We start from the raw sequence: 285184 nt of genomic DNA, 5'->3' as shown, positions 1-285184 counted from the left end.
TAAATCATTTATATGACTTGTTGTTTTCTATAGTATTACTTACTTATGTTGAAAGTTGCATAGGTACAGCCATCGTCATAGTTACAGCAGTTGATCCCATACATAGGCTGTGTTCGAAATGCCATACTATACTAGCAGTATGTACTGATTAGTTCCAAATGTAGTATGTAGTATGCAACCAAAACGAGAGTTACGTATGTAACTATGGCTCTATGGATTCTGGATGACCGCTAGAGGCAGTGCTTAACACTGGATGGTATCCATCTCGTGCTTGCGCAGGTCGTGTATTCAATATCAATAAAGCCAAGATTCTGAGTGACAGAGAACTCTGGCGGTCATCCAGAATTCATAGAACCATAGTTACATACATAACTCTTGTTCTATTTCATTCTTACTGACCGCCAGAGGCTGGATGACTATTACCAACATAGTCACATGGAATCAGTACCCACCTTACCGGGAACGGCCTGAGGGTTCCTGAAAAACAGCTGCCACCACTGCGCGGGGAGAAGCGACACTGACCCTGTAATAATGGGCAAAGGTGCACGGTGAAGCCCAGCTGGCCGCGGCACAAATCTCATTTAGATGCACCCCCCGTAGTGCTGCCCAGGAAGTGGAGACACTCCTGGTTGAGTGGCCTCTGATATTGAGAGGCAGAGGCAGTCATTTTGACCTGTCTGTCTCCACGGTTTCAACAATCCACCTGGAAAGTCTCAGTTTGGACAGGGCGTGCCCTTTTCTAGGGCCCCCATAGCAGACATACAGACCATCAGAGTGGCGAAAGCCAGAAGTTGCCTGTATATAATGTCTCTTGAGTCCACGATGGTTGGACTACCTCCCGATCACATGCCATTAGGAGTGGGTCAGGCCTCTCAGGGGCCATACCCAAAGCTGCAGGTGTCCGGGCCCCGGATGCCAGATTTGGCCCCCCAGCTGTGAGAGCAGGTCTCTCCTCCTGGGCAGGCACCATGGATCCCTGTCCAGAAGCCTGTACATCACTTGAAACCAGGGTCTCCCTGGCCAGTTCGGGACACCAACAGGAGTCTGTGGTTGCCTTGCTGAACTCCGTGTAGCGTTACCGCTATGAGTGGAAATGGTGGAAAAGCATAAAGGAGGTGATCTGGCCATGGGTGTGCCAGGGTATCCTGTCCCAATGGACTTGTTGTCTCTGTCATTGAGAACCAGAGGTCGAGGAGTGTCGAGGACTCCGAGGTAAACAAGTCCACCTCTGCTGTGCCATATTTGCCCCAGTGAACCAACTGTGCCGTGCCACAGCTTGGAGCACATCTGCTGTACTTAGCATGTGGAAGGGCAACACTTTTATAAATTCGTTCAGCCCTCGTAAGTCCAGTATAGGGCAAAACCCACCCTCTTTCGTGGGAATCAAAAAATAAACTGTGTAGAACCCACCTTGCTGTGTCGAAAAATCTACGCCTTTGATGGCCTCCTTCTCCAGGAGGGTGGATATTTCCTGGCTGAGTGCCTGAGACTTTGTTGGATCGCTGACTATGGTCAGTTGGATCCCACTGAAAACTGGGGGCCGATGTCGGAACTGGAGATTGTACAATTGAGAAAGCGTAGTCACTACCCAAGGGTCTGTAGTGCAGCTCTCCCAGAAGCTGAGGTGCTGCTGGGAGAAGCGTCCGGCAGCTGACCCCAAGCACTCGGGGCCTGCCTGCCTGGCCCTTTGGCCCCTGGAGGGGCGATGCCCAGCCCCGCAACCCCTCACGCTGGAGGTTTGCAGGGACTGGGACAGGGCTAATATCAGGTGGGACAGGGAGTTCCCAACATGGCCCATGCGTGCTGCCGTATCGTAGCACTTTGTTAGAAGGTCATCAGTAATAAGACACTGTGGCCTGGAACAACGAACATCAGGTCTCAATACCTCCTCGGATGACACAATCAGGGATGCAATTGATGGCTCCACAGCTGGCATGCGGTCCAGTCCGTAACCGCTGGCATTTTGCATGGAAGCCAGGACACTGCTGTCACTGGTATGGTGAGAAAGGGATTTGGGGTCTGGCCAGCATTTGTGGACCTCCTCAATGAATGGCTGGGAGGGCGGCACAGAAAAAATAGCCTGCGGCGGTAACCGCCTCAAGAATGCACTAACTGGAGTGCCTGCTGCTGGAGCCTCATCCAACCCTAAGCGTGCCAGTGCCATGCAGAAAACTGGCTTAACTGTGGTTTGGGCAGTTTCCAAGCCCGCCCTAGACCCACTTCCAGACCACCGGGAACAGGTGTCGGAAGCATATGTGGAAGCCTCCCCTTCTCCCAGTCCAGGCCTTTCCTCACAAAACTGGCTGCAGGAAGCCCTTGTAAACAGGGCGTCCTCAACCCATCCTCGTGGGTTAGGAGCCTGAGGGCTGTGCACTGGGACTGAAGTCCCACTGCCAGGCTGAAGATTAAGGAGCAAATCCTTAAACACTGCAAACTCGGAGGTTAGTGTGTCGACTTTGGCTGTCAAAAAGTCGACTTTCTTGGCCTTCTTTTTTGGTGGAGCACTCCTAGGTGGAGAGCCTCCTCGCACTGAAGCCACACCAGATGGAGGCAGCTCGCCCTCAAGCTGCAGTTCAAGCTCTACCTCAGCCAGGCGGGCTACCTTTAGCCCAAGCGGCATATAACTGCAGTTCATGCATTGACTGTCAGACAGCCCCTCCCTCAGGTGGACAACACCGAGACATGTGGGGCATTCATCATGTCCATCTGCAGCTAGCAGTGGAGCCATGCAGGTGCAGCAAGCATGTGAGCCTGACATGATAGGACCAGACTGCGTATAATTTCCTTCCTTCACTTAGTTCACTGATTACTTGGGAGCGTACACACTCTTTAGTAACAGATTACTCTGGAGCGAAAGCACTCTTTAATAACACATACTCTTCATAATAGATTACTCAGAAGCTAAAGTACTCTTAAGTAATATAGCAGCAGAATATACTTACTATGGCGAGCGACAATCCGCCAATCACAAAATAGAGTAATTCTCACTAATAAAACTTAAATCACCACTAAGATAATGTTACACTACACACTGTAGGTAAATAACATGCTTTGACAAGCGAAAGCAATCATCAGGGTGCTATACTTTAAGTGCAACAAAGGAAGCCTTTGTCCACTAGCAAAACACATGCTACTGGGGAGCATCCGCTCTGAAATCACAATTGAGGAACATAATACATGCTTTAACGAGCGAAAACAATCGTCAGGGAGCTGTGTATTAACTACAACAAATATGTTGTCTCTCAACAAAGCTTCTTCCTGGAAAAAGAAATCAATAAAGCAACCCGCACAGGCTAGTGTTATACTGATGCCAGCCTTTGCTGCTCACTGCAAGCGCAAACACTCAGTTCAGCGACTGTAAAGTTTAGAGGAAACCCGAAAACAGGCCCCTACAGAAAGAATATATCAACGTTATGTTACTTTAGAGCTAACAAAAGGAGAATACTTGCACTTCCAGCCAAACTTCAGAGCCGGCGAAGACACCCTCGTTTGCCTACATGAAAAAATCTAAATGGTCTTGTTTTTCAGTCCAAACCACAGAACTGAAATCTTTGGAAAGTAGACTGAATGCCACTGAGAGCAGAACAAGTGAACTGGAAACAGAAAATGAAGGTATTTCACTGACAAACCTGATGGTTAAATCATTTATATGACTTGTTGTATTACTTTACTTATGTTGAAAGTTGCATATGTACAGCAGTTGATCCCACCAGCAGGGATCAACAGCAGTCGAAAAGGTGGACAGCAGCAGAAGAGCAGAGGGGGCGCTATAGCTAAAGAAGCAGCTTTTTGCTATTGGCGGGTTATCGTTTACTTCTGCTTTCCAAAACCGGAAACTGGCGGCTGGCGTTGTATACTGCAAAATTAATTTGAAAAGCTCCATACTACACACTACTGCCAAACGCAGTACGCAGTATATAGTATATATTATGTAGTATCTTATTTTTAACACAGCAAGAGACTGTATAAAAAGATGGACGACATGACGGCTCTTTGAAACTGAAGCCAAAACATTTCTAGCGCCCCCTGCTGACTGGCTGCAGTATAGGTCATAAAGCCCGCCTCCTCCATGTTATCAGATGGGAAATGTGTCAAACTGTAAAATCAAAATGCACGCCAAATAATTTTTTCTCAAACATGGTCTCTGTCATTATAGTTAGTTCCGTCACGCTGATTTAAGTCCAAGTGTTCATTTTTCTGACAAAATAAGTTTTAATTCGTTATTTAATGCTGTAAAAAGGATGATTGACAGCTCTGTTGACAAATATGGCTCCTGCAGCCGATCTGTTCCGGACTAGCAGAGTTGAGGAGGAACGGCGAGAGGAGACGTAACTAAAACAATCACTACAGTCATTGAAGTTTCCATATCTGTGAATGTCTGCTTCAGACCAACACAAGAAGCTGTTCTGCTGTTGAAGCTGTAGTAGGTAACATTATTAAAACAAACTTTTTGTCATATTTGCTCAAACTGTCACTTTAAACATGCTGTAGTGCATGAGAGAGATAATCTCTAATAAAAATCATGTTCCTCTGGCTCCTCCTACTGCTCCTAATGACATTTGTAAGAATCCAACGCTTTGAAACACACAACCAATCAGAGCCGAGAAAGTCTTTAGGGCTGCTGTCAATTACACGTTGCGCAGCACCACTACTCCGGGCATGCTCACATGGTCAAGCTCAATTTCTTCAGTGTGCGCAGCGTCAGCCGGTTTGTGTCCACAAGGGCTGAAAAGCAACCACCAGGAATGAAAAAACTGCCCATCCCTCTATTGGCAACAAGGCTTAAACTACAAAGACCGTTAAACCGAAGAAGAGAAATTAGGAAAGCAAGCAAAAAGAAAGAGTTGGACTGAGACACAAATGAAATGAGAGTAAACATTGAAACATTGGACAGTTCTGCTTGACAGGTAATTACCCCAGCTTCATTTCTGCTGTATTTGTTTCACATTGCTAAGATGTCTGCGGTTACTGTGACGCTGTGTTATGTTGGTGTTGCAGTCGGACTAACGTTAGCTTGTTCTCAATGTGGCTGCTGTTCATTGTTTCATGGCGGGGTGGCTGAAAATATCTCTGTGAAGTGCCCAGGCAGTGTGAGCGTTTCAGACTTTCTCCCGATAGTTCTGTGTGCCTGTGCTCTCACAGCTAAATGTTCACAACATCAGTGAGATAGTGAGTTGACGCTGTTTTTTCCACAGTCTCTGTTAGCAAACTAAGTGCTGATGGTTTTGCCGCCTGTTTGATGTGTATCTGCTTCGATAGTGTTGGTGGTATAATACAACGGCTGCGGTTGTTGTCATTTCACGTTTTTACATAGAGTATATCTGGCTGCTTCAATTGCTGTGGGTACTAGCCTGCATGCGCATGACAGCCTCCTCTGAGGGGAGGGCTTTTAAAGCAGGACTGAGCGCCACGGAGAGAGAGGGGGAGGGACCTGGAGGTTGTAATCTTTCAAAGTTTAAAGCAAAGTCCGCTCTCTTCTCCATCTTACCTACTGCAGCTTTAAATACGCCAACGTGTGGGATCTTTGCTGTTTGTTTTTTTTCAGTAAATTAAATGTGTGTGTTTTGGTTAGCTGAAGTGGCTAAGGTGGCTCCACCCGCCGATCTCTACTGTGCAGCTCTGGCTCCAAATGACGTCACCATCGCAAGATGGCAGCTCCTATCACGGGGGCTATTTTGGCATCAATTTCGTACAATGAGAGCAGATGGAGACGCGTTGTCCATCTTTATATACAGTCATTGGTCCCATATCTTTCTTGTTCTTGCTCCAGCTACATTTCTCATCTCCTCGTTCCATACTCCACTCCTCTTCCACTCTGATCATCGCACTTCGGCCTTCTATCCATCCCTCGCTCTGAGTGCAAAATGAAAGGTGATCGCTCCTTTGCTGTTTTAGCCCCCACCCTCTGGAATCAACTTCAATTTGGATTCAATCCCTTCTTGTGTTTAAGTGTGTTCTCGTTTTTTGCCTGTTTCTTAATATGTTGTTTTTTGTTTTCCATTCCTGTTTATGTGAAGCACTTTGTTACCAAGTGTTTTCAAAGTGCTTTATAAATAAAGTTTGAATTACTTACATGGTCTGATATAATTTTTGTTTCAATTTAAAATTGAAAAACAGGAAAAGAAGTTGACAATATTGATACCAACAATGATGTCTGTTGATGTATCAGTGTTTACAACAGCAGTTTATTATCGGGTAGTTTTAGACGGATGTGTTATGGCTTTAATCTGAATCAGAATTATACTAAAGTTTAAGTTTCTCACACTAAACCTTTACCACACAAGTGTCAGACAACAAATGACTTGTAGTAAACGATGGAGCATGTTTACGTCTACAGTAGTTTCTTGTAGATTTTCTTGTATTTTGATGGCTGTTCTCTTATACTCTGTTATTTCATTAACTCCAGATCTGCAGAGTGAACTTGTCATTAGTAAGGCCAGGATCGACCAGCTGGAGAAAGACAATGCAGGTGATGATTGTGCTACACACACACACACACACACACACACACACATAGAATTACATATCTAGTGCAGCCCAAATGTGATACTGTACATTTCTTTTTTTGTGTTAACAGAGAAACCAAAGGTGGCCTTTTACACGACTCTGACTGACTCAAAAGATGTTGGACCATTCAACACAGATATAACACTTAAATTCAGCAAGGTCTTCACCAACATTGGCAATGCTTACAATCCAGCTACAGGTAAGACTGAACAATACATACATGCAGTCATATAAATCCAGATAAATCAATTGTTGCTGATTTTCATTTTCTACTCTTACTCTGTAGGTTTCTTCACTGCACCAGTCAAAGGGGTCTACTACTTACAGTTCACTTTGTCTGGCTACCAAACAGGTTATATGGGTGTACAAATGTACAAGAATAACCAAAGGATTCTTTTTAATGGGGAGTATAAAGTAGACAAAGATTTGGAATACTTCACTAACTCTGTTATCTTGGAGCTGATGGCAGGAGATGAAATTCACCTGGTTCTCCCATTTGGCTATTCTCTATATGACAATGGGAATAACCAGAGCTCCTTCAGTGGCTCCCTTCTCTTCCAGCTGTAAGGGTGCTGTACAGGCTGCTGTGGGGTTGATCTCTCTTGATTGGTTTTACTGCAAGAAAGATTTGTGTGAATTGACTCTGAGATAAAATAATGTGACTCTGAATCTCTTTGCTTTTGTGTCATCACATTTTTTGGATTCAGTTTGTTATCACTGAGTGTAGGTCTTCACAGAGAATCTGCAGTGATGTTCACATTATGTAACAATTTCAAGGGGCTATATGTATCAAATATCATTTTTTATTGCCAATGTGTGAAGGGATAGTAGAGGAACTGATAAATTGAGATCTTCCCCAACTTCCTCCATTGGCCCTAACAACCTGTGGGCTGATTTTTATGTAAAGCACTCGGAGCGTTTTTTCCGGGAAACAAGAGGATGTGACGTACAAGAGGATGTGACATATCGTGCAACACGAGAAAACGCAAGCTGTGAAATGGAGATGGATAATGCCAACAAACGACCGGCACCCACAACAACACCAACACAAACTACACACAAGAATAAAAACAAAAAAAAGTTTTATCTAGTGAAGCCCAACATCTAGTGAAGTCAACATCGGCAGGGCATGTGAATCATGGAGACCTTCGCTTGCTTTTGGGGATCAAAACAGACCCACAACTAGTTGTTGTCATAGAAACAAAACCCGCTTGCAGCGTTCTCTCACGGGGTGCAGTGTTTTTTCTCTCACCGCACAAGTGCTTCATCCCAGCTCTCTCCAGCTGCCCTGCCTGGCTAATGTTTGATGATGTTTGTGATGATTTGCTGGTTCACTGGTGTAATTTGCCGTTTGGTTACGAAGCACAATGCCGAAGTCATGCAGTGTATTTATGTTCAAGCTAGTTGGCTAACCTTAGCATGCTTGCTAACGTTATGATTACCAAAATACTATCCAAGTGCATATGTCAGTGTTGTCATTCTAGCTTGACAAATAACTTCGCCAGCTAACATCATATTAACTTTGGTATTTTGACAAACAAACGACTCGTCAGTGAAAAGTAAACAGAGCTGGTGAGTTCCAAGATTGAGCATGCTCAGTTTCGTGTGTCTTCGGCAAAATCCCCGGATGCTCGTTCATGCGTGCGAGTGCATACGAGAAGGTTGACTGCAGTTCCCTCAACGGCCGACCGTGTCGCTAGGAATGAGGATTTCCTGAAAGTTACAAATAGCACCTTTAAAATCAGCATCAAACTCTCTTTGAAACCAGTCAGCTATCAAAACTAGAAGCATGCCTCAAGGATATAAAGATCTGGATGACTAGAAACTTTCTGCTACTTAATTCTGACAAAACTGAAGTGATTGTGCCCGGCCCCAAACACCTTTGAGATTCTTTCTCTAATGATATAGCTGCCCTAGATGGCATCAGCCTGGCATCCAGCACTGTAGGAATCTGGGAGTTCTATTTGATCAGGATATGTCCTTCATCTCCGTCATAAAACAAATTACAAGGACAGCCTTTTTTCTCCTTCGCAAAAAAAATCTGACACATCTTGGGCCCTATCGTCCACCCGGCGCAAAGTGTGCAGCGCAAGTGTCATTGCTATCTTCCACCCGGTGCAGTTGTCATTTTCCCAGCCAGCACCCACATTGCGTAGATAGCAAGTGATCTTGCGCCACCGTTAACACATGGGTGTGTTGGTTTTGAAATGAAGGTCAGACAAACTGGTGGCGCTTTGTTATCTTGAGGATGCAGAAAGTGACTGCGCCTTAGACCAACAAAAACCTGGTCTAAAGTCTGTGGTGCAATCTGTGTTTGCTATTCAAAGGGCGCATCATGGGCGTACATTGGAGAGTTCACAACACGAGTCTGTGCTTGACACTCACACGGGGACGCACAGCAGCGCTTCTACTCATGAGGAAAAAGCAGTGTGTTTGCAGATACAGCGAAAAAACGATGTTTAAGGGACAGACTGCAAGCCTTTGTGTCCCTCCTCAGAGCCTGGATGTAACCGTGTTTTAAAGACCCATTGGATGGTAGCATAATAAGGGACCTTTAAATCATGATACTGCTTTCGGTGAAGGAAGACGTGGATAAGCTCAACGCTGCCTCCACACACACCTGCTTCACCTCAGGGAGATTCCTGCTCGAGCCACGCACGGGCCAAAAACTACAGAGACAGACACAAAGCTCTCCATAATGCGCGCTCATTCTGACGCCAGTCTCTCTCATACACGCAGAAACAGACTCACACTCATACACACACACACACACACACGCAACTAAAAGGTACATTTATTACAATCCTCAAACGTAACTCCCTGTGGCACCAACAATTGTGCCCACAGATATTAAAACACTGTCCAGTGTCAATTACCCAGTTACGCACACAGGAGACAATACAGCCATGTGATCCAGCAGCAACATTAAGTAAATAAACACTTACAACTACCTTTCTTTGATGGTCAGCACACAGAACTTTAATAAACATAAGATCCTGTCCGTCTGGAGATTTAAATCATTAATGCTGTGCCTCGTGCGTAAATGTAGGAGCATGCCTCTTCATTTTTGTTTCTGTTGGGCAGTGGCATTGCTTCACTGGCTTTAACATCAATACATGCTTCGACATGGATCATACAGTGACCTGTGTTTTTTCTGTGTGTTCAAGGACACAGTGGAAAGAAATAAGTTGAATATGCAGGTCGGGGTCCGGTTTATATGAGAATGACTGAAATCCGCTGTGTAAATAGCAATACACCTGCCTGCAGGCCCCAGGCTCTTAAAGGGAATGAGCGCTGACACTCTGATTGGTTTGACTCATGTTATGCCTAAAACATGCCTATGAGTAATCCAGGGACTTAAGCCAACCTCTTTGCGCCTTGCACCTCAGTTTGCGGCCAGAGTGTGCACCGTGTAACTAGCAAAAGTGCGTCAGAGACGCCCTAAGTCACTCTCGCCTTCAGTCGTCTAAATTGGGCCCCTTGTCTCAAAACGATGCAGAAAAACTAGCCCATGCATCCGTTACTTCTCGGTTGGATTATTGTAATTCGTTATTATCAGGCTGCTCCAATATGTCTCTAAAGACTCTTCAGCTGGTACAAAATGCTGCAGCACGTGTACTTACAAGAACTATGAAAAGAGATCACATCTCTCCTGTGTTAGCCTCTCTGCTCTGGCTTCCTGTGAAATCTAGAGTAGAATTTAAAATCCTTCTTCTCAAAGCTCTTAATGGTCAGGCATCATCATATCTTAAAGAACTCATAGGGCCATATTACCCCTCTAGAACATTGCGCTCCCAGGATGCAGGCCTGCTTGTGGTACCTAAAGTCTCCAAGGCCCAATCCCAATCTCCACCCTAAAGCCTCAGCACTGAACACTCACAGACTTTAATGGCGTCAGGCGTGCAGTGCATGAGGACAACCTAATGCAGATCAGCATTTAACCACATGCATTAGTTTTAAACTTTTTTTAAACTTTGAAATACAAAAATACCAGTGAATTTAGTCTTTAAGGGAGCTTTGATGACATGAACTCTTCACTCAGAGATTTTACAGTATTATACCATGGTTAGGATGAATACTTGATTTGATCCGCTGCAGGGTGTCACATTCTGATTATCTTTATTTCAGTGAACTGAAGGATCATGTGATGTAAACTTAGTTTCAGTGTTTGGTCACCACTAGAGGGCTCTAGAGAACAGATATTAACTTTCCTCGAGCCTCAGTGACTTACCAAATAATGTATGAGAGTAAATGTTTGTAAAAGACGATCACAATGTTCTAACAGAGCTTTTATATAACTTTATAATATGTCAGAGAGAATCAGAGAAGCAGTGAGACAGGAGAGAGAGGAAAGTTTTTACTCACCACTTTGAATTTAATCAGTTAACCCTCGGTCCTACTAAAAGATTGCAGCATTACATTTTCCATAAGTGTGTTTCTGTGAATGTTTGTAGCAGCTGTTGCAGCTTGTGTTTTCTCACCAACACAGAGATCATATCACACCTTATGAGGCCTTGAATCAACCTATCATAGAGAACACACTTGTTGTTTTTCCCATTCGTTCAGACAGCTTTAGTTTGGAGACTTTATAAGACAGGCCAACTCTACAACTGTACAGTTTTTGAAAGTTGCAGCTGGACGATGAGGGTTGTTCTTGGTCCTCTGTTGTTGCTGCTCGGCCTGTGTGGGTCAGGGGCTCGGGGGCAGGATGGAGGTCTTGGTGAGGGAGGTGAGATCGAGCAGAAGCGAACAACCACTGACATCTGGGCGGAGGTGAAGGAGTTAAGAGACATGGTGGTGGAGCTCAAGGTGGAGCTGAGGACCATGGCGGCCATAGTGAAGGAAAGCCAGAGCCAGGTGGATGAACTGAGAGCTGAGCTGATCTTCACTAAGGTGCATGTGGAGCTGCTGCAGGCAGAGAATGCTGGTAAAGACTCTTTACTTTTCCTGCTAAATGTTGATGTTAATGGTTTTATTGTTGTCCTTGATGTTTCTTGAAATGTGTCAGATGCATTAGATAGCTGAACCGCACTTATTGACCAATACAACAGAGGTCAGTGTGTTATTTATACTGCTTTAGAAAAGTGTTACTTAAAAATCTAAACTGTCTTGTTTTTCAGTCCAAACCACAGAACTGAAATCTTTGGAAAGTCGACTGACTGCCACTGAGAGCAGAACAAGTGAACTGGAAACAGAAAATGAAGGTATTTCACTGACAAACCTGATGGTTAAATCATTTATATGACTTGTCGTTTTCTATAGTATTACTTTACTTGTGTTGAAAGTTGCATAGGTGCAGCCGTCAGCCGTCGTCATAGTTACAATCTCCCCTGTTCTTGCGTCCCTCTTCCTGTGAAATTCAGAATAAACTACAAGATCCTGTTACTTACATACAAAGCACTGCATGACCTCACTCCCAGCTACATTTCTCATCTCCTCGTTCTTCCACAACTTGAACTTCCACAATCTATCAGATCTGCAGAATCTTTGGATTGCTTTAAGAAGCAGCTAAAAACTCCTGTTGTTGTATGGACAAGCCTTCTTATTACTCTCAATTCTTGTCTCATGTTGGAGATTTTTTGTTCTTCTCAAATGGGATATTTTCTTGAAACATTTTATTTGGGGAGGGAGAAAAGCCTGCATTAAACTCAAGACATTAAATATATATATACAGTATATTGATGTATTGATAAATATATATATGTATATACAATATATATATCTTGGGGACTAGCAGTCCCACACTTAACTATTACATAGCTGGTCAAATAAAAGCAATCCTAGTCTGGATAAACAGTAACAGGAGGAAAATGGAAATTGTACAAATGGAGAAATCATTGAATTAACTCATATTTACCAAAATAACAAACATAATTGCTGTCAAATAATATTATCTGTATAAGTAACACAAACAGAGCCTGGGTTAAACTAACAAGAGCATATGTAATATGTGTAACACCACATGGAAGACCACAAGCTCCTTATTTTGGAGGGAGTTTTCCTGCAAACTTTGACTAAGATTTTTCAAAGCACCTATCATACAATCAAAATATTATAAAGAAACCACAACCAGCTGCTAGCGTACTTGTGGAGAAGACAAAGCCAATCACACTCATACATTATATTCATGTCCAGTCTTAAACAGTTTTTGTCCAACAGAATGGGGGGAAATCGATAACATATTTGAAGGCGCTCTCTCCCTGGGTCCAGACAACCTCTTTGAGTCAAGATGGGAGACGATCACCAAAACTGCAAAATCGAATTATGTGTATGTGTGTGAGTGTGTGTCTTAAGTGGTAGGGGGTGTGCTTAAGGGTATTCTATATGTGTAAGATTGAAATATACTTGATTATATGGAGGTATGTTTGGAAGGATGTGTGTTTCTGTGTAAGGATTTTTAGATACGTTGCTAAGGTATTAGATTCAGGTCAGGAACAAATAGTGAAGAACAAGAACACGACACAATGAACCCACTTCCAAATGAAAATGTGTTTTTGTTTGTTATAAAGTAACCAATCGAATGTGTATGACCGTTTTTATAGATAGGCCTGTATGTGTATGAAATATTAGACTTACATGCATTATTATTATAACTATTATTTTTCTTATATTATAGTATATGTATAATATACGTGTATTTTATATACATACATTATTTTTCTTATTTTTATTTTCTTTTAACCGCTCATCGTCATTTTTCTTTTTCCTTTCAGTTATTCTTTGTTTTGTGTTTGTTGTTCTTTTGACCTATAGCCTGCTATAGAGAATAATGACACTTATGTTTTGACAAACTGTGAAATCAGTAATATTAAAGAAAACTACAGAACTGAAATCTTTGGAAAGTAGACTGACTGCCACTGAGAGCAGAACAAGTGAACTGGAAACAGAAAATGAAGGTATTTCACTGACAAACCTGATGGTTAAATCATTTATATGACTTGTTGTTTTCTATAGTATTACTTTACTTGTGTTGAAAGTTGCATAGGTACATGGTCTGATATAATTTTTGTTTCAATTTAAAATTGAAAAACAGGAAAAGAAGTTGACAATATTGATACCAACAATGATGTCTGTTGATGTATCAGTGTTTACAACAGCAGTTTATTATCGTGTAGTTTTAGACGGATGTGTTATGGCTTTAATCTGAATCAGAATTATACTAAAGTTTAAGTTTCTCACACTAAACCTTTACCACACAAGTGTCAGACAACAAATGACTCGTAGGAAACGATGGAGCATGTTTACGTCTACAGTAGTTTCTTGTAGATTTTCTTGTATTTTGATGGCTGTTCTCTTTTACTCTGTTATTTCATTAACTCCAGATCTGCAGAGTGAACTTGTCATTAGTAAGGCCAGGATCGACCAGCTGGAGAAAGACAATGCAGGTGATGATTGTGCTCCACACACACACACAAACACACAAAGAATAACATATCTAGTGCAGCCCAAATGTGATACTGTACATCTCTTTTTTTTGTGTTAACAGAGAAACCAAAGGTGGCCTTTTACACGGCTCTGACTGATTCAGGACTTGTTGGACCATACAGCTCAGATATAACACTTAAATTCAGCAAGGTCTTCACCAACATTGGCAATGCTTACAATCCAGCTACAGGTAAGACTGAACAATACACACATGCAGTCATATAAATCCAGATAAATCAATCGTTGCTGATTTTCATTTTCTACTCTTTCTCTGTAGGTTTCTTCACTGCACCAGTCAAAGGGGTCTACTACTTACAGTTCACTTTGTCTGGCCACAGTGCAGGTCTTATGGGTGTATATATGTACAAGAATATCCAAAGGGTTATTTATAATGATGAGACTAAAGAAGAGGCAGGTTTGGAATACTTCACTAACTCTGTTATCTTGGAGCTGAAGGCAGGAGATGAAATTCACCTGGTTCTCCCATCAGGCAATTCTCTATTTGACAACTGGAATAACCACAGCACCTTCAGTGGCTCCCTTCTTTTCCTGCTGTAAGGATGCTGTACAGGCTGCTGTGGGGTTGATCTCTCTTCAGTGATTTTACTGCAAGAAAGATTTGTGTGAGTTGACTCTGAGATAAAATAATGTGACTCTGAATCTCTTTGCTTTTGTGTCATCACATGTAAACATCATTTTAATAAAACAGTTTTTTGGATTCTGTTTGTTGTCATTGAGTGGAGGTCTTCACAGAGAATCTGCACTGATGTTTTTAATATATTTAATAATCAAATTCAATCAATCAAATATTATTTGTATTGCGCCAAATCATAACCAAAGTTATCTCAAGACACTTATATACGTCTATACTGTACTCTTTTTTTATTTAGAGAGAGAGCCAACATGAATCAACCACGAGTAGCACTTAGCAACATTCGGCACACTGGCAAGGAACAACTTCCTTTTATTGGGTAAAAACCTCGAGCAGAACCAGACTCATGTTGAACAGCCGTCTGCCTCGACTGGATGGGTCGAAAAATGGGACAGAGGGAGATGCAGGAAAGAGACAGGCAGAGAGAGCAACAACAACATATGTTCTTGCTACAACAACAACATATGTCCTTGCTACATCAACATAAACAACAACAACAGATATTAACACTTAATAAAACAACAATTAAGTTTTTTTAATTCTGTTTGCTATCACTGAGTGTCACTATAAAGGAATGCACAGGAAGAAATAAACAGTGAATTAATGGTATTGATTGTTAGAAGGGATGCAACTGTCCATCCATCCATTATCTATACCGCTTGTCCTGTTCAGGGTCACAGGGCGACTGGAGCCGATTCCAGCAGTCATTGGGTGAGAGGCGGGGTACACCCTGGACTGATCGCCAGTTAATCTGGATGTTACTTTTATATAATAGAAACAAAACGTCACGTTTTGTGTGTCCTTGCCTTAGTGCTTCACCACATTTCTTTGTTTTTAATATATGTATTTTTAAAAAGGGTGAATAGATTCTAGAGTGAGTTAGATTCTCTAAGAATTCTCTATAAGTTCTCCTTCCCTCCTTAAACTGTCTAAATGGCAATGACGGATCCGCTCAGACCACACTGTGATTACACTCTAAAAAGAATTTAAGTAAGTGGATGAAGGAGAGAGTTTCCCCTCACAGGGACTCATCACAACACGATGTCCAACAGCCACAGGAATATCAGATTTGGATAAAAGAGTATTCAGAGAGTTCATTTCAACCTGAGATAGGTTCACAACCTGTTAAACTACAGAAACCCTGAGACTGTCTCTCACATCTGTTTCAGCTCAGAACAGTCTGATGGCGTTGGGCACGCAGATTAGAGTGATAGAAAGGAAGGGGCACGGGTACATTTAGAGACTCGATTGCGTTCTATGCAGCGCTGACTGCTGAAATCACGTCCTACACAGAGAGAAGGAGAGAAAAGGCCTTTGAAAGGGTTTCGCTGTGAAGGCATTTAAAGGAGTGAAGTAATTGGATGCTGAAGGCCTCGTCTCAGCAAAAGCAAGAATGCAATCCCTGATCTTTCCATAAGTGTGAGGCATGTGTTGAGGGTGAAGTCAGGTGACAGTATCTTTGTATCTTTCTTTCACTCTACATGGTACATCCAACAGGAACAGTATAAGGGGCATTTTTTCTGAAGAATTGTATCTTTGGAAGGAGTCAAGTTACACACAGGTACCAGGGGACCTGCACACTGCTTCTTCAGAGGTATTGATCCTTAATGGCTACTCTGCTCCACTGCAGATGAAAGCGTGCTGCTTCCCTGCTCTGGATCACCCTGGTGAGGAATGAATGAAGGCCTGAGAAAGAAATAAAGGCTCAACAGAAGAATGTAATCCAGACTTTTACTCCAAAGCAATTGGCTCTGCGGTTTAAAGCACAGGAGACAAGACCTGGGCAGGATGCTCCTCACATATGCTCATTCAGTTTAATTGACTGCAGCTGAGTTAAGATTATCTGAACATTTCATTCAAACATGTCACAGTTAATCTAGTATGTTTTAACACTTGTTCAAATGAATGTGGGCACCCCCTTTCCACTTTGCAGTCTCCTCTTCCTATCCCCTTTCTCTCCCTCTCTCAAAAAAAAATATAGACACATGTAAAATGATGAGGGTTAAAAAACCACAATGATGTAAACTGTGAACTTTTGTTTGTGTAGTACTTTTGGACCGTAATCAGATTTACAATCAGTCATATTATAATTTGGTTTAGCTCAGGGCACAAAGTCCTGTTGATTTAGAGAAATAGTTGTACATCATGGGAGATATTTTACACACCTTCTTTATAAGAGTTAGATGAGAAGATCAAAACCACTATCATGGCTGTGCGTCAGGTGTATAGAGCTGCAGGAATGATTGTTAAACATGGAATCAGTTAGATTTAGTCACTTCTGCTTTTCTAGTATAAACTTTTCAGAACCCATCACAGCACAGAGACTGCCCTTCTCAAAGTCACTAACGACCTCCTCCTCTCCTCTGACACCCACTCCCTAATTATCCTCTTCCTTCTCGACCTTAGTTCAGCCTTCGACACCATCAATCACTCCATTCGTCTCACCCGCCTTGAATCCTCCCTCAGCATCACCGGAACTGCCCTCTCCTGGTTCAAATCCTACCTCTCCAACCGCAACCAGTTCATCAGCATCAACAAATCCACCTCTAAAACAGCCTCTCTCTCTCAAGGCATCCCCCAAGGCTCAGTGCTCGGTCCCCTTCTCTTTATCCTCTACATGCTTCCCCTTCGTCACATCATACACCGCCATGGCCTCCATTTTCACTGTTATGCCTGCGACACCCAGCTCTACATCTCCACCAAATCCATCACTGCTGGCACTGACTCCACCATCACAAACTGCCTTATGGACATCAAAACCTGGATGCAAGCAAACTTTCTCAAACTCAACAGCAACAAATCAGAAATCCTCATCATCAGCCCCAAATCACTCATCACATCCTGCCCCGACTTCACCCTTTGTATTGATGGCTCCACTGTTCCTGCTTCCACCCACATCCGCAACCTTGGTGTCATCTTTGATCAGTCTCTCTCCTTTGAACATCACGTCAACTACCACCAAAACTGCCTTCTTCCATCTGAAAAACATTGCCCGTCTTCGCCCCTCCCTCACCTTCTCAGCCTCTGAAACACTCATTCACGCCTTCATCACCTCACGACTGGACTAGCATCCTCTACGGCACATCCTCCAAAATCCTCAACAAACTGCAATACATCCAAAACTCTGCCGCCCGTCTGCTCACCCACTCTCATACCAGAGACCACATCACCCCTGTCATACAACACCTCCACTGGCTTCCCATCCAATTCAGAATCCAATTCAAAATCCTTCTAATCACCAACAAGGTGCTTCGCAATCTTGTCCTGACTGACCTCCTTCTCCAATACACTCCCACCAGCAACCTAAGATCTACTGATCCCAACCTCCTCACCCCTCTCACTCGAACCAAACACTGGACCTGGGGGGACAGAGCCTTTTCCATGCTGCCCCCGCCCTCTGGAACTCTCTCATTCAGCACCTCAGAAACTGTCCCTCACTCTGGACCTTTAAAACCGCACTCAAAACCCACCTATTTAAATCTGCTTTTAATCTATGATCTCTTTTTAACTTTATCTTACCTTTGTATACATATTTTATTTAACTTGTGCTTTGATTGTTTTTTTATTCATTGTATATGTTCTTAATGTATTTGCGATTGTTGCTTCGTTCTTTCATGTAAAGTGCCTTTGAGTACCTTTTAAAGCGCTATACAAATAAAATGTATTATTATTATTATTATTATTATTATTATTAAAGGGGATGGGATTTTTTAATAGGTTTTGGTTTGATATCTTGAATTATTATTCTGGTCAACACAACATTAAACATCATCACAGTGAAGCCTAATTGGTGATGATGTGATGATGAAGAAATAGTGGTGTATCACAAAATGTTTGCTGAAGTGCTGAGGCCTTTGGGTGGAGATTAGATTCAACCTCTGTCTCTGTTTTAAGATGATGTCATCAGATGTGAATGGCCCATGGATTATTCTCTATCTGTCCCGTCAATGCAGGTGGTGTTTCTGACGTTCCTTCATTGTCTGGGATCCCGCTCGCCACACGAGGGAGTCAAATTGGGAGGCTTCTGGTAATCCCTCATGAGTTAGCACTTATTCTGCTTTGGTCCTATTTTCAAGGTCAGGGGGGAACTTTCACACATGATGCTCATTCAGATTGTTAGAGAGTGGCGTGTGAAAAGCACACGCCATGATGTGTGAGAAGAGGGAGAAGAGGGTGACTTTACTTTAACCTTCACTTGTGTTACAATTACATGTTGGAGTTTACATTTAGTTATGAATGAAGACATTAAATATACAAACAAAGTAGTTACTGTACAAACCAGCCTCTATTTGTGATGCACGGCAGATTGATTGTGCAGTTCGATGTTTCTACTGACCCTAAAACCCATGTCCTACCCCAGTCCTATCAGTGACAAACAGAATTTCATAGACAATGCACACATTTTCACAAAGCTACATCATACATACAGACACACACACACCTTTTTGTTCACACGGCAAAAAATATTTATTTAAAATTATTGTTATTTAAACTAATAATCTCAAAGATTGTCATTTAAATAAATGTCTGTCCCCGAATGAGGTAACATAATGGTGACTGAGCCTATGGCCCGCTGATTAAAGCCTTTGCATTTGCAGTATATATTATTATTACAGACTGGGTGTCTGTGGCGACATTTGCAGAAAAGAATAACAAGCGTCGCCCAGTTAGTGACGCGTTTTCCATCAGCCAGCAGTGGTTGGTCTGCCAGAGAGGGTAGGCGGAGCTAAGCGGCTGCTTTTCTGGTCTCTGCAAGTGTTGCGAGTAAACAGTAATCTACTATGGCTGAACAAACAAATAAAAGATCGATGACTACAGATACAACTTCAAACATAAGTGAAAATCCAAAGAACAAGAAACAAACTCGACGCTCAGATGAAGGCAAACAGTCTAAAAAGGAAAGCGACCGTCAGCGAGGAAAATCAAGAGTTACAACCGGAAGTGCTGCCAAAGAGAACAAAACTGAAATCTTCGAGATTACCACTTTAATTATTCAAGGTTAAAATATAAAAGAGCCACCAGCACATTAAAGTAAGTCATTAATAGTGTTTTGTATCAAAATGCCACAAAAAAGTGTATGTAAGCTTGTTTTGTAAAAACCAAACACCAACAAGTATCTCTCTGTATTCCTAGTACGCATCTCTAACCAGCTGCTACATGTTGAACATTCTTAAAAAAAACATTTAGCTTAAGAAGAAAAGTAGGAGCATTATTAGAAGCAGACTTCATTATCAATATGAGAAATATCCATGCTCAGCAAATTAAGAGATATGTTTTTACTGGACATGAAGGGTGGTAAAATTACATTACATCACTTTCAGTTTCCTTCTTGTGTCTGGGTGTTTTTTTATGCTCATAATGTATGTGCACGTGTATTTGCGTGCGTGCCATTTTTCTTCTCCTGACAAGGTCAATGTCGCTCATCAGTCATCCAGGCCGATGGGATTTCTGTAATGTGTCAAAACCTGATAACAGTTTACTGCAAGTAGTAAAAGATAGATGCAAGCTGCCTGTTTTGTATCTACAGGGCTTGCTTCAGGGCGATTTATGGGTATGACTGTGTAATCTGTGTGGTACTGTCTTTGTCGTGACAGACCTGTATATGACTGCTTCTTGTGTGTAACTGTTAGCACTGGTTTGGTTCAAACAGGCTGTTATTGATGTTTTTTGGTGCACATCAAAGTGGATTCTTTCGCTGATAAACTTTGTCAATGAGATGCAAATCCATGCAGCACTGAGAGGGAAAAAGCCAACAGTGCTGGGCTACTGCACACACACAAACACACAAACACAAGCACACATATACATAACATTAAAGCCTAACTTTCTTCTTCAAACACTTTAAACATGCATGCATTCACTGAGACAATGCACGGTCAAAATGTCTCTCTTCTTGTTCAGTCACTTTCACACACAGTCGGTGTCAGCTGCAGCACACACACACACACGCGCACACACACGCGCACACACACACACACACACACACGCACACACACACACACACAGACACACACACACACACACACACACACACACACACACACACACACACACACACACAGACACACACACACACACACACACACACACACACACACACACACACAGCCGTCTGGGCGATCCTGTGCACAAATTGAATCAAGCCAATCATCCTCATAAAATCCAATCAGTCTGCAATACAGGTATCCCACGTGGGCCTTTATTCAATAACAGGAGAATTGCATTCCAACATTTGATGTATCCGTTTCAGCTTCAAAATATTTCATAACTAAAACTTTTCCGTTGACTCAGCGGGACTGAAGTAAGACTTCATTTGTTAATTTTATTTTCCTTATTAACAGTAATTGATACACATAGCAACTATTTTATACTGATGAGGAGAATAAAAGTCACAGAAAGAAGAAATACTTGTTAATGACCTCAAATATTTTGAATGGGAAACATTATTAAACGTGTGGCATCCGTGAACTTTGACCACTTTGTCTTCAACGTACAAAAACCTCAGTTTAGATGCCTTCGAAATAAATGAACAATAATGACGATGAGTGTTAAAACATTCTCCTTTACTTTCTCTGCTACTGTAAACAGAGATGTGGACTTGAGACTTGGTGACTTGGACTCGAGCCGACTCGAGTCACTGTTTTGATGACGTGTGACTTGACAAAAAATAAATGACTTGGACTTGCAAGTTAATGACTTGAGACTCGACTTGACTTGAGGCATGATGACTCGGATGACTTGAGGCAAAGCACAGAATCAGCAAATCACAAGAACAAGCAAAGCACAGAACCCAACAATAGGAGAACCCACACAACATGGCCAGGCCTGAGACCAAGGGGACAAAGCAAGACAAAGTAGATACAATAAATAGAAATAAAATACCTAAACCAAATAAAAGAGAGGAAATGAAGCAAAAGAGAAATAAGAGCTGTGAAAGTAACAAAATAATGATAAAACATAAAAGAACTAAAAGCAAATAAAAAGATGGTAAAGAGAGAATAAAGTGAAATAAAATTTTTTGAAAAGATAGATAAAAGCCAATAAGAAGAAGACATCACATAAAAGCAAATCTATAAAAGTGAGTTTTAAGAAGAGATTTAAAAGATGTCACTGATTTTGCAAGCCTTATCTCCTCAGGCAGGTTGTTCCAAAGCCGAGGGGCCCTGACGGCAAAGGCACTATTGCTCATTAGGTTCATTGGTGACTCTAAGTTGACTGTGAGAGTGAAAGGTTGTCTGTCTCTATGTGTCAGCCCTGTGACTGACAGGCGATCAGTCCAATGACAGCTGGGATGGACTCCAGGCCCCCCCTGAGACCCTGAACAGGATAAGGGGAACAGATAATGGATGGATGGATGTTTGTGTTTCATGTATTAATTTGACAAATTTGAAAGTTACAGTCTCCTCATGATCCGCACATATCTGAAGTTATCGTATCTTCCTAACATATCATCCTCATGCCCAACTTTTATTTCCATTCCCGTCTTATTTAATATCAGGTGGGGGATTGTCTAGTCTGATGAAGGCTTTAGTCTTCTATCCCTTTCGGGAAACACCTTACGCATGCATCATGTCTGCCATCAAACCTGCTGTCATGCTATAGTAACATATAACAACATCATAAACTCTGGATGCACAGACATATACGTTCAGCATCAGCGCTCTGTGATTGGAGGCGGAGGTCAGTCTGCGTTGCGCTTTGCTGCGCAGATCTGGTGAAGGTGACGGCTGTGTCAGATTACATATTGATTGAAGTGCATGCCTGAGCTTATTTGTGGCTGCTGTTTTTCCTCCTTCCTATAATTGATTTATCTAAAGGCTTTAGAGCATCAGTGAACTGCGTGTCATTCTTCAAGTTCTTCAGGGAACGTGAGCAATTAGCCAGCAGCTTGTTGAATATTTGATGGTTTCTACCGTCTTTAAATGTGCGTGCGCGTGCGTGTGTGTGTCATGCATTTAACAAATATTAGTAGATCGATTTTCATTTGCGTGGAGCGACCATGAATGTGAAGGTTGACACTTCCTGTCCGGCATGCAGCTCAGTGACATGAGGTGACACTGTTGGTATGAGGATGGATCAATAAGACAGGAAGCTGTCAAACAGGAGAAAATGACACTCACAGCATCATGTGTTCTAAAGCCATTTTGAGTGCATTGTGTTTGGTGTGCTCTGACTTTTTTTAAAAGAAAAATGAGGATCGTTTTATAACTTGTGTTTGTGCGACACAGTTTTAACTACTTTGCAAATAAAAGTTTGGTAGAGCTCATTAGATTTAACAATTTCAGGCTTCATTTCATTTATAATGAGAACATCCTGTGATGTGGAGTCATGAGACAATCGATTGTTTTTACTGACTCGCGAGTCACGAGTCCTCCTCTCCACTAACTCGTTCACTGACTCACCCGCTACTAGCCACTGCAAACTGCAAATTTGAAGCGAGACCACCGTATAAGCCTCGCCCTGTAAGAGAAACAACCACTTTGTCGGCTTGTTTCAACTCAGTACTCGCTCCCCGGAGCTCGCTCCCTGCCCTGAGCTGAAGGTCTGACTCGAGTTACGTGAATCACTCACTGGATCACTCGCTCGGTGCCCGCTCTCCCAACACGGCAGGGCACAAAAAGCCCTTTTTCCATAAACAATCTTAGGAAAACGAGCGACACAAACCCCACGAAGTGACTCGCTTTACTATCAGAAATTGATCAATTAGGTCCAAAAACAATCAGAAGGTCTAGAAGAGCTGCAGATTTAATATAATCTCCATTAATGTTAGCGGAGTGCTAAACTGGAAGTTAGCCCGATCAGGCGACGATAGTCTCTTGTGTGCATGCTCTCTTAAGCTCAGATAACTGACTCAAGTGACTCGAGTGACTTAAAAACCCGACTCTCTTTAGTGAGTCATACATACTCGAGGTAGTAAAAAGAGTCGAACCCCCCGTCTATATTATTTTCCTCTCTATGTCTTTTGCAAATCACTAAAGATGTAAATGACTTCCTCCTGTCACCTTTTATCTTGTATTTTTGGCTGACCACCGGGGTCAGGGCCATAGAGACAGAGAGAGTTGCGACATCCCAATGGCGGATCATGGAGCATATTGGACCTCCACTAGCGTGGCACTCTGTCTATACAGCTCTGGATACTTTTTCAGGGAGTAGGCGGGGCTGCTCCTCCGCTGCCCTCACCTACGGCCGCACACGCACCTGCTTTCAAACACATTGTCATCGGCCTCATAAGGACAGTCCTTGTAACATTTTGCCCACAAAAGCGCACATTGACCTGATGCAGCCACATACTCGGTTTTGACTTGTCTTGTTAAGAATGTGTTTAGTATAATCAATTGTCCACTTTTAAAGTCTATTCTCCCGCCCCAATTTTCGCCAGTTTAATAGATGCATACAGCTTTTTGTTTCCTCAGGTGCAGTGGTGCAGGGTATTTTATTTATGACCATTCAGGCATTAGAAGCTTCCTTACTTCCTTACTGAGCCTTCCACGCTGCAGTATGCACTGAGACAAATACAAACGTAGAATTAATAAGCGTCTGCAACAAAATAGATAGTGCTTGATGTGTCTTATTTTGTTAAAATCATAGCTGATGGGGTGCTGGTTTAGCTTAAATCGCGCGTCCCGTGTACAGAGGCTCAGTCGTTCTTGCGGCAACCCCGGGTTTGACTCCCACCCTCGGCCCTTTGCCACGTGCAGTCCCCACTCTCTTCCCGTTTCTCTCTCTTAACAAAGGGCCACAAAATAATCATTGCTGATGAACATAGTGTAACATATAGCAGCTAAGTATTTGAATTCATAGAGACCAAGAAACAGAGCTAAAGGAGACTCCCCAGATAGCCTGAAACACGACTCCAGACGAATGCTAATGTTGTTGGCTGGATGTGCATTAGAAATGTGGTTATACACAATGTTGTGTTTGCACAGCCTTTCAGAAATCAATCACCAAAAAAAAAAAGAAAAATCCATTATAGTTACTTTAATTACAAAGTCTTTAGAAGCCTCTTGTCTTTAACTGGTATTAACAAACACTAAGCCCCACATACTCTAAGCTAATTACATTACCGGTGTCATCTGGAGGAGCCAATCTGAGCCACTCCATTAGCTCCAACTCTGCCACCAGAGTGTCAAACCTTCAAGTGTTCCGCTTTATAACATGAACTGGCATGAACAAAACCAATTTGAAGGAGATGACTCAGCAGAGGAAACTGCACCGAGAGGAATGATAGATGTCTGCACAGAACAACAAGCTGCAGCTCCTTCCTCTGTTGTCTGAAGGCTGACGTGTGTGACGGATTTTTTCCATGTTTGTTGAATCTATTTGAAGTGTGCGTTTGTGCCGTTAGAGGATGCCTCCTTAAACAGACTTATTTTTGATGGGAGAACTTAGGGAGACGAGTTCTACAAGTGTTTGCTGAATCAACGTGACACATTTTTCAGAGACATATGCAAATAAAAGCACGACGTGGAGGGTTTAATACATTCTAGGTTGCAGCTTTTATGTTTTATTAGATTTCAATGGATTCAGCTGAGAGAGGGAGCAAGAAAGGGTGCGTGTATGTATGTGTGTGTATGTGTGTGTTTGTGTTTTGGCTCAACCTCTTAAATCCTCAGGCTGTTCATCTTATCATCTGAGATTTGGCATCTTCTCCTTCTTTGTGCATGTATATTTAGATATTAAAATGTGTGTGTGCTGGAAGTCGAACTATGCTAATGAGGTCTCTGACTCTTTCCTTCTCTCTTCTTATACTCTGCCAGTCTCCCCTGCTCCTCTGTTATGGCCTACTTCCTCCCTGATCATGTGACCAGCTGGCAGCGACGGTGATTAAGTGGAAGAACCGCAGGTCCAACCATGCTTGCGGGCACTACAGGTCCCAGGATGCCGAGGTGCACCTCTCTGTTTTTCTTGCCCCCTTGAGAATCCTCATGTCGGTAATTAGCGAACACCGCCTCTGGTGTGTGTGTGTGTGTGTGTGTGTGAGGATGCTATATTTTGGGTGTTTTGTTTGCACATGTAAGAGAGTAAGAGCTGTTCGCCGTTTTCAGACTAAACCTCCAGTTGCTGCTTATTTGTTTGTTAAATTCTTTAAGTGTGATTACAGATCTATGTAATCGCAGTAGATCCCATATTACTGACTACATCTGTTCTTTCCTTTTGTGGCATTTTGCAGACGATCTCGTCCAATTTGAAAAGAGAGTTCAGCCTCTTGCTAAGGCGCTCTTTGGCAGAAGTCATGACTTTGAAGGAAATTAGCGCCTCTGTCTTCTGTGCAAGGCTTGGGATGGTGACCTTTGACACACAGAATGATCCCTGTCCGTCTGAAGCCTCCTCACTGCAAATGTAACATCCTTCCTCACAACCTCTTAACTACACACATCCAAAGTAGGTCTGTCACTAAGAGCGCTCTTTCCAAACAGGAAGTTGTAACCGCTCCGTTCCACAACCTTACTGAACTGAAATCACTGTAATGATGCTCTGTTTAGAAGTCCTTTGTAGGACTTACTGCTTACTTTGATTTGCTTTAATTTACACTCTGTGACTTTCAATAGTCAGTATCATAAGATTAATAGAAGGGCTCCACCTACAGTACGGTAGGAGGTGGACAGAATGCATTAGAGAGAGAAGGAGGCTGGCTCCCGTTCGGCTCAGCAGCTCGAGACAGCTCCACCATCAAACCCCCCAGCTGTTTAATTCCCTCCTCATTCAGAAGACAGGGAGGTGCAGGTGAAGAATCTGGTGGAGAACTGAGAGCAGTTGCAGTTCAATAACACCTCAGATTTTTTTTTCTTTAGGACAAAATGATATATATAAAAATATAGCATTTGTCCCATTCTTTACTGGAAAGAAAAAATAGCTCCCCACTGCACCAGAAGGCAACCCCCCGGGGGTGAATTATGAAGCAAAGCGGAGCCAAAAACAGCAGCTCCTCAGATAGCTGCCTCCAAAAGTGAATCAATACCTATAGACCCCAATTTTATAGGTAAAAGAACTCGTCTACTGCCTGGTAAAATACAATAAAAAGTTAACTTCTCTATCGATTATTTCCCTATTCATGTCAACTGTCGGGTGGTGACACTTTATATATCAAACCCATTTGAATTACATTAACCCAGCTCAGTCTGTAGGGACTTGGCTTGGGAATCAGAGGGTGGCTGGTTCAAATCCCGGTGCGGACCAAGTATGTAATTGGGGCTGTAAGCTGGAGAGGTGCCAGCTCCGTCGAGGTGTCCTTGAGCAAGGCACCGAATCCCCCGTTGCTCGGGCCGCATGGCCATGTGCAGCTCCCTCACTCTGACATCTCCCCACTAGTGCATGTCCATGGGATCCGGTTTGTTCATGTGTGTATTACGGGCCTTTGTGTGTGTAGCATGTTTGTAAAAAACAGAGTGAAGAGATTGAATTTCCCCTTGGCCAGTCATAAAGTATACCTTCTTCTTCTTCTTTTGTCTTCAGTGAGCACCAACCGGGATTTCAACATTGATATTTGGTTGAAAACAGGGTGAAATCAGGTGCAAATATCTAAAACCTAATTTCAACCTTTTTTCAACCGGCTAAAATACGGTTCCGAATGTGTCGGAAAGACATTTTTGTTTTATAACAAAATGATAATTTCTTCATTTTAGCAATGAAAGGGTGACAAAAGTGATGATTGTGGTGGCATTATTCCAAAATCATTTTGCAGCGGTGGGTGAAATCTGGTCTAAGATGTAATTTCAATGCATTTTATTTTTCACACAAAAATAATTTTGTAACATCGAAGGCTTAAAGTTGTACATAGTTGAAAGCATGATGGCTTTGAATAACAGGTGGGTGATGCTAGCTGTCTGCTAGGTGTCCCCTCAGCTAATTTACGTCACTTAAACGACCAGTTTGCTGATTTTCAACCTCAGTGCTCAGACATTCCACATTTATAACTGAGTCATGTCTCGTTCAAAATCATCAGGATTAAAATGTAGACTGGAGTCCAGAAGATTTTTTAAAGGCGATCCACCGGTATATTCTTGTCGTATTTCGGATTCTGTAAACTGTTGCCTGCAGCGAAACGGTAGTAATTCACTCCAGCGTCTCTCGCTGGGCCGTTCCTTTTAGAGGGAGGGGCACAATGCATGCTGGGTGTTGTAGGAATGTAGAATGGGTGAAACCACGAGCTGTTTGTACAACTTTCACCACAGCTATGGCGCCAATTTTAAATATTATTGCTTCTATTGATTACAGAAAACACCAGCTTTGACTGACAGTGGATTTTTCCATGGCGAATGGCTACTTTAACTTGACTTCTCTGCCATGTTTGAGTTGAAGATGCCTTTAGGAGAGTTTATTATGCAAATATCAAACATATAATGTGGCTTGTTGTGCAGTTAATTGTACTTACATAGAGCCATATAAGTCTGTGCTCCAGTTTTTTCCGTGAGTTTTGTTTGTTTGTTTGTTAGAAACAACAGCAGGTAACTGTGACTTTGCTAACCACATCTAGCTTGTTAGCTTCATTAACTAGCTTAAAGCCAGCTAATTAGTTAGATGCCATTGACTCTTTAAGTATAAAAGTTTGGAGGTTTAGTGCTTGCTAACCCCTTGCATCACTCCAGCTCCACCTTCTTCTATAAATCTGATAATTCCTGGCTCCATAAAAAATCAACAACCATGATGCAACACCCATTAGGGATGTCATAAAGGCTACCAGGCTTTTTATAAAGACTATGATCACTACTAGACATGTTCATGATTTCAAAAATACCTTAACATTAATGGAAAAGCAGTTATGGAGCAGTAAGCTGATATTCTTCACAACACTGTCACACAATCTGGAGTAACTTATCAAAATAAAAGTCCTCTGCTCATATTGCCTTCTCACACAAGCAGTTACATTTCATGGAGGTCTGTTTAGAGGTGTTGTTGTCACCTACCAATTAGTCGATTTATACTAATATAATCTCTGGAAACAGTTTGTTACTGCATCAACAGCGGGTGAGTTGTAACAGTTAGCTAACGTAAGCTAGCAAAAGAAACTTTGGTAAATGTAAGATTTATGTGATGTTCGGTTACTTTATTTGTATAATAATAATGAGTGTGACTTTAATGCACTGAAACTATTCATACTGAGACGCATTGTAAACACAATATCACTACAGTGACAAGGGGAAGTGAGAGTAGGCTGTCGACGATAGCAGCTGACAAAATGCCTTTGACCTCAGCTTCACCAGGTACTTGGCAGCTGCTCGCATTAACAATCTGGATAATCTCAGCTGGGATTTTACAAGAAAGGAACAAAGGAAAAGAAATGCAAATTGTTTTACTTATTTATTGTGAGAAGAAATGTTTAAGCAGACAGGAAGAGTGCACTTTCAGGAGCAGGCGAGTTAAAGCGAGAGATGTTCAGGTCCTTTTATTTTGTTACTCTGCAGTCAGCTGTCATGTTATTGGGAAGCACCTCTCCATATTAAGTACGTCCTTGATCCCTCTGTCCTTTTACTGATGTGGTCCTGAATCCCATTACACGTGCACATGCAGGCAAACACACAGAGCCCCGCACATGCACTACAGCTAAACAACAACGCACACGCTTTGTTTTACATTTTCCAAAGTCCAAACACCTCGTTCACTCAAACTCAATCTTTTCCACACACTTATCATTTCCCAATTCTCACCCCATTATGACTCTGCAGCACGCTCTCGCTTTCATGACCAAGCTAATAAGCAGACAAAGACAGAGGAAATGAAAAAAATTAGTTTAGACACAGCCCTCATTATTTCCATTCATAACACCCGCGACACTGTAATTGCATAAAAACCTCCCCGTCTTCTCTTCCACACATACTCAGTGCGAGTCTAAGCCCCTGCAAAGAAGCGATTGATGTCTCTCTCTCTCTCTTCCTCCTCAACGTCTCATTCATCCTACCCGTCTTTCATGTTCTCCATGCGTCTGGCCTTACATGAAAAGAGCGTTTGCATATTACAGAAAAAGAGACAACATTCAACAAGAGGGTTAAAGCTGCGAGACACACACTAACCTTTAATTGTTTGCTAGAAATCTTTCTTCCCGCGGCTCTTTGATCCTCTGCAGAATCAATACTGTGTGAAGAGACGCACATGAATGCGAGCTGACATGCACGTGCGGACGCTCACAAGTCACAAACAAGGGCACACACACGCACGCAGAAACACACACTGATATCCGCGGGAAATCGATTGGGAGATTCAATCTTCTAAAACCAATGTTTTATAGCTGCTGCAAAGAGATACTCAGTGTTTTATTTGACTCTCACATAGATTTAGCGTAGAAAAAAACAGTTTGAGTTGCAGCTAATTCTTTATTCGGACCTGTCATACATGCACTTAAGCTGTATATGTGCGTGTGTGTATTTCCTGGTCCACTCTCCAAAGCAGCTGGAGGACTTTTCTTTTTATACAGCTGCTAAACATGAGATGGATGGACGGCCTGGCCTCTGATTGGCTGTCCCAGATCAAGGTGAGCTCGTCCCTGAAGTTTGCCCGGCCCCCACACCGTTCAAGCATGTGGTGTGTAAATGAGTGGGATGGTTTGACATTCGGCGCCTAAGCAGCATCAATTTCATGTCGAAATACCTTCGACATAGTATCACTGATTGAGATAAAACCTGATTTCTTCACACATTTTGATCGCAAGATCTTTGAATGTGTTGCTAGAAGAAAAGTGTTTGTGTGCATCTGTGTGTGTTTACATGCAGGAGCATAGGCAAGCTAATTATTAAATAAATGTGTGTTTTTTCTTGGTTTTGTTATGCCTACAAACATCTATCATAATCATACTTCCTGCTCAGACATTATTGTAGCTGAGGTCAGACACTCTGGCGATTGCAGAGTGTCTTGTTTGGTAGGACGGAGGCCAATAAAAAGGCGTTATGGTGGCATTATTGACAGACAGAGTGGTGAGTTTATTATGGGGCATTATAGCGCAACAGATGGAGACCTTTGGCCATTGTTGTAGTTCAAATGAGGGCAAATGTCATGATTTGACTTTGTTATTGTCACTGACTTGGCCCTATTATTCCCCTCTGAATGTGTGCAAGTGTGCGTGTGAGCTCAAGCCTGCCTGATGCTTCTGATCCACACTTAACTTATTATTAATAATGAATCACACACCAACTAAATCCCACTGATGATCCAGGTCTCCTTCATTTCACCTCAGTTCAAAGAGACATTGTTAGTCGGAGACCAAATATGAAATAAAACAGATAACAGAGAGCACAAACACACAACTCATATTGGGTAAGTTGTGTTGTGTGTGTTACTTCGAAGGAAGAAAAGGAAGGAAAATATGGACGAGGTTTCTTTCACAAGTGTATGTGAAATCTGAGTTTGGGAGTTCTGTGCGACTGTGGCTCAGTGGTAGAGATGGTCGTCTCTCAATCCGAAGTTTGGGAGTTCGATTCCTGACTGCTACAGTCACATGTCGAAGTGCCCTTGGGCAAGACACTGAACCCAAAATTGCTCCCACTGGCAGAGCCATCAGGTATGAATGAGCATAGATCTATTTGGCCTTTGACATCAGTGTGCGAATGAGTGCCGAAATTTCAACATCATGATGCAGATTTGTAAGAAGTAAAAATAGTCTGTCCTCAAGAGGAGAAGAAAAATGCTCGTTTGTTGAACGGAGGTCGGATCGTTCTGATGCATTCGAGGAAGTCGGGAAATCTGAATGCCGAACAGCTTTCGTGACACAGCATCAAGGGAATTCATCTCAAGTCAAATTTTAGATCTAGAACAGATTGTTAGCTGAACTTACATGCAGATGTCTGTTTATAGAGATTAGTAAGAAGCTAAATCGTCGTCAGATGACGCTGATGGGAGCCGGGATGTCATTACAGCACATTACGTTCCGCCTGCTGTTGCTCTCCTCATGGACTGTTTTTCCTGCATACACCGCAGCCTGCTGATACGTGATTGGTCGATATTACTCGGACTGCAAGCGTAGTTGAAACGGAAACAGAACACTTGCCTTCCCAGAAATCCACGTCCCTGCCGACAGATTATGCAGACTATTCTACTATGTATCTGTAAATAGAGATTATGGAGTTATTAAAATGGAGTTCTCCCAGGAGTTGGTAAAGAACAAAAACAGAGCTAAAAGAGGAAGCATTTTGACTGACTTTGAGCTAGCTTACAGAGACATGACTCCACATAAATGCTACTGTTGCTATGCTGTTAATTAATGTTTGCTAACACGTTAGCAGTAACGACTTTAAGTGTTGTAATGTAAGTGTTGTGTTTACTGCTTGTTCTGCTGCCCTTATAAAAGTAAGTATAATGGATTAAGATGAATTACCCCGCTTCTTTTACAACTTCATTTCAGACATGACTGAGAAATCTCCATTATATTCATTTTTACAAGGATTTGTTCTCTTCATTGTCTCCAAAAATAGATCCAGTGGCTCCCAATTGTTCCTCTTTCCCTGTCGTTGTAGCTAAATTTCACATACAGGATATTTTCTTTTGCTCCTTCTGTGCTTTCTAACCAGCTATCTTTGGCTTTCTTTCTATTCATTCCAGGGAAGAGCCTGTCTCCTCCGTAGAGCTACTCCCTGGGCCAGCAGAAAACCCCCAAACCATCAATCCTGCATCCTGGCAGCCTCGATGCTGAAATGCGAACCTCTGTTGTGACGAAGCTGACCTCCTTTTTCGTGTCTCTGGGGATCGTGCCAGCAGGAGGTGAGAAGAGGGGATGGGGGGAAGAATCGAGGGAACGAGACATGGGTGATGGGAAAAAGCAACCGTCAACGAGGAAATGAGAAAATTGGGTTGGTGGAGGGAGAGGTGGGGTAAAGGAGTTAAATGAAATCTAAGGTGGAAGCAGTGGAACGGGATAAGGGGGTGTGTTTGTGTGAGAGAAAAAAGGCTGGGAGGCAGGAAGGGGGAGGAAAAAGGGGAAAGAAAGGTCGACGGGTTGGGGTGAGTGGAACAGGTAACAGCCGATGGGGGGGGGTGTTTTGGGTGGTGCAAGTGGAGCTCCATCACTCTCTCTGGTTTCAGCCTCCTTGTGCCCTGTAGCAGGAGTTGATTTACTGCCCACCACCGAATGAAGATCCCCTCCACGCACGTCTGCCTCCGTCTCCAGTTTAGTGCTCCTCCCCAGGGGGGATATTAAACCTGAGGAAACACGGCTCTTCTATTCACCTGCTGCAGCCGCGTCTTTATGGGACACTCCTCCGCAAGAGAGGCGGAGCATTACTCACAAAAAAGAGTGGAGCGTTTTATTGTGGTGGCAAAATATTCTCCGCTTTGCATCAGTGCTGCCATGGCCCTTCACTAGAACTTAAATGGAACCAAGCCAGGCCTTTTGTTGTTACGCTGCGTTCACTATAAACGCTCGTGTGACTGGTACATTTACTGTAAATTGTTTGATGATGTTGTCATGGAAATAAGCACAGCTCCAGGTTTAGTCCAATAAGCATATGACTCAGAAAGCTAATATGTTGCCATGGCAGCTGAGTACGAAGCTGAATATTCCTGTTGCTTGAGTCTGACGAGCTGGCCACACGTGAAACAACACGCATTTCCAACACATTATTTTCCTTTCAGATAAGGTTTGCAAAATGTGATGTGAGGTAATACAGATTAGGACACACACACACACACACACACGCAAACACACACACACACAGACACGCACACACACACACACACACACACACACACACACACACACACACACACACACACAGCCCTCCTGGCTCCTCATCAAGTCTTTGTTTACTTCTCTCTGCTCGTCCCCCCTCTATACACTTCTCCATCACTCACTTTTTCTCCTTAACTTCACCTTCCCCTCTTCGCTCCTCTCCCTCGCCTCTTCCTCTCTCCCCAACCTCTCTTTAACCTTAAATCTACATAAACTCCTTTTTCACCTCTCCCTGCACTCCTTCCCCTTCCTATCCTTGAACAACCCTCTCCTTCCTCCTGTCCTCCTGCTCCTCAGCGATGTTTCATTTACTTTAATCTAATTTGATGTTATTTAATTTAGAGAGCCGTGACTTGTGATGGCTCAGCAGGGATTCAAGAGTGTAGCAGCACTGTCGCATATGTGTGTGTGTGTGTGTGTGTGTACAGTTACGTGCATTCAGCGGCCTGCAGTGTGCACACATGCACAGATGTGCCCTTCGGCGGAGCAGTAATGTTTGATTTTTGCAGCCTGGGTTTTTCTCTGAGAAAACAAAATAACTTACAATCATGCCAAGATGGTCATCACTTATTTACACGGTTGAGTAAGAGTCGGGAGTTGGTAGGAAGAGCTGGATTGAGAGGAAGATGAGGGGGTAATGTTCATAGTGGGGAAGAAATGAGGGCTGGCGGCAGGAGGAGAAATAGATGAGAGGAGGAGGAAGGAGAGAAAGAGGAGGAATAACCTTGGGGAGGCCAGATAAACAGACGTATTGTGATTTATATGACTTCATGTATTATTGACAAGGGAATTATTAACTGCAGGGAATTGTCTCCAGTTGCAATAATCTCCAGACTGTTTTGACACGCTGCAATAGACGCTGGCTAAGGAGACAAAAGTGTATTGGCCATTTAAATTCAACCCAAAGGACCTACCCGAGGCTTCAGAGGACAGATCAGAAAGTCTGAGATAAAGTAGAATCTTGTCCGTGCAGTATTATCTCTGATATGTATCTGCTGAAATAAGATACCTCAGGGCCCAGCGCGGCTCTATTCTTTTTGTTGAACCTGAAGCTCCAGTTTATGAGAATATAGCTGCAGTAATAATAAAACAGAAAAGGTTTAAATTGATTGTAGCGACAAATGTCTCTGTTTATATCTGTAATTAAAATACACTTCTAAATGTCTAATGGATGTAGTATACACACAGTATGCCTTGTAATGAAGGTAATTAAATATTAATATAGGCCTCTGCAGTGCTGTGTGGGAATTTGTGGGGCTGACAGTAGTGTGAAGCTAAATGGTGTATATAAATGGAGACTGCACCCTATGTTTTAATTTTGATATGATTTGTATTTTAAAAATTTCAGTTCATTTTATACATGTTCATGTACAAGAGCACATTTTATATTTTGACAGCTTCATTTGTGGTGAAAGAAATTAATAAAAAAATAAAAAATGAGTGAGGCTCACACAGGCACTTTGGGGCAGCTTAGGGGTCTTAAGGACGCCAGGGTGCACGCGCGTCATTGGCAGATGTAGCAACGTTATGCTGATGTGCTTGTGTTTCTGTATCTCCAGGTGAGCAATAGTGGTGAAATAATGTATAGACGTAGCAACGCGGATGCAAAATGCGTGTGTGACTGAAATGGACTCCGGTTATTTCAAACAGGTGATTTATACCGGAGTTTTGCGAGTTAATTGATACTCTATGAAGCGCCGCACCTAGCGTGTTGCTAATTAGTCGGTAGTGTAACCACCTGTAGCCTGCTGGAGTGTTAGCTGTGTGAGTTCATGCTAGAGTGAGTGAGTGAGTGAGTGAGTGTGTTTATGACGCGTCATTCAGTGGATCAAGATGCTCTGCAGTATGTAGCTACACTAAGCTGATATGCTTGTGTTTCTGTAATTGTAGAAATGGAGTAAAAGTTGTTTATAGAACTCATACACGCACGTAGCTCTCTTTTGTGTCCCAGTGTGCAACAATATGCTCAATATGATTCAAGATATTTTCCTGTACATTTATTTCATTGTTAAGTTGCTTTGTACGGAGCCCCTGAAGTCCCAAAAAGTGAAATATTTTAAAGGTGCGCACGAGATAATAACATGTCAAGATAATTAACTTTTATTATTTTTTTTTTTACAACTTTTGGGACTTCAGGGGTTCCATAGCTTTGCAATATAATGAATGCATTTACCTATTTATTTAACCAATATAAATACATTAAATAATTAAGGATTTTAATGTCGATCTTAAAGGGCCAGTTCGCTTATTTTAAACCTTACTCCTTTCATGCTATTATGGGGTGCTAATGCCATTATGGTAGGAGAAAAATGCAATTTCGCTCTGTGCATTTGGAGGACACTATCCGCTTCTCCATGGGCCCTGGAAAACCTCCGCCAGATGATGCGTTTTAAGTAGTCTGGCGGAGGCCAGGGAGCTTGCAAAGCTACACTTCCCCCATTTAGGACGCCCGCCTCCGATGTCTGCAGCGTTAAGTTGGAAAACATATACCATAAAATGTAGTCATTTGTTCCGTGAGGTGCCTTAAAACGCTGCTTGCTCTCCTGTTTCCCTCTCAGACATTCCACATTTATAACTGAGTCATGTCTCGTTCAAACCCGTCAGGTTTGAAATGTAGACTGAACTCCCAAAGTGTTTTTAAGACGATCCACCTGTATATTCTCGTCGTATTTCGAATTCTGTTAACTGTTGCCTGCAGAGAAAACGTATTTCACTCTGGTGTCTCTCGCTGGGCCGTTCCTCTCAAAGGGAGAGGTGCAATGCACGCTGGGTGTTGTATGAATGTAGAATGGGAGAAACCACAAGCTGTTTGTACAACTTTCTCCACAGCTATGGTGCCAATTTATAACATTATTGCTTCTATCGATTACAGAGAACACCAGCTTTGACTGACAGTGGCGTTTTCCAGGGGCGGATTTCTCCTTTAATGTTTTTTTGTAGTTCTCAGAAGCACTCGATGCTGTTTTCAGTTGTGATGGGCAGTGTGTTTATTTAGTTTGGAGGCAGATAATAAATCTCAGAATTGTTTTGTTTACTTTGTAATTCATGGAGTTTGGAGCTCAGACTTGTAATCCTGTTAATTTTATCCCCAAGACTAAGTAATGCCGGCAACATTAGCATATCATGAATTAATAGTAATATAATTGTGTTTTAATTAAACCTCATTTGGGTCTGTTACCAGCATGTGGTAGTGTGGGTGCGTGAAAGTGGATGATGGGGTTTTTGTGTGTGCGCGCCTCCGGCTTTATTCTTCAAGGAACTCCTCTCAAACACGTGCTCAAAATGCTGCTTGGGCCACCGTGCTGCACGCTAATTTTATCTCATATTATTGATTCAGTTACTTGACTCATTTTTCTGTTTGTTGCTTGTCTCTGACTGTGGGTTTGTATTTACCTTTCTAAGGCCTGAATCAAATCTTATTCGGATGTGCGCCTTTACTGTTGCTTTTCATACCGTTTTACACAAAGATACACAGATATTCAGAGACGCTCGCACAGAATATATCCTCTGAAATGTTTGTATCTGTTTGTGACTCCCTCCACGTACTGGACATAAATTCAGGCTGATTCAAACTCAAACCGTTTGGAACCAGACAGGAGAAAAAGGGAAGCCGCTGCTTGTGAATCCTGCTGTCTGGAGGAATGATGGACTGGCAGCTGCCTGGCTCAGAAGAGAAAACGGACTGAAACAGCTTAAACCTACCAAGGTGTGAGATTTATTCATGCTGTGTGTGTGCGGGAGTGTGTATGTGTGTGTATGTCCTTTGGGTTCAGCTGATATGGGATTTTTGAACACAGATTCTGATGTTACTGCAAACAATGTCAAGATCTCTACGATTCCCCTCGTTTTCTTTTAGTTCTGGGATGTAAAAAGCCTCTAAAATAGCATTTGGACAGTGTGTCGCTCTTAAATTTCCCTTGAAACCCATTAAAAATTAAATTGTTCCATGGTTTAGTAGTTCCCATTGAGGACTAGGGGAAACTCTGGGATAAACTGAGCTTTTAATTTACTAAAACATCACATTATATTCAAATGAGGGAATAAAATGTGCATAAAACATAAAGAATAGTCAATGAATGACAGTGACAGACAAGCAGCGGGATGATAAAGTGTTCATGTGTGTGTTTGTGTGTCAGTGCTGTTTATGTGCATGTGTCCTGAGTGTATTCATCTATTTAAGGGAGAGGATGAGTCACTGAGTAATCTCCAAATGGAAGCAGTGTTACATTTTAAGGGTGCATCCATCATGTCTCCAACAGGTGCATGCAGGAGATCAGGGTGGGTCTCAGTGCACAGCTAACTCGTTAGCACTTCTACCAATTGCTCACTCTTCCTGTCACCACTCTGGGCTTGGCAGTAATTCCTAATTTTATAGTCTGTGGACAGCACGGGCGAGAAACTCTGTTAAAGTTACCGTAGCTAATGTCATTACAGGCTGTCAAACGCACTATTTTAGTTATTTAGCTGGCGGCTTACAAACATGAGCAGGTGAAGCTTCGTTGACCGTCTCAAAGGCACTCTCTGTGTCTGTGTACTAACTCAGACAGTGTTTTCATTATCTAAATGCAGCACACTCCTAGTGGAAATAATGCTTGGATCAAAAATGCTTACTAATGTGAACTTACTAAAATTGCTGTATTTTTCAGTTTGGTGTTGATGGACAACATTTTGCTATAACTGGAACTGCAAGGGAAATGTTGGAGCCACTTGCAGCTGGAAAAAAAATCAAGGGGAAAATGTGAGTAATTGATGGTTCCTATAGAATACATGTTATTTTCTGTAAATGATCATTTGGCGTACATTGACCGGTCAAATAAGCTCTGGACATGCCTTATTTTCAGGGGAAATCTGTTCCTTTTTACCTCAGATATTTAAGCAATATCACCTGAGAGGGATGATGCTGTACTGAATATCTGCCGTGATGATATTCAGTACAACATCACAACCTCCAGTGCTTTTATACAACAGTTGTACAAGTGGCAAATTAGTAGTAGAAAGTAACAATCAACATTTTATTATTTGCTCCACCAACTCAACTAGTTACACAACTTAACTGAAACTTGACTTTTGTTGCCAAGCAACCCAAACATTCTCCTGCACTCTGTAGCTGTGTCCCAGTCCAGGGGCTGCAGCCTGAAAAGGCCGTAATTGAAGGCCGATTGCGCCACGAAAGGCTGTCCCATTTCGAAGGCTCGTTCAGATGCGGCCGACAAATGCGTCCTCCGTTTCCCGGGCCACGAAGGATCCACCGTGTGAATCCTTCGCGGCCCAATGTATCCCGAGATTCATTACGCGCCAATTCAAACAAAATGTTGACTTTTATGCGCCAGTGGAATACGCTTTAAAATGTTTTTGGTTTCAGCTCAATCGAATAGCTAGTGATACAAATGAATATAAAAACAAATTGGCCCTTGAAACAAATTATCTTTAAAATAACAGGTAAAACAAATTTGTCCTTGTCTATAAAATCATCTGCACTCCTTTTTTGGATGGTCATTTTCACCGTATGTAGTGCAAGTTTGCTTTACTACACTTTAATATACAACAACTACTTTTTTTTTTCTCTATATCCAACTCAGATAGAGACGGAACAGGTGGGAAATCACCACACCAGGTAGCAGTAACAACTCATGTATGTGTTTGGAATATGTAGAGCTTAAACCCCACACAACCCTGGACACTGCCTCTGGCCTTGTCCGTAGTGCTTTGGGCAAATCCAAGGAAAAGGTACATTTGTATTTCCTACTAAACACAAACTTTCCAAAGTCCCATTTGTTTTTTTTTTAGCTTAATGTCTCGTAATGTTCATTATCTTCACACATCTGAGAGCAGCCAGCCACCACCCATCTCTCTCACACGCATGCACGTGTCAGCTCACACACGGGCTGAATGTAAAAAGCAGTCAGTGTTGTATTATTCATGTCGCGGTGTAACCTTCCCGGTGGGAACTTTAAGTTTTACCCCCGTGTCCTGAGGGTATTGTATATGTTACAGGTCACGTACGTCTTCATCTCTGTGTGAGGAACAGTTTGAGACAGGGTTTTGTATACAAACTCATTGTTTTGCTGGCTGACCTTTAACTGTAATGTTGCTGTTGAATTGTTTATTTCTGTCGGGTCTTGTTCCAGCGTTCACCTGTTTATCACAGATTTCTCTTGATCTTTTCCTCTCGCTTAGACACTCCCACTTTGTCTCTTTTTAAATTAAAAAATCATTTATTTATTCATGTGTGTGGGCACATATGCGTACAAATGCACTTCATCACGCTTATCCGCTGATTATTTAAACATCTGGGTACACAGGTGAATGTCATTTACGCTGCTTAGGGATTTTAAATGAAATTTTCAGTGATGCCTACGGTGCAAAACTGCCGCCGACAGGATCCTGTTTTTTCCCCACGGAAGGTCATCTATCCTGCAGGACTTGGAATAAGCGCGGCAGGCATGTGGAGTGGAATGGATGATGACAATATCTAAATGCTAATGAATATGAGGTTGGATTTGGAGAGATGTTGAATGTATTATAAAGCATGGAGGGCTGTGATCTGAAACCGTTATCTGCTTTCTCATGTTCCTGTAGCTGCCAGGTTTCCACTTCATGAGGGAGCAGGAAACAAGATCAAGGTGTCGCTCGTCTGCCATAATTTCTATAAGACGTATTTAAAGTGCTGCAGACATATGTTACAGTAGAGGACTGCGTCTGCTCCATCTTTAAACTGCTGTATAACAGTTAATTTCCTGTTATCTCCTGTTTGACTTTTATCACATAAAACACAACTGAAATCACAAACGGCGGCGGCCTGAGAGATAATCTTTTCATTTTGATAAATACACGTCTCTAAAGGAGGCTATTAAAGCAGCACATTATCGTCACCTCTCACTAGCAGGAGGAAATAAAGTTGCCGTATCTGAACATGAACTTTGAAATGCAAATGTTCTTGTTCAAAAGACAGCTGTAGTGTGACCTCTCAGAGACTCTTTCAAACTATAAATTCACTCTGGCCCATTCCACCGTCTGATCAGATACTGCAGGGTTCTTTCTTTTTTATGTGGACCGTTTAAGTTATTTCTACTTATTTATCGAATGAATTTGACCGGGTTTGAGCCTCGGAATGCCCCGGTGGCCATCCGACTATCAGAACAGCTCCAAAATTCAAACTCAATTCAGCTCTTTTTAAGAGCTTTTATCTCGTGTCATTCCCTGATATTTCTTGGCGCTCTGCACTGTCAACAGTCTAATTTAGAAAAGCCAGAGTGTTAAGTCTGCCACTTCAGGCTATGTTTTCGTCATGGTCTCATTTATGTAGCGATCAAAGCTCAGGAGGCAGGATAAAAGCACATCTCTATTAGTGAGCAGTAAGCGGTCTGGCAGAGCAAACATTACAGAGAAAAATAGGGCAGCCACTTGTGATTTCAGACATGACTCCCTGTATTGATTTGTGGTGAGGTCAGAGTCCATGTTGGAGCGACTCTGTGGTTTTATTGGAGGGCTCAGACTTCCTCACACGACTCCTCTCTCTGTGTTTGTGAAGCGTGAGGTTTTGCCAATCGTCGAGTCTCTCAGGTCACTTGGTAGGATCCAGCTGTGAATGTACGATCCATGTTATACTGCGGGTGAAGTCTATCTCTCTCAGTCAGCCAGCAGGGAACTGCACACAGTGAATCAGGTGATTTAAGTAGAGAGGTTTTTATTGACGGAAAACAAAGAGGAGCTGTTGATATTTTATAGTTATGTAATTGTATTTTTCTTGTGAATGACTGCAAATATGTTTTTCTATATATAATGAACAGTGTATGACCAACCTACCTCCCCCCAAAAAAGCAATAAATTGGATTTCTCAGCACCTGTGAAAATTGTGCTAAACTCACCATGAGATTTTAGATTATCACCTCACCAGATACCCACCGCACAGCTGAGTCCATTTAGGACAGCAGATGGACTGCGGTAATATGATAAGGAAGTGGATTGGACCCAGAAGTGGATTGAACTTAATGGTTTTCGGTTTAACATTCCAATATTCACCGTCACCGTCAGTGGGTGCAAAGCCAAAGTCTACCCTTTAGAGCCACAGAGGGATGACAAACTAAACGACAAACTGTACACAAGCTGATGAGAGTGAAAGTGATGTAAATTATGAGCTATGGCCTTCACACTCGCCAAATGTCAACCCGACCAATGCGTTTTCCAATCACATCATCAAAAAAAACAAATGTATGAATTTCTTTTTTTTCAAAGAATGCTGTTCATCTATCCAGTAAAGATACTTAAACATGACAAGTAACACTGATGCTGTTTTGGAGGCTTCAGCTATTATGGTCCCATTTCATTTATCTATTTGTCCCTCATGTTTTAGTCATGAAACCAGGTTAAATCAGAGATCAAGATCTCTCTGACCTGACCATCATTACATTTTGTTACAAGACAAACAGGCAAAGACATTACTGTCGCATGTTACAGAAGTATTGAAATACTAATTTTTGGAAGTTTGAACTATTTTCTTTACTGTGTATGGTTACATAAAGATAGTTTGGACATTTCAAGAGAAGTAACTCAATAAACTTTGAGTGTTTCTATTGAATGTGACAAATTAAATGTGTTGCTTTGTTGGTATGATGTCATAGTCACCTACATTCCTGAATCTTTGTGTCTTTACGTCAAGAACAATAGAGGAAAATATGTGCGTCACCCCCGTTTGTGATTTGATATCCTCCATCTTTTATATTAAAGCTCCTGTGAGGAACCTAAGGTTTGTGTTGATTTTGGCGCCCCCTGTGGACAAAGCTGTACCTCTTGTCTCTTTGCTGATTTTGTCCTGTGCAAGCTTAAGTGGTGTTTTTTAACACAAAATCTCACCCTGCTTTCTTTAACAGTCATATGTGTCACTCACTTTATTTTTTTGCCCTGGAAAATGTAAACAAAGGCAGCGTGCAGTTAATCGCTTCCTCTGACACCTACCCGCCCACCAGCAGTTTCAGGCATTAAAAATAACTATATAGAAATAATCAATCTTGTTGCTGATTGTCTGGTTTGCTTTTTTAGCTCATATACAGACATCAGAATTGATTTCAGTCTGTTTCATAACCAGCGAAAAACTCCACAGGAGCTTTAAACAGCTATCGCACTTTGTGGTGTATTTTCCTTTAATTGGTCATGCTGCATATATTCCTTATATGACTATAGAGATTTGGGCTTTTTAAAAGTCAAGAAGTGGTCATGGAGGTTTTTTGGATCATATAAGGGCTATTCAATCTTCAACGGATTTAATTTCCCAAGATTGATTGTCTTTGTATTTAATGAATGACATTTATGGATTTATTATGGAATGAGAGGTGAGGTATGAAAAGGAAATATCCTCTAACTCTCTCTGAGGACGATCCTCGTGCCTTTGAACAAACTTAAATCTAATTTAAAGCTGCAGTGCTGCAGGTGAGTGTGTTTGGAAATGCTGACATGAAGCGCATCACTTCACCTTCACTTGTCCTGCCTCTGCTCAAGAAAGCCCTTCAGCACCATGGACAGTGCCAACAAATCTGCACCACAGACTAGCATGTGTTCAGAAGACTTCCAGGTCTTCAGCATGATTTCTATGAGAGAATTAAAGGGAAGCTTTAATGACTTCGTATTTCAGATTGGCCTCATTTTCCCATAAACCCAGAGAAAAATCTGTTCCAACCCTTTGTCAGGCTCATTAGATATGCCCAACATGCTGTTAGAGCACCAGGGTGAAACATCCATGACTCACTGGTGTTTTATTTACTTTTCACTGATGCCTCAAGGTGAAAACAGCAGTCGGAGGCACACTTGATGCATTAACCCATTGCAATCAGCAGGAGGGGGTAGATTTGGGTGGTTAAACAAGTTGCTGCAACCACTTTTAATTTGAAGAGCGCAGCAGCGCAGGAGACACAGTTTTCCAGCTCCAGGCTGCAATTGAGCTGCTGCTGCTGTGGGGGGAAACAGAAACTTCACACAGGCTATTATATAATTGGGGATGTAAATGGGGTAGTGAGGGGAGGAGGGGGGTTCTAATCAGAGGCAGAGAGCGAAAACACCCAAAATAGGATGGAAGAGGACGTCTAATGACAGAGGTTTGGGTGAAGGAAGGTGCCTTGAATCCTTACCCGCGAAGAGGAGGATGAAGATTTCGGTTGGGTCGTGGGGAAGAAGAAGCCGAGAGGGGAGGATAGACACACTGCATCATTTAAGTACTGCGGCTGATGTCATTTCCTAAGCACCATAATTGGTCATCAATGACTCTTAAAGCAGTGAAGAATGGCTAAATGAAAACACACACACATTCAGACACACACTCTTCCTCAGGGGAGAGCTTCACTGATCTATTGAAACCGTAATTGCTCGGACCTCACACCCTCCCTCCCTCTCTCTCTCTCTCTCCCTCTCTCGATACGCTCTCTCTCTCTCACACACACACACCTTTGAAGTAGGCAGCTCTCGTCTGTTGAGCGCCAAGGCGTCGCATCTTGCCCGCTCACCTTTACCAGCACTCGCACCTCTGCCGCCGTGGCCCCCATGTGGCCCCTCCCTTACCGGACTGGACCGATAAATGGGTTAACTCTGTCACCGGGAGAAGCTGAGATAAATGCAGCGGGAGCGTCGGGAGATCCCCTCCGCTGTTTTACTACCGATCTGCACCCTAAGGCACCGTCCTCTCCTCACCGACGTGTTGATTCGACAGAGAAGATTGAATTTAAATCGTGATTTATGATTTTATGAGCAGGAAACAACAGCAGCGGCTCTTCAGACCTAGACCCGTGGGCGGCTGGGTGCGTCCGTCTGGGCGAGCTGATAGGACGAAGACTTGGCACTCTACCTACCAACTGCTTCATCCCAAATTTCCAAGATATGACGATGAGAAGTGAGATGTAGAAATCGGATGGGAGGCCATAAATGTGGGTTTGTGCTTCAGCCGACGCGGACAGAATTTCTCTTCATCCTCCTCCTCATCTAACCAGTTGATATTTTTACAATAACTGTCTGAAAAGTCAGGAGCACATGACAGACTGGTGAATCCCCGAGGCTGGTCCCACACACAGACTGAATGAGTCCATCTCTGGCTGTCGGACGGACTCCTCCAGAGAACAGGACGGATGCAAACAGACTAAACACATCTTGGCACATCAGAACACCGTCAGCGTCTCCGCCGACGGTTTTGTAACCGAGCGGGGGGAATCTGTCACCGGGGGACCCTTCGTTACACAGGCAGGTAAGGCTGTCAGCGTGTCACCTCTGGGTGGGTGTGTTAAAGGTGATTACCTTGATCTGATCGACCGCCCATGCGTCGCTACCGCTGATGGCCGCAGAGCCGCGCGGGCGACTGCACCTGTTGTAAGCTGTGAAAATGTGTGGCGCGTGCGCGTGTGTAAATAGACCTCAGTGCGTGTTTTGACAGCCTAAATGATCTGTGTGTTTGATTCCTGAAAACACAATGATGTCTGTGTCTATTTGCATGTAGACTCTTTGATCTGCTCCTGAAAACCTCTTTCCAGCTGTTTGTGCGCGTCGCGCGCGTCACTGCGCGCTGCGTGGGTTTGATCAGTGTGATTGGGTGATTATAGGTCCATCACACGCACGCTATAAGTGTAATTACAGTATAATTGTCTCAACACGCAGCGGGATGTAAAGCATTCTATCAAACACACTATACATCATGCGTTGTGGCTTCATCAGCCGCTCTCGTGCTCACCGTGCTGTAGCAGTTCACGCACAGGTTTCTGATAAATGAGAGCGGCTGCAGTCTAAAACCCACTTATATTCATTCTCATCGCCTGATGCTCTAAACCTCCAGAGTCATAAAGCATGATTGCCAGATCTTTCACCTGTCTCGCACACATCCATCATCTGACTCCCTGAGGGAGACCTGCCAGGAGGGTGCTGTAAGAGTATGCGTGCCTGTCATGAGGAGGTGTGGGTGTAGAGTAGTTTGGCTCCATGATTGCATGAATGTTTATGTTTTTCTGTTTAATTTTAGACACCTTAGTATAAGTGAAATGAGGGTGACATGCAGCAGCGTCTTCTAAGCGTGGGAACCCTCCTCTGCAGATGTGCGCAGTGTGGCACACCATCATGGGTGTCTAACTCTTCTTCCTGGCTGCTATGACTCTTTAACATCCATGGAGCGTCGTGCCAGACCACCTGATAGAAGATCAAGGGCGCATGTCCACATCTCCTCTTCCTGGGCTGGTGGTGAAGCACTACAGCTTTAACCTGGTGCAGCAGCTGCTGATGTGATCAGAAAGGTCTGACCCAGGCTGACCTCTGTGAGAGAAAGCTGTAGGCGACAACACGAGAAGCTCCTCTGTTGCAGAAACGTTTCTCTAGTGCAGAATCGTGGATGGGAGAGAGACAGCAGAGATCACAGCTGTGTGGAAGCTGCCTCTCTTTGCCCAAGGTGACTCCAGCAGGACACTGATAATGTGACATTGATAAAGCAAAGAGAGCAAGTTCTTTGGATGTAATCAGTTTATTATTGGTTTAGCTGTAAATCTAATCAGAAGCCTTTTTATTGTTGGCTGCCTGTTGAAGCGGCACGTCCTTCTTCTTTTGTTTGGTCTATTTGATGAATCACAGAGTTGCCGTTTACCTTCATCCAGCTCTGATGCTTCAGCTGATCAGCTGTGATCTCTCATTATGTTTGGCAGGCGGCGGGGGCCAAAACTAGAGAAGTCATAGAGAGCTGACTGACGTCTCAGTGGCTTAAAGTAAAAAGGGAATAATTTGTTGATTCATCTTGAAGTGTGTCTGGCCGGCGTACAGCTCTCACAGTCACAGCAGAGTCCATAGATGAAGTTGAATCACACATTTTCAGATGTTTTTATGGTTAATTGGTGGCTGCTGCAGTACAACCTGCTTCCTTTGATGTAGCGGATAAAGCTTGAGTCTGTTGTCTTTTTGCTTCTGTCTGCTTGTGATGGCACTGTTGTACATGCTTTTCTGCCTCTCTGCTAATGCATTTCTCTCCATCGGGGACAGAGGGAGGTGAGGGGGGGGGGAGGCGGGGAACACACTTCTCCTTTCTCCTCTTTCCCAGCGTTTGGCTCATCTGGGTTGCTCCCCTCCCTTGATCTCAGCCTCTTCACTCTCCTCTGAGCTTAAATCCGTTCTGATCACCGCGCTGCAGACTTGAAACTGTGCTCCCCGGGGTGCAGGTGACCCCTCAGTTCAAACACCGTCCGTCAGCCACGCTTTCATTTGCTCCTTTCATCCCCTCCTCCTCCTCCTCCTCTCTCTCTTTTTTACCTGTCTATCTGTCTGTCCGTCTGTCTGGCTGGCGCTCCTCTTCCAGCTCTCAGCCAGGCAATGAGGCTCATCAGATGGAGGTTTTCTGCTAAAGCTTGTCCTTGTCAGCTCTCATGTCCGTCTCTGTGACAACAGGCTGTGTTTTCACGAGTAGAAAAACCACAATCCAAAAATATATGGGCGAAAAAAAAGGAGCGAGTGAGAGAGGGGAGAATGAGTGTGTGACTGAGTTTGATGTATGTGTTTGCGTGTCTGCTGGTTTTTCTGCCATGAGTGAGTGGGTGTTTCAGTCAGGGGAACAATCGTGTGAGCAGATGGACTGTTAAAATACATTCTCATATTAATTTCATATCATATGTCTTATTCATTTGTCTTCTGATTTTATAATTTCCTGTTTTATTGACGAGATGACTAATTTAAGGATTTATGACTTTTTGAAAAGCCACTCACAAAGGCATCTTCATCCCACCATCATCTGCAGGTACACTAATAAAGTCAGCTTAGGAATGTAACCATGCACATGGACTGTTTAGTTCACAACTTCTGCATTTGTACACTCAAAAATAAACCTTTTAAATTTGTACATTTGTGCACAAAATGAACAACAAACACGCTTAAATTCAGCTGCACACATGCAAACAGGCAAATTATGGCACGCCCAAAAAGCTATAAAAGTATATTCCCAGCATGTTTTATCAAGTGTGCAAATGTACTGGCATACCTAAAGGCCTCATCAGTCACAGACAGCAAAACATTATTGTCAAGTGGTGCAGTCGGTAGAGGGTTGAGTCACTTAGTCTCTCTAACTGATTAGCAGCCATACATTTGTATTCAAACCTGTTGCTTCCTGACAACATCATGCCCCATGTCCCATTTGTTATGTTGTTAGAATGATCATGTTTGATGTTTCGTATTCCAGTTAACCTCTGCTTGATTCATATGAAGAAAAAGCTGAAGAAAATGCATCACAGCGTAGTAGAGGGGTTGCCGAGCCTTGCACTGATTCTTATTTATCATGTGGCGGCTGTGGCTCAGTGGTACAGTCAGTCGTCTTTCAGTCGGAAGGTTGGTGGTTCGATCTCTACATGTCGAAGTTGTCTTGGGCAAGACCAATGACTGTATAAAAAGATGGACGACGTGTTTCTCCTCTACTCTGCTAATCCAGAACAGATCGGCTGCAGGAACCGTATTTGTCAACAGAGCTGTCAATCATCCTTTTTACAGCCTCAAATAACTAATTAAAACTAAACTTGTCAGATGAACACTTTGACATAAATCAGCATGATAAGAACTAACTATAATGACAGAAACCATGTTTGAGAAACATTTATTTGATGTGTATTTTGATTTTATCGTTTGACTCATGTCCCATCTGTTAACATGGAGGAGGCGGGCTTTATGACCTGTACTGCTGCCAGTCAGCAGGGGGCGCTCCACGTGTTGGCTTCACTTTTAGGGAGCTGTCATGTCCTCCATCTTTTTATACAGTCTACGGGCAAGACACTGAACCCCAAATTGCCATTGGCATAGCCGTCGGTGTGTGAATGGGTGAATGTGACATGTAGTGTAAAAGCAGCTTTGAGTGGTTGCAAGACTAGAAAAACCTGCAGTCAATTTAGCATTGATTTCATTCACATTTATTAACTACATATTTCTTTAAACTGAACACGGATTGGCTCAAGGGCAGGCCAGCCAATTAGCAACAGCTAGCGTTCTGCACTGCACTCGGCCTCTAACACGGCCTTACCCACAAGGAACGGAGCTACACCGTCACAGCAACAACTGCTTCCTCCTTTGAGCCTCACTTATTCTCAGGCAGCAGATGTTGGAATTTTAGAGACCTTTCCTCGCAACTGCGTGCATGAATTTAGGGCGTGGAGCTTTTGGAAAAAGCACATAAGGGCTTTAATGCCGCAAAAACGTTATTGCTAACATACCTCATCAAGCGAGACTGTGGCATTTTTGAGACATGGTTTAAGGCTGTAACAGCAAAGTGTGTTACATTTTAAAGAGTGGATTCTGGTATTTGCTCTCTGAGAATACCGGTGAGTAATTGGACAATGATCTAACAATTAGACCTTTGTTTGTGTGTGTGTGTGTGTGTGTGTGTGTGTGAGCGTTTGCGTCTTGTTGGCTGAAACTCAGGTCTGCAGAACAAATACACGCTGAGTAGCTTTAATGTGCGAGTGAGACAAAAGAAGAACCAGGAGCAGATGGACTGAAGACTAAATTTCCTCAGAGCTCACAAACTATGCACACACACACACACACACACACACACACCGACACACTCCGACACACACCTCTCTGCACACACACTATCTCTTGCTCATGCACACATATACACAGCCATTTCTCTCCTGCTGTCCTTTACAGATCACCAGAGCAGACTTGCACCTGTCCCATGGCTCTTAACCTTTTACACCATCTTTGTCTTAAAGTCACAGCCAGTGTCCTTTTCCCCTTCCGACGCACTGATTCCAAAATCCACGGAGGATTAAAGTCTGGGAGAGGAGAGGAGAGGAGAGGAGAGGAGAGGAGAGGAGAGGAGAGGAGAGGAGGATGTTTATACTTTGACAATGTCTCCTGTGACAAAGACATCTCCTCGTCTGTCTCAATCTCTCCTGTCTGGCAGCAGCCCGCTCACGAAACACTCCTGGGATATCTCTTCCTCCCTCCATGTTTCTCTCTCTCTCTCCCCTCACCCGGCTCGCTTCAGTGCACCGTGTACTATTGGCAGGAATATTACATGAAGCATATTGCCAAAAGTGTCAAAATATTACACTGGGAAAGCCCTCAGGGGGGCGACTCACATGAATCAAAGCAGAGTCGCTCTGATCGTACGACAGCAGGGGCCGCGGCTGATTGATGCCCCGTCAAGCCCTGAGGTCTCTTGGTGAGGAGTTGGGTGGCAGTGGGGATTATCCGGAGGAAGGGGAAGTCAGAGGATCTGACGTGGGGTTAGAAGAAACAATACAGAGTGACAGGACTTTATGCCTGTCCTCCACGGAGAGCGAGCAGGAGAGAGACGGCGAGAGAATGATTGCTAGATAATACCGAGTTCCTGATTGTACTCCGGTGGTATTTATCAGAACAATAACAGTGGAATACTTTTCTTGTGACTCCATTGAATTATAATGAGATTACATAATTTGTCACTGTGATTGTGCCACGAGGAGACAGCGGTTTCTCCCAGAATTGAGCATTAGCAGAGTGGAAGGAACAATGTTCCCTCCACAGGAGATTGTGTTTCTAAAAAGGGCTCATGGCTGCGCTGGTAGCCCTGGTTTCAGTACACATGCACACAAATGCTTCTCACCTGTGTGTTTCTGTCTCTTCCACTCAAACACACACACACACTTACACACTTGCAAGGTTTATTTAGAATCTGTGCGTGTGTGTGCTCTGCAGGGAGAAGATGCCATTCCACCATGTGCGGGCGGGCCTGCTCTATCCAGACAACTACCTGAGCAGCTCCCTGACGGAGGGCAGCGAAGCCTTCCAGCTCACCAGCATCTCCACCGAGGAGCTGGGAGGTGAGTGTGCCCACAGAGAGAGAGAGCGAGAGAGAGAGCGAGAGAGAGAGGAAGAGGTGGGGGTGGAGAGTAAAGTGTGGGGTATTAGCAATTAATGTTTCACTAGTGGAACAATGCAGTTACAACGCTCCAATTCTCCCGGGGAAAAGTTTTTCCATTTAGCCATTTTGTCAGAGGCTGACTGGATGCATTGGTTTCCAATTATGGTGAAAGAAATTCAGTCGGAGGACTCGGTATGAAGCAGTGCCTGACAGAACAAAAAGATAGATGACCAGGCTTGAATAAGGACACCAATGGATTGATATTAGTGTCTTAAACCAAGTTTTCAATCAATCTTTCCTGTAAAGTGACTCCAGCAGCGCTCACGCTGGCCCGTTATTTAAAGCAATGCCGTGTGTTTTGTATGTGAACAACCAAACACACTGTTTTCAGCGTAGCCTTTGTAAAAGTGTGTTATTATAGATTCAACACATTTGGCCTTGATGGTTTATTAGATTGCAGTTAGATTTGTTTAATGCATTTCTTTTTTTACTTTATCTGTAATTTCCAGGCTGATCAGTCTTTTTCCCAAAATGACTTAATAGGACAACTTCAAAAAGAACTCAAACAAGGGCTTTCTAATCAAGTGTTATTATGATTAAAAATATGGTTTATTAGAGCATTTTTTCTAACTTAGCTCAGACCATTAGTAATTAACCCTTCGCTAACCTTTCTTGAACAGCCACTGTGCAATCCTACGTTAGAAACCGTAACTAGAAGCAGGAGGCCTGTCAAGCTTTCAGAACGAGGAGAAATGCCGAAGCGGTGTGCATATGGAATCTGCAACAACGACAGCAGATATCCTCAAAGTTTAGAGGGGGGTGTCAAATATTTCGCTTTTCCGAAGCCAAAAACTCGAGAGGAGAGATGTCGGGCATGGATTAAAAAGGAAAAAAGAACCATTCCCTTCGTTTTGCTAGGATAACGCAACATGGGATTTTTCTTTTATGAGGTTTACTACTTACTCTGAGTTTACTTAACCCGGTTGGTCACTAATCATGTAGGCCAACTTGGAATCCCAAACCCACTATATGCGAGCGATAGCCCGACGTGCTTTGAACAAAATGAATAAGTGGGATCATTTAGTTTTGTTCATGTGCTAAAACATATAATGACAGTTACAGGGAGTCATAACTAACCATTAGCTTAAAATAAAACAATAGATTGACTCACCCTGCTGTGCGGGAACATTGCTGCTCCTGTATGATTGTCCTTAATATGAATTGTGAAGACGTGGGGTGTCTGACGCTTACGCTGGGACCGGTGAGCTTTTGCCTCGATTTTTATGTCCTCTTCATTCTCAACACTCCGCTGACTAATTATATTCTGGATGTTGCTTTCAAATGCGTATTGTCGTCCTTTCTGTCCACTTCTCTCTGATATTTTGAACTATTTTTCCAGAAGTGTGCTATTATTTCCTTTGGAACATCGCTCACTGTTATAATTGAAAACACCATAATGTTTACATGCCGGTGCGATAGCTTGACAGGCGTAGCAACAGTAACCAAGGGGGGCCGGACTCAAAGGATCAACTGGGGGCGGCTGTGGCGAGTCCTTGTCTCTCAGTCGACAGCCTTTGGTGTATGAATGTGCCTGGATCCTGATTGGAGTTTGGCGTAGTGGCCTTTGCCGTCAGTGTATGAAGCATGTAGTGTAACTTTGGGTGATCAGAAGGCTAGAAAAGCGCTCTATAAGAAGAGCCCATTCCCCATGTGTTTAAGATATAATAACTTAGCACTCACCAAAGCTACTCTGGAATTCTGGGATTGTGGCATATTGCTAAAAATAGGTCCATCAGTGAGATTCTTTGAAGTGCCTCACAGAAAGGTTGCTAACAAACCCCCGGGTAAGTCACTTTTATTCAGTAAAGTAGATGTGGAAAAATAACAACTCAAACTGTTTTCTGTAAACATCCATCACAGTTTGCTGATGGACTTCCTCGTTCATCTGTGCACTCACAGTTTTCCTGTGCATTAGCAATTGAGTTAATTAGCATCTCACTTTAAGTGTTAGCTCTCAGAAAATTGGAATCTAATCAGCTTGTTTTCGACCTGTATGATCAGTTGAATGCTTGTGCTCAGCCTCATCAGACTCGATTAAAGCTTTGTTCTCAGAGCTCAGCATTGCTTTAGAGTAATAATCTCGAAGATTTTCATGTGAATAAATGTCTGTTAAGTCACTATCTCTCTCAGAATGAGGTAACACAATGGTGATTGAGCCTATGGCCCACTGATGAAAGCCTTTGCATTTGCAGTATATAGTATTATTATAGACTGCGTGTCTGTGCTGACAAAAAATCACAAGCGGCGCCCAGTTAGTGACGCATTTTCCATCAGCCAGCAGTGGTAGGTCTGCCAGAGAGGGTAGGCGGAGCTAAGCGGCTGCTTTTCCGCTCTCTATTGCGAGTAAACAGTAATCTACTACGGCTGAACAAACAAAGAAAAGATGGATGACTACAGATACAACTTCAAAAATAAGTGAAAATCCAAAGAAAAAGAAACAAATTTGACGCTCAGATGAAGGCAAACAGTCTAACAAGGAAAGCGACCGTCAGCGAGGAAAATCAAGAGTTACAACCGTGACAAAGGGAGCCAACCGTAGACGGTAAATTGGGAAGTGTCCTCCTGCAATTACCACTTATTGCAAAAGAGAACGAAACTAAAATCTCCGAGATCGTATCTTTATGTATAAATCGATCATTGCCAGATAATGAAACCCAAGTCATAAGTTTTCCTTTCATGTAGTCTATTCAGTGTGTGCTCAGTGAGTTCCAGTGTGACCGCAGGATGAGTGATCCTAAAGCATACTGACAATACATTGAAGCTATTCTATGATGTAACTAGAAAACAAGTGCCTCCACAGCGCGACGTGTGCATGCATTTGACATGTGTTCCTTTGGACAGAAAGAAACAGCTAATCCTCTCACTGTGCGAGGACGGAGCGCATGAGAGTGTGTTTCCCGACTGAAGCTGTTTGTTTGTGTTTATACATGTGGCCTATTGTAGTTTGCTCGAATGAGCTTTGGTATGAACTACTTTGTCGCATAAATCTTTTAATCCGATGTCTCTTGTGCGACTCAACCCAGTTCAGCGAAACAGTTGCTTTGTGGAGGCAGAGCTGCTTCGGTGACTGAAACGTCTTGTCATCATTAGCTGGACTGTCCTGTGTCTGCGCTCTGTTTGTCAAGGGCAGCGAGAAGGGTAAAGTAATGTGGACCTATGTAGAGCTATTATATAAATTGAATTCAGACTCTCAGACTCCAGACATTGTGATAGAGCATTATCTAGGCCCTGTCAGCCACAGATGCAACACAGCCAATGGGATTGTTTGATGTGGACAAAATATCCGTGGTGTTTGCTGCCAGCATTTGAAAACTCCTAATCCCACTTCAGAGAGATGCTGAAGGTTCTTCTTGGATCATCTGTTAGCGCAGATAGAAGGCTAGTTAATCACCCCTGTGTTGGGCTCCGTATCCTTTTCTCTGGTTTTGAGGCATTTCATCAATCACACCGAGAACATGAACAGTCCTAGGGGTGGGAGGGGGGTCGACTTCGTATTACACAGCTGCACGCTGGAAAGGCTGCATGCTCACACACACACGCAGGCATCGCACAGTAATACATCACGGAGCAGCTCGATTGAAAATGTACTCTTCACTGTTGAGCTGCATACAAATACATCTTACTTTGTTTTGGGGGGTCGCACACACACTCGCCAGCGTTCCCAATCCCCCATCCGCCTCTGACTTTCACTTTATTTGGCGAGAGTGAAAAAAGAAAGGGAGGCAGTGGCTCGATTCTCGGGTTTAGTTATCAGCTGTGGGGGATATTTACTGGCTTATATGGGGTCTGCAACCGAAGTTTCGGGTCTCACGCAACTGACAGAGCAAAGAGGGGCAAAGGAGGCAGATCTGAGGCTGACTCATTACGCAGAGGAAGGAAGGAGCGGCATGTCAGGATGAGAATATTAATGACACACCGTCTAAGAGACACAGAGAGAGATGAACTTCATGTAAAATTCATTGTTTAAGTTGGGAAAAGGGATTAGTCTCGGGGAAGTTGTGATTTAAATTCCATCGTGCAGCAGGCTATTACTTTTCTCGATTGTGCTGCTCCTATAAAGATTAGCACAAACGCCGAGCGCCAGCTGAAATGACACCCTCTCCCACCCCTGAAGTGTTAATATCCACAGAAAAATGGAGAGCTCGTTCGCGAAAAGTCTTTTCTGTCTCTGCTGTCTTAATGAAGTCGATAACCTCACAGTAGCCCAAAGCTCCGCCTTCCTCCTTCCACCTCGTGCCAACTGACTGACAGGCAATTAGCCGCAGATTGACCAGGGTATTTTCTAAGAGCTTCCTCTGAGATTTGAGTAATTGTGCAGCACGAACAGATACCTCATGAGCTGTGTGCGTTTACTTACAATGTCGAGTTAGAAGGAAGCTTTTCATGTGGGAGGAGAGAGTCGGAAACGCTCTTGGCAGGGCTGCTGGTGATTGTGCTGCGTGGAGGGATTGGTACAGGCCCGTCGGGGTTTCGAAAATACAATAAGTATAAAGATGTGAGAGAGACAAGGAAAGAGAGCGTGAGGGGGGGAGGGGGAAGGGGGGAAGGGGAGTGGGAGATCACCCTCACCTTGGTTTGCCTGAGAGAAAGGCTGCGGCGCTTTCAGTTAATGTCAAATCCTGTTATCAGCACCCGGGAAGCACCTTTCAGCAGCATCCACAGACCTGCTAAAAGCTGTTAATCATTAATTTCATCTCATGCATTACTCCATCTCACTGACACCACCTGATGTTACATTAGGAGATTTATGAGGATCAAGACAAAGATCACACAATTGAAAGTGAAAATTTAAAGCAATTTTTACATTTTTCTACGTCCTCTAAGTTTGTTTGTCATGGCCCTTTAAATCTAAACCTATGAGTATCTTCTGGTCAGGTGCACTGTTAGACACTTTAACCACTTTGCATATCAAATCCACAACTAAAGTCAATATGGCAGCAATCGTTTACACAGCAGCATAAAATGTGTTTATGGATTCATACACGTATGACGCCATGTCTACACGTAGACGGGTAGCTTTTTGTCTGCGTTTTGGCCTTTCATCCACACACAGACGCCCTTTTAGGTCACTGAAAAGGGATCTTATGTAAAACTCCAGCCAGGGTGAAGACTTTTAGAAACTCTGTTTCCATGGAGACGTGTAGATGGGGTAAACAGCGTTTTTGACTCGTGGCATCAGGCTGTGCGCCGTTATCTCCTTTTGTGAGGCGTCAAAAATGAGGCGACATTCCAAACTAAATGATGGACGTGACAAAAACATTGGTGCTTCCAACCCTGCTAACATGACTTTTACATGTTTAAGATAAGATAAGATTTTATTGATCCCCCACTGGGGGAAATTCACTTGTTACAACAGCTCAAAGTAAAGCACAGGGTAAAACAAGTGATGGATAAAAAATAAAAAGACAATAAAATGCAATGATAATATTAATAATAAATATATACACTATATAAATATATATATATATATGTACACCTTTCACTTATTGTGGATGGTTAAGTTTTTGTACCAAAAAATTGCACCAAGTCACAAACACACACGGTGTGTATCATGTTGATATGGTTCATGATAAGTAAAGTGCCCTGCTGCAGTATAAATAACAATTGCACATGAGAAGTAATTGCACAGACATAGTTGCACGGTATGGATGAGGTAATAAAACCAGAAGTATATGTACCAAAGTGTGATATTATACTATTATAATGTGTGACAGTAGATATGCATAAATAGAAAAACAGTGCAAAGTCGCTGCCATGTAGTGACTGGTGGATGAGTAACAGAGTATTGTGCTTTGTTTACACATGTATGTACAGTTACTCGTCCACTGTATTCATATATCCTTCCCCTTCCTCAATGCGCCACTGCAGCCCGCCAGGTAGTCTTCCCGCAATAGATTTTTTCAGACTTTTAATTGGCCGCGATTTTCTTTTTCTTCTTTGCATGACTGGGTTATATCGCCACCTGCTGGTGAGGCATTCATGACAGCGTTTCTGTTGTCTTTTTGTGTTTTCATTTGGATGGGGATTTTTTTATAACCGTGCTTGTGTGGACGGGGGTTTTTTGGAAACGAAGGAGGTTCTGAGCTGCTAAAATGCTAAAAGCTAAATAAAATATAACTTTACAGTGAAGTGTAATAAATGATGAGGGATAATGTATAGTGAGCAGGTTGTTACGGCAGAATGGAACCCAGACAGGGTGAGCAGGACACGGGCGAGAACAGAGCTGTTTTTACTCACATTGAATGGAAACATTTCCTCTGATGGTGCAGTGAGACACGGTGAACGCGACGGCAGGAATCAGTGCAGCACCTGATTGAGCTTTTCAGTCTCGTCACTGTCGGAGTCTGTTGACATTTTCTTCTCCATTCACCGCCGTATCCCAAACTATGCGTTTTCCTGCGTCTTCAGTTTTGTAGATCTCTCTGTCGTAGCCTTCAGTTTTTGCATCTTTTAACCTTTATCGCTTTCTCTTTTAAATTTACCGGACTTCTTTCAGCAGATTGATATGATTACTGTTAGTCCTCCAGATTGTGTGATTCGAGCCGCATCCCTAGCAATGGTCTGTTCTTCATAGCAACGACCTGTTATCGAGAAATAGCAGACCTCTGAATTCCGTAATCAACCAATCAGAATCAAGTATTTAACACAGCCGTGTAATAACAAGTAATAAATAATGATTAGTCACAATGTTCCAGTGCCAAAAAGTCTCTTAGCTGTGAAGACTGTCTAACATATCATTGACAGAGTGAACATGTTCACACTCACTTATCTAGCAGAAATAGAGCCGCATAATCATTTATTTGTAGATGTGTAAATCCTATACTCTGTTTTATCTCTGTTGTGAGTCTTTCACACCTCCTGAGGACTATTTGCCTTTTTAGCAGATAAATGCTCCACTTTGTCCACCAGCTAGTTGCTCACTGTGTCGGTCTTTTGGTGGTTTTTTTAGAGCTTTATCACAGAAAACAGCTTCCTGCTGCGTCTTGAAACAATGCTTTAAGAGCAGTGAGAGTGAACCAGAACAGTGAAGCTGGAAAATGAAAAGAATGAGCGGAAACTTTGTACAGCTGAGGGGATCCACAGAATCAGAGGGGTTCCAGTCACTCCTTTAACATACAAGCAGTCATTAAATCCTTCCATGCCATAAGAGAATAGATAATAACCACTTTACGTTACAGAATGATTATGCAAATGATTAAAAGAAACCACTGAAAGATGGGACGCAAACAGCTGTCTCAAGTGTCAAAGTCAAGCAGTTTGATGACCGAGCCATCCACACAGACCGTCTCACTAAGAGGTTTTTTGCAGCGCTATGACAACATCACGCTATTTCTGGCTTTGCTCCTGAGAGACAGCAGTCATTATTCACACGACCACAAGATCTGCAGAGACACGAATATAATAACAGACATCACGCAGAAACACAAAGATTAAACACACAGAGGGAGACAATTTGAAGAAAACGATGCACAAATTTTACAAAACAAAGCAAGAAAAGCAGATTTCCAGAAAGATACGAGTGAATTAATGGCAAAACGCACACAGACACTCAGGAAGATTGCAGAAGTCCCACAATCAATTCAGACTCAGCCTCTGGTTTTTAATGAGCATAAAGAATAAAGATGGACAGATATTTTCATTTGCTGCGATGAGCTCCTGACCTTTCAGACGCATCTGACTCAAGTAGAGGAAAACAAATGACATAATAAAGGCTTGGCGTAGGACACATTCACATCTTACACCAGACAGACACTATACTCCTTGATATGTCGTTTGCTTGTCCTGCAGAGATCCGTGAGGCGTTTCGTGTTTTGGATCGCGATGGGAATGGTTTCATCTCCAAACAGGAGCTGGGCATGGCCATGCGCTCCCTGGGTTACATGCCCAGCGAGGTGGAGCTGGCCATCATCATGCAGAGACTGGACATGGATGGTGAGCAACTACATAAGGACACACACTTGGGTGCATACACATGCAGACACACACGCTTAGAGCCTTTTAGGAGCAGAGAAGTGTGTGGCTGTTTAACAGAAACTGCACGAGTATGTTTGTTTAGTTTTAGTGTTTGTATTTAAATTTAATGCGCTCAAGCTTGAGAAGAGTTATTTCCTCCCAAAGAAAGTCTGTGCTGAATTTAAATGTTATGTTAATAGGAAACAGTTATATGATGCCAAAACACACTATGTAAAGCCTCTCTCTCATTCTTGAGGCAGAATGGGATTTTGAGTTACAGCTTCCCTTCTAAACGTTCCCACAAAACCGCTTCTAAACTGCCTTAAGAGCAGCAGCAGGTGGCCAATTGTCAAAAACAAATTCCCCTGTACACAATAAAGAGAGAAGAGCTTCTAAAACTCCAGCTCTGCTTGTAAATTCACAAAGCAATGCAATTGCTCCTAAGCAGTCCCTGCATCACAAACAAGCTCGTCAATCTTTCAGCAGGTTCTTATCTGCCTGCTCTTGATTCCACAACTGGCGGTAAATATCAAAGGTCAGAGCTAAAAGCTTTTTGCTTCTGCCTCCATGAGTAGTTTGACCATCTGAGAGCAGCGCGGCCGTTTGTTCAGAGGAGAGACAGCCTCTCTCCGAAAGTCCTTTACCTGTGACTTCTGTGGTCTCCGTGTCATGCCTTAAAATAGCTCTTACAATAAGAATGTTCATTATAATCAGGTGTTAAACATCCTGCTCGGTACTTTAGTACACTCATTATCTAATCCCTCCTTAAGAAATCTTAACCCGCAGATCTCTGGCATTATCTTCCCTCACGTTTTAGGCAAAGTAGTCTGAAAAGCCAGGATTACATTATCTGAATTTATAGCTGCATTTTTGAGAAACTGCAGTCAGGTTATAGCACAGAGAACTGATGCTGTTTGATACTTATTTCTTATTCTTATTTAATTTCTTCAACATTTCTTTAATATATTAAAGGACTGTGTAATTTGGCACTAATTGTAGGGGGTAGACATTTCCTACAAGAGTTGGTATTATGCTGTTTCACAGTTTAAGACAAATATATAATGTTACACTGTTGGTTGTTCAGACTAAATGTCGGTTAAGTTTCAAATCTGTAGGTAAAAATATGTTGGAGTAATCCCCAGGCTTCTCAGCTCAGTCTGCAGGCTGCTGTGAACGCCAGGTTTCACACAGTTTTTTCTACACACTGTGATGTGTGCAGCCTCAGCAGGCTTCGGCGAGCTGGCCAATCAGAAGAAAGTGGGCTTGTAGGGGCGGGGTTTCTTGAAGGGACAGAGCTGACTGAGTCGTCGTACAGAGGCTGTATGAGGGCCTGCACAGAGCACCAGTGTGAGATAAATGAGAGCGTTAAAAAAAATGTTTAACTGTAAATTATGCTAAGCTACTCCACAGGTATCACAGAGTGAAATATGAAGCTTGAAATTAGCATTATACCCCACCTTTAAAGAATAGCTCTCTTAAAATCCAAATACATATTATTGTAAGATGAAGACATATTGAATTTCATCCATACATGTCGACAAATGTCACATTTTTGCAGATTCAGCTGCCCTGCTGCACTGACTTCAAGACACTTCACCGCAATTAATTAGGATTCATTCATTGCAAAAGTACCAATTTAATACAGTCTCTTTTTTCCTTGTAATAAGTACCTAATTACATAGTTCTTTCAAGGGAACTTCTTGGAAATGATTCAGAAATTACAGTCCCATTAAATACAGTGTAATCCATCAACACAGCAGAACTGAGACACGTGCAGACGGCTTTTAAATGGTTGTGTTTAGAGCAAACAATAACATTAGAAAGCCCTGTAACACTGTTGTAATATCAATACTGGCAGTATACAGTATGATAAGTCAATGCAGTAACTCAGTTTATACGCTGTCATGAAAATGTTCACTGCGTATTAATTCCACGGCACGCTGCCTGTTGATTTCTATCTGTAACAACACGCAGCTGTAGAATACATAATGCAAACTCTAGCAGGCTGTGTCCTTTGAATTTCAGTAAGCAAAAAGTTGCCTGAATTCAGCGCAAAAAAAAGACCTCACAATCGCTGGCACAAGTGCACACAGGCACGCACTCGCACAGGTGCACACACCTTACTTTGAAGGTGAGCTAGTTCTGAAGATGCACATAAGTTTGGCACGGATGAGGGCACATCCATCTGTTGATCTGTCTCAGGGCGCTTCTTTTTGTTTCAGCAAGCAAATAAACTTCAGAATAAAATGCATTATTTAACTTCCTGTCTGTTTGTCTGATTTTCCTCCGTGTGCGTGCGTGTCCACAGGGGACGGCCAGGTGGACTTTGAGGAGTTCATGACGATACTGGGGCCCAAGCTGCTGTCGTCTGACAACAGGGAAGGATTCCTGGGCAACACCATCGACAACATCTTCTGGCAGGTGAGAGACAAAGCTGGAGTCTGTTTCCCATCGCTCACAAGCCTCCTCATTTATCAGCTGCATCCTTCACGCCTCCTCTTACTCACTCTTCCTCATCTCTGACTGTGTATTTCTGTGTCTTACATCCTTAAGCACAGCCCTAGTTTATGCAGGGACTCCACACAGGCACACACCTACTTAAGCGCAAAAACACACACAGAAAACACACTCTCAGGCCCCCCCGCTTGCTTCCTCTGTTCTCTGACAATAACAGTTTTTTTCTTTCGGCTCAGGGCCTTGAAGGAATAGAGACCTGCTGAGAATTAGGTGTTCTTTATGCGAGTATGTGTTTTTGGGTCGGGTGTGGGTATGTGTTTATCGTTCCCATTGTTGCAGAAGGTATTACCATAATAAAGATTAGAGGGATGCAGCCCTCTATGAGGAAAGTCTGAGCTTGTGTGCTTTCAAGTGTCCAAACTGGGCTCAGTGGTGATTAAGGCTGAAGCTCATCTACATGCTTTTGAACGGGCTCCCTTTGTTTTTCAGAATTGTTGTGGACAGAAACTCTCTTTTTTTCTGCCACTTAGGTAAGACATGCGACAATAATGAAAAGTGCAGCGGTTTAAAGTGTGCGTGTGTGTGTGTGTGTGGAGGGGAGAGGAGAGGAAAGGGTGGGTTGAGTTTGAGGACGGCTGGTTGAGCAGGGTGACAGCTCGCAGGAAGCTGTTCTCTGCTTTCTTTGACTCAAATGAGAGGAGAATCATTTAGAGGGTGACTCACTGAAATGAGGAGGTGTGTGTTTTCCAGGTTACACATATTTGCATAGACGTTCTTTATCCTGGATTTCATTGTGCAGTTACTTATATCTTTAAAAACAACAAAAGATGCCCTTGATGCATCAGAAAAGTAACAAAATTAATGCAAAAAAATGCAGATTTTTATACCACAAAATTTTTTTTCTTAGATATATATATAAGCCCCTTTTATAAATGAAATGCATGAAGTAAGGATGAAGCAAGACGGACTACAGCGTGCCAGCCAGCAAGGCTAAAAGAGATGAGGGAATTCAAAGGGGGGTGGACAATGAGTGGGGATGGGGGGGGGGGTAAGAGGGGAGGGATGCCCCACATAAGGATACAGGGATATAAAGGAAAACCACAAAGGAAGAGAGAGGGAGAAATGAAAGAAGACTGTGATTCATGAAGGTCGCAGACGGTGTGCGTCTCAGGGGTGATTTTAAATGTTTGCCTCCCACAAAGAACGAAACAGACCAAACAAGAAACGGGAAGGAGGGATGGAAAAAGGAGAGACGGAAGAGGAAAAGAAGCAGGAGAGGAGCAATGAGAGCAGAGAATATAGGAAGAGGGGGGTGAAATTGTGGGAGGAAGTGTGTCTCTGAGGACTGTGAGAGCAGCGTTTTGAGTATGTGTGTGTTTATAATTCACAGACCTCAGAGGGAGACGGGCAGAGAGGGAGTCATTGTGTTGAGAAGCAGAAGATGGAAGAGAGGGAGGCACATCATGGTGGGCCATAATGACTCAGTTCAGTATGTTCGGATCATATCCTCGCATAGTGAGATGTAGAATGATTGACTTCACCGGGGAGGCTGGAGTTGGCAAGTTCTGTGTGTAATTACACCGTGTGTGTATTTGTGTCGAATACATTTTGTGCGTCCTCGTGTTTATATCCTGCCTGTCCTGATTCTGAAGTCTGAGCACCATTGAAACATCTGAAAATTATTTTTGGATTTTCTGTTTATTTTATACAGCAAGGTCTTAGTGAAACCTCTGGGAGATATAAACTCCTGACTCAAGTTTCCACTTTTCTGCTGACAGTCGGTAAATTAGATTAGAAAAAAGGAAGCACCCAGTCTTCCATTGCAAATTAAGCTACAGCGCCTAAAGATACAAAACAACACAATCTCTTAGCTCGCATTATAACAATGTTTACAGTCTATACAAATATGTTTGCACTGAGCAAGTGCAGCAGAGAGGTCTGCAATATCTTCTGCTGTTTGACAATTACATAAAAAAGTTATCAGTGTCATTTATCTTCATTAGGCAGATGCCTTCGCAGATGTTATTTTGTCTCAAGGGGGGACACACATCAGGAGCAGTTATTCGACTACTGTTTTTATAGACACTTAAGCAGGAGCTCTACAACCTGAGCTACTTCCCCCCCAAGGACCACCAGTCTATGTTTAACAACATATACCACAAGTTGTATGTAGCTTTCTCAAAGAGAAGCTTAAAACACTCTGAGAATCAGGGTGGAGTTTAGCTGTCAGAGATAGGGTGCTTGGGGAACCATCCATCCTTGTGGTCAGGGGGAAAACAAGCTTGAAATTCGAACCAGAGATTGGAGTGAAACACTGCCTGTTGTTTAAGTACCGTAAGAGCCTAAATATAGGTCGCACCGGAATATCAGACACAGTTATTTCAACACTGTTTCACTTTATTTTCATTTGAAACGCATTCAAATTACAGCCTACCATCTGTTTTCATCATGTCGAGTTTGCAATCCTGCGAGCTACCGCTGCTTTAGTTGAGCTCAGCCTACGGTAATATTGATAGTTGTGAGGATGGCAGCTGCACTCCGTGACGAAGATTTAGCTAGATCACAGCACCATCGTCTGAATACTGTAACACAATAAAATTACTTTCTCTGCAAATTATACAGGTATATTGGTCGCACCTGTAGGAGGCAGCCCACTTTTTAGATGGAAAAAATGGATGAAAAGAGTTTTATACAACAAATTTTACGGTACTTCTTAACATAAGAAATTACTGTTTACTGTTTGCAACCATGACTTAACGCAACTAAAACTATAAAAAAAAACTTTTAACCATAAAATCTGGAATATAAGTCGCACCGGAATATAAGACGTGGTCTGTTTTTTGGGGGTATCACAGAGGGAAAAAGGTTTTCTAGCGCTATTCATTAAAAGAAACCTTCATAGAAGTTATTTCAACACTACTTCAATTTAATTTCATTTAAAACACATTCAAAACACACACATTACAGCCTACCATCATGTTTTCATCATGTAAGGTTTCCAATCCTAGCGGTAGCTGGCAACCAACAGTAACGTTGGTTGTCGTGAGAGTGGTGGCTGCAATGGCGGTCATGATGTTGCATGTCCACGACGAAGTGTTAGCAACAATCAGGTTAGTTTTCCTCGCTTAAAACAGCACTGCGGCATATTTTAAATAGGACACGTTGTAGCGGCTTGAACCGGGAAACAGTTAACCACTTAACAACCGACAACTTTAGCCACATTATAGCGCCATCGTCTGGGTAAAATACTGTAACACAATAATATACCTCTCTCTGCATTTGATACCAGTCTAATGGTCACACCGATATACAGGATGCAGGCCACTTTTTAGATGAAAAAAAAGGATTAAAAGTGCCTCTTATACACCGAATTGTATGGTACTCGATAAACGCAAGATTCATAACAATCTCATGTCTGTAAATGTGAAGCGACTGCCAGCATCTGGTTAGCTTAGCATAGAGTGTAAACAGGACAAAACAGTTAGCCTGTCTTTGTCCAACAGGAATAAAATCCATCTACCAGAACCTCCCAAGTTTCTAATTAACACATGATCAAATATTTAAAAGAAAGTATCTAAAGAGTTGTGGTTTCACGGAGGGTTATGTCCTGGACTATTTCTTGTGCAGCCGCAATGTCTACCTGGAGTCCCTGCTGGTCCACTGGCAACCTCACAGGTAAACACCAGGATGTTACTGCGCCCAGCCAAGAAATAGTCCTACCTTGACTCTTTTTGAGCAACTGCATTTCCATGTTCAGCTTTATATTAAACAGACAGGGCAAGAAATGAAAAGCACATTTCCCAAAAATGTCAAGCTAGGCCTTTTTAATGTGAGGGGAAACTTGTGGTCACAGGTTAACGGATGGTCTCTGTTTGTCAGATAACATGCTCTATACATAAAACAATTATCCATTAGCCTTTAACCTGAGGTCAGTGTCCTATATTGTCTTAAAAAGTACATCACATTTGTCTTCAGTCTCTCCAAGCAGCCACTGATTCCCTTTTAAATCACAGCATGAAAATCAATCAGTCTAACTTGTGAAATTATAGTCTGTACTTATTTGTGTCAAAAGTCAAATTAAAAATGAAGTCATAGTAAAATCAAGTTACAAAGTTTTCTGTGATTAATTTGTCCCGTTTTAGCTCAACCACCTGTTTATATTCGTGTCACTGAAAGCAGAGACGCTGCTGTCTGCATCTGCTGAGAGAGTCTGCAGTGTTCATAGGATGATCAGCGATGCCAAATATAGAGTCATTTAAAAAAAGCATGGCGTCTCCGTTACATAAGAACTACCATTTGGTGGATGTTTTCCTTACAAAGTGCAGTTATTTTAACACGGTGTCTAAGAAGTGACTGGGACGGGGCGGTGTGGTGCATTTTGCTTCGAATTGACAAAATCTGTTGTTATTTTTAGGAATCATATTTCATTACATCCCCTACAGCTGTGACTGATTCTGTCTCTGTGGGTCTAGTGTATCTATTATTCATTTGTGCTTTGGCTGTAGCCTCTGCTGTCATTGTGAATCTTACCTTATCTCACCTGCAATTTCATACCGAATATTCTTTGTGCGTATGAATGTGTGTACATACAGGGCATATGAGTGCATCTTTGTGTATAGATTCCTTTGAAGATGAAGATGTCAGAAAAGAGGGGAGGAAGTGGTACAGACTAAAAGTAACACTGCTTGCTGTTTGTCACTCTGTGTGACTTTTTGGAGAAGGGTCACAAGATGAAGCAGGTGGATGACTGACGAAACAAGCTTTAGCTGTACGAGGGCAGGCAGGATTAGACGGGAGGGACGGTGTGTGAGCACCTGTTCTTCTGATTGATGTGTCCTGGCTCCTTCAGCATCTCACCGGTCACTGCTCACGATCCCCTGCTGTTTTCCTGTCACACGCACGCTCACAGGCGCGCACATACACACATATTGCATATTTGAGTTCATTCAGTGAAAGACAAAAACTCTTGAGTCTTTGCATCACTGTGTGCGTGTGTGTGGATGTCCTTCAGAGACTGGCAGGAGGAGAAATCACTCTGTTGGTTTCTAACAGGTCAGGGCTCCGTTGTGGCTTCTCCCCCCTCAGACAGACAGACAGGAACATTGTACATTCTCCGTGCTGCTGCTCTGAGCTGTCATGTTGTCTGTCCTGCGGCTGGAGTCCAACTAGTTTTTTCCTCCAACTCCCAGAATCCATTCAAAGCAGAGACAGCTTTGGCAAGAGGGCAGATCTCCGGCAGCTCAGGCCCTCCAACTGCTGCCACTCCCTGTCTCTCTGCCCTGGAGTGCCCAACAAGGTTGCATGAGTCAGAACAGTTAAAGGTCCAATCTGTAAAATTCACAAATTAGGTTCTCTTAAACAGCAGAGGAACATATAAGTACCTACTCCAAGCCTTAAAACTGGGAGTAAGAACAGTTTTAAACTAATTAAAGATGTTAACACTCTTACTGCTCACAGCTTACGCTCCTATAATTAAAGGGCCAGTTAACCGATTTTCAACCTCAGTCCTAGGACGCCCACCTCCGATGTCATGTCTCGTTTAAAAACGTCAGGTTTGAAATGTACACTGCAGACCTGAGGATTTGCTCTGAGCCATTGCCTGCAGTGAGGCGGTTGTGTTTCACTCCAGCATCTCTTGCTGGGCTGTTCCTATCAGAGGGAGGGATGCAATGCACTCTGGGTGTTGTAGGAATGTAGAATGGGCGAAACCACAATCTGTTTGTACAGCTGTCTCCACAGCTATGGCGCCAATTTATAATATTATTGCTTCTATGGATTACAGACAACACCAGCTTTGACGGACAGTGGCTTTTCCAGGTGCAAACAAAGTATTTTGCTTGTTGTGTTGGACCGTCCCTCTCTTGCTTGTTTGCTAACCAAAAAAACCTCAAGGAAAGAAAAGCCTCATAAAAAAGAGAGAAAGGTCATTTTAGTTTGATCTGAGTTGCCAAATTGTGAATAACATTGATTCAAGGCTTCTTCAGGTTGTTCTCGCCAAACAGAGTATCGTTGTATGTTTGTGTGAGTCTGTGTGTGTGAGTGGGATGTGCAAAGGGCTGAGATAGAAAACAAGAACAAGTATATTTATGGTGTAGTATTGTTTTAATGAGTTTGTTTGTCAATGTATGTTTGAAATTATTGTCTAATTAACTGCAATATCCCCGGTTTGCAGTAAAACCTTTGTGTGTCTGTGTTTCCATTTGTTCGCGTGTGTTTGTGCATTCACATGCATGTTTCCATTATTACAAATCACCTCAACAGGTGGCATGAATTGTTAGATTGGAATCAATACACATTTGCACAGATATTTGGCTGCACATCAGTGCCCAGCGGGAGACATTCATAATATATAAAAATAGACAACTCACTATTTACGATTTAATGCAAACATGAAACATCTGCATGTGGGTAGTTGTTTCCTGTCACGTGAACATATGCATGTTTGTCAATCGAATAACAGCTCTGAATTATTGCATTATATAATTGATTATGTTTCAGTGATTGCTTTGTTTGTTGTTGTTCAACATACAGAGAATGCTAATATAGAGGGCTATGTAACATGACCTAAGTTGTGTCAACAATAATGATATAAATGTCCAAAAATCAACTGTATGTCAGTTTTTGTCTATAAATAGATCGTATTTTGTTATTTTGGGAAATACACTTCAAAGCATTCTTGCTGATACTTGAAAACATTGATACAACTCTCATATCTGTGAGTTAAAAAGAAAGCTATAGTCAGGAGACAGTTAGCTTAGCATGAAGACTACAAGCAACCTGGCTGGCTATTCTGCTTACTTTTAAAGGGAGGGCATTATGCTAATTTCAAGCTTCATATTTCACTCTGTGATACCTGTGGAGTAGCTTAGCATAATTTACAGTTACACAAACTCATTTTTCTCACACTGGTGCTCTGTGCAGGCCCTCATACAGCCTCTGCCTGAAACGACTCAGTCAGCTCTGTCCCTTTAAGAAACCCCGCCCCTACAAGCCCACTTTCAGCCTGCTGAAGCTGCACTTTGTGACATCACAAAGTGCAGCGTGTAGAAAAACGGTGTGAAACCTGGCGTTCACATCAGCCTGCAGACTGAGCTGAGAAAGCCTGGGAATTACTCCAACATACTTTTACCTACAGATTTGAAACTTCACCCACATTTAGTCTGGACATCCAACATTGTAACATTATATATTTGTCTTAAACTGTGTAACAGCATAATACCGCCTCTTAAATCTCAGTTATCATCACTTAATGTTGTTTGTTTAAAACAAAGCAATTGTTTTATGCTGGACTGTATCTTGTCTGGGAGCAGTGACTCTCTGGATTGTCCGTGAGTTGCCTGGCAGCATCACAGCGATGGCAAGACTCCAGGAAGTCAGTGCCTGTGCCAAGAAATGATCCGGCACATAAACCCAGTGAAACCACAACTGACCTTTACCCTCACATGTTTACAATTTGGTTTTTGAACAGATAAAACGAACAAGAGGTAACATGTTGCTTAGATTTAGATTTAGGCTTACGGTTTCCCCTTGTTTCAAGTCTTTATGCTAAGCTATGCTAATAGAGTCCTGGCTATTGCTTCAGATTTAATGAATATGAGAGTGGTATCAATCTTTTTATCTTAGGCTCAGCAAGATAATTAATACACTTGTTTCCCACATTTTGAGTAAGTGAACAACAAATCTAAACGGGAACTTAAATTTGGTGTCACTAATTCGATGGTTCGATGCCCAGTCCTTGTGGCTGTACAATGTCTAACCTCTCATTGCTACTTTTTCCAGGAAACAATATCTATCACTCTGCAGAAAGTGGTTGAGCATAAAAGATGCATTTAGTGCACATTCTAATGAATTATGAACAGGCTTATCATTTCCTGGTTGAAATGAGCATCCCCTCATCACCATCACAACTCATTTATGTCTCTACCACCATTGTCTGCCAGTTCTGTTTCCTCCATCTGTGTCTCCCACTACTTCCTCCGTCTCTGTTTTCTCTGACACCACCATACTTTCTTTCCCATTTTCCCATCTTACACTATCTCTCTCTCTCTCCCTGTCTCCATCGAGCCCTTATTTTCTTCCTCCTTGGCTCGTCTGCCTCAGTATGTCCATCTGTCGTGCTAAACCAAGCGACTGATTGTATTTGCGGCTGTCAGTGAAGTAAATAATCTACAGGTTTTCGGGCTGCCATTTGCATGTGTGTCTATGGATAAAGGGGGTGATCTTCTAGGGGACATGAAAGATGTAATGTGTCGGAAAGGCAGACGGGGAATAGGGCCGAGGCTTGGATTCAGATTTCATATCAGTGATTAGACTGAGCCTCATAAATCATTTTAAACACAATCATGCACACAAATAAGAACACAACCACCTACAAGGAAGTAATTGTTGTGAAGTATCAAAGCGCACACACAGGGTTGCATACTGATTCAGGCAACCAAAAATAGCACCAGCGATGCAAGCATGCTGCCATTACATTACAAATGACACCTTTCCTACTTACATGCTGTACCTGCACATTACACATTCAGGCAATAAAACTGAAACTCATACATGGCATCATTTCTCGCAGCTTGTACATTTCACACCTCATTCTTATCGTCTATATTTATCTTCCCTCATAAAGCCAGTGCGTGGTTGACTGTGTCTCTGCATTGATTGCCGTGTGCCCCTGCAGTTTGACATGCAGCAGCTGTCTCTGGATGAGCTCAAGCAGGTGCTGTTCCACGCCTTCCGGGACCACCTGACAATGAAGGACATAGAGAACATCATCATCACCGAGGAGGAGAGCCTCAATGAAACCTCAGGGAACTGCCCTGAGTATGAGGGAGGTGAGGAAGCTGGACTTCAGTGTTATAAATACCTGTAAAAAGTAATTATAAACTGTGATTAATTGAGACTTAAACCTCTTGCAAGTGTTGTCTTACCTCAGATATGGTTCACACATGAAGTCACTGAACATGTACGACAAAAATACATTACATAATACATTGCATAAACAAGGCAGCAATAAACCACCTACTCATTGGTTAGTTGAAAGTTGTAAGTTTGTAAGAGATTTGGGTAACTTTATGCAAAAAGTTGACACACAGCTAATTATTTAGCATAACTGGGCGCTGGTTTAGCTAACTGTGTGATATAGCAAACTGAAAGAAATATATGCCATTGTGGGATTAACACTTATTTGCCTGTAAAAAATCTGCACGCTAAGTATGGAACATTAACTGTATATAAATCTGCGTGCAGTCTACGGTATAGAGCCAGAGCCGAGAGGCAATTAGCTTAGCTGAGTGACTGGGAGCCCGCTAAACAAGTGTGTTTCCAACCCTCTGGATAATTAGCATTAGCATTTTAAAAATGTATAGTATTATGCTTATTGACATTTTCCTGCTGTTTTTGAGGTACAGTCGACCAATGAGAGCAGCTCGGAGGATTAAGAATAGGGATGTCATCTAGCTAGTTAGCTAACAAGAAAGCATCATCCAAAAACAACTGAAAGAACATGTAGCTGAGTAGGTTGTCCTAGGCTAACTTAACAAAACTAATTCTAATATTCACAATTTACTTCAATCGGTGTGAAAAACGTTTACTGCTTTTGGCCAACCCTCAACAACTCTCATGTCAACTAAACATGTTATCAGTGGGACAGATACACCATTCGCTACTGATTTATTAGGCAAAAACACAACAGAAATCAACTCTCTCTACAAAAAGTGTGCTAACATGAACACAGTGACATGGCTGAATGAATGGAGTGGAAGAAAATGGCATTTCAGTGTGTTCAGTCTCTCTGCCAAGTTTAAACATGTGCCTGACAGCTCCCCCAAAGCACACCAATCAATACGTTATTTCTTGATTGTTTAACAAAAGCTGTGACCACTAGTTTGGGAAAGTAGCCGGGTGGTGTGACTTTCTCTCTGCTGATGGCCTGACAGCCTTATAGCGACAAGACAACAAATAATTACAGCAGTTAAATATATCGCCATACAACCACAAATTTGAGTTTGTATAAACAAGATGCTAGCTAGTGGGCTTAAGAGCTTTGGCTGGACATGTATTTGACATTTGGATAGAGCCAGAAAAGGTCTGTTTTTAGCCTTTTTGCTAGGCTAAGCTAATAGTTATTTTGCTATAGAACCCTAATTAGGGCACAGATATGAGATTGGTTTCGATCTTCTTCTTTTTTTCCCCTTATTTAATTTATTTTTTGGCCTGTCATGCCTTTATTGATGGAGACAGGACATTGGATAGTGTCGCAAACAGGGGAAGAGAGAGTGGGGATGACAGGCGGCCAAGGGTGGGAGTCGAGCCCGGATTGTCACATCGAGGACTGTAATATGGGATGCACCATTTAACTGCTGAGCTAAACCTGCGGCCCTGTTTTGATCTTCTTGTCTAACTCTTAGTAGTAGTTACAAATGTTGAACTTCTTATTTAAAGTAATAATCTTACGGTATAGGTAGGTGGTACACTCAAAAAAAAAGGTTGTATTATTATTTAAATTAATGATCTCAAAGATTTTCATTTAAATAAAAGTCTAAGTCACTATCTAACCCCGAATGAGGTAACAATGGTGATTGAGCCTATGGCCCACTGATGAAAGCCTTTGCATTTGCAGTATATATCACTTTTATGGACTGGGTGTCCGTGGTGACTTCTGAAGCGGCGCCCAGTTAGTGACACGTTTTCCATCACCCAGCAGTGGTTGGTCTGCCAGAGAGGGTAGGTGGAGCTAAGCGGCTGCTTTTCAGGTCTCTGCAAGTGTTGCGAGTATACAAACAAACAAACAAACAAACAAAAGCTCGATGACTACAGATACAACTTCAAAAATAAGTGATAATCCAAAGAAATACAAATTCAACACTCAGATGAAGGCGAACAGTCTAAGAGAGGAAAGCGAGGAAAATCAAGAGATACAACCAGTGCCAACTGTGGACGTCACACATGCGACACTGTTTGGATATCTAGGAAGTGTGTTCCCACAATTACCGATAATCGCCATAGGTGCTGCCAAAGAGGACGAAACTGTTCGAAATGTTCGAGATCAGCACTTTAAAGCTAGAATGTAAACACAGGAAAACACAGAAATCCATTGCTACCTCCAACAGTTGATTCTACACAGAATTACTCAATTGACGTAACTACATGTCAACATAGGTATCAAAAGCAATAGAGATTTTAAGACAGGAGACCTAGAGGCAGAGTGAGGAGCAGGAACATTTTGAGGAGTGTGAAGAAAGGAGGAAAGGGTAGGAAAACGAGACAGCACAGAGACAATTGGTTGGCAGATTTCAAGGTAAAATCCTTCACCTGCTGCCATTCCAACATGAATATCTAGCACAGAGGTTTCATGTGTACAGTGGTGATCCTGAAAAAAAGGTCAAGCATGCTGAGGAATACTTGAGAAAATAGATGTAATATTTAAATGATAATTCAAATGATGTATGAAGGTGAAGGTGATGCATAAATTTCTTTGAGTTTCAAGACCAGGAACAAGAGGGTCAGTGCCCAAGTGATCTTTTCTCTTCAGACATAAGACCATTTTGTGTTTCTTTAGGGAAACAAAGAGAAACAAAATCCTACATTTGACCTTGTATTAGTTATGGTTCGAAGCCAGAAATTGCCTCTCTGCTATGAAACATCCAAAAGGCAGAGAGTACAAAGGTAAAGACGGATCAAATATGCTAGAAAACTAGGAGAGTCTTAATGAATCTGCTGGGTACTGGTTTACAGCCCTGCTGAGACCTAAGGAGACAGCTGTGAGGAAATGGAGAAACTTAGCAGAGAGGGGACAGTGAAGAAGGAGATAAGAGGCTAAAGAGGGGATCAGGACACTGCAGGCTCTTTTGCTAAGTTCTTGTGTTGAGGGAAGGGCGTGACATGGAGTAAGAGAGCCGAATAAGAACAGGAAACAGAGGAGATGTAGGCAGTGGGAGACTAAAGAAGCGATGAAGAGAATAAAGAAGACATGACAGGTTTCGAGCCCCTTTTGTACGACTCAACAGTTAACCCTCTTCCCACATCCTCAACTTCCCTCTTTCGTGCCTGCTTCCTTCCAATCTTCCTGCAGTCCGATGGGACCTCAGCCCCTTTTAACCGTCTCTCTCTTAGATCCATGACTCAGAGCTCTGACTTGATTTATTGATGCGGTGTGTGTGATTCTTACAAACTGAGACAGGGGGGCTGACAGAGAGGAAACTTTTTGTTGTTTCTCTTGCTGTAAGGCCTGTTGGGAGGACGCATCTGTCTCTACTCCTCCTCGTCTTTCATCTCCAGAGATGATGTCTTAGGGGGAAAACGGCCGCTCAGCCAGGTTATTAGTTGAACAAAAGGTCTGGGTAGCTCCTATTGTCTGTAAAATTGAGTTTAAAAACCAGTTTGTGCCGATCACTTATTCATAATTTTTACATTGGAGACACTTTTACTGACTATCTGGGTCACAGATAAAGTGGAAAGAAGACAAATAGAAATGTAAGATGCTATTCAGCCATAACTGTTTAGGTCAAAAAATGAAAGTGCACCTTAAAGTAATAATCAGTTTTGTTCTCTTTGGCAGCACCTATGGTGATAAACGGTAATTGCGGGGGAGCACACTTCCTAGATATCCAAACGGTGTCGCATATGTGACGTCCATGGTTGGCTCCGGTTGTAACTCTTGATTTTCCTCGCTGATGGTCGCTTTTCTTTTTAGACTGTTTGCCTTCATCTGAGTGTTGAATTTGTTTCTTTTTCTTTGGATTTTCACTTATGTTTGAAGTTGTATCTGTAGTCATCGACCTTTTCTTTGTTTGTTCAGCCATAGTAGATTACTGTTTACTCGCAACACTTGCAGAGACTGAAAAAGCAGCCGCTTAGCTCCGCCTACCCTCTCTGGCAGACCAACCACTGCTGGGTGATGGAAAACACGTCACTAACTGTACGCCACTTTTTTCTATGAAAGTTGCCAATGCAAATGCAAAGGCTTTCGTCAGTGGGCCATAGGCTCAATCACCATTGTGTTACCTCATTCGGCGATAGATAGTGACTCAACAGAAAAATGAAATAAAAATCTTTGCGATTATTACTTTAAGAACAGTTTAAACTAGAAGGGCGTTTAGAGAGCACAGACTTCGACAAGGTCAGTCGTCCTTTCTTTAATATACAAAATACAAAGCTTCAAATGTAACCACTTTTTTGTTTGGGTTATTTTTTTTCAAAAACCAAATGAATTTAATTCACTCAACATTGTTGGTTGTTTCAGAGTTGGATACCCTTATATTGGTTTGCTCCCATGACTGCTATCAATATTGAACGACTGCTGGCAGGTGGTTAGCTTAGCTTAGCATAAAGGCTGGAAACAGGGAAACAGCTAGCCTGGCTCTTTGAAAAGACAATAATCTCTCCCTATAAGCACCTTTATAACTCACTATTTAACATGAAAGAAAATACTTTTCATGGTTTTAGAGGGTGTGATGTGTTTCTTAGTCGGGTCAGTGACTTCCTGCAATCCGAAATTTTTCTTCCTAATAAATAAAGGATATTAAATACTGTTATAAATTTGCATTAGGTTTTTGTTTTTTACGTTTTGCCTTGGACAGAGCCGGGCTAGCTGCTCTAGCTTCCAGTGTTTATGCTAGCTAGTTAGTTAGCTAGTTTAAGTTAGCATAACTGTTTCCCTGTTAGCTCCATACTCCACACACTAACATGAGAGAGGTATTGATCTTCTTCTCCGACAGCTCCCTCTAAAATGGGGATAATTGTTTCTTTCAAAATGTTAAACACTTCCCTTTTGAAGTTGTTTCATTATACTGAGGTCAATACTTTAACATAATAACTAACTGATCACCATCACCTCTGAAATCTACTCTCTCTATATAAAAATACTCTCATCTCTAACTTCTCTTCTCCTCTTTCTCTCCTCTCAGTCCATCCTAAGAAGAAGAACCGTCAAACGTGTGTGAGGAAAAGCCTGATCTGCGCCTTCGCTATGGCTTTCATCATCAGTGTCATGCTTATCGCAGCCAATCAGATGCTGCGAAACGGCATGGAGTAACCACTTGCACTGTGAGCATGGGGAGTGGACAGAACAGCCATGACCTCACATCTTTCTCGTCTTTGCAGCCAAAGCTGGACCAGCCACAACCCGAGCACTTCTCTAAACAATCAGTTGACGTTTTCTTTTCTTTTTTTAATGTAATTTAAACTTTTAGAAGCAGACAATGCGAGTGAAATATAGAGGGATATATTTGTTTTGCATTGGAGATGTCACTTAGAGTAACTGGACTTGCTGGAGCCTGAACTGGAAACGATAATAATGTTATGATAAAAATCATGACATAGATAGTAAGTTTTATTTGCTGTTTTAAAGACCACCCTTTAAATTTTATTTTCTTATTACCCAAAATGTTTATCAGGTGCTTTAAGCCATTCTATTAGAGAACAAACAAGAGTTAGACTGTTCTCAAAACTACATACTTACCCTAGAGAAGTAGCGTTGAATGTGAACTGAGTGAATGTGCGCACTGAATGTCGGCACAGTGTACTTAAAAGCATTGTAAATCCCTCACATCTCATACTGCCATGTTTAAACACCACACTTTATGTGAATCGTCGACATCCTCGGATCATTTGTCCTCTTTTATCTGGAGGCACATAAAGTCTTTATGTGCACATACAAGGAGCACAAGTCGATACTCAGTGAGGGACCACTTTAAATCATCACTGTCCCGCTATCTCTGCTGTTTAGTCTCATCACTGACTGATTAATTATTAATTAATTGATCCCTTAACAATGTGTGTCCCCATGCATGAGGTACGCACAGGCTGTCTATGAGGTGTATCTGTATGAAAGTAGAAAATAAAAGACATCAAATCAAATGAAAGTGGAGCCGTGGGTTAGGTTAATAATAGGACCAGGCTGGTTTATGTTATATTTTTAAATATGTGCTGTTACAAAATGTTTCACCTGACCATCTCATTGTAATACTGCCCAACTGTGGTGAATATAAACCACACAAGCATGCCAGTACATCCACTGCCATACCAAACATTTCTTATGTATATAAAGTACTACTAAGCTTGTGTAATGTATTATAATGTCAACAGCAGAATGTATGAGGGGTAGAAACTAGTGAGATAAATCAGGGATATACAGTAGAGCTGTGATATACTGTTGGTACAGCTGTTTTCATAGAAAAGGATGCACCCTAGTGGTTAAAGTGAGAACTGCAGCTAAACGCCTGAACAGCCACGTTTACAAGGTGTTCAGACGTGAAGAAGAGCACTGCTGATATGTGTTGTGTCAGTGTCACAAGGGCAGTATTGTCTGTATAGAAATAGGCCGCTTTTCTTTCCCACAACCCAACTTGTGTTACTACTGCTGTTTCTGTCTGTTCTGTCGGTTTTATCGTTCAGATGTGCGAGCGCTGAAATAGAATGAAAAGACTGTAGGAGTGTACAATAATGGTCCTCTTTCCTTCTAAAGGAGCTGGCTCCAGAATGAGCATCCCAATGACCCCACAGATTAAATTTAATGATGACAAATGTTTTTTATGAGGATGTAGGGCTGGGCGATAAAGATATGTCACAGTTTGTCGTAAATCTTAAGTTTGTGTCCCATATTCTGTCTTTGCTTTCCAAATGTCTGTTTGTTGACCACATTTAAAGAGTCAGTAGAAATTAGGGATGCACGTTCTCTGCAGATAATGGCTTGAAATAGCATATCTGCATCGGCAGATATGTTATTTTTCTGCCGATATATTCCCCCAATAAAACAACGCTTTAATTCTGCCCAAATGCTCGATGATTTCCTGAAAAAGCTTGATATAATGCTACGACATTAACTCGGCACGTGTGTGCGCGTGCACCGCCTGTGCAAAGCTACAACAATATACAAATAAAGACTAAAAAGTCAAATAAACTCGAGCTAATGAACAGAAGTTAAACAACTTTCACAACTCTTAATTAGCTTACAGTTAGCTCACATTCTCGTCATTTTACCGGACTTAACAACATTAAACACACCGAAAATACACTTGCGGCCAACGCCGACACTAACAGAGTGTAACATAAACATTAGTGCAAAACTAACTTACATATTCACGGATGTACACACAATATCACAATATCACTGATGTCTCCGTTGTAGGTGCAGTAAACAAGTACAGGCATGTCTCCCTCGCTGCCGTGTTTCGGGGGGATGCTGCATTCAGGTGTGCTCAGAAACGTGAGTGATCAGACAAGTGACCTTTCCATCAAGCATAAAGAAGGGTGCAAGATGTCTGCTTTATGGCAATTTTTTTACCACTACAATAAGAGTAGGCATGATATCAATTCCACTACAGGGGAGACTTGATGTTCTCTGCAATTAGGTAGAAAAAAAACATGCTCCCAATCTATCAGTATCGAAATCTGCAAAAAGGGTTGGAAAATTATCAAACAAAAAATTCAATATCATGCATCCCTAGTAGACATTCTTATATTATATGTGATTTTATTTATGGTGTCAGAGATATTTTCGTTTATAATGTGACATATTTCTCATCATCTCGCTCAGCCCTTTGTAGATGCATCTTTGAAATACACTTGCCGGTGTTTGTTTTGACTGATTACAATGTTATGGCAACATATGTGGATTTGTAAATTGCACGGTGCTCCCCTGAACATTATTGAGTTGCAGGCTGGTTGATTCCCGAAGCACCTCAGAGTGTTTATTTGTTCTCTCGTCTTTTTTCCACGGTGGATGAAAAGCAAAACTAGCAAACTATTTCAATCTAAATAATGTGCAAACATATGAGTTTATGTCCTGTTAGAAGAAACGTTAAAGAGAGGGCTTTCTTTTCAAATAAAAAAATAGCTTTGCGAGATCAAGTATCACAGCAAAAGTGTATTATACTGTAAATCAGTATGCATGTTGTCGTTTAGATTTTCACGTCTTTAAAAGACAGGGAAATTAAATTTAATCTTTCTTTGTGGTGGCACAGCCTTGGTTCAAATGTATGTATGTACTACTGTAACATATTTGACTCTCCAGTTTATACTGTAATAGCCATTTTTTCTAGTTTCTACCAGCTATTAATCAAATCAGAGTGCAGGAGAGGGCATTTTCATAAATATGCAAATTCAAGGTCACATCATCACATTCATCGTTTCTCTGTTTCACGTCATCTTGGGTAGAGTCTGTTAGACCTCTCTGTGGATGGTTAACATGATGTTTTAGTCACATTCAGTTTTTACGGAATGTTCACTGCCTCATCGTCCTGTATAAACTGCTGTATAATGTATGCTACACTTATCCTCGTAAGTCTATGTCTTTGATATTCTCAGCACATTGACATTTGACCAACGGACCATGTTTTCACCTTTGTCTGTAAGCGTCATGGTCCTTTTGAAACCAGCATAGACCACTTTATCTTACCAATTCTCCAATAATTGTGCCATTCAGACGTCCTTGCATGGTAATGCGAGGCAAACTCGTTTAAAAGACCTTTTATCAACAATTTTGAAGTTTACATTATTCTATTGTACATCTGTAACGGGACGGAATCGGATCATGATTTTCATGTTTTTGAAAGTTGCTTTTGAGATTTGTTTTTACCAGAACATGTTTTTACCTTGTAGATTGTATAGAGATCAAAACTAAACACAGATATGATGTAAAACAACCTTGGCATGCTGCTTAGAAAAAGGAGAACGAAAACAGCAATAGTCACCTACTGAATGGATATTTAAAAATGCAAATTTAATCTGTTTAATCTGAAAATATATCCATATATGTTTATGCAATAAAATCTTGTTTTGATAGAAATTTAAGTCTTATTGTGTTTACTTGTGAACGATGTTAATGCTTTTGCTAGAACATGTACAATACAATAACAGAACAATGCTTACAAGGAGGTAAAACATTTAGCCTAAAGAACAGATAACTTTCAGCTCACAGCGAGCAGCTTTTTTTTAGTATTAAAGTTGGCTTGTTGCTTTACTTGTCACTTGTTATCATTGTTGCGGTGTCATCTGAAATACCATCCCTAAAAATAGGATGAGAACACGGCGTGGTTTTCACTGAGCGCCCCTCGCTGCTGTTTTTTTCATGCGGGTAGAAAAGCGCAAATACAGGAGCTGTGAGACAGAAGGATCATTGCTCTGACATCACCTTCCCCCAATGCATGCAGGTCATGTAGCACTGCAAACACATCTGCTCTGAGTGGACACAAAGGTTAACCTTCCTGTATTGTGGTCTGCATCTTTAAAACTTCTCTAAGCTTCTTTTAAGCCTCATGAAGGTGAATTTACACGTTTGTCCATTTCTGTGAGAAAGGGGTTTCCTGTGGCGCAGCGCTGTAGCTTTAAATCACGATAATGAGGGATTATAGGTCAAATACAAGTGAGAACAACCTCAGAACAGATGCACCCGAACCCCATTAACCGCCAGATAATGAACCAAAACACGCCATTAAGTGGACAAACAAGGCATTATACTGAGTTTAATGGTGCAGGCAGACATTAACAAATCCTTTCAGCAGTTTTCTTTGTGACTGAAATTAATGGGTCAGATTTTACAGGGTCAGCCTCATCACTCCACTACTGTATGAACTGATCAAGCTAGGGGACACATAATCATTATAGCTCTACATTGTCTGGTAAATGCATCAGATGAGTCATTTAGAGGAGACATATTTTAGCTATGCAATCAATTATTCTGATGTGTTTTTGAGTCACGTTTGTTCGTTTTTAAAATTGTATACATATTTTAATGTAATTATTTTTCGGAGCCTCTCCTTCCTCCTGACACGAACAAGCTGTTTTGCCATTCAAAGGTCAGACCTTAGCCACGATTGGCTGACAGTATTTGGAGTGACCGCGTAGCCGTAGGATCGTAGGTCACTCCAAAGTTGAAGAAAAAATGGCTGCTCTAGGATCGGTTATTCCGCCTTATATGTACGAGCCAGAATCACCAGGAGGTATCAGAATGGTAAGTTGAATTCTTGACAACGACTTGACTACAAGCTAGTGCGAGAAGGCAGCTTGAGGTGAATGACGGTGAAGCAAGGTTCTACGTGGAAACCTGCAGCTGTTCTGAGCGGCCCATTTCAGGGGCGACCTTTTTAAACATGTCATTCTGGAAAAACACGGAATTATGCAGTTTTCACTTTTTCAATACAATAAACAACATACATGTATAACCCATGCACAATATGAGAATATCCATTTAAAAGCTACGGCCCCTTTTTAAGCAGCAGTGATTCATTTCAGAAAAGACCACCTATAAAGAACTCCATTTAAAGAAATCAATTAAAGCAGCCACACTGATTCATGTATGCATAAAAACTCTTTTAATATGAGGTATTGATTGCATGTTTGTTCGCTCATATGAACCTCTGGAACACAGAGTTGCTCTAACACATACACAGACAGCATGAATGCAAAAACACTGTAACCTCTCCCAGCACCAAAACTGATCAAACGATGACAATAAACAGCATCCAGTTCAATGATGGATATAAAAAAAAACATCTCATGTTTCCAACTTTAGTTAGTGTGGGAAAATGTGTATGCAACACTGAATTGGAAAAAAAATGTAGTAACACTGCTTATTCACTGTTAAGTACCTTACAAAGATCATCAAAACAGAAGAAAATCTTGTTTCCAAAAGTTTAAAAAGCTCCAAAATTTGAACAACGTCTACTTCGTAAGAAAAGGATAAAGGCACAGGTGTCTTTTTTTTTAATCCAACAAAACAAGAGCAGATGGTAGATATTTAACAATAAATTACAGCTGAGAGGAAGTGTCACAAAATGTAATTAGGTGTAGTCTTTTTACTGTAAAACAACATTTTAATGTCTTCTTATACGTGTACAGGCAAACTACAACGCTACTTTATCAGTGTCAGCTCTGTGAGAGGAGCTGCTGGATCTTTGAGGATTCAAGTAGTGTTTCCTAAAACATGACAAATTTGTGAGAGGTTTGTAAGGATGACAAGATGAAGTCATTGTACCCTGATTCATGACAGACTTTGGCACAGTCCTTAAAAGACGACACTCAAAAGCTAATGAGAGAGAAAAATGAGACAAGATAGGAGAAGGAAGAGACTGCTGGTGGAGGTGTAATAAGAGACAGAGGTAGGAACACAGCGGCAGACAGAGAGGAAAACAGGACCTGACAGAAGCAGAGACGAAGAGTCAAGGTCAGAACTCTGTGTGCGGGTGAGCGTAGTCTCGGCTGCCTGCGGGGCTCTCACTGGGCTTCATAAAGATGCCCTCCATGGCCTTCCACAGGCTGTGCTGGCTGGGGCTCGGCATGGCGTGAACCTCCCTCTGACCGTGGATGGGCCGTCCGTACTGCTCCCCCGTCACTGAAAGTAGTGCATCCGTGGCCTTGTGACGGAAACGGACTGCCTCCTCGCGCTTCCATACAGATCCCCCACACTGAACCGTCCACTCGTCCAGGTGGTCTCCTTCCCCTTCGTCGCCAAATGCGCTCACCTCCTGAGGACAAGTTAGCAGTGTTTTAGAAGACAAGGAATGGAGAAGCTTTAAAGCTTTTTGGGTCCTTTTTACAATCCATCCAAAAAACTGGATTGGCGTTTGGCCCAAAAAAGTGTATTGGATTCAGTGAATATCTCTTTGCTGTCTGCTAGCTATCAATTAAGTGTGCGTGCTGAAAATCCAGTATTTGTACACATCCCTGGCTCTGTAAAGAGGCAACAAACAAAGTGGCTTTGAGCAAGCCAAGCCAGGGGGCCGGTCAGCTGACGGCAGACAGCCGTGTTTAGATTTAAACAACACCCCTTTTATGTGACATGCTCATAGAAACCCTGGGTTGACTTATCGAGTTGATAACCACTGTCGTGTGACCGCTCAGCACGATCTCCTTTGTCAGGTTAAGTGAAGCCAGATCAGGAAAAGAGACCCTGGGTATGTTGAACTCGCTTCATAGTATAGGCCCCATGTCTACCATGATAGAGATAAAAAAAAAAATGCTCCCCATGTTTGGGCTAACCCACCCTTAGGAAGCAAACAGGTTGGATTCCACCATATTGCTTGTTATGAGTTTGATGTTAGTATCGATTCCCTGTTAGTGAGAGTCTATGAATGTGGGGGCGGAGCTTCTAAAGAGGCACTGAACAGAGGGATATATTTGTTACTACCGAGTTCAAACAACTTTTTCAGATACACATATCCCACTTTACACTTTTCAGACATACAAAAGTGATGTTGTTATTTTAATCTTCTGCCTTGCTCCTGTCCATTCACAGATTGCATTATGTACCAAGCTGGATATCCAAACACAGTCAACATAGGAGATGTTTAGTGTTGTCTAAAAGACTCTCTTGCTTCTTGTCTCTTCACCAAAAGTGATGTACACCCTTTAGCATCCAGTGAAGAGTGTGCTGATACCGCTGATAGTAATCTATCTGGCTTCTTAAGTGGATGAGGGAGTATGTTAATAAAAATTCTAGTGGGCTGTGTGTAATCTTATGATATAGAGATAAAAACTGTCGAGAAACTAATATAACTAAAATAACTAAAAGCTACCGTGGTATAAACAGTATAACAAAATGTCAGACAGTTGATAAGTTACCGTCAATTTATGGTTCAAATCTTCCAACCTAACAACACTTTAGTCGGACAGTGTTTTCACACCTCCTGGAGATTGAGGAGGTTTTTCTTGACCTGAGGCTGTTTTCCCTCAGAGTTTATTAGTCTCCTGAAGTGTAAAAGCTCCTGTCAGATCAGGTCAAGCTCAAAATGTTGCTCTCGATTCCATTAAATGTGAAAGGCAACCTCTTGGCATTATACATGTCAAACTACAGATTAGTGATGTTGAAGCAATTAATCTCTCCCTGGATTTAACTCACTGGGTTTGTGATGAGTCATAACACTTTTTATAAACATTCTATAATCATAATCAGCTTTTCCTAATTAGACAGGAAATGTCAACAATATAGACGTATTTGAATCATCTTCCCCAAAACACTCTGCTTCCCTGACGTACTGCTCACACCACCCACCTGGTTAGAGGACAGCGGGGAGGAAAAGTAGTGGCTGTGAAGGTTGCGGCCTGTGTTGACGTGGGTGAGACGGATCGTCTGCCCACACTGAACAGGAGTGCCCCGATGGCACCAGGTGTCTCTTGTCCCTCGAATACTCCAGTAGCTGTTACTGTCTTCCACTGAAGTCACCCCTGTTACAGATTGCTGCCCGCTACCTGTCTCACACAAAAACAAACACACACAGTAAGCAGAGACAGACTTTTGCAGACAACAATTTTTATTCTTTTTATTATTTAAGCTTTTTTTTACCAGGAAATTATCCCATTGAAATACATAATCTCTTTAACAAGGGAGTCCTGGCCAAGACAGCAGCATAAAAAGTGTCACGTGAAGAACAAACAACAGACAACAACAACTAACAATAACTTAACAGCATTCAGCAATAAGAGAGATGCATTCAGTAATCCAATGATCCTTAATTATGTTTTTAAAGTCGTCCAAGCTAATAAATTGCTCCTGTTTAAGGTGACCCTGCAACAAACCTAAGAAAAATGAAACATATTTAACTGATTTAAGAAGTGAAGGACTGCCTGCCAATTCTCTGGCAGTTGAGTTGCTGTGACTACTCAGTTATCACGTTAATAAAAATAGAAAAACACTGAAAGAGTTAAATCAGTGATTGTTGTGTAAGCGTTGGGTTTGACTTTGAACCCAATGGCTTATGTTGTCAAAATAACAGTTCGACTGGTTACTATTGAAGTGTAGAGCCATACAAGAGTGTCTCTCTAAATACCTCCGTAGTAGAGAGTGGGGAATTCATGCCAAGCTTTGTGAAGTTAATGTTTCAGACATATGATATATTAGGCCTAAAAACGCTGGTTTCTGTTCTTGTATGGTCTATCCCTCTAATAATGAGGTCAAGGAAATGTTTACAAGGCTGATATCAACAAAAAAAGTACTAGTTTTACTAGGGGAAATCCTGTTATTTCGTAATGTATTAATTTTTCATCCTTTGAGTAAATATTTTATATGAAAATGGCACCTCATCACATTCACGTATCATCAGTGTTGTGCAAATGATTGATTGTACAAATAAAATAATGGAGTCGACATGAAACATGTCTAACTGATAACCTTTGTACACAGAAAGAAGTCGTTTCCAATTCCCATTCAACAACAAGTTTTCAGTCACATAAGAGGGTCGTAGCAGATAATAAAAGTAATAGCGAAAAACATGCTGTGACTGTTTATTAAGGCTGAATACTCGTTTAATGAGAGGAAAACTCACCGGAACCGTAGCGTACGTCGTGCGAGTGTAGTCTCACATTGTGCTTTATATTTAACAGTTTAAGGACTGATCCGCATGTTACAAAACTCAGCTCCGTGCCGAATGACAGTCCAAATATACAGGATAACAACAATAGAAATGTTGTTAGAGAGCGAGGAAGAAGAGGGCAGTTTAAGTGACCCATTCCTTATAAAAACCCAAGAAGCGGCCGCCGATGCCTCTCTGAGATTCGTATTATTTTCGCTACGTCATCAAAGTGGTGACGTAAGCCCATGTGTCGCGTAGGAAACAGCGCCCCTAGCGACTCGGAGTGTAAACTGTGCGGCTCTTACTGGGTTTAAATTAAAGTGGGTTTATTTGCCTTCGCTTGGATCTAGTTTGATATGTATGAGAATCTGAAAGTTTTTCATTTAATATGAAGGCTGGTTTCATGGTGCAGTCTTATTTACTTGTTTCGTATTGTGTAGAATAAATATTAACCAGCAGGGGGCGCCACCTCGCTCCTGAAAAGGATGGAAGTTCCCTCACTGCATCCCGGAATTGTCTTCACGCCACTCGTCTTGTTCTCGGCCATTTTTTCCAAGTACAAGCTCCCCTTAACACAAAACACAACACAATACCGTTATAACTGTAAATACATCTGGAATTTGCCACCGCAGTGAGACGTGTAAGTCTAATGTCACCGTGCTCATTTGCGATCTTTACTTTGTGCTGCTCTGCTATCAGCCGTTAACTAGCTAACACCAGTGCAGTTAGCTGTTGTTGTCGTTCCAGCTAATGCTAGGCTAACGTACTGATGTGCTAAAGCATGAACTACTGTTAGACTGCGAAGTCGGCTCGGAGGCCTAGCTCTATTTCTACAACCGCGAGTATGGTCCAGTTGTTCTTTTGTTGTCAGTTTATTTATTGTCATCCAATATAATCCACGTGAGCGGCATGAATATTAATTTCTGGCTACTTGGCTATATGTTGCTCGCTAGCTTATTAGCTTCGCTAACCTAGCCTAGATGCTGGTTGCTAGTTTACTGAGATAGTAGCTAACATTGTTGACAAGATATCGTAATATAACGTTAACAATTTTGGTACGACCGCCTATCAGGCAACGTAAAGATATTATCTGGATACCGTTTAGCTACAATTTAATAATATACAGCAATTAGTTTGGTTGGTCGTGTCTGTCGATGTAGTGAGTGCGCATTGCGACAACCTCAGGTGTAGTGTTGTCTTGTTGAGCTCACCATCTCTATCTAATGTGCGGTGACTTTTTAACATTGTAACTCTAGTGTAATGTGATGTGTTAAAAAAATCAAAAGGTGCCAACAAGCAATGCTTACAATGGTGAATCTGGGCTTTTACTGGTGTTTACCTCAAAGTATAATTTTACAATTGTTCATCATATATTAAATATGAGTTATACAGCTTTTGTCACAGGACAACACCGACTACACATAACCATGTATACTTACAGGACGTCAATAAAAAATCTTGATTTGCAGTTTAACTTTGTTCAAACTCACATAACTTTTGTTTTTTGTTTTTTTTTAACTCTTGAGGAGATCCTGATGTTTACATACATACCAAATATGTTTGTTAATTTTTCTACAAAATGATGCAAAACAGATCTAGCCCTAAAACAGTAAAGATTAACGTGTATTGGGTGCAGTATTTTCCTTAAAGCTCCTGTGAGGAATTTTTTGCTGGTTATGAAACAGACTGAGATTAATTCTGATTACTCTATATGACCTACAAAAGCAAACCAGACCATCAGCGACATGACTAATTCTTTCTTTATAGTTTTTTTAATGCCTTAAACTGCTGGCAGGGGGTAGGTGTCAGACGAAGCAGTTAACTGCATGCTGTCTTTGTTTACATTTTTCAGGGCAAAAATGTTAAGTGAGTGATGCATATGACTGTTAAAGAAAGCAGGATGAGTTTTTTTTGTAAAAAAACACCACTTAAGCATGTACAGGACAAAATCTACAAAGAAATAAGAGGTATGTCTTAATCCATAGGGGGCACCAACATCAGCACAAACCAGAAGTTCCTCACAGCAGCTTTAATGTTATGTTATATTATGAAGAATTCAAACAAGCTGATAAAGAAATTCTATGTAACGTTGTCCGACAGTGTGAAGGAAGATGTTTTATTAACCTTAAAGCTATTTGAAGGGAACATAAAGGAATGGAGGTTGAGGGGTGAAATTTCAGTTACAGCAGAATGTTTAACATCATATCTTCTTACATAGTATGTGATTGTCTTTTATATTTGTGACAAGCCTGGTTGAACACAGTATTTCTTGAATAACAGCGAATACGTTGACAGACTGGATCTCACACATCTCCTCAGGAACAGCAGTCATGTCTGACTTCATCGAGAGCGAGGCTGAGGAGTCAGAGGAGGAGTTTGCAGAGAAAGACCTAAAGCCTAAAAAAACCCAGAGGTTTATGGAGGAAGATGGTGAGATTTGAATCGTTTAGTTCTGGGTATGCATGTCTGAGGTGGGTCTGTATGACGTGTGTCAACTTATCTGTCATTTCTCAACAGATGAGGAGGAAGAAGAGAACACAGAGGACCAGGATGAGCGAGGAAATTTACGTGGACTCATTGATGATGGAGACGAAGAGGAGGTGGAGGAGGAAGAAGCTCAAAAGAGTCCGAGTGGAGGGGGGAGTGACTCAGAAGAGGAAGTGCGGCATCGACGTAAAAAGCGCAGTGAGTTCATCAGGTGTTCACTATCACTGCAGTAGTTGACAATAGTAGTTATATTGATGTTCTGTAGGATTGTTTCTTCTTACTTGTATTTATTGGAAAGCTATGAAACAGCAGAAACATCCCACCTACTCTTGTTAAAATCTTCACACTGTGTTATTGATGAATAACAAAGTTGCCTGGGTTTGATGAGTCACATTCTCTGGCTGTCAGTGTAATACTTAGATATTTCAGTTAATTAGAATTTGAACAATAAACGACTTGGTCGATGTATCTGCTCATCAAGAAGTCGATTAATAACATTAATCAATAATTATTTCAAAAACAAAAACCTAACTATTCTCTACTAAGGTAGATTTGCGTGTCTGGATTTTGTACCTAATTTAGCAGGCTACCCCAAAAGATTACAATTAGATTATAAAGTGAGACAAACCACATGATTAATAAGTATTGATTTAAACACATTCTGGCATCGGTTGGGCATCAGGTTGCCTCCTTTTTTTTGTTGTGGAGCCAGATGCAAGCACATATGGGTTGCATTAAGCTGAGCAGGTGCTGCTTGATCGTACGTCTCTGTCGGTGTGGTGTGTGATCGCCCTTCATGTTCTTGTTTTGAATGTGTGAATGTGTTTCTTTGCAGCTGCATTAACCTCCAGTGAGCATGATGAATGGATAGACGCCTGTAGTGATATTATATTCTGAGTCATTGTGCTATAAAGGTGCATAATTAAAGAAATAATTATATCTCAGCTGATGTCTTCCTCATCTATTTACCTCAACATTTAATTTGCCTTTACAGCTAATAATGTTTATCACTATTAAAAGAGAAATTCTCCCCTGGAAAAAGCCACTGTCAGTCAAAGCTGGTGTTCTCTGTAATCGATAGAAGCAATAATATTTGAAATTGGCGCCATAGCTGTGGAGAAAGTTGTACAAACAGCTCCTGGTTTCGCCCATTCTACATTCCTACAACACCGGATCGCGTCCTCCAAAGGCCATAATGGCATTAGCTCCCCATAATAGCATGAGAGGACTGAGTTTGAAAATTGGCGAACTTGCCCTTTAAGAAGAACAGCTTTCTTAACATGTCTTGAAGTTTTCCCCCCTGACTGAGCTTTTCCTCTTTGCAGATTATGATGATTACTTGGATGATGATGATCTTGACCTGATTGAGGAAAACTTGGGTGTTAAAGTGAAAAGAAGGGTAAGAATAAAAGTTTTCCTCTCAAGTAATGGTGTTAAATTTTACCATTAACATCTCATAATACGCCTGAGCGCCTGCGTTTTAAACCTAGGTCTTGTACACTTGAAAAAGTTAAACGCAGCAGTGCTGATGTTTTACTAATGTGTCACAGAAAAAGAAATACGACCGTGTAAAAACCCTCGATGACGATGAAGAAGATGATGACGAGAAAGACCTGATCGCAGATGAGATCTTTCATGGCGATGCAGACGGGGAGCTGGAGGAAGGCGAGGCCGTCGATGAGCCTCTTCACCACGCTGATGATGAGGAGGAAGGAGAAGATGAGGAGTCAGGTGGGCCTGGAAGATGCGGTTTTTAGATTTGTTTTGATGAATCTAAAAGGCTCTCGGTTGAGAAATGTTAGCTTTGACCGAAACTTGATTCTTAAAGGCTTAAATTTGTGCCTTTCTCCCGCAGATATTGACGACTTTATCGTGGATGATGACGGCCAACCCATCACCAAAAAGAGGGGCAAGAAGTTCTCAGGATACACAGATGCGTGAGTATCATTTTTAGTGACAAGCTGCTCGATATTAAATGATTCATTAGATCTTGAATATAAATCTCATCGATCAAATTAGATTAGAGACTTATAAATATTATGAAACACCGAGAATATAACTCATGGTCACTGTGTCCTCCTCCTCCTCCTCCTCACTGTTCATCCTCCCACAGAGCCCTCCAAGAGGCCCAAGAAATCTTTGGTGGCGACTTTGACTTTGCTGACTTCGACGCAGACACCTACGACCAGGGCGAGGAGGAGGAAGAGGACCAGGATGAAGAGAGCTGGGACCGACCCAAGAAGCAGACCAAGAGGAGGCAAGGGAGGAAGAGCATCTTTGAGATCTACGAGCCCAGTGAGCTGGAGAGTAGTCACATGACTGACCAAGACAATGAGATCCGGACCACAGACATGCCCGAGAGGTTCCAGGTGTGTGTCCTTTTGATGCTCACAGTGTTGATAGTCTATTGTTCATTCTTTTATGGCACAAATACTTTCAAAAAGACTTTTCTTTCTCCCTTTGGGAGGCGCATTTATTTTGAGTGTGCCTGATGTTTTCTGTCTGAGTGCCTGACTCTGTTCTCGATCTTATAGCTGCGATCCATCCCTGTTAAACCTGCTGAGGATGATGAGCTGGAAGAGGAGGCAGAGTGGATCTTCAGACATGGCTTCTCCACACTTACCATCTCCATGCAGGTATGAACTTTAAAATACCTTTCTTATCTGGCTTGATTCTCCCTTTATTAAAATGTGCAGTACATTTCCTAGATATATCATGTTGCAAATGTAGTTTCTATTCTGTGCCCCAAACAGGAGAGCACAGATTATCTAGACCGGGGGACAACCACAAACTTCAGCAGGAAAGGCCCCAGCACAATCGCCAAGATCAAAGAGGCCCTCAACTTCATGAGAAACCAACAGTTTGAGGTACAGTGAGCTCATCTTATCCACAAGATCCATTTCTTTTGTCTGCTTCCTGTATTTGAGTTAGAGCTTCTTTTAAAGCTGTCAACATTATGTCTAGAAGGAGAGATGCAAAGAGTGACAGTCATAAAGCACCAATATCATCATGTTTCTGTTCCAGGTTCCCTTCATAGCTTTTTACAGGAAAGAATATGTGGAGCCTGAGTTGAACATCAACGACCTGTGGAAGGTGTGGCAGTGGGATGAAAAGGTATAGTTTGTCTGACTTTAAGAACAAATACATTACAACAGAAAGAAATGATTTGCTTCAATCAGCTTGCTGAACATGTGCCATTTCTGCTTTCTCAACTTGTACGTTTTCTTCCTCAACCCACCAGTGGACCCAACTGAAGACCCGGAAGCAGAACCTGACCCGTCTGTTTCAGAAGATGCAGTCCTACCAGTTTGAGCAGATCTCCGCGGACCCCGACAAACCTTTGGCGGACGGCATCCGTCCTCTGGACACGGCTGACATGGAGAGGTACGTCCTCATAACACAGGAGTTTACATGGTGTTTGACAAAACACCTTCCAGTTCTCACCTTCTGTGCTATTCAAACCGTTTGTTCTTTTTCTTTAGGCTGAAAGATGTTCAGACTCTCGAGGAGCTGGGTGATGTGTACAACCACTTCCTCCTGTACTACGGCCGAGACATCCCCAAGATGCAGAATGCTGCCAAGTCCAGCAAGAAGAGGCTCAAGAAGATCAAAGAAGTGTCAGAGGATGGTGAGATGCAAGAGTCTTTAATTTAATGAAGAAGTCTAATTGAGATCATTTGAGTTGTTTTGTATGTTGGTGTTGTTTTAAAACCTTGGTTTGATGACCTTCCTCTTCAGGTGAAGAAGAGGAGTTGGAGGTAGAACAAGAAGAAGAACAGAAAGGACCTGACCTAAAGCTGGCATCTCGTAGAGACATGTACAGCATCTGTCAGAGTGTAGGACTCGGTCAGTCTTCATATTAACCTTTCACACCTCGATCTCAGAGTTAAACCATCCTTACACCTTTTACTTTAACTTCTTTTCCTGTACCCTACACACTACAGACGGCTTGGCGAAAAAGTTTGGGTTAACTCCAGAGCAGTTTGGAGAAAATCTGAGAGACAGCTACCAGCGTCACGAGACGGAGCAGTTCCCGGCCGAGCCTGTCGAGCTGGCCAAAGACTACGTTTGCAGTCAGTTCTCCACTCCCGAGGCAGTGCTGGAGGGAACCAGGTACATGGTGGCCATGCAGATTGCCCGTGAGCCGCTGGTCAGACATGTTCTCCGTCAGACATTTCAAGAGAGGGCCAAAATCAACATCAAGCCGACGAAGAAGGGCAAGAAGGTGAGGACTCAAAGCAGAACATTTCCTGAACTTGCAGAGTATTCTCCAGAGACCATTACAAACAAGCCTTTTTCGTTTGCTCACCTCCTGTAGGAGGTAGACGAGGCTCATTTTGCCTACTCGTTCAAGTATCTGAAGAACAAGCCTGTGAAAGAGCTGAACGGGGATCAGTTCTTAAAGATGTGCCTGGCAGAGGACGAGGGGCTGCTTTCCATCGACATCTGCATAGACCTCATTGGGGTCAAAGGGTAAGTTAAGCGACAATACTGACGACCAAATGAGAGATGTCAGTTTTGATTAATTTTGTTTTCGGTAGACCGACACCGTTTAACCAACAACTAACTGGTGAATTAAAAAAAAAAAGCTAAATGACGTAATATTCAAATATGCGTTTGCGTTAATCAGCAAGAGAGAACTGTAGAATATACATTATAGTGGGCAATTACTCGCCAAGGTGCAGGGGAATCCTGTGTGTGTGTGTGTGTGTGTGTGTGTGTGTGTGTGTGTGTGTGTGTGTGTGTGTGTGTGTGAGAGAGACAGAGAGAGGAGCACAGAGAAGGTGGATGATTATAAGCTTCTTTAAGTTATTTTAACTTATACTCGGACGGCTGCTGCTTGGCAGCCTTTTGGAACTTGTGTGAAGAGCGTTGTGTTGCGGGCTGCACATCCACGCTGTGGCTGCGACTGTCAGCCAGATAGGAACTGCGGGGGGTACAGGGGCTTTCTGCCCGCGGCACAGGGGGCTGTGACAGCATCACTGTATCACAGGCTGACAGCGCAGGCAGGCAGCAGCTCCGGTAAAACTGGTTATAATCTCAGAGAATAGAATATTTGAGTTTTCCTCTTATGTTGGCAAGTTTTTTTTTCTCAAATTTTTGGTAAAATGCTGAAAACGCTGAATCCCGCAGTGATCGTAAGTCAGTCAGCCATTTCTGAGGGGTTTGGTATCGGCACCATGACCGCACCAGAACCATACGCTGATTTAATGAAATATTTATTGGAAACTGGCACCATGCTGAGATTTCCAACACGCTGCAGCAGATGCTCTGACATGATTGTTTGAAGATTCTGCGTTCAGCCCGACCGAGACTTGAGACCAGAAACTTCCCTGTCACACAAACGAACAAATTAAATATCAAAATCAAATACGGACCCTGGCCAGTTTTCTTCTTCTACTATTTTTGATCTGAGTATAAAATACAAATATGAACCTCCTAAACTGTAGGTAATCCGTATGTGATTACATAACTATTTGCACAGTCGGATAAAGTCTGCTCTAATGAACCACATGAGGCAAAACTTAAGTTAACACTCACACATCAAGGGCTTATGTTTCTTGTTAGGATCGGTGTTCGTGCGTCCCATGACGATAGGACGTTTCCCAAAAACAGGATCCGATGTGACGAACTTGTGCCATTTTTAGCGTCTGTTTATAAAACTTACTTGGATGTTGGGTTGATAAGTAGGATAGCTCCTCTGAGATTTCAGGCAGCAGCTAAGTTCTCCACACACATCCTTGTCGTTAGAGCACGGGGCTGTTGAATTATGACTCTGTTTCATGTCTCAGCTTCTCTCTGTGTCTGCCCTCTGCCTCTCCTCAGATATGCCGGGGACCAGACGTACTTTGATGAGATCAAACAGTTCTACTACAGAGACGAGTTCAGCCACCAGGTGCAGGAGTGGAACAGGCAGCGAACTTTAGCCATAGAGAGAGCTCTCACCCAGTTCCTCTACCCTCAGATGGCCAAAGAGCTCAAGAGCAAACTGATCACCGAGGCCAAAGAGAGCATCGTCAGGGTAATATGTCCTGCTGTCTTTCTACATTTATTCTAACACTGCGTTCTTCTTTTAGAGTTCTGCATAGTTTGAACTCATTATGAACTCTCTATTTCCTCTGTTAGTCTTCCTGTCGCCGGTTGTATAACTGGCTCAAGGTGGCTCCTTACAGGCCAGATCAGCAGGTTGAGGAAGACGATGATCTGATGGATGAGAGTCAGGGCAAAGGCATTCGGGTGCTGGGTGTTGCCTATGCACCAAGCAGGTAAGTGTCGCACAGGGCTTTGTAGCAAGAGCGTGGTCTTTGTATGTAGGAGACATACCACCAATATGACAATATAATATCTGCCTTTGCTTTAACAGAGACACACCAGTTTTCTGTGCTCTGATCAACGGGGAAGGAGAGGTGGTTGACTTCTTGCGTCTGCCCTACTTCATGAAGAGGAGGAACGCCTTCAGGGAGGACGAGAGAGAGAAAAAGGTAAAAGCAAACAACAGGACCGACTGCAAACAACCAATTCTTTCATTCATTTAGGAAAACATGTTACCGGAAGCATCTTTGAAATGCTCACTCATTTGCGTGTGCGTGTGTCATCCTCAGGCACATGATATTGAAAATCTCAAGAAGTTTCTGTCCAGCAAGAAACCCCATGTGGTAGCTGTCGCTGGGGAAAACAGGTAAAGCATATATTCCTTCCTGTTTGTGCTGGAAATGTACATGTGGACATTTTGAACAACATTCCACTTATAATGGTGTTGTCATGTGTGCAGAGACGCCCAAATGATCATGGAGGACATCAAGAGGACCATCAGCGAGCTCGAGCAGGAGTCGTCTCTGCCCGCTGTGGGAGTTGAACTTGTCGACAATGAGCTGGCCACACTGTACATGAACAGCAAGAAGTCTGAGGTAAAAGCTGAGCACCTCAACATAACATCCCATTCCATACCTACTAAATATAGGCACAGACACATCAGTAGGTCCACTTTGTGACTATAGCAGCTAGTTCACTAACTGAATAATCCAAGAAGTAGCCGGATGTCCCCTTAGCTGCTCGTTCTCCTCTCACCTTCTGCTTTCTCTCTGTGCAGGTTGATTTCAGGGATTACCCTCCCTTGCTGAGACAGGCTGTGTCGATAGCGAGGAAGATTCAGGATCCCCTGATGGAGTATGCTCAGGTTTGCAGCAGTGATGATGATATCCTCTGCCTCAAACTGCACCCGCTACAGGTGAGAAGACATTGTTCATGTTTCCATCTTTGTATTTGATGCTGCATGTTGTTGCTGCATGATTTCTTTAAAAAGCATCACAGCCAGATTTACAGCAGTTATTGCTTTAAAGACTCTTTAGACCTAAAATTCAACATTACTATGCAGCTACATACAATGTTTTTTTTCCTCAGGAACATGTGGTGAAGGAAGATTTGCTCTGTGCTCTCTACTGTGAATTCATCAACCGTGTGAATGAGGTCGGCGTGGATGTGAACAAGGCCATCGCACATCCTCACACTCAGAGCCTGGTCCAGTTTGTCTGTGGTCTGGGACCGAGAAAGGGCTCCCACCTGCTCAAGGTATGTGTGTGTGCTGCTGTCATTTATTACTTTTGGTGTATCTGAAACTAAAGCGATCTGTTCCTGGTTCCTGTACTTGTGCAGATTCTGAAGCAGAACAACACACGCCTGGAAAACAGAACCCAGCTGGTCACGATGTGTCACATGGGTCCAAAGGTTTTTATCAACTGTGCCGGTTTCATCAAGATCGACACAGCATCTCTTGGGGACAGGTTGGTACCGCTGAGATCTGTTACACAGTTACAGATTATATTGATGTTTCACTAAATGTTCAATTGTCAGACAAAGCTACCATCTGTCCTGTTTGTGACAGCATTTGTTCTTCCTCTCTCTATCTTTCCACACAGTACGGACTCCTACATCGAGGTCCTGGATGGATCTCGCGTCCACCCTGAGACGTACGAGTGGGCTCGTAAGATGGCTGTGGACGCCCTCGAGTATGATGAGTCAGCAGAAGATGCCAACCCAGCCGGAGCTCTGGAGGAGATCTTGGAGAATCCAGAACGTCTCAAAGATCTGGACCTGGATGCCTTCGCTGAAGAGCTTGAGAGACAGGTTTGTCTCTTCCAAAGTTTCCTCCTTTTGTAAAAGTGCATAATACTTATTATAGTAAGTCTAGATAAAGACACAACTGTGCGTTTCAGGAAGCTGTAAAGCCAAAAGAAACTTAGACATGTTTCACATTCCGCCAACTTATCCTCACTGTTGTTTCTTGTTTTCTCCCTGTAGGGTTACGGCAACAAGGGGATTACCCTGTATGATATCCGTGCAGAGCTGAGCTGCAGGTACAAAGACCTGCGAGTGGCCTACAGAGTCCCCAACACTGAGGAAGTCTTTAACCTGCTCACCAAGGAGACTCCAGAGACCTTTTATATTGGTAATAAATACTGCACCAAAATACACTTATAGTTTTTTATAAGCTAAGATCAGTAATATAAATTTAATTTCCAAGCATCAGCACTCAGCGTTTTGAATTTGGGCTCCATAGACCAGTGTTGTTGAAGTTTTCCCCTCCTTCTCTTCCAGGTAAGCTGATCACCAGTGTAGTAACAGGTATCGCTCACCGGCGACCTCAGGGAGAGAGCTACGACCAGGCCATCCGTAACGACGCTACAGGGCTGTGGCAGTGTCCTTTCTGCCAGCAGGACAACTTCCCTGAACTCAGCGAGGTACCAGACATCGGAGTTTTCTGCTTTTGACCAGTGTTCATTTTGGCTGCTGTTTTAGATTTAGTCTTAGTCTTAAGATGAAAATGCTTCTTAGTCACATTTTAGTCATTTTTACCCTTTATAGTTTTAGTCAATCAAACTTTTCTCTCTTTAAACTAATTCAATCAGCCTGATACAGGTTCAATCTGCTGTAAAGCGCCGTCCTTTACTTGTTTATGGAAACTTCTGTAATGTAACATTACGCATGTAAAGCCACAGAACGAAGCCGTGCAGTTACAGTAGCACGTACTTCACGCTGCTGCACACTTTGCAGCAGCAGTGTTTTATATATTCATCATCGCTTCTCATTCAAACAGTCTGAGTGAAGCAGGCAGCCGATGATCGCTCCTCTTTGTGCGGAAGAAGCGTTAAATGACGCGTAAAACGCCCCTTTATCTGTGAGCGCACAGAGCCTAAAGCAGAAAGCCTGGGTTAGCAGAGAAAGTTCACAACCACCTTCGTGATAAGTGTTAGTTTTGCGTGCGTTGTTATTAAGCTGCCTCTCTGGGACATCAGAACCTGTATGGCTGGCTCGGATTCAGGGGGATCTGCAGACGCCCCTCAACCTATTTAACCAGTTACAGGAAGGCTTTGTTTGTATTTTGACAGACAGATGAGAAGCACAGTGGGGGAATATGTGGATTTTGAATGTCTGACAGCCCACCACTAACATTTTAGTCCCGTCTGGTCAAAACATACTGCTTTTGACTAACTAAATGTTAGAAAACAGCTGAAAGTCTGACATCTAAACATCATCTCTTTGGTTTTGTGTTCCCACTCTAGGTGTGGAATCACTTTGACAGTGGTTCGTGTCCGGGTCAGGCCATTGGAGTGCGATCAAGATTAGATAACGGAGTCCAGGGATTCATTCCCACCAAGTTTCTCAGTGACAAAGTGGTCAAACACCCCGAGGAGAGAGTCAAGGTGAGGCCATGTTTGTTGTGCTTTACTGATGCTGTTTTTTTCTTTTGTTAATATCAACAGCAAAAATCTGAATGATTCTGAATGTTTTCCATTCCCATCGTTTCTGCTCTAATACATAACCGTTTCTCTTCCCGCTCCCTCCTCCAGGTGGGCATGACGGTTCACTGCCGCATCATGAAAATCGACATTGAGAAATTCAGCGTCGACCTCACGTGCCGCACATCCGATTTGATGGACAAAGCCAATGAATGGAAGCTCCCCAAGGACAGCTACTATGACTTTGACACAGAGTCCGAAGACCAAAAACAGGAGGAGGAGCTCAAGAAGAAACAGCAGCGAACACGTTAGTATAATAATCCCAAACAACTGCAGTAAATAAAATACACTGCAATACTTCTGTTTTATTTACATCTACCATTCTTAAACAATTCTCCTTGTCTCTCCAGCGTATATAAAGAGAGTGATAGCCCACCCCAACTTCCACAACATCAGTTTCAACCAGGCAGAGAAGATGATGGAGACCCTGGACCAGGGAGACTTGATCATCAGACCAAGTAGCAAGGGAGAGAACCACCTCACTGTCACCTGGAAGGTAAGACACCAAGAGGGGGACAGCAGCAGGGTGATGAAGTGTCAAATAAAGCACATAGAGCAAAGTAATCTTTAGCAGTACATGTAGAAGCTGCACCTTTAAACTCATGTAAAGTTTGAGTGATGCAGCATGCTCCAGTCTGACTGTTTGATGTTTGGTAGGTTGCTGATGGCATCTATCAGCACGTGGACGTCCGAGAAGAAGGCAAAGAGAACGCATTCAGCTTAGGGCACACTCTCTGGATCAATACTGAAGTAAGCTTTTTTTCTTCTCCTCCTTGTTTAGATGATTTTGTGCTTCATCCTCAAACCTGCAGATAATGTATAGTGAAAAAAATCTGGGTTGTTTTTGCTGCTGCCTGTTCTTAAAATACCTTTCTTGCATTCTCTGCAGGAGTTTGAAGATCTGGATGAAATCACTGCTCGTTACATCCAGCCAATGGCGTCGTTCGCGCGGGATCTACTGGGGCATAAGTACTTCCAGGAGTGCTATGGAGGAAGCAAGGAGGTCTGTTCTGAGTTACTGTCCTGAGATGTCATTTTGAATATTACCCATCTTTTTCTACATCCTGGTTTTGCCTCAAGCTGCACCTCTCATGTCTCCTTTTTGTCCTGTTCCCTCTCTGATAGAAAATGGAGGAGTTACTGGTCAGGACGAAGAGGGAGAAGCCGACTTTTATTCCCTATTTTATCTCGGCTTGTAAAGAACTGCCAGGAAAGTTCATACTGGGCTACCAGCCTCGCGGAAAACCACGGTGAGCAGAAATGTCTCCTCTGTTGCCTCCTCTGTTTCCTGCTGACACCGTGGATAAAAAGAATATTAGATATGCGAGTTGGGCCGATTTTAAAACACAAATCAATGTTGTAAATACTCATCAGTTCCAGTAACAGGTGCCATGCAAAGGTCCATAGCTACTACAGAGGCTCTACTTGTAAATCTCTCTGAGATGTTATCCTCGTAGAGCCAGATACTCAACACGAGACAGTCCTTATCCACTCTCCCTCACAGCTAATCAACTGCCAATATTTTTATGAGACACTTACTGGTTTGATTGACAACCAGGTTTACATGCTGCACCTACACAACTGAATGTCAACACCTTGTTTTTCCAGGGTTGAGTTTGTGACTATCACCCCAGACGGCTTCCGCTACCGTTCGCAGATATTTCCCACAGTGAACGGGCTATTCCGCTGGTTTAAGGACCATTACCAAGAGCCTGTGCCAGGTACAGAAGCACTGTTGTTAGTAGTGTAAATTACAAGAGTTTAAATATTTTATGAGTTATAATCGAACATTTATTTCCTCTATCAAAGGCATCACTCCTAGCAACAGCAGCCGAACAAGGACTCCTGCATCCCTGAACGCCACCCCGGCTAATATCAACATAGCAGGTGAGTTGACTTCTCTTCTAATGACACAAACACACACACACATTTACAACCTAGCATGTTGTGTCACTACATTTTACCATTCCCTTATTTCTTCTTCCCCAGACTTGACGCGAGCTGTCAACGCCCTCCCACGCAACATGACCTCTCAGATGTTCAGTGCCATCGCCGCAGTCACAGGCCAGGGCCAGAACCCCAACACCACCCCCGCACAGTGGAGCTCCAGCCAGTACGGCTACGGAGGCAGCACGGGAGGGGGAGGAGGGAGCTCCTCTGCTTATCATGTGAGTGCAGCTTTTTATGGTTGACGTCTACTGTGGAAGGAGGAGGGTTGTCTTGTTGATGTTGGCTAATTAGCTTCTCGTCTGCAGCACATTTAAGATCATGTAAATTAGCCTGCTAATGTCAAGTATCAGATGCTTTTGTGACCAGTTTTCTTTATGTTTAATAATTAAAAACACTCATTATCATGCACAGAAAAAACCTCTGTGAGCCACACTCATGACCTCACTCTTCTCTGCAGGTATTTGCCACCCCTCAGCAGCCAATTGCGACTCCCATGATGACACCAAGCTACTCCTACACCACACCGAGCCAGCAGACCCTCGGCACGCCGCAGTACCCGGGCTCCACGCCACAGTCCTCACACTCTCACGCACACGCCCACCCGCACGGAAGCCACGTGTCGCACCACAGCAGTCACCACGGCCACCACAGCAGTCACCACGGCCACTCGTCCGGCACGCCGTCGTCCTCCACCTCATCGAGAGGGCGGACGCCACAGCAGCAGCCACAGCAGCAGCCGCCACAGCCAAAGTAAGTACCAGGGGAATATTTGTCACAACCTGATGTAAAGCTGAAACATTAACAGACGCCTTTTCTGTAATAATCAAATAATTCATGTTTTCTGCCACTAGATGGTGCTAAACCCCAAACTTGTATCACTTCTGCTGCTGAGCAGAAGCCACCATTCAGTCTGTTTTTCTGTCCTACGCTGTCTTTGACTAAAGCTCCTCCCTCTTTGTCCTCCCTCCCTCCCTTGCAGGGCAAGCGGCAGCAACGCCTCAGCCGTGGACTGGGGCAAGATGGCGGAGCAGTGGCTGAAGGAGAAGGAGGCCGAGGGGCGGAAGAAAGCCCAGAGGATGACGCCACGACCATCACCAAGCCCCATGATCGAGAGCACGCCCATGTCGATCGCCGGAGACGCTACACCCCTGCTGGATGAAATGGACCGATAGGACACGTAGGGGGGCGTCACTTTACCCCCCTCCTACCCAACCCCACCCAACCCTATCCTCCGTACTGATTCTCCATCGGGATAACCTTCCTCCTTATGTCTTTCCCACCACCCATTAGCCCCAAGTTGGAGCTCATGCCATCCAGCTGACTGTCCATTCATGCGCTCTCTTCACCTCCTGATATTGTAGCTGCTCTCCTATCATGGTTCATCTCAACTCCTTCCTTCCTGTCGCCCTCCTGTCCACCCATCTCATCCTGAATGTTCCACCTCCTCCCCTCCAGCCAACTACTCTTACTGTCTAGTATTTTGTATAGTATGAATAACACTGTATATGTCATGCAGAACTTCAATACAATGACAGAAAAACACTTGAACTATCTGACAGCAGTTACATATAGGATATGGACCTACACAGACTGTGTCAGCGAGCTGTCCTGCTACCTTTATTTTTGTGCTTGGTCTTAGTTCGATCCATGATTGGTCGTCACAGAGGGGCACAGTTACAGGTTTCCTTCGTTATGGTTGGTGGATTTTTGCGAGCAGTTGCCAAAAGAGCGCTTTGCCAAGCCAATCAGGACATTTAATTATTTTGTATGGAAAACGTCAGAATGAATAAAGACTCTTTTTTTTCTGTTTGAACATCAAGCCTCCGCTCTTCATATCTGTCAAAAATACACATTGTGACTGTACAGACACACGCGCGGACTGTGAGGGAAGTTTAGTGAATTAACGCCACTTGTCTCCACCACATGCTGTATTATGATCAGCTGACTGTGTATGGCTCCTGTAGATAGCCTCTCATGTGTTATTCACTCTTATTGGGCTCTCTGATGAGACTGTGTGGTCACTGACGGTGTGCCACGTTAGAGGTAACGGTCGTCGTTTGTGATGACTTCCTCTGCGCTATTGTGAGCCGGTGCAGTGCTGAAGTTTGTCACATTTTAAAGCTGTTGATTTTAGTAATAATATCTAACAGGCAGAGTGAAAAGAAGCCTCCATGACAGTGTCAGAGAGTAACTTTTAACTCGCATTTAAATCTCTTGAACCTTTAATGTTTGCAGTTCAGTAAGTATTTGACTTCGGGTTGTGATGTCGGCCAGCCTGCAGGATGCAGAATCTTTATTCGCTGCTGCATCAGTTCAGTCCCAGACGGTATAAACTTAAATTACAATGTTTCAGTGGATGAGATGCATCGATAACCACCAACCTTCCCGCTGTGTTTATATTCCCAGCTTTGTATAATACATGGAACTGCACGCACCTATTTCAGTAGAATGAATATATTGTTGTTAAAAACACATTGAATCTCTTGTGATTGTTGTGCAGCAGTTTAAGGCCACTCTGCATCCCTTCCTCCTGATTTATGCATTCTTTTATTTTTGTTTATTTCTCTGCTGGTGTGCTTCAGTTTTGCAGTGCGCAAAGTATCATGGTCCCATAATCTGTATATTGTTTAAAATAATTACGGTTTTGGAGTAAACTTGCTTGGCTTTACGTCTCTTGCCAGATTAAGATCTTTCTCAGCGAGGGATGTGATTGGTTCTGGGCAGTAGTTGGTGATAGAGGAGAAATGATGTCTCTGGCACTGCTGATGACCTTTTCTACCTGTCAACCCTTTAATAAAAGTGTTCATATTAAAACCTGGAGTCTTTTTGGTGCTAATTTGGGTGCTAACAGCATAGACATGAGATCCACATTTAAGCATGTTTCTTCACAGTGAAAATCTGATGATCTTCAAGCTGAATGTGAAGATTTTTTACGCTCTGTTTACACTATTAATCTCATGTTGAGGGACAAAATAGTGACAAAAACAATTTATTTACAGTATATTTCCTATGAGCCACAATAAAAGTATTCATATGTTTAATAGGAAACAAGAGGACATATGTAGACAAACTTCTTCCTCCTGTCTGATTTTCCTAAGAGAGGAAATCAATTAGCTTCAGACGTCTGCTCGTTTCCGTCCCTGCAAACAATCCCTCCATTTTTCAGATCATGAGAACTCTCGTCAGAGCCGAGGGACGAGCTGTGGGTGTGACGGCAGTCATGGGAGTCGGCGTACGCATCACATTAGCAGCAGACACATGACAAGAGACCAGTGAGGAAACCGACAAAAAATGCATAAGGGCTGGTACAAACATTTTCTCATAAGGGGAAAAATGTTTCTAAAGAGAGACACGCGTGTTTATGAAAGCATCCACCGAGTACAATTTGATAAACGTTCCAGAGGAGAATAATGTTCCTCTTTTCATAAATGTTTACCGAGCACATCACAAAGCTTTATTTGTTGTAACCCTGGTCAGCAGAAAAAACATTCCTGAGAGGATTTCTGCTTGTTTACAGCTAAACTTCATTATGCTAAACCTACAACTACATCCCTCTCAGGCTGCTGGCAGAAAACAAGTACAACGTCATTATTTTGATGTGACACTGCTTTTTTTTAAAGGGTCGATTCATGGCATCCACACTGAGCATGCTGAGTCCATATTTCAGATGTCTCCTTCATTGTGACTTTTTGCTGTGTAGTCGTTGCAGCGTATCCAGGCAGCTGTTGGTTCCCTCTCATCAGCAGCAGTTCGACCTCCTCTTGGAGGGTTTGTGATTTGCTTCGGTGTTGTCTGTGAGCCCTGGGACGGACGAAATAAAAAAACACATTTGGTATTCAGATAAACAATTTGAGCTACAGTGGTAAGTGGTTTGAATAATAAAGATGGACAACATACAATGTATTTCTTATGTTCAACAAATTCCATGTAAAGATCAAAACAGGCAATGATTAACCCTACAAACATTTTCTAAAGCTTTGAAAAACACATGAATGAGGCACATTGTCATATTGACACGTTACTTTGTTACAATGGACACGGATGACCTGGAGGTCGTAAAGATAAGCATGTGTTTGTAAGGGAGGCTGAGTGTAAACAGAGGTTTGTTTGTTTACAGATAGAACTCAGGAAGGCAGCTTTAACCTTATGGCCTAACAAGCAAACACACAGTTTACTACTGTTTGAGTAACAGTTACAAAGTCAGTCTTGCTTAAACATAAGTAACTAAGTCACACTCAAATTAGTGATGATCTGAATATCAGGCCTGCAGCCTCCTGCCTGTGACCGAATCACAGCCGTGATGATATGAAGTACAACAGCACTCCCGCCAGTGTGATATTGCTTTTATACAACAGTTATAAAGACAGCAAATAGTCGTAAACAGTCAAAATCAGAAACAGATTGTTTTTGCTCCACCAACTCAACTAGTTCCACAACTGAACTGAAACTGGACTGTTGTTGCCAAGCAACCCAAACATTCTCCTGCCCTCTGTGTCTACAGGTTACCACAGATCAGCTGTTTATTATCACAAACATTTATCTGTAGGTTTTTATTGATCATCAACCAGTGAAATAAGAGTCTGCTGTTTGATTCAGAGGTAGCAGTTTGATTAATGTAGACATAAAGGTGCTGTAATGTTAATTAACAGTATTCAGAACACCTGGCTGAGGCGGAGTGATGTTGTTCTATATATCAGCACTCATAGAATGCCTCTTATCCAATCAGAACTAACAGTTGTATAATGTCATTTATTTTAGTTTTTATACTTCCTACATCTTTACATCATCACTAGATGACTATAATGGACTACAAATGGACCACACACAGTGAGTAGATGTGAACGATGGACGAACACATTGTGGATTTGTCATAGATTTGTTGACAATAAAAAATAAACCTTCTTTTTAATTTATGTTCTTATCCCCTTATTAGACATGCAAGAGCCACAGAATAAAGACTGAAGCTGTGCTGGGTCCATGCGTGTCATGAGAAAAACTGATTTTCATGCTTTAACTACAACTGATAAACGTTCCTCTGAGAAAATTCTTCTCCTTTGACCTTTTAAAGCTTTAGTTAACCACGCTGCATAGATTAGAAAATAAATCAACATACAACTTAGACTGTTGTCTCACTTAGAGCATGGTATTTAAAGATACAGTGGTTCCCAGATATTCGGGAAACTGACTCACTGATGATGTCACCATGCCTCGAGCCACTTTTCTCCAGCTCCGATAAAACATTGGCCTCAAAAGTCAGAGAGGCGACACGGAAGAAGAAATCCCTGACACCGTCTCCTGGATCAATAAAGAGACACAGTCAGATGAAACAGAAAATAAAAGCCGGGTCTGGTGGTGGGAGGAGAGGACTCGCTCGTGGTAATGTGTGTTTGAGTCCCACCTGACTTGGCAGACACAGCCCAGTACTCTGCTTTGATCTCCTCTGAGAGCCTGATGGCTTCCTGCTCGACGTGAGCCAGCTGATCAAGAGACTGAGGAGAGAAACAGAGAGAGGAAGGGGAAAAAAGGCCATTGGTCACTCTATAATGAGACTGATCAGAGACTACAGGTAAGATATTTAGATCTGCAACAATAAGCAAAATGAATCGCCATCTGTTTGGATAATCAAAGCAGAAACGTGGAGACGCGGATGGTTCCATGTCAGTTTTTCTTGGTTTAGTAAATTGATCATTTTGAACTCTTGTTGGGACAAACAAGACATTTGATGTCACCATGTTGACTCAAGTCAATCGTCTTGGATTTTTAATGAAGCTTTATAGACCAAGCAATAATCAAAAGTAGTTTTCCTTAAGATAAAAAAATGTTGGTTGTAGACCTTAAAATTTAGCAAGAAATTTCAGACATTTATGAAAAAAAATCACCAGAAATACAGCAATAAAACTGAACCCACATTAAAACTTAGTTTATCATTTACAAATTATATTTAAAAAAAATAATTTGACTTGTGAAACAGTCTCAAACCCAAAGATGTTCAACTCACAATGATATGAAACTACTTTGTTTGTAATGTTTTGGATAAATTTCACTCACACTGAGGTCCTTCTTGGTTCCAACCAGGAACAATAAAACACTGGATGGGTCATTTTCCTTCATGGCATCCTCCAGCCACTGCCTACACCGACACCGACACACACACACACACACACACACACACACACAAACCTCATTACCAGACTTCAAATGGCCTTTTAATGGTACAATAATGAGATCATGATGGGTTGGTCCTTACCTGGCGTGGTCTAGAGAGCTCACACTGCTCAAGTCAAACACCACTATGATGGCTGAAAGAGCAAAGAGACAACCAGTATGAAGACAATAAAAACAATAAAAACATGGTGACTTTGTTTCGGTATAATATGTAACAGTATACTGTAGGGACTGAGCTCCATTCACCTTGTGCTCCTCTGTAGTACGTTGAAGCGATGCATTTGAATCTCTCCTGACCGGCTGTGTCCCACCTGAAACATGCACAGATGATTCACACATTTAAACAGGCCTTGTTGACCCGTTTAGCCCAAAGTTGTAAGTGAATTAGAATTAGGAAAAGAGTCTGTAAGCTGAGTGCTCCTCTGTGTGGCGACGTACTCACAGCTGTAAACTGAAGGGAACACCGAGCACTTCGAAGCGCTCCATCTCAAAGTCCACCCCGATGGTTGCTTTGTAGTTCTTTTCAAACGCACCCTTACGAAACCTTCAGGAAAAAGAGTTAATCTACATATTTTAGCAAAAACTAGGTCAACTTTACTCATCTTAAAGTTTAAAATTTTCACCAAAAAAACCTGCTAAATATCATCATAGTCTTTCCAGGTCAGGAGAACCGATAAAGAAGGTTTATTAATAGACTCTAGCCTCTTTGTCTCAGTCCTATATCAAGCTGTTATTCAGTTAGACCCTTAAAGATGACTTGGATCTTTCCTCAGTAAACTTCATCACATGCAGACTCTATTTAGACATCTGAAGCTTTGATAAAGTTACTGAACATCACGCATGCTTCAGTTGAAATCATCAGTGTTTCTGTCGGAGCAGGCAGACTCTCAGAAATGTCAAATTAAAAGCACTGAGCTATTTTAGCCATCTACTGTAGCACCTCAACATGATACACAATTAGGCCCATTGGTCTTCAAATTTATAAACGTCTAAAAAATAGTACAAAAATCAAATTGATGTACATATCAATGAGCGCTCCTTACCTGCTGATCAGACATGTTTTCCCAACAGCCACATCTCCCACTACGATGACCTTGGCGATGTTAAAGCTGGTGACAGAAAGCCAAGAACATCATCGGTTATGATCAATAACCTGCAGACGCAGATTAAAAATGAATCATTTTAATAATTTGATTGGTTTAAATTGAAGCAGCCTCTTCCCTGATCACACAAATTATGCGGGATTTGGTCTGATTGCAGCCCTCTTTAGCTTTGTAAAAGGCCTGTTATCTGATTATGTTTGATTACAACATTTATTTACAGCCTGGAATAGAACAGCACAGTGCTTTTAGCTAATAGAAGGGAGAAGCATCATTGCCAGAGGGGACTTTGCTGGGTGGTCAGGAGGAGTTTGGAGTGCTTAAGAGTATCTGTGAAGCCTTCTTTTATTATCAACAAATGAAAAGGCTTAAACTAACAATTTAGTAATCGTGCTTAAAGGTATTGTCTGCAATTTGTGCTGCTCCCTGCAGCAGGAAATGTGTATTACTACCACATAAATGCCCAAATTACACAAGCAAGGTTTGCTAAAAGAGACATTTTCTTTAGATAATGTTATAAATTCTTGTCCAGTTTGTTAAGATTGACAGCTCTTAGTGTTGTAAAGCTGGAGGGAGTGATGAACTTGTTGATTTTGGTCTCTTTTTTTTTTTTACGTGACTTATTTGCCATTAAATATACCAGTCTTATCCTCGAAATAGACCACGTCATGGGTGTGGTGCATGGCTGTCAGCTGACACAGAGACATAGCATGACTTGGGCACTGCCTCAACTAATTTCATTCAAACAGAGTTTGTAAAGACTTTGTGAAGCTTCAGGATGAAGGGTGAACCATCTCATTAACCCTTCTGTGACCTTACCTCACCGTATCTGCCTTCTGTACCTGGCAAACAGCCTTCACCTGTGGGTGGAAGCCATCTTTGGTATGCAAGGCTGCATTTGGACTAAAACACTGTGAAGAAAGTGGAAACAGAAAGAAACTAAGAGAAAGAGGCACAAAAATGAGAACCATCCAAACCTAAATTATCCCTGCCTACATCGGGCTCATTATGTATAATTAATTTCGGATTGTCCAATTGGGGAAATTATGGGGGAGTGTGTGTGTAACTCACCTTTGGGAGCTGAGTTATGATGCGGTCCTTTTTTACAGGTGGCAACATGCTGCTGCAGTAGGTTAATGCACACACTCACACACACACATTCAGACACAAACACACACTCTCAAGCTGTCCCTCTCACTGACAGCAAACACACTTTTCCTTCACTTGTGTTTTGTTTCTCACCACTCCCTCCTTCACAAAACCAAGGACAACAAAATAAAGGTCCTCCAAGTTTTCCTGAAATAAAGCAAATACAAGAAAGTTGTTTTTTTTAACTGTATTATTTTGCATCAGGAAAAAAAAGTTTGCATTGAACTACAGTCAACATTTATCCCTGATTGACCCATCAGGAATATATGGATCAAATTATTTTGTGGTAACTCTTTAGCAACAGAAACATTGGCAATCAAAACCTTTTTTTGTTTCCTTAAGTGACATTTGTCATGGGTCATTTTGTAGGTAACGGATTAAAGGTGTGGTAGAAAGTGTAGTATACTTGCAAATAAGATAATAAAACATTAGTAGACCAGAATAAAAGAAAGACCAGTTCCAAACACAGAACTAAAGTTTAGAGAAGGCTAAGTTTAATAGCTTTACCTTAAAATGCTGTATAGTTTAAGGCTGGAGAAATGTGTTCCGAGTCTGGGGATGTGATGTGAAATCCAAAGTCGACCGAGAAAAACAAATCCAGAACAAAATGACGCTCACAGCAAAGAAGTGACTCTTCAGACAGAAAAACATGCAATTAATGAGACTCTATGAAATTAGTGAACTGTGAGTAACCTGTGAAACAGCGCCACCCTGCGGCTGCTGCTTCCTTAACATACCTTATTTTGTGTAAACCCTGATAAGATGTGGTTTTTAACTCAATATTTTTCAATTATTATTGTTTATTTTATTTCGGTTTTTTATTTGGCATGTTTAGTTAGCAGAATGTAGTGAGTATGCTATACAATAAGGAAGTTAAAAATGGATGTATCTTCGTGAATGTAAAGCATAAAGTCATGATGTCTCCACTCCGATACAGCAGGTGTTGCCAGAGCGCCTTTCACACCGGTTTGTTGCGCGCCAGAATCCTGAAGAAGATGACGTCATTTTACTGCGACGCTGCTCTGCGTTTAAAAACTTCGCCAATGCGTAGCTGCTGCCTCTTTTCAGTTTGTTAGTTGGGGTGAACACTGTGTCCGTGCCCGGCAGATTTCTGTTAAATGGGAATAGCGTGGCCAGTTAATACAAGGACACAGTATTAATCCACTGTTCAAACAACTTGTTTGGTGGTTTATAATTTGTGACTTAAGTTAAAACGTGATATTTGCTAGCTAAAGTGTAACGGTAGCGTTAGCATTGCTGTGACGGGCCTCAAGCAGCCACGTGCAGAGGACTGAAAGATGGAGAAGAGAAAAGACAAAGTGAGATACGGTGTTTTTTCTTTCCTTGTCAAGATGATTCGTATGAAATTGCAAATATTGAACATTTTTTTTCCCCCCCGTGTACATATTCATTTACCCTTTAAATGTTAGTACAGATCCTATTGCACTTTAAGATCCGACTTCCGTGTTTGTAACAATTGCTCTCTAAGCTTTTAGATATATGAACAGATATGTGGATATTCAAACTAAACGTGTAGAGACCTTCAATTATTAAATGAATTGAGAAATCTGATATCCCAAAAATCTAATTCCCTATAGGCTGATGTGTCCAATGGATTTTGTTTTGCGTTCTTTTGGTCCAAGGCAGCAATGCTAACTTCTTTTATTTTTTATTTGTTCCTCAGATGGCCCTAAATCTGGCAGCTTTTTCCATGAGTCATTTTGGACACATGAGAGGTGAGTAACAATGAAATAAATAAGCTTGTCTTGAAACTGTGTCAATGATGAAAACTGTGAATAGGAAGTGCCGTCTGATGCGACAACTGACGATGTTTCATACTCACTGTTCTGAGCCTTATTAAACTGCAATTTCCTATGTCTGTGCTGCTGTAGAAAAACTTTAAGTAATACATTATTTCATTTCACAGCTAAGAATGAGGTCCATTGAAGATGAGAGAAAATCAAGACTGAGGTTGGTTTTTCTTTCTAAAAAGGCTCTTAAACAGAGTAAAATGTGCTTAAGCCATTTATTGTAATGATGAAATCTAAACTGAAATAGCTGGAATTACCGGCAGATTGTTCAGTGGTGACTCTCGGTTTTCTGAACATTAGATTATGCAGTTTTGTCTTGATAAATGGACTAAATATGACCTAACAAGTTGTATCATTTTTCTCTTCTGTAGCTGGGAACTTGAGTAAGCTGCCATAGGAGATGTGAAGGCCAGGAAAATGCACCTGCTGGTGTTCGATGGGTAAGCTTGTGTCTTTTTAGTTTGCTACTTAAAGTAAAAAGGTGTGGCTTCCTGAGTAAACAAGTCAGTCTTCTCTGCTGCTTATCTAACGTCTCTTTCCCTTCTCTTCCAGGTTGCCTTGACGCACTTTGTATGCTCCAAACTAAAGATGATTCCCTTTTTGAAGGTACGTTTATACTGTGTATTTAAAATGAAAGGCTGCTAATGTTGTGATGAAACTTAAACTAAATAGCTGGAATTACCGTCAGATTGTTTAGTGGTGAGAATTGGTTTTCTGAACATTAATTATGTAGTTTTGTCTTAATAGATTGACTTAATGTAACTTAATGAGTTAATCATTTCTCTTCTGCAGCTGGGAACTTAAGTGAGCTGCCATAGGAGATTTAAAGGCCAGGACAATGCACCTGCTGGTGACTGTTTGATGGGTAAGCTTGTGTGTCTTTATTAGTTTGGTACTTTACCTCAAGTAAAAGGGGTGGCTGCCTGAGGAAACGAGTCTCCCTTTTCTGCTGCTAATTCAATCTTTCCTCTTTCTTCCAGGTTGCCATGCTGCACTTCATATCCTCCCAACTGAAGATGATTCCTTTTTTGGTAGGTAAATTTATACTGTGTAATTACAATGATAAAGGCTGCTACTGTTATGATGAAACCTAAACTAAATAGCTGGAATTACCGTCAGATTGTTTAGTGGTGAGAATTGGTTTTCTGAACATTAGATTATGTAGTTTTGTCTTAATAAATTGACTTAATGTAACTTAATGAGTTAATCATTTTTCTCTTCTGCAGCTGGGAACTTAAGTGAGCTGCCATAGGAGATTTAAAGGCCAGGACAATGCACCTGCTGGTGACTGTTTGATGGGTAAGCTTGTGTGTCTTTGTTAGTTTGATACGTTACCTCAAGTAAAAGGGGTGGCTGCCTGAGGAAACGAGTCTCCCTTTTCTGCTGCTTATTCAATATCTTTCCCTTTTCTTCCAGGTTGCCATGCTGCACTTCATATCCTCCCAACTGAAGATGATTCCTTTTTTGGTAGGTAAATTTATACTGTGTAATTACAATGATAAAGGCTGCTACTGTTATGATGAAACCTAAACTAAATAGCTGGAATTACCGTCAGATTGTTTAGTGGTGAGAATTGGTTTTCTGAACAGGAAATTGAAAAGTCTGGAATGGACTTGATCAGTGCTTGTTTTTAACATTAAGGTTTCTATTTTCTGGTTCTTTAGATTCCTCAGCAAGAAAATGATTCATCTCAGAGGGTTCAGCTGCAGCCACAACTTTCAACATGATGCTTGTAAGTTTCTTAATTTAAAATATCAGCTTTTATTAGCTCACCTCTGTACAAACTGATTTGAGTTGAGAAATGTGTTCTTCATACTTGTAATTTGCCTAATAGTACTGAAATCTTAAATACAAGTTTCATGTTGTACAGCGGTGAGTTAAATAGAAGCATAGTGTACAGAAGCAAATGAAGCCTAGAGTAGCTTTGACAGTGATGAAAACCTGGAATAGGAAGTGCCGTCAGATGCGACAACTGAAGATTTTGTGTAATCCTTTTTTCTGAGTCTTTTAAAGCTACACACTGAAAGAAATTTAGTTTTCAAAATGCATTCTTCAATCTAATTTTCACAATTCTGTTTGTATGACAGGTGTCATCCTGCCAGGCCGAGCCTGTCTCCTGAAGTCTGCAGTCTTTGACAGGTAGCTTTTATGCATTTATACACAAATGGCAGCCATCTTTTGTTATGATGAAATCTAAACTGAAATAGCTGGAATTACCGGCAGATTGTTCAGTGGTGACTCTCGGTTTTCTGAACATTAAATTGCAGCTATACACTTAACTCGCGTTAAACAATTGGAGACTTACTTCATTTCTCTCATTCTCCAGATGTGCAGCAAGTGGTTGCAGCGACTCTTCCTCAGTGTTCCTGCAAGCTGCATGTGGTAAGACATGTTAGTGATTTATAAACTAACAGTGTTGTATTTTCCTTTTTAATAGACAGCTAGGCATTTTTCTATGGTGCTGAAATGTCATCAGATTGGCCCAAGTTCCCTGCTGCTCCCCCCAGTTTTTATGCAATCACTTCCTTTTATTAAAAACAGTTTATTAACCTGCTAGGTGTTGACTTCATTTAGTAGTTATCGTAACTCTGATATAACCATCAATGTTGAACTTCTTTAACCCAGAGTACACTGTGTTCAAAATCTAATCTGGCTCTCTTCTCAATGCAGGTGGGGACATGAACACTGGTGTGAAGATGGATGTCAATGTGGTTATTGAAATCATGCAATATGTAATTGCAATAAAATGCCTGGCTTGAATCTGTCTGTTGTTGAACCAGCACATCTTTACAAGAACATGCTAGAACTAGTGTAGAACTGCTCTAAAGTTGTTGCCTCTAGCCCTTTGCAAGAAACTGGAACATCAAACTAAGTGTAAAACCTCTTGGGTTGGCTATAAAAATCCCTTCTGACTTTAACTTTTGTGTCAGTATCATTGTTTTTCATGGCCTCCTGGCACAAGGTTCTCTGGCATGACAAGTAGAGATGTCCATTCTCATTCACTTCAGTGACCCGGATCTTCGGATCTCGTTCAGCTGAACGATTCGTTCATTACTTTCGTTCACCAGGTCGTTCAGTGACATTTCCGTTTTACCCGTAACTCACTCACTCTCACTCGTTCACGAACAATACGGCTCCCATTGCATTACTGGTCTACTTGGCCCAACTTGCCCATTACCAAACCTGACATTATAATTTCTAAAATAAATAAACATAGTTTAGTTTGTGTTCATCTGTCAGTGGTTTACACATCTGTGAATTGACCTGTATACACAGATGCACCTAATCGGGTCGCTCGCTTCGTTCAGTGAACGAGAATGGTCTTCGTTCAGTGAACGAGAGCGAGGGAGAGACAGAGAGAGAGACGATCAGTCAAGCGATTCGTTCAGTCGTTCTAACCAATGATGGTGATTTGATACATTAGATGTGATACAAACAGCCCTCCTCTGAAATGCAATTGGCTCGTGCTAACATCAATCAGTCTGGTTTCCTAAAACAAGAAGTGGGGAGCCGCGAGCGGAGCCAAGTGAACGAAATGAATGACTTTGATGCATGAAAATGAACGGATCATTCCGTTCACTGAAAAGATTCGTTCTTTTTGAACGAATCGTTCAGGACCGAAACATCTCTAAACAAGTGCTGTGTTCGAATTGCCATACTATACTAGCAGTATGTACAGATGTGGTCAATATGTAGTATGCAAACAAAAGCAGAATGGGCGGTTTGGTTCGGCTTTTAGTTTTGTTTATTTCCGCTTTCCAAAACCGGAAACGTAGCATACTGCAAAATTTGAGAAGCTCCTCCTACCGCCCAACGTATGTTGTATCCGATTTCCAACTCAGTCGAGGTTTCTGTAAATGAGAAGTCTGAAAGTCAGAGTTCCAAAGTTGGTAGGATTCAATCTGTTGCATATTTAGGGGATAATTGAGGGTTGTACTGAACAGATTTTTATTTTAAGAAAACTTGGTTTTAAAGAAAATACAGAAACGATTACAAACTTGGACATGAAAAAAATGTCTACGACATTTAAAAAGTAATACATTTAAAGATTCCAGAGGTTTAAAATCAAATTTCTAAAATGTCTAACGGTAAAAGTTTGATTTCATGTGTGCTGTATTTTGTTCAAAGAGTGAGGTGCACTAAAATTAAAAGCAGTCTTTGCAATTGCTCGGGAAGCCATCGGAGGCCGATCTGGGACCTGAAGCTCTGAGGTAAAGCTGTAATTTTCCATGAAGGGTTTTGTAGAAACTGATAAGTATCACGTCACAAGATTTATATGAAACTGGAAAGTGAGTTATCGATCAACATGCAGAGATCTTTATATTTGACTCAATTTGTCACTTTCCTCTTAGATTCATTACTGGAGATCCCTACAACACTCATTGTATTCTAAGTCTAGTCTTCTCTAACACACAGGCATGATTAAAAATCTTGTCTCTTTCATCTATAAATCCTTTATTGGACATTCACCGCCCTACATATCAGCCATGCTGAACTGGACCACTGGAACCTACAAAACTCGCTCTACTGACCGTCATGTGCTTCAAGTCCCTTGTGTTTACTCTGAACTTGGAAAATCCGCCTTTAGTTTTCTGCTCCAAACATGTGAAATTACTTACAACACTAATTTCTCTTTGACAAATGAAGGCGATGGTCTCAAATCACTTCACCTCAGCTTGCCTGGACCTGTTCTGCATGAGTTTTCAGTTAGCTGTTCGCTCTGGAGAACGGCTGCAGCGTTCTTTAAGGTGCTTGGAAATAAACATGGCTTTTAAAACAGGATGTTTTTGGAACTACTTTCTTTTAAAGACTCCATTTTTATAATGCATGATGGCACTTGGTCAGATGAAGAGGCTTTATGTTACTGTTTGTCAAATTAATAGGTACCGGTATGTCACAGGACACAACAAACAGATCTAATCTCTGTCAACATGCAGAACTAACAGACTGACAAAGCTAAGTATTGTTTTGCTGTTTTTAATGCAGCAAAGTTGAGTTTTGCTGCAAAACAATACATTGAACATAATTCAGCAGCTTATTTGGACATTTATAGTTGCTGCAGAGAGCTGTGATCTGCTTTAGGACACTGCTGTATGCACGTTTACATAGCTAAAGAGTAATTAAACATCCAACCATCTCTTAACTCTTCCTCATTGTTCATTTGAATAAGCATACAGCCATGCTAGTCTCTGCAATGTGACTCCTTTAATGCAGGTAGCTCCACCAGATCTGAGAATGCGTGTTGGCTTCAATTGCACTGTGCCACCCAATTCATGTGACTACTTGTGTCTGGTATGCAGTCGATGTACATAAATTTGCTGCAGGATTCCTTCTTTTGTCAAAACAGCTGCCACAGTCCAACATTACACTTTACAGGTAAAGAAGATATATTAGTTTTATCATATTTTAGGCACTCTTCTTCAACATGACGTGCACCAGTGTGAAGATGATTCACTCCCTCTGTGCGGACGGAGGTGAAGGGAGCCTTTGTAACCCAGTGAAATTTAAAGGCCAAGACTTTAAGCAACTCAAGGAAACCCTCCTCAAAGAGAGAAGGACATTCCAGGATGAAACTTTCCCAGCAAACCTGGATTCTCTGGGACAACTTGAGGATTTCACAGCATGGGAGCTCGATGAGGTGAAGTGGCTCAGACCGCCTGTAAGTGAACCTTTCCTTTGTCTGAAATGATCAAACAGATTATATGGGGTTATAGAAAGAAAATATTCACGTGTTTGACTTTTAACAGGACCTTAATCCTGAAGCATCGTTTGTTGTGGACGGGACGTCAAGGTTTGACTTCATTCAAGGAGATATTGGTATGAAACTTCTGAGTTAATCTACTGTTTTATCCAAGATAAAACAGCCTTTCAAATGGAGGTGTTTGGGTTGGTTTAAAATACTCTGACGGTGTTGTCTGTGGTTCCCTGCAGGCAACTGCTGGTTTCTTTCAGCCGTTGGAGCTTTGACACTTCGTAAGTCGCTGATGGTGCAAGTGGTGCCTCTGGATCAAAGCTTCAAGGATAATGACTACGCTGGGATATTTCACTTCAGGGTACAGTCATCTTAGCTTGTCAAAGAACTAAGAACCCAAACAATGCTCGGTGGATCCTTTTCATTTGAAGTGTGCTTTTAAGATAGAAATATATGTACAACTTTGAACTAATCACAGTGATTCATCTTCTCAAGTTTTGGAGATTTGGAAAATGGGTGGATGTTGTCGTCGATGATTTGTTGCCAACACTGGATGAGGTTCCTGTGTCAGTGTCCTCCAGATCTGGAAATGAGTTCTGGGCCCCCCTGCTGGAGAAAGCGTATGCCAAGTACGTGCGTGATGTTTTCTGAACCCTACGTACTTGATTTAATTTCAACACACAAAAGTCAAAGCTGAAAAAGGGTGTTAGTTTGTTCCACTGTTCAGATCCAGATCACCACCATAAGTGTTCTTCTTACCTTGTCCTTTCCATCTTTTTGGATAATTTGACATTGACACTCAAAAATGTTCATCATTCTAGACAAAACCACCAAATCAGCTCTTTTACATTCAAATGTGCCTGTTTACGTTTCTGCCTCAGAGTTTGTGGATCTTACGCAGACATGAACGCTGGCAACCCGCCTGAGGCGCTAAAGGACTTCAGCGGGGGCGTGCACATGACCTACAATCTGTCCAAAGGCTCGCCTGACCTGTGGGATGTCATTACCAGAGCCGCCCAGAGCAAAACTATGATGGGATGTGCGACTTTCTCAGGGGTGAAACGCATACTCATGATTTATTATGTTAGGACAAACATTTAAAACAATCTTTATAATGTAGTAATTATTGAAACGCATGTGTTTCAGGATCAAGGAGAGGACATTTCTGAAAAGTTTGGTCTGGTGGAAGGTCACGCTTTTGGTGTGACAGGAGTCAAACAGGTTTGTTTTTTACCCAGCATTCCTTGTAGTTCAACGTAAACTCGTCAGATTAGCTGATTAATGAGGGGAGTTTTAATGGTGACAGATTTTAACCTTGTAGCTGTTCTTCAATAGTTCTTTCAGTTGTTGCACCCTGTAGCCTCCATAAATAAGTGTTGATATATTAATACTTAGCTGGTGTAATACCCTACGAGTGTTAATATGTTGTTTCCTTACCAGGTTGAGAGTCTGGGAAAAAAGGTGAATCTGGTGAGAGTGTGGAACCCGTGGGGTGAGAAAGAGTGGAACGGAGACTGGAGTGACAAGTGAGGAGAAGTGACGCCTTTACATAATGAATCTTAATCCCATGCTCCCAATCCCACAGCATTATTTATGCAATCAATGCAAAGCGCTTTGTTGTAAAATAAACAAAGCTGACTTGTCTTTCAGGTCGGACTTGTGGAAAACTTTGAGCAAAGAGGAATGGAAGCAGTGTCTGAAAGAGCGCGAGGATGGAGAGTTCTGGTAAAGAAATGAAAAACACGCGGAAAGAAATAATTACCACTTTATTTAAGCAATGTTTCAACATAAATTATTTCAGATAGTTAGTTAGAGGGGGTCAGGGTGCAGTTTTCTGCCCTTTGACTCCCTTCTTAGTCACATAAAGGAACTCAAATGTGTCTTTTGTTGGCTGTATGCACGCTGGCATGATGGGAGAGCGCAGATGGATTTAAACAGGACAAGAAAATAAATCGCTTTTAAAATAGACCCCCCAAAAGCACCCTCATTAGATACCCCTCTCAGAATGGGGATAAATGATATGAATAAAAGATTATACTTTGTTTTGAAGACAGGCATGGAAACACAGATGATGATCTGATCATTAAAAAATGTCTGTTGTAATGCTAAAAACTGCAGTGGGATATGTTGTTAGCAAAGGCAACACACTGACACTGACACACTGCGACCCCCTGGTATATTATTATTATACATTCATGTACATGTGGATTCATCATTATCATTACTTTTCTTTCACTGAATGAGGAAATATTAATCTCATAGTAAAATATATTACAGGATAAACATGGAGGACTTCTGTGCTTATTACGAAGAAATGGACATCTGCTGCGACAGCCCCAACTTTGTGGACGGTGATGCTGCCTGTCAATGGAATTGTTCAATGAAAGAAGGCCGCTGGGAAGCTGGAAAAAATGGTGGGGGCTGCGATACAGAAACAGGTGAGGCTGAAATAATATTATTTAAGCCTATTTTAATTCCAAAACTGTATGAAAAGGATCTGAAAATCAAAATTAAAAAGCTGTAACTGATTCTTTGCTATTGCGTTGATAATGGCGACAGATGAACAACTATCAACGTAATCATAGCATTATTTTAAACAAAGGGTCCTTTATATGAGACAGAGGCACAAAAGCAGACCTCTCATAACCGTACATAACCGTTTTTTATAGCTAGTGTGAGATAATAAGCAAGTGCTACCTGAGCTGTCAACATGAAATCGGTCTTAAGCAGACTTTTTTTATTTTTCTGGCTGGCTCATTTTTAAAGACAACAATGTCAGAGTCTTAACACAGTATAGCTACCTAAGGGCCCGATCAGACAGAACGCGCTTTGCAAGCTGTAAAACGCGAGGCGCACCGCACTGCCTTTTTTGTGGAAGTAAACACCCGATCAGACAGAGCGTGTTTTAGCAGCTGGGGGCGGCTTGTTTTCCTACTGTTGTTAAGGCAACTACCGAATCATTAGCTGTCATTAACCTAACCGTTACACTGTAAACTGACAGAAGGCTCGCCTCTCCTTTCATCCGATTGGACAATGAGAAAAAACGCCCATGAGGGCGCTTTTCTGCTCGGAGTTGACGTTTTTTCAACTCGAGGCGCTCGGAGCGTTTCCTCAAAAACGCGAGGCGCACAGAGCGGAAAAAAGCGAGGTGCTCTACAAAGCAAAAACAGCGCACAAAAAGCATCCCTCTCATTAAAAACAATGACAAAAAAGCCACCCCCAGCTGCTAAAACGCGTCCTGTCTGATCGGGCCCTAGTGCTAACAAAATTAGGCTAAAGACATGCTTTGGCTTATAGAAGGGAAAAGGCTGTGAGGATTATGACGAAACTGTTATAATACAAATACCATGCCATCTTGATTATGCTAACAAATTTTGGCTGGAGTTGCTGGAGTGTAAACTTTCTGAATGCGAAATAGCCTAAAGGGCGAGACAGGGCTGCTTATGTTAGCCATAACTGTGGTACGTTAGCATCTTTGCCTACGAACATTAAATATTCACTTCCTGAACAGGAATTTTTCTAAGCTAACATGTAGTCCTTCTAAACATTGTAGTTAGCTAATGGTATGCTCTTGGGTTTTGAAAGTAAAGCTCAGTATCTACCACAAGTTATTGGATTTGCTAGGTGGTTAGCTTAGTTAGTGTTTGATATAAATTGAACAAATTCCATGTCACGTTGAATTCCTCTTGAACTTGATTGCTGGGAAAAGTGACAGCCCTAGCGTTGGCTAACATTTGCCATTTACGATAAAAGGGAACTAAATTACTGATAAATCTGTTAAATATAACTTGGCACTCAATATACAGTGTATTACTTTTACCACAGCCTCATCGTGCCTAGTTACTGTTGCTAACCAAGTCCCAGAGGAGGCTTGGCCAACACTGAATTGAAAAACCTTTTAAAAGAAGAAGCTGATGAGTGCTTTAACAATCCTATACTTTCCTCAGAGGAGTTTTGGACAAATCCACAGTACCGTCTCACAGTGAAGCCAGTAGAGGGGCACAACGCAGGAGAAAAGAACGTCCTACTGTCTCTGCTGCAGAAGCCGGATGAAGAATATCGCACAAAAGTTCAATATCACTTCATAGGGTTCATCATCTTTGAGGTCAGTTGTGCGCATATGTGTGCTTGTCTGTTCATGGTTGTAAAAAAAAGAAAGAGAGATATGCAGATATATGCAGTCATTGTTGTTTTTATTGACATCTAACCTGATATCCTTATCTTTTATACTTACCAGGTGCCATTAGAGGTAAAACAAATCATTTATGTACCATTTTCATAACCAAGAAATAATCATACTTTAGCCTGCATACATACGTCTATTAAATGAAATGTCCTGTTTATGCAGGCACCCAAAGGGCGACTTACGTCAACGCTCTTCCAGGATCAGGAGCCTCTAAAACTCAGTGACTTCAATGAGAAGAGAGAACTGATCGAGTTCTACAGCTTGGAGCCAGGCGAGTACTTGATCGTTCCCTGCACGTACGAACCCAACAAAACATCAAGCTTCATCATCACAATCTACTCCAAGGCTGAAGCAGAGATGGAGTGAAGTCACCTGAGGCCCAACGGATGACAACCAGCTCATTCCTGGCAGGTTGATGGAGCTACTTTTACTCACTTTCATCAAAAGTCATTTATAGCCCTCTGGTTGATGTTACACTTACTGTTAAGTCTTCATATGCAGTTGTAAAGGACAAATTAATGATTCATGCAAACATAATGTTGTGATTCATCTGTAATATATGAATTCATGATGAGATAAATATTTACAGAACAATTGAAATATTTCATTTCATATTATGAAACTTTGTTTGAACCATTGGGTAGGGGCAGTGATTTGGTTCTGTCAAGAATTTAAAAGGTAACTTGTGAAGCTTTTTAACATTAGTAGAACTATATAGCAGTGTTTTTATGTGTGTCCTTTGTCTATATTAAAAACCCTGAAACTACACCAGGATTTTTCTCTGTGCTGGATTGCTCCTAATGGGTCTGAATTGGCGAAAATAACCTTCGGTCCCCTTTCACTGGCTGCCACAAATAAGTGAAAAGAAACACTGAACAAGCACTGATATCTGCTTATTGCCAACAAATAGAGAATATAATACTGGAATAACTGAAGGACCTGTATAATAAACGGCACACAAAGCCATAATATTTGCATGAACAATTCTACAAAAGGCACCAACACCACAAACACGTGTCATGTTCAGTGAGTGGAATTATGTGAAGTGAAAACTAGCAGGACAGCTGACAGCATCCATCGGTCACTTAAAGTGGCTGCTACACCACTAATTATGCAAAGTGTTCTGCCTTAATTTAATTAAAGCTCCTGTGAGGAGTTTTTCACTGGTTATGAAACGGACTGAAATTTATGCTGATGTCTGTATATGACCTATACAGACCATCAGCGACAAGTTTGATATTTCTATATAGTTGTTTTTAATGCCTGAAAAGGCTGGCAGGGGGTAGGTGTCAGACAAAGAGATCAGCTGCCTGCTGCCTTTGTTTATATTTTCCAGGACAGAAATTGTGAGTGAGTGATACATATGAAAGAAAGCAGGAAGAGATTTGTTAAAAAACCACCACTTTGTCATGTACAGGACAAAATCAGCAAAGAGACAAGAGGTACGGCTTTTCCACAGAGGGCGCCAAAATGTTCACAAAGTGAAAGTTCCTCGCAGGAGCTTTAAAGTAGAAAAGTTTACATTTCATGACATAAATTAATCCATAATTGTTCCAGGTCGTACATGTTTAATCTGCTGTAAATTTAGCCATTTGAACACAGGTGTATTTGGGGATTGACTCCCTTTTGTTGCCAGCCTCAAGTGGCCACTTGCGGAACTGCAGGTTTTGTCCACATTCTGTGTTGTCTTTCAACCCTGAAGGTTTACAGTGGGTTCCTTCAGAAAAAAACTCTTTTCTTTTATATATTTCTATAATTATGTACATATATCAACATTTCTCTATGACGTGTTAGAGATTTGGAAAATAGGTTGATGCTCTCTTTGATGACTTGCCAACATCAAAAGTACATGTGTCTGTTCCCTCCCTGTTGTGGGGTGTGTTTGTGATTGCGGCACTAAAATTATTTCTGTTTGTTTCATTGTTTTAAAGAAAAAAACATTGTTCCAGTTACCACCAAAATTATTCTCCCGTAATGAGTCCTCTGCGTCTTTTGGACCCAGGTGTTGAAAACCTTTTCATGAATGAATCCACATCATAACTCCTCTGGCAATATTTAGGGAAAACAGCTGTCTGTTATGATTGTTGGAGCGTTATGTCTTCGGTGTGACAGACATCAAGCAGGTCTGTCTTCTCAGCACATCCTGTTCCTTTGAGCAAAAGAGGAATGAAGTCTGTAAAGGAGACAGTGGGTAACAGACCTTTACAACCAGATGTTGACAGCCCGTCTTAAACAAGTCTCTTAAAGTCTGCTTGTCAGAACGTAGTTCTATCAGCTCACATTACGCTCACTTGGAGGCAAGGGCGTCACATTGGTGTGGGGCTGAAAAATAAACCTACCCAGGTATATACAGTATATGATTACTATTTTCTGTATTTTTTTTATATCCAGAGCTGCTTACAAGAAACATGTTAATAATCAAAGATAGCTTTAATGTTTAGTTTAATCGTGTTCCCAGGACAGTGGTAAAGATACGTCAAACCTGTCTTTCTGCATGTTTAACTCAAAACCCTGAACATCGCATGCTCCAGTAGCATGTGGCGGCTCAATATGGTATATTAAGAAGCCACACACCGCCAATAGCTTCATCAAGCTCACTGTTAATGAATGTATGAGCCTGTGTTAATGATCATTTCCAGTATGTAGTGCCATTTATTATTAGGACTATTGCTAGGAGTATATTATGATTATACCTTCTCACTGAAATAAAAAACACACATTTACTCCCTATTTTGGATTTCCAACTCAAATTTGATAAACATGATCAGACATTACATCCCTCTTAAGGCAGCTCAGTTATTTTCTCATTAATCCTACTGTGTTACTGTATGGAGCCAGGCAAATATATATATACAAATATTCTAAACCTTACCAAACCTTAATAACTTGGTATTCCCAAAATATTTTTTTTACAGAAATGTTATGTGAAAGTGGACCTACCGCAATGTAGCAAAAATAAATAAATAAATCCACATGCCTGTAACAACTTGTAAAGCAACAAAATAAGTACATTTTTTAAAGTAAAAAATGTTTATTTATTGTAAATCTCTCTCACGGCCTACATGCAGTACCATTAAGGCCCACCAGGGGGCTGCAACCTCTCAGTTCATTTCTGATTTCCATATGGGGGTTATCAATGGGCATGGCCCCCCCTGTGCTAAGTTAATGTTACGCCCCTGCTTGGAAGACATTTTTAGATTAATGTTTAAAAGTTTTTAAAGAAGAACCACAGACTAAATAATCATTCTGCTCTGGGCACATCATCACAGATTCTACTTTGTGTACGATGACGAAAGAGCTGCAAAGTGAGAGGAGCAATTTTGGGTTCTCCTGGTTCCACAAGTAAAAGTCACAGTTATTTATCCAACAGATGATTTTAAGTGACTAGAATTTGAGCTTTAGATACTTTATAGGAACACTGTTGAGTCTGTCTGAGGACTAAAATGAAAAAGTTAACCTTTTCTCACCTTTTAATTTATTTCCACCTTTTACTCTCTTAAAGGTTCTTCTGTATGTCTGTGTGTGTGTGTGTGTGTGTGTGTGTGTGTGTGTGTTCAGCCTGTCCACTAGATATGTACAAGTCACCTTTTGTATTCTCTTTCTGCTTGTTCAAACACGACTGCAAAGCACTTGATGATATGACTGACTGCTGGTGGTGAACACCTACAAAGTGGGAATCTGTTACGAATCTTCCTGGTGACACTGTTACATAATAAATGTTCCTCACTCACTGTTGGCTGCACATACATGTTCGTCACAATCTCTGCAGAGCACTTATTGTACAGGTAATAAAAGTCTCATTGTGTACAGAGCTGACTTTCTTTAGTGAATGTAGAGGGGCTTTAATGGGGCATATTCCCAAAAATGAATATGTCAAAATGCTGTCGAATATACGGAGCTTGAACATCATTTTGCAGTGAACTGAACAACGTGAAACAGAATTAGCATCTAATATAACACGTTCAATTACTGACCTAATTACTGACCTACTTGACTACCTAGGCTGCATGTAAATGATGATATCTTCTTTTTTCTAACTTTTTTATTTATTTTTGCTTTTGCCTGTTTTTGTTTTATTCCCGTCTGTAAAGCACTTTGTAATTGAAAGTGCTGTATAAATAAAGTTTTGACTCAATTTCCTACTAAAAACAAAGTTATTAAAGTATGTCAGTGCATGAATTAGCAAACAACAAGAACAAACAGCCACAAAGTCAGAGCCGAAGAAGCTTTATAGTTGCATGAATTTTTATGTGTAAATCACCTGATGCTAGGAAAATAATAGAGTTGCTTTTAACATGAATTTAGCTGCAGAGGTAAGGTGTCACTGTGGGGGCGAGGCAGTGAGGACTCTCATTGGCAAAATATACAGAAGGGGCACGAGCATGCTGCATGTTGTGAGTCACAGCGGGATGAAACTTGTGATGCATTTAGGGTTAAACCATTCCAAACATTTTTCTAGCATTTACGACTTCATCATGTTTTTCTCTCTCCTTTTTAACGGCACCAAGTACTGCACTCAGCCACCTTTTGTGATCCAGCTGTATGTTGCTAAAGAATAACTCCATTAAACTGTGATTTTACAATGAAATGCCATCACATTACTGTGATGTAGCAGCATGTTGCATGAACTGCAGTTTTACTTTTTAATAACCAGTACAATAACAGAGATACATTCTGACTTTTCAGATAATAAATATCAGATTACTGCGATGTAGCATTTGGTATATGTTGTGCAATAACTCTACAGAAGAGACAGTTTTCTCCTTTGGTGCAATGAAGAACAGACACTATTCTTGCAGGTTGAGTATGTTCACAAAATCCTTCCTTCCTGTTTGGTCAAATGCTACATAAAATCCTGCCTTGGCACAAAAAACAACATTCGACATGCTTTCCCACTTCCCCGCACATACCTCAGAAGTCTGTACATGCAGCAGAGGTGGGGACCAAAATGCACAGTAAAAGCACTCAACGCAGAAAATGTTTGCTGTTGGTGATAGATTATTATACATAATCAGATTATCATTTATGATGCATTCAATTCAAAGCAGGATTTTACACTTTTTTTGTAGCTCCTTAAGTTAAGATCAGTTTAGTCTCTGGTTTAGTTTTTTAGAAGGCCTGCAACGCATGATTATTTTTTAGAAGTTTAATTTATCAGGTGATTATTTTCTCTTTAAAGTAACAAGCACAAACTTTGTCATGTAAATAAATGTCTGCTAAGTCGATATCTATCGCTGAATGAGGTAACATAATGGTGATTGAGCCTGTGGCCCACTGATGAAAGTCTTTGCATTTGCAGTATTACAGACTGGGTGTCTGTGGTGAAATTCGCAGAAAAAATCACAAGCGGCGCCCGCTGCTGCAATTTATCACCATAGGTGCTGCCATAGAGAACGAAACTGAGATCTTTGAGATTATCACTTTAAAGATGACTAAAATAGCCAAAATACTTAAACCACTTAATTTACAGTCAACTGACTGATGAACTAACATACTAATTTCAGCTGTACTTGTTCATCCTGTTTGGTAGCTTTATTAACATGTGACACAGACACATATTTTAGAAGGTCTTAATACACTACATTTTTTGTGTGCATAAATCTTATATTGTGAACGAACAAGTCACTAAAGCTTTCAAATAAAAGGAGGAAGTTGAGAAGTACAATAGTACAATAGATCGCTTTTAGTTTTAAGTAGCACGAGAAGAAGATACACAAGTAATGTTCAAGTACCTCCAATTTGTTCTTAATCACAGAGCTTGAGTATAAATGCTTTACATTACATTCCACTGCTGATTGTACCTTTTATGTGCAGTATGATGACGCTGACACATTGATCACTGCCAAGCAGCTGTCAGTTCAGTGCCAAGCAGACTGCACCGACCTGTACGTATAACACTGATGCAGAGATTTCACATCACATTTCATGCTGCTGTCTCACACTGGGTTTATACTGTGAAACTGTTAGCATGCTCTGACTTTAAAGGTCTGTTCTGTAGTTATTCTTTTGTCTTTGCAGAGTGAAATTTAACGCCAAACTGAGCAGCTCAAGATATCCATCCAGGATGAATGGAGGATCTTCAAGAAAGAAACCCCAGCAAAACTGGGCTCTCTGGGACACTTGAGGATCTCACATCAGAGCAGCTAAGTGAGGTAGAGTGGACATTTACACTAACTTACAATGGATCATTTTCTGAGGTCATACAAACATTTCTCACCTTTTATCAGGACCTTAACCCTGATGCATTATTCGTTCAGGACAGGACTTCAAGTCTCGACTTCAAATATTGAGATGTAGGTAAGTAGACCTACATTTGTAAATGCACTGCAAAGCCCAGCTAAAAGCGGCCGTTATAGGGTTACCATTATGTAATTAAACTAATGCAGTGTGCTCTGTTGTTGCCTGCAGGGAGTTGCTTGTTTCCTTCAGAGCTTTGAATCACCCCACGTCAGTGATGATCCAAAATAAGACCTCTGGATCAAAGCTTCAAGGATGCTAGGACATTTTCCTCAAGGTAAAGTCATTTTCAATTAACGTAATAAAGTACCTGTCAGTTTGCTTCAGATATGGCAAAGGGTTCTGTGACCCCGTGCAGGAGAAAGTGTACCCCAATCAGTGATGATTCATGCCCCCTGCAAAGTGATATTACAGTTAATACCTGAGTGGCAGAGCTTAGGAAGGGGAGGGGAGTTACACTGATCCGATGCTCCGACCAGAGAACCGACTTCCAGGAAATACACTACGTTAGAAAATAGACGTGCTACTCAGGGATGGAAGGAAATACAGTGACTGGTACAAAACAGCACACAGGTTAGTGTCTTAAAATAAAAGGTTTGTTTGAAACTTATTTGACCTTTCTCTACGGTTTCACGTTAGTTCTATTGTATACACAGAGACAAAAACATGCAGCTCAACCCTGTGAGGCCTGAACCATCAAATTATTCCCAGAAAGGTCTAATAGTTTGAATCTGGAGTCTAAATTGAACCTTCTGACCAATTAAGGGAATTAGATAACACATTGCATGTATGAGTTTTGCATCATATTTGTGACATGAGTTACATTATTTTTTTTACATATAAAAGCACACTTTTAAAAGTACTTTATAGAACACAAAACACAAAACAAGACAACACAATAAGCCTGTAAATGTATCAGTTTCCACTCATAAACAATCAAAAGCTTTAGGGAATGCATACTTCACAGATCAATTATCCTGAATACCTATACCTAAATGTATCTTAGTTGATTCAAACATTTTGGACACGATTTTACTATAAATTAATTATAAAATTAATATTGAAATATTGAGTCATTATATGTTGTAGCATCAGCTTAACTTTTTCAAAATTGGAAAAATGTTGACGTCTCATCCAAAGGTCCTCTGGGTCATATATTTTGCCCCCCCTGGTGGAATATTTGTGCACTGCAGGTGTCTGGTTGTAGTCAACAGGTTTTTTCAGGAAAAAAAAGGTAAACACTGATGATGTAGAGGTCGCAAAAACAATATGATACATTTGGTTTTATAGGATGCACTATGTCTTCAAAATGTTACTTAAACATTAAACTACAGGTGTACAAATATTGATATTAAAATGAGAATAGAAACTACAATTTACAGGTACATGGGATGTTTGTGTCACAGGGTTATTCACAGGGATTGTTCCTGACAGGTATAAACGGTTCATTGCAGGAAAGTCTAATGAAAATAACAGTTATTATTGATGACCAGAAGTCTATAGCACCTGCAAGAGAGGAGAAGTTAAACATGATGTGTCCAGTGCGTGTGATGCATCTGCAGTGGTGTTTCCTGCCTGCCTCTGGACGTGTATAAATCCTGGATGGAGGGCAGGTTTGCTCCACTGAATCTTTCTGCAGCCCTGACCATCTCTCACAGTCTGCTCCTGCCCTGTTTGGTGGCTGATCTAACCACACTGTTGTGATGTTACAGACTGAATGATAGTGGTGTAGATTGCATCCGCAGCTCCTGTGGCAGGACATGCATCCTCTGCTGGGGCCTTTTCTCTGAAGGTGTCTGCACTGCGGCATAGCTGTGTTGAAAAGGGAATGAGTCTTTGGACCTTTTGCCATAAAGTTGGACGCTGACTATTGTTTAAAATATTCGGGACTTGTGTCTGTTTGCTTGATTTAATGCATCTGTTGGCGGTGGGTGTAGCTGAGGCAGTAGAAGCCAACAATTAGAAGGAGGGTCCACATACTTTTGGTTATATAGTGAAGGAACTGCCTTTCGTCACAGGTTAGAATTGTGAGACTGTCAGCAGTGTGAATTATGATTTGGCAGTAACAAACATACAAGCAAGCTTTTTAATTTTTTTTTATTTAATCTTTTTTTAACCAGGAAAAAGGTTGCCAAGTAATGCCAAATAAATGCTCGATCCAGGAGAATCCTGATGAACAGAAAAGTTCACTCGGCGTTGTGCCACCCGGTTCTGATCCGGCATATGAGGTTAACTACGTATTCTTCGCCCAGCTAAAGACGTCAGTGTGATGATGCTAATGGGCCTCGGATTCCAAACAACAACTGAGCTGACCTATTGCCCTGCAAAAGAAGCGGTCTTGACCTTCTGCTCTTGGGTTAGTAACTGACCTGAAAGTGACCTTAGGATTCACCCTGTCATATAACCTTATAGTCCCAATAAAGAAAAACTCCCACACACTTCCTACATGTTTATGTGCTGCTGCGTCCACTCCATGCTCTAATATTTACAAAATCATAAAAGCACCATGTGTTAGGTAAGAGACGCTTGTTTTAAGGATAGCGTGTTTACCTCTTGTTAACTGAGAATTTCCCCTTAAGGCCACTTTTAAATCCATAATGCAAAAATGCAAAGAATGTCTGCAGAGTCCAGCGTTTCTCACCTACCCTTAGCTGTTTCAAGTTTATGCTACATTCAGACGGCTTTAAAGTGATGACGCTGTCCCCTGGGCTTAGCCTTCAGCTACCGTCAATCACATGTTTGTTTCAGGTACCTTATTGTTTTTAGAACAGCACAAGTACTCAATAAAACAAAATGAAGAAAAACACACATTAAAGTATCAGAACCAGGATCAGAATCGGGTTTATTGCCAAGTAGGTTTACACATACAGGGAATTTGTTTTGGTGATTTTAGTGCAGAACAATTAACACAGAACTAGAAGAAAATAAGTAAATGACTGAAATAGAATAAGATAAAAAATAGGCATTAAGGATGAAAATATGAAAAGCAATACGTATAATACAAAATATGTACAACATGTGTTATTAAAAGATGTGCAGATGTGCACATCTGTACAGTATAAAATATTAGCAGTTAACCTGCTTTAACTGAAGTCATCATTTAATTTTTACACAATCTACACACAGGTCCAAAATACATTTGTTAGGGAGTAAAAGTAACTCTCTATGATTAGCACATTTTAGCTGATGTTAAAGAAAAAAACAGATAGCTGCTAGGGTAGTGCAACATAAGGCTGATTAAACATGTTGATTATATGTAAAAGGTTTCTCGGTACCCACGGACGGATTATTCTTCTACACTTTCCTAAAATCAATGTCCACATTGATGTTAATCCCTGCTAAAGCTTGGTTCAACAGGTGTCTATTGGCTCGTCCATCACTTTGGTCTTTGATCTTATTCTGTCCAGGAGGAATTGTTTTCATTTTGGTGATCTCCTGACTTTTTTATCTAGCTACATTATCAGATAAACATTTTCAATGACTGATGTTTTCAGTGATTTTCTAGTACTTTATTTTATGACTACATTTCTGAAAAACGAATGCTATTAGTTTTGTGTAACATGGAGGAGCAAGATGGCGGCCTAAAGATGCAGGTGGTTTTGGCTTTCTTTAAGTGTTTGATAAATATAACTTAAAGCTCCTGAGAGGAGTTTTTCGCTGGTTATGAAACAGACTGAAATTAATTCTGATGCCTCTATAATATAGAGGTTTTCATTTGTAGTTGATATAGAGTCTATATCAACTACAAAAGCAAACCAGACCATCAGTGACAAGATTGATTATTTCTATATAGTTATTTATACAATGTAAAATAGCAAATGTTAGCATGCTACCATGCTACACAACTATATTAAACATTGTAAAATAGCAAATGTTGGCATTGGACTGTAGCACTGTGGGAAATTTTGGACTTAAAGAATGACTCTGGGGCAAATTCTTGTTAAACAAGATGCAAACATGCAATGCTTAAGGCAGGTGTTTTATTGTGACGCACATAACTGGCACTGTGTTTTTACGATTACTGTAGCTATAGAACAGATCATGGAGGCAGGGCGGCAGGGCTTTTTTTATAAGCTTTCTGGGGCCCAGCCACTTAAGGGGCCCATTGTCGTAAAATAACTTTTTTTTTTTTATAGAAATGTAGCCTGTTTTAAAATATAAATACCCTCTTAAAATGTCATGATTTATTTTTTAAATCGATTTCCACACATGACCTTAATTGCTATTGTTGCCATATTTCAGTGAATCCTTGACATAAAAGGACCAGCGCACAAATCGAGAAACCAAAAAGGAAGAATAGGACAGAGCTAGCAAGGGCTTTTAAACCAAACAATAAAGTAGTAATTGTGAAAAATACTTTTTTTAATTGACTTTAATTTGAACTTAAGGATTCTTCTGTGGATAATAATGATAAGGTGCCTGTATGAGTTTAAAATGTATGTGTTCATGTTTGGGGTCATGTTGAGATGCGCATGCTTTTATATGAACAACTCAGGTTTTAGGGAGGGACCTTTCAGGGGCCCAGCAATTTCTGTGGCTGGGCCTGCATGGAGGGGAGGACGGAGAAAACAAACACTTAAAAGATGACATTTGTCATCTTGTTTTCCAGGTAAATCATCTTTCTCTACGATGTACCTTCAATGCATACGGGAGTTAACACATACTGTGTAACCATGTAGGATAATGGAGTCAGCAGTATCTTTTGTAAACTTGTGCTTATATCCGCTTTCATTGAAAACACTTTCCCTTATTATGAGATGTTTTCTTTGCTTAAATATGCAATTGTGCCTTCAGGTATCTGGATTCTTCCAACATCTCCTGTCCCAAATAGAACAACAACACTTATAAGTGACTTCTGAATTGGCATCTTTACTTTTGGCTCCACATTTCCTCGGAAGTAAAGCTGGCAGACATCCCTGCCACCTGTTCATAAAACCACAAATTACAATGTAATTAGATTGAATAAAAAAACCTTTTTCTTTGCTCACTAATACTTCCTGACTTTGCTTTACAGTAAATCATTTTAAAAGTCCCGGTGTAACACTTCTTTGCAGTCAGCAATGACTCCTGCCTTCACTCTGTGTTCTGCTTTGAACATTAATTTAGAAAAGCACGACTTGTGATAAAGAGGTTGTTTTAAGCAAAGCATTTTTTGTTGTTTAGCAAGAATTCTCCCCAGGGCTGCTCTTACGTCCATTATGTCTCACAGCAGGGAATGTCCGGGGATGTGTGCTGACATGTCCAGAGCTGGCAGAAGAACAACATTTTTTTTTGCGTTTCTGGTTTCAACCTTGTGAGGAACCATTAAAAAAGAGCATAAACCAAGATGCAACAATTTATTTTTCCATATCATGACCTGTCATTACATCACAAACGTCATCTTTATCGTTTTAGTGTCTCGCTTGCGCTGAAAGCATCAAACAAACAACTCATTTTACAGCCTGGAAAAGGACGGCTATCTGCTTTACGTAACAATTCCATAGGTGTATTTGCATATAGTACTGCAGCGCAAAATGCAAGTTATGAGATACTTTTCCTAAAGCTGTTGACATATATATCATGTCTAGACAGATTTTCCCCCGAGGGCGAATGTAAACCTGAAGTCAAACAACAAAGTTGTTGAGAGATGCTTTGTCATGTGTGAAAAGGCGCACATTGTTCCTGCAGCAGGCTTACGCAGTGACAGTGGTGCTTATAGATTAACCTTCTGCTTTGTGTGTGCTTCGTAATCAGTGTGGTGAGTGGTTTGCAGCAGCCCTGTAATCATCATTAAGCGGATGCATTAAAGGGTTCCTGAAGTTAGACAGGTTTCTGAAATGCTGTCCCTTATAGCTGCATTGATATTTAACACCAGGCTACTTATAATCTCTGCACAGGAGGTTGGGTTTTCACTTGTTTGTCAGCAGCATTACAGACAGACAGGCCTGCTTTACGTGAAACTGTGTGGCAGCATAAAGCATGGAGCACATCTACATTTGATTAGATAAGATAAGATAGACTTTATTGATCCCCCATTGGGGCAAATTCACTTGTTTCAACAGCTCAAAGTAAAGGACAGGGTAAAACAAGTGATGGATAATAAAATAAAAAAAAGGCAAAACAAAAAGACAATAAAATGCAATCATCATTTTAATAATAAATATATACACTATGTACACCTTTAATTTATTGTGGATGGTTTTTGTACAAAAAAATTGCACCAATTTAAAAACACACACACACACACACACACACACACACACACACACACACACACACAGACAGTGTGTATCATGGTGATATGGTTCATAATAAGTAAATTTACCTATAGTGACCTATTGCAGAATAAATAACAAGTGCACATGAAAAGTAATTGCACAGACATAATTGCACGGTATGGATGAGGTAATAAAAATGCAGAAGTATATGTACTAAAGTGTGATATTATAATAATATGTTAGAGTAGATGTGCATAAATAGAACAGTGCAAAGTAGCTGCCATGTAGTGACTGGTGGATGAGTTACAGAGTATTGTGGTCAGACTGTGATGCTGGTGTTATAAAGTCTGACTGCAGATGGGATGAATGACCTGCGATAGCGCTCCTTCTTGCAGGGCGGGTGCTGCTAAAGGAGCTGCTTAAGGCCCCCACAGTATCGTGCAGGGGGTGAGAGGGGTTGTCCATGATAGATGTCAGCTTGGCTAAACATCCTCCTCTCACCCACCTCCTCTATGGATTCCAGAGGACAGTCCAGGCCTTCCTGATCAGTTGATGCACTTGCAAGATTCCCCACAGGGAATTTCTGAATGAGTATATGCAGACCTAGAATAGTAGATCTTGCAGATACGGCGTTGTTTTCCTGCTCCTCTTATTTATAAAGCATAAACCCTTTTTTATTTCTTGCATGTTTGTAATTGTTTTGAAAGGCGCTATACAAATAAAGTTATTCTTATGTTTGTGACATAGATATAGTTATAACACTGTAAAACTCTGAGGTTATGTAATATACAATTGTAAAGAATCACGGGCCCCATAGAGCTTTATTTTGTTTTTCACAGGACTATTTGGGTTACATATAGTCGGTTTTGCAAGGTATAGATGTGACCTTTTTGTGTGGATCCATTGCACACCTGTTATTTTATTTTAATTTGAATGCTTATTGTCTTCATTCTTGCTTTTTAAAGCCATATATGACAGTGACATGTTTTGTTTTCTTGCAGCGTGCTGTGTGCGTGACAGTTCTCAGGTGCGAATCCTGCCTGAGGGGAGTCTCACTAATCCCACCATCATAGTTACGAGCAAACATGGATTCACCAAATTCTTTACTAAGTCACTTTTTTAGAAAAAGTTGAGTTCTTATGAGCTCACGTCCCACAAAAAGTTGATGCCAAATTTCACTTTTTCACAGATATCACATGAAAGCTGTTTTTCTCTTCTGTTTTTCATAACTTTGTTTTGGTGTAAAGATGCACAAAGACTGTGTGTGCAGTTCAAGCAGGCATGATGTGACATTAAGAATGTCAGGTGACACTTCACCAGAGGGGATATTTTATCCCACAAAACCAGTTTTCTCGACCAGAAACTTCCCAGCCCCCTGTAATTTAAGCTTCACTATACCTTCTTAGGGGAGGGTCTGGCTGTAGAATTATGCAATACACTGTGTATATAAGTGAGGGAAAGTCTGCTGCAAAACTCAGACTGGACACTTCCAAGTCTCTTCTCCTACAGGGAAGCAGCAGTTGGTTTGCAGCCGTCTTGCAGGTAACACCCTCCAGCCCTGTCAGACTTAAACAGCTTCTGCATCTCACATGAGATTCATAATCCTCTAATGTTGTCTGTCCTTGTTTCGCAGTCTGTCTGAAGCTCTCGTCATCATGCCTGAGTCTGGAACTTGCACCTCTATCATCAACCTGCGTTACCAGGATGGCAGCGAGGGGAGCCCTAACAACCCTGCCAAGTACAACAACCAGGACTATGCGCAGCTGAAGGACAACCACCTCCGCAGAGGGAGGCCATTTGTGGACGACAGCTTCCCACCTGACAACCGCTCTCTGGGGGACATGCCTGATCTGCCACGGTGGCGTGAGAATCAAGTGGAGTGGCTCCGTCCAGCGGTAAATACTATAAAATATTATTTTATAGTATACATGTATATTTGTACAGTATAAGAACACACATTTATTTATTTATTTCCTCTGATGTGTTGCTCAGGAAATCTTGAAAAGACAAGGCATCGATGCTGAGCCTTGCTTCTGCTCCAAGGGAGCCTCACGCTTTGACTTCGGGCAAGGCCAGCTGGGTAAGAAGGAAAACTCTGTCTTACAGCTAAAAACATCTTAAAATTAATACTTTGATTTGTTGAAAACTCCTAACAAAACATTGTTTTTCTTAATTTGTCAGGTAACTGCTGGTTTCTGGCTGCAATCTCTGCCTTGACTTTCCATAAAGGCCTGATGGTGCAAGTTGTGCCTATGGACCAGTCCTTCAAGAACTATGCTGGGATCTTTCACTTCAGGGTAGGTTCATTAATAACACACACAAACAATGCTTTCATGATGCACAATACCCTCTTTTCCTTATCTAACTTGTCATTCTGTCCTTTCTGTGTCAGTTCTGGAGGTTCGGCAAGTGGGTGGATGTTGTCATTGATGATCATCTGCCAACAATTGACAACGGGCTGCTCTCTGTGAGGTCCACAAGCGGCAACGAGTTCTGGGTCCCTCTGCTGGAGAAAGCATACGCCAAGTATGAAACCAGCACTCATCAGAAACACTTACAGTTGTCGCAAAGACTCCAGAATTTGGTTTACTCTGACCACTGACCACATGCAACATGTGCCAACATCTTCTCTCTCTCTCCATCAGAGTATGCGGTTCATACGCTGACTTGAATGCCGGCTTGCCATCGGAGGCCTGCAAGGACTTCAGTGGAGGCGTGCACATGATGTACGAGCTCAAGGAGGTCCACAGTGTTGGCCACGATGAGGAGCTGTGGAACTCACTCAGCAACGCCACCGGCTGCAATTCAATGATTTGCTGTGGGACTGCGCAGAAAGGGGTAAGAACCATTTACTTAGATATAAAATTTTAAAAAAAATCATCAGGCTAATCTAACTGTTTTGTCTGTTTCAGGGTGAGATTGTGAACACAATAGCACACACTGGATTGGTGGATGCACATGCCTATTCTGTCACAGCAGTCACTGAGGTACAATTTCTGTGTGCATAAAACAGGAAGGTTTTTTTTCAGCAGTTTGTTGGTCTCTGCTTGTTTATCTGATTCCTCATTTCACCTTTAGGTCACGTATTACGGCTCCAAAGTGAAGCTGGTGCGAATCATGAACCCTTGGGGCAAAACGGAGTGGAACGGAAAGTGGAGTGACAAGTAAATAATCCTACTTCTACTTACATGCAATAAAAATCTAGCTTATACTGCACTATGACCGAAGACTTAAGCGGGAAAAAACAAGGACTCTATCACTGATGTATTCTCCCCCTGTGTGTTCAGGTCAGACAACTGGAACAGAGTGAGCCCAGAGGATCGGGAGAAGTGTTTCGACCGCGACGATGGAGAGTTCTGGTAAATATATAAAAGCACCATGTGAAGTTGAAAAAATGTGTTTCTTACTAATGTGTGAAACAATGTGTGTACATCTCTAGTAACATTGCTCCAAAGCACTACTCGTGGTCAAAGACCAAACCAGGGGCCCGATTCACAATCATATTCTTAATCTTCTTAAGTGCAATTCACTATTATTTTCTGTGGAACAGTCTTGTTTTGTACGAACTTCTTTATTTTATGACTTAGGAACTTCTTAGATGAGATGAGCTGTGTATGTAATGTAATTAGGCGTGTCATTATTGACTTTAAAGGACTGACATGTTATTTCAATTCATTAAAATAATAACTGTCACATTTGCTAGCTTAACTTTAGTACATATGAGATGTCCACCAAAAGCAAGAGTGACATGCTAACTTTCTAAATGAATGTTTAAAGCTCCTGTGAGGAACTCTCAGTTTGTGTTGATGTTGACGCCCCCTGTGGACAAAGCCGTACCTCTTATCTCTGCGCTGATTTTGCCCTGTACATGCTTAAGTGGTGGTTTTTAACAAAAACTCCTTCCTTCTTTTAATATGTCATATATCACTCACTTTCAATTTCTGCCCTGGAAAATGTAAACAAACGACAGCGTGCAGTTAATCGCTTCATCTGACCCCCTAAGAACAATGCAAACTAAGAACTTTGCTTTCAAAAACCTCATGTAGTCTTTGCTTTTTTCTTATGAGGAAATATAAGAACAAAGTTCGGGGGAAAAAACACAAGAACTTTATTCAGGAATATCACATTTTCGTAACTGTTATCTTAATACTAAAGTTATGAAGAAAATTGCACTTAAGAAGATTTTTTTTCCCTAAGGATGCTTTGTGAATCCGGCCCCTGGTTCCTTTAAACAGTGATGCCTGATAATGAATAAACAAATGCACAAATTAAGTTGAATTAAAAGCCATACAGCTGTTCTTCTTCTTTCCTTTGGCTGTAGACTGCAGAATTTGCCATTGGTTGACATTTCTTCTGGCCTTTTCTTTTCTGTTTCTTGCATTGCTGCGTTTATCCGTCAGGATGGAGTTGGAGGACTTCTGTCGCTACTTCCTGATGCTGTTCATCTGCTGCGAGAACCCTAACTTTATTGACGGAGACCTCACCTGCCAGTGGAAGTGCATGATTTACGACGGCAGCTGGGATGCAGGAAGAACTGCAGGCGGCAGTTTGTCCAACTGTGAGTCTTTCTTTAACCCTTTATAACTGCAAAAGTGTTTTAAATGTCACAGAGGAGTCAACTGAAGTTTTAATGTCTCTCATCACCCGCAGCTTCCTTTGCAACAAACCCTCAGTATCGCATCCAGGTGACGACAATCGATAAGACCGAAAAGGAAGACAAAAACATCCTGCTCTCTCTGATGCAGAAACCGAAGCAGAAGACTCGCAAACAGATCCGTTCCTACCCTATCGGAGTCACCGTCTTCAAGGTTTGTTTCCTCAAATTTGGTGTGACTTCACTGAATTCATGACTGTGAAGTACAAATTGCATATAAGACGGTTCAAAAATTATGACACACTTGACTTATATCTAAACTATATATTAACATTCTTCTTCCTGTTTCACTTTCAGGTTCCAGAAGGGGTAAGCATTAACCTCACACTCCACCTGCGCACACACAGCATTTTCCACATTTAAATGATCGTTATAATGCGATTCCATCCCATGACACGAGGTTCATATTGTTTCCAGACACCACCAGGTCGCCTGGGGTCCTCCTTCTTCAACACAAACAGGCCCATGAAGGACACACAGATGTACACCTACAACAGGGACCTGATCGAGCAGCACAGTCTGGAGCCTGGAGAGTACGTGATCATCCCATCCACCATGAAGCCCTACCAGAGCGCAGAGTTCGTCCTCACCGTCTACTCCAAGTCTGAGGCTAAGATCACGTAAGGCTTTTGAATTCAAACAAATGTATCAAATTGCTCAGTGCATCAGTGTTGAATTAAAAGGTTTGCATGAATAAAACATCCTGTAAAAATCCAGCCAAGCGTTTGATACCAGCTTTGGAACTCGATGTTGTATTTCTCCACTAAACTTTTATTTTGTTAGCTTGTTGCACTTCCTGTACAGTTGGTAATAACCTTAGTAATTAAAACAGATTTAATATTAAGCTAAACTGTGTAATCTGGTCTTTGAATTAGGCGTAGATGTTTGCTCCAACAGAATAAGAACCATGAAATCAATGATACAGGAAGTGACTCATTTGACTCATATTCTGCTCTGCATCCAGCCCCCACGACGGACACTGTGATGATGATGATGACCATCACGAGACCGCAGACAACAAAGAGAACTTGATTCTTCCCGAGGTATAAAATGAAACAACTTTCTCTGTCAGTAAGAGAGATTAATTTGACCTCTGACCTATTAACTTCTCATCTTTAGATACCAAATGAAAAAAAAGACGAGGAGCCCAAGGATAAGACCCGTTTCCTTTTCAACCGCTATGCTGATCAGGTGTGTTTCTCCTCTCTTCGCTCATCCATCTGCTTGGCAGTTTATTCTCTCTTTGTTGTTTTAAACAGTGTTGTTGTTTCTGTGTCAGAGAGGTCAGCTGAGCGCCTTCCAGCTCCAGAAGCTGCTGAATGACAACTTCCCTCACGGTGAGTTCATTTTCATCACGCACGCTTCAAACGCATTTGTTGGGAATCAAATTATTTCAGCAGTTTGACAACCAGTTGAGTTTCTCTGTGTCCATAATTCACAGGGACCAGGTGGGGCTTTGATTTGGCCACCTGCAGGAGCATGATCGCTACAGTGGATGTATCCTAAAAAAGAAATGTAACCCTGTTTTTCCTCACGTCTCACCCCGCATGATCACATACTTCTGTGTTCATTGTTTTTAGCACCAAAACACCAACACAAATTTCTTGTATGTCTACTTGGAAATAAACCGATGCCATTAAGTCAAAATGAAATCACCACAATCACAAGTTTAAGTAGTATTTTGTCTGTTTTTGTCTGAGCGATCCTTAACATGCAAAGGTCGACAAAAACATGAGGATGTCCATCACTGAGTTCACGGCCCTGTGGAATAAGATTGAAGAATACAAGGTGGCTGATAGTCAGACATATTTTCATGTCATTTTCAAGTTTAAAGAGCTTTTAATTTCTAAATGTCGGCGAATCTTCTTTGCAGAAAAACTTCCATCGCGCTGATTTGAACAAGAATGGATCCCTGTCTGACTACGAGGTCTCGATGGCAATCAGGGCAGCAGGTAATGAAACTATTGTTCGATTCAACCCTCATATTAAAATGATTCCAATAAAGGGGAACATGTTCACAACTGTGACTGTAACTCCTTCTCCTTGTGTTTGTACCAGGAATGGATCCAGACAGCCTGGAGGTGAAGCTGTTTATCTTCCGCTATTCAGGCAACTCCAACACCACCTTGGAGAGCTTCGTCGCTCTCATGATGCGTCTGGAGAAGACGACGAGTGAGTGACGGGGCAACCTTCTTTGTTTCGGATTAATCCTAAAATCTGTTGTGTTTCATGCTAATGCGACTTTTTTTTCCTTTACAGATATCTTCAAGGACAAATCCTCTGATGGAGTGATCCACCTGACCTGGGATGAGGCAAGTCTATTTTCAATTCTGTCTCAAGCCATACAGCATACAGATGTAGAACATGTGGCAGAAGTATTCACATCATTTACTGCAATATGAAACAACTAATAGTCTTGTGTTGAAATGTAATGCAGAATTGCAGTGTTATCTGCATCAGTGCATCCTATTTTATAAGCACATACATTTTGTGTGAAAATCTTAAACCTGTAAAGTAATTATCAGCTAAAACTGTATATTTCTATTATGAAATTTGATCTATACTAACATTTCTTCAAACTGCCTTTCCTTTTGTTTCAGTGGTCCAACATCACCATATACAACTGAGCCCCAACACAGGAGCACAGGAGACACTGAGGCAAGAGAGGAGTCCTGCAAACAAATGCTGCTTTTATTACATTTTATATCTACCTGTGCAGAACCTGTAAAGAAAAACCTGTAACATGTTTATGCGATCAAATGATCCTTGTGAAATAAACTTTGTTACTGTCTGAATTATGGGCTGAAATGTAGATTCTTTTATAACACTAATCTGCAAAAAAAAACAACACAGCAGCAACAGAAGAAAATGTGGAGCAGGAATTATTTTATTACCTCATCACTGAGCAGATCAGAATGACACAAACCGAAACATCAACAACTCACACATTACTCCACATTCATCCATCTTTCTAATTAAGCAATGAGATGAAATTTCCTATTTACACTCATTCCTTTATGTGATGTTCTAAGAGGCTTTCTGTCAAAATATTTACAAGTCAGCGCTCTTGTTTCACAGTCATAAACAACCCTACGCCCAAAGAACACAGTATTATGTAGGGTTCTCTTCATCCCTAAAGACCATGAGCACACTCTGCTGTTTCAATCTGTCCACTGCAGCACATGGTGAGTTCAGTGGTTACAGAATAAAGTTGGTAATATTCAATATTTTTCAACAAAATCCATAAAAAGGCAAAAAACACAACACAACACAAACAGATCCTTCTAACGCGTATTGTCTGTTTATCCAAACTTCAGATTCACGCTCACCGTTGCCTCAGGTTACCTGTCCTTTTGGTACGATAAACATGGGTAATGTAGTTTCTGTGAGTAAATTCCACATACAACCTTCTATTGCTGTGAATAATCCTTAGTAGTGCTGTAAATGTGTATTATCCATGAAAATAGTCCTAAACAGTTTTTTAATTGTGTTTGAGGAACAAAACTACATTTCCCAGCTGTTTTAGGAAATCGTTGAGCCATGAGTTGCAACCAACTGGCTTTGGTAACAGGGAAGGGAAGACAGAAGATATTCATTGTTGGTATTGATCTTTACATTAGATTTGTTGGTAGAAAAAAACATTAAATAACATTAACCGTATCCTGTACATTGAATTAAAGCTTCTAGTCCTCCTCCTTCTCTATATATGTCTTACAGGCCGAGCGTGCCATCTGTCGGGCCATGTACCTATCTCTGGCCGAGCTCACAGTCTGATCCGTGCAGCGCTTAGCAAACTTGTTCCCCTTCTCCTCACCTTCCTGCCCCTGTTCATCCCCCGTTTCTTGAGCGACCGCTTCCTTCCTCTCTGGATCTTTCTCTTCCTTTATCACCACCCTCTCCTTTTCCGTTTCCTTCCTCCTCTCCTTCTCTTCTTCCCTTTCTTTGTCCTTCCTCTTGTCTTCATCTGTATTCCGCCTCTTGTCTCTTTCTCCATTCTTATCTCTCTCTCTTTCTCTGGGGCTTCTCTCCCTCTTCCCCTGCCTGTCTTCCCGCGCTGTATCCCCCTTGCTTCTGCTCCTGTCGTCTTCTCTGCCTCTGTCTCTGTCCCTGTCTTTCCTTCTATCTCTGTCGTCTCTTCTTCCTCCATGTCTGTCATCCCTTTCCCTTCCCCTGTTTCGGTCTCTGTCCCTGTCTCTGTCCTTCTCTCTTTCCCTCCCTCTGTCTCTGTCTTGATCTCTGTGGCTCTTCTTATGTCTTTCTTTCTCCCTCTCTTTCTCTTTCTCCTCTCCACTCCCTGATGAAGGCGACCTCTGTCTGTATTGGCGTTTTGAGTGTGCTGAGCCGACCCCGGGCTTGCTAAACCCAGACTTCTGCTCGTGCCCCTCCTCGTTGTCGCTGCACGAACTTGGGATTTTATCATGGGAAGTTGGTGAGGAGACAGGTGAAGTCCTCTCTTTGTCTTTGGAGGTTTGAGTTCTGTGGAAGCAGGAAAAGAGAGATTCAATCAGGGAATTTGAATAGTTTTTGATTAATCTGAATGTGCTTTCTGTGCGTGTGGATGGCCAAATAGAGCTGAGCTTTGACTGACTTGTTTGCTGAGCGATCTGGTATCTCCTCCTCTCCTACAGTCTGATTCAGCAGGTGCCGGTAGAAGCCGCTCAGGTCTTTTTGTTTCTTCACGTCCAAAGCAGCTAAGCAAAAAATAATAATAATTTAAGCAAATTACATGACATTGTTTCACATACAACACTTAATTATTTCTCAAAACAGCCTTTTTGTGCCTGCACGAAGTATCAGTCTAACCTTCCATGGCTGCCTCTCTCTTCTCTCTCTCCTCCTCCTCCTTCTGCTCTTCCAGTTTTTGCCTATAGGCAGAGGTAACGTAAGCCTCTTTATCTGCAAACTTCTCCCCTTCTGCCTCCCTTTCCTTCTGGATCTTCCTCTCTTCCCTCCGTTCTTGTTCTTTCTTTCGGTCCTCGACAGCTCTCATTAGCTGCTGGATATACTTCGGCTGTAACAGAGAGACACAAACAACAGATTTCTAGCCATTAGATCACTCTGAAAGCCGCGTGTTGACAAACGCAGCAATGCAAGAGTTCCACATAGGTGAGGTTACCTTTTTGTCAGCGCCATGCAGCATTTTTTTGTTGCTTTCAAGTCTCTGGTTTTGAATGTCATCATACACAGCATCATAATCATATACAGTGCTGTCCTCTTCCAGGGCCTTCTGCATCTCCAAACGTGTCTTTACACACAGAGAGATACAGGCAGATATAGATCAGAAAAATGTTAATGACAGAGGATTGACTTCAAGGGTGAAAACAGTGAATAACAGTAAGTGAACTTTTATAGATTTCTTTCTTTCCTTCCCTCACCTGCTTCATCATCTTCTTTTTGACAGCTTCTCTCTGCAGACTCTCCCCAACTGAAGTCTGAAAAAAAAAAAAATGTACCAAACATATTCAATGTTTAGATGGAAGTCTGCTCAAATGCCAGGTGTTTCTTCTCATTTTCTTTGACAGAAATCTGTTTCATTTCCTTTACAGTGAAGATGTCTGCATAAACTGCAGTAATTGGTGGATGACAATAAACTAATTATATTGTCCGAAAGTTCACCCACCTCATCGTCCGAGTCATCCCCAAACACTGAGGGTTTCTGCAAGATTGCTGTCTTTGATGCTCCTTTCTTCTGAGGCAAGATCAGCCCGTACCTGTGGATAATTAGGAAACAAGGCCTCCTTTACTGCTGCAGCAGAGTGCTTTTTCACAGACTGAGGGTTAATGTTCATGTTACTCCTTTGTACATGACCAAAGTTTAAGTACTTTTCTTATCTTGCCCAGTACATTTTAAAAAGCACTGTATTATGTTATTTCTGCATCTGCCAGTGGGCCACTACAATAAGAGTAGGCATGATATAGATTCCACTACAGGGGAGACTTGATGTTCTCTGCAATAAGGTGGAAAAAAACATTTTCCATATATATATAGGTATCGAAATTGGCAGGGTTGGAAAATATCGGCATATCAGTTATCAGCAAAGAAAACAAAACAATATCCTGTATCCCTAATTTAAACATATCTGTCCCTCCAAACAATCTAGGAGCAGACTATAACCAGACAGTCACAGAAATGAGCGTCTGATCCAACTCCCACTCTCTTCCCAGAGTTTCAGCTCCTGCCCTCTGGTTGAAGATTCGAGGTCCCTCGCAGCATCCTGGACTGCTATTTATTCCCACCCATGTCAAATAAGAGTCTCAATAACGGTTATCTTATCTGATCTAAACCATGACTTCAAAAAAACCCAGTAATCTGTAAGTTTTCCCCACGTATGACTTGCACAAGTTCTAGGCTAACTCCCCAACAAATTGAGTATTTCTGCTGGGACACCAGAACCAAAGCAAAACCAAAGCAGCTATTTGTATTCACTGCAAAGGACCTGCAGTTAAAGTAGAGTTGATGATTATCTGAACATTGAACAGTAGAGCAACATTTAGAAACAGTCTCATTCCTTTTAAATAGTGGTTTCAATACAATTTAAACATGTTTTCTCCCATCTGGCTGTATTGCTGACAGACATTAGACCTTTTCAATTTTCTAGTGAAGATTAGCCATATTATGAGGATGGTTTCCACATATTTATGAGACAGGTGAGCTCGGCAAACTGAGGGTTAGCGTGCTTCATGTAGTGCAAAACCTCACACAACAACAAAACGCTCGAAACCAAACGAAATCTGCCCACTTAACTGCGATTTCAGTAACTACCATAAGATATAAAAGTTTTAATACCTCGTCCATCCTGACTATAATTATTAGGCAAATTTCCAAAGAAAAACAACTTCGTTTCCAGTAATATTAACTATTACTTGATACACATATAGCAGGTAAGAATAATGGACATTTGAAGAATGACTGTAGTTTTAAAAACATTAACTAGCTAATTTACAAGCTAGGTTAGCATCACGTTCACTAGCAGCAGGAGCAGCAATGGACGACACATCTTATTTAACATATAACGCTAAACTGTAAGGCCATGGCTGCTGCAGTAAAAAGTTCTCTATCGCAACTATAAATTTAACCCCAACCAAGTGAACAGCACACGTTTAATGATAATCACTCAAAATCATGATCACGTTAGCATGTTTGCTACTCACTGTTTTGCAGGGGCCGCCATCTTTCTCCGCTAACTGTGAACGGGAACGGCAGATTCGACACAATATTCTGTCACACCTACACAAGGCAAGTTCTGCAAAGTCAGCCGCCATGCGATCACAACGACCACACACACAAACAATATTTATAATTGTGTTTATATTTGCTTGTGTTCAATGAATATCATTTCATCATTCTGTAACGAATGTACGGACTTTCACTGACAAAGACGCAGGTGTCCATGACGAGCAAGATGTGATTTATCACTGATTAATGCCCTATTTTTCCTATTGTAATATTACTAAAGCACTTGAAAGTAAAGGGCATATTAGCAGATATCGGTGCCAAGGGAAACTGTTAAAACGTCATGATTGTAAATGTATTTCGTTGTATAACCAATAGATGGCGATGTTGATCCAAAGTGTAACTCATTGAGCAATCTTATGCAAATAACATGGCGAGTAATGCAGGCCTACACAGAGACGCAATTAAATTCAGACAAATTATTATTATTATAAATTATTATTATTATTATTATTATCATGTTATTTGTATAATTACATAATGCTTTGGCAATATTGGAACAGTTACATTAATGCCAATAAAGCTCACTGAATTGAATTGAAATAAAGGTTGAAAGTTTCTCTCGGCCCAATAGTGAAATTCCAGCATTGGGAAAATAAGATAATCTTTATCCCCCAATAGGGAAAGTTAAACTGTATATAAATTAATATGAATTAATAGGTACTTATTAGGATGCTAACACTGGAGACCATATATCGCTCAAATTTGAATAATCTTGTCCTTTTCAGAGACATACCTATCCTGGTAGTCTTCATCTGATGATCTTTAGGTGGGAAACCAAACTCCTACTACTAAGATTAATCCAAAAGGCAACTGGACTAGGTTGAAGTTCTTGAACTTCAACCAACTCCAGTTGCCTTTTGGATTAAACTTAGAAATACCATGACCTGGATGACTGAGAACCTTCACAGACGAACTCCTACTATCACCAAAATAAGCAAAAACCAAAGCTTACACATCAAACAAAGTTTTATATTAATTGTGGTGAAAGGTGCAAGTGAGTGAAACGAAGATTGACAGGGTGTCTGCGCTCATTTCATTTGCTCATGTCATTGTTATTTCCAATGCTGTCAGCTGCTCTGTTTTAAACCTGTGTAAATCTCTTCAATCAGATCAGAGAGCACATGGCTCACCTGTGATTAAAGCTGCAGCTTTGAATTCCCACTGCCTCCTCTGAGTGACTCTAAATCCAAACACCATTATCTCTGTCGTAATCTCCATCTCATCTCATCTCTGGCCTTGCTGTTAATCCCTCTGGGACAAACAGAACAGCAGAAGCTGCCTGATGGATGGATGGATGGATGGATGGAGGGGAGAAAAAATAGACTATGGGATATTCAGACAAATGGATTGGCAGAAGTATGGATGTGGTTGAGGATAAACACTATAAATAGTAAAGTTAATTTAAAAAATGTAAAGGACAAATCAAATGGCTTTTAATATCAACTGCAGGGCAAATCTTCCTATCTTTGCTTATATTTGAATTATTGGGAATTGTTTAAGCCTGGTTTTAGACATCGAAATCACTGCCCACATCTGTAATTTTTTGGGCAATACAGTCTGCTGGTATTATATAACTAGGAGGAAATGGAAAAGAAACCATGATGTACACCAGCTATAAAGATAGTACTAGAGTTGTGTGTTTGTGCATACCTGCGTGCATTGTCATCTGGGCTGTGTAAAATAATCTGATGACATACACTTCACATTTGAGTGCGTGGTTCATGACAGGCAATGGTTGCTGCTATCCTTGATCTGTACCTCCAGGCAGTGAAGATAACAGTGTAGCAGTTCAGGTTCAGGCAGGCAGGCAGGCTACGCCTGAGGAGTCTTGAAATATTATAGACGTTTTCAGTCAGTCAGTAGGCTACTGTGCCCACTTCACTGACACGAATATATGTTTGTACACAAGACAACATAGCCTATGAATCCTGTAGGATAACCTACAGAAATGATTTTTTCCCCAAAACTGTAAACTGGAGTACCAGAGTTTTGGACTAACTTTCTTAATTTACATTTAAATGAAATGATGTACAATATATATGGGTATTGAACACTGAGTCAACACAATACACTCTTTTTCTCATATTTCATGCTTTGAATTGACAGGCCCTTTAAGGTTGATGTAAAGACAAAATGTTCAATACCGAGGAAAAAATTTGACCTGTATGTCTGAGTTACCTAATTTTGACTTACACTTAGAACACTAATGCAACTACATTTATGCAAATAAGTATAAAATTTAAAGTCATACGCAACTAAATTTAATTTATTTAAGTTCAGTTCACTTGTCATTGTAACAACTATGGTAAATAAATAAAGGTAAAATAATGAAGTGTTTCTGGAGTCTCATGGTACTCGAGACTTAAAATCTGAACATTTTGGTCCCTTAACTTTATGTAAGTACAATATACATTTCAATAGCTAATTTTAAGAATCTTTAAGATTCTTCCGAATGTAATAACTATAAGCTGTTTGCCTAAACAGGAAGGATAACACAGTTTCTTACGTCAGTTGTGTCAGGCTTACTGTTTTACTGACAGACACTAACAACTCATAACTGCTTTGTTTACGTCCAGCACACAGACGGTTAATCGGGATTGACAAGCTAAGGGTAGTTGCGCATGCGCAGGTGACACTGACAGAGGAAACAGCCGGGGAGTAGCCAAATAGTCCACGACCAGAGAGAAGACGAGAGGGAATACGCAAGAAAAACCAACAACCCTTGTTAAACTGGGGTTTCTACCCCTCTAAACAATTATGCTCGGCTCGCCGGTGTCGCTTCCTCTCAGGTGTCCGCTTCCCGGTCGCTGAATGGCGCTGGTTACCGTGCAGCGTTCACCGACCCCCAGCACCAGCTCCAGCCCCTGCGTTTCGGTAAGAGGCGCCTTAATTGAACCCTCCTCCACTACCGCTTCCACCACCACCGGACCCAAATCTATTAAGCTATCGAGGGAGATTTGAGACTCCATTTCCGCTGTCTTTTTCTCGGCTGCTGACTGTCATAAAGTGCCTTGCCTTTGTACTCCTGCGCATGCGTGAAATATAGCTGCTCATCTTTTTCAGTTACGATATCAATCGTTACTCGCCGTGAAGTTAACCTGCTTGTAAATGTGTTGTTACTGTTAGTTGAAAAGATAGTACTATTAGCACAGTTGTATCAAAGACAAGTTTCCTCTTTTGTTTCTATTGTACTCCACAGTTGACATGGTTCCTGTATGCACATTTCCGCCTGTTCAAAGGTTCAGCTGGCAGTTACTACTGTTAAGTAGTGTTACAAAATAAGAGTTTGAGGTGAACATTGTTTCCTGCTTTTCTCTGTGATATTGTCCTGCTAGAAAACTAGAAGTCTTTGGTCAGCTTGTTAGGGAATTGTAGTCTAGCTTTCTACCTCGAAATATGTTATGCACTTCCGTTTGTAATAAGCGCCTTGTGACACGCATGAATACGGTTATTTACTCTTTCATTATTGTTGTGTGCTGTGTTGACATGTAAACAAAATTGTGGACGTGAGTCTTTCTCTTTGTCTGTCTCTGTATGTCTGTCTCCTCCCCAGACTCGGAGCTAGCCTGCATGTTTCTCTAGGCTACCTCTCTGCCGCTTTCTTCCTGTTTGTGTGTGTGTGTTTATGTGTAGTGAAGTCAGGAGTGTTCCCATGCAAAGCAGAGGATCAGGTGGTTATCTGTCGCTTTTTTCTCTGCTGGTCTTATTTCTACAGAAGCAGGTAATCTCATCAGGAGGAGAGTGAGGAAGTATTGTACAATTTCACTCACTTCCTGTGTCAGCAGTCAGTCTCATGTTATGTCATAATGATACACTTTACTTCCCATTGCTTGTTGATTAGGCAGTGATACTGTATGCAACTTCTCTATGGCTAAGATTTATTACCAGTAGAATACGCATGAAAGATATGCGGAACATCCAATATGAAGTTTTATGTATATGTTTAATTTTAGATTACAACATTGATACATTGTGATACCGTGTAGAACAGGGATTCTCAAACTTTTTGGGCCCAGGGACCCCTTACAGAGGAGAACATTTTCCAAGGTCCCCCTCATAGTCGTAACACTGATTAAGCATAATGCTTACTACCATTTGCACTCTTAGATGCCATTGGAACTATTTGTATTGTAAAACCTATCAACCTAAACACTTGTTTCATAGCAATAAACAGAAAAACATTTCATTTTGAATCATGTTCATACCACTTACAGACTTTAAATCAGAGGCTCATTTTATTCAAATGGCTTGTGGACTCAACTCGACAGCATTTATACTTTTCAACTAGTTGATCTTAAAAAACTTTCAGAGAATTAACAGCAGCTAGACAGCTGCAGGAACGGTTCACCTGCGACCTGAGTGAGTTGAGTGATTCATGACAGGTTGACGTGATGTGTCACAATCATATCAGTTTCTATTGTTCAAAAGCTGACTTGGCAGGGAGTAATGGACACAATATGCTTGTTTGATTGGCGCAAATGGTCCTCATCTGTAGACATGCAGTTTGTAGTGATACAGCACAATTTTATAATTTATTGCAAATTTATTATAATTATTTCGTGGACCCCCAGGCCATGGTTCACAGACCCCCAGAGGTCTAAAGACCCCACTTTGAGAACCACTGGTTAAAGTAGATGAAATAAGCCAGATTGCAAAGTTGGTTTTACTTATCCATTAGATTAAAACCTGGAACCCAAGAGAGCTTTCATGAAAAAACTTCTATAGGTCTAATTGTTAGAGTTTGCATGCTATCTTTTGGCATATTTCCCAGTCTAACGAAATTGTAACTACTGGTTGGCCAAAATGCTGCACAAAAAGGAAAACCTGTTTCCTTGCTAGTTGGACCAAGTAGAAGATTACAGTTTGTGTTTGAGCAATGTGTTATTTTCTACACCCAACTGTGTCCAAAATCACAAACTACAGTCAGGTATGTCAGTCACAAACTAGTATTTCGACACAGTATTGTGGCCTTGAAAGGGACCCTGTCCTTCACACCTTCATGTTTTCCCCAAGCAAAACAGGTTCCGTGAGTAGGCATAATGATTACTGTCTTGCTTTGTACACACACATTTAGGATATTTGTTCTGACTGTCGTAGAGAAACACTCAAAATATAAAGGCCTACAGATGTAGACGAAACAGAATATGTTTGAATGGTCAACATTGAAAGCACAAGAATCAAAGCAGCTCGGTGTTGGCTGTAGCTTCTCTTTTTAGAGTGATCATGTATGTTACAGACTTGCAGGGAGTCTTTCATCACGACAGGAGCGCGAGCTGTAAAAGTAGAGGAAGAAGATATGCATATGTGTAATTTAGCAAGGTGAGGCAGGTAGGGGTGGTGAAGGATTTGCTGTGTTTTCTTGTGGAAATATGCTTTCAAGTTGCAACCCGCACACACATACAGTGATAACGCATTGCACAGACACATGTCTGGTTTCCTGTGTCTTGCTGTCATGTGATGTGTGTGTGAGTCTTATGTAAAGTCTCTCATGAAATGCCTGCTAGCTTTTCTTTTTCCACCATCTTGAACTTTAAGTGGAACCTGAGCAGTGTTCATAATAATAAGGGTGTTTGTAGGGAAAACACACACTCTGTACTACACACTTGAACACATTTATTTGGCCTTTAGGGGCTGAAGTTTTTACCAGTTCTGACTTGGTGAGTCAATTGTAGATGCTGTAACTCTCGGTGCAGCACAGTCCTGCAGAGTCCTGCCCATGCCGGCTCATTCAGGCTGCACATTTCCATAAGCTTTGGAAAAATCCTCTCACATTTTCATACATGCAAAACGTGTTTTCAAATCTAGGCAAAGGTTGGGTGATATGTCACAACGTAGGACATTGTGCTGTGGAAACTTTGTCCAATCTGGCAAAATAAAAACTCCTACATAGTTTAATTATACTTTTCTTTAACAAGGTATAGATGTCGCTAACTTAACCAAATGGCTTGTTTATTTGAAACTTGCTCACTTATTACAATTGTACTATAATATAATCTGCAACACGACTTGATAGAAATATTGTTTGTCCTATCATCCGCTTAAATATACCAGCCAGGGCTTTGCAGGTTGTAGCTATAGACACACCCTAATGCAAACTAAGGGATTTAATGTTTTAACAAATCACAGACTGAAACAAAGGAAAAGAACTTGAATGCAAAAACCTATGTGGACACATTGCTGCCAGCATCACATACTTTACATAAGGTGTTCAACAAAACATCAGATCTGTTTTAAATATCTTGTGGCTGTTGGTTCTGGGAGCCCACAGTGGAAACCTGATTTGTATAATGTGACTGAGAGAGGAAGCGCACGCCTCATCACAGACTTTACATTGAGCTGGATATGCAGTAGTGTCACATAATAATCATCTGCCTCTAAATCTGCTTTACATAATGAAAAATACAACAGTGTGATTTTTCATCCAAGCAGCCCTGCACAAGTCCATCTTGTCACCTGCGCTCATTTTGGCCTCTCATCAACCTGTAATCCAATTCTTCCTGTTATGAAGCAGGTAATGGTTTGTGAAGTTGTTAGGGCTACTTAAGCCTACATACAGTGTAAACAAGATAAAGAATGAGTCACCACAAGATCAGTGCCAGGTGTTAATCTGCCGCTAATCCTCTCGCCCTCTCATTAGGCAAAGCTTCATACTCCACAAAGCACTGATCTGATTCTCTTGTCCTCATCTTCCTGCTTGTTTTGTGTGTGTGTGCGTGAATGTGTTATTCTCTGACCGGCCACACCTTAAAAACAGACTGAGGTCATTTTCCTGGAGAGTGTGCAAATTGAGTTCATAAACTCGCTGCGCTGCTGCTCTCTGTAGACAGTACTGAAAACTGTGGTGATGCTGTACGGACTTTTAAAGTGTCTGTGTGCATGTGTGTGTGTGTCTGTGTTGTGAATATGGAAATACACAAGTTACTTTTTTAGTTTTACCCAACAATGTCTCTGATTTCAAGGTTGGCTTTCCTAGACCAAACTTGGCAACTTAACAATTCACATCCTTTATCAACATAACGTATACTTTTTGCTACATTAGCAAACAAAAAAGTCTGGAAAAAAAGAGTTCTTAGAGGATTTTTTCGATGCTTATGGTTGCTTGTCTCATATCTCTTCACTTAATAATAATTGTGGTGTAATAAAGTGCCACACATTTAAGTGGTTTAAATAAGGGATGCACGATATTATCAGCACGTTCTTGGAATCTGCAGATTATGGCTTGAAAATGACATATCAGCATCGACAGAAATGTCATTTTTCTGCAGATATTTTCTGTTGATAAAACAACGCTTTAATCATGCCTAAATGCTCGATATTCCCTAAAAAAGCTTGACGTAATGCTACGACATTAACTTGCACCACGCCTCTTCCGACAAGCGTGAAGAAGGGTGCAAGAGGTCTGCAGAATGGCAGTTTTTCAAAGTTTCCGAAACGGACAGCAAGGTTGTGCTCAGCATCGGTCGTGGAAGAAGGGGCCACATCTCATTCATTCAACACGACAAATTTAATGGTGCATCTCAAGAATCTCCCAGTGGGCAACTACAATAAGAGAAGCATGACATCAAATCCACCACAGGAATTAGGTGGGAAAAAAACCTGTGCATAATATATCGGTATCAAAATCGGCATTGGGCAAAAAGGGTTGAAAAATATTGGCATATCGGGTATCGGCAAAAAAATCCAATATCGTGAATCCCTAATTTAAATTAATTGTAAAATAAATTATAATTACAAAATTCCCCTAAAATGATGTGTAAGTTGTCCTATCATATAATATTTCATGCTATTAAATGTAATTTTCTCATTTATCTCTTTAGGAGTCCGGTAGTGGGGAGGATGACCGTCGCTCTCAGCCGAGGAGGTAAGATATCGACAGATATTGCTTCATTTTTATCCCCTCTTTGACATCAACTTCTTCCTGTTATCTCACAAAAACAATGTGCTCCGTGAGGAGTGTGGAGCTCCATGACATGGCACTGTAAATTTTGTGCCAGGCTGAGTGTTTAAAGAGGCACACGTGCGTCTACTGAAGTGTCAGAGGACAGGGGGTCTGTTATGTTGCTGCCCCTGACTTCTGACCCGTCATGTCTTGACCTAGACGAACAGAGGAGAAAATAGACTTCACCTAAAGGAGCACTTGGTGCTTAATCATTAAATATGTCTGTCCCTCTAGGATTTCCTTCCTCTACTGATACAAAGAGCTGCTGTGCTATTGTGGCGACACAATACTGCGCTGTCCCTTGTTGCCTCGGGCGCTGAACTGGAGTTGGGAATCTGGTTTATCCTGTTTCATTCAACCACATTTTCAACTGGTTTTAGTCCAGAAGTAATCCGCAATTTCCTCCCACTGCCTCTGTGTTTATTTATCCTAGATACACATGATACCAGCGCACTTTAATTGCAGTTACACTCTCACTTCCCCCTTTGTTTTATTTGGCCCTTCAGTAATTACATCCTGAAATCCTCTCATGTATGAGAAGATTACTGGTAGTTCTCAGGCCGTCCGTTAGAGGGCAGTAGGCTCCCTGTGAGTCAGGTCTGAGTATGTGGGTCAGGGGAGCTGCACTGCTGATCCAGAGAGGATTGGTAGCCCCTCCCAAAGTCAGAGCGCCTGTGTGTCTGTCTGGTCATTGGAGCTCTGTGGCATCCAACTGAGAGGCCTTTCTGTATTTGTGCAGCTGGGAGTGAAATCTATATTCACATACTGGGGCTGTGTGTGCCTGTGTATGTGTGTGTGTGGTTGTGTGTACGCAGAGGTAGGTATCAGATCAATTGTCATTTTGATTTACGGTTTAATGTAAACACACATTATTTTGAATGTCCTGTTTTGAAGTCCTAAGACCTTTGATTTATGCTCCCCTGTCACACGGCCGTACACATTTGGCTGAATGTGACACATTAATGAAAGTCAGGGGTCCTTCTGCTTGATTTAACTGTATGCTGTTCAACTCAATTATATAACAGCATGACTTTGTAACTTGTAAGGACATGCTGTAACATTTTTTCAAAGGCGCACATACTAATATATGAATATCAAGTTGCCAGTGAGGATCTTAGCCTCGTCATGTCTTAAGATTAGCCTCGAATCTTCAGCGAGGAGCTTTGTATGATATTATACTGGGTAATACTGGTCTGCAGGAAGAGGAGGTATATGAATGTTTTGAATGTCATCTGCATGTTGGAAGTGGTTAACGTTTAATTGAAGTGTGTTAAACGTTAAGATTGGTTCATTTTCTGCTGGGTGAACCTATTTATGTGTTTGGAGGAGGAGGATAAAGTCTAACTTAATAATGTAGACTTCAGCTACATCCATAAGAAATGTTAACAATGCAACAATACATACAATAATAATTATATTTTATTTGACGTGTTATCTTGAACAAATGTATTAAAACTATTGCAGGGAAGCGTTTTTACATCCCACTGGTCTCTGACTTTTAGGCAAAGAGGCAAAAGCGCTTCAATAGATGTGAGCCTGCACACGGAAGTGCAGAATTAATGTTCCAACCTGCTGACGTCAGCAGCTGCTGCAGCAGAGCTCGTCTCTCACACAGGTAGTGACATTCATTCAGACCTGAATAAAGCTTTGGTGATGCAGCGCGTCGCTCTGCATGAGCAGGGTCTGCTGCAGTGCTGCTGATTAAAGTCGATGACGTCAGCAGAACGGCGACGTAAGCTGAAGCAGCGACGTCACTGGAGGACTCGTAGAGGAGAAATTAGAGGGAGGAAGAGGAAGTTATCAGTTGAAGAGTGATTCTGCTGATTTTTTTCACATATCCATTCACTTTTCAGTTTTACATTTTTGTGTCTTTAAGATTCCTAATACATCTTTTTATGATTGTTGGCAGATTGACGAGATTGTAAATCATCTCTATGAGCAGAATATGAGTGCAGAGTCTGAAAGTGGTGGAAGAGATTTTTGCTGCTGTAAGTGTTTGTCCATCCATTTGTAGTCCTGGTTGTATTGACCAATCAGATTTGAGCAGGCTTTGGTTGTATGCAGTTCAATCCAGAACCAATCTGCATTTTAATCATCTCAATCTGTGCAGATCACAGATTGGCAGTAAACCCCGCCCCTAAACATTAAAGCCCCCCTCCAGTGAAAATCAAGTGTTTAACCTTGTGAACATCTCCATGTGGTGTTTTTCATGTGCTACAAGACACATCAGGGACAACATCAGCAGTCATCTCCATGTCTGGGCCTGTCTGCTTTTAAACTGCAGTGTACCAAGGACAGGCTGAACAACACGTTTTCAGATTGGCAGGTTTGAGACGTCACAAACCTAATCCCGCTAATGGACGGGGTGACGCTATGCATATCATTAAGTGTAACCTATGGCAACCACTTCGGCGATGCGCGAGCCAGCTGTAAGTCGTTGTAACTCACTACTGACAACTAACGTTAACGTTACTACTAATAATTACTGAATTTCAAGCTAGCTAAGATTCAACAAGTTGCCACTAAACGATGGCACGATGAGACGTGTTTTGTTTTTGCGCTGGAGCAGGCAGTTGTACATTTGCATAGTGGGCGGGGCCTATGCAGATTCAGGAAATTTTATTGAGGGAGAAGGAGGAGATGCCTTGGGAGGATTTTTACAAGGTCATTAAATTTATTTTGTAGAAAATACATGTCAGACACAATTTATTATTTCAAGTAGAGCATTTTATGTTTTTAAGCATGACTGGAGCAGCTCTTTAACTACATTCTTGCATCTAGTTGTTGATTGGACTGTAAGTCTGTGTCCTGCTATATGACGTGAGTTATCTGGATATCTGCTGGATATACCAGAAGCCAAGTTATATTGTCCATCACCCCCAGAGGCTAATTCATAGTCAGGCAAAAATCACATGACCTCCTGTCAGTGAGTAATATATACATATAAGACTAAACTGATCATATGAGTCGTGTGTGTGTGTGTTTGGCCTTGGGTGTACTTTGTTATATATGTGATGTTGCGATCGCTAAGGTGACCGTCTGTGTGTTTGTATACGAGGAGACAGAAGAGCTACAGAGGAGTGTCCGGTGTCTGTCTGCATGTAACAACCACATCCTGGCCTTCACCGCTCGTCTTTGGACGGTGTGAGTTTCAGCAGACAAATGAGAAAACAGTAAGATGGAACTTTTAGAGACCACAAACACGTGTGTGAGTGAGAGTGCACGGACCACTAAGACTACCTGTGCCACGGCAGACTGAGAATAGGATTATGGCCCAGCTAGACCTACATTGCTATGTACTCCAAAAAAAATAGAAGATAGTGAGATGAAAGTGAGTTCTTTTGTGGCGTAAATGTGAGAAGGAAGTCTGTCAGACACGAGAAGGAGGCTGCGGTGGGGCAACGAGAGTTGAACAGGAAGCTGAGGTGTTGATTGGGTAACTGTCAGATAAAGTAGCTGTAATCAGTCAGGGATGGAGGCCTACTGATGGGTAATTAAGTCTCATCAGTGTAATTGTTGTCTGTTCTAAGCGTTCACAGGGTTCATGCCTTGGAAACTACGCTCTACATAAATACACCATACTTCTAAATGTCAAACCACCGGTGACTCAGCTGACTAATAGGTAGAAAATATCCTGCCTCTGTATATCACTGAGAGGAGGTCAAAGCTTGTAACATCATCGGCTTCATCTTGCTACTGAATCACACCACCTGGCTGCTTGATCAAGGATATTATACAAGGGTACAGAAGTATAAAAACAGCTGCTACACATTTGTACGGTATTACACAAGCCGCAGATGTACGGAACAGTGCAGTTGTTGTTTATCCTGTCATACGAATTGGCAGTCAGGTGATGGCCAGCTTCAGTTTGTAATCAATCCTATAAATTAGAACCACGAGGGTTCAACGAGCAACAAGCAGCGTAACCAAGTCCAAGGTCGAGTTTCTCCCCGAGTCACTGCGGATGACTCCTTTTGGATTTCTCAATCCTTTTTTCCGTTGTTGTTGTTGTTGTTGGGCTGTTGCTCCAAGCTGCAGCACTTTTGGTGTCAGGTGTCGCTGCTCCTGTGAGAATTTTCTCTAAAGGCTACAGACCTAGGGTTGGTTACACAACTTTGTCACCTATACCTCCGGCACCAGGGCCAAAACAACACCAATGTGATCAGTATGTGTCTGGCCTGCAGTCTCCAGAGAATGTCTTTCTGGATATGTGGAGTAATTAGGAGAAATGTTGTTATAGACTAATTGCCATGTAACTATGGCTGCTGTCACCATGAGAGACAACTAAGGAGTCAGAAGAGTGAGGTGTGACGATGAAAAAATGACAATAGCCTATAACCAAAAAACACCCTCCTGTTAAGTAGGTAGTTGTTGCTCTTTCAACTGAACTGAACAATAACTGAACTCCTAACTAGTCTTTTTCTGTGTAACATGAATGGTTAGGGGGGTGTGTTTTTAGTCTTATCAGGATGGAAAACAGTTACACAACTAAATATAGAGTTTCAAGCAGACAGGATGTGATGGAAAAGATGGAGCTGAAAGAGCAGGACAACAGCTGTGACAGAGCATATTAAACTAAGTGTCTGTCCATAATTACGATCAACAATAAAGACACATATGGCAAGCAGGATTTTAATTAATGATATCCACAGTGACATTCTTACTAGTAGAAACTGTATTTAAAGATATCTCAAATTTAATTTATCCTCGTCAAAATTCAATTAAAGATATTTTTAAATCTTTATAAAGTATAAGCCTTTTTCACATTTAATTGTAGACTGGATATAAATTACATATATCTGCAATGTAATTGTTTCAAAATGATCATTTCAGATGTCTACCACGTCATTCTTCCTATCCAGAATAAACTTTTTGGATATCTGCAAAATAATTCTTCCTAGGAGAGACTCTCATTTCAGATATCTACTATCCAATTGTTAGTCATGACTTGAAGTAACACCTTGATTATATTATTTAAGCAACATCACATGAGAGGGAGGGATGTACTGAATATCATCAGGGCTGTGATTCGGTCAGGCACGAGGCCGCAGATAATCACAGCCGTGATGATATTCAGTACAACATCACAACCTCGAGTGTGATATTGCTTTTATACAACAGTTTTACAAGCGGCAAATAGTAGTAAACAGTAAATCGTAAATCAACAACTGGTTGTTATTTGCTCCACCAACTCAACTAGTTCCACAACTTAACTGAAACTTACAAACATTCTCTTGCACTCTGTGTCTACAGGTTACCACAGATCAGCTGTTTTTTTATCATGTACATTTATCTGTAGGTTTTAATGAATCGTCAGCCAGTAAAATAAGAGTCTGCTGTGTGATTCAGAGATACCAGATACACAGTCTGCTGTGATGTTAATTAATAGTATTCAGAACACCGGGCTGAGGTGGAGTGATACACAGTGGGAAAAGCCCCAGTGTTGCTGTACTCTATTTGCCACTCATGGAATGCCTCTAGTCCAATCAGATTACTTTGTGGGAACTAACTGTTGTATAAAATACACTTTGGACTACTCTACAGTTGATTCTGATTGCCAGTCATTTATCTATGTCCTTTTATTAACTTACTAATGACTTCTCCAAATTATTAATTATCTATTTATGGTATGTTTTTGTCAGTAGCTGTCCCGCGTCGCCCCCTCCTCTCCCTGTGGCACTAATGATCCCTCATACAGCAGTCGACAGAGCGCTGTTCTCGCTGATTGGACGGTGTGTGTCTCCTCCCACCAGCGGCAGTTTTACCGCAGCCTGCTGCAGACAAATGAGACAGAACCACTGATCTGATGTTATGAGGCACCTGCTCTGCAGCAGCATGTGGTAGACATGTCAACATATCTGCCGTTTCTCTAGGCTGCACTGTGTTATCGCGTTTTTTTTCTTTTTAATCTCGTTTATTGTCGCGTTGACTGATAATTCTCGAAATCCTTGATGTTAATTAAAGCCCAAACGTCAAAGTGAGTACTTACATCAGAGCTTCTGCGTTTTAAACACTACCCTGGAGTGACCCCACCAACCCATACATCATTATTGACTATCGGTAACTACAGCCCGCTTCTGTGCGCCAAGCCGCCGCCACCGCAGCAGCGATGCCTCCCGGTGTTGTGACCGCGCCACGGAGCTCATCAGCCGCGTGCTTCTGCGCCTGCTGCGGGGGGCAGATGAGACCGTATTTCACCGAGAACTCCGTGATCTCTCAGGGGGAAATTTATCAGCTGTAAGTTTACCATGTGAAAACATTTAATTATGGATCGAAGCAGCATATTGAGGCTAATTTACTCTTCCAGTGAGATACCTTTTAGGCTGCTGGAGTCTGATACAGTTTGTAGAATATCAGTGACTTGTTGGACAGTTTTTTTCCTGACTTGAAGCCAACTTGGGCAATTCCCTTTACATCCTGTCTTGACATAGTTCCTGTTCTCAGTTGTCCTGCTTTCCAGTATTTAGTTACAATGATCTGGTAAGACAAAGGCATGTGGTTTTCCCATGATATCTTCATAGGAAGGATATGACAACACAGCAACAGCAGCTGAGTCGCTGTCTACAGGAAGACGTTTCCTTCCCTTTGCTCCATGTGATATGCTTCCCAGATGCCACACTCATCTGCTCACATGCACCTTCCTGTTGTGGGGGGTTTTATACTGAGCCTATAGATCTTTCAAATTTGCATCTGGAGTGGAAACTGAAAAGCCCACAGTGGATCTGAGATTGCTTTTTCATGAATAGTAGGATGTGAATAATCTGTCAGTTGAGAGAGAACAAGTGCTGGAAATGACTTACGTTTATGGGCCATTTATGTGTTTGATCAAGGCAAAGTTTTTCTGCACGTACTCATTATTTACACTTGTATCAGACACCTGTCCATTATTTACACTTGGGGAGAGGGTGCTAACTCGGCTGTGAGAAGATATAGGAATGAGCGTCTTCTGGGTACATAACTAATTGTACCAATGTTACCAGTGTCGTGATTGTTGGGGCTGGTTTTGTCTGTCGTCTGCCTCCTGTTATTCCATGAACATGTCCACTTCAGCTATTGGAACCAGCTGCTGTTTGTTGCAAACCTCACAGTCACAGAAGACACATAAGTCTTTCCATTATGGTTTAGTGTATGATAGTTGCACAGGGTGGACCACTGGGTTGAGCCAACCAACAACCACAAACCAAAAGATATTGAGACTCAATTTTAAGCATTTCATCAATTATTAGAGATAGATTTGCTGATCACCTTTCTTTCGAAGGAAAAATTAGGCGGCTAATCGTTTCATCTCTCGAAACAGTAAATCTGCACAAACACACGTCTTAAAAGGTATACAGTAACTTTAGCTGAAGCTAATTGTTGTGATGGATTGTTGGGGAAACTTCTGTTAAGGTTTCCAGATATAGAAGCTGTTATAACTGACTTTTCTCTCTCCATTTTTTCTCCATGTGTGCAGCATCAGTGAAAGTTTCCTGACAGTCAAAGGAGCGGCTCTCTTCTTACCTCGAGGAAATGGCTCCTCCACGTCTTCTGCCTCTCGCTTCTCACAGCTGCGCAGCAAACATGCAGGTGAGGCTCCCCTCATGAACAACTGACCTTTAGACGGAATCAACTGTGTCGCTTTTATAATCAGGATCTTGACTCACTTTCTCACTCTCCCCCCCACCAGGAGACATCCAGCAGCATCTACAAACTATGTTCACCCTCCTCAGACCAGAGGACAACATCAAACTGGTGGGTACACGCTACAACACACGCACACAAGATACAGTTTTGCGGTTGTCGGTGAACTGTCGGGGCATCTAATGTGTTCTTCCTGCTGCAGGCGGTTCGTTTGGAGAGCGTCCACGCTCAGATCACTCGCTACATGGTCGTGGTCTCAACCAATGGGCGTCAGGACACGGAGGAGAGCGTGGTGCTGGGGATGGATTTCAGTCCTGTAGATAGGTGAGACAGTCACACACACACACACACACTCTTATATCTCCTTGCCTGTTTTGATGCTGTGCATAAAGTTGTAACCTGTTTTCCCCCTTGCAGCTCGTGTTCTGTAGGGATGGTTTTGCCCTTATGGAGCGACACATTGATACACCTGGATGGAGATGGGTAGGAGCATTTACACCACGTTTTAATACACACTAAATACCAGGCCGACAAGATGGCTGACTTTCTATTTTTGCTTCACCTCTCCTCTCTCTCTCTCCTTGCTCCCAGGGGTTTCAGTGTGTCAACTGATAACAAAGTGCATGTATTCAAGCCCGTTTCTGTGCAGGCCATGTGGTGAGTCACACTCTATTCATTACACAGTTTTGGTTGAAATGGATATCAACTGCAAATCTGCTCATTTCATTGTTTGCGAGTGTTCATCTATTTAAAGCCGTTTATTTGGAAGTTGCTATTTCTGTCACGATTTCCCCTTCATCTCCCGTCTCTAAAATCATTTTATCCTCATTTTACTCGCTCGCAGGTCGGCCCTCCAGTCACTCCATAAAGCATGCGAGGTGGCTCGTTGTCACAACTACTTCCCAGGCAGCTTGTTCCTCACCTGGGTCAGCTACTATCAGAGCAGAGTCTCCTCTGACCAGGGACGCATCAATGAGTGGAACGCCATGCAGGATGTGCAGTCACACCGTGCCGATTCGCCCGTGCTCTTCTCTGACATGTAAGTGTGGTTATTCCCTCCCTCTCCTTTTATCAGCTATTTTTCTGACAGTAGGATTATGATGATTCAGTGTTTATCTTGAGGATGTTGACATTTAAGTATTGAACAAGTATCTGAATAAGTTGGAGTGTGACATTTATATCAATATCCTGGTGTTTCTGCAGACCTACAGAGAGAGAGCTGACTGAGCGTCAGATCAAATCAAGTTTGAGGGAGATCATGATGCAAAAAGACCTCGAGAATGTGACCTGCAAAGAGGTGAGTCAGTGCTTCAGATGCTGGATTTTAAGACGCTCCAAACATCAAGTTTCTGCAACAAATTAGGTCCATGTTTGATCCTCTCTTTAGTCATCTGTATTGATCTTCAAAAACATGTAATGCCTGCAGCTGAGCTTTTAGATTTGTGTTTTCAATGATTCAATCTGGGAGCTTTTGTGTTCCTTAGATCCGAACAGAGCTGGAAATGCACATGACGTGCAACCTGCGTGAGTTCAAGGAGTACATCGACAATGAGATGATTGTCATTCTGGGACAGATGGACAGTCCTACGGAGATCTTTGATCACGTCTTCTTGGTAGGTGGACTCTTAACATCACAGCTGTATTTGGAACCAGTGTTGTTCTCGTTACGTTTAAAGGAGCAGTTCTCCCCTGGAAAAAGCCTCTCAGTCAAAGCTGGTGTTCTCTATAATCGATAGAAGCAATAATATTTGAAATTGGCGCCATAGTTGTGGAGAAAGTTGTACAAACAGCTCGAGGTTTCGCCCATTCTACATTCCTACACCCAGCGTGCATTGCTCCCCTCTCACTGAAAGGAACGGCCCAGCGAGAGACGCTGGAGTGAAATACTACAGTTTTCGTTGCAGGCGATGGCTCAGAGCGGAACAGAATCCGAAATACGATAAGAATATACCGCTGGATCGTGTAAAAAATCTTCAGGTCTGCAGTCTACATTTCAAACCTGACGATTTTGAACGAGACATTACATCGGAGGCGGGCGTCCTAGACTGAGGAAGTGTAGTTTAGCCCGTTTTACATAGTCTGGTGGAGGTTTTCCAGGGCCCATTGGAGAAGCGGATAGCGTCCTCCAAAGGCACAGAGCGAAACTGCTTAATGACATTAGCTCCCCATAATAGCATGATAGGACTGAGGTTGAAAATCGGTGAACTGGCCCTTTAAGTCATAGAACTGCAGGAAAACTACATCACAGATTTCTTAAGAACATTGAAGAAAGAAGAGAAAGTGTCTCAGTTCTTTGATGTAAATAATTTTTCATCACTCGAGTAAACATTGCTTGTGCTTCTGGCTTAATCCACGTCAGTGGAGCTGGCAAACTGTGAGATAGTCTTGTGTAATTTCTCCCAATTTTAAGGTACTTTGTTCTTGTTTGGTTTGGATTGCTCACTTGATGTCAGGCAGCCCTGCTGCAGGATTTAAGCATTATGAAAAAGCTCAGTTGAAGGCTTCGAACTAGACGATTGCTTTTGTTTCCTACAGGGATCTGAGTGGAATGCATCCAATTTGGAGGAGTTGCAGAAGAGCGGGTAAGTAGGGGGACAAAAACAACAAAAGCCACCACACAGCACAAGATGTCCTGAAGTCTATATAAAACAATATTATATATAAAGACCCGAACAATCATTTTGCCTGTTATCCAAACAGGCTCAGTGTAACAAGTTCACATCCAATCATCTCTCATGTTTTTCTAATCCCTCCTCTCTTTCCCTCTTAGGGTTCAGTACATCCTGAATGTAACCAGGGAGATTGATAACTTCTTCCCTGGTGTGTTTGAGTACCACAACATCCGTGTTTACGACGAGGAGGCCACAGACCTGCTTGCTTATTGGAACGAGACCTATAAGTTTATATCTCGAGCAAAGTGAGTTTCACGTGTCTAAATTGTTTTCCCAATCTGCCTCACAGAAATGTTTACATTTAAGGCTGATGTGTGTGCTTCTTATCTACTCCAGGAAAGCTGGATCCAAGTGCCTGGTGCACTGTAAAATGGGTATCAGTCGCTCTGCTGCCACCGTGATCGCGTACGCCATGAAGGAGCACGGCTGGGATCTGAAAAAAGCCTTCGATTACGTCAAGGAGCGTCGAACTGTGACCAAACCCAACCCCTCCTTCATGAGACAGCTGGAGGAGTATCAGGGCATACTGCTGGCCAGGTACTCGCATACACACAAAGCTCAACCACTTTAAACTGCTCAAAGATATGTTGAGGATTTTGAGGACACATTTGACGTTATATTGATCCCAGTGCAGCTTTCCTATCAACATTGTATCTTTCTGGGACACAGTACATTCAGCATCATTACATTACAAAATGTTTGTGCATGAATGACAATTTCTCACTTCTTCCAACAGCAAGCAGAGGCACAACAAACTGTGGCGCTCTCACTCCGACAGTGACCTCTCTGAGGCCCACGAGCCCCTGTCCAAATCTTACGCCCAACCACACAGCCTGGGTCACTCCGACCCCCGCAACCAGGCCAGCAGCACACCCAGCCCCTCTGTGAAAGAACTGCTGGAATCACTGGGAACTTCAGCCAGCACAGTCAAAGCAGCACACTCCACCAGCCAGCCTGATACTGGTATCCAGTCCTATCAGCTCAGCTCTTCAGCCCCTGAGAGGGTGGCAGCCCGGAGCTTTGAGGCCCCCTCTCATTCTGCTGTAGTTCAGATCAGCCAGTCGGACTCCACTCGTCCCGGGTCCACAGCTGGCTCTGTGTCTCCGTTATCTCCCCCGCTCTCTAATGGCTTATGTGGCTCTGAGGAGCCGTCCTCATCGCCTCCCCGCTCCCAGCCAAGGGCTGCCACTGTGGTGCCCGAGCTTCAAAAGACCGACATGGTGACTGTTGCTCAGAGCGTTTTAGTGGGCCAGCCTCACCCGCCTCCCTCCTTTCACCACCTCCCCCTCACCCCTGCTCCGTCCCCGACTCCAGCCTGCATGGACGAGGTTATCAAACTGCCGGTGTTGTCCTGCTCTCTGCCTGTGATAAAACCGTTGCTAGTGTCAGTGCCTGAGCCCATGACAACACAAACACCAAGCACACAACAGGCTGGACCCCAGTGTCTGTCTGCACCAGTGCCTGTCCAAAAAACAGACTGTGAACAACAGATGTGTGGCTTATCTTTGGACTGTTTAGCAGCACATCCTCCCTCCACTCGTGATTTTATCAGCTACCCCAGTGCCATTCCAACGGACAACGAGATGTTGTTCGGACACAGCGCAGACCACATTAACTTTTTCAGTGCCAGGGAAAAGTTCAAGGGAATGAGTCAAGACGGTAAAAGTCACTGTGCGGCCCAGCTCAAGGGTTGTGGCAAGGAGCAGTGTCCGCTGCCTCAGGAGGACTCCACTGAAGAGGGGAAAGAGGAAGTGAAAATTAAGGTAAGAATGCACCTGGTTTCAGTTACACACACCAACATTGTTGTGTAAGTTTCGGGTCACAGAGACTCTTTGGATCTTCTCCCAGTTCTCTAAATGTTATTGTTTGCAGATCTTTGAATAGCTTTTAAAGCCTGCACTTGCTTATGATCTCCAATGTAATAAAATAAAGATTATTTAAATATTTTGTTATAAAATTGGAAGTATGTTGAACCTTCAGCAGATAAGCTTTGGTTTTCTCATGTCCCAGGGCGCCACCTGGTGGCCTAAAAACAGAACACCCCATGCAGAGTATATGTCACACCTATATCCGTTTAAAATGAATGCTTCTGAATATTTGTTTATACTAAGACTTTCAGTCGACATTAAAACTGAATTATCATTTATGTAGTCTGTCTTGTCTTTGTAGGAAATGATGGTCCCTGTGCAGGTCACAGGACTGAAGCCTGCAGCGCACACAGAAACGTCACCTCTCTGCCCTCCAAGCCAACCAGAGCATCAGGGCCCCAAGGACCAGGAAGTGAGGAAGTCGAGGCAGGAAACAGAAGATGGAGATGTTTTATCAAAGAAGGAAGCCGAGAATGTTAAAGAGGAAGTGAAAAACAAAGAAGAAGAGGAGGAGGCGGCTCCTGCTCGTCTCTACAGCGATTGGACGAGGGGGTCGGTGCGCCGTGTCACGAGGCAGCTGGAGCAAAGAATGAAACAGGACCACGAGTCTCCGTCACCCTCCTCATCTCCACCATCCCTCTCAGGCAGCTCCTCCTGCTCTCAGAGGAAGGAGGTGTCAGTGGTAAGCGGCGTGCAGGAGGAGCAGCAGCAGGAGGAGGAGGATGAGAAGGATGGACCAGTTAAAAGAGGCGGTGGTGATGTAGTCGAGACGGGGGATCTAGGAAGTAATGACAGAAGCACAAAAGGACAGAAACACCAGCCTGCTGATACTAGATTGCTCTCTACCTCTTCTCCGTTCCACCGCTCCGCCCACTCTCCCTTTGCCTCTGTGAACTTCCTGTGCTTGGAGGGCGTGACCGAGCTGGAGTCAGGCACAGACTGGGACTGCTCCACAGACGGGCCTCAAAGTGACATCATCATGAGGGAGACATGGGAGACTTTGTGCGAGCTGGGTGCCTTCCTGCAGCAGGTGAGCATGGGCGGAGCCTGCTGCGTGGACCAGGTTTTCGGCCTCAGCGCCGGAACCGCTCAGAAGCGAGGTAGCAGCATCCAGAAGAGGGTCAGAGAGGTGGAGGCCAGGATTCGCCAGGCCGGACTGACCCCTCCGTCCCTGATGAAGCGCTCCGCCTCTCTGGCCAAACTTGGCTGTCTGGAGCTGCTTGCCAACGACCTGAGCGAGTGGGAGCTCAGCCGCTCCTCTGTTGCTCCGTCCACAGCTGAACCTGCACAGATTGGCGATGAATCCAAGAAGCAACGCGTCCACAACTCTCCCTCCTCAGCCTGCCAGCAGCCAGAAGTCCTCGGGATTGGTGCCGAGGAGCTTCCTGAAGCTGGAGAAGCCTCTCCACCTGCAACACCTCCACCGTCAAGTCCACAGGGACTCCCTCACTCTAGCCAAGATTCTCTGCATTTACCTGGGCCGACACTTATGACAACAAGGCAGCAATATGGAAGGACTCACCCCCTGAGGCGGCTTAAGAAAAGAACTGCTACTACCCTTTACCACACCATGTGACCCTCACTATGTGTTTGTGTGTATGTGCGTGTTGGAAGAGAGAGCGAAATGATGTACAAATGTGAGAAATGGAAATCAAGTGCATATGTTTGATTTATTCAGCAAAACAAACCAATGCCTCTTGCCTTAAAGGATATGTTAAGTCGTTTCTATCTGTACGGTTTTCCCACTAAGATCCACCAGGAGTCCCTGTGAAATCTACGATAGGAGTTTCATTGAAGGAACAGTGACAGGGCTATGAAGGTTGTGGTCAACTGACATGAAAACTGTGGGTCGAATTTGGAAGAAATGCTGCGTAAAAACATTCAAAAAGCAGCACAAACAATCATTGTTTTAATGCTAACAGCCTGAGCCTGAACATATTCCCTCTTTAGCTGGTTTCTCCGCCATCAACTTGACACATATTTACTTGATCGCCGTCGGTCGGTTGAATACTCCGGCCTGATGTTAGGTGGAATGTAGCCTCTGTTTTCCTCTTCTTGTCTTCTCATGTTTCATCACCACTATTTGCTAGTTGTGCTGGGTAGCTACCAAGAAAGTTATACAGCTGTTCTTCTGGTACAATCTGACGGGTAAATTAATCAGCTCAACACTCACATCAGCACATTGGTTCAAACTGAACATGTAAGGATAAAGTAAAAGTAAGGGTGGTTTTAAACAGCAACGCAAAAGCTGAGGTCAAAGCACAGACGCCCTCAGAGGAAGCGTATCCAGAGCTGAGGACGGGAACTGAATATGGTTGCATAGCTGTACAGAATTTCACTGACAAAAAAAAACGCAAAGAGAAGAGGCCTGCTGGTTTTTTTTACATGTTTGTTTTGACTACACAATACCTCAGTAAGTCTGAACCAAATCTGACCTGCACAAACGTCGAGCTCTGGATTCCTGGAATGTCAGTCGGAAACAATTTCAGCTTCACTGTCGATAAACTGAACTCATCTCTCTCGTGTCCTCTCGGTTCTGGTGCCGCTCAAACTGGACGTTTTCTGTATGTATCTGTGTGTGGGAGAAAGGGCGGGGTTAGAGGGCTGGGAGTTTGAAGGCAGAGTGTATATTTGTGAGTTTTCTGCTCTTTCTTTGGGATGTAAAGGTCTATATTGTGAGTGTTGACATTTTAGGAGCTGTTCATGTTTTTATATCTGGTTTGTGTCGTGTGTGAATGCGACCGAGTAGCACAACTTCACAACGTGGGTGTGTAAACTTTTTTTTTAGTTTCATTTTAATTATCTCTTTTTGTACACATTTGTAGGAGTGTGCCTGTGACTGGCAAGTGAAGCTTCTCTGCAGTCTATCAGAAATGTCTGTACAGGGAGGTCTGTCATACATGCACTTTACTCCCATTTTAATTTTATTGTGGCTTTTTTATGTGTGGTTGCAACTTGTGGGGAGCATGCGTAGGTTGTAGCAGCTTTTGGGTATGTGTGTATGTGTGTGTGTGTCATCAAAATCAGATTTTTTTTCTGTTTTATTTTGAAAATCAGTGTAAATAGTCTTTTTTTTATCATGTGCTTCAACTGTGACCATTAAAGGATGGTAATTATTGAGTGTTTCGTTCTGAGTCTGTGCTAAGTTATGTGTGGTTGTAATGCTTTTAAAAGATGAGTAACATTTATGTTTTTAAGTTAATTTAGCATTTTGATTCAAATTGTTTCGACTTTTTTCTTTTTTTATGCCTTTATTGGATAGGATGGCTGAAGAGAGGCAGGAAATGTGGGCAGTAGAAGGTGTGGAATGGCATACGCCAAATAATCGGCAGGCCGGAAGTCGAGCCTGCGATCAGTGCGTCGAGGACTGTACATGGGATGCCTGCTTTACCAATTGAGCTAAACCAGCGCCCATTGTTTAGACTATTCAAGTAGTGCCAAAAGTCCAAATCGCTTATTTCTTGCAAAGAAACTCACAAAATCCCTTTAAATATACAACTTAGATTATTTTTCTGCATTGGTCAGTTTTGTTTAACAGGTTTAACAGCATTGTGATTGTTTTCCACTCTATAAGGTAAGTATTTTTCTCTCAGAAACTCTAAAGCTCCTGTGAGGAGTTTTTCCACTGAGACTGAAATTGATTCTGATTATATGACCTACAAAAACAAACCGGACCAGATTAAAAGGTTAACTACACGCTGCCTTTGTTTACATTTTCCAGGGCAAAAATTTGAAGTGAGTGATACATATGACTTAAAGAAAGCAGGATGAGATTTTTTTTGTTCAAAAGCACCACTTAGGCATGTACAGGACAAAATCAGAAAAGAGATAAGTGGTACGGCTTTCTCCACAGGGGGCGCCAAACTCCACACGAACCGAAAGTCCCTCAAAGGAGCTTTAAGTGAGGATAAACCTGAGGAAGAAAGACCTTTAACATCCCTGTAACACTGTTTAAAATAGGACACATACTTAAAAAAAACTTAAAGAGGATCCTGTAAGTAATAATGTAGCCTACATGCTTAATAGCAATCTGTTTCCTCTTTACTTGTATCATGACCCTTGAAAAACACTTAACTGGAGAAAAATAGATGTTGGTGACATGTTGGTATTCAAGTGTTTTTGTTTTCCAGTTAGTCAAAGTTACTGCTGTCAAATATATAAAGTAAGAAGCAGCAACTAAAGTCGTCAGCATGTTTAATTAGACAGATTTAATTTTGCAACGTCATTCCTGTTTTGTTTTTTTTTACAGCAGGAGGAAGTTGACCTCTAAGGAATTTTATAAACCTCAGTGCAGTGCGGAGCTAGAAGCTACACACTTGTGCGCGTTTATTTACCGGTTTAACCTCCCATTACTATCTAAGCCACAATACTTCTGTTTGAGGCCAGCAGTTGTGACAGTGACCCCCTCCACCACCACCCCACCCCCGGGGACGCGCTGCCCCCTGCACCCGGCGCGCGCCACGTTTCCCTGCACTGACAGCGCCTGTTCCAAAATAGACGGCACCCACCCTTCAACCCACCCACCCACACCCTCCTCTCTCCCTGCTCGGCCTCGGTCCTCTCCCCTCTCTCTTTCCCTGCCGAGGAGCGTCACGCAGTTGTCCGGTGCGTCTCCTCAGCAAGTCCTCACCGACTCCAGGAAACCGGATCGCTGGAAATATCAATCAGAGGAATATAACCAACAAGAGGAGGAGGAGAAGGTGAAAGCTGTACAACAGAAACAGTGAGAGTCGTCCCGGGGAAGAGGTGTCTTCCCAAAGCCTGAGGTGAGTTGGACTTATGTCTCCTAATAATATATGTGTGTTAGTGTGGGTGCTGCAGTAGGGTGAGAGGTGCGTCAGCTTCTCTCTGCACTGCTGGAGAGGAGTGACGCGTCTGCACCTTTAGGAAATCCTCATAAAGAGTCGTGATTGTGCACCTTCCCTTCCTGTGTGGACGGAGCAGATCTTGAGCCGTGCATGGCAGCTGGGGGCTACTTTAAGGAGCAACATTACAAACCTCCCCCCGCACCTCCTCACCCCCCCCCCCCTGACAACCTGTATGCCCCTGCGTTAATGTGTGTTTGGATAAAGGCCGTGCGCAATGGCTGCCTTAAATTTACTGTCTGTTCTTGAAGTATAAGGTGCCACAGAGAGCGTCGACTTCTTTGTGGGACTATTTAGGATCAGGCCGGTGGGAGGGAGGAAGGGGAGGGAGGAGCGGCTGGCCCGGGTGGGTATAGCAGTTTGTCATGTCTATATTAGGAAAGTGGCAGTGTCATTCTTTCGCTCTGTCTCCACTCTCCGGAGCGTGCGCCACAGAGGAGGAGGGCTGTCTCATTAACCTGAGGCAGAGTTAAAGGAGTAGCTCGAAGGTTTCCATGTTTTACTTTAACTTCATGTTACAAGAAATCATATCACATATACACGTTTTAAGTTGAGGCAGCCTGCTGGTAGAAGTCCTATGTAAATCAACTTGAAGACACTTATGTATAAAGTTTAATATATCTTTATTTTCGTCTTTTTGGTTAGAATTAAGGGTTTCTATCTCAAACACAAACCATGATTAAGATATTCCCATGTTAAAATCCCATAATAAGGCATGGAAAATGTATAGATAATCTTTTTTCTTTCGTCAAATGCATGAAAAACATTAAGAAAATTTTGATCTTTGATGGTCTTAACAGCAAGCAACTGGAGAGCCAGTTCTTTTCTTAGACAGCAACGGGGGGAAAAACACATAATTTTGATAATAATCTTCTAATGTACAAGTATTTGAAACACGATAAACGATTAATAAACACATATAGTCTATGGGTTGTATTGTGTTCGCCCTGAAATGCCCCACAGCTGGCTGGCCTGAAGTGGTCGCTGGAATGTAAATCTCTTGATAACAGAGCGCTTCCAGGAAAGAAGAGAGCGCTTCTGTCCTCTCATCAGTCTGGTTCAGTCATGTATCGCTCTGTCGTTAGGCTCTGCTTGGGGCTAAATGTAGAATATTCCAGTGTGAAAGTCACACATCATCACTTTCAGCTTTGATGACAGCAGGATTTGGGTCACTTTATGGTCACTTCAACAAAAACTTGATAATTGGACAAGATCCAGACTGAGGCATTACCTGTTTCTCTCAGTGTAATTTTGAAGAACCAGTTTATGATGCTCCACTAAACAAGAAAGAGAGCTCTGCTGCATTCAGAAGTCTTCAGGGACGGTTGCAGGCCTACTTTAGATTTGGGTTTTTAGTTTTGGCCTTATGTAAGCCAGTGCAGTCTGGAAGCTAAACTGCTTTTTCTCACAGATGTTGTATGCTAACTTGACATTAGCATTGTATCTGTCATATGTTAAGTTCTCGCCCAGCCTTTTATCTGTCCTCTGCGTGTTAGTGTTAGTCTTTGATGTTTAGCCGTCACATAGTGTTTGAAGGGACAATCAACTATTAATATCTACACTGTTGGCCGGCACTGTTATAGAATATCTCCTGTGTTTTGGTGGATTACCCTCTGGCTGGTTGCCTGGAACAGCAACACAACAGCAACAAAGTTGTCAGGCAATAAAGAGCTTAAAAGTCCATTAATCAGAGAAAAGCAGACGATTAGGCTATTCAAGGTCCCTAGAAACTTAACTTAACCTCTAAATATTTCTTTACAACAACAAATCGTAAGTAAATAAGAGAGGTGTTGTGCGGTGAGGTGCTGTTAGACCAACATTATTATCTGTCTTAAACAGCTAACGTTAGCATTCGGCCACTTCCTAGCAAACATTACTGTTAGCTAAAATTGCCTTACTCCTTTTCTATTGTGTGGTGTAAAACTAACAAATGAGTTTGTTCGCTAGGTAGTGGCTAATTCCCAGCTAATATTACTGTTAGCAAGACATTTTTGACATTGTGAAACACTAAATGGTGTTGTTTGCTAGGAAGTGGCTGATGCTAACATTAGCTGTTGAAAATGGCTACCTCGTGAATATGGTGAATTTCCACATCCTCATACTAGACTCTTCATCTCTCTCTCTCTTCCCCTTTATGAAAAAGGTGAGCAACTTATAATTAAAGAATTATAAGAGAGTAGAAGAATATCAACCTTGCTAGCATGACATGCTCAAAATCTTTCTCCACTTTCTGAATAAAATAAATACCAAAGGTGAGCCAATTAGCCTGTCAGCCTGCAGAATAAACAGCTTGAAAGCACCATAGAGTCGCTGAGTCATCGTCAACCTTGAAAAAATGCTAGAAAGAGAAGAAATACATAAGTGAAAGTAGCGGTTTTCATCCTCTGCCATCTCTTGTTCTTCATATATCCTTCCCCCTCCACCTCTTCTCTCCTCAGCCATGAGTCGCAGCATCGTGCGGCAGAGCAAGTTTCGCCACGTGTTTGGCCAGACGGTGAAGGCCGAGCAGGGCTATGATGACATTCGTGTTTCCAAGGTAACGTGGGACAGCTCTTTCTGTGCCGTCAACCCAAAGTTCCTGGCGGTCATCGTTGAATCCAGTGGAGGAGGATCATTCCTGGTCCTCCCCATCTCAAAGGTCAGTGAGGTCAAAGGGGAAACATTTCTGGGCTATGGGGGAAACACAAGATAGTGTCCTTGTGATATCTGATTAGACCAAAAGTGAGTATCCTAAAACTGTGCGAACATTTGATGAAATCTAACTAAAACACCTTAACTATACTTTCAGTGATGCTACGTGTGCTCGTGTGCATTTAAGTGTATACAATTACATTACTTTGCGTCATGACCAAACACTGACAAACTTATGTTATTTAAATGTCTATTAGGATACAAAATACATGCAAAACATACAAAATGTAAGTGTGCTAAAATACTAACCTAAGATGGTACACAAGTTAAAAATATCAATTATCTGCTCAGTATCATAATGTTAGCATTGTTAGCATTCAGCCCCAAGCATCACTGTGGCCTTGTACAGCGTCACAGAGCCGCTAGCATAACTGTAGACTCTCAGTCTTATGGGTTAGCAGCTAGCATGTGGCAAAAGATAGAGATCACAGAGGACTGGCTATATGAGACAACAGGCCAATCCTCTAGTTCCATAAATTCAGTCAACGAGCTCTTCCATTCTGTTTAAATTCCTGTGTATGTCAGTGTTCATGACCTCGCATGAGCTCTAGCTTTCATGTTCAGCCAGTCCAGGTCACACAGGCGATATCTCCGTCTATCTGTACACTGATTTTCACACTGGCGAGGTGGTCTCAGTTGTTCTATATATCGTATCTATAACAGGATTGATGTTACGTGACATAATCACAAGGCTGAAATGGAGGGTGAAGAATCAGAATCAGAATCTCTTTATTGTCATTGTACATGTACAACGAAATTGGATGCAATCCTGTCAGGGCAAACATCCAAGGTAAACTGTAAAAAATAAATAAATAAATAAATATTTTTATATATATTATATAAAAAGAGGAGGAGAAATTCTAAAAACACAAGGTAGAGACATACACTGCAACATTTCACATTCTCTGGTATACATTGCACGATTCCCTTAATACTGCACAGTTCATTATAGTGCATGACTCCCCAATATATTGCAACTGTTCAGGTTTTGGCAGCGTTTAGTGCAGTAACGGCATTTGAGTAGAAACTTTTATAAAGTGACTCTGAAAGTCTTTGGCAGGTAGCTCTGTGCTGTGTCCAGTGATCCCAAGTCTTTGGCATACAAAGAAACACCTCTGAGGTTTGAGATATGAGATAATTGTAGGCTTATTCTTAACTTCACAAGAAGACAATACAAAGAAAACACTCCGAACTGATCAGTGCCAAGTCATATTATCAGAAGTGAGATGGTTTAGGCTGTTGATGGAAGGCGTTGCTTTTAGAAACAACACTTACTTTGGTATGATGGCTTCCAAGCTCTGTTTAGCATATTTTGACTTCTAATAGAAGGGGATATAATCTCTGCTTCTAGCTAATAGGGGAGGAGTTGGGAAGGACACCATTCTTGCTAAGGCAGAAACAGCAACAGGACAAGCAACCGATCGATACAGTTCAGACATTTAAATACTGCAGTAATGTTTTTTTATTTCAATTTTTGTTACGTTTTTCTGTCCGTCCAGCTGCAGCTCCAAATAGGTCACTCACACCAACTGTCAATCAAAGTTTAAGATTTCGACAACTGAGAGGTAAACTGACTTCAGTTAGAATAAAACTATTATATTATATTATAATATATTATATTATTGTATACTATATACACATGATCATTAAGGGAATGTTATAACTGCAATATAAAGAGTGGAATTTAAACTTTTATTGAGATGAATATTTGAAATATTTAATGTGTGAAAACGAGGACATCATTACAAAGATTCATCAGCATGTTAGCAACAGTAACTAATGACTAAGACACAGACTAATACACAGTTTTCTTGGAGACTCAGGAATGGATGTGATTATATACTGGAGTCATAGTGAACAGACATGCTATAAATAAACACCAACGTGCTCTCCATCCTCCATCTCCCCCCTCAGGGTCCCCAACGGGCCAGAAGAAAAACTCCCCTTTCAACGCCTCGTCTCTCAGCTATAAATACACTCTCTTGGGGTGTGTGTGTGTGTGTGTGTGTGTGTGTGTGTGTGTGTGTGGACTCAAAATTGATACACGTGTTCACACGATAGGAACAAGGAAACATGGAATAACCTGGAAGTGACATCATGATTTTAGTTTGCTTTATATTAAAGTGTCTGGTTTCGACAGATTCTTGGAAGTCCAACATGAATCTGAATAATGTTGCCCTAAACCAACGTGATTTCCCAACAAGACTCATTGCTTTTGAATATTCATTATTGAATTGAAAATGTTTCAGAGACAATGTGTCAAACTGCAATTTTAAACACTTTTTCCGTAGTCTGTAGTGTGCTCACATGGTACATATTGTATTAGCAAAACTACCATGTATAGTCTTATGTGTGTTCTGTACTTGTTGGGAGGTCAAGGGGGATCAATAGGGGCCACACTGTCATTTTTTGCCCCATATTCCTCTAACAGGATAAATCCATGGTTGTTTCAATAGCATTTAGTAATTAAGCAATATCACACAAGAGGGAGTGATGTACTGAATATCATCACAGCCTTGTGCCACAGATAATCACAGCCGTGCTGATATTCAGTACAACATCACTCCCTCTCATGTGACAGAATATTTTTGCTCCACCAACTCATATAGTTCCACAACTTAACTGAAACTGGACTTTTGTTGCCAAGCAACCCAAACATTCTCCTGCACTCTGTGTCTACAGGTTACCACAGATTACAGGCGGAGTGATACACAGAGTGAAAAGTCCCACTGATGTTATTCTCTATATCAGCACTCATGCAATGCCTCTTATCCAATCAGATTTCAACATTTTGATGACATCGTTGTTTATGACTTTAAATGTCTCATAATAGATCATCTTTTTTCATCTGTAAAATCTTACAAAATACTGTTTTTTTTAACCTGTTCTTAAGTCATAAGTCAAAAGTTTTGATGACTTTTTGGGGTGCCAGCAGGTATTTCAACCAACAATTTATTATTATTATTTTTTTATTATATTTAAACCAGCACAAGGATGCCTCAGTTCCTTTCTCAGACCAAGAAGTACCCAGTTATGCAGTAAATGAAACAAACACATGAAACAAGCGACTACAGAAGTGAGATTTAAACCAAGCAACACAGTTTAGTACCAAAATATATTGAACAGAAGCAAAGCAAAAATAGTTCAACAAAAGGTGTCCTTTACAGGCAATATAATGCAATGTTTTCCTCTTTGATATTAGAGATTGAGGAATGTTAATGGCAAGTCATTGTACCTTCACACTCCTAACTCAGTCCTGTGTGTCCATGCTGCTGTGTGTTGCAGACAGGCCGTGTGGATAAGAACTACCCGCTGGTGATCGGCCACTCCGGACCTGTGCTCGACATCGACTGGTGCCCACATGACGACAACATCCTGGCCAGTGGCTCGGAGGACTGCACTGCCATGGTACTGCACTGCATGTGTGTACAATGTGTGTGTGTGTGTGTGTGTGTGTGTGTGTGTGTGTGTGTGTGTGTGTGTTGGAGTTAGAGGGGTCTGAGTGGGAGAGAAAAGTTGCAAATACATGCGGAGGAGTTTGTTGTTTGATGACTCAGAGATCCGTCACAGAGGTCGTCACAGCCACGTCTGCTCATCTGTTAAACAAGTGAAGTGAATCAGTCGAGGCATCAGTGTGTCTACCTGCCTACCTGTGTGACTGTCTCACTGTTCACCCACCTGTTCCGCCTCATGTCTGTCTCATCATCAGTCTGAGCATCAGATTTGTCCTTGACGGGTCAGAATCTGTCGTCTGTCTGCAACCTGCCTCGTCATTGTAACGAAGCGGCTAATTCTGCTGCTACAACCTGTAATGTTAGTGTGTGTGTGTGTGTGTGTGTGTGTGTGTGTGTGTGTGTGTGTTTAAAGTCAGGTAGTGGGATGTTTTTACAGTGTGACATTATCAGTACTCTCTTGTGTCTCTGCTGTGCCCACGTTAAGTGTTTTATAACATCCCAGGAAAAAGCTGGAGGCTGATAAATGTGTATAAACGTACAGGATGCTGAAATGATCACCATCAGTGTGCTGTGATTGTTCTGCTCTACCTGCTGTCTGTCAATAATCTCACACCTACAGGAAAAACATTTTAATAATGAAGCCAGATATTTGCATCTGCAGTGTGTTTAATTTGTACAGCAATGAAGTGAATTTTTAAAATTATACATAATCATAATACATAACACCTCCTTCTTAAACATACAATATTGTTGAGCTTTAGTTTAAGACTAAAGACACACCACAGAAGCTGCTGGCTGTGATTCACTGCAGGTATTATGTACCTGAAGCTCATGACTGAGCTCAGCCAGCAGAGGTCACTGTGAGGCCTCCACTGCAGGAAACACTGTACATAACAGAGCTAGTTAGACTTAATCATTACAGGAAACCTGTGATACATACATGTGTATTTGTATTAGATTAGAATAATATTATGACTATCCATCCATCCATCCATTATAATGCTTATCCTGCTCAGGGTTGTGTGGGGGCTGTAGCCTATCCCAGCTGTCATTGGGCGAGATGCGGGATACACCCTGGACTGATTGCCGGTGAATCATTGGGCTGACATATCGAGACAGACAACCTTTCACGCTCACATCCACACCTACGCGCAATTTAGAGTCACCAATGAACCTAACGAGCATGTCTTTGGACTGTGGGAGGAGGCCGGAGCACCCGGAGGGAACCCACACCCACACTGGGAGAACATACAAACAGAGACGGCGCTGACCACTGCACCACCACGCAGCCTGTTTTAATACTAAGTTTTTGATCATATTTTCTTTTTGCTGCCATTATAAACAGTTCAGGTTACATAGTTGTTAACACTAACAATAGAACACATAAATAAGGACACAAGGGTCACATAATCGCAAAATATCCAACGGTTACTATTTGTTGATCTAGATTAGGGTTAACCAGAGCCCAAAGAGAAGTCTCTGAGCGTCTTGTAATGTCTGATCAACAATCAAAAACAGAAAGATATTCAGTTGTGAGTGAAATTTAACAGAAAACTAGAAAAAGCTTGAATAAGAGGAGCAGTAGCAAACTAATGTTTGTCTATTATTGATTCAAAAATGACAAAACTTAGATGATTAAAATAGTAGTTTCTGCTTCAGTCCAGATACTGTTTCTTCTTTCATAATGATAGCACAACTAGGAAATAAATAATACATATTTCATTAAACTATTTTGTTATTCTATTACTGAATATTGAAATCATATACTCTGCCTACTGTAATCAATGTACACTACCGGTCACAAGTTTGGACACACTCTCCTATTCGCTTGTATGAGAAAATGTGTCCAGACTTTTGACTGGTAGTGTACATCAACTGCTTTATAGATGAAGTCTTTGTTCAAACAGATAAAATGCTCATTAAGTCACATCACATTGCTTTCTGTGTGTTCACAAATGTGCGGCATGTTAAGTATGTCGTCACGTGTCAACACTGTGTTGTTTGTGTCGTGACAACATGTGTTGACTCAGCATGTTTGTGAGCTTCTGCCACGGATTTGCCCACATTTGTTCACAGCCACATCGCAGGAATCTCTGAGCGATCCCATGATTGAATCTCTGCCTCTCTGATGGCGACAGCTGCTGGGACGCTGTTTGAGTGCTGTGTGTCTGCCTTTGTGTGTGTTTCTGTGTGTGTGTGTGTGTGTGTGTGTGATTCGTTTGTGCCCAACACACAGACAGACAGGCGGTTGCAGCTGTCCAGTTTTGGCTGAGCAGAAAGGCCATAACTGTGATGTCATTCTCCCCGGTCCACAGAGAGGGATCATTGTGTCATCTGAAAATGCTCATTAGAGTGTGCTTATGTGTGCGTGTGTGTCTGTGTGTGTGTGTGTGTGTGTGTGTGTGGAGGGCAACAGGGACAGAGCTGTGTGTGTGTGTATCTGTATTTGGATTAACTACATCACCTGCTCTGTGGAGTAACTGAAAAGGCCACATTGAAACAAACTAAATGTTCATTGCACAGATATTATTGAGAATTGTGTGTGGTTGGTTGGTTTGTTTTGTGGCTTGTGTTATTGCGGCTCCATCCTGTGTGCTCCACTAAGAATCCATAAGAACACATCATAGGGCATAATAAAGAAACACCTGATGAGGTCAGTCGGGCTGTAAAATCTGGGCTTTTTATAAAAGCACTGTCTGTGACGTAGCGGAGGAGCAGTCCCGCCTACTCCCAGAACGAAGTGTCCAGAGCCTTATAGACAGAGAGTCGCGTCAGTGGAGGTCCAAAATGTCCATGATCCGCCATTGCAATGTCGCAACTCTCTCTCTCTACGGTTCTGTAAGTACCGTCACTCACTCAGTCAGTCACTCACTCATTCAGTCAGTCACATACAGTCCCGTGTGTAGGGCTGACCCCGGTGGTCCAGATACTTTGCCTGTTCCCCCCGCTCATTCCTTACTTTTGACTGTTGAGCTACATATTTTGGGGCTCTATCTTAATCGACTCGAGAGAGCTAGTTAACTGTGCTCCTACTCTGCCCGCCATTTTTCCAGCAGTCTCTTAATATAAGTGTTGATATACGCTCACCGGCCACTTCATTAGGTACACCTGAAAAATCTCATGTAATCCATTACACCAGCTCAGCCATGAGATTTCTCATAGAGGTGTTAATTCAATGATATTTCAGCGTCAGCGTATATTCAGAGGTGTTTCTAATACTCTCTCATGTATGTAAATAAGGAGGACAAAACATTGTGTTGCCCTTTAAATACTTCTCAAGTGTCCAAATGGAAACAAGTTGTTATTCCTTTCATAATTTTACTTAAAGTCACAAACACCTCAAAGAACAAACAGTCCTATTTGTCTGGATTTAATGGGTTGTAGGGATATGCTCTGATTTCCTCCATCCCTGCTCCTCAGGTGTGGCAGATCCCAGATCACTCACTGACCCGCCCCATCTCTGATCCCGTCGTGGTCCTGGAGGGTCACTCCAAACGTGTGGGCATCGTCAGCTGGCACCCCACCGCACGCAACATCCTACTCACTGCGGGTACGTCACACTCACACGCACACACACCTGGATCTTTTGACTTGATGTAACAGTGAAGAGTGTCTGCCTACACAACAGTCACATGTGCATGACTCATTCTTCCCCCAGGCAGTGATAACCTGGTTATCGTCTGGAACGTGGGGACAGGCGAGCCCCTCCTCTCCATGGACGACCACCCAGACCTCATCTACAGCATCAGCTGGAACCGAAACGGCAGCTTGTTCTGCACCACCTGTAAGGACCGACGTCTGCGCGTCTGCGACCCCCGCAAGAGGGAGGTGGTGGCGGTGAGTGAGTAGAAAATGCTAATGAATATACACAGTATCACTCTTATATAATAACACCTCTATTTGAGCCAACATTTTAAGAGTACATAATGAAGCCAGAGGAACAAAATGCGAGGATGGAGGCTCTTTCTACTGATACTGAAAAGAGGAACCTTTAAAAATAGCATGATATTTTGGAACCCTGATGCTTATATTGGCTTTTTTCAACGACAGTTAGATGAGAAGATTGATACCATACACATATATGTCCATGAATTATAAAGTAACAGCTAGCAGCTAGTTAGCTTAGCTTTGCACAAAGAAAGGAGGCAGGAAAACAAACAGCCAATTTGTTTTGTACTGTAACAAATCTGCCAACCAGCTCACAATTTAAGATTGTATTCCTTCTTTTGTTAAATCTGTACAAAAACTAAAGTGTAAAACCAACAATTTGACATTTTATGGGGTTTATATGACAGAAGCATTGTGGGTTTTTTTTTTCCATCATATATGTGAGTGGCATCACTCTCATCTAGCACTTCTCAAGAAACCGAATCCACATATTTCCTTTAATAAGTTTTCCTTTAATACACAAAACACAGTGTTGATATTTTAAATAATCACATGAATGGTTAATTTACATATACAAGACCTAAGGCACAATCTATAAACACCGCAGATTTGATTTTTGTCTTTAAACCTTAACAAAGAAATCTCTGCCCTCAGCAGACGTGAAATAAATCCCTTAATAACAAAATGAAATGACGAGGAAGAAGGAACTCGTTCTTGTAGTGATGTCTGTCTCTCGGCTCCCCGACAGGAACGTCTGGCTCCACATGAAGGCATCCGGCCAATGAGAGCCATCTTCACCAGAGACGGAAACATCTTCACCACAGGCTTCACCAGGATGAGCCAGAGAGAGCTCGGACTCTGGGACCCGGTAACAAACGAATCCAAGTGTCACGAGCTGCGTTCATGTGCAAAAATGTACGAGCGCTTACTCAACACACTGTAAGCTTGATTTATAGTTTGTCCTCTCCACAGACAAACTTTGAGGAGCCGATTGCACTGCTGGAGTTGGACACAAGTAATGGAGTGTTGTTACCGTATTATGATGCTGACGCAAACATGGTCTACCTCTGTGGAAAGGTACACACGTTTATGGTTTATTGATGCTTGTAAATACACTGTATGATAGACATAGACACGTGGGCAGATCCAATGTATTTCTAGCTTTAAATTTCTCTTTGACATGTTTTTTTATTAGTGTTTTATGTGGTTGTGTGTGTGTAGGGGGACAGCAGTGTCCGTTACTTTGAGATCACAGAAGAGCCGCCGTACGTCCACTACCTCAACACCTTCAGCAGTAAGGAGCCTCAGAGAGGGATGGGCTTCATGCCGAAGAGAGGAGTGGACGTCAGCAAATGTGAGATCGCCAGGTGAGATACTGATCATGAAATGCATTACCGCAGATTAAAGAGATAAATGAGGTTTTCAGAAGAAAGTGTTTAGCTCTGACCCCTCTGTCCTTTTTCACTAGCCAGTTCTTGTCCCATTGGTTTAATGGATTTGTTAATATGTCTCTATTCAGACTAAAGGTTGATAGCATTAAAAATATTGACTTATTCCAGTCGTTGTGATAAGGAAGCGTTCTTCAGGACTTACAGTATATCACTTCACCTTAAGTTAGGAGCTGTGGAGCTTTTTTACTACTTTATTTATTATATTTATGTCACAAACGTCCGTATCTGATTAATTATCCATCTTCTAACTCTAAAGATGATCCCAGAGTGCATGAAGGGAAATAACTGATTCACAGACATGAAACAAGAGCGTCTACTGACTCATGTCTCTTCTCTTCTCAGGTTATTTAAGCTGCTTGACAAGAAGTGTGAGCCCATAACAATGACAGTTCCCAGAAAAGTAAGCTGTGTTGATTTATTGTCCATAACTAAACCCTCAGTTCTGCTCGTTCTGCACGTTCACCACCCCTTTTTATTCTCCCTGATTTTTCTCTCGTGCAGTCGGACCTCTTCCAGGACGACCTGTACCCGGACACAGCTGGGCCCGAGCCCGCCATGGAGCCTGAGGAGTGGCTAGAAGGCCGTGACGAAGATCCCATCCTGGTGTCCATGAGGGAGGGCTACGTGCCGCCCAAGAGCCGAGAGCTCAAAGTGGCAAAGAAGAACGTGCTGGACTCCAGACCCACCACCCGACGCAGCATGTCCACTTTGGAGACCAACAGTCTGCCGGTAAGGCACGCAGAGTTTCAACTGTTGTTACATGCTCACATAATGTATATGAATAAATAACCCATGTAGCTTTATATCTCTAATTTTCTTATCTTTGCAGGCTGTAATCTGTTACGCTAAAGACCATGTGTGTGTCTCTTTAACACATTTCTGTTTCTCTCTTCTGTTTGAACCTGCCCACAACTTTATTTCCCCCAAAGCTCCCTTCTTTATTTTGGTTTATTTTTCCTAGTTACTCGCTGTCCTTGACCTATTTTTCCCCTTTCTATTTTTCTTTATCCTTACATTTCCCCTCCCTGTCACTGTCTTTTTTCCTTTCCTCTTCTGTTTCCACCTTTTCCTCCCCTCCTCTCTTCTCTGCTCTCTCCTCCTCTTCTCTCCTCCTGTCCAGCCTCAGTTGCTGGAGAGGTTGTTGGAGGAGATTCAGAATCTGAAGGCCACAGTTTTGTCTCAGGAGAAGAGAATCTGTGACTTGGAGGATAAGCTTTCTCAGTACACCAACGGCACTGACTGATGTGCATAAAACGCACCTGATGAACTGGTCTATCGCTATTATAACTCAAACACACATTTCCCTCACACTTACACACTGTTGCCCTTTAAAGGTTCCATGTTGAAGAACATGAATGTGGACGATGTAAATGCAATTTAACCATCCAACGTTTGACATAATCCACATGACAGTTTTACATAAAGTTCCTTTAATGCTTTGGCTAACATAGTTTATTACATTCACACCTTTACAGCGGTTTGTAAAGAAAGAGAAGAGTGCTAAAGTTGAGTGAGGGTAGGTTAGAGGGACATGTGCAAGTTGGTGCAAGAGCAAGGTCTAAAGAAAGTCAACACTTTTTTTAATAACACTATCAGAAAAAATATACAAAAAGATGCAAAAAAAATCAAATGCTAGAAAAATATTTTGTGCCTGGAACGCAACTATTTGATTTTGCTCTTCAGAAACAAATAAACACACATGCAATACCATGAAAGATACACACCAAGAGAGCACACATCCCAACACATGCGTTTGCTCGGTCCTCAGGCAAATCACTGACCAGTTTATTTCAACACGTCTCGCTTAAAACTTTTCAAAATGTAAATAGTGGCAAAGGAAACAGGAGAGGAATTGTTGAACTTGTAGCAAAATGTGAAAAGCAAACGTTGAGTGTTCTGTAAAGGATTCTACATTAGACACATTATGACAACAATAAAAACTGTTTTTTAAAAAACTCTTCTGTCTGTTGTCGCGACAGTTCAGACATGATCTCCTGCCACCTCGAGGTGCCAGACACACCTCGACACAGTGGCCGGATGGGTTTTTCTCTATTAAAATCTGCATGTGCTAATGTGTGGGGATATAAGATGTGCTCAGATGCAAAGGAACAGCAAAGTCTCAAATCTCTGTGTTGGCTCATAAACAAGAAATACATTCACTTAACAGAAACGCTCAAATGGCATCATATCAGGCCCCCTCTGCTAATGACTGTATATAAAGATGGATGACACGTCTGCATCTGCCCTCATTGTACAAAAGTGAAGCCAAAATAGCCCGGTGACGGGCGCTGCCATCTTGCGCTGGTGACGTCATTTGGAGCCAGAGCTGCGCAGTAGACATCGGCGGGTGGAGCCGCCGTAGCCACTTCCGCTAACCAAAACACACACTTATGCTTACCGGGAAAAAACAGCAAGAATCCCACGTGTCTGCGTATTTAACAGCAGAACAGCTTCTTGTGTTGGTCTGAAGCAGACGTTCACAGATATGGAAACTTCAATGACTGTAGTGATTGTTTTAGTTACGTCTCCTCTCACTGTTCCTCCTCTACTCTGCTAATCCGGAACAGATCGGCTGCAGGAGCCGTATTTGTCAACAGAGCTGTCAATCATCCTTTTTACAGCATCAAATAACTAATTAAAACTAAACGTCACAAAAACGAATATGTAAATCAGCATGATAATAACTAACTATAATGACTGAAACCATGTTTGCGAAACATTTACTTGGCGTGTATTTTGATTTTATAGTTCGACTCATGTCCCATCTGTTAACATGGAGGAGGCGGGCTTTTATGACCTATACTGCAGCCAGTCAGCAGGGGGCGCTCCAAATTATTTGGCTTCACTTTTAGGGCGCTGTCATGTCGTCCATCTTTTATACAGTCTATTATATAAAACAGTAATAAGCCTCATTAAAGCTATGCAACCAGTGATACATGCTCATAGACAGGAGAGCAGTTAGAGAGATAAAGCTGCATTAATCATTGTAGCCACCAGGAGGCTGTTAAGGCTAGCTAAGCCTTAAAGTGCTAACATACCCGTATAAACAAACAATTCCTTACTTTACTCCATATTGTACTTTCTGCATCTGTTTTGTCACAACAAAAGGACAGCACAAAGTCTAAGACACCCACGTGTCGTTGGGCATGTAGCGTTCAGCAGACTTCTGCATAGGCCTGCACCAAAGCCCGAACATGGTCGGTGCCTGCCTTTCAGACGTGGACCGACTGAGCTGTCCTTAAATAGGTAAATTCTGCAAATTGTGTTGATAAGAACTGTAAGACTGAACCCTGAAATGCACTGTAAAACAACAATGAGCTAAAAGCTTAGCATTGTGGTTTGCCCCCGTAGGTAACCCTTTATAAATCAAACTGTCTATTTATTCAGTGTTTTTTTATAAAAGCAGCTTTGACATGGAGTCACTGGACGCCCATTTCTGTCAGTATACTGAGCCCTAATACCACTATGCTTAGACAGAGGAGAGGGGACTGTGTGACTTTGTTGGACCCAGACATAGGAGCTGATGAACTTTCCCTGAAAGTGTAGAAACAGGTGCCTACATTACCCTCCCGATCCGCCACCAGCAGCTCCATATCAGGCGAACAGCAAGATGAGGTGTACAACACCATCGTTATGTTCTCATTTCCAGCTGCAGGGTTGGTGTTCAAGGTCCCGTTGCCATTCACGAGGCGAACGTGATCGACACCCGTCCCGTCGGCTCCATCAGTCACCCGCACAAAGACCGTCCACGTCGTCAAGCTGCAGCTTTCAGAGCAGTTAGACTGCAGTCTGAGCAGCTGACACTCCGGCTGAATGAAATCTGTCACCTATGAGGAAGAAAAAGTGGATTTCGTCAGCTGAGTCAGAATTGTACCTATAAATGCTACTCTTCAATGTGAGCATTACCGGGTTAATGACTGTGAAACGCAGCACGACATAGTTTGTATCTTCGCCCCCTGGAGCCTCGGCCTCAATGGTCAGGGTGACATCAGTGCCAGAGGGGGTTTTACGAGGTGCTGAGATGGTCACGTTACCCATAGCACTCTTTCCACTTTCCAGGAATAAACTGGTTGGAAATGTTGAGGCGTAACGTTGGTTGTTAGTCGCTCGTATGGTGAAGTTTCCCCCTCTGCCATGGGCCATCACAGAGAAAGGCACAGAGAACGGTGCTCCTGGTACTAAGATGTTGTTTGAATCAGCCTAAACACAGAGGAAACCAGGTCAGAGTTATGTCTGATGTTCCTCTGACACAGTGACAGTCAGAAGGTTACTCACAGTAATAGTCAGATTGGAGGATCTGAACTTGATTCGTGATTGTCTTTGGAAGACTTTTGAAGCTCCGGAGGTAAAACTTTTATCTTCCCCCTTCACCCGAACCCCAAACTCCACTGACGGCATCCTGTCCACATGAACTAAGAAGTTTCCACTCCCCTGCGGCTCCACGACTCCTGTTACCTCCTCTGAACCAGATGATTCGACCAGAGCGACTTCTGTCACTGTGGCGGTGTCGCTCCCCGACAGAGACACCAACAAGCTACCGTTGACACCTTCAGAGGAAAATACATAGTCTGACTTGACGATAACATAAGAATATCATCAGCATATAGCATTGTTTCAGTTGCCTTTACCTGTTCTTGGACGAGCGTCAAGACCATCAAATCCTTCGAACGGGCCCTGCAACTCCTCCACAAATTCAAACAGGAAGTCAATGGGACTCTGACCTGCAAGTGAAAGACGGTAAATGCACATGCCACACGTCCTTTCCTTCTTGTGTTGTAAGTTTATAGCTGTAGAAAATGCTACAGACAATGTTGGGGGTAACGCGTTACAAAGTTATCCGTACCCAGAATTGTTTTTTGATGTAGCAACAAACGTACATGTTACTTTTGCAAGTAATCCGTTATTTTGTTACTTTGTGTAAAAAGTAATCCGTGACTTTTCCTTTTGTCACCACAAAAAAATAAAATCCCCAAAGCACTGTTTCTGTTTCTCTCCTACTTCTTAGCAGATAGCTGCGTACCAGCGGAAGATAAACCAACAGTTGTGTCAGTGCGCATGCGTTGCTAACTAGTTCAACTAGCGAGATGGCAGCAAGGACAGCGTTTACTTCATGTAGTTTTGGATGAAAGGGACAAGAACAACATCACGGTGAAATGTAAGCTGTGCCTGGAGGGTAAGAGCACACAGCTCCGCAATACTGGTGTGGCGACAAAGAGCACATGTTGTATTGTTGTCACTGAAACAGCTGTGCCTAAAACTGTATGCCTCTGCCCAGTTCACTGTCAGATTGTTAGCATAATAAAAAACTGTAAAGGTTATATTGTGTCTGTCATTACAGATTATGGGCTGTAAACGAGGCTCTGCAATGACAGTAGAGTCAATACATTCAAAGGTAGACGTACAGTAGGCTACACGCCGTCCTGACGATATAACCAACATGTGTAACGAGTCGCTTATGGGGTTTTGGTGACGCTAAAGTAATCGTACACTTTACCTTTCTCAGGAGGTAAGGCAGAAACGTAAGGAGTTACTTTTAAAAGTAACGTTACCAAACACTGGCAACAGAGAACACTGACATGCTGCTATTCTACACAGCCAGGTATTAGCTCATTAGTCAGGCTGATGCAGACGTCAAACCAATGGAAAACCAAAAACGGTCCAAATATCTTGAGTTGAGATTCTTTAGTAATCAATAATCGACAAAATGAATGATTTCACCAAAATAATTGATTTCACTCGACTTTTAGCTTTCACATGTTTTTAAAAAAATGATGGAAGAAGCCACGCTAGCAGGTCTGTGATTCCATCTAAATGTCAGCCTGCTAACATGCTAGTAACTAGTTAGCCTGTGTTGTTACTGAAGCCACTTGTTTTTGTCTACTCCCTTCCTGTGATGTTATAAGCCTTGCTTTGAGTGTCTCTTTTCTTTAAGGCCAGTGAAATTTTCTTTAAAGACTCTTCAACTGATGGTATTTCGAAGAGAATCCTCTTGGTTATTTTGGCTTCCATACAGCCGTAACTATAAGTGTGATCACAAGTGGGGTATCCTGCTATCCTGGTACTTTCCTGCTCACGAGCAACACATGAGAGAGGGAAAGGCACGCTCACAGATCCAAAGCAAAACAAAGATATTTTGGACAAAAAGTGATGAATGTTGACACTTGTAACTGAAGATAAATAATTAGACATGTAATTAACAAATAAATATTTTCATTGTGATCAAATTCAATGTAAGAGGGGCTCTCACCTAACACCTTGACAGTGTAGGGATTAGTTGACACCATTCTTATTTCCCATAATCCAACTAGTTTTTGCAGCCGCAGAGCCTGGAAGTTTCCCGCTGACCGGGAGGACGTAATCAATGATCCTGTTGTGTCCGTGCTGGCCTGAGATTCACCTTCAAACAGAAAGACAATAAAAACACGTGTATGAAGGAAGGTTTAAAAAAGTATTGAACAAAAGCAAATAACTGCAAACAAATACTTGAATGCACGATTGGTTGCTTTATTACCCCCTCTTTGTTGATTCCTGTTGTAAACAAAAGCTTCTGTTGGCTCCTTTTTCCAGCCATCTTTTTCACTTTGCAAAAATGCAAGAAATTCTAAAATCGATTTCTCAGTGAACAAATAATAATATTTGCTTTTTATTGATCAAAGCAACCCCATTGATATAAATGTATCCATCCATCCATCATCTATACCGCTTATCCTGTTCAGGGCCTCGGGGGTGGAGCCAATCAAAGCTGTCATTGGGCGACAGGCGGGACAGACCGCCTGTCAATCACTGGGCTGACACATAGAGACAGACAACCTTTCATGCTCACACTCACACCTACGGGCAATTTAAGAGTCATCAATTAACCTGTTGAGCATGTCTTTGTACTGTGGGAGGAAGCCGGAGTACCCACGACAACGTGACACTCCACTCAGAAAGGCCCCCTACGTCCCAACCGGGACTCGAACTAGGAAACTTCTAGCTGTAAGGTGACAGCGCTAACCACTGCACCACCGTGCGGCCGGAGTTGAATTTCTTTCAGTCCAAAATGTAAAAGTTACAAAACTTGTAAGAAAAGTATAAATGTGTTGCAGGGGAAAGTAAAGATTGCAAATGTTCTGCAAACATATTGTGATGACTCAACATTAAGGTCATGATGTACTGATGCTTTAGTAAAACAAACCATGCCTGAGCTGTGGTGTTCATAAAGAGAAAAGAGTTGGTGTTACCTGTGGGGTTGGTGACAGTGAAGGTGACGGAGCGGCCGGTGATGTAAACTGTCAGGTTTATTATCGTCTCATCTACTATAAAAGAGAACACGTCCTCCTTCCCCGGGCTCCGGGCTGCCTGCAGCAGTGTCACCTGGAAGATTTCATTAAAGCGATGACACAGCTGAAATCTTTGACCTCGCATAACTAACAAGAAGTAACATGTCTGTGATATTACCAGCGAGGAGTTCAAAGTGTCTGTGAGGATGCTGACGGCCGCTGGGAGCTCACTATTTGTGACTTCAACAGACAGACCTCCTGAAGCCTGAGCCAGCTCTATGTACAGCTCAGCGTCTGCTTCTGCTATCCTGCTGTGCTGCTGCTGCCTGCCATCGCTGCGTCTCCTACGATTGGTCAATACTGAGTCAGAAATCATGAAGTTCACCTGGACAGAAAGAAGTGGATTAAAAACTATATTATACCTGTTTTAACCCTTATTGTGAATGAAAGGTACCAACTAAAGATCATTTGTTTGTTTTTTTGTCTTAAAAATACAGAAAATTATTAAGAAATTATCAAAACTGTAGTCGTCTCTTTTTGTGTCAATCAACTAGTGTCTTCAATGCTCTATAATGTTCCCACAATGTGACTTCTCGTCAGGCTCAGAGAAGTAAAACAGACTCAGATTTGTGTTACTGAAATAACCTAAATAGTCGGTATGGAGTTGAAGGAGCAGTTCGCCCCTAGAAAAAGCCACAGTCAAAGCTGGTGTTCTCTGTAATCGATAGAGGCAATTACATTTGAAATTGGCACCATAGCTGTGGAGAAAGTTGTACAAACAGCTCGTGGTTTCGCCCATTCTACATTCCTACAACACCCAGCGTGCATTGCGCCCCTCCCTCTGAAAGGATCGGCCCAGCGAGAGACGCTGGAGTGAAATACTACCGTTTTCCAGTCAAGGACATTGATCGCTGCAGGCAATGGCTCAGAGCGGGACAGAATCAGAAGTACAACGAGAATATATGGATGGTCTACAAAATATGTTGTTTAGAAAGCTTCCTGGTCTCCACCAGATGACGCGTTTCATGTAGTACGTAGGAGGTTTTCCAGGGCCCATTGTAGAAGCAAATCCAAAAGTTTCATTTGCTGTTTAGCTGAATCTTGTAGGCGGGACCTATGCTGAAAGATGTATGACACGTCTCAGTGGATGTTGCCAAGCTGTCACCCCGATCGAGACTGGCCAATAGAGACGAGTCTCTAAGCCTCGGTCCCGCCCACGAGACTCAGCTCAACAGCAAGCAAAACGTTGATACATGGATTGCATTGATACATTTCTAACATTTTTTTATTTGAAATAAAACATTTATTTTATTTTTTTTAATTTTTTTTATTGCAGTGTCGACAGTTTTGCTCGTTTGATTGCATGATAAAGAAAAAATAAACTCCATGACTCAAAGAAAGGATGAGATTTTTAGTTGAAACCACCACTTCATGTACAGGACAAAATCAGCAAAGAGAGAAGAGGTTCAGCTTTGTCCACAGGGGGCGCCAAAATCAACACAAACTGAAACTTCCTCACAGCAGCTTTAAGCAAGATTTCCAGTCTCTCCCTCTGCTCTGTCATTGCCACCGCTGCCCTGCACCAGTACAGTGCTCTTACTTTCAGCACCACCACCACCCCAGCTTCCACCTGCAGGCCGTGACTAGGAGGGGTTTCAGATATTATCTCCTCAAATTTCTGTATGTAAAATAAATCTGCGAGGAGTGATGTTGCAATAAACATTTCAAACAAATCTAAACGGGCACATTAGATGAGACACTCACCACAGAGTGTGTCCGCTCTATGAGTGCGATCACTGAGCTCCTCAGCTGTTTGTCTTTAGCCGGAGCATCAGTAAAGAGGAAGATCTCAGAATTTGATGGAGCTCCTCTTAAAGCCAGCTGAGAACAAGAGAGAATGCAACATCAAGGATAGTTTCAACTGTTTACTCCTTAACAAGCTCTATGTGTCCGATTGTTATGTAGTTAACATCACTGCACCTGAAGTCCTGAAAGACTCAATTCCTCCTGATCTCCTCCGCCGGTTGTAGATAGTGAGCTTAGAATACTCTTGAGGACTTTGGGGTTTGTAGTTTTTATGAAAGGCCCAAATTCTGGATTTCATGAAGAGACACGAAAAAGATATACAGCATATATTTTTATTCAGTGTATTGTTCTTGATCATCAGATCAGGGTGACACATAAAGATCTGCTGACTTAATATTTTGGAACCATTTCAAACACCAAGACGAATCTTGTTCTTGAAACGAATAATAAGGAACAGGCGTCTTTTAAAAAGCAAAGAGATGGAGATGTGACAGATTCATAGCGTCTTTAAGGTCCTACCTGGATCATTGAAAGGCACCAGAACGAACGCTGCAGGCTCGTTCTCTGTTCCCACTTCACTGTCGATAATAGAGGAAACGACGTTCCTCACTGCTTCTATGTCGTCGCTCATGCTTTTCGTGGTGTCGATGATGAAGCAAAGATCTTTACTGGAGCCTTTGGAGAGTCCCACCATCCTGAGGGTAGCAGAGAGGTAAATAACTTGAGGGATGAACACTCCTTGTCTCTGCCTCCCAACAGTACATAACTGAAACATGCATGATGGGTTTCATACTGTAGGAAGGGTCGGTCACCGGCAGCCGCTCGGATCTCCTCTAGCAGCTCACTGGATGCAGCGATGGCCATGTTAGCTGCAGCCGTGTGGAGGTGTCCGTGGTTGGAGCCAAAAGTGTCCTTGTTGATTCCGCCTTTAGGATCGATGGTGCTCGTTTGGTCGACTCCTCCTCCATGGCTGCATTTTCCTTTGCAACAAATAGCAGGACAGAAAGATGAGAAGTATTTGAATGATGAATATTTGCTGATAATATTTATTATTTCTAGACCATTGTGATCTATTCGTGAAAGTTTTGTTGAAAGTTTTTCATCTTCTTAAAGAGGGGGTATTATGCTGTTTCACATTTTAAGACATGTATATAATGTTACAGTGTTGGATGTCCAGACTAAATGTGGGTGAAGTTTCAAATCTGTAGGTAAAAGTATGTTGGAGTAATCCCCAGGCTTCTCAGCTCACTCTGCAGGCTGCTGTGAAAGCCAGGTTTCACACTGTTATTTCTACATGCTGCACTTTGTGACGTCACAAAGTGCAGCTGACCAATCAGAAGAAAGTAGGCTTGTAGGGGCGTGGTATCTTAAAGGGACAGAGCTGACTGAGTCGTTTCAGGCAGAGGCTGTATGAGGGCCTGCGCAGAGCACCAGTGTGAGGAGTTTTTTTTTTACTGTAAATTATGCTAAGCTACACCACAGGTATCACAGAGTGAAATATGAAGCTTGTAATTAGCATAACACCCCCCTTTTTAATGTTTGAAAACCATGAACGCACTACTATGATGACGTGTCCATGAATAAATACACTCAAGCTGAAAATGTCAGATAAAGGATTACCCATGATTGATTAACACTCCCGACTGCACTTGGAATGCAAATCAGAAATGTTGTGAACGCGACTGAATTTGAGCTTCAATAAAATCCTACCTTACAGTTGGAACCTCAGGTAATCACAGTAACAGTGTCATAAAGGTTCTGCAGCACTGGTGTCTGAATGGATCATTACCTGCTGGTTTGGTTGAGCTTAAAGGCACAACACCAAAGTACCCAGAGGTCAGGATCTGCTCCTCTATGATGTCCTCCAGGATGTTGTTCCTGCAGTCGTCTCCGTCACAGCTGCGACACGTCGCCCTGCTCTCATCTGTGGAAGTGGAACAGATTTAATATGTTTTCTTCCGGAGAATGAAATTATCTTCCAAACAGCATTCCTCATCAGGGTTACCCTCTGTTTGTTACCACACAGACAGACATCTAATCATCTCTTTACCTGCTATGTTCCCGATGCTGGTGTCTGATCGGAGCAGATTGGAGTTTGGGAATTTGTTCCCCAGCTCCACCCAGTTACTGTGACTGTAGAAGTCCTAACAGAAAAATAAAAGAACATAAACTTTAATAATCCATCCTTAAAATAGTTAAAGACAACATTAGAAAGGCTTTTAAAGATAGTGATAAATACCTGTAAAGGATGGAAAATCTCTCCCAGTTGCTGCCTCGCTGCCTCATAGTTTTCCTGCTCGTTGCTGGCTTTGATCGCCTCGATCCCCGCTGTGATGATGCTCCGTCCTTCTACAAACATTTCTTCATCAAAGTGGAAGCTTGCATTAAGAGCATGACGGAGGTCCACCCTTACATTCCTCAGGATGATGAATGTGATGGCTTGCCGGAAATCCTTGGAGGATTTCGGTGCACCGCAGGCTACAGCAACGCTCTCTGCAGTGAAAGGCTCGGCCTACACACGCACAGGGTCATATTTTACCAACAATACTGAAAGACTTGCACCCATTAATGGTATTATAGAGGGGAATTCTTACAGGGAGGAAGAAGTCTGCCCCCTCTGCTTTGGCCAGATCTCGGCACACCTGCACTGTGACATTTAAAATGGCTCTCTCTGTGATTTCCAGGTGATTCAGGGCGTCTCCAGGTAAAATCGCAAAGCCCTGAGCTCCAGTGTGCAGGAGCACGAGACACAGCGCTGCCAACACCAGAGACATGACTCCTCAATCTGTACAAGTGTTTGAGGAAGACATTTATGTTAGTCCAGTTTTTACACAGTACTTACTGGTCCTATAATCTCTACTTACAGATATATAGAAATAGATGTATATAGAAATGAAGAATCTGTAGGCAGGGATGTGGATTTTACTTATGGCAAGTCTGGTTTCTTTTTGTGGTACGCTTGTAGTCCGAGTAATATTGACCAATCCTGTATCAGCAGGCCGCAGCGTATGCAGGAAAAACAGTCTGTGTGGAGAGCAAAAGCAGGCTGAACGTAATCCAGCGTAATGACATCCCGGCTCCCATCAGCGTCATCTGACAACGATTTACCTTCTTGTAAATCTCTATAAACAGACATCTGCATGCTAACAGCTACAGTCACAGAGGCCGTTCAGCGTTTAGGCTTCCTGACTTTCTCAAATGCATCAGAAATGATCGATCCGACGGGAATTTTAAAAGTAGTTTTCTTCTCCTGTTGAGGACAGACCTGACAAAGCTTCATTTGTACATTTTACAAATCTGCATCATGATGTTGTTCTTCCAGCGAACTTAAGACCTGTTAATTAAAGTATATTACAAGAAAATATGTTTCTTTTTTAGGTTCATACCGCTGTTGTTTCACAGTATTTACAGTGAAACTGAGACTCACCAGAAACCAGATGAACGGGCGCTCCTCCGGGAGATTTAATGCAGCATTTATTTTGATCTGAACACACGGTCGCTTCTCAAGTTGTTAACTGGAATGTAAACAACGTAGCATGCGGAAAAGGAAGTCTTGGCTAGAAGTCGTTTATCACTAATCGCTGGCTAAACCGGACACGCCCAACATGTTCACTGTTGTCCCCACAGTCTATGACGTCTCAGAGGATAGCCGAATGAACAGATGAGACTCTCAAACTCTGGTCATAAAGCATTTTCTGTTACACTAAAATACCTGTAAACAGAATAAATCTGTTTAAACCTTAAGTGCAATAACTGCAACAATAAGCTCACACCTCATTACAACAACACACAGTACACACAGCCTCCCCACATGGCTCCAGCACGAGAACTGCTTCTATCCAGACTTTCTCCTTCTTACATGAGAATGTATTTTTATGTTTGCCACTTACGGGCTGTAAAACATACATTATTGTCGAGGACACTTTAGTTAATGTTCAGCATAATGTGAAAGCAATCTAATCTATATCTTTCAAGCATTACTTAAAGTCATGTTCAAAGTGTACTGTACCTTTCGTCTTGATGCTGTCGCCTGCACTTTGTCATAATTGTGGCAACAGCAGCTTTAGAGGGCGGCACAGCCTGGGCGGGGTCAGGCAGGACGAGTTTGTCCTGAAAAAAAAAAGTAGTCATTTGGCTAAAATGTCTTTATATGAATTCTGATGACTCATTTAGTTTTTTCTGTTAAACTTGTGATGAGCCTTGACTGTAAGTTAGACCCGGCAAAGTCTGACACGTGTACTCTGCATGTCCTGTGTGGGTGCAAGACCAAAACCTGCTGGTCGTTGGTACGTGTTTTGAAAGACTACATTCTTCCTAACAAAAAGAAATCTGATTAGCAAGAGATATTACAAAACACAGTCACGTGACTGAAAGCAGACACTGCAGACAGGGACTGGACGGACGCTGATTGTAGAAGCAAACCAAGAAGCTTGTGTTGTCCTTAATAATCAGACTGACAGCGCCTGATACTTATGACACATTCAGTAGCAATGTGATACATTAGCTTGCTTGTCGTCACACTGGTTGTTCAGTCTTCCATTCAACTGCCTTCACTGTGTTTTCAGCATCAACATTACAGTGCTGTTAGAGGTCATCTGCAGTAACTATGATAGCAGGATGGTTAGCTTAGCAGCTAGGGAAATAAAAGTTATATGACAAAATAAAAGTTAGTTTCTAAACGCTTATTAAAGGTTCTATTCGTATAAATAAAAAATATTGTGACTGTTGTTGCACAACTTCTTTCATCTGTTGCCACCTGTCTGACCTGTTTATCTTTAATGATGTTTGTTGTGTGCATGAGTAACCAAACTGGTTTATAACTGATTGAGAAAATATTTCATCATCACAAACTCTGTGCTCAGTGGAGGTGATATAAGGAAGTGCATGATTTGAGTGCCATGGTCCTGCCTGTGAGTGAGGAGGGGCGAGGGACATGTAAGGAGAGTCAGAGAAGCTCCTTCTTCCTCCACTAGAGGGCACTGCATTGATATCACACCCAGAAGGTTCAATAAAGGAGTCTTTTTTTGCTCTCTACTAATCACCAAAGTTTAGCTCAGAGATGGAAAGACGCAGATAAAACATGGCCCTGTGTCCCCTCCCCCTTATCATAGATCCATTTGCAGGTAAATTAGGGGAAGAATGCACAAGAAATACCTGTCGACATGGAACAAGGTCAAAGACTATGACCCCGTTTACATTAATGGGACAGATTTATGTGTGTTTACTCCGTTTCTCTCTGAGCGTATGCTTGCAGTAAATGATTTATGGAGGGAGGAGAAAAGGGCGAAGGGTAGAGGAGCAGCAGGAGTTAAGAGAGAACAATTTACATGACCCGGTCTTTTCATTAGTTCTCCTTTATTGCGTTTTTTTTTTAACTTTTATATAGTTTTCTGAACAAACTGAAGAATGAACATCTGTCAACTAATCCGGACTGGCCAGTAAGGTAACGAGGCAGGAGTTTTTAGAACATAGGGCTCAGATGTTACTGAGGAAATCCCAGCAGATCTTCACAGAGGAATCACTGGATCTTTGGAACAATAATCTGTACCAATGGCATCTCTTGTATGGGATTATGTGTTCTGCCTGCTCCCCTCCCTGCTCCTCCTGCTGCTGTCTCAGGCTCTGTGCTGGCCCAGGGTACACTGTTGGACACGACTGGCTGTCAGGGCTGCAGCCTGGAGACTCTGGGTCATAATTTGCCTGATCCTGGAGCTGCCACTCGACAGGAATACAACAAAATGGACCAAAGAGGCCGGATCAGCAGGGACGGATATTTTGTCAGGGTCAGGTCAGGCCTCAGACGGTCCCAGACTCATCTGTAAACCAACTGCGTTGGCCAAATATCTGCTCCGTCACTGCGGCTCTCTGGCCAGGCCGACACTGGCCTCGTGGCCCAGAGGAGACCCCCATCTCCAGACTCTGTCCAGCCAGCTGTGGGGACCACACGGAGACACGTTACAGTTCACTAGAGACCACCTGTTGTTGAAGGATGGGGGGATTGTTGCTCTGGACTGGGCGGTGGGAACCAGACTGGCAGAGAGGAGGAGGTGGGAGGGGAGGAAGGAGCACCAACCAGGGGGGAAGATGCTGGGCTGCTTTACTGCGACGCCTCCCGTCCTCCTCCTCATCCCTCAATTCTGGGGAGGGATGACCCCCCACCTAAAGGTGCTGTGCCATCAGGCCATTCGTCAGGGCTTCTATGTGGTGGTGTTTCACCCTCGAGGCACTGCGGGGTGCCCGCTGACCACAGCACGACTCACTGAGTTTGGAGACCCGGCTGATCTCGAGCAGGTATTTTATATAATTTACACCAGATTAACCAGATTTGCTTCGGGATGAGTTCACTAATTACCCTTTTTTTGATGTTGGTGCAAGATTTAATTTATTGTGACCATTTTAATCATGTGCAGAAACAATCAGTTGATTTATTGGACAGAAAATTTAAAGTAAGAGTTTTTGATTAATTATTTTAGGTCATTTAATTTGTAAAAATGTCAAATATCTAATGGACAAACCCCACTTTTTCCAAACATGAGGATTTGCTGTTTTTTCAGTTTTTGATGATAAATAAGTTTGCTTGACAAAATAGGAAACTTGGATGCAAATTTTTGCCAAATTTAGTTTCGGCAAAAAAAAAAAAAATCAACAGATTTACTGATAATTAAATAATATAAGATTTCTTGATACAAAAATAATAGCCTACAGCAATGCTAACAAATGTGTGAGGCTGTATTGTAGCACAGTGTTGTTGAACGAAATGCTTTAAAAGTTAGCATGCTAAAAAAACATTAAAAAAGTTAGCATGCTAAAAAAAAAAACTTTAAAAAAGTTAGCATGCTAAAAAAACATTTAAAAAGTTGGCATGCTAAAAAAAAACTTTTAAAAAGTGAACATGCTAAAAAAACATTTAAAAAGTTAGCATGCTAAAAAAATTATCATGCTAACATTCTCACAGTGACAAGTAGTGTCATTTACACAGCTTTTAGCATGCTAGTATTAACTTTTTATTGCTAAAAACAAGTTGGCCTACAGCTGAAGTGGATGCAAATGTCAACAGTTTTGTAAGCATTTGTTCATGAAATAAAGAACTGGAGAAATTTGACCGCATTGTGGCACTAAGCTGAGAAGTTGTGGGGTAGAATTAGGATTCCTCCTCTAGGGAACATGACAGTTATAACATAATTTCATTGCATATATTCAGGACCAAATTAATGGGCCAACTGACTAATATTTCCACCCTCAGAGCTAGTCCCTTAGCTTGACTAAAATGGAAATGTACCTGGCAGTGAGGATACCGATGTCTTCCTATTTCAGGCAGTAGCTTATGTCCACAGCAGCCACCCGTCCTCTGCGCTGTTTGCAGTGAGCGAGGGTTCAGGCTCGGGGGTTCTTCTTTCCTACTTGGGGGAGAGTGGATCAAGTTGTTCCCTGACCGCGGCCGCAGCCATCTCACCTGTTCTCCTGGGCCAGCAGTGGTTTGAAACGGCCGTGCCTCCTATTTACCGCTGGGGGGCTTTGTTCAAAAGAAAAATGCAGCTCAGAAGGTGAGAGACAAACATGGAAACAAAAGTGGTCACAGTTTTTAAATATGAAGGCAATTCACCCTATTCACACAGCGGCCATTTTGCTCTGTTTCCACACACTCTTTTGGAGGGAAACTTAAATGCTGTTATCATGTCGGACTGCTATGTCCTTTAAACGCAGGAAACTGATCCTTCCTGATTGATCAGAAACTAAAAGGACCATAGAGTGATAATCCAGAGCAACATTGAGATTCGAAGGGTTAACATATTTAGAAACGTCTAAGTTACTATTATACAGCTAGCATTAGCATATAACCACTTTATAGCTAACATTATTGTTTGCTACTGTTACATGACAGTTTTACTTCCAGGCTTGAAAAATGATTTCAAAATCAGTTGTGATGTTGAAGAATGAACTTACGCCTCTTTGTTGTATCCTGTAAAACATTTATAGGTAATGCTAGCTAGGAAGCGGTTGAATGTTAACGTTAGCTGTCGCCTTACAGTCGCTAATGGGTTATCAAATATGTTGTTTTAATTTAAAATATGGCACAATGTCACTTCAGATTTTCACTTGTTGGCTTTTAGCTGCTGATCAATCAAGTAGTGATGACAGTTAATAATGTTCATCCAATTCATTATGTTCATACCATGGCAGTACGACATACAGCATTTGAGCTTCCCACTCTGAGCGGGACATCAGAGCAAAATGGCCGACGTGAATATGTTCAATGGGGTCAGAATTCTAAACAAATGTTTACTCTCCACGTGATTCTGTCATCAGATATGCAGGTTCCTTCAGAGGGCTGCTGGATGTGGATCAGGCCCTCAGCTGCTCCTCCCTCAGAGACTTTGAGGAAACTCTCTCCTGCTCCTCAGCCCAGCTTCAGCAGACGGCCTCCAGTCCTCCGGTATTCTCTCCAAGTTCTGGACTCAGCTCAGGATCTTCCTCCCTGCGTGGTCTGTCCCCCTCGGTGGCCTGGGCGCTGGGTGAAAGAGCTTACCCCCCCAAGGACTGGGACAGCTACTGGGAGAGGAACGAGCCGCTGAGAGATGCAGACGAGGTCGCAGTCCCAGTGCTCTGTATCTGCAGCCGGGACGACCCACTCCTCCCACCGGCCTCCTCATTGCCCCTTCCTCTTTTCCAGAGCAATCCTTACTTCCTGCTGGCGCTGACAGACGGAGGAGGACACTGCGGGTTCACTCTGCAGGGCCGAGATGAGGTGCAGGGAGGGAGGAGTGGATACAATGAGGCGGAGGACGACAACTGGAGTCATAACGCGGTTCTGGAGTTCTTCAGAGTGGTGGCGGATTTCCTGAAAAGGGAGGAAAGGGAAAGTGGAATCTACATGAGTCCGCCAGATTATAGTCAGGCTGTGCAGTGGAGCAGGAGCAGCAATATGGCTCCCACTCGACGGAGGAGAGCCACTGTGGTGCGGAGACAAAGGCTGCAGGCACCTGAGGAGAGCACATTGGAGGCAGAGGAGGAGAGCTTCACCTGGAAGAGGTCGTACACACGCTGAGGAGGAGACGATGAAGGAGGAGAACTCAAGGGACAAATTAATATCTTTGGACAGTATTTTTACTTTTCTTTGCTAGTTACATCTCAAGCTGGAATTTTAAGATAAAAGGACAAACAACTACAACGGCAATGTATCTGCTGGCTGCTTTAAAGAGGGGGTATTATGCTGTTTCACATTTTAAGACGTATATAATTTTACAGTGTTGGATGTCCAGATTAAACGTGTTTCAAATCTGTAGGTAAAAGTATGTTGGAGTAATCCCCAGGCTTCTCAGCTCAGTCTGCAGGCTGCTGTGAACACCAGGTTTCACACTGTTTTTTCTACACGCTGCACTTTGTGACGTCACAAAGTGCAGCCTCGGCAGGCTTCAGAGAGCTGGCCAATCAGAAGAAAGTGGGCTTGTAGAGGCGGGGTTTCTTAAAGGGACAGAGCTGACTGCGTCGTTTCAGGCAGAGGTTGTAAGAGGGCCTGCACAGAGCGAAAAATGTGTTTGTTTAAACTGTAAATTATGCTAAGCTTCACTATCAGTGAAATATGAAGCTTAAATTAGCAAAATACAGATTCAAAACAATCAGACATGTATTATAAACAGTACAGAGAAATTTAAAAAAAACACTGTGGGACAAAGAAATATTAAAATTACTTTATTACAGATGATTCTTTATCCAGTAGCCCTCTTCCAACAAAAAATAGTAATTACAAACAAAATATTACATTTATCCCCTAAACTTTGTTTCTGAATTTCTTTTATACATTTTAAATCACTTTGTCATCTGTAAGGAATAGTTTTTTTCTCTTCTGCTATGCGACATTCAGCTTTTTGCACAATCTATACAATTTAATACAGTTTAATACAGGTCTCTGGACTACGGAGAATAAAACAGCAAGATCCACCAAATGACAGGAGAGATAAAGGGAATACTGATAAACAGACTGTACAGAGACGTAACCCTGCCTCCCGCCTACTTTCAGCCAATGGCAGAGGGGGGTCACAGTAGACTCTTTGATCTGGTCAATCACTTGTGCAATCAGTGCAACTGATCCAGTTCAGAGTGACCAAGGTCCAAAGCTAGACTCTGCCCCGACTGCCTGCGAAACACCTGGGAGTTCTAGTAAACACAAGAAGGTTTTAAAACATCTGCCACTGGTTTGGCCCTCTGCAGACATCATGTGGAACTTAAAAAGACCCTTTCTGGCATTAAAGGAAATAAAATACAACAGAACTGGGAGAGAAGGTTGATAAAACATGTTCGGTACAATAACAAAGAGAGAAGTGGAACCACCACATTCTGTTTTTCTTTTCTGTCTTCAGGACTGAGCCGAGAAAAGCAGCAGAGTTTTAAGTTCTGAGTGCATGGTGGTGAGATTCATAAAGGCAAATACTTAAGTGCAGTGTGAAAATGTTTTGTGTAAAACCACAACAGAAGAGGGCCGTTCAAGAATCAGAAATAAAACGTCCAAATACTATCAGTGGACCCCACAACACCTACGAGTAACCCTTTGTAGATATCTAACATCAGATATATTTTCACTGTCTTGTGCAAGAATTTGATTTCCTGTTGTGGAGTACGCTAAATATTTACGCAGCCAAATATTTTTCTTTTTTTTTTAAGACAATCTTTCTTTTTCTGTTATTACAACCTTGAATTGAGGCCTGAAAGTCTTCTAAAAACCATGAAAAACCTAAGTAGACACGTTCTATTGGGTATCATCATAGTGTCAGTAAAACATAGCCAGTGCTAAAACAAAGGCTACACCTAACTACATCTCAAATCATGTGCAAAATCATCCTCATTCAGCATTAAACAAAACGGTGCCATTACTCAAGGCGATCCGACCTAAGGTGTGTTGTTAGCGTTCACAACAGAACATCTGTAACACGTTTGTGAACTCGCAGCTGCAAGGAAGACAGTGAAACCGGCGGCCGGAAATCGAACGTTCATGTGAACACCGCTGGTCTAAAACCGTGTCACTGTGTCCGCATCACTACATGTTCATTTGTCTCTGATTTGTCGATTAGATTTCCATATTTTCAAATTCAAAATATACAATATTAACAGGTTTCTGTACATTCCACCTCTGAGACTCGTATAATGCATAATCTCTGCATTTCACAATAAGACTTCCTTTAACTCTACTTCTCTATAATCCTTCTTTTTTAATAGATTTATATAATAATACATATATATATTTTCTTCTTTTCTAAAGAGCTCTTCCCACATAGATCAGGGAGGAGGTGACGACCACACCGGGCTCAGGAGGGGAGGAAACGGAGGCGGAGGGGAGGGGGAGATCGGTGGTCAGAACGTGACAAGGGGGGTCACCGGGGGTGAGACAGAGCGGGGTGTCAGACAGGGGAAGGTTGCAGGGGCATGGCAGCGGAGATCACAGCATCACCGCCCATCCACTGACACATTCAGCTGTCACCCACCAGCAAGAGGGCGGGAGGCTACTCGTTTGTTCACACGCCCCTCGAAACACAATATTTGTGTGCAGCTGAGATCGATGTTGAGTGTTTCTCATTTACAGCCAACTCAGCTAAAAATGCTAAGTGCGCTATTTTCCAATTTTCACAAAATGCACCGTCTTACATGCATTCATCATCCAAGTGTGCAAAGGTACACTGTGCGCCTGGGGAACTCTTCCACTTTCCTATGTATGTGTGTGTGTTTGTGTGTGTAAATGTGTCTTATTAACATTGGGCATGTGGCTGAAGGCCTGCACCGAAGTTGCTTACCACCCTGCTGTGATGACGCTCTACATGAGTGTTCTGGAGGTAGGCTGACGGCCGGGTTCAGGTTGTCAGAGAAGGTTTTTTTTACTCACTTTCACAAACGCACACATTGCCAAATTAGACCAAGACATGTGACAAAGGACCTGTTGAAAAGCCATCCCTATCTCGAGGACTTTTAAGGCTAAAGTTTCCCTCTGGTGTGAGTGAAAGGCAGAGGTCTGTGGAAACCCAAAAGCCGAGCCAACGAGGCTGAGCATTTTCTCCTCCTATCCTGCAACATCTGCATCTACTTGGCCACAAAGTATCAACTGAACTAACATCTCTGGCACAATCTCATTAAATGTTGGCATGGAAAATTATAATGACAAACTGCACCTTAACCGTTGGCAACAACCAGCAACGTGTTGTATGTTTTTTTTGTTTCAAACAAAACAATCGCAGAGTTTAGATTTCCTCTCTACCGGAGGATTAGCTTCTCCATAAAGTCGTTTAGCCTGGAATGAAAAGCTTCAAGCTATCCATGATCCACCTCAACCGTCTCCCTGTGCTGCGACTCTAAAGTCACAGACACCCTCCTCTATTCACTTACCACAACCTTCTTTCTCCTATGTCCCTTCTCCACCTGTCTAACGTGTTCTGCTCCTGAAACATCCGACCCTTTAAATCACCTCCTTTTCTGTAACATTGCACATAAACAATAATCTCATTAAACTCTCCATCATCAGCTGTCTGTGCCTCTTCAGCTCTGAGGAATTCGCAAAAGGACGAATATTTAAATGTCTTTCTAAAAATAGAAATTTTCCCATAATGCACCTTACTGTGCTACCGCAACATCTGAAAGCATCAGATTCAGCCCACATATGTTTAAAATAGCACACTGCAAACAACAACCTCCATCGTAGTTAATATGAACATACTACCCTGGGTCTATGGCAACAGAGACTAACATGGCAAATACAAACACAGAAAATAACACTGCAGGCTACAGTAAATATGACACTATTGCACTGTGGCATACTGTATATGGCTGTCAGCCATCTTGGATTAGTCTCCACACTTTGGGTTTCCACAGACCGCTGCGAGCACTGATGGAGGAGAGAGGAACTGAGCTGAGGTGAAGCCTGTCGCAATACTGTTCTGTGTGTGTGAGACACTGTGGGAACCAACAACAAGTGTGTGTGAGGCATGTGTGGTGCATGCATGATGTGTGTCAGTGTGTCAATTTCACTTTAAGACAATTATTTTGTGTGTGTGTGTGTGTGTGTGTGTGTGTGTGTGTGTGTGTGTGTGCGTTTTAAGTGTAAGACAGGTGGGATCCGTTGGAGATCTGAGAGGTGATGCTGGCGCTCCTGCTCATGCCCTGTTCATTCCTCCCCCCTGATGACGTCCTCCTCATAGCCTGTGGGCTGTTCCTCACCCCTCCTGCGCCTCCCCCGCTCCCCCTCTGACCCCCTCCTCCGGGGTGGTGGAGGCTCCAGGGCGGCGGGCCCCCAGCAAGCATGGGGTGACCCCAGGGCTGCTGTGAGCTGGAGCCCCCCTGGTGGTGATGACTATGGTGGCCACCTCCTCCTCCTCCTCCACCTCCGGGCCAGTGGCCTCCACCCTGAGCCCCCTGGCCTCCTCCACCTGCTCCCCCCCAGCCTCCCTGGGAATCAGAAGCGAGGTTAGTGAGCACCATGTTGCTGAAGCCCAGCCGCATGGACTCCGAGTCGAAAGCTTCGATCTCTCGGGCCTGGCGCTCCAACAGCGAGCGGATTCGCTCCAGGCGCTCGTTCTGCAGCGCGAGCATCTCCTCCTCAATCTGGGGAGGAAAACACAGCGATCGAATGAGTTCTAAATTCAGCTTATGTGACCGCACAAGGTTAATCCTGCCATAAGGCAAGCATTTAAACCAAACATCACCAAGTCAGGATCTGTCTTACTTTCTGCTCCAGCAGAGCCCTCCGCAGAGACACCCTCTGCTCCAGGTCCCTCCTCTCCTTGTCGTGCTGAGCCTCTGTCTGCATCTTGATCTTGCTCTGGTACGCGTTGAGCAGCTCCAGCTCCTGCTGCAGCTGCATCCTCAGAACCTGACACTCCCCCTCCTGAGCCTCGTCCAAACGCAGCTGAGGGCACAAGCAAAAAGAGACATTCAGAGAGAAAGATATAACAGCACCTTGATGTTTGTGTTTGGCCTCACGTCTCCGACAGGCGGTGTAGCTATAAACACAGAAAAACTTCATCTGTGTCATTGAACTCATGAATCCTGCCTCTGATCTAGAATGCTAATGTTTGTTTGGCTTCACATAGGACTTTAAGACGTCATCAAATGCTCAGTCAAATAATCTACTGTACATATCCACATTTATTCCTCAGTAACTCACAGCCTGCGTGGAGAGCATCTCGTTGATGGAGTGGTCGTACTGCTCGGCCAGGATGGCCAGCTTCCTGGTCTGCTCCTCCTTCAGCCTTTTCAGCACGGCCTTGTGGTCGGACTTGGGCGTGGTCTCCAGCAGGTGGTTCCTGAGGGCCTTGTACTGCCTGGTCTGGGTTTTACAAGTCTCCTGGAACTGCTTCTTAATCTGGAGCTCCTTAGACTGGAGAGGTCAGAGAGTAAAGAAGATGTCGAGTAAGGTTGCTTGCACGGGGGCCGGTTACAGAATTGCATCCACGAGTCTACGCACCTTGAGGCTTTTGGGCTGCTGTCGGACCTCCATGACGTGCTTCCGCCTCAGCTCCCTCTCCCTCCTCTTGTTGTATTCCAGCTGGTTGGTGAGCTCCGTCTGGTGCTGGGTCCGGATCAGCTCGGCCCGCGCCTTCTGAATCGTCCCAAGGTGCCTGAACTCCAGCTCCTGCATCGACTCGTGATGCCTGAGCAGCATGGCGTGCTCTAGGTCCTTCTGTGTCTGCCGTTTGTTCAGCTCCTGGAAGAAAAAGGAGAGGGATGTTAGGGGACAGCAGTCACATAAACAAATCAAACTCAAAAGAGAGAGTGTTTGGTGGGGGCTGGTACCTCTCTGGCCAGATCCTGCTCCACATTGTGTCTGGCAATGAGGATCCTGCGTTTGAACCGCCGACACTCAAGCTCCAGGTACTGCCTCTGTCTCCTCAGCAGGTTGGCCTCCTCTTCCGCCTGGAGAGTGACGCCATGTGGCATAAAAATGACTCATGTGAGACAAACCTTTCACCTTAATACAACAGGTATGGAGAGATCAAAACTCTCACGAAGCCTATTGATATCAGACTTTGGGATACAGCTGAGCAACGTCAGACATCCTTCCTTCTTAGCTGGGAGATCAAGTCTTGTAAATGTCAAAGATCCACTGATGGTGTGAATTCGTTGCCAGGCCTGTAAAATCAGCTTTTGGTCTGAAGTTTTGGCAAGTACATATTGTGTGGGAGATCCTGACCTGGAAGTGCTGGATGTTCTCTTTCTGTTTGGACAGCCACTCCTGCTTCTCTTTCTTGGGAGTCGACTGGTTCTCACTCAGTTCCTGCCAAAACAGTGAACATTCTTTTTAACATTTGAAGATACTGTTTTTACTGGGCTTTTGGAAATTACAGTTTGTCAACCTGTGACATTTAAGCCACTCAGTCGTAGTGATTTTTCTGCTTTACTTATGTTCTTTACCCTGTTTATGTCATAATAATTAATACATTTTGTTTTTTTTTTTACATTTTATAGAGAAGTGAGTACATTTTTTTTTATTATTTTGGTTGAAAACACAAAAACAAATGTTGCGTTAGAGATGTGTGTCACCTCTTTAAGCTGCTCCTTGCGTAGTTTGTACTCGCGCTTCTGTGACTCCAGGAAGCTGCTGAGCTCCTTCTTCTGCTGCACCTGGATGTGCTGCTGGAACTTCTTCTCGTCGTTGGTAAACGTCTTCAGCTAAATGTTGAGTAAGAGACAAATAAGCACATGATTCAGTTATGGGAACAAGCATATATAGGATCAAAACAACAGCATTTCTCTTTAGAAATATTATTGTGTGTGTGTTTTTCTTTAATTGTATCCGCATACGTCTTTATCCAGGGCCGCCTGGTGTTTTTTCAGCAGCTTCTCCATCTCCTGGGTGAAGTTGTTCCTCTGACTCTCCAGCTCTTTGTCCAGCCTCAGCCTGTGCTCGTCCATCTCCCCTTTCAGCTTGTTCTCCAGCGCCATCAGGTGCTTCTGATGCTGCCGTCTCATGCGTTTGTACCCTGACATCTGCTCGCGCAGCTCCGAGTCCTGCTCGTGTTCCTGCATCTCTCGGGTCACCTGGATGTATAAGCAGGGGAGAGTCGGTTAAAGTCCATTGTGTGGTGGTGTTAGTAGAGAAGCATATGGAGATCTTATGGAGGAGTAACAGTGTGTACTAACGAGCGACGCTGTGCGTATGGTGGCAAAGTGCTCTCTGTTGCGGTGGTGCTTCCTTGGGGCGTGAGCTGGCGTCGGCTGAGGCTCAGACGGTTGACTGGTGGCTGCCGGCTCCCCAGACAAACTCTCCTCTTCTTCCTGGAGGCAATTATTTGGCAACAGTATTTAATAGTATGAATACAAAAAAAGGCAGTAGAGGTGTAAGAGGGGTTGCAGCCCAGGTTTTTTAATGAATTGATGCTACTTTGGACTGGAAAAGCTCCCTTCAGAGCCACAGAGGACATCATTATGAAGTCATCCTTAAGTGTAAATTGGTGGACTATCCCTTTAGTCAATACAAAAAAAGAGCATACACAGGTACTTCCTCTAAATATGTTTGCGTCTGTGCCACTTCACCCACCGGTTTGAGGTGTATGACCGAGCTGTTGGACATGACTGTGTGGTCTCCCTCCATCAGGTCCAACTCGCTGCGGCTGTCCTGGGCCGCCTCGTTCAGACTGTTGACAGAGCTGCTCTGTGAGCTGGCGCTGATGGACATGCTGGGGATGGACTGATTACTGCCGACACTATTCACTGTTCCTGTCCGACCTCCGCCCGGCTCCAGCTCCTGGACACACAGTGGAAAGAGCGAAGAGAGAGAGAGAGAGACAGAAAGAGAGAGAGAGAGAGAGAGAGGGAACACGAGAAAGACCAAGAGACACAGACAGACAGACATGCATACAAACCAATGCATGCTGGTTATTTTCTTGCTTGAATGCCAGGAAAGTGGCAAATGCATTTCTTAGCTCAAAAACAACAAACACATTGTATTGTGACACAATCTGATTTTTACATTCCAACATTCACACACCTCGTCTCCATCCTGGACTTCTGCTGCAGGTCCGTTGTGTGCCTCCTGGAGGAGGATCTTCTTCATCTTACGGTACTGCAGGTTGTCCAGCTCTCGAACCGCATCCTTGGTCCTCTGAATGAGATCCATCAGCACCGAGTCAGGACGTTCACGCTGCAGGAACGCATGCTGAATGGGGAGGGGAAGGATAGAGAAAGAGCGGTCACAGTAAGAACGACGGGGAACTGCCAACAAAAACATTGTTTTGAGCACTTAAAGGGCCAGTTTGCTGATTGTCAACCTCAGTCCTATCATGTTATTATGGGGAGCTGATGCCATTATGGTAGAAAAGAAATGCAATTTTGCTCTGTACCTTTGGAGGACGCTATCCGCATCTCAAACGGGCCATGGAAAACCTCCGCCAGACTACACAAAACATGTCATCTAGCGGAGGCCAGGGAGCTCGCTAAACTACACTTCCTCAAACTAGGACGCCCGCCTCCGATGTCATGTCTCGTTCGAAATCGTCTGGTTTGACTGCAGACCTGATGATTTTATAGACGATCCACTGGTATATTCGTATTTCGGATTCTGTACTGCTCTGAGTATGTTCCTTTCAGAGGGAGGGTTGCAATGCACGCTGGGTGTTGTAGGAATGTAGAATGGGCGAAACCACAAGCTGTTTGTACAACTTTCTCCACAGCTATGGAGCCAATTTCAAATCTTATTGCTTCTATAGATTACAGAGAACACCAGCTTTGACTGACAGTGGCTTTTTCCAGGGTCTAAAGGCTCCTTTAAGACATGACTGCAAAGTTCATCTGTATAAGACAGGTTTCGACATAGTGAGATTCAGGCACAGGTGGAAAACCTCAAGTTATTTTTGTGCATAAAGTGCACAAATCGCAAAAATAATAGGTGGAAAATGTTCAGCATCCCTCCTGGCATTTCCATGTATAAGCTATCATTATTAGTGTTTTTTTTTTTTTACCAAACTATTATTTTAACAGAAAATCCATCCATCTCTTATTGAATAAGAACAATGAGGATCACAATGACGTGTAATTAAAATAAACATCATAACACTTTTCATTTTGTTTGAGGACACGTCCTGTTTTGAAACTTGACATTTAAAAAGATAGACAAAGTGTGCTACCATACCCAAAGGACAACTTCCATTAGCAGCAGTGAGTCCATTAGTGGGCTAAGTGACAGCTGCTCAGTTACTTAACGATGAATGCTGAAGTCACATCTCTACAGTAATTACATTTGTGTTCTTTCTACTAAAAACAAGCTCTGTGTGTCTGTGCATGTTCTAGTTGTGTGTGTCCGTGTGTGTGTGTGTGTCTGTGTGTGTGTGTGGATCCGGAAGAAGAGGATTAGTGAATGAAAATAGAAGCTTATGAGGGACAGAACAGAACAGAGAGCAAACATCAGAGAGAGATTTATCACCAGAGGGCTTTGTCAATCTCCCATCTTAACACACTGACCCTGCTCTCTGCTTCTGCGTCGTGTTGTACAGTGTGTGCATGCACTTACGCCAAGCATGTCGTCCGAGTGCGGTCTGTCCTGGGGGATTTTCTGAAGGCAAGAATCGATAAAGTTTCTAAAGTAATCCGTCCTGAAACAAAGGAGACAAGATGGAGGGTCAAAACAAAACAATCACTTATACCTACACTCTTTAAAGATTAAGTATCTATTCAGGGGCAAAACACTCACCATTCACTGGATTGCAGGATAGGGCTCTCATTCTGCGCTATGTGGTATAAGGCACTCATTGCATTCATGTTAAACAAAGGAGGCTTCCTCTCCGCTGGAACACAAAGAACAGTCAGTATGAAGATAGGCGTGCTTTACTGCCTATCTGAGTTCATTAACATCGCTGAAAATTCATTTCACTAATCTTTGTCAGACGACAAAGTTAAGAAGTTAAGATGTAGTTACTGGGTTTAGTCCTTGTGTTAAAGGGCTGTCTATCAATTGCCAGTGACAACAGTTTGCATATGAAGTATATCTTGTAATGTGTCAAAATGTTCAATATTTTTTTGGTACCACGGTATTTAAAACAATACTATACATGTTATTCTTATGTTGGATAGTACCAAAAGGTACCGAAGCTTTAACATAAACAACAGAGCTAGTCATTTTAAACCCAAAGCTGCTGCGAGCAAAAGAGAGAGAGCAGCTGTGGTCGAGCGATATAAATAAATAAATGTAAATAAAGCAGCGAAACAGAAAAGTAAGACATTATTTTCTGATTATTTCACAGTGGTTACGCTCTAAACAACAAGCTTACACGCCTACACCTCCGTACAACCCCGCAGGAAGGTAAGGGGTTGTGTTTTTAAAGCCAAAGTCATGCTTCATCCTGCTGCCTGTTTGCTCCGCCCTCCGTCACACCTGGAGCTCATATACAGCACTGACACAGCGGACTGTTCTCATTCACAGAGCGGCAAATGAAGACGTTTTGATGCTGGAGATGCAGAAGTGACATTAGCGTCTGTTGCAGACAGACAGAGAGCAGAGCAGAGGGACAGCGATGTCACATTGGCGCTACGTTTTCATTTAGTCTGGACCTGCGGACTGTTGGCTGAGCTCCAGACCACTGCCCAGAATAATGATGGTGATTAAGAGGTAATATTTTAATATGGCTGTATACAATATTTGAGGGGAAAATCCTGCTCATTAAGCCTTTCATTACTATCAACAGTATGTCAAATGAGCTAGTATGTGTTTAGTGTTTTTGTTTGTAGGACTTCTATCTTTGTTGCCGTGGTATCCAAACAGTTATCAAGTATCGTTTTTTTTCAGTAGTATTGTATCGAAGTTTAAAATTCTGGTATTGTGACAAGCCTACCTTGTCATAAGTTGGCACAACATACTGTTACCTACCTAATTCTATACAGGTGATCCCTAAGGACCAGATATCCACCTTCCCATCATACTGGCCCTCGTCCATCGCTAGAATCACCTCTGGGGCCATCCTGGACGAAGGGGAGGAGAAGGATGAGTCAGTGGGAGGATGGAGAGGGATGAATAAAAAGATAATTTTCTTGGATGCTCTGTCGCAACTCAGCATCATGATCTCAGGATACCTCCCCACTGAGAGGTACAGTCACTACATTCCTATGGCTCATTTAAGAAGCGTCTCAGCAGGATAGGTAACAGAGAAAGAGATCAATCCCTACGACACACAAGACTTTTTTTTTTTCATTATCTGAATTGAACACAGTCGATAGTCAATACTTAATTCAGCCAACTCTTTCAGTTGTCACTCACCAATATGGCGTTCCCACAAAAGAGTTGGCAGGTGAGGCGATGGAGGCAGAACCAAAGTCGGCCAGTTTGACCTGCCCCGGCTCAGTCAGCAGTATGTTCCCTGCTTTTACATCCCTAAAAAGAAGTAAAACATACACACATGTGTGTGTGTGAGAGAGAGAGAGAGAGCAGGGGGTGTGTGGGGGATGTAGTGGGAATAGAAGCTCTTCTCACCTGTGGATCATGTTGTGGGAATGAAGGTAAGCCAGCCCCTGCAGAGCACCATGTGTTATGGCAGCGATCTCTACTTCTTGTAGAGGTTTTTTATGAACTGAAAGAGGAAAAGGCAGTTTGAGCAGGCACTGGTGAAGTCGTGTTATCGGCCATGTTTTCTACATTTCATCTCTAGTAAAAGGGTCAAATGTGTTTGACACCACCGACTGGAGAAGTTGCTGACGTAGCCTCCTGGACTGAAAAGAGAAGCCAATGCAGAAGTTCTGTAAATACTAAAAGACACTCTAAGGAATCACTTGTTCATATTTTCTTCAAGTACATTTAGTTTAAACCGTTTTTACCAGCAAAAAAAAACAGCATCCCAATAAATATCACCTTGCTAACTTAGCTAGCGCTAGCATCTGATTCTGGCTTAGTGTTTGAAAAGCCCTCGCTACTCTCCAAATCCACTCTCTCTGTCTGACGTTCTGGTAGCTACATCCACTCCTTATATACAGTCTATGTTTTGACACAATAAACACCTGCTCACCTTCAAGCAGATCAGAGGCTGAACCAAGACAGTACTCCATCACCAGCTGGAAACAAGAGATCAGGTTAAGAATAATAAGAATGCGCAAATACATCTAGGCCTTCATGTGATGCAATACCATTCTGTGCATGTAAACAGGTGACTCACCCATGCTGTGTGTTCACGGAGGTAACAGCCTTTGTATTCTATACTGTTGGGGTGCCGGATCCTCTGGAGAAACTTCACCTCCTTTATGATGTCCTGCCATTTCTGTGAGGAGAAAGAAAGGATGACTATGCAAGTGTGTGTTTGTGCAGATCGTCTTTCAGAGCAAACAGGCGTAAGGTGGTTTCCCTTTACAGATTATGTTTCATGTGATTGTGGCTAAACTGACATCATGAGCAGAATGGACTTTATCTGGTAGACAATGGTGAAAGTTAGCACGTAAGGGAACATTGTTAAGAATCCAGAGGGATTCACATCTAATAAAGTATTCAGTTAAATGAGTTTCATGTTTTTGAGAGCGAAAAAAATTAGGTTCTTTGTTTTCCCTGCCTGTCATGTTTCGATTTTCACTATCTGACTTGAATTTTGGGCTGCACAGTGGTGCAGTGGTTATCACCGTTGCCTCACAGCTAGAACCCCCACAACCCTTGAAAGGATAAGCGGAATAGATGATGGATGGATGGACTTGAATTTTCACTGGTGATATCAGCATGTGTAATTTCTTGGTACATTTAAAAAAAATTTTTTTAAAAAGCCCAAAATCTATTTTAAATTCTTATTATCTACTTTAATAAAAAAATTTAAATAATCTTTTATAAAGTATCGTTGCTTGTGTTGTATTAACTCTCAGATGTACGTCGCTTTGGACAAAAGCGTCTGTTAAAAGAAATTGTAACATTGCAAGTACCATTAGCTAAGATTAACATTAGCTAACATTAACAGTTTGCTGACTTTCTCCTTCACGCTCTGATGTATCACCTGGTGCCTCCCATGTTTTCCAAGGATAAAACACACCATCACCTTGAATAAAATGACACACTCTTCTTGGTTTAAACACACTGGATACATTTGGGATACTGTAAGTTCACCCGTCCACAAAATTTGAACACAGGTCTGCCGGTTTTTTTTTACATTTTAATGCAGAAATGTTACATATTTTACCTTTAAATTGAATAATTTTCAAGCTACAAATTTCATACCACTGCTTGGAAATTATTGTGATACAATAACAGTAATGGCTTCTCTCTTTTACTACAATTGAACTTCTCACCTGTCATTTCTCTTTACCAGCGAGCTCTCGGCCTGTTCTTTCATTCTCTACATAAATCCAACTACTGACAATTATACCACGCTTATCATGTGACATGACAAAGAGCATAAAGAGTTTAAAGTGACTGATTCAAAGTGGAATTCTTCCTGCACTATCTGAAAAAGTTCAAAGAAATCTGCTCTCACCTCATTTGACTGTTTGCCATTGTAGGACATCTTTTTAATCGCCACCACCTCATTGGTGCGCACATCCCGTGCCTGGGAAACACAACAAAGAGTCAGTAACATATATGTTCAGTGAACAGTGCAGTACATGAAATTCTCTGCACAGTGTGTTATAAAGAATGTGATTTTACAAGACCTCTTGTGCGTCTAACCACACAGTTCCGGAACACAAGTCTGATCAGAATGCGAGGGTGAGTCACATCACTCTGCTGTACCTCGCTGCTATTAAACCCCATCATGGGCTGGTAAAAAAGTTAGTTCTGCGCTTTATTTCATCATTCTGAGACAAACTGTGGCACCAGCAGGTAACTGGCCTTGAGTTATTCCAGCCTTTTGTTGCTGTATTATTCATTAAAAGAAATACAGCCACTAATCAAACATAGAGACAAGAAAGAAAGAAAGAAAGAAAACTGGTGTATTTACTGACTTTTTCTTTGATTAACATCTATCATTTCTTTTCACAGATAAGTTCAAGTGCATTTCTTTCTTATACGAGTCGATGTGAAGACGTACAAAGTAGACGGCGCCGAAGCTGCCATGGCCGATCTCGCGGAGGTCAGAGAAAAGCTTCTCTGGGTCTTCTTTGAAGAAAAGCTCAGCCACCTCCGGATCCTTCAGGCTGCCTGCCCTTACAGAGGAGGGCATCCTGGTTAATGTAGTCCCTTATCACCCACGCAGAGGGGACGGGACTATCTGGGTGCTGAGCTGTGCCAAAGCAGCTGAAGATTCATCTGCAGTAATGGATGGGCCGAAGGAACCAGCACATGGGCACCTGGATGGGAAAATTGGGTGAAGGGAAGACAAAAGAGAATGACAGAGGTTTTAGAGAGCATACGATTAAAGCACCCTGATATGGTACAGTGTGAAGTCTTTTTGCTCAGCCGAAGTTGGAAGATACCGGCGGAAAAAGCCAATGGCCAGACTTCTAAAATATAACTATATTATCCTTTCTTCCAGGGTCATTATAAAACCATGCCTCGCAAACATCCTGCTTAACGACCTACACACGAGCACCACTATCCCACTGATACGTTTAACGACGGGTAAAATACACGAGTCAGGCCTCCAGACAGAAAGTGACTCACTTGGTGGCATTAAAAATCAAACCAGCTAAAGAGAGAACAAAGTTTCTTCAGTAATATAAAAAAAGACCCTTTGTCCACTGGTGGTTACACCTTTAACTGCTGACCCAGACATAATCTACCGATTGCAGAGTCATCACAAGGCATCAGTTCAGACCGCCTCAGCAATTACTGCAAATGTGTAAGCTACTGGAACGACTGGACAATGCAAATTTCCCAGCTCGGGGATTGATTTCATGTCCACTGCTGCGAGGCGGCCTACAGTAATGAGGAGTGAGCTGCATCGGATGATCAATTAGAGGACCTGGGGTCACATTTTACTCACTACTGTAAAGTGAATGCATCAATTTTGCTCCAGTTAATTAATGTAACATGTAAAGATTCATCCCAGTGTTCGCAACATTAAGACGTCTGGGCGCTCCTCACAGGTATATTATCGGCTGCCAATATTTGGTGACAAATTTGAACATTTGACACTCACACACACCCTGCAGAGAAACACTCTTAACTACTTCCTTTCTCTTGACGCACAGATTTTTGTAAGACAGTGTTGGTGCAGATGTCATTCAGTATCTTCGTTACTTTGGTTTAAGGATGCATGATATTAGATTTTTTGCCGATATCCGATATGGCGATATTTTCCCACCCTTTTTGCTGATTGCCGATTTTGATAACAATATATTAGGCAGATGTTTTTTTCCCACCTAATAACAGAGAACATCAAGTCTCCCCTGTAGTGGAATTAATATCATGCCTACTCTTATTGTAGTGGCCAAAAACTGCCATGAAGCAGACATCTTGTGCCCTTCTTTACGCTTTATGGAAGAGGCGTTGTACAAAAGGTGACTGATCACTCACGTTTCTGAGTACACCTGAATGCAGCATACCCCCGAAACACGGCAGCGAGGGAGACATGCCCGGACTTGTTTACTTCACCTACTACGGAGAATTCAGTGATCGGGGACGGATTCTTTTTATCTTGTGTGCGTCCGTGAATATGCAAGTTAGTTTTGCACTGATGTTTATGTTGCACTCTGTTAGCGTCGGCTTTGGCTGCCAGTTTATTTTCGGCGTGTTTGATGTTGTTAAGTTGGTAAAATGACGAGAATGTGAGCTAACTGTTAGCTAGTTAGCAGTTAAAGTGAAAGTTGTTTAACTTCTATTAATTTGCTCGAGTTTCTGTGACTTTTAAGTCTTTATTTGTATATTGTTGTAGCTTTGCACAGGCACACTCGTCAAGCTTTTGTAGGGAATCATGAAGCATTTAGGCATAATTACAGCGTTGTTTTATCGGCGGAAAATATCAGCAGAAAAATGACATTTGACAAATGACAATATGACATTTTCAAGCCATTATCTGCAGATACCGATAACGTGCCGATAATATCGTGCATCCCTACTTTAGTTATTTCTTACAATACCCTCTGTTACTGACAAGTCTTGTGGACATGCGGCTCAGCAAGTTGAGTTTTTGTACTTCTTCATACACATCCTGCCAATGAAGAAAATCGGTACTAGTATTTCAAATACACTTTTGTTCAGGCAAAGATTGCTGTGACATTCTAGCCTGGTGCCATTACCTTGCCTTACATGCATGCCCATTGTGTACACATAAACAAAATACACATTTAAAGGGCAACAATTAACATGCTGCCTTAAAGAATCTTGAGACAAAATGAAACTGAAAGCACCTGCCCTCCACACCTAAAACCACACGTATATTAATCCAGAAAGAGTTGAAAAACTGATGGTTGTACTTCCGGTTTATCTTTCATGAAGCATCACCGCTAACCAAGTCGGCAAAAGTCTTCAGCACAGCTTGCTGTAGCAAAACCACAGTGCTGTCTGAATGTCACATGGTTTGTACAGCTGAAGAAGCCATCCAGCTGACGGAGAAGAAAAGACACAGACCTCAAGGACAACAAGTATCTCAGTGGAGAGGAGCTAAAAACTGCTGCTGGAAACAAACTTTAGTAACACTCAGACAGAGATCAAGATATTTCTTTAATGGGTTCTACTGAACAAAGAGTGATTCACATGTTGTCTAATTCTGTCATAATGCTCGCAGCATTATTAGATAAGCACTGTAATGCATAATACTTGGCTGCTAAATGTTTCCAACCACACCAAAGTTTCCCTGTTAGAGTGAAAGAGGCCTTTTAATCCATGTTTAGAGCTGCTCTCCGGGAAGCAGGACGGGTTACTGCAACTGTGCATGAAAACATATATATTCAGGTGTAGTGCTGCACCGTTAATCAAAATCAAACTACAATTTGGCCAAGTGCAATTTCCAAATTGCAGAAGCTGCAATTTTTGTACAATGATGACGATTGCAGCTAATAGTGAATCATACGGCAATTGTAAAACCCGTCAAAAAAAGACCCAATGTGATTTTTTTCCCCATATAATGCTGCAATATTTAGAAGTGGGGGTGGACTGGGTAGCATGACCTAATTCTGTGAAGACATGCATTACAATCTGACCTTAATGTTGCAAAATGAATCATTTTCTAGCAGGACTTTTGCTCTTAAATATTCACTGTGAACAGGCCAGACAGGCTGTGCCAGCTTGCATGGCTTTCCCTCCGCAATTATTGGACTATAAATGCACTTAATGCATGAAAAAGAAAAAGTTGAACTGGTGTGTAAAAATGGGTGGCGCTTTGGCTCAGTCAGTAGAGCAGGCGGCCCATTTACAGAGGCAGAGCCCTCAATGCATTGGCTGCAGGTTCAACTCCGGCCATTCTCTTCTCCCTTTCTGGGCTCTCTTCACTGTCCGATCTAATAAATGCAAAAGGCCATAATCTTTAAAAAAAAGAAAATCACACTAAATATGAAATGTTCAAAGCAATGAACTGTGAACCTTAGGGGTTGGGCAATACAAGAGCATTCTTAATGTGTTGCAACCTCCCCAACAAAACATTTCTCAACAGCAGCAGAGAAACAACCATCTACATAAAACTACACAAGCATTCAATTTGTACTGTTTTCCATAAGCAACCATCAAGACTGGGTGTAACATTTAAACTATATTTTAAAAAGACATATGGATTCAATCTAAAGGTAAACATTTTGCGATCAGACCCCTCTGTGTGTGTGCAGGAGAGATTGTTTATAAAGGAACAATGGGTAGAGGTTTTGGTCCTTTTAGTGTGAAAGGCTGAAAGGCTTAGACGTAGTGTTGACAAAGTAAAATCACTGCTGTACTCTAAATGATTAATTTCCTAGCACAGACAATACCGACTGTCCCGACCCCAAAAATAGCCTCATTCACCGACAGAGCATGAACATGAGCAGCACCAGCAGAACTCTGTTTGTATTCCTCTGCTGTCAAAACCTTCTGGACTTTTTAAAGAACTTTCCCAACCTAACATGTGATGGTACTTCCTCATGAATACTATGCTTGATTCAGCACATTGATCCACTCATGGCTACAATGTGAGTCCATAGAGTCAAGCTAGGTTGCTAAAACGCAAACTATTACAAGACTAGCTGATTACATACTGTAGGCAGTACTAAGACAGCCATACATAGACTCAATGATGCAATAGAAAATGTGACGTCTCTATTCAACAACATGTTTGCCTGCTCACGTGATTATTCTGCACTTATTACTGCATATAGTGACAAGAACCAAACTAGAAGCAAACTGTGTGTTTCTGAAGATTTATTTACAAGTTGTCTGAACTCTGTTAAGTAAAACTTAACCAGACAAATGCACTGGTACCATGAATTTGTGAACACAGCCCAGACTAATGTGAACGTCATTTAACTATTTTGATTCTTCTTCTTTTTAAAGGGGGAATTTTAGAAGATGTCGGCCTGTCTTCACTGTTTTATGAATATCATTAAATAGCCTATGTAACATTTTTTTAAGGTTTGAGCCGGTCCTCCTGATAAACAATCCACTGGGTGTCCAGCTCAGCATATTTGAGATGGCTATGCTTACTAACAATGCATTTAGGAGGATCTTGATTGCTTAATTGTGTTGCCGGTTGAAAGCTGATAATTCAATGGCATGGGCAATATTTGGGACGGGGTCCCCTGGATTCAGACATGTAAAAGGCCCCTGACCCCTGCTTAACTGAAGAAAGACTCTCACTTACATTTTGTGTTGATTGATGTTTCTTTTGTGTCTTTTTTTGGTGGTCATTTGTCTCATTGTTATTGTTTTGTATCTCTTTGTAGTCATCTTGTATTTTTTTTTATCGTTTTTTTGTCTCTTTCTTATTGTTTTGGATCTCTTTGTGGTCATTGTGGGGGTTTTTTTTCAATCGTTTTTGTCTCTTTGTTATTGTTTTGTATCTCTTTGTCGTCATTTTGTGTCTCTTTGTTGTTGTAATGCGTCTCTTTGTTATTGTTTTGTATCTCTTTGCAGTAATTTTGTATCTTTTTTAATCTTTTTTTGTCCCTTTGTAGTTGTTTTGTGTCTCCTTGTTGACATTTTGTGTTTCTTTGTTGCATTTTGTGTCTCTTTGTAATTGTTTGTGTCTCCTAGTTTTTTGTGCATCTTAATGGCTGTGTTGTTTCACTGACTTTCCAACAACAAATGTTTACAGTCACTTAATACACACGCTCTTGTCGACCCCAGTATCCATCCTCTGAGGGTGGAATAACTGAAAAGCAGAACTAACTGAAAATGAAATCGGTTAAAGACAGAAATGCCGGTTTTCATGCTGACAGGACAGTAAGGAGAGAACTGTTCAAAATAAACTGATGGTTTTATTGGCTGGACGTTTTTATAGGCCAACATGAGTAGTCAATTTCTCTCTTACACACAAACACACACACACACACACACATGCAATAAAACAGAGCACTGAACACTAAGTCACAAGACTGCATCTGAAAGAGATGGACTGGACTGCAAGATGTGCACGCACACGTACACACACACATTATCAAAAAGAACACTGTGTTCAAAAAATGCTCTCAAAGTTGTCGTCCTAAATGTTTACAAAAATGGATAGCCTCTTGCAGTGTTATGTGAATTGATTCCCCTATATACTGTAAAACCCCCAAGAAGCCTAATGAAGAAGCCACAAATACACGAAGCGGTGCAGAGAGCAGCATGTCACAGAGAGGATGAGGGAGAGAGAGATGGAGAGGGATAATAAATAATCAAATACTTTATTGATCCTGATAGTGGAATTCTCCTCACTGCGCAGGGTCAGCTACAGAGCGGAGCAAGCCTGGAGCAATCCCGCTGTCTGCTGTCTACAAAAGATCTCAGGGAAAGATCATTAAAACCAAGCTGCCATTGTTTTTTTAAATATTATGTTTCAATCCAGACAAATTTCCATTATCATCATTAATTAGACTGCAATGTGTTTTTGGCTTCATAGCAGATTGCCTCAGGTCTTTCTTTAGCCAGCCACAGTTACATTTCACACTGTTACACTCCCTCAAAAGACAGCGTATGCTATTTGATACATACACTTTGAAATGTCCTTCAGCGGGATGCTAAATGCTGTGATGCTAAATAATTCAAAGTAGGAATGCACTGAGATGATACATCTTATTAAACGGTATCAGCCAGATGTAACTGGTCCATATAAAATATTTCTTATACACATGTTATGACAACAACGGAGAGGAGAAGGTCTTCCAAAATTTGCATGTTCGAATTTCATGACCTACATGTGCAGTGTTATTGAAACGGCTGGCACACTATGTTTCTATCCCAAAGATGGAGGGTGGAGAGTCCATGCTCCTGCTTCCGAGACTGATTACAGATTGTGGTTTTCACTGAGTGGAGGAAGTGAAAGCTCTCTAGCTACCCAATGTCAACAACAACACACCCCGATTTGTGGTGCTGCTTTAGAAAACATGGTGGCAGAGGAGAGGAATAGAGTGACCAAACACTTAAAGGATTTCACCCATCCCATTTCCCTCACAGAGCTCCAATTGCACTTTTCCTGTTGGGATGAATGTCCTGAACATCAACAACATGGCGAGTTTCCTCTAAACAAGAAACACAGGTCAACAACAAGACATACAGGCACCATAACACCAAACTTTATGAGGATGAGATTTGTCAATTCATACAGAGGCACAACTGGATATGAGAGTATCTTGGACTAGGGATAGATCATTCAGAGCGTTAAAGGTTGAATTTATCTCAAGAATATGTCAAATTTGACACCGAACCTGAAGAAGTTTTTGAAACACTAATGTCCATAAAACAATGGCAGACCCTCACTATTGGGGATTTTTTTTAATTGTCTGAACAGCGTGTATTTGTCATCCATCTAGCACCTAAAAATGTTTTATGCATGTCCATCTTTCCTCCCTCTATTTCTTCTTGCTCTCAGTCTGACTCATCACATATGTTTGTTTCCAACTGTTTAGCAGCCAGCCTCAATCAAAGAAAAAGTGGAAACTGGATCATGACTTTGTTGCCTCACTTTTTAAACTGACATGCAATTGAAAATGTCACTGTCAGTCCGGTTAGAGAGCACTATTAGCTATTAATTAAAGATAAAATATAACAAAAGCACTGTAGCATTATGAGAAAGCCTCATTAGGTTCACAATATGTCAATGCATATTCAAATGTTAAAGTTATGGTGGCAGTACTGCAGTGGATCATATTGTTGAACAAGCACTTGTTCTGCAGTGGCTGACTGTCACTGACTGACTTGGATGTAGACTTTAGCAAGCAGGGCAGGCTTTGCTCCAGTGTCTAATCCATTTTTCCTGGGAGACACTTAAATCCATTATGCAGTTGCCCATATACAGACCTCCTCATATAACACAAGAAAACACAACTTTATATAGGCTTCTACTGCATCGAGATGCTCACAGTCAACGCCAGCTGCATACCTCTCATCATCAGCTAGCATTAAGTCCTTGAAAGTAAATAAGGGGGAGCTGTGAATCCACTGTTGTTCTCATGCAGAGACAAACGTGAACTCATGACAGGTTTGCAGATCTGCACAGGTTACAGAGAACATAGGTAGGCATGGTCGTGCAGCCTAGCAGAGAACTGTGACAAAAAAGGACAAGGAGTACCTGCATTTTAGATCCAGCCCATAGGCTGCATTTATAACATGGACAGTGTGTTCATCACGGACAAAAGACACCAACAAGGATAGGTGGGCTGTTCATACTGCAGTGCTTTTCTGACAAACACATCCTGTATGAATGGAACATAACATACAGCATGTGTAGGTGTATGGGTGTTTCAGCAAGCAAACCTCGGACATCAAATTTGACAGATCACAACAACAGAGCGCAGAGTCGTGGTTAGATGAATGGTAAAGTTGTGCCATAACACTAAATTTAACCATATTCAAAGTATTATGTTAAATCCTTGTGCAGTTGATCCACTGTCATGCATAAGTTAAAGGGCGATGTCACAGATAAGCCAAGCAGAAGAGTAGCTTGCTGAGTGATAGCTGGTGTTACGCAATATCAACACAGAAAATTGAGGAATGCGACTCACGTCAGTGCACAAAAACAGCCATCAGCGGCAGATGGATGCGAGCTCTGCGTGTCTCTTACACAATGATTATCACCATGATTTGTCAGACGACCCTGGCTAATGCTGCTTGTAAACACAATGGCAGGACATTTAAGTTACGTACGACAGACACAGACAGACACTTGACCAATGTCACCTACCGTCACATAGCTAGCTTTTCAGACAGTATGTGACTCATGATGTCCCTCACAGATAAGCAAACTTCAAAACAGACACCTCCAGAGCCGAGTTTCACTTAACGCACAGCCACAGTGGACACAAACAGAAACGAGGGAGTGGCACTGCTTGCAACGATAGTTGCATAAAGCGGATTAGCAAGCTAGTGTAGCTAGCTAACGCTTCTTGAGTAAAGCAATCTGTTACCATTATTTACAACAAACCAAACCCCTGCATTTAGCTTGCTAGCCCGGTTCTCCGTGCATTGATATTATTTGTTCATGTGTCACATTGGCATTCAAAACAAACACACAAATGCTAACAAGGGATCACTGAAGTTGCTCAGTGGGGTAGTCTAAATTCTGTCGATGCGACAGACCATACAAGTTGTGACAGCAACTTTTGGTTAGCTGGCGAACAGCAACCAATTTAGCTGCTAGCTCGCGCTAACCTGTGTTGAATTCAAGCTTCACTGCAGCATGTAGCGTTAGACAACAAATCTTCCCATCGTTAGTTAGCAGAAAGCTAAAGTTAGCGACCAACTCACCTGGTCAAAATGAATCCACACAGGCAGGGAGGCGGTTGATAAATCCAGTCCCCCTGGACACGGCAGAGTGAGGCTGACGCTAAATCTCAGACGAGGCGATGCAGAGAAATCAAAGTGAGAATCCGCTAGCTAATAAGTTAGCAGCTAATTCGCTCATCTAACCGCACAATTGCCCAACCCAATATATTAACGGTCACACTTATTTGCACGAGCTAAACTGATCACTTCACCAGTAACGGTTGTTTTGTCATGAGTGCTCGTGAGCCGCAGGAGTGATAAACATCACCGTGAGGCAGGCGGACCTGGCTAACGACTGTCAAGCGTTAACTGTCACAACGGGCTGGCAGGCAGACAGACAGGCTACTGACCAACTAGCTAGCTAGCTAGCTGCTAACGTTTGGTAGTAGCTAGCAAAGTTTCTCTCTTCGATAGGCAGTTCCCTAAAAATGGCGGCGAGGAGAATCACCTCCCTTCCATCGTGAAGAAATCAAGGAGCAAATGAATCGAAAAGCAAAGGGTTGGAGCGGCACAGTCAGCTTTAACTGAGGCGAGAGGACACGTGTGACAGTTTTGGAGAGTCCTGCTGATGCTGTCCAGCTGTACCCTACTGGGTGAATGTTGCTCCCTCCCTTATCTCAGAGTTTGGGACTGCTGTGCCATCCAACAACTGCAAGCAGAGGTGTGTGGTCTGGATGGAGAAAGCCATACACATTATAGCTGTCAACACAAGCATTGTGGGAGATAGGCAAATGGTAGACATTTCTCTCCTCACCTTGTGAGTGTGTTTGTTTGACCTTATGCACTCTCTGTCACTGAGCTCCTAACCTGATTAACCTGATTAACAGTTTCAGTCTTGACCTCTGCTATAAATAGCCTGTAGTTAACTCTCAGACAATGTTAAAACTGCCTTATTTATCCTCAAACTGTAACAGATCTTGTTAGGAAAGAGGGTCAAGGTCCAACTAATATTTTTCTGCTCAGGGACCACAATGTTCATTTTATCAGTCATTTTCCTTTTCTCTAGTATAATGAGTGGGATTTAAACTAAAGTACTGACTTTTAATCAAGTAAACAGTCTAATTTTGTACTGAAAAATAATTACAATATTTAGATTAGATCACCTGATGGACCTGTCAGTTTGCACTCTGAAAGCTATGAGATAATGTGATATGTACAACACGTTATAGTCCATGATATGACTTGGTATTACATAGTTATGTAATATAAAGTATGATTTAACAGCACAGCGTACATGTGCAGATGCCAGATGATGTCATAAATAAATACTCATTGCCCAAATAGCTGACACATTTCCATTTTTAACTCAGTCAGTTTTTTCATCATGTTTTGTTTACATCAGGGACGCATACAAGTAGCCATGTGTGTTTCTGAATCCTCTGTTCACTTAATATTCCCAGAAATACAGTTCATCAAGATGGTCTAGTTCTCGCATGAAAAACAACTTGTTATCACATCAGTATGAACGTGACAGCACATCTCAGAGGATTACACATGTAGGTGTAATCTGCATGGAGCAGAATATATAGGATGCATGCACTGTGCATGGCAGCAGAGAGGTTAAAGATGGGCATTCCACAACAGGCTGCAGGCAGAAGGACCAATCAGCTCGCAGAGCAGGGCTCAGAGGGCTTTGATTGGTTGCTCGGTAGCCCTGTTGTCATGATGATGGGAATCAGGTCCTGCCTGTGTGGTCTGTATCCAGGCACAGAAGTACACTGAAGCAAATGATATGGATGGATAGGCTGCAGAACTTTGTGTCCCTTACACACACACACACGTGCGCGCACACATAGACAAATACAATGTAAATACATGAATCCTGCTCATAAAAACCACAAATGTTTTTTTAACCAAACATATTACTTACTTATTTATCATGCTAGTGCTTGACTGCAGATGTTATAGCGATAGCTGCTTTTTAGAGAACAGTGAGTTATTTTAATATTAAACAGTAGAAATCCTCCAAGCACTGATCGTATACCATTTGTACTTACATTGCGCTGACTGAGTGTGTGGGCCTTGCTCTACATTAAAACTGGGAGTTTTAAATGTTACCATACATCAGCCCAAAGAATATAATACTAGGGCTGATCTGGAGGATTTCAGTCTTTAAAGGCAGGTCTAGATCATGATCTTAACTTTGTTTTCTCACAGATGTTACTTTGGACATTACAATATGGTTGACAAATTTATTTTTCTCATGTTTGTATATTAATCAAGACATTTTCTGTGCTAAATGCTACATCCAAAACGCAGTAATTGCTCCTTTGTTCCATTACTCCTACCTGTGTCATCTGGAACTACCACATGAGGGCACACATGTTAAGGTTTTCATTGCAATATGACTTTCCGTAGACGATGTTGTTAATGTGTAGTATGCACTCTGTGTTTTGTTGTATGTTAAAAAACTTTGATTATTTAGGCTTTTTAACAAATTGTATTTCATTTCACTGTAAAAACTTCTGCATGTGTTCACTGAATCTTAGTGTCAAGTCATTTAACTGTTTTATTTATTATCCGATTGTTCATTTAGTGATCAAAATATACACAAAAACAAGACCTTCACATTTCTAGTGATTGAGATTGTGAATCTGGCTCTGTACACGTCTACCTTAAAGATAGAATCTCAACACTTCCGGCATATCCAGGCGTCTATGGTTGGCTCCCTTTGTCAGGTTTGTCTCCCGGTTGTAACTCTTGACTTTCCTCGCTGACAGTCGCTTTCCTTTTTAGACTGTTTGCCTTCATCTGAGCGTTGAATTTGTGTCTCTTTCTTTGGATTTTCACTTATTTTTGAAGTTGTATCTGTAGTCATCGATCTTTTCTATGTTTGTTCAGCCATAGTAGATTACTGTTTACTTGCAACACTTGCAGAAAAGCAGCCGCTTAGCTCCGCCTACCCTCTCTGGCAGAGCAACCACTGCTGGGTGATGGAAAACGCGTCACTAACTGGACTGGACTAAAGTGTGATTTTTTTCTGTGAATGTCTCCACAGACACCCAGTCCATAATAATATTATATACTTTAAATGCAAAGGCTTTCATCAGTGGGCCATAGGCTCAATCACCAATGTGTTACGTCATTCGGTGATAGATAGTGACTTGACAGAGATTTATTTAATGAAAATCTTCAAGATTATTACTTTAAAGATAAAGTCAGCATTAGTGTTAAGAATATTTGTGTGCAACACAACTACAGGTCTTCCAAACATAAATTGTGAAAGATAGGCAGTAGGAACATAAAGTGTAAATAATGAAATGAACAATGGCTAAATTCTATTGTTCTGTTATGTTCTGATGTTGAGCATGCTGGTTAACCATTGCTCTGTCACAGCTAGTGGGCCACTTGAACAGAACCTGGTTTAGGTTATTAGTAACACCTCTTCATTACCTGTTCTAATATGTTTGTCTATTTTCCAAAAATACCACATTCTTCATAACATCATTAGTGATGAAACAATAATGGCTTCAAGTTATTTTTATTGATGGAAGATGAATACAGTAAGTGATGTTGTGTTAAGCGGATCATGTCTCTAGTACATTAGCTGTGACACTAAAACACGGCAGCAGCACCACTAAGATCAAAGTAGATTTCACTGAACATTACAGAAGCACCAGAACAGACGAGCTGAAAATGTAAGAACCTGTCAAACTGTTCACACAAATATAGAAACATCAACTGCTAATGGGAGATGTATGAGCCTAGCTGAAACAGAACAAGCTAAAAAGATAGTAAGCTAGCCACGTCTACATACAGTATTATTTTGAATTGATATGATCAAACTACGGTGAATACGTCTACTTTGAGCTGAAGACACAGATGCACACAGAAACATTCACTGTGACACAGCTGAGAAACTCCTGAAACTGTCTACCAAAACAATGCAGAGCAAGCAAACACTACCTTTGTGTGACATGTTGAAAATGTGTCAGCGAAGTGATGCGTGAACTAGATTTTACAGGCTGGGATTTATGCTTGTGGACCTCATGTATGTTTAACTAAATGGGAAGTGGATAAAAGTGGATACATGACCTGGATAAAGCGGCAGTCACACTGAAGCGGGTGAAACAGGTGTTTGTGATTAAAACATTTTATGAAAAGGTAAATTGCTTTGCTAGTTTGAACTGAAAATCACAGAAAGACTGAAATGAGTGTAAAGTGTAGGTATCTGCAGAGTAACTGCCAAGGACCAAACCATTTCCTAAAAACATGGCAGTGTAAAGTAGATGTGGATCAGAGAGAATTTGATATTTTTGTGGGAGATGGAATTTCAATAAAAGGATGAAATCCCATAAAACAAACCTCGTGGCCTCGTGCATGTGGTATACTACTTAAAAACATGTTGTTACAAATACATCTGCTACCGGATCAAATTAAAAAAGAAACATTTTCTATTAGCATCATCTTTGTAATTGTCTATGTTACTGTTCCAATGTGAAAAGAAAAATAAAATATAAATAATTTAGTAAAGCAATAAAAAGTTGGGTTAATGTGTTTGGAGGAAACTCTGCAGATGCCTATCATGAGGGGTTACGAAATCCATAAACTGCCTCATAGAAGGAAACAAAACCTTTTACGAAAAAGCTCAAAAACAAGTTGAAGCAACAGTAAAACAAATCATAACAAATGTTTTTGTTGTTTTTAAGAACATTTTCTTTCAATAGCCAAACTCAATGTTAGGAACAAGTTCCCAAACAGGCATCGAACACTTCCTGTGTTAGCAGGAAATATCAAACCTACAGGCCTTCTATTGGAGGTGCTGAAGTAACATGTGGGCTCTTATTACACCCTCACTACACTCAGACACTTCTTACTGTCCCGACAGAGCCTCCAGCTGTGCTTCTCTCTGCCTCCCTCCTTCTTCTCAGCTCTGTTGTAGAGACTAAAGCAGTCCCTGTGCCCTCAGAGAAGTGTGGAAGTGCCAGTTATGGCCTCATTACTGCTGTCTTTAATCAATTAAATGACCACAAACACTCTCCCTCTCTCTGCCTCACTCTATCATTAGCCTCAAATTTGAATACTGCTTGCAGAGTACACTCACTAACTAGGAGCAGAGGCTCGAGGCTGGACTGGACCACTTACAAATCAAATCACTCCATTATTACCTCCTCACTCCCTTCCAATCCAGCCGTCCGGAGACTTATTAAGTCTCCCTGTCTCTCTCTGGGGAAGCTCACTGATCTTAACACATACATACACACACACTTCATCACAAGGGGAGGGAAAGCTCATTGAAACCACCATGCTCTCTTTTCATTTGCTTATATTCCATAAGAAATGGTTCTTGGCTTTCTTTATCTTTTTCTCTCCCCTGTTATCTCCCCTCCTCCTTCTTCTTCTGCTTCTTAAGTGTGTCGTCTCCCCCGGCTGAGTGGCAAGCAGGCTTCAGCAGTTGGGTTCCTTTGGTTCAAGCTTAGCCTGGTTCAGCCCACTTTGGCCCAGCTGAGGAAAGCAGGGATGTCTCGGACCGGGACGTTGCGAGTCAAGGCTTTGACGCGCAGATTACGGTCATCTGTAAGGAGAACCACCTCCCTGTGGAGCTTCACTGTCCCATCTGAGTTTGGAGGGGAGAGAAGTTTCAGATAAGCTAAAAAGACTTTATCACATTAAATCATGCAGCATGTTTTGAATTTGTGTGAGGATATTAACACTGACTTAGATGATTGAACTTTACATACTTCTCTGATGAGGCATGAAATCTTTTGCCTTGTCTTTGCAGTAGTGGAGACAGCAGGACAGAATCACATCATCATTGTTACCCTGAGGAAGAATAGAAAGCCAAGTCACTGAAACAGCACATTTAGCAGAACATTGAAATCAACCACCAAAAAATAATGAAACAAACAAAAATTCAGGCTACAGTTATTTCGGCTCTCACCTGCTGTCCGGTGGTGTCTTCACTGCGGAAGGCGATGGACTCGAGCTGATTCCCTCTGCTCGTCAGGGCTCTGAGGTAAGGTTCCCTGGCCTCGAATCCTTTCTCTAGGAAAGTCACAGCCAGCCGGGCCTTCTCCTGCACCGCCTGCACGTGGCTCGCACTAACATTGTAGTTGCCACGACCGCCAGTGCTGCGACCTCCTGATCCCACTCCTCCACCAAAGTTGTCCTGGCCTTTAGCCAAGCCATCCAACTCTGTGATCACTGAGAGACAACACACATCCCACCATGAGCACTCATAAAAAAATCCCTGTTTCTACACTGAATGGCAGATACATGGGGAATTCTTATCATTGTTAACATGTAACAGCATCCTCCTTTATTCCTAGAAAGCGTACTAATGCTTGAATTTCTAACCTTCTTTCTTTGTTTAGTCTTACCGATGAGTGGCACAACTATTATGTATGTTCCACACTGAAGGAGTTTCTTCAGCCCTCCCAAGTGATCAATAAATCCATTGGTATCTGGAATCAAGAAGAGAGGCCTCACTTCCAGCTCCAACTGCCCGCTTGTCTGCAGCACCGCCTGGAACACAGAAAAGAGAAATGTAACTAAGCCACAACATGGTGCTTTATAAGGCAAATCTGTGAAGTCCTTTGTGTTAGTCATTGTTAGTTATGTACTGATATGCCTGTATTACCTGTATTTTATCCCTGCGCTTCTGCTGCTGTGCCAGTTTGTTGGCAAGGACGTGACGTCGAGCCTTCAGCTGTCTGATGTCATTCTCGCTGTCTCCCGCCACCTCCCCATCCTCGTCTCCCTCTGATGCAGAGATAGAAGACTCTGCCTCGACTATGACGTCATCAGCCTGCCAAACAAACACAGATGAGGACACATTTTCAGCAAGAACTTGCCTCTGGTGAACTGCAGTAACAATGTTTTTAGACATTCACATAATTAAGGAATGTCAGAGACAGTCACCTCTTTCTCTGTTAGAGAATCCTGTCTGCTCCTTGTGTCCACTGAGTTGTTTGGTGGAAGAGACGTAGCGATAGAGATGTATTTTCCGCCCTTGAAGGCCAACAGAGGCTCTTCCTGTCCGCACAAAGCCTCCAGAAAGTACTTCAGCACTGTGACCCTCTTACAATCTGCTGCTATTGCCTGAGGAAAGAAGATGATGACATAGGTGCATAAGAACAGGAAGAGATTGATTAGGCTTACATTAAAAGTACGCCAATCTGAAGGTGATAGAAGAATAAGCAGTAAATATGTAGCAATTCTGCAGTTTAAGTATTAAGCTAGGCTGCAGGTTCATAATAGACCTTTACTTTGCACTCACCATTTCAGTGTGTCTGTCGGTGTAACAGGGCTCCTGTGGTGCGGCCAGCAGCGGAACAAAACCAGCCAGTAGCCTGTCCTCTTTCAGTTGCAGCACAGTCAGCTCCTCATCTCCCTCGCTCTCGTCAGTGTCGGCCTTGTACAGCGGCACTTCCCCGTGATCCACACATGCCAGCACGTTACACAGATCAGCCAGGCACTGCCAAACATCAGGGCAGCTACTGGATAGAGTGAAAGAGACGCAAGTGATGGTGAGGAATTTATCTTTTAACTTCAGTCTGAAGAGAAATGTGTGTTTTGTGTAAAAGTAACAGAAGAGGCCAAGAGCAGAACTGACAGACTACTCTGAGTTAGTAATCTAAAGCAGCAATAGTCAATATTATTATAGTGATTAAGTATCAAATGATTATGTGTAATGCGTCAGTCACAGGCATGAACCTGAAGATAATTATAACTTGCATAGCAGCTTCTATTGGCAGCTCTAATAGCATAATTTTTGCGGTGACAGACAAAGTTATCAACTAGCTTATGAACACAGTGGAGCATTTAGCCTCTAAACAGTCAGTTCCTCAGGAGTTGGTAAAGAACACAAACAGTTCCCCACTTGTTTTCAGTACCCGAAGAAGCCAAAGAAAGTACTCACTCTATACTAGATGGTGGTGGGTTCCAAAGGTCTGGGTGTCCCAACATCCAGTCGGACCACACCTTGATGCTTGGCAGTAGTTCCCTCAGGTCCAGTGAAAAGGCGGACACCCTCACCATACTCTCATGCTCCTCCCCTTTGCCCTCCTCCTCTCCATCTGCCACGGGAGCTGGTTCTGAAAGAGAGGACATGTTTTCATAATAAAAACACTAAAAGGTAAACAATCAAACAAAAACACCTGAAACTTCCAATTTGTGAACAACAAGATCACTAATACTACAAAACTTCAATCGGAGGATGTTCTGAGTCTGACATCAAATTCACAAAAACATTGTATTCTCTAAAGAGCAGTTGATAGTGCTAGGACGACAGAGCTGACAGCATGTTTAAATACACTATTAGACCTATGAATAATCTTGTCTTTTAACTGTTCATCTAATATAGATGAGAACATCCTGATCAAATACTCATACAGCTGCGTGTGTACCTGCAGGGGTATCTCTGAGCAGCTCTGCGCAGCGCTGCACCAGCAGAGCAAACATGCCGAGACCCAGGGCGGTGCTTTGCTCCTGTAAAACGGACCGCACTTCTCCTTCTTCACCTGAAAAACAAAGACAATTATTTCAAACAGGGCTTCTGCAATACTTATAAAGAGCTTGCATGTGAGAAGATGAGATGATAAGTGTATCAAGGCTGCTCTGCAATGTCCACCGAGGCTGTTGAAGTTGTTCCCAGCCATGCATTTATAGTTTGCATATAAGCCCCATGTTTTAAAGCTTTGAAGCAATATTTGTTGTTTAATGAATACAGTGTGGGTACGTGTTTGTGTAGCATTACCTCTGCTGTTGGCATTGTGTATGGTGAACATGTTGATGGTGATGATCTGCAGCATGTGTGTGCTGCCGAGCAGGGAAGGGCCATGTTGGAGCAGCGACCTGAACTCCTGCAAAACACGGCTCGCCACTCCAGGGAAGGACTCCATGCTGAAAGAAAAGACACATTGTCCATAATACAGGGAAAAAAAAGACACAAAGGTACTTTTAGACATGTAGTCAATGAACTTTAGAGCTGGAACACATGTTCACTCACCCCACTTTAGTGAAGAGCTTCCCGTGTGCATGCAGGAAACTCAGAATGAACCTCTTATTAAGCTGCAGATGAAAAGAGAAGGCCGGGAGAAAAAAAGAAAATAAAGACTTAGAAATGTGCATCAGTCTAATTCAGACATGTGTTCATTCAGTTGAAAAGGACAAGGAGGGGTTTGGAGCTGAAGTAACCCATTAATTGCACCTGGATATTTAAACAATAGGGGTGGGAGGAAATGGACTGACGGGCTACTGAAGCTGGAAAGAGCAAAGAGGATACACATACACAGGCCTCTTCCAACAGGATGCACACTGACAAATATTAAAGAGGTGCAGGGTACATTGGGGAGAGACAAAACAGATTGTTAAAAAGTAAAGAAAATATTGGAAATAGCACAAAGCTACTTCCTTTATTTAACTATGAGATTTAAAGCGTGTACTTTGGTCCCTTATTAAAAGCAGACAGTATAGGAAATAAAGTGAAAAATTATTAGGGGACGACAATGGTATGAAAAACTCTGGCTCCTGAAAGCATCTTTTTTCAGATGTGGGAAAAATAAGTGGTACTGCTGCTTTAAGAAGGCACACACTTTAAACAAACTTTACAGTGGACAGTGTTTCGCCTGAGGGAAGAAGCTGCCAAACTGAGGACACTGCCTTTCTTGGGCACTCGCCATAGCACATGCCACCATGTTGACATATTAGGTGTGTCTGAAGAGGACTCGAGCATGACTTTGAACAACGGGAGCTCAGGTAAGCGGTGGCGGCTCAGGACAATTATTGGACTAATTTATGGCCCAGCTCCAGCACACACCTCGGAAAACGTCTCAAGAAAGGCAAACAAACTACTGAAGAAGGATCTGTATGTACTGAAAGAGCCCTGCTCCCCTTTATAAATTGGAGGTAGAAAAATGAAAACATAAAAGCACCAAATAACAAAAGATGAAAGACAGAGTAAAGAGGTCATTATAAAACCTTTGAACATCATTCTTTGAAACGGCAATGAAAACAAAAGTTTAGTAAACAGAACCGAAGGCTCAGAAAAATACTAAAAAAAGTGAAAAAAAAAGTGTAACAGAGGAAATCAAAGACAGTGAAAAGGAATGAATGTGGAGGACATATTGAATAAAAGGAAACAGTGAAAGCACAGGAACTTAGATTAAAAAGAAGAGAGTTGACGATAGACTATATTAATTAATATACAAGTCTGCTGGCACTCGTGTCTCAAAAACATCATCAATAACAGCTGTTGAATAGCAAAGTGCACAAATAGATCAGTGTTTTTCAGTGCATACATGTATATATACAGGCACATGACACATCAATGACTCAATGTGTGTGTATGTAAGAAAACAAAACAAAGAAGGGGTCTTACATCACTTGCGCTGAGACTGCCCAGCTCTCCGTCCTGTTCAGAGTCTCTGCTGGATTCGCTCCCTCCCCTCTGCGAGGACGTGGTTGAAGCTTGACCGCTGGGTCGAACCCAAATCTCCACACGTGCACCATCTTCGCCTCTTCCTCGTCCTCTTACTGCTGGACCCCTGGAGCCTCCTTCGTGCTCCTGCCTCCTCCTTCGCTCAAGCTGCTCCGTCTACAAGAACAAAGTCTTTAAGCAAGTGGCTTTTGTGCTGCCTAAAGTCCTGGCATAATCATGAGGTTAATATGAGCTTCACCAGTTAGTGACTGAAGCCTTTGTCTCACCTTCCGCTTCGCTTCCTCAAACAGACTCATCAGGCTCTCTTTTGCTGTCAGGATGGGGTTGGAAGCTGCCAAGCTGCGCATGTAATAATACACAGCATCCAACTTCCGCTTCTGTAAGTGAGAGAGGTAGAGAGAAAGATTTGGAGGGTATCCTACAAACGAAAGCTCAAATAGTGATGTATTTTTAATTCTAGGGAGATGCTAGGAGACATAGAAGAAGTCACAAAAACAGTCAAAAACCGATCACTTACTGTGTAGACTGCCAGCAAGGCAAGCTGGTTATATGGTCTTCCATTTTTGGGGGCAATCTGCTGGGCTTTCAGGTACCAGCTGAGAAAAAAATTACATTTTCATGAACATTTTTAAACTACATATTCTAGGTCTTATTTAAATTTTAACCTCCTCCTCATCTAATAGGTAATATAGAACAATGAACTTTGTTTTTCATAGTACAAAGCTTCTTGTTCATAGCACGAAAAAAATCGACTGTAAAAGTTATAAAACCTGTCAGAGATTGAAACTTGTTATTTAAAACACATTTCAATATTTGTCTGGTGGCAAAAAGGCCAGTCCCTACCACTCTTTCTCCACAGTTACCAGATTATGACTCTGTAGCCTTCGCACTTAGTCGAAATCCAGCCTTTAATGTGTTTTGAGTGTGTGCAATAAAAATACACAAAGATGTAAAAATGACAGCCTACCTGCGAGCCTTGCCGTAGTTGGCCGTGTCACTGGCTTGTTCCCGGTAACGTGCTATGTCTCCCTGACATATCATGCAGCGCTGAGCACTGATAAGTGCGTACTTTACCTGAAGAAGCCAGAAACACACGAAAATGTTTACATTTCACTACATGCAAAGTCCAGTAATTATGTCAGATATAAACACAATAAACAAGTTGTGAGCACTCTGGTTACTGACAGCAACTGATTATTGACTCGTTCAATAAATACAACACTGTCGTAAATTGTGACTGGTGCTATAATATTTTGTTAGCATCATTTTTAATTGCCTAATAGAACATATACATTATCTGCATTATGTCTATATTTTAAGGTTTATCATTTAGTATAAATCTATAAAAACATGTACAATGAACATACAGATACAAACTAAAGGGAATATTGCTTTACCGTTTTGCGTAATGGCCGAGCCCTGATCGCCATGCCGTCCATGTAATCCTCCAACTTAAACTGGTACACTGTCTGCAGCTTCTGAAGCAGTGCATCGAAGAAAAGTGCTCCCTGTGAAACACAGACAGTGATCACAAGTTAAATCACATAAGAGTGACAAAAATGATGATTCTATTTAAGCGCAATATCACAACCACAAATAAAACTAAAGGGACCTCTATATATTATCTGATAATGTAAAATTATATTCAAAATAGGCCTATTGATTGCATTGCCCAAATACTAGGTAAGGTCAGAGCTTTATATCCAAATATAACTTTATTCTGCAACTTTCTTGATGTGTCCTAAGCCAGGATTAAAAATCATCCACACAGATCTCTAACTAGCATCCCTTTAAAAAAAACCTCATAAAAAATCCTTACCTCATCAAGCAGCGTGAGCAGCATGTTCCTGATATGAGGCGTGTTGTCATAAGTAGGGTCTTTGAGCAGCTGTCGGAAGCGCTCTATGACCTGGTAAAAGACGTTCTTCCACAAAGCCTGGTCCACGTTCTGTGAGTCAGAGAACTCGATGTCTGTCAGGACGACCTGCTCATACAGCCCCAAGAGGTCAGCTCTAGAAAACAAAACAGCAGTGCTTTTTCAGTATGCCAACTGGCTCTGTTCTGTTAAGTTCATCATTAATTAGATACAAGAGGCAACTGATAGTAAAACAGAAAAAAAGTACTACTGCACATCTATTGCTGTATATCCTTACCTGAGCTGGGCCATACGATCCAGTCCGTCAGTGCTCACTCTGTCCCTGGAAAGCAGGTTACTGAGCTGAAGCTCATGTGAATCTGCAGCCCTCAGCAGCCTCCCAAGCTCCCCTCTGGCTTGTTGCTCTGCCTCTTCCATTGTCAAACCAGCTCCTGCAGCTGACTGGGAATAACTTGTTCCTTTGTAATTCCCACAGAACTGACCCGCACCAGGACCCGGGTACATACCGTTTGTGGGGGCCATTTGATAGGGCCCCATATGATAAGGGTATGGGTACCGCTGGCTGGTGCTTGCCCCAGGGTTATGTGGGCTGCTGGCAGGCATGGGGTAGAAGTACGGGTTGTCAGATTTTTGGAATTTGTAATAAGCCATGGCAACAGCTTGCTTCGATCTGAAGTTCTCACCCTGAGGAACCGGAGGGCTACCTGCGACCTCATCATCAGTGTCCAAAAAGTGAAGCTGTCCATATCCAGTCCCTGTCTGAAGATATACGGGCTGTTGGTGAGATGAATGCTGTGAGGATTGGGGGCTAGTAAGAGCAGGTTTCTGGTCAGGGTTGTTTGGATCCCAGAGTCTTCTCATTCCTCCACCTCTGCCTCCTCTACTCCTTCCAGCTGCTCCTCCCCTAATTCCACCAAAAAGAAGCCTTTGCCCGACCTCAGGTGGATTTGAGATGTCTGTGCGGGTTGGAAGCACCAGGATGCCCCCACCTCTGCCCCGTGGAACAGAGCCTTGTGAGCGATGGTGTGCAGCTCCACCACGTGGTGAGGTTTCTGGCTGTTTGTCTAAAGAAACCCTGAGGATTCCTCGACATCCACCTTTGTTTCCTTTTGCTCTATTCCTTTCTTCCCTTCGCCTCTCTGCACTTAGCTCCTCCTCCCCACCTCTTCTTCTCCTCCTTCTATCTTCTGCTACGTCACTCATCTCACTCCCTTCGAATGATTCTGTAGATGACTCCCCGTTGGTTGTCCAGCTTTGCAGATGACTCCTTCGTCTTTCTCCACTATTAGCTATGCCCTCTTTGTTATTGGGCCTCGGCTCCAAGCGTGGCCACTTGGTACTCTCCACATCCATTCCACGCCCAGGGCCTTCCAGGCTGGTCACACTGCTGGCTGAGCTACTGCTGTAGGTTCGATTTCGTGAGCGCCGAATATCTGATTTGGAATAGCGTTTTGAGGTTGGTGTTGTGACGTTTGCATTGGGTTTGTTTCTGTCACCTTTCTCTACAGGTTTGTCTACATTTCTTTGCGTTTTAACATCTTTTTCAACATCTCTGGACCGGTTGTTATTGTTGTCCCCCCTTCTGTTTTCTCTGCGATTCTCTCTTCCTTTGTTTTGGTGCGTCTCTTCTGGTTTACCTGGTTTGTTATCCCTATCTGCTTCTGGTGCTTTCCTCTCCCTTTCCTTTTCAGGTTTGCCCCAGGTCCTCTTCCCTCCATCACCAACTTCATCTTCCCCTCTCTTGGAATCCTGATACCTCTCTTTTTCCTTTTCCCCTCCTCTCCTCCTTCGGTTTCCCCTTTCCCTCTTCTTCTCTACTTTTTCTTCCTCCTCTTTTGATCCTCCCCCTTCCTTATCAGTTGTTTTCCCTCTACTGCAACTAAGCTCTTCAACATCACCTTTACATTCCACTTTACTCTTTTCATTCACTCTGAGCTTTTCTATTTTGGTAGTAATTTTCTCCACAGAAGAATCAGATGGTAACGGAGGTTTGTCTCCATCTCGGCTTCCTTGCTTCCTGTTGGTTTCACTAGATTTAGACTGTTTGACATTTTCTTGTACGCTTTTTACATCTTTGTCTTTCCGTCCCTGCTTCTGAATAGAAGTTTTCTTGTTCCCCTCCCTTTTCCCTGTACTCAACTGGGATTCTGGCTCAGTCTTGTGCTCATGCTTCTCAGGGGGAGGCTTATCCTGCTCGCTTCCAACTCCGCAGTCCTTTCCCTGAATATTCCTCCGGCTCCCAGGTTGATAAAATTCTCTGTCTGGTTTGCGAGCTTTCCTTGTCGGCTTCGCAGTTCCTGCAGGTTCCTGGGGTTCTCTTTCATTTTCAACAGAATCTCTTCCTGGAGTTCCCTCCGTTTTAGCCTGTGACTGGCTGCTCTTTCTCATGTTCAGAGTTCCACTACCGTCACCTATCATCCTGTCTTCTTCCTGATGATCAGTATCCATCCCACCATCTGTTGGCCCATGTCTCTCTAAAGGTTTTTCAGAGACGCTCTTTTTCTCACTCTGTGATGGTTGACCATGCTCAAATGAATCAGCAACCAGAAGATCACTTTGACCAGCTTCTCCCTCCTCGCTTTCACAGCGACGACGTCCATGTCCTGGTAGAGGATGGTAGCGCTGCAGATCAGGGCGCTTTCCTTCGCGTTTCTTGTGCTGTGTGTTTACATGATGCTCCTTTTGATCCGCTGATGAAAAAACAGACCGAAGAATACATAAAACACTAATAGACAAAGTCAGACATCGACACACTATATGGAGAGAAGGTACACTTGTGCTTTATGTGTAAAGCATACACTCGCCATATTCTGTTTCTCTCTTTACATCAACAAATTCCATGAAAAGACAAACTTTACTAATGCCTTATTGGAGCCACTCACAGTACTAACTGTGGTGTGAGTATTTATGGCTGCATAAGGGTTTACGTTGGATTGCCTAAAAAAAATGACAGTACCATGTTGATTGTAATAAAGAAACATATCACCTAGTGCAACGGAGGGTCTCGTGTTTTAATTTGTATTGAATAGCAATGTAGGGCTATAGCACAGAGGTATCTACGTATAACAGGTTTTTGTAAGTAACAGGGCATGTAAACGTTTCATAAGTGCAGAATCCGGGCATGGGATTAACACACGTGAGCATATTCGTTAATTAATGCTGCCCAGCAAACACTGAATGTACAGCATAATAACTGAAACTAACCAAGAGTACAAGTACAAATAACACCTGTGATACTTCTAACAACATGATAAACAAACATCACTGTGTTGACTAATTTGTAGTTTAAGTTAACAAATAAACATGTTCTTGTCTTCGGCTTAAAAACAAAACTAAAAGTTAACTGACGTCAGCTCAATGTATAACGTAAATTAACGGTTAACGATATCAAGCTTATCCGTGGTAAATCACTCTACGCTACATTCAAATATTACGGACACATTCCTTTACCTAACCTTATGCACTTACAGTGAATGGGGTACATAAAGAAACGGAAGAAAAATATAGTCACAACAGTCGCACATAAATTATCTGTTGTTGTTACGGTGAAGGGGGCGTTTAAAACAGACCGCGCGGACCGAAGAATGGAGAGTGCTAGCTAGCTAACAACATTAGCTGGTAACAAACTTAGCAACTCCGTAGGCTACTTTGAACTAAGTTGCGATACTTTTGCGCTTGAATTTGTCGACTTTTCAACGAATTTATTACTTCTATCTATCAAGTTTACTTCCTCTTACCTTTTTGACAGTCATTAATATTGACTATATTCGACGCTTCAGCTCGGAGTTCCGCAGCTGAGATTCGCACTCGGTCCAGTTCGTTCGCCATCTTTGCTTTCACTAAAACAAACACAACAAGTATGGTGGCCAAGATGGATCAAACGTCTTGCTGAACGACGTTGGATCCGACATATGCGTTAATGACGTTTTAGCGAAGGCAGTTGGGTATTGTAGCTCTGGATACCTGGATAATCCGTTCTCAGATCCTTTGCCTCGTTTGTAGTAACTTCAGAAAGTATTCACTATTACTATCTACTATTATTTCTACAAAATTTACCTTTTCCTCTCAATGAAGAACCACAAAAACTTTTCAAGTTATATATATTTATCATTTTCTTGCGTACATATGACTTATTCATTTTCTTTTTAAGTTGTTGCTTTGCTATTTTAATGTACTTTGTGTAATTATTACCTTTACACTTAGACAAATTGTTTATTTAAACATTTAATAAGTGTATCATTCATAAACATTCTCTTATTCAATTTGATAAAAATGTCTGTTATTCTGAAATGTGCAGTTATATAATTCTTACGTAGGCCTTGACCTGCATGAGGCCTGGGGGAAGGGTGCTTAAAGGTCTGCACATTATATAAAGAAACATCAGATATTCTACATACATACACACCCTCATTTTCATACAATGTCCACTAGATGTCAGGGTTTATTTCTTATTCACAGTTTGAGCTCAACTGTTACCCAACTCTTTACATTGGCCCGCTAACAAACTTTCTTTCATCGACTTAAACATTCTAAGTATTTTATTTTTTACCGTAGTGCACCATCTCCTTATTATAACATCTTTTCCCTGCTGTCTTACACTCATGACTTTGATGTGCACTGACAAATTGCATTCGGTGGCAGAAAAAAAAATGACACACACAGAAAGACCAGCATGTGTATGTGCATGTGTGCATATGAGATGGGTATATTAAAGTTAAAGCAGACATCATCGCTTTGGCTGATGCTAGAGTAAACAGCTCATCTCCCTAGCAACACCAAATTAAAGGGCCAGAGTCTCTCTGTCTTGTCCTTCCTAGAAATCTCCCACACATGATTCTTCATGATTCTTCGTTTTCTGTCTACACGTCTCTGCATCATGTCTCTAAATTATTTATCCAAGATGCTTGGAATCCTTCTTTGGCATAGTAATCAGTATGACACGTACTTGTTTAGAAGTTACACTTGTTTTACTACAGTATGGGCTGCTCTAAAATCATGATGCTAAGACAGGCAGCAGAGAACACAGGCTGCAAGAATAGGGCTAATTACACATTTTTATAGACCATATTTATATTTATTTATGTTTCAAATTGCACAAGGTTTGATTTTACTGGCATGGTCTTATTGCCTATTAATGTGTTTTATTAATGAAGTTAGTATTTATGTAAAATAAAGCACTTGACCAGCGACCAGAAGAAAGGCTAATTTAAGATCACAGGTTGATCATTTTCTTTGTAATTCTCTTATTGCTATCATTAACTAAAGAGATTCTTTGTGTTTTTCCATTTCATTTTATAAAACGTATTCATTCAAGTGGTGCAAATAATAATCAGCATTGTGTCTGAATGCAGAGCACTGTTGGCTGGCAGCGTCTCTTGATGAAGCTCCGGCACACCAGCGGTTGTAGAATGTTTCGTGCCTGCAGTGGAGAGGTGTGAGAGAGAGTCAGAGGCATGGGGAGGGGGGCTGCCGGAAGTTGTGGGCGTGTGTCTCCCCGTGTGTGTGTGTGTGTTTGAGTCTGCAAGTGTGTGTGCTCGTGTGGCTCAGTGCGTGTGTGTGTGTGTGTGTGTGTGTGTGTGTGTGTGTGTATGCGTGCAGAGTTCTGATTGTCAGTGCTGCACCACAGTGCAGGTGGAGCAATGCAGGATGGTAAGAGACACAGAAGGACAGATAGGGGGAGGCGGTGGGGGGAGATGGCGAGGGAGGGAGAGAGAGAGAGAGGTGAGGAGGCATGATGCGGGAGGAGAGGAGAGAACAGGAGGAGGAGAGACTCTGAATACAGATGAGAAAAAGCGGGGGAGTTTTTGCAGGTGAATTTCTGACACCAGGGGGTTTCTCCAGCACAATCATATCTCCATCTCTCCGGCCCCCATCGCATTCTCTCTCTCCCTCTCTCTCTCTCTCTGTCTCCCCCCACTGGGATACTGGGAGGTGGGAGGAGATGACTTTTAGAGATGACTGGAGTGGTGGTGGAGGAGGAGGACAGATGGGGGAATACAGTCAGCAGAGAAAAGGTGGAGAAGACAAGAGTGGGACATTGTGGTTGTGGACGGAGCAGACAGAAAATGCTGGGGTTGAAATACGGGTAACAAATAAAAGAGAGTGAAAATGACAGGAAGATGAAAGGGAGACGACTGAAATGGGATCTAAAGTAGTGAGGGAGACAGAAATGAAAGAAGGCGCGCGCGCGTGTGTGTAGGAGAGACAGACAGAAAGAGAACCAGAGACTGAGGCGGACAGAGGATTGTGTGACGCATATTTGCTGGCAGTAGATGTTTGGAATATCTCCACATCAACCGGTTTAAATGTATAATTCACAAAAGGGGATAGAAGGAGTGACAGAGGGAGGAATGAGAGAGAAGACAATATGAGATGGAGTACATGGAGAGATGTGTCAGTGCAGAGGAGATTTCAAACAAAGGCATGAATGTGATACAGACTTTAGCAGTGGAAGCTGTTGACTGGATTCTGTGACCTCATTCAAGGAAAGTTTTTAACTGCAGTTAAAGCGCAACACATAAAATGCTTTGTCTTGACTGATGCATCCACTCTGTCAAAAGCAGTGTTGATACTGAAAGACAGGAAAGTGAGTTTAAGTGGATGTGTTTGTGATAACTGGCCCTTCTGCAGGATCGTGAGTTTATATCTTAAAGGGCCGGTGTTGGAGGAAACACTTAAATACAAAAATATGATGATACAACAGTTAGTTCCAATCAAGCAATCTGATTGGACAAGAGGCATTCTATGAGCGCTGATATAGAGTACAACAGCACTGGGGCTTTTAACTATATGCATCACTCCGCCTTAGTTGTTCTGAATACTCTTAATTAACGTCACACGATTAACATTGCAGCAACAGCCTTTATACGGAGTGACCAAGCTGTTACCTTTCAATCACACATGCCACCAAAGAAAGACGATAACGAATATCAGCACGGCCTGACCAATCACAGCCATGCGGATATTCAGTACAACAGCACGGCCTTGAGTGTGTTTAAATATCAGATTTGTCTGCTGCTAATAGACCCTCCCTAAATCTTACACACTAGTCATTTAAGACATGTCTACAGTGGATTTTTAGGCATACACTTACATGAAACTCCTGCTTTATTTCCCCTGCACTCTTAAGTGTGCGTTATACATGATATTGGAACACGGCGTGGGCTTTTACACACAAACACAGACACAGACATGCATGCGTCTTGAAACATTCCTGGTGATCTGCTCTGAAAATTCCAACGATCGTCACGATGAACTCGTGCAAACAGACCCCCAGCACACACACACTGCATGCACATATGCACCAATGACTACACACACACACACACACACACACTCACACACACACAGACACGTACAGGCACACACAGCTGGTGCTGCACGTTAATTACATTCAGCATATGACTTTGGCATAATGTTGTGAAGTTTGGTGTGACTCACAGTCAGAGTCACAGCAGATGAGGAGAGACGGCGTATGACTTTGCAAAAGGACAGCCCGTCTACGCACACTTCGCTACAGATGCTGTGTAGACGTAATGAAATCACGGCGGTAATCTCGTCTTGCCATCTCAGGTAAGTCAATTGTGCTGGAGCCATTTAATTGGCCCCGTGTCACAGAGGAAGTACATGGCCATTACACGCATGTTCCCTCCTCCCACTGTGTCACACAACATTCCAAACACACAAGTTCAAAGTTTCTTAGTCTGTCTCTGCTTTAGAGTGTGTGTGTGTGTGTGTGGGTATGTGTGTGTGTGTGTGCGTGGGTGGATGTGGAGTTGCTGCTGTGTGTGTGTGTGTGTGTGTGTGTGTGTGTGTGGGTTTGCAATCTCACACATCTTGTTGGCAAGAGGAGGCGGTTGGGGGAAGGATGTGGGGGCGAGAGGGGTTTCACTAATGTACACCCACTCTTTCCAAACCCCAATCTCGCTCTGACACACACGCACACACACACACGCACACACACCTCCTCCTCTGCTCTCTTTTAACACAATCCTCATTACAGGCACGTTTTGGCAGCACAGTTTCTTCCTCCTCCTCCTCTTCCTCCTCCTCCTCCTCTCTCGCTCTCTGTCTTTTTCATTTGCTCATTCTCTCCTGCCCTGCTCGTTGTTTTTCGAGCCAGCTTGGCAATCAAAGGGAGAGAAAACACAAATGAGACCGGAGGGGTGGGGGGAGAGAGAGAGAGAGAGAGAGAGAGAGAGAGAGAGAGAGAGAGGAGGCTCACTGGGATTTCAGTATGAGTCAGAATGGGAGATGGGGAGGTGGGAAGGCAAAGGTAGGCGGCTGTGAGGAGAGTGTATGGGAGGGATGAGTTTCTTTTTTTTCTTTCTCTCTTATCTGACTGCATTTCTCTGTTTGGAATACAGATGAGGAGATAAAAAGAAGAGCCAGCAACTGGGCATGATGGACAGATCAGAGATATGAACAGGAAATAATCTGCATCCTCATTAACTATGGAGATATAAGCGAGTAGAGTGATCCAAAACGGGGAGGAAAGGGTTAAAAAACTGAATAAATAATCAGATGTTAAAAAGATACGGAACATTATACTGTAGTAGTGTGTGTGTGTGTGTGTGTGTGTGTGTGTGTGTGTGTGTGTGTGTGTGTGTGTGTTTGTGTTGGCATGTGTGTGTTTATGGCACCATGGGGCCAGTGATGAGAGGCAGTGTAAGATTAAGGAGGGAGTAAGGGAGGGAGGAACTACTTCATTCACACTTTTTCAATCCCCCCTGCTTGCATATTCATGTTTGCTGTAGTAGGAGGAAATTGGATTGTGCATGCTTGTGTACACACACACACACACACTTCCACAATACTCACCCCTCCGCCGCACGTCAGCACTATTATATTGCTGTTTGGTCGCAGTCTGTGGAGAATCTACAGTTTTGAGACCCAAGGCGAGGAGATCCACACTCCTCCTCCTCCTCCTCTTTTTTTTTGCAAAGCAGTTTACTCTAAAAAAAAAAGTTCACAAGCTCTTACCAAATTGTAATAAAAGAGAAAATAAAATGTACTTGCCTCTGTGGGTGGACTGTTGTCCTGGTTTCTCTTCCTTTGTTAAGAGATGAATCCCAGTTGGCTGCATTGGATATGAACTAATTTAAGGCCATGGGTGGAGTGAGCAACAGTCCATTCATTTATTGTGTCATCCTTCAAACATCAGTGCAAGCAAAGGATCCGCTTGGTTAGAGACACACTGCATATTATTTAGAACAAACAAGGTCTATTTGTGATTGTTCTGGAAAACAAAAGAACATCTGTATTCTTGAGCTTATTAGTGTGATGCTTTCCATCATAAAGTCAACCTCAGTTTTCATTCATCCATTATCTACACTTCTTATCCTGTTCAGGGTCACGGGGGGGCCTGGAGCCAATCCCAGCCCAGTCATTGGGCGAGAGGCGGGGTACACCCTGGATTGATCAGCAGTCAATCACAGGATTGACACATAGAGACGAGTACTCTAAAACACACTGACACCCGCAAGCAATTACAGAGTCACCAATTAACCTAACAAGCATGTCTTTGGACTGTGGGAGGAAGTATCTGGAGGGGACCCACATGACAACTCAATACAGACTGCTAACTTCTGCACCACCGTGCCGCCCCCAAACTGACTTTTTGACGTACTTAAATAAAAAAACAGAATATCAGTTAGAACAATCAACAAATGGGCGATTGGATTACATGCTTATATTGTATGCACCTTAGGCACAAGGCCACCAGGGTGCACCACGTGTCTTGATGTTAAACATCAAATGGATTTCAATCCAGGCAAAGCTCTGAGCAACTTTTGTTCTTAATTTATTACACCTGTCTTTAAGTGTGCCTTTCATGATAATTGATTAAAGACCAACCCTGCAGGCCTCGAGTTCTACACTGGGGTATTTCTTCTCTTCTATTCAGCTGACTGGAAAATTTCCCCATTTGCAGGGAAAGCAGCCGCAGGCTTTCCAAACCAAAAACTCTGGACTGTGGTGAAATATTCTCAAGGGCAAGTGTGTGGTTATATCCTATTATCATTTTCAGTGAGTCACATGACCTGAGCATGGCAGGTATATGGGTGGAGACTGTAACCCCGGTCTGTTTAAGGGCGACCTTTGGCATTGGATATGATTAACTTCTAGTATCTACTGAACAAATGCAGTGAGATTGAAAATTGTGGTAAATACAAATCAGGTAGTTTGCACAGAAGAATGTTCTCAAGGACAAGTCTTTGCTTTTGAGTCCCAGCAGCCTCTCTGTGGGTGAAGGTCGAGGAGAAACGAGGGTGACCCTTTATGACCTTGAGAAACATAGAGAGCCAAGGAGGAAGTAGTGGTCGTGACGGAGGAGGAGGAGCTCTAACAGCACACCGTGACAGCATGAGGTCTCCCTGCTGTTCAGTTCATTAAGGACTTCATTCAGATTCACAAACTGTAGCTGTTTGAATTCATTCGGGAGCGTATCTTCCCTTTAACCCAGCTGCAGTGGGTTCTGGTTCTGAAACATGTTCATATTGCTTTGATTTAAATCTAAATTTAGAGTTGAAGAGTCTTTAAATCCACAATCATTTCTGGATAAATGCTGGGTGGAGGTGGGGATGCCTTGATGAGACACGTCATAATCCCTGCTTGTCCTGTCCTCCAGCGTGTGAAGGAGCGCAGCAGGGACTTTTTTTTTCTAAAGTTCCCCTAGTGTTGCGTGACTCTGCTTTAAAGTACAGCTCTGAAAAACAAATTTGACACCTGTGTCCAAACTGCGTCTAGTTTACAGGAGCCTCTCGCTGCACACGCCTACGCACGTCTGACACACTTTTTACGCACGAGGGTCTCCCCCAAAAAATCTCCCGGAATGTTTTGCGAGTTCAACAGAGTCGGGACCGATTTACGCACGACTCCTGTCACAGCTCCTCCTGACGTTTCTACAGATATGTGCGATCTGGGTTGGATATTTGGAAGATGTTTATTTTTAAATATATTTCTGAAATCCATCAATATGAGAAAAAAAAAATCAGAGCACTGCAGCAAACATTATCAGTCGCTCCAAGCAGTGATTCATCGCCTGGTCGAAACTCACGATCTGCTCATCGCTGCCCATGATAACCTGATAAAAGATTCTTTTTAACATATGCGACTAAGCGTCAGTTTTAGACGCTTTATTTTATGTATTCTCTCCCTTAAAATAATTGGTTTTGATGGATATTCTCCAGTAAATAGACTGCACCGAGAGAGAACTGAAACTGTAGTATTATGTTTAATAATTGTTTGATTGATTTAAACATACAAATATTCATCGTATCAACACCGGAGCTTCTTCTTGGCAAAAAAAAGTAGACAATGGCAGTCTGAAACGCCTCCCTTGTGGGTTATAACAACAGATAATATATTAAACAGGCTATAACTGGAGTGTTGGGAGATGGAAATATGATATCACTCACTAATGAGTACCTCGGAGACTCCAAATGTCTTTATATCACCGGAATTTGATCACTCCAGCTTCTAATTTTTGACATCTCGGTGTATGAAGCGTGAAGACAACAAACGTGCTATTTTCATCCTCCTGTTTTACAGAGCTGCACAGTGATGCAGGCTATACTTTTCCTCCCCTTTATAAATAGCTGCACTCCTTCAATGACGTGGGATACGCACGTACATGTGTAGGTGAATCTTTGAATGAGCTCTCTTTCTCCCCCCCCCTCCTCCCCCCTCCCCCCCAGTGCCTCCCTTCCTCCCTCCCTCCCTCCCTCCTCCTCCTCCCTCCTCCGTTCTCTCTACTAGTTACTACGGGATCTCTATAAAAAGCCTACGGTTGATGGGAGAGCCCGGTCTGTAAGGGAAGCGACTTTGGAGAAGAGGGACGAGAGCGTGGCACAGGTTTGCTGCTGACAGTTCCACGCTGATGAAGAGTTTAGAGATAGGAGAGACGTTTTTCTACAGCAAGGAGACGCAGCCATGGCCACACAGGGAACTTTCTGTGAGGTAAGTTAAATTGATCTTTCTACACATCTTATAGTGCGTTACTTTATCCAAATCCTGGGATTAAAACATCTCTGATATGGGTTAAGTTCAGGGTTTATTGGACGGGTCATCCCCCCTAAAGACGCCCAGAATTCTGCTTTGACTGTCTCTATTCTCATCTTGACTCTCCGGTTGGAAGTTGCTGCAGTGTGACTCATTTTCTCTCCCATGTGGGCAGCACTCAGCCTGCAACCTGAAAAAAAGAGAATCTGATATCTCAGAGAAAGCGAAATAGCGTCAAACATCGCCTCAGAACTGTGTACTTTCTGTCTGGTTCACTCTGTTCCCTCTGCGCACGGTACATACATATAATTAAATAATTCACCATGTATGATGGTGACTTGTGTTCACCTGTTTCACACGCCGCAGCTGGTTAGGAATGAAACAGGTACACGCTGTTGTAGCTGCCCCTCAGGCCACTTAAGATGTGCAAATGCCACCGTGCAATGTACAGTGGCACGTGCACACACGCGCACGCACATGTACTGTGCCCAGATGTGTTTGTGTTTGTGTATGTGTGTGTGTGTGTGAGTGTCTGTGTGTGAGAGAGAGAGAGAGAGAGTGTGTGTGTGAGAGAGAGAGGGAGAGACTGAGAGAGAGAGGGCAGGTTCTGTATGTGTGTGTGCGCGTGGGGGTTGGGGTGGGGGGGGTGGGGGGGTGGGGGGGTGGAGGCATAAGTAAGTAAGTGTTGGAGGTGGGGGAGTGTTTCTCATCAACCCATCTACATTCACGGGAGCGCGTGGCACCGGGAGGTTTCCGGTGATAGTGATGACATTATAGCCATCACTTTCTTCCGGTGTGGCGATCCACTCCTCGCCTCCGCCTCCTTATCCCCCCCCTCCTCTCCTCTCATCTCTCTCTCTCTCTCTCTCCTTCATGCACTTCCGGCCGGCGTTTCCTTTAACTTTTTTTTTTTTTCACTCTCAGTTCTGTGACGTCGTCAGCAAGTGAAGTCAGCCCTGCGTCATTCTTGCGCACTTTGCAGATGATACGCAGTCACCTACTATAACCCTTTTATAGGCATGGCGCGCACGCGCACGCGCACACTGCAGAGTGATTCTCCGGCGTGCGGGGGAGTGAATGCGCAATGTGAGAGGCTCGTGCACGGACAACACGAGGGAGGAGTGGGTGGAGCGAGTCAATGAAACCCCTTATTCATTCACAACTCGTTGTAGTGGCCACTGTTACACTGACTTTGATCAGACAGCGCTGATTATGAAATAACCTAGTAGAGCAAAGGCTTCTGAGATATTGTGATACATATAAATGTTATAGAATATGTAAAGATAAGGGTTCATTAAACAGCTTTTTTTTTGTTCATAGGCATCACTTTAAACACTTTAAACTCTAAAGCTTAAGTCTGGAGAAATAATGGAAACTCTGACTTATTGTATTAAATACAAAAACCAGAGTAAAGATCACCAAAGTCCAGCCTCGAGCTCACGGCTCACTCTTTTTATTTTTTTTTTATAATTCAGAGCGTATTTCACCCGAGGGACCCGCGTGCACGCCAAGTCGACCCACACAGTCGAAGAAGCGGTTTCTCCCCGGTGCCATGGAAACCGAGCCAGACCAAGCCACTGCCCACGCGCTCTGATAAGCCAGGCGGCAAAATGGGACGAGTGCCGATTGGTTTGCTCAATACGTGACGTCATAGACGCGTACCCTAGGGCATGTAACTTGCCGTGCAGTGAGATGCGTGACGGTTCTCGTCACCTGACCGGCATCTAGTCGGTAATGAGAGCAGAGACTGCAGAGGCTGTGGTCCAGGACGGACCCGGTCACGTTGTAGAAATTGAGGCACTACTAAGTGTAATGGGACATTATCAGATTTAATGTATCGTTGTACTATATCGTTTTAAAAGTCACTGTAACAAAAGACTTTTACTCTTTACAGTGTACGGTAAAAATGAGTTGCCTCTCTTCAGTTCAGCACCACGGACAGCTCCGAGCCACAGAGTCGCTGTGTCGCTGTCCAGGCGCCGTGGTGCTGAAACAGAGAGGACAGGGAACCTGTTGCAGAGACACAAGAAACGATTTCTTGTAAAAAAGATTTGAATAAAATTGTAAAACAAATTTGCCAACCACTAAATGAATGTGATAAGGAATTTAATCAAGCTCTGGGAACAAAATGTTCTTGAATGTTCTTCATTTGACTCCCTTCTGTGGTTTAGTACATTTTTTGATAGTTCTCACAGAGGTAGCTGTTGTGTAAGCTGACTTCTGTACATTCTGTACCCTCGCTGCATGTCTTTCCCCTGTACTTTGCTCGTGAGTGTCTGAGTCGAGCTTAGTCTCATACTCAGATTCAATCAGGTATATCGACACGTTAAAGGGCCAAATACATGATGGTGTTGGAGTTTTAGTTTTCAAGTTGTTATGCGTTTTACTAAAGTAGTTAGTCAGAAGTCAATCATCTCATCCAAACATTCAGTATATGCCAAACCTGATGGATCAGTCACCAGCGTACACTATGGGGACATTTCTAAAGTTCTTACTCTTTTCTTGGATATGTCACAGGTTGTTTCATTATATCAGAAAAGTGAAACACAGTTTACTAGATATCTCTCTCCTCTCTTGTTGCCTCACTCACACACACTTTCACACACATAAACACTAACTAGGTCAGAGGCAGGGAAAACAGTGGGTGGATGATGCCTGGTGCCAACAGTTTTTAATAAATGTTTAAGTGTTCTTGGCTCTTTGATACACATGTGAGCTGGATGACTAAGAATATTTGTAGGCATTTGATTAAGATTTTGACATCTTAAACCTTTGCCACTCATATATTTTTGTAGCCAAACATATCTGAGCTTTATATATGACTCAGCTGATGAAACATTGGTGAAAAACATGGTGTCATCTGTACAAAATTACATTGCCACCCTGGGTTTATTGGTACGTTTCAAACTACATTTCTTAACCTTTATCCTGTTGTTTTTGTGCCAGCTGCGGAACTGTCACCACAGGAGTAAATCAGCCACGATGTAGAGAGAGCCAGAGAGCAGGATAGAAAATCACTGTTTTACTGTAGCCTCCAAAATCGCACAGGAATGCTAATTGGATGCTAATGTTTTAAAAGTTGAACAAACTCCCTCTACCGATGTGTTATTGTTTACCCTGCTTTAAAGCAGTTAAAGCTAATTGTGTGGAGTCTTCACCTCAAGCATGCTGTTGTTTTAAATTGACTGCACATAACGAAGCAGAGATGATGCTCTGGGCTACATCTTCAGCCCTAACTGAAGAAAATCTTACAATGATTGTCAATGTAGCCGGAGTAGATGTCTACACAGATCCCTTGTTATCTATCTATGTCACTGGGATGCTCCTGGTAAACAATCATATCGATCAGCACGATCACCTCTTGGGAATAGTGTCAGGTTTGATTCCACTAATGTAATACCTGTATCCTCTCCTCTTTTTTGCTCATACAGGTTTGCCCTTCTTACCATCTCTCCCTCTTCCTCCTATCTGTGCCAGAGCATCAGCACCTTGGCTTTAGACTGCTTACTGCTTATACAGTGGCACAGTACAGTAACAGTCTACAGTCATGGCTACTGAAGCCTGGCAATGCACCAGATGCTGCACTGAAGACGACACAGAGGGAAATTATCTACAGGAAACAGCAAGGAAATACTCCTCTGTGTTTGTGAAACAGTTGATTTAATAGCTGAAGTTCCCTGTGTGTCAGATGTTTCTCCACCTGCGTCTCCTCTTCTCTCTGCTCCTGCTCAGAGAGGAAACCTGTGTGGGCTTACATTGGGGGAGTCCTACACCCCGTGCGTGCGTAATATCAGCGCTCAAACCAATGGGGCCTTGCAGTTTCCAGTTACCATGCCAACTCCGGCTCCTTCTCCTCCACCCTGCTGTCTCCATGGCGACCGTGGCTTTAGATTGTTACTCTAGCAACAGCACCATGGTAACAGTCTACAGCCATGGTCGTTAGGGGCAGATATCATCGGGGACGCGAAAGAAAGAAAGTTTTGGTTGAAGCTAGCATTGTTAGCATTGATGCATCTGTTGAATTCTCTTCTGCTTAAGGAAGGAGGTCAAAGGTCATGTAGTTTTTTGTTTCTTCTTCATGGCTAGATATTTCTGTATGAGTCTCTCAATATGATACCAGAATTAAGTATTTCCACACAAGGTAATCGATCTGAAACACCCCAAAAAAGTTGAATGAATAGTATGAAAAGACGCACATGGACACGTGTTGCTTCTCACTTGTACTTTATTAGGTACAATGCATTTCTTTAAGTGTTGATCATTCAGTACAGTGATGAATGGAAAGCGCACTTGCTGAGCAGATGAGTCAGCCAGCTCCAACACCTGTTCCTCTCTCGGTTCATCTACAAGAGCAGCCTCACTTCAAAGCAGCACAGACAGGGACTCCCAGCATGCAGCGCTGCAACCTGCAGGCACAATCTAACCACACACAGAGTCCCGTACACGTGTATGCACGCACACATGCAGATAAAAACATACAGCATACTCACAAGAAACACACACACAATAAGACTACACGACTTTTCCTCAAGCACCAATCGATTATATCCAGCGTTATTCTGCCCTCTACAGGTCAGAGTGTGTCTTTACCATCCTCAGAGGTACTAAACTTTGTTTTAGCTGAAATATTCTGGAGAAAAAATATGACCCTGATGGTGTGAAATAAAATAAAGATTAAAAAATGGCTGTGTATTGTGGATACCTGCTAGGGCAGCCTTCACTGCACGTGTGCGACAGATGGTTCTGGATAGTAAAGTTTGTCACACTGAGACAAATACCAAAAGAATGATCCCAAAATGACAGGCAGGTTGATTTCTCATTAACTATAATTGTGGCAGCTGCTCACACTTTGATTCATCCTAGTCGGGTTTCAAAAGTTTGTACAAAAAAAGGATGGGACAAAGAAATTTAAGATGCACTTTGTTGCATGAGAATAGTGATGTAAGCAATGGTGCAGCATGGTAAAATGAGTTCTTTAATCGTAATATAAAGGAGTAACTGTTTTACTGTGCAGCCTTTTTACAATTCACACAATTGTATGGAGAGAAAACGATGAACAATGCCTCTGCGGCCGCCACGTTTCAGCAGTGCATCATCCTTTTGTCTGCTAACATATTTGCTGTGCGCTGACTGACAGAAGAAAAGATAAAGACAGTTGAATGAACAGTTGTTCAGCCTCTGCCTCCCTGCACCGTAAAAGCTCATGTGCTGACAGATAAACAACAGCACATAAACTCTTACTGTTCAGGGCTGACAAGTAAAGTAATCACTGCAAGTCAATCCACATTTAAAGGAGCATTTCACTGATTAATTGCTGAAGGGGTCTACTGTCTAACACAGGTTTCCTTTTAACACTTTATTTGTCCATAAAAATGGTTTATAAATAATGAAACAGACACCGCTACAAGTTTTTTTTATATCATTATAATAAAATTTTAAACCTCTAAACATTTAATATCACATATGATTAAACGTTTATTGTTCTTGGACCTCAGTGCAAGGCTGAGAAAGTCCGGAGTAAGTGAACACCCTTTAAGATTTAACGACCTTTATTACGATCATTACTTTAGTAGCTGTTTGAATGTTATTGTTTGTTGAGTGTTTTAAAAGCGTTCTCACTTTATGCAGCCTGCAAAGCATTCCTTTAAAAGCACCACTGAGCTACACCAGCATGGCAATGATGGAATTATTGTAATGCTCCTTTTTCAGCCTCCAAACCTCCTAATTATTGTCTGAAACCAAACGAGATTGTGCAACAGTGCTCACATATTTTGGATATGAAAGCCAAGACATGCCCCTCTCTCTCTCTCTCTCTCTCTCTCTCTCTACCACACTCCTTCCTCCTCCATTGCTACGATGACTAATATTTACCCCAGTAGTGTCAGTAAGGCACCTAGAAGGACAGCCAAACCGCAGCGCTCCTCGCCAGGGCCCGGCCACGGCCTTTCAAACAGTCCAGTAAAGCTCACAAGCAGACAAATGACTGCAGATGACATCATACATCAAACAGCCCCGGCTGTGTCCTCAGGTCACCTCTGAACCTCCTCAAACAACGAACCTTCAAACATATCTAACAATACAAGATATTGAACAAGTTTAGAGGCCGATCACAGTGCGGATGTCTGCGACTGTTTGGTGACCGTCCAACAATTAAACTAAATGATAACAAAATGTTTTCTGTGTGAAATCAGAGGAAATTAAAAAAACGAGTTTTGGCACGAGTCAGAGAACATTTTGTCCACATAAACAAACACAAAAAAATAAAAGTAGAGAAAACCAGAAGTGTGTGAGTGAGCAGGCATGGAATAACAAAATGACCAAATCACACCCATATGGAGGGAGAAATATGCAAACACACACCCACTCACGCACACACACACAAACACCCACTGCCCGCTGTTTGGGCCTCGACATCACACAAACGCTGCAGCGTTGTTTGCTGTGTAGCTTCATGTCACACGCTGACATAAACTGACCTCCTTGTCTTTTACATTCTTTTAATAACAATTAAACCGACAATCTAAATATACTCCATCCGCTCCCTCTTCCATATGTCAACACACGTCAGACACACTGCACATCTAAGCAGCTGTCACATCATCAACTTTGTTTTTAAGGCAAAGTATGCAGGCTCACAGGCACACCTCTTAGGAACACACACACACACAAACACAGGAAGGGGAAATGCATTGCTGAGCGCCATGTGACACTGGACCCGAGCCATACCTCTGGATTACATCCAACATTAAGTAACATCGCATTAATCCACGCAAGCATTCTAGATTATCAGTGCAGGCGAACACACACACACATGCAGGCATGCGTGGGCCGAAATTATCAGATGCTAATATCAGTTCAACATCCAGCTTTACACAGAGGTGTAAAACAGTGAGACAGCCCCTCAGTCCTCTGCATGTCCTCTTGGCATCAGTTGCAAAAAATGAATGTAAATCCGAAAGTTGTGTGATACAATCTGACGTCCTCTGCTGAGTATCATGTGAATGCAGATTATTCCAGTGATGGAAGCTGTAGTAATAAGTCAGAGCTGGCCAACTCTGTCTGGCGACATGGGCCATGGGATGACCAGGCTCTTTGGAGTTTAAGTGCAACTCTTATATAGACACACGCACCACGTGGCCCCTCCCCCTCCTTCCTTCCGTCTCCCTTAACAACAAATAATCAAAATAGAGCCCATCTGTGCCGTGACACACCCCTCTGCCCCCCCTTGCTCCATCCCCCAAACTCCACCGGACAGAGAGAGGGAAAAAGTGATCCTTCAATAGTGGCAGAAACTTAAAAATGTGCTCTCTCTTTTTAACCACAACACCCGGAGAGAAGCAGAGTGGGGGAGAGAGGGGGGAGGCAGAGAGGGAGGATAACTCCACCCTCATCTGTCTCTGTCTCTCATTCCTTTATTTCCCGGTTGTTGTGCAACAGGGGGAACGGATTCCTGAGAAGAGAGTCACGGCTCTGTTGTAAAACTTACTGGCAAGAGTGACCCTCTGTGTTTTTCTTTTACTGTTTCCCCTCGCTCGCTCACTCTCTCCGTTCGTCTCTCGTTGTTATCAAAACCATGTGTACGAGTGTGTGTGTGTGTGTGTGTGTGTGTGTGTGCTGTGAGGTCTTGGAGGGACACAAGGGCCACAGGGGAGCACAGGAGAGAATGAATGCGAGGGCTGTGATGGAGAAACGGGACCACAAAGCCCGGATATCTCATTAAACAGGTGACATATTATACACATCACGACAGGTTGATTAAGAGAGAGAGAGAGTGTGTGTTTATATGAGAGTATGCTGAATATAAGCACGGCAAAAAGGCAGCCGCAACAGGCCACATTAGTCTGTAGTTTCTGGGTCAAGAGTGGATTATGAGACATCCAGACAAACCAAACTATTTTTGCCAGTGTCATAAATGTAGCAGACATGTGATCGAGTATGTGGATGACACACAGGATGTCGGATGGGAGGAGGACGCAGAGGAGAAGCGAGGTAGAGGCCAGTGGGAGATGAAAGCAAAAGGGAAGGGCAGAGACAGAGAGAGAGAGAGGAGAGAGAGGTAGATATGAGGGAGCACACATCTGGAAACAATCGACTGAGTGCAGTCTGACGCGCACATGCTTCAGCTGTAACAGAACAACTTGTCCTTGAACCTTCTGTGTTCAAGCATGTGCAGAAACCTGTCTGTATAGCCGCGCGTGAGGACAGACCTTCATGCAACACGTAAGCTGATCACTGGGGTGCATGGACTCTGGATGGAAGCTCATGCACGGCAATGCTAATTCAATATGGGTGAAAATGACTCAGAGACCGCATTATGTTTAGAAATGACTCTCTTGTTTACATCTGAAAGTTTCTTCATGTACCGTCTCTTGTATCTACTTTGGGGAAATCACAGTTACCGTTTGTTACATTGTGAGGTTCTCTCATATCTGAGACAACACAACAATAGTGTTTGCAAAGCTGTTATGCAAAATATTACTCAAACTTATTAAATCAAGGTTTCCACTGCGGCTCCGATGTAAAATTCTTGTCATAACTTTCCACAATCATTGCAGAGTGTTCCCAGATCCTCGAAACTGCACTCCTCTCCTGGCGACGTGTAGTTCTTAGGAAGGAGAAAACACTTTTCTGCTTTAACTGTTTCGATTACTGCAGGAAATGGAAATTACATCAATGTTTATTCCCGTAAAAATGACTCATTTTGAATTGTTTTTCTGATGTACGCCGACTTCAAAAGCTAATTTATCAAGTCTGTCTGAGGCCGTGATTAAACTTTTACGTTCTGATTTTATTAGCGTCTGAAAGGCCGTCTGACAGAGGGAAGTGGTGTTGCCGCGGAGTCCAACGACTTTGTAACTCTAAGAAACATACTGTCTATAAGCGAAGCAAACTTTAGGCAGCAACTTGCCGTCTCCTTTTTCTACTTCATTCCGACAGTTTCAGCCACTGCTCTAGTGCACAGCTGAGTTCAACGCCATCAAGGCCTGCTAAGGGTTATGACAGCAGGCCTGCCTTCTGATGCGATCGTTCATAGACAAGTAGAAACTCTTTTGCTTGTGGACCTTCGACACAGAACTCCACAGTATTTAATATATTAATATAGAAGTCGACAGCTGAAGAACTTCATTATGCAATCTGTTATTTAATTAAATCCATGTGGTAGAAGATAAAAGTGTTGAAGTGGGGTAAGACGTTTCTTTGTTTTACTTGTAGTCCAAAAAACAGAGCAGAAAACCTTTGATAAACAAATATTACTTAATTTATTGTTGGTTACAAGACATCTTCCCTGAGCAGGACAGCAGGCGTTCTGATTTTCGTCTGATCAGTTAAGGTCACATCAAAGCTTCTGGATCAAAAAGTCCCCGACTCTGAACATGACATTTTACCCAAAGTGCCTCTGGATTCAATTAAGTTGTCACATGGTTTTTATGAACAAAAAAATAATCAACATTCCCTGGTCATACTTTTTGTGCTCGAGTCTTCCCGGATTGTAGTTCTTCACATGACATGGATCCTGTGACTTTGGTTTGTCACTGGAACCTCTTGAGAAAGTCCTGGTACGTCTGTCTGTGAGCCGACGCAGCAGGAACAAAATGGCCACCGGGATGCGTCAGAACCTGAGGGTCTTGGAAGGAGGGGAGGAGCTCCCTGCTCATGTTGTCTGGGATCACTCGGTCCTCCAGTCCAAACACATGCAGGGAGGGGATGTGCAGGGGAGAGTTGTAGAATCTTTGGTGTTCATTACACGCGCTGCGGAAACCGGCGACAAGAACGGTGAAGCGGAAGCTGAACTCCGGCTCCAGTTTTTGCTCCTGAAGAGAGCACAGCATGGCCACGAAAGCTGCTCCCTGACTGAAGCCGAGGATGCCGTCGAACGGACCCTGGTCCTTCACAGCTTCTCTCACAACTGTCACGCTCTCGTCAAGTCCCAGGCTCTCCTCACACTGCTGCTGAGCGCTGAAGCTCCGAGCCTGGACGTCAGAAAACCACCAGCCCTTTGGGTCCTCATCGCCTCCAGGTCCAGGTCCTGAGTTATTGTCCTTCTCTGGAGCGTCTGCAAGGACAGAAGAAGAAAGTGGTTACTCTGCTGTGTTACAGTCATTTCAGGAAAGAAGGAACCACAAGATTCTTTCATCCTCTTATAATGTACCTCTACGTGTATGTTTAGGCTGATTTTGTTTAAGAAGGGACATACAAATAAATTGTTTTGTGCACTTAAGGCAATCATGTAAATAATTATAGCAGATTTAATCTACATTTAAAAGAAACATTTATTGTATTACAACACAGTTTTAAATGCTTGAAAAGCGTCAGTTCCTAAACAGTTTCTAAATCTTCTGTATTTATATTTTGGCAGAAATATGCATACAAGCAGTACGTCTAAACGACTAAAGGTAAGCTGTAAATGTATGTCTTATCTAAATTATTATACAATACAATAATATTCATTAATTATGACTTATATATGATACAATTACTATAGGCCTAGCTGTTACCAAATCTACACTCTGCAACTGATTATGATTTGTTACTGTTACAAAACTATAGCAGTTATAGAGACAAACTTAAATCAATCATATTATCTTTAAATTAACCAATTGAGCAAAAAAAGCCAATTGTACTTGTTGTGCATCACCTACCGAGTAAAAACATCCTGCGAGGAGACAGAATGTTAGTTATGGTAGAGATATTATAAAAGACTGCAGTGTGTGACAAGTGATCAATGTGTTACACATAATATGTTTGTCCTATTGTGTCAAGTTCAACACATTCAACTTGTTTTTTAAAGTTAATGTTATAATTTGCTTCTTTAATATTTCACTTTTTGTTTTCTTTGCTTTATTAAGTATTGTTTTGTAAATGATAAGATAACGCTTTATTGATCCCTGGAGGGGAAATTCGGGATGTGTGACCCTCCATATTTATTTCTCGTCAGGGAGTATTAGCAGAATGAAGTCAAACTTAACGTTCACCTCTACTTTCACTTTAATACAAGTAAATGAGTGTAGCTACTTGTTCCCCCCCTTCAGTGTGTTTCGCTCGGAAGCAGGTGTAGAGGCTGACCCACCTTCACTGCTTGGGTGCTGCACACTGTGCGGGGCACTCAGGTAAACAAGCTCCACATGTTTCTTCAGCAGCTTCCGCAGAGCTCCCGTCTTTTCACGGAACGAGACGCTGTTCTGACGGTAACCATGGATGCACAGGACCCGGAGAGGTGCCATGGGGAGGTTAGCCTCGCTAGCTTAGCCAAAGCTAGCCAGAAAAGTTAGTTTCAAGAGGTCGCAGGATGTTGACGTTAAAATGAAGGATACGAACGTGTTCTCATCTACCACATCAGTTTAACTGGTCATATTAAACATACAGCGAGATAACGGAACAGCGAGAGAGAGTCGTTTACTACAGTAATAACAAGAGTTTAGCAAATATTGTACAATGCTAGCTACATAACTTGTGAGGTCAGCCGGAATTATCGAAATGTACTTCCGTTTATTCTTTTCAAAGTAAAACCCTTGTTTGTGAGTATAACGTTTCTGTGCCATTGTGAAAATATGTAAATGCATATAAAGGGAAAAAAATATTAGATCGCAATAAACAAAATATTAGATTTGTAATGAAAATGATACACATTGATATGGTCTAAATCTATACCTTTAAATAAAAACTTCACCAAGACTTTTTTAGTATTTAAAATGTAAGTTGTGCATTTGTTACTGTAATAATAGCAGCCATACCAAAATATTGTGTGTACATTCTAGTGCACTAATGCAAATATGCAGAGTGGACAATGCAGTGGAGGCGGACAATGTAAAAAGTAAAGTGTTTCCCACCTCGCTGGCCTAAGGAAAGGATTTTCACATTTTACGTGTCTAGTCGAGTCCCACTTCCAGCATACTGTAGGAAAATTAAACATTTTTGCATTGGATCATCTAAAAACAAAAAAACAGAGTTGAACTTCTGACAGTTGAACTGAATGTGTTGACAGTCAAATCTCTGACGCTGAGAAGACATGACACATTTCTGTTCTGCTCTGAATTATTCAGCCTCTGAAGTGTCACATACTTCTTAAAGGATTGATTGATTAAAGGAAACAGAAAGTATTTTGCATTTTGATTAAGAAAGAAAATATCTCAACCTGGGGGCACAGGAAATGTCTTGCTGATGCTCAAGCTCAAAATCCTTTTAAATGCTCGTTTTACATAAACGTCCTGCAGTTATTGTGTTTATTATGTGGGTCAATTACACGTTATAATTTTTTCATACTATTATTGTTATGCATTGAATATTTAGTTGAAAAGGCAAATATATGTCACTTATTAAAGTTTCACCAGTTTATTCAATAATAGAAAAGGGGCTCCCTTAAACAAAAATGTTGGTAACCACTGCCTCAGTGAAGTGCATTGGACTTTGTAGTTAAAGACATCTTTTTGATCATGCGTTTCCAATCCTTAAGTTGATTTCAGACTATGAAAAATTACCTGAGTAAGCTAAAGCAATTTTGTTCTCAGCTGCACAGGAAGCATAGTCAGACCCAGGTAAGGCTTTACAGCTGATTACTGCAGCCAAACCTTAGTTAACTGTAAGTTTCTGAGAAATAGGCAAAAAATATTCTGCCACCTCTTCACATTTATAGCAGATACTTTCTTAATGATGTTCTCCTGACGGGTGCAGTGTGTGTGTGCTTACGTTTCTGGGACAGAGCGATGGACTCGTTTGCTGGTGGGAGGCTGACCCCTAAAGACTCGGATGGAAATGTCTCTTCCTGCGACATTTCAGTCGAGCCAGGTGATGCAAAGCAGCTACTGTAAAAATCATGAGTATTTAAACCATTCATCTCATTGCACACACACACACACACACACACACACACACAAACAGGCAGAAAAATTGACAAAGAACTTTATTTTCAACTTTGATAAAAGGGAAATGCTAATTCTAGGCCACAGGAACTCAGTTATCAGACTCTCTTTCAACTTCAGTGGCAGCACAGCTCTCCCAAAGGACTCAGTCAAAAATGAAGACATTATCTTTGATCCAGATTCTCTTTCTGACAAACTTATGAAGGCAATATCCCAAACACCATATTCTCACTTCAGCAGCGATATGCAGGAGTTGGCATTTAGCCAGTCTCCTAAGGGTGTATGGATGGCCTGAAGCAGTAAGGGCTATGAAAGCCTGCTGCACGGTAAGGGAACACAAGGTAAAAGAATAGCTTTAATCAGGTGTGATCTGTTTGGATGCATTACCTTGGCGTCTGGTATATGCACACAATGTTTATTTCTGTTATGTCATCTTGTACATTTTTGTCTTTTCACTGATATAAAACCTGCTCATGTAGCTCCGAGGCAAATGTACAAAGATGTTTACTGAGATGTTTTGTGGGTCAGGGTTTACCCAGCTGGGACTTCTAGCCTGGAGGACGCCGACTGTTTCAGATTCAGGCGAGCTTCTGATTAAGATCGACTGTTTTACTGCTGCTCCGGTCTCCTCTCAGGGTCTCCGTTGTTTTCTTTCATGGTATTGTTCTAGGTTTTAGAAAAGGATCCACACACCAGCTTCAGTAAAAGGTCTTCTGTTGCTGAGAAATAGCACGTGTTGCCCCGCCATGACGCACATGCTAATTAGAGAGAGTGAAACCCAAGGGACAAGGCTGCTGTTGATGTTCTCCAGCACTGGTTGGTAGAGGGAGACAGAGAGAGAGAGAGAGAGAGACCTTTGGTGTATACTGGTCTCCTGTTTCATTTTTTAAAAATGTTACAGAATTGGCCGCAGCAGCGTGTTAATCCCCTTCCAGCTCCTCTCTTAGAAATGTCCTATTATTCAAAGCTCAAACTTGAGCCCTCATGTAGATCATGAACCACCATGACAATATAACAACTTGCAGCATCACATTATAACACATAATCAATAAGTAGTAACATATTAAAATAAGCATTAACGTTAATTATCTTAATTGTAGCATATAATTATACACAAATCTTAGTGTTAATGGTACCATAATGAACATAGTTACTGTAATTAGTGTATACATATAACATGAGGCCATGATGTGTGACATAAATGGTAAACGCGGAGCCTTGCAGATCACTTATAGGTATTTAAATTAATCAGAGTGACGGTTTTCAGCTTGATTTACACTGTGTGTTTTTAATTAAAAAAAGTGTAACAAGACAAAGTCTAATTCATCTCATAAATCAAATCATTGTGGTTGCCATGATGATTATAAATGTAAACAAAGGGATTTGTAAAATGTAAAAAAAATGTGTGTTTCATATCCGGACAGTTTCTACATTTTATGTATTTGACTGTTAGAAAAAAAACAGCCATCCATCATCTATACCGCGTATCCTGTTCAGGGTCACAGAGGAGCTGGAGCTAATCCCAGCTGTCATTGGGAGAACATGCAAACTCCACACAGAAAGGCCCCCTACGTCCCGACTGGGATTCAAACTAGGAACCTTCTAGATGCGAGACAGCAGTGCTAACCACTGCACCACTGTGCAGCCCAGAAGAAAGCATACAGAAACATTTATTTTCATTATTTTTGAGTGGCTAAAGACAAAACAAACCCATATAAATGGGATTGTGTAAAAGTATGAGATTATTTTTTATGTTCTTTTTGGTTGGGTTTCGTATTTGTAGAAGACTGTGGGCAGAGGTAGACAGTGTGGCAAATGTGTTGTTACAAATGATGGCTGTGGGTTGAAATAGAGCATCCCTTCGTGTTTTACCACAAGGGGGCAGTGGTGCACCATGAATTCATTGTTGCAGCAGACCTCACGCCTCCCTGGCAGCAAAATCCTCCCAGCAAGCTGAAGCCACCTGAGTGTATGAAAAACAAATGTTCAGCAAGTTACTGCACAGAAAATGTATCAAGACTGGAGTCATGCATTATGTTGTAATGAGGAAATCCAGAAAACAGCTAGATTCAAAATATAACCAATCAAATTTAAAACAGCAGATCCTCACTATAAACGGAGAATTACAGCATCTGTAATAAGACAGTCCTGATGTATTCTCAGTCTAACCCCAGCTGCTGACGTGTGATGTTACAGCTGCATCTGCTTCACTGATCATGAGGACACACAGGTTAAGCTTCACAGCCTGAGCCAAGAACCCAAATAGGTGGGAGCAGTCGTGTTGAGAGAGGTCAGACTGGCCTGCAGGTTGTGTCCTCCAGTGGAAGATCTGTGCTGCTGTCCTCTGCAGCGACACTATTATAGACCCTGTCACTCTGCCATGCAGTCTGTGAAGTCTGTGTGCACATAAAGGAGGACAGAGGAGAGTATGACGAATGTCCTGTCTGCTCTGGATCCTCGCTGGAGCTGGCAATGTAGGCCATACACAGTGTGAATAACCTCGAAGAAAAGCAGATACATGAGGAAAAAGCATCTGTATTCAAAGAGCTTTGAGTTCTGTTCAGCAAGACACCGCTATGATTCTTATCAAGACAAGCAGAGTGCAGAAGCAGCGAGATAAAAGGCAGTTTTGTTGTTGCATTGTTGTCTGCTGACATGTTGTAGCAGGGTGGGATAAAGGTGACAGGTGTGGCAGCAGAGGTGGGAGGCGTTCTTTGTCAATGAAAATTTCAGTGTGACTAAATGTGGGACACCATTTATCTTTATTTTGTTAAATAATGACGTAACAGTCTGAGCTCATTTCCTGATGATGAATCTGTGAGCTGATGTTTTATCTGCTCTGGCTATGTGACTGGTCCGCTCTCTGAGACAGATTTCAAGCTAACTAGCTTAAAGTCAGGCCAATCACGTTGCTAAAAAATTAAAATTATCGTGCCAAATGTCTGTTATAAATGTTGAATTAGAAGCCATAACAATTGAATGTTGGAACTAGTTACCTAGCCTAGCAGGCTACAGCTACGTCATGTGTTTGGTTGCTGTCACCAGTTGTACCTTCTACAAGCATTTTGGTCTTTGCCTGTTGTTTTCCCTCATGTTTCGTTAAAATGTAACACCAATGTCCGTATATGTCTAGAAGCCATAAGAGTCAGATGTTGGAAATAGCTACCTAGCCGAGCAGCCAACCGCTATGTCGTGTTTCGTTTCTCTGTTGGTCCAGAGACACTTTTGTCTATGTCTGTTGCTAATGCAATGTTTGGTCAAAATGTAACACCAATGTTTGTATATCGTGTTGAGAAGCCAAAAGAGTCAGATGTTGGAACTAGCTACCTAGCCTAGCAACTCACCGCTACGTCACATGTTTGGTTGCTGTGACTGCTTCTAGGGGCATTTTGTTCTGATCCTCTTGCTAATACCCCTTGGACAATTAACCTTTTCCCCCCCATGTTTTGTCAAAATGTAACAAATGTATGCATAATGTGTTGAGCTAGAAGCCATAAGAGTCAGATGTTGGAACTAGCTAAGCAGCCAAGCAGCTGACATGCTACGTCACATTTCATTGACTGGTTATTGGTCCAGTGGAATTTTTGTCTATGTCTGTTGCTAATGCCCCCTGGAGACTGAACATTTTTTTCATGTTTTGTCAAAATGTAAGACAATTGTTTCGTGAAAGTGTAACAAAAATAAGATGTTGGAACTAGCTACCTAGCCTTGCAGGCTACATCTATGCCATGTGTTTGGTTGCTGTGACTGCTTGTAGCTTCTACAAGCATTTTGGTCAGCGCTTGTTGCTAATGCCCCTTGGAAATTACACCGTTTCCTCCATGTTTTGTAAAAACTATAACACAATTGTCCGTATTGTTGAAAAGCCAAAAGAGTCAGATGTTGGAACTAGCTACCTAACCTAGCAGCTGATCGCTATGTCACTTGATCGGTTGCTGTGACTGGTTGTAGCTTCCAGAGACATGTTGGTCAGAGCCTGTTGCTAATGCCCCTGGGAAATGTCACCTTTTTTCCTCACGTTTTGTCAAAATGAAACACAATTTGATCCACGAGTTTGATGAAATTACATTTTCATGAAATAGCTGGTGCCAAATTGCTTTTCTATTGAGCTTATTGTTTGTGAGAATATTGTTATTTTAGTGCTCCACTTAGTACAATTGTATGAATTCCAGAATGAATGAGGGGGAACATAATACCATTACATTTTCACTAAAATCCAAACGCTTGTATTTGAGATAATGCGTGTGGCAGATAGACAGACTGTAGCTGATCTGCAGTCCCTTCCCATGAAATCTCTGCAATATTTGATGTTGCTCTCAGCTCCATTCAGTCACAGTACAGTCTGTTACAAAGCCTCTTATCCTTCCCCGTAGATGATGCTCTGAATGAGCACGCTCACACCTTGCTGATATGAGATGAGGTTGCCCATGGAATCACTCTCTAACTCTTCTTAGTAGCCTTGAAATCTGAGAGCTACTAGTATTTATTTTAAGCATTGAGTGTGACTCTGATTCACTGATACTAAAGAGACTCCTTGTGATCTCGGCTTTTGTTGTTTGGGAACAAGCCGCACCGTGTGACTCAACCAGGAATGACAAGCGAATAATCGCAGCACAAGTACATGTACAAGTAACGGAAAGAGCTGGTCCATTACAGGTTTGCTTTTTCAAATATGGCTAACACTACATGGCACTCCACATCTAATCTAAAGTATAAGTTTGTTAAGATTTGGGTCTCTTTTTTTTTGATTAGCTGGTAAACGTTACAGTAAAAGGTGCAATTAGCAAAGAGGCAGAAATGAATTTGTATGACGACAGAAGACAAGAGAAGTGGAGGAGCTGAGCAGGTATCAACAAAAGTTCTGACATTCTCAGTAACAATGGGCTCATAAAGTGTAACATGTTTTTGAATTAGTCAGGGCCTGCATTTTCTGCTGACGCTCAAGGTGTATAAAAGCTATTGCTCTACAGAGCAGCCATTATGGCATCACAACATGGTTCAATAACCTGTCTGTTAAACTTTGATAATAACTCCAAACTGATCAGAAAGGTTAGGAAATTAATTGGCATGCAGCCCCCATCCTCCTCTATCAAGAGATAATTGAGGACACAATTAAAAAGCAGGGAGCTAAAATCACCTGTGGCCTAAACAACAACCTTCACAAAGAGTGCGAGCTGATGCCTTGAGGCAAAGTGAACATGTTACCAGTCCAACAAGTAGAAGATTTTCCTTTGCATCGGTGCATCATCCTCTGTTGCTCATTTTACCAATAATACACTTATTTACATTAACTTAAGTTTACCAAATGAAAGACTGTTAGTTGTACTTGTGTATTTTTAGACTGTTGCATTGATAGGTAGTAAAGGGTCTTCATACACCTGTCACATGTGCTGAACTTTGGGATACATTATTACAAAGAATGGACCAATGGAGAGAGACCAATTACTTGCAGACCTTACAGAGAATAAAAATGACAGTGAAAAAACATTTGCATATCCTGTATAAGAAACAGAAAGGAGAAAAACATGTTTTCGCCTCAGATGATCCTTCTCACATGTGGGAAGCAGAAAATCTCTTTATCGACAGTGAAGTGTTTTTTTTCACTGTACAAAGCTGCCCAACACTATTCTCTGGTGAACGTTTCAGAGTGATGCACTGATGCATAACTGTTCAAATCCACAGTCCAACGCCTGCTGCAGAGCCAGAACTTCAGTGGTCCTGATGTTTCTTGGCTGCAGGCTTTCATTAAGAAATAGATCAAAGAGATCAAACTGATAAAAGTCTAGGAGGGGCGATAAACCGTGTCGCCACTAGAAATTAAATTTTATGATCAGACGCACGGGAATCAAACATTGAACTTGGGAAATCCCACTTTTCCCCCTCGCAGCATCATCTGCTCCACATGCTCAATTATTGAATTTTATGTTACAGATACTTTAAGAGCAAGTAATTAAAGTCCTACGGCTGCATATGTTATAAAACATTAACCTCAGCCCCTCAGCAATACAGAACGGCCTCAGCACAATGCTGCTGAACTTCTTCAAAAAGTATCAGTTGTGTTTGGACGAAGGCCCAACATTCAGGGAGACAAATGGCCCTGAACTAGTGCAGAATTGTATATCAGGGCATTAGGGCTGTGTAGAGTTTGTATCAGAGGAGGCGGAGTGTCCGGAGGGAGGGAGAGGAGGACACACGGTGGACACTGGAGATGAAGATTGAAGAGATGAACAGAGAGGTACTATATCAGTGCTCTCACAGAGACAATGGAGAAAGACATCCCTGTCTAACCTCTGCTGAAAGGGCTCGTGGTATTTCAATTGCCTCGAGCAAATGGGAAACTTAATGGAGGCCTGCAGGAGAGGCTCAGGGAAAAGTTACATACTGTGCTTTGTTATATTTTTCTCTTGGAACCACATCAGATCAGTTCACAACCTGCAGAGTTTAACTTCCAACAGCCCTGAATTTAAAACAGATATATACACAAATATATACACTTGAATCACACTTATATTCTCATAATTTCCTTTTTCACTAAAATCCCACATTTCACTAAACTGTCGAGCATTTTCCAAAGCAAACCTTAAATTTCTCAAACAATTTTCGACCTTAAACGGGTGAATAGAACCCTGTGTGTGCTGGAAGAGTGTTCAAGTCCTTTACATGAGGAAAAGGTGGTACATTGTGAAACTACACCACAAGTTAAAGTCTACTTAAACTTAAGTAAGTTTTAAGGTATCATCAACTTTACTTGATATATCATAAGTACTCACTCTGAATAAAATGCTCTCTGTCTCGATTATACGTGAATATTACTGCTGTATTATGTTGTATTTAACTGCTTCACACTACTTTATATTCTGCTGTTATCTTCAGCAATGCATCATATTTTATAACATCATCTAATGTTTGTAGCGTCGCTGTTCCGGGAGAAGCACACACATAAAGGTCCACTTTCATTAGCAGTTGAAAAATAAAAGTGCATTTTCCAGCTAATCCAAGAGTTTTCTTACAGCAAATTTAGTTTAAGAAGAAGAGAAATGATTCTTCTCGAGTCATTAATTAATACTTAATCCTCCAGTTAATTGGAAAAATTCAAATTTCAAATCCCTAAAATTGGAGATTTTCAAGTTTTCACTGGACAGGAAGGGTATGGAAACTTGTAATCTCAAAGAAGCTAGTAACTCCAGCTGTCAGCCATACGACACTCGGATCGAACTTGCTATGAGAGACAACATGTCGGGTCAAAACGTCCGTTATACGTTCAAATCGTTGGAGCATAGTGTGCAGTATTCCATGACTTCACACTGGATACCACACTCACCTGGGTTCTCATCAGTACACCTGCCAATATCAAGTCCATCCTATAAACCGTTCTCCAGCTATGTGAAGGAAAGAGTCAGTAGAGAGTCATCCCTTTAAGTTAGATGATGCCAGTACAACGCCACCTTTTGGCCAAATGGCACCAAACTTTACATGGTCACTGAGACCTCATATCTATACATGTCTACCAAATGTGGTTATAAAAGAGAAAGGCGTTCAGGACATATTTGATATATTTTGTATCATGAGCTTTACCAATTGGAGGGCCAGCTTAATCAAAGCTGTATGGTGTTGGCCAAACTGCATATAGTTCAACACTACACTGATGTAGATTTGATTGGATCAAAGGTTTTTGGGATAAGTGAAGGATAGACATGCAGACAGACAGATCGACCTTCCTTTATAGTCGGATTTTAAAGGTTGCTGTTTGGCAACAACAAGATTCTTGGATGTTGTATCAACTTTGAAAGCACCAGGAAAAAAAACTGCTTTGAAGGAAAACCTGCTTTGATAAATATTTTTCTATCAACACCGCATAAAACGAGACAGCAGTTGTTACACAGTGAGGTTGGATGATGTTTTCCTGGAGCCACAGAACTCACGGATGAAGAAAGTTCAATGGAGAGGTCAACACAACATGGAACCTTGCCGAAGGGGGCGGCTGTTTGTTTCCTATTTCCAACCAGCACGCTATGCTGTTGTTTTTTTTATCACCATGACTGTAATTGTTCCCTAACCTTCACCATGTGGTTATTTTGTCACCTTAAACACAAACGGCCCCTTACCTTCATTCATGCATGGTTCATGTTTGTCTTCCATGTGTGTGTCTGTGTTGCCTTCACTGTCTGAATGAAAGGCTGAATGGACCAGAAGTTTGTTGACGTATTAACTTACCTTGTATTACCCTGCAGGTTTTATACTATCCACATTTCCTGCTTTCTTACAGTGCACTAATGGACAGTGGAATCTGGACAATGATAAATCACTGGGACTGTAATATTTGTATCGATTTTTAACAGGTCTGTTGGCATATTTCAACTATTTTATGACCTACGCAGGGCTACATGACTGTGGCCTAACAACAGCACAAGCCTGTGCTGCAGCACTTGGAAACATAGTACACAGCTAAAGCTAACTAGGATCAAGTTGCCCCTTCTCCACGGACGACTACCACAAACTCCTACAAAAGATTACAGTGCTGGAGACCAAAATTCATCGCCTAGAAGTGAATGCTGAGGTGAACAGCCTGTGTGGGAATGACACCACTTTACCGTTAACTCAAAACACTGGACAAGACAAGCTAACACACGGCTAAGGAACACAGACAAAACTACCAAGAAACAGGTGGGCTCTGTACTGTGTAATACATCTTCGAGTGGTAGTTCTCCTTGGAACTATCTTGAAGCAAAGCCCAAGAGTAAATCATGTCCCTGGGAAATCGGAGGACGAATAACAGGCAGAGCACAGTTGGTAGTTGGTAAGACACAGCAGTAGACAGCTGCGAAAGGAAGGGTTAGCAACAAACCTCCCCAACAACCGAGTGTGGCAGTGCACAACAAATTTGCTCCACTGTTGCTGGACCCTGGATCTTCATCTGATGACCTAGATAATCCATCCTCAGGCAGCAGGGTAAGGACTGAAAGCATGTCAAAAAGTAAAAGGCTGCAGGGAAAGCTAAAGCCTGGGCCTTAAACTCTGATTGTGGGCGACACTGCCTTGAGAGATGTACAAAGACATGTGCAGTAAAAACACCAAAGTTTTCCCAAGGATATGGTCTCGACATGGCAGAAAGAATCCTGCATATTGTTGCTGCACATCCCACTGTGAAAAATATCATGCTGCACATAGGGTCAAATGATATTGCAAAGCAACAATCTGAAGTGCTGAAACAGGACTTCACGGGTCTGTTGAACACAGTTAGCTCTTTGGATGCAGATGTGTTTATCAGTGGCCCCACACCACCGGTCATTATGCTCTGTCTGCCGAGCCTGATAAGGTTGATATGGTTGCTTGTGTTCAAAATGTACCAAGCTCAAACTGATATGTGGAGGGTCCAGCCTGTATGGATAATGGCAGTCATGACTCTTTCCAGGATAAGCCCGGGCTCTGTATGACAATAGGTTCCATAATTTCTGTCCTAATAGGTAATAGAAAAAGAAAGGCGAATCTACCGCGAAACAGGAAGCACTTATGTGATTCTGCAAATTTAGCATCCATTCCTCGTGAGCCACAATCTGTCCCAATCATTTGGGCAGATAAGGCTCCTCAGACATTAAAGCTGGCTTTATGAAACATCAGATCTGTGGCAGGGAAAACATTTTTAATCAATTATTTTATTACTGAGCACAAACTTGATTTTATGTTTTTAACAGTGCAGCTGTTCTTATTGAGTCAACCCCTCCCAACTTTAGTTTTATAAGCGAGGCTAGAGTGCATAAGAGAGGAGGTGCAATTTTGTTTAAAGAGTCCTTCCAATGCAAGCAGTTATTCTTTGGAAATGTTGCTTCTTTTGAATATGTGGCTCTTCAGCTGAAGTCCTCCCCTCGAGTCATGCTCCTGAATATTTACAGACCACCTAAATACTGTGCAAACTTTTTTGATGACTTTAATGACCTGCTGTCTTTGATCTGCCCTGACTTTGACTGTGTTGTAATTGTTGGTGATTTTAACATCCATGTTGACAACCCTCAGGACAGAGGGACTAAAGAACTGTGTTGCACTCTCGACATCTAGGGGCTGACTCAGCATACACAATAAGGGGCACACTCTGGACTTAATTATCTCCAAGGTTCTAAACATTTCCAAGGTTGTGGTGACGGATGTTGCCCTCTCTGATCACTCCTGTGTTTTCTTTGAGAGTGTTATCTTAGTGCAGACAATTACTCAAACAAAAGCAATTACAAAGCGTTGCATCACTGAAAACACCAGCGACATTTTTAACCAGGTCTTCTCTTCCACACCTGCCCCGTCCTGGGTCTCGGTCTTAGTAGATAATTTCAATTCTAAAATTGCAAATGTAATGGATACCATCGCTCCCACTGAGACGAAGGTTGTCTCTGATAGGAAAAGATCTCCTTGGAGAAATGCCACGCTGGTAAGAACTGAAAAAAGAGAGGAACGCAGGTGGCGAAAAACAAATCTTCAGATTCATTATGACACCTATAAAGAGAAACTTTGCATTTATAATTCACAACTGAGGAATGCAAAGCAATCGTTCTTCTCTGACATCATCACCAAGAACAATAATAACACACATGCCTTGTTTGCTGTTGACAGGCTAACAAACCCTCTCGTGTCAGTAGCACCTGAACTTCACTCAGCCAGGGCCTGCAATGAATTTTCCTCCTTCTTTACAGAAAAAATACTGAAATTCAGACAAGCAGTCAGTAACTCAATATCAGGTTCAGGATATGTGCTGTGTTCATCTAAAACCAATTTAAACACTATGACACAATTTTATCTGATCAACAACAAAGACCTGGAGGACATTATACAACACCTAAAATACTCCCACTGCTGCCTTGATATTATGACTACCATTTTTAAGTAAGATCATCGAAAAGGCTGTCTTTCAACAGTTGAACCACTTTTTGACAGTGAAACTGCTTTGATGTCTTCCAGTCAGGCTTTTGACCACACCACAGCACTGAGACGGCTCTCGCCAAGGTGATTAATGACATCCGTTTTAAACACAGACAGTGGCAGAGTTTCAGTCTTTGTACTACTCGATCTTAGTGCTGCATTCAACTCAGTTGACCATAAGATATTACTCGACCGTCTGGAAAACTGGGTTGGACTTTCTGGCACAGTTCTAAACTGGTTTGGTTCTTATTTAAAGGACAGGGACTACTTTGTGTCTATAGGTAACTTTACATCTGAGCAGAGAAAGATTACATGTGGACATCCCCAAGGCTCCATTCTTGGGCCTCTTCTGTTTAACATCTACATGCTTCCACTGGCTCAGATTATGGAAAACAACAAAATCAGCTACCATAACTATGCAGACAACACACAGATCTACACCACAATGTCACCAGGGGACCATGGCCCCATACAAGCCCTAGTTAAATGCATTGAACAAATCAATGAGTGGATGTGCCAGAATTTTCTTCAGCTGAACAAAGACAAAACTGAGGTAGTTCTTTTTGAAACTAAGGAGGAGCGATTAAAAGTCAGTGCACAGCTTCAATCATTAGTGTTGAGAACCACTGACCAAGCCAGAAATCTGGGTGTAGTCATGGACTCAGACCTGAATTTACAAGGCCACATTAAAACAATTACAAAGTCGGCCAACTATCACCTCAACAATATATCCAGGATTAAAGGACTTATGTCAGCATCCTCAGCAGGATCTAGAAAAACAGGTCCATGCATTTTTCTTCAGTCGACTCAATTACTGTAACAATGTCTTTACAGGTCTCCCTAAAAATCAATCAATCAGAAAACTCTAGCTGATTCAGAACGCTGTTGCTAGAGACCTCACTAAGACCAAGAACCAGGTCTGCTGAAACAGTTCTTTTAAATCAAGCCTGAAGACTCACCTGTAACTAATTAAACTATTTTAATAGATTTATTTTAATAACTGTTCTAATTATTTATATCTGCACTGCAGCTTTTACTCTTATTTTTTTTATATTTTGGCTTCTGTTTTACCTGTTTTTAGTTGATCTTTATCTAACTTTGCTTTTTAATGTGTTTTATGATGTGTTTCTTTGCTTTTGTTGTTCTGTGTAAATCACTTTGAATTGTCTTGTTGCTTATATGTGCTATATAAATAAACTTGCCTTGCCTTACCTTAGAACAAAGAAACCAAGTTTTTTTTTTCTAAGTCTATGACCTTCAACCAAACATACCCAACTGGGATGATTTTAACCCTCATTTGGCACATTGGGAAACCCCATTTCTGCAGGCACCACATAGCAGACAGTCAGTTATGAGCTGGTTAAGAAAGTAACTCGAACATGTAGGACACTAGATTCTTTAGAAGTTGGTGGAAACCAAACAGGAGCTAAAAGAGAAGCGAACATTTGCTAGCTAAAAACAAAACAGTTGTTTGCGTCTACCTTAGCCATTAGCACTTTATAAAGTGATAATATGTCACAGCTTTGTGTCTGTCAGCTTGTTTTCTGTGTTCTTCTGCCCCCTAGTGGTCAAAAATTACTTTATACAGCTTTAACTTTAGCAAAATTAGACTGACCACCTGCTGTATCGGGCAAGTTTCAAGCCTTAGCACTTTGATATTTACTTCATTTGATGTTTGGAGCATGTCAGCAGTACACTTTTGTTTTTCCCTCTTATTTTAATACTTAATAATAACTTATATTTCAATGCTTTACTGGACTTGGTTGAAGTTCTTGAAGATGTTTCAGCTCTCATCTGAAAGGCTTCTTCAGTTCTAAACTGACTGGTGGATGGAGCTAGAAATATCTGCCTCTGTAGGTATTTCTATAGGTTCTATTTCTATAGGTTATATTTGTAGCTCGGTTCACCAGTCAGTTTAGAACTGAAGAAGCCTTACGGATGAGAGCTGAAACATCTTCAAGAACGTCAACCAAGTCCAGTTGCCTTTTGGATTAAGCCTCGAATTACAACGAGCTGGATGACAGAGAACGTTAACAGACAATCTGAGGAGTAGCATGTCACCTTTCATGTTTTCTGACCATCAGTCTTGAAATGGTAAGAATGGTTAGCTAATACTGGTGTGTTTGAAGAGAGACCTCAGCAGACAGCCGTTTCCTGCAGGTACCAGAGTCCTGTGAGCTCCTACATGTTATCAAAGAGCCCAGCTGGGACCTGGTAGTTAGGCAGGGATGACACTAACTATCTGTGCTCTCTGGACGGGCTTCAAGGCAGCTCCCAAAGGAGTGGTTTCGTTTCTCTGCCTCTCAGTGATTGTTTTCTTATCCGTTTTTTTATCTGCAAGAATATGACATTAGCTTTAAATAGGCGTCACATATAGTCTGCGGGTTTACTTAAGGTCTTTTGTTGCTGTGTAAGCGCACACAGCCCTACTGGTGTGTTGTGATGCACATGCCAATTAGGGGGAGTTAAAAAACACACCCAGGGGACGAGGCTGCTGTTGACGTTCCCCCGCGCTGATGAGGAGCCATGTGTCGAACCCCGAGGGAGGTGCAGAGAAAAAAAAGAGAGCGCAAATAAGAGCGGGAGTGATAAAAAAAGGTAGGGAAGAAGAAAGGATGAAATTGGGGAGTGCCAATACTCAGGTGTAATGTGGCCCGTCCCTGTCATGGTGATTTATGAGGAACAGAAACATTATAATATTCCGGCTGCAAATCAGAGAAATGGGAGCAAGAGGGGAGGGGAGGAAGAAGTGTTTAAAGCGTGTATTAGTGTAAGACAAACAAGGAAAGAGGTAAAGTATGCATTATCCAAAACTAGGAGGAAAACTACATCAGAACTATAAGTGGACACTTAGAGAAGCACCTGCTGCTCCTGATCTACATTCTACACCTACACAGCACTTCAGTATGCATTTGCAATTCGTATATGTCCTTGTTAGAATATGCACTCAGGCTTTCTCTCAAAAACAAAGCAGTAATAACACACCAGGATGTTTAAATTACATGATGTCTTTTCTCTGCTCCCATACTGTAGAGGTGGTCGTCTTCTTAATGGGTTTTTGCAGCGATGACTCAACTCGGTGTCCTTTCGCATCAGAGAGTGAGTCGCTTTATAGGTCAGGCGTGGAATAAAACTGGATACTGTACATGAGTTACCTCAGTGTGAGAGTTTGTTTTACATTTGTAAGAAAGAGACAAAGCTCGTCTCTGTATGGATTACCAGGTTTCAAGTCCAGTCGGAGCAACAGGCAGGCTTAGTCGTGTGCACATGTATCCATGGCGCATTACGTGGCTTCAATTAACTTTATCACAGCTCTACATGCTGTGAGCGAAAGGGAGGAGAGAGCGGAGTGACTGATAACCTTGAGAGGAGGTTTCTCGATGTCACTCGAGCTGCTTTTTTCGGTTTGAAGTATTGCTCTGTGTCCCTCCTCTCACGCCCTTATCACAGCCACTCACACACCCAACATCCCCCTGACATACTCACACGTACCAACAGTTTTATGGACAGTAATCACACTGGTTTGATATAGGTTTATTACTCTCATACTTATTAATTATAGGAGAGCTTGTGGCATTTCCAAGATTTTAATTAACACAAAATAATATGGATTATATTTCAAAAAGAAATATTGCTATGGATTTACGCAGGTGGGACTTTGCTACTGATCCCAATTAATGAGAATACCAAGAACCATGAGGTCAATCGATCTTTCACTTTGGCAGAACATTTACATTTTTAGTGTACAGACCGGTGACTCTATAACAATATGTTTACACAGGCCACCCTCAGGAGCTTTAGTCAGCGCCACCTTTGACCTTTATTTTGAAAACCTCATCTAAAAACAGGAAATTAAACATTTCGACTGTTTGTCTTTACCCAAATTTTCTCACCTGCAAATTAGGGAAAGGAAGTTAACGCAGGCCTTTCAAAAGAAAGTTAGAGGAAAGGTGGGAAATATCCTTGAAAGTAAAACGCCGCTTTCCCGCGCGAGACAAGCCGCCATTTACAGGTCAGCCAGTCTGACTCCCTCTCAGTGTAGTTCGCCCATTTAGAGAGCAGCACAACACTAACCCACTTCCCGTCACAACACACTCACCCAGCAACTAATTCGACTTCAAGTCCAACATCTACAACGCGGCCTCCTGTCATAAGTGATGGATAATAGGTGTTGAGGAGCGGGGAAAATCAGAGGCCACACGTCTTATAATAATGGCATGTGGAGTCAGAAAGCCGAGAGATGTGCCGAGCGATGCAGAAGGAGCGGAGTGAGATGAAATGAAAGGGGGCAGAGGGGGGATTAGCTACAGCTATTAGCAGCTTCTAAAGTAATCACACTCATTAGTTGCTATCAGATTGGGTTAGATGGTTATAAAACAAAGAAAGAGAGAGAGGAAGAGAAGTAAGCAGCTTGCGCCTACTCACTTTTTCTCTCACAGTTTATTCCAGATACACAGACCCAGCAGGGCATTACAGGTGTGTCTGTTAAACAGGCGCTAAACCACACTGTAAAAATAGTTGTTACAAATAAACAGGAAATTAACTTCTTTTTATCTCTGCGTGGTGTACGCCTGGAGGGGATCACGTTTGTTTGGTCCTGTGTATGAGTAAGTGAGTGTGTGGATGTGTGAGTGTATCAGTCTGTCCACACTTGATCTCACATACTACTAATCAGGCCTATATTTGTGTGGGCGTTTACGCCTGCTTTCTCAACACCGTCACGTGAGTGCAGTTTTTAATGCTTTTAGAAGTTACTGACTCTTTTATAGTTATAGACTGCGGTTTAACATGGTGTACCCTATCAGTGCTGCGCATGTGCAGCTGTACACAAAGACAAGAAAACAATGTGTGTATTTAACTCCTTCCTTCCCCTAAGACTGCGTCTCTCCATCCAGCACAAGTACGACAAGCACGATACATGGAAGTTATTGTTGGCTAATGTGTGTATCGTTGTTAAGAGCTTGTGTGTTTTAGCGTCATCACGTTACAGTCAGCTGTGCAGTGCAATTCTGACAGATTCACAAGTTGAGCGGACAGCTATTGAAAATAAGATCTAAGCTGTAATAAAACATATTATCAATAAAGTTGTACTTGAACGCCTCTGGGTGAAAGACCATTCTAGCTCTGCGAGGTCAACATAAAACATCCATAACTGATTGAGTTATTTACATTTCCAATGAAATGCTTATAAAAATGCTATTTCATTTAGTAAATTTAAAGCTGTGCCTCAATACAGGGACCGCAGCCTTCGAAGGACGAGTGCGTCACAGTGGCGCTTCGAAGGCTGTCCCATTTCGAAGGCTCCTTCTGAAGCAGCCGACAAATGTGTCCTCCTTTTCCCGGGCACGACCGAGGAACAAACTTTTCAACATTTTTGGTTTCAACTTAACAAAAGGGGCCTTGAAACAAATTATCTTTAAATAATAGGTTGAGTTACGTGACGTTAGTTAGGATAGCTAGTTAGCCTGCTAGCTACCTGTTGCTAGCAGGCTACCTGTTGCTAGACAGCTGGTGACGCAAACAGGAAATCCATCGTAGACCAGACCGTGTCATTTCAGTCCAGCCTTAGCGGTCTACACAGGCTACGAATGACTCATCCCCCATAGCCCGCGTCCTTCGAAGGATGCAGCCCTTGAATTGAGACACAGCTTATGTGTCTTCTATAAACAGGAAGCTAGGGCAGGACAGGTCGTGGATACTGATTGGCCTTCACAGCGGCAAATAGCTTTAAAGTGAAATCATTCTGTGTGTCCTAGTGACAAACTGAAATATAACAAAACAAAATACAATTTAATTACCATCTGTTTTTTTACATTGGGAACTTATACCATTAAATTAACCAGTACAACAGTTTTATATTTTCCTCTTTTCCCGGTCCGGCCATTAAAACTAAATCATTAAAATTAAAGATCCTCGTCCTCCAACAGTCGCTCAGATGTTGTGCTGTTCCCTGAACGAATAGGAGATATATTGTTGATATATTGTTGATATATTGTATTCATTTGAGGCCTGGTCTGTAAATGACATTATGAACATGCTCTCTGGTTCCTGTCGTGAGAGGGTTGTTTTAAAGCATATCTAAAAACCGGATTGTTCACTGCAATGTTCATGAATATTTTCACTATTACAATCTGTGTTCTGTGAGAGTCCAGAGCTGCTTTTGCAGGAAATCTTAAAGTGGCCCTGCTTTATATGACTGCATACAATAGAGATGCTGCCGACTTGGTTTTCATGAATAATTTTCACTTTATCCAACGGTGCAGAAAACATATTGAGACAGGGTGAGACATGAGAGAGGAAGAATAGAGGAGAGAAGACGTGGGAGAAGAATCACAGCACTACATTGTGGAAATGTAACCTTTCAGCTAAACAAATAAAAGCTTCTCTTGTATTTGTGAGCTACATGTTTGTTTTTCCACATTAAATCCACTTCCAATTTTCCACATTCATTGGTGGTCACACCAATGAATGAAGTGACCCAGCTGTCTTGGTTTGGCTACAAAGTGTTGATATTGATGAGCTGCCTGAATTCATGAAAAATGCTGGAGTTGTTTTCACTGGTGATTTGGGTATTTTAAGCCAATTTCTGCTTCTTTTTCTGCTTTATTTGTGAGCTTAAGTTTTTTGCTACTTCACAGGTTCTGGAAAATGGCTCATGTATCTCCCTTAAGCAAGTTTAAATAGAGTCCAAAGCCATTTTGGGGCAGAAAGTCATGAGTCAAAAGTTTGAATGTGTGACAAACAGTGCTCCCCACAGGCTCGTCCTCAGGCCTGAGTGGACTTAAATTGCCTGAGTTTATGCCTCGAAGAGAGACGATGCAGTTCACCTTAAGGCAAAGCTAAAAAAAAAAACAGTACAGGACAACAGCAAGGAGGGGGAACAGTAAGGACCCGCTCCAAGGCCTGGAGGAGCTTGTGTAGCCTCACTGCGGGCTGCTACTCTTCACCGTCTCTACACTCCACTAGGAGTACTTTGGTTGTCTATCTGTATTCACGGTGCACTCTGGACAGATAACACAGTGTTGATTACGTTAAATCTGATACAGATCTCTAGCTGGTGCCACTGGGTCAATACAAGTGTCAATGGAGAAGGCCAAAGAGGCTAAAGACAGCGTCTGTTAAGCTAACTCGGCACTCCTTCTTCTTCCTCAGAGTCTACACCTTAACCTGATACCTTGTCCCCACACACTTCTGTCCCCACTGAATGCTGCCGCTTACTCTTCCTTTAACCATGTATCATTTTCAACTCTTTAGTGTCTCTGATACAAGTGCTGGCCCAGTGATGACATGGATCAGAGTAACAGACAAAAATAGCACGCTCTCAGTGAGCTAAACAATAATATGATAGATCAGGTTCAATGAAATGCCTGAGATATTTTAGGAAGTGCGCTTGTTGTCCTTTTTGGCTGAGAGTTCAATGAGAGAATCGATAACTCTCTTAAATCTGTCTGGTAAATATGAAGCTACAGCTGGGAATTGTCATCTTAGCTTAGCATAGAGACGGGAAGCAGGAGGTATCTGCCAGCGAACTCAATGCTGGTCCTCAACGGGGGGGGGGGGTATTATGCTAATATTTCACTCTGTGATACCTGTGGAGTAGCTTAGCATAATTTACAGTTAAGAGCTCATTGTTCTCACACAGTGCAGGCCCTCATAGCCTCTGCCTGGAATGATTCAGTCTGCTCTGTCCCTTTAAGAAAGCCCGCCTCTACAAGCCCACTCTCCAAAGCCTGCCGAGGCTGCACTTTGTGATGTCACAAAGTGTGTAGAAAGCCTGCAGACTGAGCTGAGAAGCCTGGGGATTACTCCAACATACTTTTACCTACAGATTTGAAACTTCACCCACGTTTAGTCTGGACACCCAACACTGCAACATTATATATATGTCTTAATATATGAAACAGCATAATAATTAATGAAAGGATTATGGACAAAATATTTAGAGGCACATTTTAAATCGCTCAACACAGCTAGCTGTTTCTCCCATTAGCAGTCTTTGGTAAGCTAAGCTAACTAGTCCTAGTTTTAGCTTCATATCTAATGTACAGACATAAGAACATTATTGATCCTTTCATCTAACTCCCAGCAAGAAAGCACATTTTTTATTCCACAAGAAGTCAAAGTCCTCCTGAAGCAGCTGTAAAAGGAAAAACAAAAACTCCATGTCTCCACAGCCCGTGTTTCACTATACGATCTCAGATGATTTTGCTAACAACTATCCTCTCAAACGCCTACTCCCAAAACAAAAATAAGGATCAAAGCTGGAACAAAGCACTGCTTAATACACCAAAAAGAGCGGGGGAGAGAGTAGCAGCTTACGGCAATTTAGAATTCACAAGGTAATATGTAAATCTGATTTGCTTGTTCTTGTACCAAACTTCTTTTGGTGCACAACCAAAACATTTTCTCTCATTTTGGGAATACATTGCGTTTCATTATTCTCTTTATATAAGTGTGTACTTTATATCAAAAGAGGTACTTAATATTGTTATCTTGCTCTCCAGCTAAAAGCTACACTTTACAAAATATTAACAAAAGAATATCCAAAGAAACAAAGGGGTTATCAGGGAGGTTATAATGTGCTTTGTTTGGTATTTTTGACTTGTAATTTCCCAGTGGTATTCAATTAAACATTATTTATTTATCTGTCTGCCTGCTGAATTATTCATGAGGCTTATAACAGTTAAATGTTTGAGGGGAGACTGTTATCTTATTAGGTAGGAAGTTTCACATTTAAACACGCTAGATGTTGAGGATGAGATGCGCCATTTAAAACAATTTGTGAGACAGCACAACATTCTGGAAATATTAAGTACTTGCAGAGGAGGAAATGGTGGGGGAGGCTAATTACTGGAGGGGAGATGGGAGTTGTGTGAATTATAGTTGTTTGCTCTGGTCTCAAATATTTTGCAGTTTATGAGGAGAATAAATGTGCGGAGCAGCGAGGGGCCGAATAGTCGCTTGGCAAAGAAAGCAGAGCACTCTGTGGAGGGTGATGTACTCGGCTTGCAAATGTTTTCCTTGCAATTTTCACACCAGTAAGATAATCGTGTCATCATGCAGTCTTTTTTTTCCAGCTCCCTCTTTAATGGCGACACTGTTGGCCTACAAGCTGTGCTTTCTCCAGGTGCAACAAGAAAGGCTGGAATAAACGTAGACGACACGTTCACGTTAAAAAAAACACACACAAAAAATTCTCCGACATGGATCCACGTTATATAATCATTTATGTAAGAATAAATGATTTGTTCTTTTTGTCAACAAATCCCAGTAAAAGAGCAAAAATGTTGCGGTGTATGACTCCATTTGTCTTCTACAGCCACTTAAATCACTCGTGCATGTCTCCGTGTGTGCATGAGCATGTTTGTCTGTGTGTTTATACCTCAAGGTGAAGGCCGGCTGCCTCTCCCACAGGGACCCACACATGCATATTGCTGCGAAAGCTCCACCGCAAACACACCACTTTGTCTTCCTCTCTCGCTCTCTCTCTCTCTCTGTATCTCATTTCCCCAAACCCTGTAAAACAAGATAGACAGCGATAAAATACAACGGGGAGAGGAAGATAAACGATAGGACAAGTGAAAGATATGGATTGGGGGAGATAAAATAACTCCTTCATTTGGGGTGAGTCTCGGAGGAATAAAATGCAGTGTGTGGGCTTGATGGTTTACAATCTAGGCTTTAGTAACTGCTTTATATAATCTATTGAACATTTCCATCTGCAGCTGTGGTATTGTTCCCACCTGAAAGTGAGTCTGGCTGAGCTGTTGATGGAGCGTAGAGGACGAAGCTGCATTGTGAGCTCTGTTGGTGGTCTGTTATATTGTCTAACCACCTTTTCCTTAAATCTGTTTGATAAAAAACGCTCTTTGTCCTTCTGCTTAACAAAAGATACGTTTCCTATGTGCGATTTTTGGAAGCACCAGTCCCGTAATGTGGATTGAGTCGTGGTTTCCAAGTTTAGCAATAAAAAAGAAACAAGGAAAACATACTGTTTTAAATAAATGCGAGGAAATAGAACGAGAAGGAGTCTGTATGAAGTGAAAGCAGCCACAGGAACTAAAGAGTAATTGAAGAACACTCCAGGAGGCTGGAGTCCACAGTGAAATGTGGGAGAACGCAACTACAAATTTGCTGTGGTTAACAACATGGTGGTCGATAAGCCTCATCATGTTACCCTTCAGAAGCAAAAAGAGGAGATGGGAGACGGGCTGCTCGAGGTTGAGTGTTGGATTTGTGTGTGTGTGTGTGTGTGTGTGTGTGATTGCTGCAAATGAAGGCCGTGGAAGAAGTAAAGAGTGCATGAAGAGGCAAAGTGGGGAGCGGACCTTTCGGCTGAAAAGGTCGTCCAAATAGCTCCAATTTTCAGGCTAATCAGAGAGGGACGGGGCGGACACTAATCGGCTGGTCAGAAGGTCCTGAAAGGTCACACAAAGGTTATAGAGGTCACATCGTCCCGGCACAGATCACCTGTCCATCATCTTAGGCGAATGACCTATCCTTGCAAGGTGGGCAAGAGAGCAGAGACGGAGAGGAGTTATTAATGTCTCTGTGTTGCTTACATTTTTGCTTATGTGAGACTAGCCCAGCATTTCCTGAAAATAGGCACCGGCTCATGTGGTCAGGAAAGAAATTAGCCTCACAAGAGCTGATAACAAGAAGGGAAGCAGGTAATTTATAGCAGGGGAGGCAGGGATGCTGAAAGGAACACTGTGGAGGGCAACGGAAAAATATGTTTGCAATTAAAAGAATCCAGAACAGAGGACTCAGAGAAAAGGCCTGAGCTGGGAACATAATCCCATATTACCTAATGTACAGAATGTATATAGAGGATATGAAGGAACCTCTACAATACAGTAGTTTATCAATACAAGCTACTATGGTTCATGAGCTTAAGGCCACATTGTCTGTGAAGGTTCTGAGTCATCCAGGTCATGGTAATCTCTATCTAGGCAGGGACGTCGATTTCCGGGAAGGCAAGTGGTCTGGTTTCCATTTGAACTACGCTTGTAGTCCAAGTAATATTGACCAATCACGTATCAGCAGGCTGCAGCGTATGTAAGAAAAACAGTCCTTTTGGAGAGCAAAAGCAGGCAGAACGTAATGCGCCGTTATAACATCCTGGCTCCCATCAGGGTCATCTGACGACGATTTAGCTTTTTTAATCTCTATAAACAAACATCTGCATGAAAGTTCAGCTAACAATCTGTTCTAGATCTAAAAGTTTAACTTGAGATGAATTCCAATGACGAAAGCCGCTCAGCGATCAGATTTCCCGACTTCCTTGAATGCATCAGATCAATCCGACCTCAGTTCAACAAACAAGCATTTTAAAAGTTGACGACAGACCTGACAAAGCTTGAATTTTTTACTTCTTACAAATCTGCATCATGATGTTGACATTTCTGCAAAGGTAAGAGCCGTTAATTAAAGTAAATCACGAGAAAACCGTTTCTCTTTCTGTAACAATGCAGCACGCGGAAAATGAAGTCTTAACAGGTAGTTGTTCATCGCTTACCGCCCGGCACGTTCATCGGTGTTCCCAGAGGCTACATCGTTTTAGCCGACGGGATCCGAGATTGAGGTCATGGTAATTCTAAGCTTAATCCAAAAGACAATTTGAAAGTTTTTGAAGACGTATCAGCTCTCATCCGAAAGGCTTCCTCTGTTCTAAACTGACTGGACGGAGCTAGAAGAAGTCTTTCGGATGAGAGCTGAAACGTCTTCAAGAACTTCAACCAAGTCCAGTTGCCTTTTGGATTAAGCTTAGAATTAAAGCCACATTGCTCTCAAATAGAGTATAAAAAAGTCTTGTATGATCAGTTTGTGTCACAGAGTTTCCCTTTATTTACTGAAGATTTGGATTGTTTTCACCGGCCAGTTTTAATCATGGAATACAATCCCCAAACAATGGCTGGTTACCTGCCAGAGTTACCAGTAAGAAGATAATACTCAGCAACATCTGGCAGATGAGTGACTGGATGGACAGATGGTGGGTGACCGGAGCTGACATCAAAACCAGGGAAACCAAATTTGGCCAGAAGATTTCCCACACAGGAGTCAGACATGGTTTGGAGATAATTTATTCCCTTTACATTGTTGCATAACAGTCGGCAGATCTTATTTTGATAGAAAGTAGCACTTGACAGGAGGTGAGGATGTTATGAATAAATGGATGAGACGATCTGTTTGTTTTTATTCGAGACGCACTTTTCTGACTGGCTGATGCTTAACTGTCAAGTACCAAGTTGTGTTTAAAAATCCCCTCCAGACATGTATTAAGACATTTAAAGACTATATGCTTTGAATAACAATTACAGTCTGACATGGTTAAAAGCACATCTACTCAGGAGGCTCTCCAGAGTAGATGCATAAGTTGCTGAGTGAATAAGAAATGTTTTCAAAGCTAGATGTGATCATACATAGAAAATTGTGCTTTAACATGTTCAGATTTAAGAAGATCAGAAAGAAACTTAAGCCTTTTAGCAAAATAAAAAAACTTGTGTTTAACAAGATATCAGTTGCCTACTTGGTTCCATCTATGTAGACAGACCCTCAATGAATAAGAGACAAAAAAAAGACATACTTCACAACTCAACACATTGTTTATCTACATGATTTTAAGATACATGTGTTTTAATTTTGCACTGAATAGCAGATAAAAGAAAATAAACCCAAAATACTGATTTGGGGCGTTTTTCTTCACCTATTGAAATGAAAGGGCGTGGTGCAAGTGCATTTAGGGCATGTTTGGTTTATTGGTTATACAGGTGGGTTTTGGGGGCATCGACCTGGCTCATTGCTTTTTCAACGGCGTATTTGGCAAGTTGGAGAACTGACTTGTTCTCTGTTGGGTCAGTGGCGCTGCAAATAAAAGCTATTTCCTTGTCATAACCTGGCGCTTACATGACCCACAATGCAACGCAACATCCTGCTGTACGGTCACGGGGACTCTAACTCGGAAGACTTCACTCTTTATAGCTCCATGGAGGAAATGTTAACAAGCGCTTCGCACGTGAGGCTTGTTTCAAAGGAAACCTGTCAAAGGGTATTCTGCTAATTTCAAGCTTCATTTTTCACTCTGTGATACCTGGAGTGGCTTAGCATAATTAACTGTTAAAATTTTTTATTTTTCTCACATTGGTGCTCTGTGCAGGCCCTCATACAGCCTCTGCCTGAAAACCCACCCCTACGAGCCCACTTTCTTCTGATTGACCAGCTCTCCAAAGCCTGCCGAGGCTGCACTTTGTGATGTCACAAAGTGCAGCGTGTTGAAAAAATTGTGTGAAACCTGGCGTTCACAACAGCCTGCAGACTGAGCGGAGAAGCCTGGGGATTACTCCAACATACGTTTACCTACAGATTTGAAACTTCACCCACGTTTAGTCTGAACATCCAACATTATATGTCTTAAATGTGAAACAGCATAATACCCCCTCTTTAATTTAAAGTTAGCCTGCTAACAGTTATTGCTGAGGTGGCTGACAGTCACAGAATTTGCCGACACGTGCACTGTTATGTCCTGCAAAGCCACACCCATCGGGGTTAAATACCATGTTTTTAGGGAGTCCCACATGGAGATTCAGGTGTTTGTGCTAATAGTGGCTAATGTCGCTGCTAGCCTCAAGCTACAATGAGAAGCGAGCTACAGAGGTCTGGTTACACCACAACTTTTCACACATTTCTGAGCATTGCTGGACAATTAGCACACTTTTTTTTAATGACATATCACAGCAGTTCAGTACAGGATATCAGTACCAGACTATCTGACTGAATGAAGTCTGACTGAAGACTTAACTAAATCTTTATATCAGTCATCACCTTAATTTCATAAAAATATGCACATTTATTCTAATAGGGCCCAAAAGCCCATTACTTTGAAGTATAAAATTGATGTATTAAGCTGAGTATCCAGCACCCATACTAATCACTCTCCCCCACTTTCTCATGGGGGAGCTGCTGAACTTGTAAAACATTATAACCTGGACACACGAGAGTTGGATTTACACATTTTTATGGCTTTATAATGATGAAAATGATTCCAGAGATGGACGGTAATTATAAAGGAACACTAAACATATTTTATTAGGCCACTTATACTCTGGATACACACATTTGTCTCACTGTAGCATCGCTGAAATACATTTGTGTATGGATCTTTGCTATGAGTAGGCCCATGTTCTATACAAGAGTGCTTATAATACTGCTCACACATTAATCAGATTCATTGACCTCCCAATTTACAATAGTTTTAAATTTAAAATGTCCACAGAAACCACAAATCATGGAGCTATAAAATAAACAGAGCCCAGGCTTAATGAGGTTTGAGAATTGACTGGAGCACAGGAGATTTGACTGCAACACTACACTAAAATAATAAATATTTCTCTTCTTGTAGACTAATAAATACTTGCTTGTGATAGTTCAAGCTGGAAATATGAAAATCTGAGGGGCTTTTGATCTGCACTCGAGATTACTTTCCCCCCCAAAATTATTGGTGTCATTAAACGCAATCGATTTACTCCGCTGCAATTAGAACAATAGAAAACACTCTTACGCTCCACAACAGCTAATGTGCTTATATCATTTTTCTGTAGCAATTATTTGTTTGTTCATTGGAGAGTTGTTTGTCCATTGAGAGCTGATTTGGCTCGAGGGCAGTGATTCAGAACTATTTAGAAGTTAAATGAACTCTGATGGCATGGACTGATATAAGCAGAAGTGTTTGTTTTACATCTACTATTAACACCATTTAGGAGCAGGCAGTATTCCTCTTCATACCGAGTTAATAACTATGTATGCTGCTATGGCTACCCTCTACTATTTCATTCTTATTGCTGCATAGGGAAACTTCATGCTCATTGTGGCTTAATCCCTGAGAGCCGAACACATGCTATTTTAATGATTGAATGTGGGACACATCATCATCATCCAACTGCTGCTATGAAGCTCCACTCTTTACACATATAGAGAAGAGATTTCCAGATCAGCTTAGGATCAGAGAAAGAGAGGGATGTGAAATTGAAAGAGAAATCGGTTGGAAGATAAAGAGAAGCAGCTGAGATACAGAAGAATGGAAAGAAAGCTAAAATGTGGCCAGTATAAAGGTATGTTTTTACGTTGTCTTTTGTCCTTAGATCGTGGAAATGATGTGCTGATGCTTCGTCTAAAATCCTCGATCGAGCACATTGGTACCATTAGTGTTCTTACATGGGGAGTCAATCCTTTATGTTACATCAGCAGATATCCAGGAACAGCCCACTCCCATTCTCAAGGTGTTAAATACAGATGTATTGTCAAGGCCATTCGATCTCAGCAGGCGATCGACTCACTGTTACATAAACCTATTTGAGAGATAGAGAAAGTCCAAAAGCCTGCAGTTTGTGATGGCGGTCAGGGACGACAGATGGGCCAAAAGGCATGCGGTTGTTGGGCCACGAAATAATCAGACCATTTGTGGCTAAACACATGGCGGACGGGAAGAAAACTACTAAGTGTGACAAAACGTCGGTGACGACCTGGCATGGGAACAAGATTATACAGCCACATTAGCAGCTCTTTAAGGATAACAATGCTCACATGCTAATGCTGATTGTAATTAAATACAAAAAACAGCTTTGGCTAAGAGGGTTGTGTAAGTATTTAGTAATAAAGCAAAGTACTGGACATACCTACATTTTAGCCAGATAGTAGGGCTACATGAAAGGTTAAGGGACAAGAGTGATTACATTTCACCAGAAAGAAGACATTAATGTATGATTCCAAATTCCTGGCAATCCATTCAGTAGTTGTTGAGAAATTACATTCAATACTTAAGAGGATGTTATTGTGGCATTCGCACCTAAAGTGAGAATATCACCAAAGTCTTCAGGATTTATCCCCTGTGGACCATGACCTTTGGTACCAAATTTTATGACAGTCAGTACAATGAGTTGAGATATTTCAGTCTGGGCAAAAGTAGTGACAAATCGACCAACATTGCCATCTATACTGCTGAACTGTGTTTTGGGCAAAGACTCGTGTGAATATTGTACTTTAATGCTGCAAAAATAAGTTAGAAAAATAAGTTTTCCTCTTAACAATGGACCAAAAAAACGTTATGTTTCACAATCCCAGGCACAGCAGGCGGCTAATTTACCTGCTCAGTGCAAAAGCACAGAGAAAGTTAGCGAACAGTTGGCTGGGAGTATTTGACAGCTAAAAACATTTTTCTTTGTAGTTTTTAGGTGGAGACCAACTGAGCGCTAAAGGAAGGTGAATGTTGGACCTACATTTCTTAGGTGGGCAGAAATGTGGCTCAAAAAGAAAGATTTTACTGTTCAGTGCCTTCTGTCTTACCTGGACAGACAAGCCTGCAAATATAAACATGGTCTCATTAATATGAACTGAAATGTTACGTCCTTTTATTCACAATAATGCGTACAAATATTAAGTATTAAGTGGCATGGAAGCCATGAGAGACGGTCCAAAGACGGGCATGAGACAGCATAATTAAAACCAGGTAAAGTAGTCAATATAAACGGAGACAGACAAAGTGACACCTGCAAACGCATCAACTCAAAAAGTCAATCACATGTGCGCAACTAGTCCACACCAAGCGGCAACCTCCGGTGTTGAAAAAAGAAGCCAATGCGGAAGTGCAAAAAACTGCAGTTCCTCGAGTGTCCACTTGAGGCTGGCTCCAGAGAACAAGAAATAACATTACAGCAGGTAGGAAAATACCAATTTTTACAGCTGAAATAAACATGTTTACAGCCTGCTACAAAAAACGGTTTTGTTATAAATAGCTAATTTTATTGTTCAGGATAACTGTACGGGGGGTGAATTTTTTTTATAACACACCCGTTTTAATTATATTAAGCCTTAAATCATAGGGGCCAGATCACCTGACTGACAGGTGGATGCTGCTGGCTGTCTGCTAGACGTCAACACAGACACAGACACTGAACTTAACTTCACCTGTTTGTGTTGTTGGAGACTTTTGAGGATTTTTTCATTAAAGGTTTGGTCAAATAATCTCTCTGTGGGATTTATGGAAATTTATGGCTGTGCAAGAAGTCCTTTGCCCTCCTGGGAAAGTCAAACTAGCTCATTCATTATTTATACAGTCTATGGCTAATAACTGCTAGCTACACTGAGGAGCATATAGCCTAGCTTCATAGCCGTAGCTGGCTGATTCATGCGGCCCGTCCATAGAGCTCAGCCGTAGACTTTAGCTCGGTCGCGCTCCGCCTCTTTGCCCGTCTCTGGATTAGCTGGCTCTGGCATTTCCAATATGGCGACCCCCAGTGGCGGCGCAATTCGGGCTTCAAAACGCTTCTTCAGAAACCAATGGGTGACGTCACTGAGACTACGTCCATCATGTATACAGTCTATGGTCCACACACAATGCTGCACACATGCACACAGCAGTCACACCAGGTCACACTCATATA

At 42.1% G+C, this 285184-nt stretch overlaps 14 protein-coding genes, 1 long non-coding RNA gene and 7 other non-coding genes across 28 annotated transcripts; 15 read left to right on the top strand and 7 right to left on the bottom strand.

Annotated features, from left to right (window-relative positions):
- Positions 1-43831: 43831 nt before the first annotated feature.
- Positions 43832-76108, top strand: caln2 (calneuron 2). Its single transcript, XM_069666337.1, has 6 exons — positions 43832-44460; positions 49905-50029; positions 57919-58062; positions 60392-60504; positions 69215-69368; positions 74442-76108. The coding sequence occupies exons 2-6, from the start codon at positions 49912-49914 to the stop codon at positions 74567-74569; spliced, it is 657 nt and encodes a 218-aa protein (XP_069522438.1). The 5' UTR covers positions 43832-44460; positions 49905-49911; the 3' UTR covers positions 74570-76108.
- Positions 76109-79869: 3761 nt separating this feature from the next.
- Positions 79870-84004, bottom strand: sdf2 (stromal cell-derived factor 2). The gene is made up of 3 exons (XM_069666328.1): positions 83796-84004; positions 82526-82722; positions 79870-80999 (listed from the first exon to the last, which is right to left on the bottom strand). The coding sequence occupies exons 1-3, from the start codon at positions 83977-83979 to the stop codon at positions 80700-80702; spliced, it is 681 nt and encodes a 226-aa protein (XP_069522429.1). The 5' UTR covers positions 83980-84004; the 3' UTR covers positions 79870-80699.
- Positions 84005-84358: 354 nt separating this feature from the next.
- supt6h (SPT6 homolog, histone chaperone and transcription elongation factor) lies at positions 84359-100870 on the top strand. 3 transcript variants are annotated; one of them, XM_069666201.1, is made up of 37 exons: positions 84359-84462; positions 86142-86252; positions 86340-86507; positions 87635-87708; positions 87860-88040; positions 88165-88246; positions 88423-88678; positions 88844-88945; positions 89063-89176; positions 89334-89423; positions 89551-89693; positions 89792-89937; positions 90048-90155; positions 90254-90534; positions 90628-90782; positions 92136-92331; positions 92436-92575; positions 92674-92791; positions 92912-92988; positions 93082-93217; positions 93400-93537; positions 93711-93878; positions 93963-94090; positions 94226-94433; positions 94608-94755; positions 94905-95047; positions 95870-96010; positions 96158-96353; positions 96457-96602; positions 96764-96856; positions 96996-97109; positions 97232-97356; positions 97715-97827; positions 97916-97993; positions 98096-98274; positions 98514-98806; positions 99036-100870. In XM_069666201.1, exons 2-37 carry the CDS (start codon positions 86153-86155, stop codon positions 99226-99228), a joined length of 5271 nt encoding a protein of 1756 aa, XP_069522302.1. In that variant the 5' UTR covers positions 84359-84462; positions 86142-86152; the 3' UTR covers positions 99229-100870. The 3 variants fall into 3 exon arrangements, with proteins under 3 accessions (XP_069522302.1, XP_069522320.1, XP_069522312.1); XM_069666219.1 differs by having other exon boundaries at positions 86118-86252; XM_069666211.1 differs by having other exon boundaries at positions 86103-86252.
- Positions 100871-101795: 925 nt separating this feature from the next.
- rab34b (RAB34, member RAS oncogene family b) lies at positions 101796-106440 on the bottom strand. The gene is made up of 10 exons (XM_069666348.1): positions 106393-106440; positions 106141-106232; positions 105265-105330; positions 104664-104765; positions 104468-104532; positions 104304-104355; positions 104105-104186; positions 103455-103545; positions 103247-103351; positions 101796-101857 (listed from the first exon to the last, which is right to left on the bottom strand). Exons 1-10 carry the CDS (start codon positions 106438-106440, stop codon positions 101796-101798), a joined length of 765 nt encoding a protein of 254 aa, XP_069522449.1.
- Positions 106441-107536: 1096 nt separating this feature from the next.
- On the top strand, positions 107537-111188 carry LOC138595068 (uncharacterized). The gene is made up of 13 exons (XR_011308451.1): positions 107537-107789; positions 108155-108206; positions 108398-108441; positions 108653-108721; positions 108834-108887; positions 109074-109146; positions 109262-109312; positions 109508-109580; positions 109698-109748; positions 109946-110013; positions 110369-110420; positions 110608-110663; positions 110952-111188. It is a non-coding gene; the product is annotated as an uncharacterized lncRNA (long non-coding RNA).
- Positions 108247-108318, top strand: LOC138605839 (small nucleolar RNA SNORD49). The gene has a single exon (XR_011309329.1). It is a non-coding gene; the product is annotated as a small nucleolar RNA SNORD49 (small nucleolar RNA).
- Positions 108503-108576, top strand: LOC138605873 (small nucleolar RNA SNORD65). Its single transcript, XR_011309334.1, has one exon. It is a non-coding gene; the product is annotated as a small nucleolar RNA SNORD65 (small nucleolar RNA).
- On the top strand, positions 108929-109001 carry LOC138605898 (small nucleolar RNA SNORD65). Its single transcript, XR_011309340.1, has one exon. It is a non-coding gene; the product is annotated as a small nucleolar RNA SNORD65 (small nucleolar RNA).
- On the top strand, positions 109360-109432 carry LOC138605891 (small nucleolar RNA SNORD65). Its single transcript, XR_011309339.1, has one exon. It is a non-coding gene; the product is annotated as a small nucleolar RNA SNORD65 (small nucleolar RNA).
- On the top strand, positions 109796-109868 carry LOC138605884 (small nucleolar RNA SNORD65). The gene has a single exon (XR_011309338.1). It is a non-coding gene; the product is annotated as a small nucleolar RNA SNORD65 (small nucleolar RNA).
- Positions 110208-110285, top strand: LOC138605847 (small nucleolar RNA SNORD49). Its single transcript, XR_011309330.1, has one exon. It is a non-coding gene; the product is annotated as a small nucleolar RNA SNORD49 (small nucleolar RNA).
- Positions 110463-110536, top strand: LOC138605880 (small nucleolar RNA SNORD65). Its single transcript, XR_011309336.1, has one exon. It is a non-coding gene; the product is annotated as a small nucleolar RNA SNORD65 (small nucleolar RNA).
- Positions 111189-113706: 2518 nt separating the features above from the next.
- On the top strand, positions 113707-116338 carry LOC138600805 (calpain-1 catalytic subunit-like; the record flags this gene model as incomplete). The annotated part of the gene is made up of 9 exons (XM_069672318.1): positions 113707-113940; positions 114029-114098; positions 114213-114334; positions 114469-114602; positions 114855-115029; positions 115120-115194; positions 115414-115499; positions 115624-115698; positions 116251-116338. Coding segments are annotated over exons 1-9 (1059 nt in total), but the record flags the coding sequence as incomplete, so codon positions are not given.
- A 1977-nt stretch (positions 116339-118315) lies between these two features.
- Positions 118316-137874, top strand: LOC138600796 (calpain-1 catalytic subunit-like). The gene is made up of 21 exons (XM_069672305.1): positions 118316-118521; positions 132227-132488; positions 132586-132673; positions 132775-132890; positions 132986-133119; positions 133239-133431; positions 133506-133580; positions 133672-133757; positions 133881-133952; positions 134994-135151; positions 135244-135401; positions 135545-135584; positions 135675-135867; positions 136212-136290; positions 136367-136438; positions 136527-136584; positions 136689-136744; positions 137121-137199; positions 137306-137419; positions 137507-137559; positions 137848-137874. Exons 1-21 carry the CDS (start codon positions 118316-118318, stop codon positions 137872-137874), a joined length of 2319 nt encoding a protein of 772 aa, XP_069528406.1.
- Positions 137875-138116: 242 nt separating this feature from the next.
- nsrp1 (nuclear speckle splicing regulatory protein 1) lies at positions 138117-144152 on the bottom strand. 2 transcript variants are annotated; one of them, XM_069666260.1, is made up of 7 exons: positions 144135-144152; positions 140868-140958; positions 140623-140679; positions 140364-140492; positions 140051-140258; positions 139836-139938; positions 138117-139723 (listed from the first exon to the last, which is right to left on the bottom strand). In XM_069666260.1, exons 3-7 carry the CDS (start codon positions 140632-140634, stop codon positions 138931-138933), a joined length of 1245 nt encoding a protein of 414 aa, XP_069522361.1. In that variant the 5' UTR covers positions 140635-140679; positions 140868-140958; positions 144135-144152; the 3' UTR covers positions 138117-138930. The 2 variants fall into 2 exon arrangements, with proteins under 2 accessions (XP_069522361.1, XP_069522353.1); XM_069666252.1 differs by lacking the exon at positions 144135-144152 and adding an exon at positions 142400-142428.
- Positions 144153-156532: 12380 nt separating this feature from the next.
- Positions 156533-165704, top strand: ssh2b (slingshot protein phosphatase 2b). Its single transcript, XM_069666230.1, has 14 exons — positions 156533-156660; positions 157877-157989; positions 158090-158154; positions 158246-158367; positions 158461-158526; positions 158635-158700; positions 158888-159082; positions 159247-159340; positions 159528-159656; positions 160579-160625; positions 160814-160960; positions 161052-161252; positions 161452-162478; positions 162885-165704. Exons 1-14 carry the CDS (start codon positions 156533-156535, stop codon positions 164157-164159), a joined length of 3675 nt encoding a protein of 1224 aa, XP_069522331.1. The 3' UTR covers positions 164160-165704.
- A 1447-nt stretch (positions 165705-167151) lies between these two features.
- Positions 167152-180615, top strand: coro6 (coronin 6). The gene is made up of 11 exons (XM_069666728.1): positions 167152-167349; positions 169887-170086; positions 173425-173547; positions 177015-177144; positions 177253-177431; positions 178231-178350; positions 178455-178559; positions 178704-178849; positions 179276-179333; positions 179435-179662; positions 180054-180615. The coding sequence occupies exons 2-11, from the start codon at positions 169889-169891 to the stop codon at positions 180174-180176; spliced, it is 1410 nt and encodes a 469-aa protein (XP_069522829.1). The 5' UTR covers positions 167152-167349; positions 169887-169888; the 3' UTR covers positions 180177-180615.
- Positions 180616-180624: 9 nt separating this feature from the next.
- Positions 180625-192044, bottom strand: LOC138595327 (von Willebrand factor A domain-containing protein 7-like). 3 transcript variants are annotated; one of them, XM_069666707.1, is made up of 17 exons: positions 192011-192044; positions 190928-191025; positions 190596-190786; positions 190241-190513; positions 190052-190145; positions 189791-189925; positions 188795-188981; positions 188521-188696; positions 188176-188288; positions 187960-188076; positions 186374-186580; positions 186157-186289; positions 185181-185330; positions 183562-183654; positions 183209-183480; positions 182840-183133; positions 180625-182760 (listed from the first exon to the last, which is right to left on the bottom strand). In XM_069666707.1, exons 3-17 carry the CDS (start codon positions 190773-190775, stop codon positions 182353-182355), a joined length of 2832 nt encoding a protein of 943 aa, XP_069522808.1. In that variant the 5' UTR covers positions 190776-190786; positions 190928-191025; positions 192011-192044; the 3' UTR covers positions 180625-182352. The 3 variants fall into 3 exon arrangements, with proteins under 3 accessions (XP_069522808.1, XP_069522801.1, XP_069522817.1); XM_069666700.1 differs by lacking the exon at positions 192011-192044 and adding an exon at positions 191429-191512; XM_069666716.1 differs by lacking the exon at positions 190928-191025 and having other exon boundaries at positions 192011-192022.
- A 1507-nt stretch (positions 192045-193551) lies between these two features.
- On the top strand, positions 193552-197047 carry LOC138605816 (protein ABHD15). The gene is made up of 3 exons (XM_069678264.1): positions 193552-194292; positions 195316-195545; positions 196309-197047. The coding sequence occupies exons 1-3, from the start codon at positions 193552-193554 to the stop codon at positions 197045-197047; spliced, it is 1710 nt and encodes a 569-aa protein (XP_069534365.1).
- A 628-nt stretch (positions 197048-197675) lies between these two features.
- Positions 197676-219990, bottom strand: taok1b (TAO kinase 1b). Its single transcript, XM_069667019.1, has 21 exons — positions 219716-219990; positions 210960-211218; positions 210408-210479; positions 209115-209216; positions 208968-209013; positions 208439-208535; positions 208226-208339; positions 207839-207930; positions 206666-206759; positions 206486-206567; positions 204968-205135; positions 204518-204724; positions 204121-204255; positions 203782-204018; positions 203521-203649; positions 203171-203254; positions 202774-202893; positions 202445-202684; positions 202145-202357; positions 201704-201886; positions 197676-201582 (listed from the first exon to the last, which is right to left on the bottom strand). The coding sequence occupies exons 2-21, from the start codon at positions 211089-211091 to the stop codon at positions 201076-201078; spliced, it is 3054 nt and encodes a 1017-aa protein (XP_069523120.1). The 5' UTR covers positions 211092-211218; positions 219716-219990; the 3' UTR covers positions 197676-201075.
- A 3159-nt stretch (positions 219991-223149) lies between these two features.
- smg6 (SMG6 nonsense mediated mRNA decay factor) lies at positions 223150-235818 on the bottom strand. 2 transcript variants are annotated; one of them, XM_069669685.1, is made up of 19 exons: positions 235728-235818; positions 232268-234680; positions 231934-232126; positions 231512-231622; positions 231082-231188; positions 230632-230710; positions 230381-230491; positions 230055-230270; positions 228684-228745; positions 228432-228577; positions 228082-228195; positions 227595-227769; positions 226953-227172; positions 226595-226774; positions 226314-226481; positions 226054-226198; positions 225615-225877; positions 225415-225496; positions 223150-225290 (listed from the first exon to the last, which is right to left on the bottom strand). In XM_069669685.1, the coding sequence occupies exons 1-19, from the start codon at positions 235816-235818 to the stop codon at positions 225160-225162; spliced, it is 5007 nt and encodes a 1668-aa protein (XP_069525786.1). In that variant the 3' UTR covers positions 223150-225159. The 2 variants fall into 2 exon arrangements, with proteins under 2 accessions (XP_069525786.1, XP_069525795.1); XM_069669694.1 differs by having other exon boundaries at positions 226953-227169.
- A 17393-nt stretch (positions 235819-253211) lies between these two features.
- Positions 253212-255438, bottom strand: ovca2 (OVCA2 serine hydrolase domain containing). The gene is made up of 2 exons (XM_069676246.1): positions 255059-255438; positions 253212-254044 (listed from the first exon to the last, which is right to left on the bottom strand). Exons 1-2 carry the CDS (start codon positions 255210-255212, stop codon positions 253521-253523), a joined length of 678 nt encoding a protein of 225 aa, XP_069532347.1. The 5' UTR covers positions 255213-255438; the 3' UTR covers positions 253212-253520.
- Positions 255439-285184: the final 29746 nt, after the last annotated feature.

The sequence above is a fragment of the Semicossyphus pulcher genome, unplaced genomic scaffold, assembly GCF_022749685.1.
Source record: "Semicossyphus pulcher isolate SPU_LCO1_2020_fin unplaced genomic scaffold, fSemPul1.0.p SCAF_10, whole genome shotgun sequence".
Taxonomy (NCBI): Eukaryota; Metazoa; Chordata; class Actinopteri; order Labriformes; family Labridae; genus Semicossyphus; species Semicossyphus pulcher.
Note: the sequence above shows the minus strand (reverse complement) of the source record. Positions and strands in the feature narration are given on the sequence as shown.

Excerpts from the sequence above, each read along its gene's own strand:
- sdf2 (XM_069666328.1), bottom strand. The coding sequence starts at position 83,979 with ATGGGTCACTTAAACTGCCCTCTTCTTCCTCGCTCTCTAACAACATTT. Across the intron at positions 82,723-83,795 it reads CGACGTACGCTACGGTTCCG|GTAGCGGGCAGCAATCTGTA; the intron begins GTGAGTTTTCCT and ends TGTGTGAGACAG. Across the intron at positions 81,000-82,525 it reads CCCCGCTGTCCTCTAACCAG|GAGGTGAGCGCATTTGGCGA; the intron begins GTGGGTGGTGTG and ends ACTTGTCCTCAG.
- LOC138605816 (XM_069678264.1), top strand. The coding sequence starts at position 193,552 with ATGGCATCTCTTGTATGGGATTATGTGTTCTGCCTGCTCCCCTCCCTG. Across the intron at positions 194,293-195,315 it reads ACCCGGCTGATCTCGAGCAG|GCAGTAGCTTATGTCCACAG; the intron begins GTATTTTATATA and ends TTCCTATTTCAG. Across the intron at positions 195,546-196,308 it reads AGAAAAATGCAGCTCAGAAG|ATATGCAGGTTCCTTCAGAG; the intron begins GTGAGAGACAAA and ends TTCTGTCATCAG.
- rab34b (XM_069666348.1), bottom strand. The coding sequence starts at position 106,440 with ATGTTGCCACCTGTAAAAAAGGACCGCATCATAACTCAGCTCCCAAAG. Across the intron at positions 104,533-104,663 it reads GTTCCCTTCAGTTTACAGCT|GTGGGACACAGCCGGTCAGG; the intron begins GTGAGTACGTCG and ends TGCATGTTTCAG. Across the intron at positions 104,187-104,303 it reads AGCTCTCTAGACCACGCCAG|GCAGTGGCTGGAGGATGCCA; the intron begins GTAAGGACCAAC and ends GTGTCGGTGTAG.
- supt6h (XM_069666201.1), top strand. The coding sequence starts at position 86,153 with ATGTCTGACTTCATCGAGAGCGAGGCTGAGGAGTCAGAGGAGGAGTTT. Across the intron at positions 89,424-89,550 it reads TGTGGCAGTGGGATGAAAAG|TGGACCCAACTGAAGACCCG; the intron begins GTATAGTTTGTC and ends TCAACCCACCAG. Across the intron at positions 94,756-94,904 it reads TCCAGAGACCTTTTATATTG|GTAAGCTGATCACCAGTGTA; the intron begins GTAATAAATACT and ends CTTCTCTTCCAG.
- caln2 (XM_069666337.1), top strand. The coding sequence starts at position 49,912 with ATGCCATTCCACCATGTGCGGGCGGGCCTGCTCTATCCAGACAACTAC. Across the intron at positions 60,505-69,214 it reads TCGACAACATCTTCTGGCAG|TTTGACATGCAGCAGCTGTC; the intron begins GTGAGAGACAAA and ends GTGCCCCTGCAG. Across the intron at positions 69,369-74,441 it reads CTGCCCTGAGTATGAGGGAG|TCCATCCTAAGAAGAAGAAC; the intron begins GTGAGGAAGCTG and ends CTCTCCTCTCAG.
- nsrp1 (XM_069666252.1), bottom strand. The coding sequence starts at position 142,419 with ATGGCGGCCCCTGCAAAACA. Across the intron at positions 140,959-142,399 it reads ATGGCGGCCCCTGCAAAACA|GTACGGGCTGATCTTGCCTC; the intron begins GTGAGTAGCAAA and ends AATTATCCACAG. Across the intron at positions 140,493-140,622 it reads AAAAGAAGATGATGAAGCAG|ACACGTTTGGAGATGCAGAA; the intron begins GTGAGGGAAGGA and ends CTGTGTGTAAAG.
- LOC138600796 (XM_069672305.1), top strand. The coding sequence starts at position 118,316 with ATGCAGGCACCCAAAGGGCGACTTACGTCAACGCTCTTCCAGGATCAG. Across the intron at positions 133,953-134,993 it reads CGCGACGATGGAGAGTTCTG|GATGGAGTTGGAGGACTTCT; the intron begins GTAAATATATAA and ends TTTATCCGTCAG. Across the intron at positions 137,420-137,506 it reads GCGTCTGGAGAAGACGACGA|ATATCTTCAAGGACAAATCC; the intron begins GTGAGTGACGGG and ends TTTCCTTTACAG.
- ovca2 (XM_069676246.1), bottom strand. The coding sequence starts at position 255,212 with ATGGCACCTCTCCGGGTCCTGTGCATCCATGGTTACCGTCAGAACAGC. Across the intron at positions 254,045-255,058 it reads GCAGCACCCAAGCAGTGAAG|ACGCTCCAGAGAAGGACAAT; the intron begins GTGGGTCAGCCT and ends CTGTCCTTGCAG.
- coro6 (XM_069666728.1), top strand. The coding sequence starts at position 169,889 with ATGAGTCGCAGCATCGTGCGGCAGAGCAAGTTTCGCCACGTGTTTGGC. Across the intron at positions 178,351-178,454 it reads AGCTCGGACTCTGGGACCCG|ACAAACTTTGAGGAGCCGAT; the intron begins GTAACAAACGAA and ends TCCTCTCCACAG. Across the intron at positions 178,560-178,703 it reads TGGTCTACCTCTGTGGAAAG|GGGGACAGCAGTGTCCGTTA; the intron begins GTACACACGTTT and ends GTGTGTGTGTAG.
- taok1b (XM_069667019.1), bottom strand. The coding sequence starts at position 211,091 with ATGCCCTCCTCTGTAAGGGCAGGCAGCCTGAAGGATCCGGAGGTGGCT. Across the intron at positions 203,650-203,781 it reads AGGCGGCCCTGGATAAAGAC|CTGAAGACGTTTACCAACGA; the intron begins GTATGCGGATAC and ends CTCAACATTTAG. Across the intron at positions 203,255-203,520 it reads GCAAGGAGCAGCTTAAAGAG|GAACTGAGTGAGAACCAGTC; the intron begins GTGACACACATC and ends CTGTTTTGGCAG.
- LOC138595327 (XM_069666707.1), bottom strand. The coding sequence starts at position 190,775 with ATGTCTCTGGTGTTGGCAGCGCTGTGTCTCGTGCTCCTGCACACTGGA. Across the intron at positions 189,926-190,051 it reads CAGCATCGGGAACATAGCAG|ATGAGAGCAGGGCGACGTGT; the intron begins GTAAAGAGATGA and ends CCACTTCCACAG. Across the intron at positions 185,331-186,156 it reads CACTGTCACCAACCCCACAG|GTGAATCTCAGGCCAGCACG; the intron begins GTAACACCAACT and ends TTCTGTTTGAAG.
- smg6 (XM_069669685.1), bottom strand. The coding sequence starts at position 235,818 with ATGGCGAACGAACTGGACCGAGTGCGAATCTCAGCTGCGGAACTCCGA. Across the intron at positions 231,189-231,511 it reads CTCGGCCATTACGCAAAACG|GTAAAGTACGCACTTATCAG; the intron begins GTAAAGCAATAT and ends TGGCTTCTTCAG. Across the intron at positions 225,291-225,414 it reads TTTCATGCCTCATCAGAGAA|ATGGGACAGTGAAGCTCCAC; the intron begins GTATGTAAAGTT and ends CTCCAAACTCAG.
- ssh2b (XM_069666230.1), top strand. The coding sequence starts at position 156,533 with ATGCCTCCCGGTGTTGTGACCGCGCCACGGAGCTCATCAGCCGCGTGC. Across the intron at positions 156,661-157,876 it reads CAGGGGGAAATTTATCAGCT|CATCAGTGAAAGTTTCCTGA; the intron begins GTAAGTTTACCA and ends CCATGTGTGCAG. Across the intron at positions 161,253-161,451 it reads CAGGGCATACTGCTGGCCAG|CAAGCAGAGGCACAACAAAC; the intron begins GTACTCGCATAC and ends TTCTTCCAACAG.